The sequence below is a fragment of the Gymnogyps californianus genome, chromosome 1 (assembly GCF_018139145.2).
Source record: "Gymnogyps californianus isolate 813 chromosome 1, ASM1813914v2, whole genome shotgun sequence".
Classification (NCBI taxonomy): Eukaryota; Metazoa; Chordata; class Aves; order Accipitriformes; family Cathartidae; genus Gymnogyps; species Gymnogyps californianus.
Window position 1 is genome coordinate 28,398,610 of NC_059471.1, and position 288,358 is coordinate 28,686,967.

Sequence of the window (288,358 nt, forward strand, 5' to 3'; positions counted from 1 at the left end):
AGCGTCTTGGCACTGCACGCTGTGCTGCATAGGCAAAGAAAGTCCCCAGCTCTCTAGGGTTTGGGTGGGAGAATTTCCTACTCAAAATGTGTTCTCCTGAAGTAATTCCCGAAGACCAAACTTATGTAAATGAAGTATTGCATCAAGTTCTTCCAATTCCACTTGCCTCACTCAAACTTACATATGAAGTAAATTTCCAACTTCCAGAGCTCAATTTTTTTCCTACCCTTCATATTTCTAGATTTGTTGATGACCTTTTTTTTCCTGTATTTAGCCATGCAAAGCAAAAGTTAAGCACACAAAGGCAACAGGATCCCAACACCTTATTTCCACTGGTAGCCCCTTATGACCTCATTTCAGAGACTGGGAGCAGTCAGCATGCATTTATCAAGAACAAACTGTGCCTGACCTACCCGATGGCCTTTCATGGTAAAATGACTGGATTTGTGATTGAGGAAAGAGCAGTGCTTGTCGTTTGCATGGATTGTAGCAAGGTTTTTGACACAGGCTCCCAGTTTTTTTGTACCCAGGTTGGGACACTATGGTCTGGATGGGTAGGCAACCAAGCGGGTAAAAGCCTGGTTGGATGACGAGGCTCAGAGGGTCATGGCTCCTGGTCAGACCCTACCTGGATGCCTGTACTGAGTGGGGTATCGCAGGTCTATCCTGGAACCTGTCCTCTTTAATGGCTTTGTCAGTGACCTGGAAGAGCTGGAGGAGTGTGCTCTCATCAAGTTTGCAGATGACACCAAGTTGGGGGGACCAGTCAATATACTGAGGGATAGGGCTGCCATTCAGACAGACTGAGTCAGGCTGGAGGAACGGGACAAGAGGAACCTTATGAAATTCAACAAGGACAAATGCCAAGTCCTGCACCTGTGAAGCAAGAAGCCCCTGCAGTGATGTAGGCCAGGGGCTGCCTGGCCAGGGAGCAGCTCTGTGGAAAGGACCTTGGGGCCTGGGGGCTGGAGTGCTCATCCTGTGCAGGGAGGCCAAGGGTTGGGGCTTATTCAGCCTGATGAAAAGACGGCTTGTGGGGGGGAACGGTAACTCAACAGCAGCCACGCAGTACCTATGGGGAGGTGACAGAAGATGGAGATGAGCTCTTCTCAGTGATTCTTGGTGGGAGGATGAGAGACAGTGGTCATTAGTTGAAACAAGAGATCAGTTATAAGCAAAACTGTTTCCCCATGAGGACAGTCAGGCAGTGGCACAGGCTGCCCAGAGATGTTGTGCATTTCCATCCTTGGAGGTTTTCAAGACCAGATGAGATAAAACCCTGAGCAACCTGTTGTGGCCTCATGACTGACCCTGCCTTGGGCAGGGCGCTGGACTACAGACCTCCTGAAGTCCCTTCCCACCTGAATTATCCTGTGGTCCTAAGATAGCTTCTGATAATGAACAGTAGTCTGTGACCATACGATTTGTTTCTATATAGCTCCTGTATTAGTTAGGACTGACAGATGAAACTTACTGCTCCCAGAGTATTTGTTGGAAGCAGACTGTGACCCCTGACATCTGTGTTGACAGTGAGCTCCAGAACACAGAGTGGTCTGGAACTTAGGAAGTGTCTAATCATCCAAAGAGTGAGATTTTGGAATAAATTTCCCAATGTAGTTGTCAGGGGAAAACTGCTTAAATAATTTTAAAATACAGCTTGATAAATTTATGAACAGGATTATGTGATACGATTGCCAGCAATGGCAAGGACAGAATTCAGTGACCTAGAAGCCTGTGCAAGCTTACGTCTTTTGTTTTGACAAATGCAAGACCAAGCTCCTCATCTTCAAGAACAAATAAATGGAAAATTAAACATAGCAAATATTGTAAATATTTCATTGACATTTCATACTGTGAAATTGAAAGCAATCTTTTGCCCAATACGAAGTTATTAGAGTTTGTAGCTGTGAGGCTAGATAACCATGATAATAAATGGTATTTATATTGTAGTGCAAAATGGATATCAGAATCAAAATGCACAAATATGGACAAACCTAGTTAAGCTGTGATTGGTTTATTCATATCACAGCAGCTGAAGGCTATATGATAAACAGCTACAAAGCAGGTGCAGCATATATCATTGGCTTGATTATTAAAAATTGGCATGTTATTCAATCCCAAATTAAAAAGAGGAGATTGTACACAAATTCAAAGAAAGTCAGTCATGCTATAATTGTATTGCATTGTAACAAAAACCTAATTTTCTTCATGAAGTAATTGCGTAGTTCCAGTTTGCCATGATAATCAAGCCCGAACCTGAGCACAGGAAGATCTAAAAAAAGTCAAAATGTTCTCCGTGATGCATGGTCCAGGATATAAGCTAGAGAGGGTCAAAGCTGGTGAAGAGGGCTTTAAACTAAAGTTGCCGGGCGAGGGGAACCTCAATCCATCCCACTCCTACCAGTTTGATGCCAGTGCCAGCAATAGATGCCCAGAGCCTGGAGAGGGATCACAGGTCAGCGGGAGAGCACCTGAAGAGCAGCACAAAGGAATTCCAGCCACTCCAGCCAGTAAGCCAGCTTCATCAGGGGCCCAGCTTAAATGCCTCTATGCAAACACACGTAGCATGGGGAATAAACAAGAGGAGTTAGAGACGTACACACACCTGCAGGACTACCATTTTATTGGCATCACGGAGACGTGGTGGGATGGCTTCTATGACTGGAGTGTTGGAATGGAAGGATACAGGCTCTTCATGAAGGAGAGGCAGGGGAGACAAGGAGGGGGTGTCACCCTCTATGTCAATGACCAGCTGGAGCGCATGGAGCTCCACCTGGGGATGGATGAGGAGCCAACCAAGAGTTTATGGGTCAGGATTAAAGGGAGGGCAGGGACAGGTGACATTATAGTGGGGGTCTGCTACAGGCCACCCGACCAGGATGACCGAGTGGATGAGGCCCTCTATAGACAGATAGGAGCAGCCTCACGTTCACAAGCCTTGGTCCTCATGGGGGACTTTAACCACCCTGATATCTGTTGGAGGGACAACACAGCAGGGCACAAGCAATCCAGGAGGTTCCCAGAATGTGTTGATGAGAACTTCCTTCTCCAAGTGATGGAGGAGTCAATGAGGAGAGGTGCTATGCTGGACCTTGTTCTCACCAACAAGGAGGGGCTGGTGGGGAATGTGAAGCTCAAGGGCAGCCTTGGCTGCAGTGACCATGAAATGGTGGAGTTCAGGATCCTTAGGGCAGCAAGGAGGGCGTGCAGCAAGGAGGGCGTACAGCAAGCTCACTACCCTGGACTTCAGGAGAGCAGACTTTGGCCTCTTCAGGGATCTGCTTGATAGAGTACCATGTGATAAAGCCCTGGAGGGAAGAGCGGCCCAAGAAAGCTGGTTAATATTCAGGGATCACCTCCTCCAAGCTCAGGAGCAATGCATCCCAACAAAGAGGAAGTCAGGCAAAAACACCAGGAGGCCTGCATGGATGAACAAGGAGCTCCTGGACAAATTCAAACACAAAAAGGAAGCCTACAGAGGGTAGAAGCAAGGACAGGTACCCTGGGAGGAATACAGAGAAATCGTCCAAGCAGCCAGGGATCAGGTTAGGAAAGCCAAAGCCCTGACAGAACTAAATCTGACCAGGGACGTCAAGGGCAACAAGAAAAGCTTCTATAGGTATGTCGGTGATAAAAGGAAGAGTAGGGAAAATGTGGGCCCTCTCTGGTAGGAAACAGGAGACCTGGTTACCCAGGATGTGGAGAAGGCTGAGGTACTCAATGACTTTTTTGCCTCAGTCTTCACCAGCAAGTGCTCCACCCACACCGCCCAAGTCACAGCAGGCAAAGGCAGGCACTGGGAGAATGAAGAACCGTCCACTGTAGGAGAAGATCAGGTTCGAGACCATCTAAGGAACCTGAAGGTGCACAAGTCCATGGGACCTGATGGGATGCATCTGTGGGTCCTGAGGGAACTGGCAGATGAAGTGGCTAAGCCACTATCCATCATATTTGAGAAGTAGTGGCAGTCCAGGGAAGTTCGCACTGACTGGAAAAGGGGAAACATAACCCCCTTTTTTAAAAAGGGAAAAAAGGAAGACCTGGGGAACTACAGGCCAGTCAGTCTTACCTCTGTGCCCGGCAAGATCATGGAGCAGATCCTCCTGGAAACTATGCTAAGGCACATGGAAAATAAAGAGGTGATTGGTGACAGCCAACATGGCTTCACTAAGGGCAAATCGTGCCTGACAAATTTGGTGGCCTTCTATGACAGGGTTACAGCCTTGCTGGATAAGGGAAGAGCAACAGACATCATCTATCTGGACTTGTGCAAAGCATTTGACACTGTCCCACATGACATCATTGTCTCTAAACTGGAGAGACATAGATTTGACAGATGGACCACTCGGTGGATAAGGAATTGGCCGGATAGTTGCACTCAAAGAGTTGCGGTCAACAGCTCGATGTCCAAGTGGAGACCAGTGATGAGTGGTGTTCCTCAGGGGTCGGTATTGGGACCGGCACTGTTTAACATCTTTGTCGCTGATATGGACAGTGGGATTGAGTGCACCCTCAGCAAGTCTGTCGATGACACCAAGCTGTGTGGTGCGGTTGACACGCTGGGGGGAAGGCATACCACCCAGAGGGACCTTGACAGGCTTGAGAGGTCGGCCCGTGTGAACCTCATGAAGTTCAACAAGACCAAGTGCAAGGTCCTGCACATGACTTGGGGCAATCCCAAGCACAAATACAGGCTGGGCAGAGAATGGGTTGAGAGCAGCCCTGAGGAGGAGGACTTGGGGTGTTGGTTGACAAGAAGCTCAACATGACCTGGCAATGGGCATTGGCAGCCCAGAAAGCCAACTGTATCGTGGGCTGCATCAAAAGAAGCGTGACCAGCAGGTCAAGGGAGATGATTCTCCCCCTCTACTCCACTCTCGTGAGACCCCACCTGGAGTACTGCGTTAAGCTCTGGGACCCCCAACATAAGAAGGACATGGACCTGTTGGAGTGGGTCCAGAGGAGGGCCACAAAGATGATCAGAAGGCTGGAGAACCTCTCCTATGAAGAAAGGCTGAGATGGTTGGGGTTGTTCAGCCTGGAGAAGAGAAGGCTCCAGGGACACCTTCTAGCAGCCTTCCAGTAACTACAGGGGGCCTACAAGAAAGCTGGAGAGGGACTATTTACAAGGACATGTAGTGATAGGACAAGGGGTAATGGCTTTAAACTGAAAGAGGGTAGATTTAGATTAGATGTAAGGAAGAAGTTCTTCACTGTGAGGGTGGTGAGGCACTGGAACAGGTTGCCCAGAGAAGTTGTGGATGCCCCATCCCTGGAAGTGTTCAAGGCCAGGTTGGATGGGGCTTTGAGCAACCTGGTCTAATGGAAGGTGTCCCTGCTCATGGCAGGGGGGTTGGAACTAGATGATCTTTAAGGTCCCTTCCAACCCAAACCATTCTATGATTCCATGATTCTATGAAATTTAGAATAATAACACTTACATTTTTATAGCCACGTCACTGAAACTTTGTATAGCAAACTGCAGTTTCAGTGGAAGGAAAGGCATGTTTCCGCAGTAGCATACTGTACAAAGGCAGCATTTTTCTATTGAGATACCTGCCAAAGATCTTACTGGAGCCAGGGGAACCACAGTCAAAGTTGTGTTTATATCTCCTTCAGTTTTAATAAGGCAGCAATCCACCACCCTAACAGGCATATTCATTCTTACTGTGAGGGTATATGAAATGCCACCGACCTCTCGCAGCAGGTTTGGGTATGGTCCTGAGCGCTCACGAGAAGGGATGAGTCCTGAAACCTGGAAGCAGGAGGGAAGAGCTCCACGTCCTGCTGCTGCTGGTGCCACTGGAAGAGCATGCAGGGAGGCATGCCCACACAGCATGGTTGGTGTGCTTCTCAGCAGAAGTGCAGTTGGATGCAATAGGGCTATTATGGGCTAATCTGGGAGGGGTAAGGTACAATTTTGTTTTCACTGCACAGCACCATAAAGCAAATAAATAGTGCTTAGCCTATAATGAAACTCGATAAAATTCAGTTCAGCAATATCAGGATTGATCACTGTAAGCCGACATTGCTATTTCCACTTACCTCCAAAAAGCTGCCCAGCATAATGTACAAAGCAACTGCACAATTTCAGAGTTGCAACAGCTACAATTGTTATTAGCCAGCAGAACCGCAACTTAGATGGTAACTTAGAAATACACGACAGAAATATCATATTGGGAAAACAAGAGCAGAAAAACAAATTTGAAAGGGAATAACATCAGTTAATGTCATGATTGAAAACCCCTTACAAGTTCCCATGCTCTAAGTTCACATTGTTTTTCTTAAAGAAAATAAAAGATTGGTTTTGAGTTTTGTATGTACAGTGCCAGTGTCTTGCGCAGGGAATACCACCTGGTAGGTATTTGATCAGTGTCGATGCTACTAAGAAAGTAAGGGCTTGTTTCAATCACCTAAACAGGGATATGCAGTGGTGTGTGAAATGCTGAGTCCGCAGCAGCCAGGACAAAATGGGGAAGGTCTCACTGAAGTCCTGCAGGACACCTGACAGCATCAGGCAAAAATGCGGGATATGTCAGAATGCCTCCAGTGGCAATAGATGTCTATCCTCAGGCAATGTAACCAAACCCTAAATGTATGTGTTTTATAGGGAAACAGGATACAGCATGGTTTTAAGTAGTTCATGTTTATTTCCGTGGATTTTTCCAGTGGGGATCCAGGGAGGAACTTTTTCATCTATTGACACGACCACGCATTGCAAGTATTGATCAAGGAAAAATTTATTTACAGAGATTTTTCAAATACAAACATAAAATAGCACATATTATTATATATATTTTTTACAAAAATGAATATTGAAATAATAAACATGGTACAGCACAATACAACATCAATGAGCTAAACATAACAGCAATAGAAATCTATGTCTGAAAGAAGTTTTCTGTTAGTCGTACATAACCAACAGAGCTCTACAGTACCGTGAGTGGAATTTCCAATGGACAGAAAAACGTCCATTTACTGCACTTCATAAAAGTACTATAGGGAAAGGCTACATATGCCAAGTAATTATGTTGCATTTTTGTAATAATGCTGAAAACACAGAGGCTTAATAAAAGTTATATAGGGCTGAATAAGCAGTGGCTACATGTTTGGGGAAGAAAAATGTGTAGAGAATATACAAAATACTGATAAAGTGGCTTATTGGTCCTTTTATTAAGTTTAATGTATAGATTAAAAAGTTTTGCAACACTGAATTTTAAACCACCAGAGAGAAGTAAAAAAAAAAGAAAAAAAAGGAAAAGAAAGAAGAATCGCACCAAAAAAAGTTTCCTCCCTACTCATTTTGTGCCATGGTCAACATCTGTGCGTGCGTGTGTGCTTTTGGGAGCACCGCGCCGAGGGGCTGCCAGACGCTACCCCAGCCCCCGGCACTGCCGTCCCCTCACCAACCTCTCAATTAATTGGTGCACGCAGAATTTCACCATTTGCCAAAGCAGAGTTTTCCTTGCTTACATTTTTGCGGAGCAGACCACGAGCGGGCTCAGGTGAGAAAGCCCATCTGTGTCCAGCCCGGCCGGGTGGCTTTGCACCGCCGTTCACTTCCCTGCCCTCCCTGGGGCCACCCGCCATCCCACCCCATGCCTGCTCCAGAAAGAAAGCACTTAAAAATTTCTTGTTCGTCGTCGTTATCCAGAAGAAGTTGGCAAGCCCCTCGGGCGTCTGGCAGCGCCCGCGCCCCGAGGCCGGCTCAGTAGGGGTACTGCTTCTGCTTCTTGCCCGAGAAGCAGGCCAGCCAGGTGCACACCAGCATGGCCGCTGCCGCACCTCCGCCCGTGCAGTAGTAGGCCCAGCCGATGTGGCAGGTCCCTGCAAGGGAAACAGAGCAACATGGCACAGCGTTAGCCGGGGGAGGAAGCGCCACCACCCCCCTCCTTTCTGCCCACCCTGGAAAAAGCACTTTTCTAGGTTTCTGCCCACTCGTATGTCCACCTCAGACAGGGAACGTGGGGTGCAATTCAAGCAATTAGAGAAGCCAAGCTGTTTAAGTGGCTCTCCTTAATTTTCTATACCAGTTCAGCAGAACAGCCTCGGAGCTCACTGGCTTGGCCAGTTGTTTTCCATACAGGGGGAAACGCCACGTGAGAGCCAAAGCTGAGGCTGCTGGCACCACGAGCACGCCAGCCATGGGGCAGGTGTCCCTCTGCCCGCCCGGCCCAGGGAGTGCCCGTGGCACCACTCTCCACAGCGGCTGCAGTTGGAACAGGATTTTTCCCACTCTTCTCTTTCTTCTCCTCCTCCAGGCAGCATTTGAGCATATTTTGATTATTTTTGACTGAGATTTTGAGGGTTTGCAGGTAACTTGGGCCAGGGCCTGCTCCCTTCAAAAAGAGCTGAGTGGGTCCAGCTCTGTCATCGCAGTGACAGGGCTCGAAACTGGACCCAGCTGCAAGCTGCTGGGTGACAATAACCCAGGACATGGCTGTGAGGAACCCGTTCACATCCCCCTCGCACAGGCATCAATCCTGACCGTCCACAAAGAAGCATGGTGTCAGGGGACCACCTGCATGGAGGCTACTGTGGGAATGCGGTCCAGAAATACAAAAATAGAGAAATTTCCCTATCCCCACCCAAGGTCACAACTCATTGCTGAAAACTTCACTGATCTTTTGTCTAACGTGTTAACAGTGTCACAATATGGCCTTGAATACATTTAACGGCCTCAGTATTTTTATACAGCCAAACTCATCACCAGCGAACGGTGCTGGGGAATCCCATGGTGGACCATAAAGTGATTGCTCCCCTTCCAGGCACCACTGTGCCTGCAGCAGAGGAGGAGATTAGGAAAACAGCAGCTGCAGCAGGGAGGAAGCCTCCTCACAGAGATCTCCGAAAGCAAGGAGATGGCTACTGTTACTCCTCAGGATTTCAGCCCATCTCAAAAGTAATTTTCACTTGGGCTGCATCATCTTGGTTATTTTGATCTGGAGTGCTTGGGACTCATTACAACTGAGGTTCTCCCTGTGTCGCCATCTGGGGCCATATCACCCTGCTTTGAGCAGTGAGTGCTCTCAGTAAGGCACAAGCAGCAATACAACACTTCCTTCCCACCCTCTGGAAAAAGCAGCAGAAACCGTTCTTCCCTCCAGAGAACAGAAGGTAACAACAGAGTTTCCATCTAGAAAGACAGAGCAGAAACAGGTGGTATGTCCTTACTCTGTCCCAGTGGCATCCTTGAGGGCCAGGCTTTGGGTTCAGGCAATTATCAACTCGGCTAATCCTGCCTTAGGCACAAGACACACAAGATGTCTGTACATCTCCACATGTCCAAAGCATTAGCATGCCTCAAGGCAGACAGCATGTCCATCGACTGTCTGCAGGATATTGTCAGGCCAGCTTTGTAAGGAGACGTTAGTGGGAGGCAGCACTTATGCTCTTGGCCACTCTGAAGATCTCAGGTTGACACCACAGCAGGAAGCATAGCACTTTTTTCATTTTTTCTTCATAACCCTCAAAACTTTTTATTTAAAAAAATGTCCAGTGAAACAAAGATCCTGACGTGACCAGAGGACTTCAGGTGCTGTGGCCTTGGCTTGAACTCAGTAGCCTCTCTCCTTAATGTGCTGGAGCAGACAGAGAGATTTACTTGGCTTTGTAATCTGGTTATGCTCTGTAGATCAACACCATTCTTGGCTTCCTTACAGAAGACCTCACACAGAGTCTAACTTCCTAAAGAGAAGACCATCAGAAACCATGGAGAGCTGCCAAGTGCCTGGCAATGTCACTGATGCTGATCCTTGCCCAATCACACAGCAGTCCCTGGAGACACCTGTCTCTGGACCCTCTATTGCTTTGCCTGTGTACACACACTACCTACAGCTTCTGCTGGGAATTTCGAAACCAGACTTAGGCATACACCAATGTCTGAATCCATTGGATTGCTTTGAAAATGTTCACGTTTATACCAGGGTGGGGTGTGCTAAAGCATTTCTTGTGATAAGATGGACTCCATCTGAGAGGTCTTTTTAAATGGCTAAGTATTCCTAAAACTACTAGAGAACTGTAGTTGCAGCTTGAAAAAGTAAATCTTTCTCGTCATGATGCTCCCAGGCAGAGAAAATAAATGTCAAAATGCTACTTTAAAAAGAGTATAAAGATTCACCTGGTAGCACTGCCCAAAGCTGTGACCTAAGCGGGATAGAATGAAGTAAATTTGAACTTTCGCATGGTGTGATTTCAACTTTTGTGCCTTGGCAGTGGGAGAGGGGGAGAGTGTATGTGATACATATTAAGAAGAAAGAACTGTTAAATCAGTGTCAGAGATGGGCTCAACAGATACAACACGCACATTCAGTCTTGGCTGAAGAGAATAACATTTATTTCTCCGTACCATGCTCCATTTACCCTAAGGACCACTGCCCTACTTAATGCTCTGAGGCATGGCAGGCAGCCTCTTGATCTAACAAATGCAATGTAGTTCACAAGTGTGAGTTGGGTCAAGATGAACAAATGAAAGAATGGGAGAGTGCAGGAGAACGGATGAAAGAGCCGGGAGCCTGACCTTAGAGCAATAATAACACAGCAATAAACCTGGCCATTATTTCCAGCCTGTGTCAGGAGCAATGGGAGGCCTCGGATAAAATAGGTTGATCTGTACTTGGGTGATGCTGAGCAGAACAGCGTTTCAAGCTATTGTGCTGAAGAAGAGCCTGCAGCAGGGAAGGTGTCTGAGGGTATAGGACTTAGCTATACTTTTCATTGTAAATATAGGTAAGCCAAGTCCTAGGTCCATAGCTAAGTATAGCTATAAGGCCAGAGATAATCCATCTCAAAGGTACCTGTTGCAATGAATGATTGCCTACACTGCATAGCCATGTGTCAAAATGAAACAATGCTACCCCTTTTATAATCCTGTATCGCACAAGGAGAAAAAAAATTTTGGAGTTAATGTTTCTGCTCTGGTGTTCCATTTTACTACATGTATGACTTGTTTTAATCCACTGCACCCTAAAGAAAGATTGTTAGTTGTCAATAATTGGGTAATTTAGTTGCAGTTTAAATTGTAAAATGACTTCTGCTTCACTTTGATATTAAATACTCATTTTAAAAGGAACAGGAAGCTTTGTAAAAAGCAGGGTTGATGAGTAATTAAATGTAACATCAAATGAAATTAAATACACCTATAGAAAAGTTATATGTTAGAGAAGATGATAGACTTTGCTTTCTAGGTTTATATTTTTATATTATAATAATGGGTACCATAGAAGGACCCTTTGTCATGTTCAAATTTTGTTGCACTGACATCAGTGAGACTAGTCATGTAATCAGAGGTAAGTAAATGATTAAGAGCTTTGCAGAACTAGGGCTTAAATTCAACCATCAAGTAGAGCAGTTTGCCTTCATGGAGCCCATCATATTAAAGATTTGAAAAGCTGCATTGCAGTTTCCCATTTCTTTAATGTCAAAACTCTAAAATGAAGAGCAAGACCACCTAATTACTTGATAGAATTAAAACAACTATTGAAACCATGTCAATTTTCACACACACAAAGACACAAAAGCTGTTGTTTTCCTTAAGGATGCATAGGAATACATATATACAGGTAGAAGTGAGCCAGTCCATTGAAGGTGTGGAGATGTGTACAAGAATGTGTACATGTTCTTGCTCATAAGACGGGCTGGATCTGGTTTCATGCGGAAGTAAATTCCCCAGCAGCTAAAGTACTCTTCTAGCTGATAGAGATGACATGCATCACAGCAGCTTCCTTCTCTGCACAGAACTGGTATTGCTTTTAACAAATCAGTCTTTACCTGACAGGTCAGTATGGAGGGAGAAGCTGTGGCTTTAGCGTTTTGTTAGTTCTGGATCCTTTTTTTTTTTTGGTAAAAGACAGCATAAATAATTGGAGCTCTTGGTTGCTCATTGAAGCAGGACTGTCCATGTTGGCTCAGGTAAATTTGTAGCCAGCCATTTAGAACTTTGTTTTCACATTTGTTTTACTGGGATTGGCAGCAAGAGAGTGTCAGGATGAACACTGAAATAATAGAATAACAGACCTTGCAGCTATAGGGATGGATGGCCATTTTCCAAGCAAATAAAAGAAGGAAAGAGTGGAAACATTATACTCCTCTCTTTTGTAAAAGGATTGAAAGAAATTGCAGTCCCCAAGGATAAAGGACAAAAGCAAGGTGAGTGAGGACACTATCAAAAGAAGATTCAGCAGAAAAGAGTCCCATAGAACATAAGACAATATTTGCTAAATCGAAAGAAATCAAAGAATGTGGAAGGGTAGTTTTGCAGTGATGGATAGGCTTATTAAAAAACACTTCCATGCCTTTTCCTGATTTCTAACATGATCTTCAAAGCCATGATATGTGTCCCCTAGCTCCCCCGCTCCTCTTCAATATATAAGGCAAATAAAGATTAAGACAAATTTGGGAGTGAGTGAAATTTGGCAATAGAAAATCTGCAGATACTTGATCTGCCATGGAGCTGTGCCAAGATCCAGTTGCTGAAACAGAATTTTACCAGGATCTTTAGTCATGATGTCTTATAAATAATTATCACATATCGTTATCAAGGTCCTGGAAATAACATATGATTTTCATCTAAAATAACCAATAATTGACACTTAGGAAAAAATATCCAGAATATGAAAGTGTCTTGGATGCAAACCTGTTAATAGCAAGACTTAGTATCTTAAATATTTGTACCTTCTTTGCTGTTAATGTTAAGACTATCCTAGGCTTGCAGCCTGGAGTATTGGGCAAACTCTAATCATTTAACCTTAAGTACAGCCTGTTGTCCAAGATGAAGGAAAAAAGATTTCAGAATTAGCCAGGCTGAAGAATACAAATGATATACCTTCAAAAATAAAAACTGCAAAAGTTTTGCAGGAACTCTAATTAACAACTTCACATGAGAGTCCAGTACTACAGGGAACGTGAATTCATGTAATCAATCAGGTTGTTGGAAAAGTAATCAGAGAAAAAAATAAGGAGTGTGATGCTAAGGGATATCCAGGGATTTGGAGATATGAAAGCCACAAATGAATGCAAAAGATAATCAGCTAATTAATAAGAAGGCACAATTATTTTGAAACAAAGCCAAGATAAATTAAACTGCTGAAGATTTATTTTCTTGACACAGTTACAATGAAAAACCACCATGTGAAATCAGCTACAAAAGCAGGAAAAGAAGTTAAAACTTGGAATGCATCCAGAAAGGATTAAAGTAGTTATGTGAAACAAAGAAAGAACACTATATAAGGTAAAACTGCAGCCAAACAAATAGCTTGATACAAAATAATTAATTTAGTGAAGCTGGTTTCTTTGTCTGTTGCATGGATATGACTTTCTCAATGGATTTATCTTTTCTAAAAATATATGATTTCTTATGCATGCACAGACGAAGCTATTTTGGTTACTTATAATTGGTCAAAGAAATTGTATGGGTATTTTGGTCTGTAATTAAATGCATAAAATCTCATAAAGTTCAGAAGTGTAAAAAAGTGAAAAAAGAAGTGCCAACTTGAAATTCTTCAGTTCTGCTGTATGCAGACACTCACTCCTATGACCAAATCCTTCTTTCTTTGGAGGAACACATAATTTTGTTTAATCAAACCTCAGATTTGCTGTAGGTGTGCATTTATCATGGAACAATGAAGAAGAAACCAATACCTTGTGTCAATTACAATGCTCAAATTCCCAAGAGCTTATGTCCTGCTAATGATGAGCTCTCCCAGCCTCCTGGAAGAAGTCAGCAGAAAGCTCACCTATTGCAGGAAGTGAAATTAACTTCACCTCTCTTTGGACATCCACAGTGCAGAGATTCACACTGGACTAGTCCCCCAGACTCCCTCTGGAGACAACAAGGAGAAAAAGTCACTTATGAAAGTGTGTTGCATTTCATCTTAAGGTAGGCATCTAAAGTACAGCAGGTGAACCCTGCTCTAGTAGCACCTATTTTTCTCCCTTTAACTATGAAGGGATTCCAAACAACCAGTTTAGCTGCCCTTTTCGAGTAATAAAAAGCACCAGGTACTTGCTCCCAGGTGGTCTGAGTCCCTTTCTGGATGCTCCTGCTTATCTCTATTGACTGCAGAGGGGCCTTGCATGACCATGTGTCCTGGTTTCGGCTGGAATAAAGTTAAGTTTCTTCCTAGTAGCTGGTATAGTGCTGCGTTTTGAATTTAGGATGAGAATAATGTTGGTAACACACTGATGTTTTAGGTGTTGCTAAGCAGTGTTTATACTAAGTCAAGGACTTCTCAGCTTCTCATACTGCCCTGCCAGCCAAGGCTGGGAGTGCACAAGAAGCTGGGAGGGGACACAGCAAGAACAGCTGACCCAAATGAGCCAAAAGGGTATTCCATACCATATGACATGATGCCCAGTACATAAACTGGGGAAGCTGGCTGGGGGACACTGTGGCTTGGGAATTGCCTGGGCATTGGTCAGCAGGTGGTAAGCAATTGTATTGTACATCACCTGTTTTGTATATTCTATTGTTATTATCTTCCCTTCCTTTTCTGTCCTATTAAGCTGTCTTTATCTTAACCCATGAGTTTTTGGTTTGGGTTTTGTTTTTTTTTTTTTCTGATTCTCCCCATCCCACTGCAGGGGTGGGGAGCGAGCAAGTGGCTGTGTGGTGCTTAGTTGCTGGCTGGGGTTAAACCACAACACCATGTTCTAACTCTGACAACAAAGGTAAGTGCCTTATGTTAAACAGAATGTATGTGGACCTTGATATAGTCATCAAAGGCTTACAAAGATTTAAGAATGGAAGTTATCCAGGTAGCAATAAAGAGGAAATGTTTCTTGATGAAACACTTTCTTTACTAGCATGTAGGCTGACTCATTCACTTATCTAAGAACTCAGCAGCTGCAGCTCAGGTATGCTTGTAAAGATTGTGCTCAGCCCCAGTTAAAAAACTGAACTGGTAAAATCTGAGCTGTTTGCAGAGGATCTGTGAACAAGAAAACTGGCTTTGTCAGATAGATTGCTCATAGAAACATACAGCTTTGAAGCCTTTGCCTTTAATAGGATTCTAATAAATTGTCCTACCCTCTAAATCCTTTTCTTGATCGTTTTGGCACTGTATGTCAACACTCAGCCAGATGCTGAAATGATGCCACCTAAGGCAACTTAACTAGTTGACAAAGCTTTTTTTATATTCACTGCTTTTTGTGGGGTTTTTATGTTGTTGTTTTAGTAACTGCACTGTTTGCTTTTAAAGTGCTTTAAAGATAATTTACTCTAATATTTCTACAGAAAGGGTAATTATCAAGTCAATAGTTCTCTTTAAGATATTTCAAGCCCTCTAAAAGTGGCAAAGGGGAACCTTAATAATAATGATCTTTGGAAACAAATGTCCCTCAGCAGAGAAGTTTCTGAGAGCTTTTGAGGGCAATTCAGCTGCTTGTTTAGTTCAGGACGGGAGCCAGCCTTTTAAGTTGCTCTCCAGACAGCCACTTTGGCCAGGAGAGCCCATCCAGCAGCGCACAGATGGATGGACCGCCACAGGGGGCAAGCAAAGGTGTGCATTTGGAGCCGTCTGCTTTGGTTGCTGCTGCAGCTGGGCCCCCAGACCCAGGATGTCTCTGTGCGTGACAGGTAGCAATAGAGCCTGACAGCCAGAGAACATGAAACAACTGGAGAGGATCTAGAAGGACTTGCAGAAGAAACAAGGCAGGAGACTGTTCCCAGCCCCATAAGGATGGCATGAACTCAAACAAGCATAGAATGCATTTTGGGCAGGCTGCAGCAGCAGCTGCCAGGTGGGTAGGCAAGGCACGGCGTGCCAATGGCCACACCTGAGCCATGCAAGCCTTGCTGCCAGACCTATGATTTTCACTGCCTTTAATAGCAAAGAAAAGCATCATGAAACTCAAAGATGAGCTCTGAAGGTAGTTACATACAGCAAACACCAAGCCATGTTTATAGGATGCTTCTTAGCACAAACGATCACCCAGCAGAATAAAAAAGTAGGTCCTAGGTAGGAAATGTATGACATAAAAAGTCATCTCTCACAAAAAGGGGTAGGACATAAAAAAATTCTGGATCATTGATCATCCAGGCTGAGTCCTGATGGCCCAAACACACCATATTTCCTCAAAGGAAGATAAAAATTTTTTTCAAGTAGTTCAACTTAAAAATTGGAGTTTAACTTAAATTTAGTGTCTTCTTTCTTTCAGGTTAATAAGGTAAGTACATAATATCATTTCATACATCTGGTGGCAGGAAAGTGGCAGTTGGAGGCCAGACGATATTTCCTAGGGCACCTACAATGGCATGAGTCATCTACATTTAGATAAATGAATCTTGCTCTAGATAACTGTTTTGCTGTTTGGGCTTTTAGGTATTGGTCTTGTAGTGTTGTTTCACCAGATGCCAACTGAGGCTCGATTTTGTGAGTTAAACTGAGCATACCCTGTCCTCTCTGGGACCTTCTGTGGGATTTAGCTGCCTCGCACCCATCACAACAGAAGTCTGCATGCAACAACTGAGCAGTTTCCACATACACATCTAGGGAAATCAATGACCTAAAATGAAGTATTATATTGATTTTAGACATTCAAAACCAATACTAATATGTTCACATGTACACACTCACATTGCCCTTTAAAAAGGCATGCAAGTTCAGAAGATTTCTCCACACAGTTTAAGTTTTGTAAAATGTGGAAGTTTTTGCAAATGTCTGGTGCAGTCTTCACTTTAATGCATACTCTTACCTTAATGCAGAGTCTTTCACTTTAATGAATTTCCTGCTAAAACCCTCATTTTTCAGCTGTTACTCTTGTGTGGTACACTTAGATATGAAAACAAAATGGTATTAGTGCCTCTAGCTCAGCAAAACTGAATGTGTGCTATATGATATGCTATAAAGATGCTTGCTTTTGGGAAATTGCCTGTTAATTCCTCTTGCAGACCATGGGATTGTGTAGATCTCACTCACTTTCACACCCTTCAGTCAGCAGCTCTGTACTGCTGTGCCACGTCAGTGCTGTCCTGAATGGGCCCACAGGCAACTCCAGGGTGTAAATAATGCAGCATAACAATAACAGCTTGTGCAGTGACAAGAGATTAAGATGACTTTGATCCATCCTCAAACATTTGGTAAAAGTGAAAGGCAGTCCCAGTCTCCACCTCAGGCATTAGCCTGTGGCCAAATTAGACTAAGGACTTTGATTTGGTCACTGAGCAAACAACTGCGCTGGTTTAAAACATAACTATCTCTTTCTCTTGCCCCCATTTATTTATATTGCCCCACTTTTAGGAGTTACCACCCTAAAAACAGCGGCAGAAGACTGCTCTAGTTCATAGTCTGGTGTTTCAGTGGGAACTCTGGTCCATCTGTGATCTGAGATGGGATGCTGCAATACGGAGCAGGGCCCCAAGACCTCCATACAGGTCCTGCTGACTGCTAGGGAGCCAGGAACCACCAGCAGAGGAACACAACAAAGACCTATCATGGCCTTAACCCCCCAACAAGATTTGCCAGAGGTCACTTGTAAAAGCCCTAATCCATCACTGCGCTTTTTTTTTCTTGATGGCAAAACCAGATTGCTAGAGAAGAGCTGAGAGCAGGCCCCTCTACAGGTGCACCAGTCTCTCTGCCTGTTGATGGAGGTTACTTCCCATCCTCATTAGCAAAACAGTTCATCTATTGAGTGTAATTTAATCAACAAATGGGGTTGTTCTTGGCAAGGTATCTTCAGTTGAAGAATGACGCCTCTTTGTAGAGATTCATTTGATTGAAAAAAAATCAGCCCAATTAAATACATAAATGTTTAAGTAAACCCTTGGGACATAGTTCACTTAATAAAAAGCAAATAAATATCCAATTTTAAAGAGAGCAGCAAACTGTTGGGAATTTCACAATGTCAGCTCAGGTTTTCTGGAAAAGAATACCCAAATCCACTTACACGTAAATTAAAGGCATGGTTATTTTTCCTGCAGTCTTTTTAAAAATTGCTTTAGAATGTACACAGAAATGTGTGTGTTTGGTGGGGGTAGAGGGAGGGGGTCCCCTCTTCACAATATGGGCTATTTGGAGTGCCTATTAGTCTAATGCCTTTCTAGAGTGCCTGAAGACGTGGAGAAGCACTTCTTATCTAGCACACCCACTAAGGATTAGGCTTTTTTATGGGTTCTTAGCATTGCTATTTATTTACTCTATCTAGTTATGAGCATGTTACGGGGGGTGTGGGTTTGTCTTGTTTTGGTAAAGCAAAAGTTTTCATTTAATTGCTAATTCTGGAATATTTCTGATTAACATTACATTTCACAGTGCACAACTCAGCTGCTTCTCAAGTGAGTTCTTGCAGTCTCTCCTCTGCAGCTGTCTCTTGTCATTCTCATCCTCTTATAATGTAGAATGCAGCTCCTGGCTTATCTTTTCTACCTCCAACCTCAACCATTTTTTCCCCTCACTTTTTGTAACTCCAGAACGAATCTCAGTGCTGAATCTCCACCTTTGCGGGCTCTGTGGTCAAACCTGGTGTGCTTTGACCCTCCTTTCCTAACCGCACGCACATGATCCCTGTGGCCCAAGCTGCAGCAGTTGCTCTGCCATCCTCGAAGAGGAGGCTGAACGCTGTCTGCTGATCAGCATCCCTTTGAACACCCTCTCCTTTGAGAGTAACCACATGTGCTGAATTAGGCTCTCAGTGTCATCCTCGCTAGCACCCACAGGTGCAGGACCAGCACTCCCACCACTATTTCTCCCATCAGCAAACCAGTGCAGGGCTTGCGGCAGCTCAGCTTTTCTGAGGGTGGATTTTGAATGCAGTGTATATATACGTGGCTCTTGAGACAACTCATTTCAGACTCAGGAATAGAAAGCATATCATTGTGGCTTAATCAAATTAAATATTCAAATGAAAGCAATACTTAAATTTGTCTTGAGACTTAGTGAGATTAAGTCTTTGAAACATCATTTTTGGCCTGTAGGCTATAATGAGTAAGCCAGTCTCTAATGATTCAGAAAAGACTAGAGGGTTTGGGTTATCACCAACTAAGAGGTATTTATGAAAGACGATGAGCAGTGTGGTTATTAAACGGCCCTCGGACAGTACCTCTTCTTTACAGATGACTTTGCTAACACAGCATCAACCATGGACTGATATGAAGTAAAACAAATCCTAGCCAAGCATTTAAATTCACTGCCAGTGTATGTGGAAAAGAGACGTTTAGTTGCAGAGCTGCCTGGTGGAAATCACTACAGCAAATTTCAGCTCTCATTATCATCTGTTAATTAATGTGTTAACATATGATCGCAGCAGATCAGCGAGACCAATGCTCCCGTCAAGTCTAGGCGTGCATAACACATGCCCTGCATGCTCTGGATCCAGAAAATACAGCAAGAGTACATGCCTTCACAGTTAATGTAATACGTCTCATGGTCCTTATGTGTACTTGGAAGGAAAGCTGTCAGCTGAAATTTTTCACATGGGTTTCTCCACTGACTTTAATGGCAGAGTGATTCAATTTATGCAAATATCTGACTCATGAGTCAAGACTGAGATGGCGAAGGTGGTCTCGGAGACACTGCTCTGATTGTGGGCATGACTGTATTTAAGGTCAGAGTTTGTAACTGCCTAAGTGCTGTCTTCAAGGAGCTCAGACTGGCATGACACCCACCTTCTTGTGAGTTTGCAGAGGAGTAACCTGGAAAGGTAACACTTTTCTGCACTCTGCAGAGAGCAACGACTGAAGCCTCGGAACAAGCAGGCTGTCAGGAGACACAAGCAAGAACCGCAGGAGCAGAGCTGCTCACATGCTTGGCATGGAAGAGCAGGCATCAGCGTGCACCAGCGAGGGGCTAGCCAGCCTTTCAAATGGGGGTGCTGCTGAATGGGCTGGCTAGGAACTACTTCAGGCTTCTGCACAGGATTGACTGTGGGCAGCACTGAACCCGACTGTTCCCTGCAACAGTTACTGCAGTGTTTTGCCTAGTCTTTCTACTACATCCTTTGAGACATCTTTTCATGGAGCTGGGAATCTCAGTTCTGGGACTTTTTTTTCTGCTAGTTAACTATAGATTTCTGTTCTCATTGCTTTCTCTCCTTCGTGTTGATATCTTTCAATTATTAGGCGAATAAAAAAGTTGCAGGAAATTTTTATACTTCACTGAAAAGAAAATTTAATGTCAATAGCACAGAAGGATATTAGAGTTCAGAATAACAAGGTAAAGCTTCTAGAGCATTTTACACATCCCTTGGGCAACACCATTAGTGGCTGCTGATAACAACATTGGTGGCAGTGGTAGAGATGGGTGCTGATATTGGTAATGAGAATTTCTGGTCCCATGCCAGATCAAATGCATTCCAAAACACCACAGGAATGGCGTAAGGGAGGGTGACCTGAAGAATCTCTCCCAAAGGAATATTTTTTTATCTTTCAACCTCAATTCATTTGCATATCTTCACAAGAAACATCTCTGAGATGGAAACAAAACTCCTTACTCCCAAAGCCTGACAGAAATATCAGTGTAAAATTAAAAGATAATGCAGCAGAGTTGTGTTTAATCCTAGGAGACCATTTTTGTCCACTGTTCTTTGCACTGGGATTACTGCCAGGCTACCACAAGCCCTGCACACACAGCTATGGAAAGGGTTTCTAACACTAACTATAAGGTTTAGCTTGCAGGGGCTGGCAATGGGGAACTGTGAGTGTCCGTGCTTGGGAGTGGGAGCTCTCAAGCCTGCGGGGGGTCGGGGTGCTCAGTCAGGAGGACTGCAGATCCCCCTCTTCCTCAAGTGACACAGGATCATTGAGCACTTATAGAGTAGGGTATCAGCAGCTGCATCGATCCTTCTAGCTAAACAAGGACCTGGACGTGCATTCAAACATCAGATCCTGATCATCCACATTGCTTAATCCTTAGGTTGCTGCTAGGCCCTTGTTTTCTAGAGCCCTCTCTAGAGGTGCCTTGCCCCATACCACATGGGTGTGAGCCCAGCTTGGCTACATCCCTGGCTCTCATTCAGTGCTCAGTGCAGTCATCAACAATAAGACTGGTGGCTTGTTTGGGAGAAGACTGACATAGGAGGCAAGTGTTATTTATCAGCTTCCCAAGGATGTGAGTAACCAAAACCATACTCTTTAGGCTTGGCTTAGAAGGCCATAAACATGCCAGACTTCAAAGACAGCTAATTGCACTCGTTGTGAATTACCCTGACCTGCGCTGTGACGTCACGCCTCTGCCTAGCCTGTCAAGATCTCCAGGAGTGTTAGCTCCTGTATTGCAAGACTATTAAATCTGTTGTCTTACATACATACATACATACACACATACATTCCTTCATTTTCTTTTATAATGTTCTTCTGGAAAATATTTCCAGCAAATCTATCTGAAATCCGCTGCCTTAGCACCATACCAGAATGATGCAATATGAATACCCTACCACACACAACTGGCTTGCTTCTCCAAGCCTGTGCTCATGTCCTCGTTTGCTTTTATGGACAACACATAGAAGAGTCTAATGTGGCTGAGATGCTCTGATGATGACTCACCCAGTTCAAACTGGTTGGAAAGGTTACCACAGGTTTGTCTGACTTCTTCACTGTCCCAGCCAAGAGGATAGAGGGCACAACCAGAGCCGATCAACAAACCTATGGAGAGAAAAGAAAATAGAAGTTTATACAAGCAATTGCCATTAGCTTAAACACAGGCTGCCACTTGGGAATCAAAGTGTCAAACTGCCATTTGGGAACCTCAGAGAAAAAAAAAAATCTCTTCTCCTAAAACCAGTAGAAAATCACTTAGACTTCTACTGCTGCATTCTGCAACACTGTTTTACAGCTGGTCTGTGGGCTGGAGGCAGCCTTGGCGGTTCAGCGCCAGAAGCCATCCTCAGCTTCTGGAGCTTCTACCTGAGAGCTTTTAGACTGCCCTTCTACTCTGCAGAACTGCTACATATACTGTTCGGAAAACTCAACGCGGGGTTAAATAGAAGCTGTGTTAATCACAGCATTTACAAGCTGATTGCTTCGGATTAATTAAAACAACAATCAACCAGGGTCTGTCAAGGTTCTAGCAGGAAAAGTAAACTGACAGCTGTGCTAATCCGTTGTCATTTGCCTTTGTTTTTCACCCTTTCAAAAGCCAGGGAAGAATGGCTTCATGTCACCCAATCAATTCATACCACAGGTACACACTCCACAAAGTTTTCTCAAATCATTTCAGCTAAAACAACTGAGGTCTCGAGCCATTTACCTATCATCGTGCTTGGCTTAACATTCACAACATGCTTTGCTTTCTCCAGCCCTCACGCTGCCCCAAACAGATATGTTTTGGCTAAGTCTTTCCCTTCACAAGATCTTGCTAGGAATCACCCGATGGGCCATGATTATTTTGCAGAAGTGGCATTTTTATCATATCACATTCTCAGCTGTCACTGCAGCAGCTGCCAAAAAGCGGGTGTAGCTGGCAAAGCTTCTTACACGGACAGCCTAGAGAGAACATTCCAATGTATGCTACAGCATTTAAATTTTACCTCCTTTCTGTCAGATCTTATTTATAAGATTGGAAACGAATCACTATGTAGATAATGGGCTGGGCACGCCTGACACTTTGCAGGCTGTAAAGGCAAGCAAGTCCTCAAAAAGTTTGCAGTGTGGGTTTGCAGTGGTGCCTTTTACCTGTTAGGTAGAGCACAGGACTGGGACAAGGTTTCAAGGCCTACAGCTGTCACGGGCTGACTTTGGGCAAGTCCCTTGACCTCATACCACCTCGCTTTTCCTCTCTTGACAATGAGAATAAGGACAATGTGCTCCCTGGCAAAGCACTTCTGCTGCCGTGCTCCTAGTGCAGAAAAGCCCTGGGTGTGGTGACAGAGGCACTGTGGACATCACACCAGTGTAAAAGGAGTCCTGAGAGTGATTCTGACTCAGGGCCTGGAGCTAGATGTGCATTTCTACTGTCTCCATCCTCAAGATGCCTAAGCTGCTCATATTTCTGATGCTCCTGTAAGGTACAGAAATCGCCTTATGATGCTCTTGACTTGCTCAAAGACACACCTGAACAATGCACTGAAGTCCAGAAGTGGTATCTCATCTTTCTCCAAAAGATGTTTAATGCTCTTTTAGCATCTTAGCTGTTAGCAAAGTAGCTCAGCAACTCCTTTGCTGCTCCTCCAAGCACATCTGCCCCTGTTTAGGCCCAATATTAGCTCCTTAGATCTTCCTCCACTAAGTTCAAATTTCTTGCTGCTCAGGTCTACTTCTTCCTTTCCTTGTTGAGCAGTCATTGTCTGCTCCTCTCTCCATATCTACATCACATAATGGAAAAGAAATCCCTGAGACAGCCCCCTCTGAGATGGTGCGTTCACCCAACGGCTGTAAAGGGAGAAAAGCAATTAAGGACACATGAATGCTAGGTATTTTCAGAACTTTGCCTGACCTGGATATGGTTGCTTCTAATGTCCTCACTAATGGCTTTCACAGCATCATCTGGTTTTTTGCCCCAGGGCCGCAGAGCCAAAGGCAGCTGGTAGAATCCATGTAAATGAGAGTCACTGCTAATTAAATTCTCAGAAAAGATGTTTCTCAGACAAGAGAACTTAGGCCAAAACTGGGTCTACATTTGTTAAAGACAGCTTAAGACTCTGAAAAAAATCAACTGATTCTCACTTGAATTGTTAAAGCAAGAAGGGCATTGTGACGTGCTGACAGCACGGCTGATGTGCTAGGAACAGGCAGGACCCAATGGGGCAAGGAGGAACATCACCACTGATGATGAGAATGGCTGGGGAAGGGAGGAAGAGCACCTAGATGCCAGAGATAGCCTCACAGACCGGTGGGTCGTGGCAGACCTGGCCAGTTCTGCTGTGGTTCTGGCCCCTTCCCACACTGGGTGTGATGCCCATGACCTGCCTGGTGCCAGCCCAGGCAGACCACAGCTCAGAAGCTGTTCTGGCCAAAAGTGAACCACCCTGGCTGGGCTGGTTTCAATCAACTTGTGTCCTTGAACAGACTCTCTGGGAGACCTCTCAAATGCTCAAAGGGCTCCATTGCAAGGGGCAGGGAGACGTGTGCAGGGGGTAGGAGGGAATCTGCGTTGGACCACATGAAAAGGCAGCCAGCCCTTCCTCACAAATAGGTCCTGGGAAAGCCTCTTGCCCAGTTCTTCCAGGAGGGCACAACAGCAGCACTGCAGGGAAGTGAAAGGACTATTAGCATAACAATGCTGCCCCTCCAAACCCAGAACAAGCTCTTACTCAGCACTTGCCAATTACTCTCCTCAGGTGGCAAGAGTGTCTAGTGCCCATTGCATTCACAGAGGACTGTTTGTTTTCAGCTCTCTTTAGGTTTTGTTGCAGTAACAGGTTGCTGTTTGGGTTTTTTCCCACGAATATTGCTCACAGCACTTTCCACTGCCACCCTCCAAACACAGCTCATCCTCTTCCAAACGTGTGTACCTGTTCACTCTTTCTGCCTCCAATGCTACACTGGATACAGTGGCCGCAAGCCTTGGCAACTTATTTCCTTCCTTAGCCAGACCTCTTCATCCCCTGTCACACCCTCTTTCCTATTTCTGTACGTCCATCTCTGTAAGTCCAAAGCCCAGTTTCAGTGAAAATAAATTCTGGAGTTCAGTCAAAAAATCATTAGCAATGCAATATACTGTAACATTAAATCACTCCCAAGGAGCAACTGCCTCACTCATATGTGGATGCTTGCCCTTAAAGCCAGTCCACACTGCCTAATAACCAGCTCACAGCACCCACCACTGAGCCTCACCATTAGCTGTGCCTCCTAGAAATAAATAAACTGAATAAGGGAGAACTAGTGTGCTATGTCACAAAACCTCCCTACCCCAGCGACAGCTGGCTCTCCAGTTGGGTACGGGCTTTAGCAGTGCTGAGTTTCATTTATGGAATACCAGCCATCGAGCACTGCAGCTTCTTTTCTGCTCTCAGCCCACGCTGACTGTGACGATGAGATCAAATGGGAAACTGCCGCCTAACGCCGGTGCCGCCGCATGGCCCCAAAGCACGAGCGGCAGTATGTTTACATGTGAAGGACAAGGTATAAAGCCACGGGCAAGCTCACACGCTTCATTTAGCAAACACAAAACCTGCCAGAGACCAAAGGTGCTGCCAGCAGCATGGGGCTACATTCCCACCTAGCAAAAAGGCTTACGCCTATAAATACCGATTTTGTCACAGGTACCAACTGGCCACAAGTCTTAAAGCTGTTGGTTTGACATCTCCTTTGATATCACTGGTTTTCAGCTGGTTTTGATTCACCTTCAAATGCTTCCCTGTAGTGATGCGTATGAGCCTGTTGTGGATTTAGGTCTATTGACAAAGCAGTTGTGTTCCCCAGTACTTCTTGCAGGCAAGGTGCAGGCCAAACTCGGGGATTTACCTTCAGTGTAAGACTTCCACAAAGACTTAGAGCCTGCTAGTCAGTAAGAAAAAATTTCACAAATTTTGCTTTATGCCCTGAGGTATGTATATACATATGAGCGTGTGTAATGTCCCATTGCTTTCAGCAGGATTCTGCATGACTTCAACAAGGCTGATACTGCCTCGGTCTGCATGGGCAGTGAAGTTGGGAACTGGCATTTCAGCTCCCTTATTTTATGCACTAGAAGTGTGAAGATTGCCTCAAAGCCCATGGTGTTAACAGGACTTGGACAAAAGCCCCTCAGCCCCTTCTTTCCCTTCTAATCAATCCACCTCTGTTTGTAAGCAACTAAATGTGTGGATCAGACCCTGCAAAAGCAAAAAGACTGCATACTATTACCGCTGATAATTCATGCATGCTCACAGCCAGTTTGTTTAATCACACAGAATGTAGATTGTGCTAAAAAGCTGCAACCTCCATTTAGAGACTTAAGTTAAATCCAAGGGCTGCAAACCCAACAGAAATCCTTAAGCTAATTTTGAAGCTTCAGTAGAGAGCAGTTACTGGTTTAGCTCAAGAGTCACATCCTGGCCTGCCCTATAGTTATTCTATTTAGCCAGCTATGCTACCCAGGACACCACACCCATCTTTACAGCTGCTTAAAATGCTTAGGATGCCTATAACATTTCTTAAGAAAGTAAAAAAAAAAAACAAAAACAAAAAACCAAAACACCGTGCTGTAATTACGATCATCTGTCATCTTCCATTATCCACTACAGCCATTAAAAGAAATAGAAAGGGGAAGGAAACATGCAGGTCCATAAAGGACACCTTCACAAAAGGGGCTGCAGCTTTGAGGTGCAAGGGAGCCAGTCAGTGGGACGGCGCCAACCGGCAGCAGAGGTGCTGGTGGCACTTGGCTGTTGTTTTGGATGACATGCCATGTACCAGTGGAGGTGTTGGCACTGTCAAAGACCAGCTCTTCCGGAGCAGTTCTGCATTCAGGAATGAAACTCCTTGCCCTGGTCCGTGAAACACTGCTATTGCAAGTGCTGCGGCTGGCTCGATGTACTAGTGAGGCACGTGGGAGAAAGCCGCAGGGCTGACTTAGTGCAGCCAGCTTCGGCAATGCAAAGCTGGAATTAAGTGCTTGGCTTCAATATTTAACAGGGTCCCATTTAGCCACTAGGCTCTTTGCATAGTCCATGCAGAGAGCTGGATACCTTCAAAAAGTGAGCTAAAATCAGCCTATGTGCTAAGTGAGGGGCTGCCCAGACCTACAAGTTGCAAAACTACAAACCAGCGGGTCAGAGGGTGGATGCCTCAATAGTAAACTACCCAGAGTAATCCTTGTCCATCCCAGACTGCCTTCTCTGTCACTCTTGCTGTGGGTATAATGCGTGATCATATTTTAGTAACACTTAGCACTTGAAAGATGATCTTGTCTGTCTGGATTGGAGCTTGTGATTGAAAATAATTGCATATAACAGGTTCCGCATATGGTGGATGCGGCAGGGAAGGGACAGTAATTACATTAGTGGCTTGGCACAGATCTAGGTTTCATCTTTGAAGTGATAAAGAAATGATTTGTGGCATGCAGCAATCAGCTTACTCCAAGAGATAAAATATTAACCACTATTAATATCTCCAAGAATAGCTTGGATATAGGCAAGTATCAAACATTAAATCCAGAAGGATTAATAAACCAAGAGACATTAACCAGATTTTGCCATGGGCAAAATGACTGCATTCAGAAAGACCAAGACTGAGTGGCAAAAGTCAATACACAAAAAAGAAAGCTTGCAAATCCCTGTAGTGGGCAGTCCTCAGACTGCTGCTGTGGCTTTAACGGGAGCCTCCACCCAAAGATCTGATGTGCCTTGAATAACCCATGTAGACATCACACCGTAAATTAATTGTCCGTAACTGTCCTGACAGTTCATAGCTAGCAAGTCCTGTTTTACAGACTCAGCTCTTCCTCTCACTTGCTGAGGTCACAGCATGCCCCTGATTGCTATATGGCTCATTCTTGTTTTGTTGTCAGCCCATTTGATCATCGCATCCTCAAAAGCCTGTTAAATAAAGGCAAACCTTCCCCAGTGTCCTTCCTTCTCCCTTGCATAGGGTAAACCTAAGCACATGACTCAGATAAATCCCATGGGGAAAACCATCAGTTTGATCAATAAAGAGAGGTAGCGATGGCAGTAAACGAGGCACTTTTAGCTTTGGATTCAGCCTCAGAGTCTTGCTGCTAGAAAATGCATTTTCAAATGGGAACTAAACCAATGGTGGCTTTCCTTGATTATGGGCTTTTTAAGAGCCTTCTACATGGGCACTGGAAATTGTATTCCTTTTTTGTATATCCTCAGCTCCAGTCACAGTTATACTCTATCAATGCAGTGAAAGGGACTGCCCGGGCACCATAAAGGGCCTCCTTGGCCAGCAGTTAGAGGGGGTTTGCACCGCTGTAGTGGGGGGGCCTGGGGGCACAGCATCATTGTGAAAAAACAATTTGTATTTTCACCTAGAAAAATAAAACGAATGGGTCAGGCTTGATATGTGTACTGCAGAGAGAAAATAAAACCAGAATCGAATACTGCCTTTTGTACAGCCACTTTTTAGTGAGAAAAATCTTCTTCAAAATATCTTCCTCCTTTCTTTCCCCCCATCTTCTACTTTTTCCCCTCTCATTTTCAGACCTGACCAAAAAGAAACCTTGCCATTTTTTTTGCTAGGCATTTCTAATGAATGTTGCTCAACTGACAGATATTCAGGCCATCTGGAGAAGCTGACAGACAATAATTTGGAAGTCATCCCTTTCAAGACCATTTTAATGATGACTTTTCCTTTCACATTTTTTCTTTATTAGCCCATCTGAATCTTCAAGGATAATAGAAAGTTTTCACATTCCCATCTGTCACTTGAAGGTACAGTAATCTCTACAAGCAAAACAAAACCAATTTTTAGATGCAGCACGGACTTTGACTCTCCAGTTCTTGTGATTTAAAAACTCTCCTCGCTGTAATGGCTTTAAAGCATTTACCTGCTATAAAAGTGAGCCTGCAGTGTGAAAGTAAAATTGAGCTGGCACATGAAGTTGTCTGCTGCTTTCAGACATACCTTAGCCGACAAACAACGGGGTTAAAGAAGAATTGGTTAAAAACTGTGATGTGAAATACTTCAGCAGACACAGCTTCTGAAGTCCCTGTTCAAAAAAGTCTCCAGGAGCTGCAACCAAGCAGCAACTGCAGACTGGTAGAAGTGGGTCAGAGCAGGTTCAGACAAACTCCAGACCCTGGGCAAAGCAGCAGGACCCAATGGAGCAAAGAGGGGAGCGGGGGGAGCAGAGCTGTGCCGGCTGCAGGCAGCCTGGCTCCTGTGCCCACCAGAGTCCAGCCTCAATTCAGTTAGCAAGGGATGATGACTTTATACTGGCAGCTCCCAGCTCTTCACTCAAAAGCATCCCTTCTTTAAGGTCACACTCCTACTGCTTCTCTTGACATCATCGCTCTGTTCTTTGGTTTCTCTGTTGTTCTTCCGTTAGAGAAATGTTATCACACCGGTCCCTTCCATTGCTGTTAGTACCTGTCCCTCAGGAAACCCAGGCATGCACCTGACCTGGGCTTGTATTAGGCTTAAACATGAGATCAACACTTTGGGCAATAGTTCTCTGTCAAGTTAGTAGTCACTGAACATGGGGCATTTGACTGGTTCCTTACTGAGCCTGAACTGGAAGTGCATCGTCTGAGAGAGGGTACAATCGCCCGCAATGTGAATGAACGCAATAAGGGACTCCCTTGTCCGAGTGTCCAGGCAGGGGTCCCCAGAGGCATACAGACCAAAGTTACATTTATGCTTGCAAGGGACAGGCCCGAAGGGACTGTACTGTAAGCCCGGGAAACATCCCAAGAAAGGGCTAAGTCATGGGGAGGGGCCTAGCGGCACGTCTCTTGATTTGACTGACGCGTGTCTCGGCCACTCCTGGAGCTGGAGTGAAAGAAGGTTCCCAAAGTCCAGGGCCTGGGGCCAATAAATAGGGGAACGTCTGAGCTCCATGTGGGCTCTTCACACTGAGTGCTCCTGTTGGCAGGTCTGCTGCTGGATCCAGGATTGGTGAGCTCTTTGTCTCTTTCTCTTTTTTTAATCTCTTTCCCTTTTCTCTCTCTCCCTTCTCTTGAAGTTGTTAACATAAGGCTTACCTTGATTTTGTGCAAAGCTGCATAGCTTAGGTATACATATATTGCGTGCATGGGCCAATGCCTACAGAATACTTGTTTTATGGAAGTTTCTCAAGTTTTTCATTAAAGTTGATGTTTTTGTACAGACTTGGAGTGTTATTTCACCTTAATCCACACCGAGGGGATTTGTGAATCTGAGTCACTCCCCCCTCCTCCTAAATGGGACATGACAATGCTGCACCAAAGTTCCTCCCACTCCTCCTCACAAGGGTCACAGTGTGGGAGACAGCAAGTCACTTAAGGGCTTCACTCAAGGTCAAGGTGTTTCTGCCACGGACTTTGCTATAACAGGGTATTAGAGGGACTCTTGATGCAAAGCAAAATGAAACATAAGAACAACAACAAAAAACAGAATAAAATGCTACAACCTTCATCTTTGCAGATCCTGCCTCCAGTAACACTGCTTCATCTTGAGCGTGATGGAAATAGTACTCAGGGGTTTTCAGCCAAGGGCAAAACCCCACCACCCTTCTGGTTCTGATCTCCAGGTTTTAATTCAATGCATTTGGCATTGCTTGGCTTCCCTCCTTCTGACTGTCAAGCCCCATCCCTCAAATGAGACTTTTTCTGTTATTTTGGGTTGCTTCACACCATGAGCACTCACGGCCTGGCAACTGCTCGGCTCCGAACCTCAGCGAACAGCCACAGCGAAGAGCTGCCACCTGCCTGCTACAGCTTCCTAGAGCTCTCGGAAAGCAGGGCTGGTGGCAGAGGAAGCCAAAAAAAGGCATTACAAATGCCTGCCAGCATCCAGCATGGCAAAGTGCTGTGTCATGGGAGAGTCACAGCCCTCGCTTTCTCCCTGACTGCAGGCACGGGGCAGTGGAGGGTGCAGATGGAAGATTTCTGACAGATGAAACAGCACTTTGCTTTGATTTTCATTTGATCAAAGGTGGTGTACTCATTACTACAGAGGTGCTTCAGGCTCAGAGGGGGAAATCTCCCCACCCAGAGATGCTACATTGCTACCCAAAAGCTAATGGCTTTGTCTGCTCTATTTGGCCCTGGGCATTTTTAAAGCAGTACTGAAGGGTTCAGAAAATGGGGCTGGGGGCTGGGAGAAACCCAAAAGACACAGTGAAGTAGGAAGAGTGGAGAAATCAGAACTGCTACTAAATGGAAGTGAATTAATAAGAGCCATTTGGTAAAAGAACAAGTGACAGGGCCGTGGCAGCTGCTGCCATGGAAAGGAAAGATCCAGCACCAATTTCAAAGCCCTGCAAAATAGGTGCTAGTGCAGGGAGTTCCAGGAGGCTGCAGCTCCCAGTAGTTCCCCGAAAATCACCCTTGGAAGTACTTCTTGTAACTAGATTTTATAAAGCAGCAGTAAACAGGCTCCACAGTCGTGCAGGTTGGCACTAGATATTAAGAAATCTAAGAGTTTAATCCTCTTTTATGTATGGAGGAGGAGTAATATGATCTTTGAGAACTAGTTGAATTACCGTGTGTAGCTGGATATTTCATTGAAAACTCCTTTATTACCATTTATTATACAGCATCATTCACATGCAGGGGGATTTAGAGAGATCCAAGGAAACGGGTACCTGCCTGTGCAATTTATATCTTATTGGTTATGGTTAAGTGAGGCTGAGGCTGGCCACAGAGTCAAGGTGGAGGGTATCTGGAGGACGTACCAATTGATTAAAGAATGAATATTCACTGAAGCAGAGACTCCAGGCTGATTCCCTTACCACCAGATCACAGAGTCTCTCTTACATTTTAATTCTCTCAGCCAATGACAATACAAGTATTTGGTATCAAGTAGAACATCCTTCAGATACAAGCTTCACAGATCCCAGGGGATGAGAGACCAAGGTTCAAGTCAGGGGGAAAAAAAGGGGGGGGGGGGGGGGGGGGGGGGGGGGGGGGGGGGGGGGGGGGGGGGGGGAAGAAGGCTTTCACCATGGCTATTTCTCCCAACCATGAGTGTTGGGTGCGGACAATTGGATATGAGAGATTCCAGCATCACCAGGTTTTCTCCTTTGGGCTTCCTGCAGCATGTACTGGTTATGTGCCCATGGATGAGGTAAGTGGGGGAGTATCAAGATTATAAATCCTCCAGTGTTTAGACACAAGGCACAGCACTAAGCAGTCTGGATAAGCCCAGACTCAGCTGCTTTTGTTTGTCTAAGGGGATACTTGGAGGCATGAAGGTAATTATCGTAGTCATGATTCAGGGTTGGTCCTGCTTTAAGCAGAAGGTTGGACTATATGACCTCTCGACATCCCTTCCAACATGAAAGACTTTAGGAATCTGTTTTTCCATCATTCAGGCACCTCAGCTTAAGGCAGCTGGGGCTCAAGTCACGTGCATGCACATAGAACTACTTGCATTTCAGCTGGGTAGCCCACCTGGAGACCAGCTCCTGCTCCAGAACAGCATGGGTCTTCCCTTCTAGGTGCCTCAGATGGCACAGGGCATGTTAAACCTATGGTGATGCCTCTGCAGCAGCAATTGAATTGAGACCCTTGTCAGTACAATCAATGGAGTCTAGAAGATATTTTTCTCATCCTAAAGAATACATAAACATAGGTCTATGACTAGGACACATCTAAGTTCACCTAACTAAGACAGCAAAGACATTCACACGGGACTGGCAGACACGACACAGAGCCAATAGTGAAAGCCAGACGCTCCTGGACTAGCAGCTGGAGGTGGGATAGCCAAGGGTATCTCAAATGGCACTAGGCACTTGTAGGTCAATGACTGAATTGTGCTCCACCGGCAGTATCGACTCAGAGCGGGATTTAGCCACCCAAATATGTCACCTTCTGTCAGTTTAAGTGCTGTTCAGTATCTTGCTTGGCCTCCAGCTGCCTCTCCAGAGCAGTGCAAGTTTCCCCTATGTCCTCTGTCATACCTGCCAGCCCACGCAGAGGTCTTGCAGACCCTAGGGTATCTCTAACAGTGCAAATCATCTAGATTTAGGCTAATGAGTTTCACCCTAGATATCTATTGATCTTAATGTGAGCTTAGAAACCTACCTCAAGGGAAAATACCTGTATTGTAAACACCTTTAAAAAGTGTATGAATCCATAACTGAATCCAGCCCAAAGTTACCTACGCTTTATTTTATCACTTCTATCTTTCTGCCCTCATTCTGCCCTTAAGATGCAAATGTCTCAATTCCTGTCATGAATTCTGCCTGCCTTTTTGGGAAATGACCTGAATGTTAGGGAAGAAGAGAAGATTAAAGGAAAAATTATCTTGCTCCTGAGTGTAAACCTGTATGCTCTACCTTAAAAGGAAGTTATTTCTGTGGAAACAAGTTGCTGCTTCAAAATGGCCTTGATCTGCCTCAATTGCTACCACAGAGCTAGACCACTCAGGACTAGCTTTCATGAGTCTCTGTGTCATTCCTCCCAGAGTTTGTCGCACAACAAAATGATTGACACCATTTGTTCTGAAAAGGATGTGACATGGTCCAGTTAAAGGCAGAGTGAATCTGCAGAGTGGAACTGAAATGCTTGAAGAACTCCAGAATGCACTCTGGAGTTTGACTCTCAACTCATTTTTGTTTGGCAAGCCATGATCACTGCTTGTACATTCTAAGCTTTATGGGAGGGGGGAAAAAGAAAAAGCCTGAGCATTATCACATGTCATCAGACTTCTTTATGTGACAACCCATCTGTGTGCTCACCCCATCGTTTTGTGGCTCAGAATCAAATGCTTGATGGTTCAAAGAGTCTAGAGCAGCATATGGCATATGACATAGTGTATTTAAATAGAAATCACTCCATTAGAAACACAAGGGTGTCTACTGTAATTAATAAAAGGTAGTTTAATAACTAACTTCCCAAAATAAATAATTCTCCATGCAGTCATAGTAGATAAGGCATATTCCTTTTCATTAATATGAATTTCAATAGCAACTGGAGACCGGACAAAACTAGCCAGAGCCTTTGCAGAAGCTCTGTGCTCAGAGGATTTCCCAGTATGTAAACTGATCTCATGAAGGACCATGAGGAGGGAATGAAGGAAATATATCCTGTGTCAGTGAAGATGCCTAAGCACAAAAATGGATAAATAGACGAGCATTGCCATATCTTTTCAATACAAACTGGGCAGACTAAGGTTGTTACAAGCATTAAAGAAAAGTCTGTAGCAGCCCAACTCCTGAGCACCACTCCAGTGATTTCGACTCTAGATTTTCCCAGCCTTTGGAAATACTCAGACACGGATTAAATACCAAAGAATTGCTTTTCCATGTCTATTAGTTTGCTGATCTGTGAAAAACAATAGTTTGTAGATGCTGGATAAAGCAACAGAGATGTCCAGCCAATTCCTTCATTTTGGTGGCATATCCCCAAAGTGACAGGGGAACTGGGACTGATGCAAAGCATACATCCAGTGGGGGAATACTGCATACCAGGCTTTTGCGCCCCCCCCCCCCCCCCCCCCCCCCCCCCCTTTTTTTTTCAGTTTGTTTTATTTCAGTTGAGCTGTCTGAGGATTAATGGAAGATCAGCCACTGCACATCTCAGTAAAACTTCAGCTGTACTCAAGACTTCAAAGTAGCATTTTCAGTATGTGGTCTGCAGACCCTCTGGCAAACCAAGGAGTACTTCCAAACAAGTTCATACACGCTATTAGGCAATCTATACCTGGAAAAAAGATTGAATGGGTCCACATTTCTACTGGAGAGCCTATAAGAACCCTCAAAACAAACGAGTTTGGAAACCACTTTTCTAGATAGGAAATATAGTAAGATAAACTGCTATAATGCTGTAAAAGTCAGTGGCAGTCACCAAAGACAGCTGAGAATCAATTTTCCCTTTATACTCTTCTCACCAGTGCTTCACAGGTTTAAGCCTCCCTCTACTCTGCAAAAACGTACACACCAACTTAGTTGATACACAGGCCTGCAGCCATCAAACGCATCTCTCTCCGTACAGTGTAGAGCTCTCTGATGGATAAGTCATAGACAGCTAAGTGTTGTGAAATACATGGGAACTGGTGAAGGAGAGGTCAGTTTAATTTATTGTTTGCTGCTGTAGCTGCAGCACTTTTCAGCAGCTTTTTAAATACTGTCCACATCCACAAAGCTACTTGCAGAGCATGCAGCTAAGCACGTTAATCTATGCGTGAACAAAGGTACACTCGGTGCAGCTTGCCTTTGTGCTGAATTACAGTGTAAAATCAAAAGAAATAGAGTCAAATCTAAGCAATAATAGACTCCATGTGAAATGAATTGTTCGTATGGCTTCCTCAAACTAAAACCAACTATTAGCCCATTCTCAGCTACTTTGTTTTCAGTAAGAGAGATGATAAGGTTCAGCATAGCTCCAATGAGAACTGTGGGACACTCAAAATACTGTTTCCATACTGTCAGACTGTCTGTGTTTTGTTTTGCATGATTTTTACACGCTCTAAAGTTTGCTTCATATGACATACCCAAGAAAAGGATATTTTTTATTTTTAAAAACAAATGAAAAATATGGAATTTTCTGTGCTTTCTATCCGAAGGCATTCACTCAATAACTGACCCAATTTGCAGAGGAAAAAATACTCTATCAAGTCAATTTCCCTCAAATAGGTCCCATTTTTCAGTTTGCCACAAAATGTGATAAATCATAATTTTGGATAGGAGCTGCAGTTTGTTACAAATATATTGCACATCTGCAACTCAGAAAAATTTGGCGCTGCCGCTTATCCTCTCCAGAGAGAATCCATATGGACAACCTTACCAACATCTCAAACATACTTAACTCTTTCTGGTAACTAAGACCAGCGCGTGAGAGGGAAGAACTGAGTAGAAGGGTATGCTTCTCCCGTGATGAGCTCATGAGCCCATCTTTGATCTCATTTTGAAATCCTCTTCTCCCCACTCACCTGTGAGTTATCCCAAGGCAATGGAGTAATGCAATGCCTCAGCACTGTCCAGCTCTTTATGTTGAGAGTCTTTTGCTTCCCATCTTCCTCTGTATCATCTAGTAAATTCTTTTATGCAGACAGCATACTTAAAACACAAAAAAAGTCTTGGAAACTTGGGTTGGAAGGGACATCAAGAAGTCATCTAATCCATCCTTCAGCCTCAAAGTCAGGATAAGCTCTACTTGTACCTTCCAAGAGAAATATTTGTTTAATCTGTTCTTAAAAAGCCTCTCACAATGGAGATCTCACCACCTTCTAAGACAATCTGTTCTTGTGGCTCTGTGCCTGCAGCAGAAGCTTTTCATGTTGTCTAACCTATATCTTCCTTGTGGTAATTTAAGTTCACTCCTTAAACCATGCACTTTGCTAAACCCCTACTGGGGCTCTGAGAGAGCAGTTTATTTTCTTCCCCCTTTGCAGCACCTTTCTCTCCAATGGATTAAGCAGTCCCAATTTATTCAGTTTTTCCTGCTAGAATTGGCCATTCCATACAGCCTTCTCTATCCAGAGGATTTCTGTGGCTGCTGGCTTCAACAATCTGTTGGAATTTTTCCTTCAAAAAACAAAAAGCAATGCCAGAATACTATCAGAGCAGCTGAATAATGCATCAGACTCATTGCTTTCAACTGAGAGGAACCAAAAGGAGAGTTAAATCAAGTTAAATGAAGACCTTGAAGGTGATGGCAACACTAGCTAGCAAAACCCTAAAATGAACTGTGTGACTCTTGGACCTCATTATTGTTCTCTCTTCCTAAAAACTTTTCAGAAATGATGCTTTATGAGCAGCGGAAGACTCTTCAAGTATATCTTTGCTATAAAGGCTGTCCTTGATAAAAGCCTATCAGTGCCTTGATGCCATCCCCAGCACTTAATATTTCTGCTCCAATTTACAAGATCAATGGCTTAATGGATTAATACTTGGTGACTGGAGCATGCAATTGCCAGACACAAGAATGCATTCTTATTCGGACCTAGGAGCAGTGAGTGCTAAGGAGCAATAGTAGCATTGGCTGGACCTCCTTCAAGGACTGAGAATGTACGAAAAAAATGGAAACAAATAGAAAATGAACAAGCAATGAGATGAACATTAGATGGCTGCAGAAGCAACTAACGATGGCACTTAGACTATTTATAAAGTCTTCAAGGAGGAAGAGGAAAAGTCCCTTATTTTCAACTCTCCTTGTATACTAACCATTATTTGCATTCTTCGTTCAGAACCAGCTGACTCCTGTGACACATCCAGCTCCTCACTGGCCACTTGCGCCACTGATCCTTGCTTAAATCCCCTCAACTTACACTTCAGGTATGAACTGAGTGACCTATGTTTGCTGCAATGCACATAAAACCACCTGCAAGTGTTCCCAAGCCGAAGCTGTTTGACGGAGTTATGCATTCAGCAAATAGCCCAAGGCTGGAGCTGGGGTGAGGTTTCTGGTGTGCAGGCTGACCCTTACTTACAGCTAAGGCTGTAAGTAAGCTAAGGCTGTACTAAGGCGAGCTACTTACAGAGGCTGCAATCCCTCCGCTGCTCTTGGTCCCTGCAGTTGGCTCCTACTTTCTATAGTTTTCACACAACTCTGTCCATACAAAATGCTGTTTTACTAATGTGTTCCAAAACATGAGTTCACTTTATGGTTTGGACAGGGGCTGGTGCAACTATGGCACCATAAGGGCTATGGGATATATTTTTAGACTTGTGAAAGTATTACATTTAACGTACAAAAGCACATGTGACTTTGCAGGCCCAGTCTTATAACCTTACCCATTCAAGTAGCTCTAAAGGGGACAACTGGTCGGTGTGAAATCAGTCAGTTTTGCCACTGATTTCAGTAAAGCCAGAGCTTTAGCCACAGGCTTTAGCTCGCTATTTCTACAGTTAATTTCCACTGCTGGAAATTGTTCAAAATCAAGTATATTGTACCATGACAGAAACTCTGTCCTTCCTTGGCTTTCTATTTAAAACTAGAATAATACCCAGCAACTACTTTAAGGGAAGGGATATTCCCTCCCTCCTGGATCTGACAAGACTTTTCCTTGTCTAACTTAGGTACTCCAGGGGCACCTCCATTGTAGCACAAAATATATCCAGAAGCATCAGAAAAGCCCTGTAACTAAGTCAGAAACATGGAGATCTCTTTCGTCCTGGCTCTTCTGAAATGTAAATGTTCATTTTAAAATGATACCATCATAGCTTCCAGGGCCAGCTGTTCATCCTTTTTTTCTTTGTATTTTACTGCCACTGAATCCTTGTTCTGAATTATCAGAACAATAATTAGATTCGGAAAAGGGAGGGGCAGGCATTCATATCCCCCTGAGAAGAAGAGATAAAAGTTTCATTTCTGAAAGCTGATGTGGCAACGGTGGATAGTGGGGAACTGGGATTCCTTCTTAACTGCATGGGAGAGTTCAGTGAAGTTTATTAATAAAACAATTTAGATAAACTCCATTTATGCATTATTTGTACAAGTATCTTGGCAACTGCTTATTTCGCATCTTGAACACATCAGGAATTTTGAAGAGGAGGACTGAAACCTTGCCTCAAACTGTAAAAGCTTTGACAGAAGTGGGTCTGGGAAGTAATGAGGGGTTTTTTGTTTTTCTGCTTCTCCTTTTTCTTCCTCCAACTAAAAACAATTTCCTAATATCCTTGGCATAACTACTATAATGAAGCATAATTTATTTGATCCTTACACAGCCCCCTTAGGATTTCTTCTTGCAGATAGCCAATTATAAACTCTTACATACTTTATAGCCCTCATTATGTGTGACAGAGGCACACTAATAAATAATGCAAAACCCCTTTTATACCCAGTCTACCTTGTGAGAATACAGGGGTCTGGTATGGAAGGAAAAAGCACATTGTAATGCATTCTTATTTCCAAATGGACTGAAAAACTTTCTAGCTTCAGCTTGCTTCCTTGGGACACTTTCTTTTTTTCCCAGACTGGACTCCCGTGGCTTGATTCATTACTAGATAAAAATCAAGTTCAAATAGAAGTGGACCATGACACACAAACTGTCACTGCCCTGTCACTTCCTCATGACATCCTGTCAGCTGCAGACAAGAAAGGAGGTCTGGAAGCAGAACAGCCAGGTTGAATACAAATGAATTGATATTCAATTGGAGGCTTTTCACGGTAATGAAGCAGAAAGGGTCAAGGCCCAAAAAGCACATTTCACCCTGCCTGCTCTGCCTTTCTGGTGCAACTTCCAGACACCGCTAGTGCTCAGGTCAAGGCTCTGGAGGAAAGCAAAGCAGCTCTGACTGTCCCTCAGCCGGTAGGATTCAAAGAGCAGAGTGAGCAACTCAGGAAAGATGTGGGGTTGAATATAGACACATAAGGGCCTGGTGGACTGCTTTATTTTTGTCTTTAATTGACATGATGCTGCTTTTTGAAACAAAAAAGCTGCAACTATAATGACTGAGAAATGTTACCAAGATCACTACAGAGACCTGGGGAGTCACTAAGGCTACAGCCGACTTCTGTCCCCACCAGGGAATTCTGTGCAACCATTACGTTACTCATATTGTCCCTTGAAGCCTTCTTTTCCCTACATGAAGAAGAGGGGATAATAGTTCCAAAAGGCACAGGGATTTCTTGCCTCCGTGTGGTGGTTGGAGACCTTGAGGGACAGAGGGTAGGAGGAGGGAAGGTGTTCACACAAGGTTTGAACTATTGCAACCTGGAACAAAAGTAAAACAAACAACTGGGTGAATCATGTAATTTTATTGGCAGACTTAGGTTGGACTCAAACTCATTCAGCTTTCTTTCCTTCTATCCTTCTATTTAACAGGGAAGGGGAACACTTTAAAAAATCAAACCAACAAGCAAATAAACAAACCCAACTTTTCCAAGGGCAGAGCCCACCACAGCCCTTGCTCCCAGAGGAGTGGGCACAGCTACTGTCACAGCCTGAGATATGGTCTGCAGAAGCCTGAACATACAACTCTTGGCACCAAAAATAAGCATTATTCACTAAATGACACATCTCTCCAGCTAGTGTCTAGATGGCCACAGCTAATTACAGAGTCTGAGATTCCAGCAGACATCTGGGTCTACAGCATCTTCCAATATCCCCATGTGGCTTAACACAGATGTGGAGCGAGTGCATAGCAAGAAGGCAGAAGGAAGAGTGGCTGTATAACACAAATACCTTAGATACGGTTAAGTTAAAGCCCTGCCACTGAGTCCTGCTAGATTGTGCAATTAAATCAGCAGCCCTTCATAGCTGGCTGTGGGGATGGCAATGAACAAAAGAAACAGAGACATTTGCCTTTGTGTGCAGCTACAAAGAAATTATCTGCCATTTTAACTACAGGGTTTGACTAATGTACACTGAAGCACTCACCTTCAATTAGCCATTTAACCTAGCAGATCAAGCTGTGATCTGAAGAGGCTGAGAAACAGGTAAGTGTTCCTCTTGCAGAAGCCATAGGGACTGGCCAGAGGAGGCAATAAGCAGGTATAATCCAACACACTGACAAATCCTACATTTCCAGGAATGAACAAAATCCACAGTATCTTTTCCATTTTGTACACTCCTCCACTTATGATAATCTCAGTGGCTACCTACGTCAGTTGGGAACATTTCCCTGGGAAACAATGCAAAAGTGTCAGTTAAAGATATGATACTCTACCTCATGGTTTATGAATGCATCTTTTGTTTGCTTTTAAATAAGTGAAATAAACATAAATTAAATATGAGATACTTTTTGCAGTTTGCAGGCAGCAACAACAACAAAACTTGATAGTGTAAACATCTGCTATTTTTGGTTTAAATGTCCCTGGAAATCAACTTTTACATAAAAACTAATCAAGACAAGGTTTTGGTGTCTACGGTCTGGATCTGAATCTGCCCCCTGAAAACCGTGTTAGCAGTGTCAGGGTAACTTCAACAAGGTCAGCAACAGGAACCAGAATAAGGCCATCTTCCCACCTGGCTGTTACTGAGGGATGGTTAGAAAGGCTTCCTTCTCCCTGTCTGCACCCTTCTGCTCACAACTCTCCCATCATCACTTCTTCCTCAACAGCCCCAGCAGGATATTGCCACAAGCATTTACGTGGCTGCTTGGGAACTGATACAGTAGGAAATAAGCATTTTTTTCTTCCTGAAGACAAGGGGCAACATAAAGTTAGGAATGAGAGGTTGGCAAGTGATAAATACTTAAACTAGCTTAAGTTACCAAAAAACAAAAATAAAAAAATTGTGCCACTGTACCCTGCAGCAGATCACTGTGTTCCAGGCCTCTGAGTCTAACAGATCCAGCAGAGCTGCACAAATTGGAGATGGAAGAGGACAATTTGCATCCAGTTCCTCCCTCACGAGGGGTGGTTTGCTCCCTGAGGTAGTCTGTTGTGCTTCCCTGAAGCACATTGCTTTCATCTGTGCTGAACACCACGGTGTGTCCAGTCCAATTTCAAAGGTCTCCAAGCAATAAAGGTTTATGGCTTTCCTGCGGCAACTGTTCCACAGCCAAATGGATCGCCCTGGTCTGACTTCAGGAGAGCAGTTAAATGGAGCCTTATATCTATGTCTCACCAGGAAAACACATCTGCACTTAAGAGCTCTCCTAGAACAATTTTTTTTATATATATCTCTACATAAAGACAACGTCGCTTCCCAACACTACATGACAATCTTCTGTCCCATCACATTAACCTTTCATTCCCATTGAGGTGACAAAGACTCAGCTTGCCCCCATCCTCATGTTCACCAAACACCACACCATGAGGACCAGCAGCACAAAATGCCACCAACGGCATCCCCAGGCACAGCAGCCTCCTCTGGAGCACAACAGCTCGCCACTGCCTTCAGGAAATGTTCAGTGCCACTTGCCGTGGCCATGTGGAGAGCTGAGCAATGGGGCTTCTCTTTCCCTCGGGTTGATTTCCAGGTGCTCCAGCTCACCACACGCAGTGTGTGATCAGCTGCACTAACAGGCAGAGGTGGCAATACAAGGGGCATCCAACAGGACCACTCCTCCCCAAAGCAGCCTGCTCTTATACTGGTTAATGGGCCACAAAATATGACTTCTTTGGGGTGAATTTCATGTCACAGCTGAGCAGATCTAATGTTGTGCCATCTCTGAAAGGGATAGTCAGACACTCTATACATTCCCAGCTATGTCTTCTTGCCCCCTTCTTGCCCCTTCCCTCGTGCAATTTCAGGCTAACATGAACCAGTTCAGGGAGCTACACTGGCAAAAAATCACTGCTTTTTATAGGGTTATTATTCTGCTGGCATTAACTCTCCAAATTGGCATACTGATGGGTAATATAAGTGCCATGCCAAGGGCAAAGGGCCACCTCCTCCCAAGTAGCCAGTAAATCAGCTTGGGCAAATTATCAAACCCTAGTCCAGGTCAGTTTATTTTGAGCCTTCCATGCAACGACCCAAACAGGTCAGGAGTCCAGTCTAGATACATCAATGGAACAAGGGACATCCAAACAGTGGTCTGGCACCTGACCAAGTCCTGGAGAGGTGGGCAGAGCCGAGGCGACCTGCAGCGCTGCCCATGGCTGAGAGCAGCTGTGGAGCAAGGCAGTAAGTGGGGCTGAGGAAAAACCCTTGGAGACAACTACACAGAAATGAGACAAAGAGGGAACTGAGCACTGTAAATGTGACACTGAGGTATATTCAGAGACATACGAAATAGGAGCAGGATGAAAGCAGAAAGCTGAAGGAGCACAAACTTTCAAGAAGATGGGAATAGCTCCTATATTAAAGGCAGTTAAAAGGCCAAGGAGGAAAAGATTGTGATAGGAGCCATAAACTTAGATTACTTGCATCAATAAGGGAGAATAAACTGTTGTGCAATACGAAGAGGCCCTGCAGTCAAAAGGCAATTGGTGTTGGAAAGAGGTTTCTTAAGAGATAATCCCTTCTCAGTTCTCTGATATACAGCCTTGCTACTGTACTTCTCGCATTCTTTACAATCATCTGCCTAACTGCCTAATAAGCATCACTCTGTCTGTCATCGGAAAAGGAGTTCATGACTGCAATAAAAAGCTTGGATGCAATTCAGCAATCCAAAACGCCACGGCTCTAATTTATTCATTCATTTAGTTTTCAGTGGTGCGATGACACTGGCCACAATAGTATTACATGAGGCTGATTTAAGTATCCAGGAGAGCTCAGGGAGCGGAAAATTCAGTTCCCATTGCCATGGTGAGCGATGTATACCACCAAAGAGAGCTTAACTCCCAGGGTAAGAAGGGTGGTCTCCCTGCAATATTCCTTTTGAGCACAGGCACTGTACTCACAAAGAGCATTATCAAAACTCAGAACTCATTACTCCAACTGGGGGTGAAGATCACTCCAAATCTCATTTGGGTGGAAGCTCCTCCCAGTGAGCGGCAGTATTGAAACTATGCTGCTGACAATCATCAAATAGATTTACTGTATCATGCATTAAAAAAGTCCTCTGCAAAGCTGTGCAAGGGCAACGTTTTCTAATTCCTTATGAACTGTCACAAGACGGGCCTTCTGAGGACTCCCCTGTCATTACCCTGCCACTCAGCTGACACTAATTCAGCTGATTTTGGATATTTCCCAAAGGCAGAATGGCGTAGGAACACAAACAGCTTACTTTATTGACTCTTCACACTATAAAAAGGAGTTGGGTGGACAGTTTGCAATGTAAAGTCCCTGCGGTAGGTACAGCTTGTCTTTCTTCTGCAGAGCCATGGTAAAAGGTGTCTTTGACACCCACCTTCCAGTGCTCGCTGTGACGTGGTGCCTCAAAGCAGGGGTGCACGAAGCACCACACAACACTAGTACTCACTGCATGCCCAGAGCCTGTGGTGCGATGAATTAGGGGGGAGCTGCTTTGTACCCAGCTTTACATAGCTCCTGACAGGCCTGTGAGCACAAGTCAAGACAATGTTATTCATATAATTGTAAAAATAACAGTGGCTTGCAAATGTTTACATGTTCAATTATATATAAACTTTCCCCAGTGAGTACATCTGTCTGTTTTTGCTTTTCTCTCTCAGTCAAAACGCGTCTTGAATGCAGAAGGTGAATGCTGCAAATGAATGATGAAGATGAATGTCAGTAAAATTCTCCTGCCAGCAGGGTCCATGAAAAGTGAGGACAGAGAAATTGGGATTTGTATTCTCTTCTGAAGGGTTCTCCGGGCTGGAATTGCCTCGGTTTGCAGCTTGCCCTTTTTAAGAAGCCCTTTTGCTTTGGTGAATGCTATGCAATGATTTTTTTCCTCCAGCATTTGAAATCAGGGACACCCCTTGGTCTGTTATCACTACCTAGAGTAAATCCCCCAGCCAGACCTCTCTCCTCAGACAGATGACACTTTTACAGGCAGAGCCATAATACTGATGCTTTTTGATGGGAGTGGAAAGAGAGAAAGGTAGCATATTTTACTAAAATACCAGTTTGAATCAGAAGGTAGGAGTGAGCTGCCTGCAGGAACAATCATCTGCCTCATACCAACGGGAGAGACAACGAGAGAAGGTCAAGGTAAGTCAAAGTGTTTTGCATTTGTGGCAGGTGAAGTGCTCGACATTGGGCTACCGCAGCTCAGTTGATATGGGGGCAACTAAAGCCCTGCATATTTAACAGTCGATGTGGTTCCTGTGTTTCATGGGTATTTCCAGCGAGTCCATTCTGCAGCATCTAGGGTCATTAGAGAGGGGCTGACTACACACAGATCCTGTGGAAGACGAGCGATTTCTATGTCCCTTGTACCTGCTCAGTTTTCACTCATCCTCCCCAGGTATTGAAGGGGAGATGGGAAACTGGATAATCTATAGAACAGCATTTTCCAGATGAAATTTCAAGGTGGAGGTGTCCAGAAACAGGCTGACTCAGTCCTTGCATGGGGGGGTGGTATCGGGCACTGGTGGCTGCTACTCATCAGCAAGAAATGAAACACTTAAGACATTTGCTTAGCAGAGAGTCACGAAAAACTCCAATTTTGCCCACAGTAGAGGAAAAAGAAAATCATCACAAGGTTTCTTGCCTTAATCTGTCGTTTTTATTTTAATAAGACTAGTTTTTCCTGAGTTTCAGTGCAGGAAGATCTTAGCTGACATATTTCAGGTCAGCCAGTACAACTGATTTAATACAGATGGAAGAAGCTAGGGATGAAGAGTAGAAAAAATAAGATGTTAATATACAGTAAATCCTGTTTCAGATCCTGGGAAGAATATTGCTTTCTCCAGGGAGCAAATGAAATGCTTATGTCAGGAAAAAAAAAGATCCAAAGAGTTTATTTGTGGGTCTCGTTCCTCACCCTGCCAGCAAAAAAAGAGTTAATGCTGCTGCTTGGCATCAACTTTATAGTCAAGGAGATTATCATGATCCTCTTATGGATGTGGAGCACAGCAGCACCTTTCCTAAAAGGCAAGAGTCTGCAGGCAGTGCCGGGGATGGCACAGGCTTGGTGAGCAGCTCTGCTCTCTGTCTTGTGAAACTGTGGGTAGCCATTTGACAGACAGAGCTAAATTAGGTCAAGTCACTTCATCAAAGCCAGGCAAGAAAAAACAGTGCAGATGAGGAGCAACAGTTGTGTGACCAGTTTTAGGGGATGTTGTGGTCTGCGCAGGGGTTGGGTTAGACTTTTGCCTAATATCTTGGGAGAAATGCATTATTTGTTGGCATTATTTTGCCAATTATTTTAATGCAATATTTATTACTGCATTAAACAATAAGCCTAAGATCTTTGTAACAGAAGAGGAAGACATTTGCTTGGTCTCAAGCAGAACACCCAAGCACAGCCAGGTCCCGCTTGTCCTCCCCCAGAAGTTCATTAGTGAATGAATTGCTCCCAACAGCACGCTCTCTCTTTCTTCCCTGCCTTCCCCCTTTCCTGTCTTGAACTTCCAGCAGAGAATTGAGTCTTTGTTATTACTCAGGCCATTGGCAAACCCCTCCAGCAGCCTCCTGTGCCCCCATGGACCACGCTCCAGTCCAGCAGTGGGTGAAAACAGCCCCCCTCCATCCCGCCAGCAGGATCAGGACCCAGGGTTGGCCCGTGCCTGTGTCTGGATATGTTTCAGGGCTCTTCAGCACAGAAACAGGCTGGGGACTTGCAGCCATTGAGATGGTATCATCAGAGGATTTAAAGCATTACTAGGAGGAAGAACGGGTTTAATGGATGTTCCTTCGTTTCTAGGCTCTCTCTATCATATACAGCCCAGTCTAGGTGGTACACTGGCAACGAAAATCTGGGAAGAAGCAGAAGAAGCCTTGGTGACACTGAAGTGTCTCAATGGAGGTTTTTTTTTCCCTCTGATCTTCTTAAAGACATTAAAAAATTGCATTGGATCCTAGTTTCATTTTCTAGATGTGAAAAATGCTGTGAGGGGTACGGGCTGTGCAACCCAATTACACTACTAATGCATCTGTGAAGTCTAATTTACAGGCACATTTTCAGATACAAGTCAGAAGAATCAAAATGCAGTTTATTAAAGCTGTAAGGGGAACATACTGTGTGGCCAGTTTTTACGCTGCGGTAGCTTCAAGGGTTCAGTAGCAATGAGCTAGACTATAAGGATGGAGAAGCTTTTGTCAAGTTTCAGTGTGCTTTGGATCATGCCTGCATTAAGAAAGAGATCACAATGGTTCTCATCAATGGTAGCAGAAACCAGATGCCACTGTTTGGTTATTGAGGTTTTATTTCCAGGAAGCATGTAAATCCTCTATTTTATCAATGCATCTCCTTTTATAATATGAGTGACAGATGGAGTAAGTGGAAATTGCATAATAAAATGAGCAGAAGCTGATATCAGTTTGAATTTGTTCAGACACTGATGATTATCTCGTGCTTTGAATAACAGACATCTGCATGCCTCTCATTAAAGCAGGAGTCTTTGAGCTATCATGTCACAGCTGCGAGTTTTCCTAAGTTTTCCAAATAAAATAACTGGTTTAACCACCAAAACCTCAGTGTTGTGGTATCTCAATAAAATTAAACAGCCTTAACTTTTCAGGACACACTGGCTCCTTTGCATTAATGTCAAAGTCCCACAAAGGCAAAACCCACTGTGGGATTTATAGCATGTAAACAGTCAAATTAATCCAGAGCTCGGTGAGAGATTAATACAAAAGATCAGAAAGGTGCAAAGCACAGTTTAATTAGATAATTATATTCCACAATGACCAGCACATGGATTATGAAGATTCAGCTTTATTAAAGTCCTGCACTATGCTTATTTTGGTAGAGAGCTGATATTCCCACGTAATATCAAGTTCACTGAGTAATAATAATAATTATTATTACATGGCCCAGATCCAGTGCGATCACCTTATGCAGGGAAGCACCCATGTTTTACATTTCCAGCACTCAAAAGCACTGAGTAAAAATAACTTAGTTAAAGTAAGAGCTAGTGTTTTGAGACAGTAGAGAGAGAGAAACACACCTGAACATCACCAGAGTGATCCAGTCCTAAATCAGATTTGCTTACACTGGATCTGAGCCTAAGTTATCATTATCCATGAAGTCCAGCTGGGGCTGTGATCAGTGGCTGATAGGCAATGAGCTTAATCTTACTTTCTCCATCTCTTGAGGGTTGCAGGCTGCTGGGGCTGGTCAGTCAGGCCAGCCCACAAGCTAGGTGGGCTTGCTGGGCAATTTTCAGAAGAAAGCTGTTCTTCAGAATAGCCTTAACAAAATGTATCAAAAGTCACAAAAAACAGATACAGTTTGAGAAGGAGTGATGGGGACAAAAGCCAAAGGGATGGCTGAAATAGGAATGTTTGTAAACTAGGAAATGCAGCTTTTGTGAGCTGAGTAGCAATGAGATGTGAGATAACTGGCATGAGCTAGCAAGGACATGGAGTGATGGAGAGGAGAGTTCGTACGGGAACTCGCAGGGGTACATGGGAACAAGGGATGAGCACAAAGTGTCTATTCAGTAGATTACTGAAGAGTCAAGAAAGTAAAAAGATAGTTTTTTGCTCAGAGGGATAAGTAAAATGCAGTTGTCCCATAGGAGTATTCACAGGCTTAATCGTGCTGTTTAATAAACCCGAGGTCAGGATGCAGGGGCACTGCACGGTGGGTGTCCGCACCGTCCACCACTCTGAAGCTTTACACCTTTCCACCTGGGCCATGTTGCTCCCCTTAGCACCAACTCTGCACAGTTCTGGGGGGAACCATCTATCCAGAAGCCTGCCCAAGAACTTCTTACAACTCTGTTGGTTCAGGAGTACTTTTAACTGATCATAGAGGCCCTTTATGCCTAACTCGCTGCTCCTTAACTCCATCAAAATGGAGGAAAATATTTCTAATCCACGTAAAATTCAGGCCCTGAGCTTCTTCAAAGACCCCAACAGCTTAGTTGCTATGAATCACCCTGTTATGAGTCATTATGAAATCTGTAAGGCTGCTTTTTGTTTATCTAAGAACAATCAAAACCTTCATCACAGGACTCTCTTTGTGCAAGATCACTTGGTGTATTGAGCAGTTGCATACTGTGACATGAAAAAAATTTTCTGAGAATGCTTTTTTCTTGTAATAGAGTATTAACTGCATTTGTACAATACAGAAGTACATTATTTTCTGCATGGTTTTGTTTCCAGCCACATTACCAGGCAAAAAAAATACTTATCATTCACAAATGTCAGTTCTGAAAAATAATTCTTAGGCACAATAAATCATACAACAAAAATGCTCTAAGAAAGCCCCTTACTGCTTCATTCATGCCCTGGAGCTTGCTGATCATTACATATAAAACACATGCTTATTCTAATAACACGCATTAAGATTTTATGGCACAGTGTCTTGAAATCACTCAGAAACAACCTAGAAATGTCATTAGTGGGTGACTGTGCCATGTGAATTATAGCTTTTGCCCAGTATATTATTTCATACTCTGAGAAATTTGATCTACTCAAATCATAATTATTTTCGTTTTCATCTGAACATTAACCCTGCTCCATCTATGGGTGAGTGACTAACCTGGCTCCAAGTTCATTCCCCTCGGAGAGCAGAGCGCACGCCAGCACATTAGGAAAACAATGAGCCAGTCTCTGTTTCATGTTAAGCTGAAAACATCTGGTAAAATAGTTCTTGTTATATTTGGTGCACCCTGAATGGCTACTTCGAGATAGCAGGGCAAGCACCAGTATTTCAGAGGAAAAAGGGTAATAATGTGTTATTTTCTCACTTGGCAAAGAAGATGCTAAATAAATCATGCGAATTATTCAGTGCTGAGGGACACGTTATATTTTCTATTTCTGCTGTCTGCTCAGCCTGACATGACTTTAGTACATGCAGAGGTGAGAAAAAAAGGCCTTTCTTAATCTCTGAAGTATGGCTTCCTCAATATTTATTGTAAATTGGTTTTTTCTAGGTGAACGGTCAGAATCTGGGGCAGCTGGAGTGACTGCGAGGAATGACAACACAAGGTTAAATCAACATCTCCATCATCCTAAAGCTTCCTCTACAGCTGGGCAGGTCTTCCCCATTTTCCTCCTTTTCCTTCCTGCGTCTTTCCAAATGCTGTGCTGAGATGAACGCTTGTGTTGGCAAATCTCTCTGCATCCTTATGTCAGCCCAGAAGTCCCAGGGGGGAGGATGCTCACGCATACATGCAGCCAAATCCCGCTGAAGAGAGCGTGTGCAGCATGAGCAGCCTTCCCCTGGATATTTATGCCTCCCTGCTCTGACAAAAGTTATGATATCTGAAAGTACTCTATCAGAATAGCAATAAACATTCACTAATGCAACAGAGCGCCCGACTTTCATGAAGCCTTTCTTCACAGGCACTTTAAACAGAGGATTACAGTCCCCTTGACATAGCATAAATCCTGGTGACACGTTGGATGCCATGAATCAAATCTATACTCCAAGAGCTGCCACCAGACAGCGGCTGGCTCCTGAAGGCAAGGGGAGAGGAGCGCAGGAGGAATGCTCCTTCCCTGCCTCGCCATGCTCGTTCACCGCGAGAGCTATGAGGCCATCAAGCTAATCAGCATCGTAAAAACCATGATTTCAATGTATCAAACATGTGACGGCAATCTTTGCTACACTGCCCTGCTAATTTGTCTCAGCTGTCTTCTTCGGTCTTTCACACTGTGAGAGATACTAGATTGGTGCTCAGCATCTCCGGTAAATCAAACCTGCCGGGACGCCTGCCTTTTGTCCTGGGACACATGTCCCTCACCAGCCAAACCAACCCAGCAACTCCATTCATGTCTGTCCGCAGATCCACACTTTGCCCGCGGGACTGCGAGGACCTTTGAGCTTTCCCCTCCTCTCCGTGTGACTTTTGCTGTGTCCTGACTATATCCTGGGATGAGGATGGGTATGAGCATCCCCTGGCTTAACCCAGGGACACAAGCAGGGAGGATTAGCTGTGGGACCAGGACCCCACAGTGCATTGGAAAGACTGCTGGTCTGCTCGTCAGAGAGGCTAATCCCAAAGAACTAGGGGGCACGGGGGGGGAAAGGGGAGATTTTTATTGTTTCACTGGCCTTCATTGTTTTCTCAAATTTTCCCAACCACATTCACAAACGCATACAGGCTTGCGTTTGGGGAAGAGGAAGGACTTAGTCCCCTTCTCACAGGTAAGCATTTTGTCTTACATACAGTATGCACTTCGAAATGGATGTTGTTCTGAATCACAAAGTTAGACCAGATGTAAACTTGGACCAGGGATTGCAACTTCAGCTGAGAAACACATGTTTTTCAGGTGTTCTCACCACACCTGATTTGGCTAGCTGGAAACTGCTTCTTTGGCAGTAATTGCAAAGCAGAGTTTTTGTAATAGATGAATGGGAATAATTCCATATTACACAAACACAAATCAGATCAAATACAAACAGATGTAATAATTAGAATAGATTGCATTTTGAGGAAGACTGTTTGTCTTTCTAAGAGGTTGCTTACAGTATCAGCCAGATTAATATTTCTTCCTTGAAATCTGATTGTCAAAGAATTGAACAATGGCTCAAAATATAGCTAAAAGTTATACTCATATTGTTTCTCCTTAAATGACGTGCTTGAAATTTTAAGACATCACATAAGTGCCATATAGCATATACTTCTGGTGTGAAACCAGAAAACTTGTTTAGTCAATGTGGATATTTGTAATGCAATAATTGTCACATTTCAAAGGTATATAGCCCTCCTTCTACATGATGTTACAAAGAAGTCATATAAAAAACCAAGTCTCTTGTAAACTAAAAAGAAAGGAAAGATTCTAAGGAAAAATGTAAATGGAGGAAATGATTCAAAGACATGGAAGGAAATAAGTAATCTAAACAGCTGTAGTGTCACAAATGCAAAAAATAATTTCAGACATAAGAGAAACATGGTCCCCAGTGATAGCTATACAGCTGTGTAGATATAAAGATGTAGAGATACAGAATTCATATTATAATGTCCTTTCCACTTGGAAAGATGCAGTCAACTTATGTCATATTTCTTTCTTTAGAATAATGAAAGTGAAAACCCCAAAAATACATCTCTAAGGGAAAGTAGTACTTAAATATTATCATCTTAGGTGAAAAGTAAATGAGGAAAAGGTTGAAGAAGTGATGGGGAAGGACAGCAAAGATGCTAGAAGAGCAGACTGAGTTTAGTTCAACAATATCAGAAGATTCATATTGATCTGGAACTAAGAAATCCGTCATCCAGTCCTTCTGTGGTGATGGTACTCTTGCTGCTACAATAACCTTGGAGCAACCAAGAAGTGGAATTCAATTATAGATGGTGGAATACAATAGATTGAATGAAATGGTTTTATACTGGAATCTGTCATTTGACAAAGAAGAAACTTTTTTCCCCTTTCATTCTAAAATGTTTCTTAGACTGAAGATGGAACCACTGCCCTAAAATGAGGGTGAAAGGCCTTCCTCTGCAAAGTCATGCCCTATGGTAAATTTATAGGACATGTAAACTCCAGGATCTCATAACAAAAGTTTAAATTTTCTTTCCTAGGGATGAGTGTCCCATCAGTCAGATTAGGGACTCTTACCAGACTGATTCCTCTCTTTTTAGCACCATTTGATCTTTCTGATCTACAACGTAAAAGTCTCACGCCACCACCCAATGCTCACAGCTCACCCACCTTTCATTTAACCCATGATCTTTTTGTTTTTACAAAACCTTGAAACAATCTTATCATTCAAAGTATGAGAATTATTTTGAAATCTCAGAAATGGAAATGAGGAAACTATGTTGCAAAACAGGAAGCTTTTTTCCCTAAACTCCTCCACACAGCAACACGTAAGAGTAAGTCCCAACAGATTGAAGACAGTTCAAACACCTTTTACATTTTTTATCAGACATTTCTTTCTGGGCTGTCTAAAGAAGATATTACTTAATGTACCTAGTTTTTCCTTGGAGGCTGACACAGCGGCTAATGTGCTAAAATTCTTGTGGATTCCTCGCTATTAGGTAGGAAAGGCTCATTTTTCTCTTTATTGAATTAGCTACACAAAAGGCAGAAGAAGACCTTTTACACTTAACAATCTACAGTCAAATGCAGTGAGATAGTTGCAGTTTTATACAGCATCCTTCACTAAATGAAATCCTAACAAATGAAAGTTCAGCACTTAGAAATACGCTTCTGTTCAAACTGTCATGTAAAATCTTTTGCCTTTAACTTCTGTTATATCAAAGTTTCCACTTATATCTAGAGCTACAAAGTCAGATTGATTGTCAGTGTTAGAAATGGAAGACTCCTTTAAAAGCTTCTCCTTTAAAATCATTTTATGCAGTCCTCAAAGCAATAACATCAGAGATATTAACAGCCCCAGAGGCTTTATTTTAAAGACCACATAGAAAAAAGGAAATACTTTAATATTAAATAGTCTTTTATATACACCCCCCCCAATCAGGGAACAGGGGGAGAACCTCTGCTAAACCTTTTCAAAATATGTGAGCCAGTTTTTGCTGCAGATCCTGGAGTGTCTCAGGCTGGGTGTCAAATTGTATTAGCTACCCTTACATTGCTCCATTCACCAGAAGGGAAGCTGAGAGTGTTACTGCTGATGGCATATGGACTGTGACAGCATCAGTATAGGAAGGTGTATCTTGGAAAGTGCAGCAGTCAATATGCAAAATATAAATCGATTACATTTCTTTGTAGCTTTAATAGCTGTTGCCTGCCAGACTGAGGCTGTTCAGACTTGGTTACACATTCCTGATAGCGTTTGGATGATGTAGTAGGACTTGCTTTCAATAGACATTACCTATCTTCTGTCAAATCTTTCTTAACTTGTCTGTGAAGCTATTCACACAGCTTCACTTCCAGTAGCCATGAGCCTTTGTGAGGAAGCACACTACCTTGTTGCAGGCTAACTTCTTCCAACAAGAAATATTTCTCCATGACTAAACAGTTATGTAGTACCCAGTACCATGTCAACAACTGAGAATAATGAAAGATTCCCAGAATGTTCCTTAGACCTCTCTCACGTCTGATGACTCACTGTTGGGTGAGGTTTGCATTTTTTTGAAGTTTGTGCATCGCAAATGTTCAAGGGCCTCAGATTCTGAATCTAAACTAAGCTTTAACTCAGCCACATTTTCCTTGTGGAGTGGGAGCTGCGATGTGTTGGGAGTTGCTTCAACATTCAAGTATTTTCAGGAAAAAGATAGTGAACGAGTAAGAATCAAAGCAAACAGTAATTTCCACCATTACAATTGGCCTGAGAAAATTAAAAGGAAGGTTACACTAATTTCCCAACCAAATCCTACTGATTCTTACTTTTTAGTACATATACATTTCTAAGATACCCTCAGCAAACTTTCTGGCTAATACCAATAGATGTTATTATGTACAAGCAAGAATGCAGTATGAGATACAAGGGTATTGCCCTTAACACTTTTTCCTCAAAAAGCCAAGGTAGAGTTCATCATGTTGTTAAGAAAACATCTCTCTGAAGTAGTAGATCTCAACTCACGCTCACTGATCTCAGTCTGTGTCCTTACCTGACACAGGTATTGATCTGCAGTAAAACTGAGGACAGAGCCATGCAGAGATTCCTTCAGCATCCACATCGAAGGGCCTCCTCACATGCCAAGTGATTATATGCAAACTAGCTCACCGCTGGTTTGTAGCCCCCTAATCTCATACTAGGTCTCTCCAAGACATAGTAATTGAACAGGACGGCACCGGTCCACTTTACTGCAATGCTCCAGTACTTCCATCCTGCTTTTCCTGACTGAAGCCACCCATGCACAGATTTATTTCTCCTGTCCTTATTTATTGTTCGTTCACCTTGCTTGAAAAATGGCCGCTTCCCTTCTTTGAAAGGTGCCTAGTGTCTTCTAATATCATCTAATGGAAGTTCTTATCAACTGCTGTAATATACCTGGCATCTTCATAAAGCAGCACACCTTGCTGGACCACAAGAGGAAACTACAAACCTGTAAATATCCCTGTCTTCATGTCGCTCTGCTCTCCAAGGATGCATCTGAGAGGGACAGCGAAGGCAAGAAGCCTGCCAAGGTCTGGACCTGTGCTGGGAGGTGGGGCAAGGAGCAGGGAAAACCCACTGTGCTACCTCAGGGGTCTTCTTGTCAGAGCTGTCGTACAAGCAATCTCCTATTTCAAGAGCACGCTCAAGAGACTAATGTGAATGCTTAGTTGTGTTCCTTAAGCAAGCCATGTGTTACGTGGGTTTGCTTTGAACTGGAAGAGAAAAATAGGGTGCTAGACATCTGGGACTTTCCCACTGATGTAGCAAGGCATCGCCTGGATCTTTCCCTGATTATTTTTATTTCAATTCTTCTGCAAAATCTGAAAGAAAAGTTCCAGCATATTTCTGACAATCCAGCTGCATCAAAAGAGCTCCCAGTTCTACCATCTGACCGTCAGGTACTTCAAAACTAAGCTTCTTTCCTTTTCCCTCCCCTTTCCAAGGCTTTATTCATGCCGGAGAATGTCACAAAACACCCGCAAATCAGACATGGCAAATAAGTTTGTAGAAATGCTCAGATAAAAGTTCTTCCCTAGCAGGTTAACAGGTTACTGCTGAAGAAAGAAGGAAAGCATGTCCTCTCCCCCACCCCACCCGGTATTTAATAGATGTATAGTCCATGTGCTGGAAGCAGATGTCACAAAAATGGTAGGAGCTGTGGCCAGGGTGAGTAAAATGCTTTGTCATGGACATTCCCAAAAGAGAGGGAAAATATGGTTCACAATTATCTGACAGGCAACCTACAGGCCTTCCCAGCCTCTTAAACTTTGTTCCAGATGCAAATAGTACTCTAAAAAATCATACTCTAAAAAGAAGGACTTGAAATATAATAAGCTTCTATGAACAGCTTTAAACTTAGAATCTACATTTATGACACTTTAAATACAACAGATGGATCCACATAATTAGCATCTTATCTGCATATATTTGTAGATAAGAAAAGAATACTCTTAATGAGCAAGCGGGGAGCCTGTATTTTCCTAATACTCCAAAGTCTTTGGGCCACAGCTCTATCTTTGCACCAAACATGAAATTTCTACTGGCATCTCAAGGAGCAGCGCAGGTGGAAGATACCTTAATGCTTTAAAAGCGGAGAAGGCTTTTAGATGCCCTGCCTCCCCACCCCCACAATTTCTAAAATTCAAAATGTGAAAGGAAGAGCAAGAACAACTTTACAAAAGAACTAACCTTACTTCAAACACTGTTAGACCATCTAGACTTAACTTTTTAAAACCTCCACTAATTACATAGAGCCTGACGGAGCTCCTGCTATGAACCTGACAGACTCAGGCTTCTATCGTAGCCAGTAGTTGTTTTCAGAAAAGACAAACCATTTTTGCTTGTATGTTCCAGCCAAAACCAGGACAGTCATGATGGATGCTCCAGGCACAAGAAATACTAATGACAGATCCTCATCTTTCTTCTTTCAGAGATCAAAATTAATCTTATCAAAAAAGGAAGAGAAGTCAAGAGATTATATGGGCTTATAAAAAATGTATAAAGGAGAACTTACCCTTGATTTTTGAACATTCAACTTTTTGTGCTTTTAACTGACCAGAGTTTGGGCTCCAATATTAACAGCATTCATACACTGACTAAAATGAGCCTATAGTTCATTGACTTTCATTTATCCTGGCTTGAACTATTTAAGCAACTGTACCAAAAGTCATACATCAATAAAAAACAAGCCAGTGGAGAGGTAAGAAAATAGTTATAACGTTGTCTTACCCTTACTCAGATGGGAAGAATATCCACCTGAATGTTGTTTTAGGTCACTATTGCTGAACTACCTCCCCATGAGCACTGTGAAGGAAGTAAGTATTGAGGAGACACTGGAGGAGACAAGAGCTGTGGGCTGGTGAGCAACTTCCATGGGTGAAAGACGTGAAGGAAAGAGTCCCGATGATAGTTGGGAAAAGATGTGGGAAGAAACAAGTGGAACCAATTGAAAAATGAGACCTATCACTCTTGTAAATCCTTCTAAGGTTTTTTTTTTCTGTATTTGCCCTGTATACAGCAAAAAAAAGTCTGAACACTTTTCGTATTTTAACTTGGAAACTGGACCAGTCTCTTTAATTGACATTTTAGTAAAAACAAATTTATACTTGAAATTGTGAATTTGATAGTTTCTGACAAAGTTTAGAAGGAAAGTCAGATGTAAAGTTCAGATTTGAATAATGCAAGTACTGAGCAGCAGGGACAAGCAGTTACAGACATAATGTGTTGAAGACGATTAAAGTCAGAAAGATGTGTCTGCAGCTTCAGCATGGCAATTCTTCTACCATTTTTTTAATTTGAAGGAAATTAAAGTAGGCACCATATGCCAGCAAGAGGAACTGCAATAGATCTATGGCTAAAACACATTAAATTTTTTTTTTCCTTCTTACTTTCTTGTTTGTTTGTTTGTTTGTTTGTTGCTTCCTTCCTTTCTTTCTCTTTCTTTCTTTCTCTTTCTTTCTTTCCCTCTTCCTTTCTTCTTCTCCCTTTCCCTCTTCCTTCCTTCCTTTCTTTCTTTCTTTCTCTTTTTTCTTTTTCTTTCTCTCTTTTCTCTCTTTCTCTTTCTCTTTCTTTCTTTCTCTTTCTCTCTTTCTCTTTCTTTCTTTCCTTCTCTTTCTTTCTTTCTTTCTTTCTTTCTTTCTCTCTTTCCCTCTTTCTCTCCTTCTCTCCCTCTTTCCCTCTTTCTTTCTCTCTTTTCCTTCATTCTTTTTTCTTTTTCTCATGCCTCCCTCCCTCCTCCTCTCTTGTTCTCTCTCTCTGTCTCTCTCTCCCCCATCTTTCTCAAAAATCTCTTTTGCTAAGAAATTGTACAAAAGGAGCAACTGAACAAAAGAAACTACCATGCCAAAAGTATATCAATAACAAGTTCGACAGGTTTTGTTATTGATTCAGCAGAATTTGAATCCGTTCAAAATCTGTGAGTTTCAATGTATTCAAATCTTATAGGATTAAAAAATCTGAAATTTTGGATTGTTTTATGTCGTTATTTTTCATCCCTGATTTTGTTTCAAGACACAAATGATAATGATTATCTTTTGCATACTAAATGATTTAATTTTACAGGAGCACTAAACATATTGACAACGACATACACTTCCCAAGGAACCGAAGAAACTACAGCTAATCCTCCACAAGAAACCACTACTGAGCTTACCAGGGGCATTAGCTAACACATGATAGTGCAGAGAGCGCTGCTTCTGCTGAAATAAAATTAAGGCACCTATTTTGAATGAGAACTTTTTGACAAAGCCATGCATGTGGAGTGCAGACATTTCAGGCCTGTGTTGTGCTGCACATCTCCCTTGGTGCAGGACAGACTCAGCCGGGTGATGGTAACGGAGGAGCCCGCAGGCAGCTCCCACTCGGTACCAACAATTACACCACCTGCGTGGCCTTGCCTTTAACAGTGCAGCAACAAGTTCTCATGCAGACGTCCTCTCTGTTTGGCAGTAGAAATGATGAATGGAGTTGTTTTCTTGCAAGAAAACCCTATAAGAGCTCAAATGACCAAAATGGGGTAACCACTGCAGAGACGGGATCTGCGTGGAGTGCTGCGCCCGGACTGGAGCTCCACACCGCACCACACAACACAGCGTCCCCAGCATCTCACAGCAGACAGGAGTATTTATGTTATTGCTTTTCTCTTTATAGTGTTGGATCCAACAAATGGCACCTGAAGTGATACTTTGCAGAGCCTAAGTGCCTCTCTTACCAGGGTCATAATGAACCAGCACCTCCCGGTACAACACAGGTGCCTATGTCTATGCCACTGAACCAAGGCCGTTCTCCCAAGAAGGCCTTCTGTCTTTAAAAAAATGGGTTTGAATGAAGCTATAGTGGGTCAGCGCCAAAGAGCGGAAAGGACCAAACCGTACAGTGGTCTTCTATACACACGGACGCTGTTAATGTTACAAACCATATTTCAAAAAGTGACTTGCAGCTAGTGAAGATTTTTTTAGCTAGATCACATTTACCATTTCACCCCCTGCTCTAAATTCCTTTTCTTATCTTTTCACAAACAAACAAAAAAAACCCCACATGATGAAAACTAATGTAAAGAAAATGAAGAGAAAGTGTCCCTTTTCAGAAAAAATAGCAGAGATCAAGCTGCTGGAAAAAAACATCTGCTGCTAGGTTTCATGTTGACATTTCTGCCCACAGGAAAAGTTAAACTCTTTCTGCCAGGACTCGGTGAGACACAAATAATGGTTAGAGGAAAGCGGAGAGTCACTGTGTTATTTCATTTGGCAGTAACAGTTGTGTTACTCTCCCCAGTGACAGTAAGACACCTGGAGGGAGGTTTGCAGCAGACGAACGACCTGGGCTGAGCTGCTCTGCAGCCACGTGCACGAGTTTTTAGGGTTCCAGAGGGGGTGGATTTGGTGGTAATTCCTCAGGAATGGGTTACAGCCTCTGCAGCTTCACTCACCTCAGGGGATCTCAAAGCAACAAATGTCCATGGCATAAGTGGAGAGTTGACCCTCCTGGCCAATTTCACTTGCCAGGGTAGGTAAATAAACGTTACAAAACCTTATAGGGTGGCTCATTCTGCTGGCGGATGTTCAAGTAGGACTCCAGAGCAGACACCTCAAGTCCACAGCACGTGTTACTGCCCTGCAGCTGCCACCTCTAAGCCTTGGACCTCGTTTTTTCCCCCAGATATCCCCATTCTCTTAGGCATGAACAGGATATAACACAGAAGGTAAAATAACATCTTGTGAACTTCCCAGCTGATGGCTGCCTGCTTAAAATAGGTCTCCTTGTGACTCTGTGTAGCTCTCGGCTTCCTGGTCTGCTGCCATGCAAAAGTGAGCTGATTATTTGGGGGTGGTTTCAGGAGAGTCCGGTCCCAGCAATGCCGAATGCTGCTGAGGATATTCTGATCCTCACGAGGGCTACTGACACCTTCAGACACTGCCGAGTCTATTCAAGAAGTGATGTAATTAACTAGGCTCAAAATCACCTATAATTAGAGTTCATCTAAAACCTTCCCTTTACTTTGCCGACAACTCTCTGCCCTAACAGTGACTGAGTGACACTACAGCATTCACACAAAATCTCCATCATTCATGAAAAATCTAATTGCGAAAAGTTTGCCATTAAAACAGGAAAGAGGTTAGAATCACCTGATATCTCATCTATGACACAGATGAACTGCATCTATGAAGGAGAGCTCAAATGAGACACAGTAAGCAGTTTCCAGAGTTTCCATTTTTCATTCCATTTTCCAGCTGGTCCAAGTCAAGTTCAAAAGGCACAAATGACTTGTCAAAAGGGATCAGACATGAAGAAAATCGGTAACCCAGGCAAGGCTGAGAACCATCTCCTGGAGAATCAGAGTATTTTACTCTGGACAGTAAAGAACAACTGGCTAGTGAAATATTGATGTGGGATTCATGAAAAAGAGGAGTTGCTACATGAAATATGCATAATAAAGATTTTCCAGGCTATAAAGAGTATTGTCCAGAACATTTAGCATGTATAAACCCCCAAAAGCCAGAGATGCTGACAATGATGTTTGAATGAGTACAGAGAGAGTTTTAGCACTCCCTTGCTGACTGATGTATTTTCCTTTCAGCATTCAGTTTCAACACAGGCTGGAGAGTCATTAAATGTCAGGAGAGATCCTGTTTTAGAAATGAAGATGTCTGTGTGGGCGTAAGATTAAATGTTCCCCCATCTTTCAAATGACTCAATGTCTGAAAGACCTAAATGCAATATTTTGGTTGAAACACTGCTTAATCCAAGCCTAGCCATAACTTTAAACACTCATAAAGATCTGCAAAAGGGCAAACTATGCTATCTGTCATTATACTGAATTAGGAGATTTTACATCCCTTCTGTTCAGTCCTTGGTTCTCTTGGCTGTGTTGTCAAGATTAAGCAAAACAGCACAGACAGAAGGATTTTATAATATCCTTGACACGGCTGCTACCACCTCTAGTTATTATTGGAAAGCTATTTGTCTGAAGCTACAATCTGTTTAGCAAATGACAAAAACATGAAGTTGGGAGAGAGGAGAGCAGGAGGGAATTTTCAACAAAGAGCATGAATTGTGGTTATGGGGTGCAACTTGTATATTCAGAACTTGAAGTATTCTGTGGGATTAAATGTGGGCATGGGTCCACAAGACTCTATACCCAGTTTTAGGGTGCCTTGTATCAGAGCAAAAATTGCAACAGCCACAAGATATAAAGTACTAAACAGGTAAAAATTCACTACAGTTGTTCAAATTCAGTAAAAATTTTGAAAGCATTACTTTTTCCTTGATGACTTTGTTTCAAAGGACCTAAAGCGCTCTAACTTCAGGCTGGACCACATGTCATCTGTCACCCAACAGCCAGCACAAAACTCAGCGTGCAGCTTGGCAAATTCAATACGAATATGACCATGGCTTAGTGCCTGTCCTGAATCCCTCCGGTACAGCCAGGTGATTTTGCAGTGCAAAGATCCAGAATTAATGAACACGGAATGACGGCCTGATTTCTGTCCTGATAACTAATTGGTGATGAGCAGAGCTGTTCCCCCAGAGCGCGTCGGGAAACGCACACCGCAGCGGGCATCACTAATGAAATGAGGGGGCCTTAACACGCTTCAGCTGAGTCTATCCCTGACTCTGAGTCTATCCCAGAGCTCAGCCTCTGAAATGCAGCCTTCTGTAAGAAGATCCCCACCAGCAGTGAGGCAACATAATCACTGGTTACTTTTGAAATTATTGGCCATGGGTTATGCCCTCTGGATTTCAGAAAAAACCACCTGTGACTGTGATTTTTGGTGAGCTTCCTTCACCAAAACCATTGCAAGCCATGAAGATTAAAACAGCATGCCTCAGAAACTCAGCAATTCACCCTCGAGGCATTTGATGGATAGAGTGTATTCTTGTGACTACAGCATGGTGTTGAGCCACATCCACCAAACTCCAGCAGCTACCAATACTCAGAGTAGCAGAGAAGGGACTATGGAGGTGGGGCGAGACTTTCCCCAGACTGGAGGAAAGCCATGAAGACGACATCCCAAACCCCTGACATTCACAGCTCTGCATGAACCGCTGCAGGGATTTGAGGCAATGTTGCTGCCCTGAAGAGAGACCCAGGGAGCTGCCGCCACCCACCTGTAAACTCACAGCCTGTCCCAGTGGGTGCAGCCACTCAGCAGCTCTGGGTCTGAGCTAGGCTCCTCTTTCCCCGCTGGAAACACGGGGTTGATGCTCCAGACCTCCCTCGGGGCTGAACTCAGCCTGCTGTGGGAAGGCAGCAGAGAGAAGGAGCTCAGTCCCACAGACTGTGAAGCTCAAAAATCATCAGGCAGATGCATTAAGGAAACAATTACAGTTTCCTTTCTCTGGGGAACAAGGCTCTCAAATATTGTATTACCTTTCTTCTAGCAAACCCCATGGTATTTATTTTCTCTTACACAGTGTGTACATTATCTGCATGAATCATTAGTGCTAAACAGCAGTACAAAATGAGAAAGCAGATGATATAGCATTGTTTAACAGCATTAACCTATAAAATGAAGGCTGCTTGTCAAGTGAGTAAAACACCAGAGTTGAAACTGAAACAGTTCAGCAAGGAAAATGCAGAGAGAAACAACTATTGAGTAATCCTCTATATTATTTCTAGCAGGGTTATGTCATAATTGGCCCCTGAATTAAAAATGAAAACAGTATCGGCTTGTAAAAAAAAAAAAGTCAGATAAAGCAAAAAATATGTTTCATTTTTTTTAGTATTTGTCAATGAAACAAAAATCCCAAACAGATTCATTTCTGTGTCAGCACTTTGAACAACAGCAAAGGCCATGAAAAACTCATTTTTGGCACATTCACACCAGGGCAGTGCCAATAGCCCATCAGTTCACGCATCCACCCAGGGCAGCTCAGCAGCAGATTTTGTTCCCTCCTGGCCTCCCCTGCCCTACGTTGGGGTCAGCCCAGCCAAGTCCCAGGGCTTGGACTTGCCCCCCCTTTGCATGGAAGAAATGACTATTCAGTGAGACAAAGAGTGAAAGAGCCTGTAGTCTGCTTGGGAAGGGGAACTCCTATTTTTCCATCCTAGTGCAATGACTCTTTAAGTACTTTATACTCAATAAAACAGCTTCCACAAGTAGGACTGAAACCAGCCCCCCGGGGAGCAGTTTAGCTCCCCCAGGGGTCAGGGGCTTGCACCCCCTCTGGCAGTGAGAGCAGCACCTGGCTTGAGCTCTCAAGTCCTTTCAGAGACCTTCTGCTCCTCACCATCCCCCTCGGTGTCCCTCCTCCTGAAAACATCTTCTGCAATCTCAGGGAAAGCTCCCAAATACTTTCAGGATGACTAAAAGCCATGCTTTTCAACACAGCAACTACTCGGCAAAGGGGAAGGGGTAGGAGGAACGCTGCTCGGTGCAGAGGCTTGCACGAACCGGAGTGAGTGCTTTACGAGCCTGGTTTTGTCGTCGTCTGGTTCACTGGCTGCCGGGATTTCATTAATCAACAGGAAACACCGTCCTCGGCTAATTTGGAAAAGTCAATCTGTTATGAGCTTTCACTTGCTAGAAATGATCCTGGATGAAGAGATCAGCGTGGCTAGAGTGAGTCTGAAAAATAGGCTTTCAGCCGTAACCTGCGTTGTCAGGTGTCAGACAGCAGAGGAGTCCCCTGCTAATGCATTTTACAAGTAAATCCTCTCCCCACACTGCCCTCACTGTAATATCTATCTATATCACTATTATTGTTTTCCTGACAATTCCTCTAGCTATCCAAAAAGAGAATTTAAATGTCCTGCTGTTCCTCTGAGAGTTTGTCCTTTGAAGCCCATTAAATCTTACTCAGCTATGTATACCTTAGAGAAAATAAACTGCTATGCCATGATTAATCATCTCAGATCCAGATATATTTGTGAGGTGGAGATGCCCTGAGAATGATTGAAGATGTTGAAGGCTATTAGAGCAAATTGAAAAAGAAAGAGAAAATGAAAGCCCCCGTGCACTAACTGGGGGGAGGGCGGGAAGAAACAACCAAAAACCAAGATTAAGAAAAAAACAGAACTACAACATCTCACTGAACAGCCCACTGCTCTTAGGGAGAGGGTGAAAATGAAAACACATGACAATGATTAGTCACATGGAGGAAGACACTTGGATACTACAGTGATGAATACTGTGTCACAAGGGAAGGGAAGGGAAGGGAAGGGAAGGGAAGGGAAGATGGTCTATAAGGGAAAGCAGAGCTTCTATGTAAAAAAGGAAAGGAGAAAATGATATGATAAAATTCTGGTACTTAAAATGAAGAGGGAATAATAGCTATAAAGATTAGATTCCTCTCCTTTTGAAAAAAAGATCTCAGTTTAATTGTGCCTTGCTTTCAAATATCCTGGGTCCAAACCACTATCATCCTAATTGACTTTGAAATTGCATTTTCCAAGCAAAAACCACTGTTGTAACAGCTGCTTCTGGAAAATTTATGTGCCTGGAATGGCATATACCTGCTATGCAGTTCCAGTGGCAGCGATCTAGCAGGAAAGCCACTGTGGAGTGAGACCAGATGGTAAGACAGAAATAGGAAGTTTCTGCAGTTTTTTAAAATAAAGAACAACTGGGGGAAAAGCAGAGAAAGCTAGGAAAAGGCAAAGTGCAGAGCAAAAAAGAAAAGAAAATGAGAGCAAAGCCTGGTAGAGAATGAAAGGGTATGCAACTTGAAATCAAGGTAAGACAACCGCTCCTGATCTGCACACAATTAAAACATTCCCAACAGATAACATGGACATCAAAGGCATACTCTGCTTTTTGCAGTTTACATGTGCTTGTTAACGCAGGTTTCTTCATTCAGTGACTTTTCCTCAGTTTGACTCTTCAGATGACAGCCTATGGCTTTAGTACCAGATATCTGAAATGAGAAAACACTATATCCTACTTTTTACTTGTAAGGTTCCTCTCACCCTGCTTTCCTTGTTAGGCAGTTTTCACACACAAATTTCACTCCCACAAGAGGTGCTGCTGCAAATGATTTAAAGGGTTTCCTATACGACCAAGGCCTGAATATATTTTCCCACACACAGTAGTGGTGCTATGGTGTTGCCCCAGGAGGAGATGCAGTCCATGACAGACCAAAAAGCCAAGAAGGAGTTCAAAAGTCCAACACAAACCTCTTCCGAGGTGCCGTGACCTTGTCTTCTGAAATCTTGTTGGTTTACCTCTTCTTTAGGGAGAGACCACCACAGCCTCTTGTTTTTATAGTTACTTTTTAAACAGTGTCCAGCAGCCCCGAGGAATCCCGACTCCAACCAAAACCACGCTGCCACTGCTCCCAGTGCAGATTGCAGCAGCAAGGATCACTGACGGCCGCTGACCACGCGGTGTCTGGCACAGCACCAGCACCATTTGTCTTGTTTTGTTAACTTCACAAAGGGCCTGGGTGCCTCTCGGCCACAGAGTCACATCACAAAATAAGATCAGATTAAAAGGCTCAGGACTGGTGCCAAAGTGATATTCGAACTATTCTGAATACCTGCAATCAGCTTAAATATTATAAAACAGCAAGCTGCATCCTGATCTCCATCCCCTCTCCCACTTCATCTATTTTACATTAAGCAATAAATTCCTTAAGTTACTACTGAAATCCTTTCTCTGAGCACTATAACTAATTAATCCCTCTGCAAATGGATAGTGTTGTTCCAGAGAAACTGCAAATATGGTGCTTGTCAGTTCATTTGATAGCGCTCGATACATGTGGCAAAGCCTCAACTTCATGATCAAAGTTGCATCAAGACTTATCCAAATTAAAGCCCTCTTGGAGGTACAGGGGAAATAAGTCCAAGGCTATAAGCAAGCATATGAAAATTACTCTGATTTTATTGATTCTCCGAGCTGGCACTCAGTCCCATGTCTTTCACAGATACGCCGCCTTTGCACATTACAAAGATGTCTCTTCTTTGGTTTCACCTTCCCCTCAACAACAGTCTTCTTGGCAGTAAACAGAGGATGTAAAACATGAACCCTATCACACAGTGAATGCACATCAGGAAAAAGGCATTGTCCCCACCAGCCGTCATGTCACAACTTTCAAGAAGTCCCAGGAACAACAGCATTTTGAGGCCAAGAATTGCTAAATGATTAAAACTCAACCAGCTGCACTGTGCAGCAGCAGCTGCCTCTGTGGAAAATTCACGAAGGTTATCCTTTGAAAATGCTAATCAAAAGAAAAATTATTCGCTTTGGTACCAGCCACTCTTTAAAATAACAAAGAGTGTGCTCATTTGGATTGCAAGACTATTTGTGTAAAGACAGGAAGAACATGGGTTTAGCATAATGATGAGGTCATGTTGTCAGAATCCAGCCCAGGCGAACGTGTCCCCAGGGGCCACCGGTTTAAGGCAACAGAAAGAATCACCGTGCTGGACTGCAGGGATTATTTTTTACTCTGCAAACAGCACGCTTCACTCTGCATTAGTGAAAACTAAGGTATGGAGTGCTTTTTCACCATTCAGCAGCACGTGGGCTTTGTCATTGCAGAGTCCATGTCCTTCTCTAAAGCCCAATGAATAATAGGTATTGATAGGCATTATGAGAAGTACATGTACGCTGTTTCAACCAAATGTGGTTGGTTTTGAGATCCAGGACTCTAGAGGAGAACACATTCCAAAACAGAGAAGACATCATCTTGGCTTTCTAGTAGTTCATCAAGAAATTCCCAGCTTTCTCCATGCTTGTCATTCTTAATGCTGCTACCAATGATTGGAAGAGAAAGAAAACCCTGCTCACACATCAGAGCTTGACCAATATTTGGAAATGACTTTTAATACAGAGCTGTGGTAGAGAGCATGTATTGGTAATTTCTTAGGATGTGCACAGGCATGAGACAGCCAAAGCCTGACTTCACTGATTGTCCAAGGAGACAAAGTAGGTTTAAGTGCAAAACTATTAAAATATGTTACTGTACAAAGAAGTATTGCTAGGAGGGAGAGTGCAGTCCTCAGAAATACATCTCTACAGAGATGAAGCAGTGTCAACTCAAGCTGTGGGCTGCCCACAGAGGTTGTGGGATCTCCATTCTTGGAGGTGTTCAAAACTCACCTGGACCTAGCCTGAACAACTTGCGGGATCTGCTTTGAGCAGGGGCTTGGACTAGAGACCTCCAGAGGTCCCCTCCCATCCCCATGAGCCTGTGACTTTCTTAAGCCAGCCTGGAGCACAGGCAGAACTGGCTGCAAGCACTTGTACTTGTGCAGATACTTCTGTTTAACTGAGGAAAAGAAATAGAAAAGAAGGTGCCGTTTCAAACAGGAAAGCACTCACCACTTAACCTTTCCAATTCCACACGAGCAAGGTAGATATTAGCTGCACTTTACAACTCAGGGAGCTGAGTCGCAGAGGGCTGGACTAATGTACCCAAAGCCACACAGTAAATCAATGCACAGTCCTGGGTCTCAGGGCATTTCAGTCGGTGACCTTGCCCTTAATCCTTTATTCCATGCTATTTCTCAGAAGAATCAGGATTATCAGAATATGCCAGTTAAACAGAAAACGGTTCATATTTTGACCTCATTCACAAGAGTTCTTTGAAGTGATTAATTTGTTTGTGCATTGTAATTTCATTTACACACAGTTCAAAGGTGGAGCATTCTCCTTTTTTATGGAAGCAATTAGAGCCTGTGCTTTTTTCCAATTAAGTGACCCCCCGTCTTCTTCTAAGGGGTTGTAAACCAGAATTAAGATGATTCTAAGGTGAAAAAAAATCTATAATAGTAATTCATACTAGTTGGCCCCAGATGAGGTACTGAATTCAGATGATGAAGTGAATTCTTCTATCAAAGGGTCTTATTCAATTGAGGTGTGGGAATACCCTCCTGTGATAAAAGCACATATTAGTCAAGAAATAGCTTTCAAGGATGGCTGCTGCCAACCAGCATAAATCAAGGACTGCAATTGATTAACTAATTTAAACACTAAAGACAGCTTTGGTTGCTATGGCAATAAAAGAAAGGTCGAAACCCTGATGACCTTGGAGGCTCATGATCCTCTGGAGATTTCAGAAACTAAAGTCTGGAAATATATTAAAAGATATAATGCTAGCCAGATTGCCTTGTAATGGCTTGGCTGTTTTGTCAGCTGGAAGACAGACTTCACAGCGTGTTTCGCACTAGTCTCCAGTGTGCAGCTAGCTCTGACTATCTGATATCTTTTCAGCATCAAAAATCAGCTGGGACATCTGAGAGCCTCAAACATTTCCTTTGAGCTCCATTGTTGGCCTGTTACTCTCAAATATCAGTTCTCTTTCTCATCGAGCACTTTATTAGCAAGTTCTTATTGCTAAGCTTCCTGGGTAGCTGCTCCTAAATTCATTGTACTTTCCATCCTGCATACTCCTTAGAAGTTTGATTCAGAGCCTTTTGATGCAAAAAAAGCCACTTTAGAAAGTGGCAGAAAAGCAGCACCTGAACGTCCCAGGAGAAACCAACACAGTCCACAGAGCTCAGTGGAGCCCCGCCAATTTGCAGCACCTGAGGATGTGGCCAGTGATACGTATGAAAAACCTGGCCAAATGTTACACCCGACTGCTGTTTGATCTCGACTGTCTTCAGCAGAACTTCATTAGGATCCTCCTGCTTTTGCCCACCTGACCCTGAGAGCAGGAGAGAACTTAGAAACTCTGCCTGTATCAGGTCCGAATTCAGCTGTCACGTTTTATTAACAGGCATCTGTGAGAGGCAAGCAAAAATAACATGACTGTGTGACCACAACAGCCTTGTTGTGTAAAGCATTTGCCAAAAATGCCTCGAATTTCAATAATTACATAGGCCAGCCTATTAGCCTTTTCTGGAAAACATGCTCTTCATTTCGAGACATACAAAATAGTCATATGTCTTGTGTTTGAGCACAAACACTAATTTCTTTTGTCAACATGGTAGGCAGTTTTTCTGAAAACAGGACTACTGTGCAGAAGGGCTTCGCTGTTTCAAAATAAATGCTGTTTCCAAGCAAAAAGCCTCAGAACATCAAGATTATCTGTTATTCCCCATTGCATTCGTAAAGATTCAGATTACATTCCAATCTTACTTTCTAGAAAATATCTGAGCGTGCTTTCCTCAGTTTTTAATTAAGATGTTTATCTATAATTGGCATTACATTAGTATTGTATTGTATGTTAACCAGGGTAGCATCCACACTTGTTCTGTCTAAAACCACAGCCACCAAAATTACCATTGCAGCTGCAAACTGGTAAAAACCCTGAAATAAATGCATTCTTGAGCACTTCATTTGTCTTTAGATTAGCCACTTAAGCTTATTTGTCTGTTTACCGGTTTTAAAATATTTTAAAACCTGATCAATAAATTGGAGGTGTGTGCTTCTTACCCACTAGAAGATTTTACAGACTTCATGAAGAGCATAGAAAAAGTCATTTTTGCCTGGGTATCACAGAGAAAAGCAGGACGAGAAGGAATCAGTCAGTTCATTGGCTTAAGGAAGGTGATAAGTTTCATGGTCTGAGGACAACGCTTGAAGTTTTGTGTTACAATCACACTCTAGACAGTGCCTGATTCACCTTCAGCATGGCAGGCATAGGGCACCAGAGAGTATCAGTTCGGCTACAGCGGTCCCTTATTCTGTTGAAGGGAAAGCATCCAGTTGGCTGGCTTTACTTTTCCTAACAAGAAAACACTCTGGGCCAGCTCCATAGGACATCAGGCTCATTTGAATATTAAGTATTTTAATTGCCACATATCTTTATCCTCTCTTTTTTCTGCCCTGAATCCATGAAAGCTTTTGTGACAGCTGCATGCTGTTTATTTATGTGAGAGCAGATTATGGCCCGCTTGGGAATGTCAGTCTTGATGCACAGAGGTCCCTCTGCATTGCTCCAGCAGGAGCAGAGGGACTCATCCTTCCACTATAAAACTGGAGGGTGCTGGGGAGAGTTTCACCTGTAAACTTTATAGCTGTCAGCTTATCTACAACCTTCGACCTTACTGCATAGTACTCATATGCTATAAACCTCCACCTCCACCCACAGGAGAACTGCTGCCACTGAAGAAAACTGAAGTTTTCTCTGATATCCACCCAGATATCCACCTCTTTTCACTCCTGGAGAAGAGGATTTCTGAGGAGGAATGGTAGACATTGCCCCTGGTCCATCTCTGCACAGCACGTCCACCCAAACTCAGCCTCACTTCACTGTGAAGCTGTGGCCGTAACCAGACTTTTCACCATGAAAGCTGAAATTTTCACAAGGAGAAGTGCCAAACAGGAAAGTCCTGGGGAGCTGGGTCCCTAAATTCCCCATCCTCTTCCAAGTTCCCAGCCCCAGTTCCTTCTCCCTATAACACTTCACAATCTCCAGCTAAAAAAAAAAAACAAACCCACAAAATAGCCTCTGAGTCTTTTTTACAACATTTTGAAATCTTGGCTTTTGTTTCCCATTGAAAAGAAGACGGAGTAGAGACAGGGGAACTGGTTTCAGGGGGAGGGAGCCACTGCTGTCCCCGTGCATGTGCCTCCCCAAGTGCCCCGTGGTGCCAGCCCCACGTGGAGCTGTTTCAAATGCCTTTGGCCTGTCTAGCTGAAGTCTTCCTCAGGCTGCAGCATCAGCACATGGTGCAGTGTATCATCCTCATGTGTGACTGTATCCATAATGGGGGGAATGCAGTAACAGAAAACATATATAAGCCAGCAGTGAACTGTGTTTCCCTAGCATTCCCTCTTCCCTGCTTTTCCCCTCCATCCAATTTCCTACTCTTGCCTTTGCTCTCCTCCCCTACCAGCAGCAGATGATGTCCCCGCCACCACGTGCTGCCGTCCCGTCACAGAAATAATGCTTGGGTTTCCCCCTTCCCTCTTCCCACTCACCCCCCGCTACATGGCACTTGCCCAAGTTTTACAATGGAGGAATGTTAATAGGAAAACCCAATTGAACCAGGCAGACATTTAGCAGATTTTCTGCTCTGTGCTGCTGGCAGGGCTGAACGTGGAGCCGTCAGAGCGTGGGCTGTCGATCGGGGCTCATCAATTGCTGGGCAGCCTAAACGCAGCGTATTTTACCTTCTTGTGCAGGCACACCGTGGCAGGAAGCAATCGCTGCCGCCTGGCCGCGGCTCGCAGGTGCTGTATGTGCACCCCAGGACTTTTCTACCAGCCCACTATTGTGCACTCTGCATCTCATGGCCATGAAAGTGCTATAACAAGTTTAAACAGCGTGGTTTTACACAGTAAAGAGTGAGTTTACACACCTTTTTATAGCCTGAGTGATTTTCTTCAGACTTTTTCTTAAAATACGTTTGGTCACTGTAACTGTTAACCTGCAGATCACTGAGATTGATAAAGAGCCTTCGGTTGTCATTTAATTAATTTTACTTAATTTCAGATTCAGGCCTTCCCTCAGCCAAAGTTTGCACCCGGTTCAATGAGCGCATCACCGGAGGGCGGAAGCCCACCTGCAATCCCAGCTGGCCCAGTGTCTCTTCTGTGGTGGCCTCAGTGAGGATGGGCATTCAAAGCCACCGCACCTGGGCAAGTACTTAAAGAACCGGGGAAGAAAGTCCAGCTCACATCTTGTGCACCTTTCTCTGACTCATCCCTATGAAGCCAGGATGGGTTGAGAGCCATCCCACCGTCACCCTACCCCTCTCCTAAGCTTGGGCCAAACGATGCTTTCCACAGGGCCCAAGAGGAAATGCTGAGGAACAACTGGGAGCCACTTTTTACAGTGAACTGGGAGACAAGGAAAATGTTATGATGGGGGGGGATGAGGCCTGGTTGTATCTTTGGCCTGGGCACCAACTTTAAGGGGACAACTGATTTTTTTCTAAACATTTTATTTTTTGCAGTTTTCTTCCCCTCTGGTTCTTTTGTATTCTGTATGGAAAAGTTAAAAATACTATTTATTACCATGGATCACCAGATCACTTTTTTTTGACAAATGTTGCCTTCTCAAGAAGTCAGTCCCAGGAGGGAGTAATACTCAGTTGTTCCCAAGTGTTTAAAAGAGCCTCTGGTTTGATGAGGGAAATACCTGTGCAACAATCTTGCTTTTGTCTTAGCACATTGCCTCAATCCCACTAGCAAAACTGGCTCATGCATATTATCCTTCACTCCATAATTCCTTGACATGATTCAGTAACCCTAAGCAAGGACAACATGTTATAATCCATTACTAGCCCTTTTCCCATCAATGCCAAATTGTTATAATTTATCACTCACCCCGGGCAGTCCAAGTTTATTCCATTTGATATGCAAACTGACATTCACAGTCCTGGGATATTTGATGTTTTTTGCCTGAGTTTCCAATTTTCGGAATATGTTTGGGCTATATATTCAGCTGGCAAATACAGTAATAATATTAAGACAAAAGTCATTTTATGCAGTTTGGGCACAGGCCGGTTTATACAGCAGAATCTGATGTGCCTAAGCCTTGATTGATGCTCACCACATAAATTCCCCTAGTAATTAACCTGGACTAATAACTCCCAGCCATGCTTAGGAGACCACCCTCTTGCCCTCCCCAGCTACAGACTCATCATTTAAAGTCAAATGCCTTAGTGGCTGTTCCTGGCAGGCTGGGGAGGAATGAAAGCATAAACATTTCTGAGAGTGAGAGAGAAGGTGGTGAGGAGGGAAATCACTCATCAGTGGGTTCCAAGTTAATATTTTATTTTTGGAAGGATGCTTTGTCTTGTTCATTTTGCTGATGTGAATCAAGGAAGTGGATGTGGGATGCAGAGGGCGAGCTGATGACGATGAGGATGGAGGAATTCCAAGGGACAGAGACAAAGCAGCTCTGGAAATCTCTGGACTGATGTTCAATTTGCCTGCAGCAGTCTAGCAGGCTTGATTCTCCATTATGCTAGAAATCTCATCCTACTCTGACAAACTAAAGTGAGCTTACCTCACCAGCAAGACGCTGCATTTTCATAAATAGGAAAATCCAAGAAGAAAGAAAAATCCCAAAGGTATTTAAAACCAGGAGAAATGACCCTCCTGCTACCTATGCAGGTCTCCCCTCCCTTCCTCCCTCTCTCCCTTTTGCTGTGCCTCCTCAAGGAGCAGACAGAATAAAGGCTGTCACGCTTATGGTCCTCAGGATAAGGAGTGTATCAAGGGCATAATTGGAGTGTGCTGCTCTCCTGTTACTTGTTTCCCAAAGCCTGTAGAAAGATAAGCATAAATTAGAGCAGCTCTGAAGTAGCTATCTTCATATCAGGAGCTGGCAGGCCTTGCAATACACCCTGGAAAACACTGGACCCAAGAATTCCCCATGGTAGCTTATGCTATCTTTACCTTCCCATGTCTTTCCCTAGCCCAGAAACAGACAATTAAGCCCAGTGCACTCAGCTCATCAGTGTACGGCTGTGTTTTTATGATTGGAGAAAAACAGAGAATAAAGAAAAAACATGCTTTAAAAAGCACTCCAAACATATTTCAAAAGTATAAGCACAGGATTTGGTTCCTTTCTGCACACCAGTCTCCCAGGCCATAGCAACAGTAGCGTGCACCCATATGGTTAAACCAGCAAGCGGCAATGTGCGTGTGGAAGAACAAGAAAATCTTTCAAAAGGTTTCAAGCTGACCCTCCTACAGATGGGTCTCTGAAACAGATGTAGAGGGACAGAAACTCTTCCTGAATTTTAAGATCACAATTACGGATTTACTGGGTCAGATCAAAGATAGTTCTAGTTCCCTATTTGGCCATCTGAAGAAGAACAGAGCAAGCATGTACAGATACTTCTCCAGATCATTCCTCCAGGCTTGCAGACTTTGCAGCTCAAGGACTTCCCCAGCCAGAGGCAATGTCCTTATACTCAACAGCCCTTGGGGAATTTTTCTGCCATGAATTACTCTTAGAGGCGGTTCAGCATTTTCAGCAATTGCTATGGACATTGGTCACTACCTATGTGAAGAAACACCTCCTTTTGTTTGTTTTGAACTCACTGCCTGCTAATATTCTTTGATGCCCTTTAGTTTTTATAATGAATAGGAGAGTCTGCTATTCACTTTTCCTTATAACTCACTATTTTATAAGTCTTTCACATAACCTTTTCAGTAATCTCTTTTCCAGGCTGAATAGTCCTACCTACTTAGCCCTTATGTAAAAGCTATTCTGTAATTTTTAGTAAATGTTACAATTTTTATTAAACTCTATTTTTTTTCTCCATTACATCTTTTTAGGGAAGGAGGCGAAAGAGAACCAGTATTAAACACAACATCCACAACGTGTGGAAACCACAGTGTAAGTGAGGGTCTAGTACGCCCTGGAGTCTTGCTCCTAGACAAAATCTGGACAGGGCCACCCCAGCCCCTGCACTGTAACTATGCTCCCAGGACCTCAACAGTCAACGGTTCTTAATGAAAAAGAATATACCTAGCTCTTGCAGAGGTTTAATCCATCTCCCTCTTGGCTCCAAACAACTTTCTGGTACCCTTTCCCCACAGGCCTTTGGTTCTTCCACTGGTTGTGGTCTTCTCAGCAAAGCCCTGAATGGATCCCCAGGAAGCCTTAATACTTCTCCAGGCTCCATGTCACAGTTCAGCATCTGCTGGGCTACCTCTATAGTGCAGTCGAGCTGTCTTTCCTCCAGACACCAACCACCCAGCCCATGTCCCCTCCATACGTGTCTACCATCCAGGCACATTTGCAGTGCTTAAGGGGTGAGCAGCATGAAACAGAAAGAAGGAGCCATGTCTTTTGACTTGCAGGTCAATTTATCAGTAAGCATGAAGAGGAACCCAGAGTTCCTGATAAACATAGAATTAAAAGTAAAAAGGGAAGATCACCCCCAAAGAGCGTTTCCTGTCTCTCTGCACCAGAACGTAACACTGGAGCTGTCATGAGCACACCACTTCTCATAAACGTCACCCGGGGAAGGTGCTGGAGCGTGCCCAGCGCAGAAGCAGCCCAGACCCTCTGAACAGAGGCAGACAAACACACCTAGCACTGCAGCGTCTATGAGCCGATCCACAGGACCTGTCCCCTCTCATTTTGCAAACACTTAAAAAATAATATATTATATTATATTATATTATATTATATTATATTATATATTATACCAATATTACATTCGAGGATGTTTCATAACCAAGCAACAACATGATAGCTTCCATGAAATCTTTCCTCTCCCTGCCCAAAAAATCTACTCAGCTGTAAAGAGATTCCCAATGCTGCCCACATGTTGTCCCCCTCTTGTCTTCAATCCATACAGGTGGAATCGCTGAGGCAATCTTCCTTATGAATGTGTGAATGTCTGCTGAAGCTGTTCCACAGCATTACGGAGAATCGGGGATTAATGAAAACACAAAGTGCAATAAAACAGTATAGACACCATATGAAAAGGGAATATTGATTATGCAGCTGAGGTTAAAATATTTTAAAACTATGTTCTTTCTATGCTTGGAATTGCCCATCAGCTAATTTTGAACAAAGCTTTTGCTGAATATCTTAGTTTAACTTTCTTTTTACTGTTTGTGATCAGCTGTTTATGCTTGTGTTTGCCTTAGTGCTTGCTTTCAACAACAGGGATAACAGCCAGTCAGAGCATTAAGTATTATTAGTTATTGCTGTGGCTATATAAAGAGATTTGAGGGCCCTGGGTTTGTTAGGGTTTTTACATTTAATTGTGTTCACCTTGAGAAGGAGAGTTACACAACCACTCCACTTCCATGCAGATGGGATTTCTCACTTGTGAGCAGGAACTAGCGATTTTGAGGGCTGCATTTGCATAAAGGCTAATTAATGAAAGCAAAATCACTTGATCAGAAAACTGACATTCTAATGAAAGCAAATTTGGGTGTTGTAAGCAATGTGGATTCCACCTTGATAAATCACCCACCTCCTTTCTCGTTGATTTAGCACTGTAATAAAAGACAATGGGCTGATTTTTTTTTTTCTCCCACTGGGTTGTAATGATTTACAACTGCTTTTTTACTTCCTTTCACACAGTGCCCTGGAGCTGCCTCCAACCTTTTCCTCATAAGCACTAAGAATTCGGATCCTTTGTTTCAGGGGAATAAATGTAATATTCATCGTCCGGCAGTGTGCTAACTGGCGGGAGGCCATTCGGACGCGAGGCAGCCGCTGCCTTCCCTCCTCACTTTGAAGAGGGGTTTCCTCGCCTTGGTCACCAGCAGTTTGTGCTGGCCTCTGTGAGACTGGGAATAAAATCATCCCTGCCTCAAAAGGACTGCTCTCTCCTCTTTCACAGAGAAACCAGGAGGTGCTGGGAAGTGCCCTGGGAGCACTGATAAGTTGCTGCCCTGTTATTAATTCATTTGCAGGAGCGGGGAACTCATAGTGGATGGGCACAGGCATCTAGCAGCTAGAAGCCTTCTTTGCAGCAGCTGAGGGAAAGGCGGCATGCTCCCTGGGGGCCTCTTTGGAGATCTGAGCCTAAAAATGACCTCCTGCTGCTGTGGATTCACAGCGGCACGGCTGGTAAGGGAACACGGATCAAACCCACCGATGTCTTTGGAGCCTGACTTCTGGAGGAGCTCCAGCTGGAAGTTAGGTGGCAAGTTCTGACCCAAATGCCTAAAGATAGTAGCGAAGCTCTTCTCCCTCCTTTTCACATGCACCTGCCCATGCCTCACTTTTAAGAAGTCTCAATGGAATCTCTTTAAGCACTAAACAAAGCAAGGCCTCCATCATGGCATCATACCAGACAGGGCAGAATAAATGAACACTTTCATTTGCATCAGTCCTTCATCCCATCTCTCCATCCTGTCATCGAAGTCAACAAACCTATCACCGTTAGAAGCCAAAGGGTTAACAACATCGTGCATTTAAATCCATATTTGACACTCAAATGAAGAGACTTGACTTTTCAAGACTGGCAAGAATCAGAGGGGGTTAAGCAGACTCCACAGCTCTAAATATCAAATGGCTTTGATTTTGGGTTTGAGGCAATGTCAGATTTTGGACTAAAGGTCCAAACTCTGCAGATGAAATATTCTCACTGGCAAACAAAATGGATCCAATGGAAGAGAGCAAAGAGAGCATGCGTCTACTTGCATAGTGAAAAGACCTTGCCTTCCCCTATATTTAAAGCCTGATACACGATTCCAGTAGTATATAATAACTGTAAAATCTCAAAAGCATACTGCTCAAGATAGGAAAACACTGCACTTCTACAGGAGGGAAAACCATATTCAACTCTGAAATGACTGAGTATGGAATTGTTCCGTAACACTGAATTTGCAGTGTTGAAAACAAGTTAATCTCACAAACAAAAGACAAGGCTACAGGAAAGCAACTCATCCCTGTGCTGTTACTAATGATAAATGTGTGTGCTCTCAGCCTTGGCAATACAATGCACTCTCCCCAGATGAGTAATATGCTCAAACAACCAGCCTCGGAGACAGAAAATGGGACAATTTATTCCATCTTTATTCAATGGTCAGCGAACAACACATTATAATTAAGGCAGGTCCCATCTTCCATGGCCTGCCCAAGGATTTTAATCACATGGGCCTTCCATGGATACACTGTAAAGCAAGAGGGAAATTTCTGAGAAAGTTCATTAGTAAAAGTGACCTTTACAAATGAATTAAAATGTGTGTGCATGCGCTGAGACTACAGCTTGGACCACACACTCTTGCAAGGGAATAAGAAACTCCTCCACTCCTTATTTCCCTCCTGTGGCTTATGTAGGCACAAAATAAAAGATATCCCCTCCCTTTACAGGGCTGGTAGACAGCCAAGAATGGGAACAGGTGAAGCCTTCAAGCCTACTGGCCAGTAACATGAGATGCTTTACTGCCAGTTCAGGGCAGCAGCAAATTGCTTCCCAGGTGCACAAGTAGAATAATTGCTCTTTCTGGAGGATGCTGCTGGAAGCCACGGACGCATGCTTACACCACCACAGATCATGTCCCTACCAAGGGTAGCAAAGAGAAGAGAGGTGTAAGGCCATGAGTCCTCCTCAGCACTGACTTTTGGAGTCTATGCCTCCCTTGGAAGTTGTTCCTTTATTTCATTGCATAGCCACTAAAAAAGTAACTTAATTCAAGGATAATTTAAGATATCTATCTTCCCTTTTTTCCAGCCACTAGAACAAAAAATAGGGGTGGGTTACCAGTTACCCCTGGCTGCACTGGTTTCACATTTGTTTTTTGGATTCTGCTCCCATCACTCACTAGGAGACAGATGCAATGAGCCCTCCTGTGCACTGCTCCAAACTAGGCGATAAAGGCTGGGAGAGGAGGTCCACATGTGTGGTCTTGGCATGTATACACTGACAAGAGATCTTCACACACTTAGTTAACTGAAGTTAGCTGTAACTGTCTAAAGTTGAACTTTTAGAGCAGAGACAAGATATCTGCACGTGCCTGGCAGCTATGACACAGGATTTACCCTCCAGAGTGTCAGCGAGAGGTCAAGAATACTCTAAAGCACATGATGGGTAGTAGGCACCTATGTTTTGGCACCTGAATGGCTTCCTTCATCTGAGTTAGTTGCTTAGACTGTATGTATGGTCAACAGATAGAGACAGGCGCCTCTGAAATGTGATTCATCCCATGCGGTGAGATACGTATCTTAAACATCAGTTTACAGTTTTGGCACTGGCAGCACACAATATTCCCATCCCCTCTCTTTTCTCCCCAGACTTCACTGCTCCTCAGAGATGTTAGCCCAGCTTTTTGAGAGGACCTTCTGTGAATCAGATGACAGAACTAGTCCAGCTGAAAAACAATCGGAAAAAAAAAAAGAAATATAAGATTGTTCTGTGTGGTTGTTTCCCCCCACCCTCGAATTAGGTTAATGCATTTCAATGCATAGCCACATGAAGAGCAGTATCAACCCATCAAAAGGAGAAACATGGGAGCAGGAATGAGCAGTCCGAGCAGGAACTGCTCTAAAGCAGCACTGCTGCCAAGAGAAATATTCAAGGAACCACAGGTTTAGTGTAGATGTTTGACCTTCAGGCAGCTGAAGTCACCTGAGACAAAGCCTGTCCTTCTTGTCAGGGACCCTTGCTCCTCCGGACACTTTGGACCATATAACCATTGCTTTGCCACTCAGTGAGGGCTTTCCTGTTAAAGAAAAGGACATGTACAAAGCACAGCTTTTCCTGTGGCAGCAATGGGAGCTGAGGCTTTCCAAGCCATTTGGATGGTTGTTCTGGACAGGTGGGTTTCTAGTGTCATTTGTCACCTGTCACTGAACTGCAGCACTTGGGCTATATTGCTATTTATCAATGAAAACATGAGCTTCCCTTCAGCGATTCCTCAGAAATCCCAATTCCTTCAGCTCCAAAGAGGCTGATGCAGTCTGACCATGTCACCTTGGAGTCTACCTACTTTGCTTCTTAACAGTATGCATTTCTCTTCCCGCTCCATAAGAGGTCACTGAAAATGTGCATAAGCAGGGTGTCCACAGTGCTTATGGCTTGTTTCCCTACGCAGGCTAATGATGGGAGAAGAAAATTAGATTTCTCACAATAACATTTTTCATAGAAAGTTTACACACAGCAAAACTATAGGCACAATATTACCATCACAGGTGTAGATGAAACCTTGATTCCATTTATATAAATGGGAGCACTGCCAGTGACTTCAGCAGAAAAAAAGATGATAGGAAAATTCCACTAAACTTTTCTGCAAAATTTGCTGATTCATCATTTTTAAAATGTTTCATATAGGCAAAGCTTCAGAAAGGTCCAAGGAACTCAGCACAGGAGTCTGAGATTGGGGGTTTTTTTGGTCACCAGCTCCTCTGCCATGGGAAAAGTCAGGAGATAAGGACCCTCTGGGCTTCCAGCATCAACAGTAAAAATACACGGAGAGTAGTTAAACATATTCTTTTGTTTGTTATGGGTGGATGAAGGCAGAAAGCCTTGCCTGAAAATAACCAGGTTTTGTGAAAGCACAAAAGACCAGTATTAAAAAAACCACAACAGTTATTTGATGTTATTTTTTTCTGCCAATGGAAACCAGATACTTTTTGAGGTTGATTGTTTTTGATATTGCTATGTATTAAGACAAACTGCAACATTTCCAGCGCTGGTGCAGAACAACTGGTCCTTCAAAATCCCACAGAAACTAAAAAAGTACCTTGAGTTTATCTCCTCTGATTTCCTGTTTATTACAAGTTTTCAGTTTTACTCAGATACCAATGCAGCATAACAATGAAGACTGACTGCACAAAATAGATATAGTGATATGTACAGCAGAAAAGAATCCAGTAGCAAAGTTCAAATCTCCTCTAGAGAGTAAGCATAGGACTTTAGCGCTGGGCCACAACCAATTACAGAGAAAGTAGACCTCATCACACTAATGACGGTTTTCATTTAGTTCTTTTACACAACACTCAACAGAAAAAAAAATGTGTTTGATATCACAAACACATTTCTCAGTCCAGTGGAGTACAGGCCTACATTTCTGATGTCTCCATCTCTCCAAGCCAGTCAGATACAATCTGGAAGCTATGTAGTCCTATTAGTCTGGCACAGTGCTCGAACTAATTACGTACAGAGACGTGGCAGTTTTGCAATTTCCAAGTACAGATGGAGAATCTTCGGTTAGCTGAAGGCTGCGCCTACTGACCCTTCTGCACATTGGTAAGATACTTAGAAAAAGTGGAAAGTGTTGCAACATATACAAATAGCAGAGAGGAATATGAGTTTCAGTGGCTCCACATTGTGCAGAAACTTAAAAGCAAATATCTCACCTGGCAAGGGGTTTGCATTTTTTAGTGAAATGCTCATAGGAACAACAGACTGGACCTATTTTCCAGGAGTCTAAAGAACAGGCCAGCAGTTTTATATTTGTCTTGGTGCTTTTAAACCAGTAAAGTCTCCTCCTTTATGTTCTTACTCCAGCCACACACTGATTTTCTCATTTCCTGAAAGCCAGCTGAATTCAAGTTTTTATTAAGTTTGCTGGGTTGCAGCAGTCTGATTTCTATGGAAGAGGCTGACTTTTCCCACACACAGAGAAAGGTAGACTACACGCACATACGCGTGCTGTGGTTGGTATACACTAAGAGAGGACTCGTCTTACCTCCATGTGGATGTCCTCATCTGATCTGCTCACCTAGTCTTCCTTTATAGTCAGCTGAGAGAAAGAGAAGTTTCTGCACCAAAGCAAGACGATTAAAATCGGCCAGATGAATCACAGCCCAGAAGCGCCCACTTCTTACCCTTGAGTATAAAGGGTGTCTAGACAACTATTTCAGACACAATCATTATGCTGTAAGCATTCAAAGCTGGCATGATGAGTCCCAACCCTAATATTTTAGCCCTATATTTTTGTAACTTACTTTACACTGTTTCTAGGGACATTGGTTATCAGTTTGACTCCACCTCATAAATACTTGATATGTTCCACCTCTCTCTGATATTAGATATACTGAGTGTAAGAAAGGAAACTTGTGAGTAGGTTTATGACATTAGACAGCAACGCATGGGTCAAATTCTAATACGCCTCTGGTTTGGCAAGAAGGCAAGAAAAATTGTGATTGAGGCCTCTACAGATAGAGAAGGGAAGCATACCTCTTCTTGGATCCCGCCTTTACTGTGACTCACCACATTTGCAGCCTCTCTAAGGAGGTTATGCTTTTTGGAAATACCCTGAAGATCAGCAAGTCATGAAGGTGGTGTGGAGAAGCTAGACTTTAGGTCCTGTTCTCTCCTAGACACTGATCTAGGGATACAGTTCATCCCTAAAGACGTAATGAAAGGTAGGTTACGTAGAAGGTAGGTTAGGTACCTTCTGGCCTTCCTCCTTCAAGAAGTATGTACAACATCTGGGCATCTGAGGATGTAGAGGAATTTATGGGGCTTTTTGGTGCCATCTGAAAATAGACATTCATGCAACTGAGAAAGAGCTTCCAAAGCAATCCTTTCAAAGCTGTCAAAGCTTGGAAACTTTTCCTTTTGAAAGACTTTTTGAAACAATCTTTAGAAAGTGTCATCCACAGACTTTAATTTCTCAATCACATGATATGTCTGTTTGCAACAGCATCTACCACAGTGCTTTCTTAAGTGCTATCAATAAATAATGGATGACTCACCCATTGCCTTAATTCTTTTTAAATAAGTGAAGAGGCTCTGAGCATACCAAATGACCATATTATTTGTGATGTCCTAATGGAGTCCCCACTTAAATCAGGTAGAGACAGGAAATCAGGAAAGTGCAGTGATCAGCTGAGGTTTCCAAGCATAACATTAACATCAAAAAAACCAGGCCCGGGAGTGAAATGATTTTACCATATTATGAAAGGCTTTCCCTGAGCCCTCTAAGGCTACAGTAGCCAACCCTTCACAGCTGCTGCATTCTGGGCCTCAAATAGCACTGATAGGTAGCAGCTTACAGTAACACTCATCTTGCCAAACTTTAGTCATCTGAAAGTTAGCCATTTAATCTAAGCTACTCATCAAGTCTCCCTCTACAATCAGTGAAGTGAAATAGGTGCCTGGAGTGAACAAAATTGCTCCAAACTATATAAAGGTTGCTCAACAAGATGCTGACTGCAGCAGCAAAAATGGTTTATAAAATTTCCATTCACTACCACCCTCAGTCAAGTTTTCACACTCCCGCGGTCCAGTTTGCCACTTCTCAATTGTGCCGTTACAGCTGTTTATGTGACCAGGCTTTAAAGCCTACCACTGATCTGACAAACATAAAAGAGGCTTTGTGGGAGACAGTCTCTAATCATGGAATCACAGTACTGTTGAGGTTGGAAGGGACCTCCTGAGATCATTTAGTTCAAATGCTCTGTTCAGTCAGTGTCAGCTAGACCAAGTTGCCCAGGACCGTGTCCAGTCAGGTTTTGAATATCTGGACAGTCTTGAGCAACCTGCTTTAAAGCATGACATAACCTTACCTCTCGCCCAGTGACTATGTAGTGTCTGGTTTCATGAGTCATTTTGCATCCATGGAAATACACACTACTACCAAGTGGTCTGGCCCAGCCTCCTCCACGCTCTCTTCCCTCACCACCAGTGCTACCATTCTGGTCGGTGCAACAACAGCAAAATCAAGGACATAATGTAGCTAAAAAAATTATTATGCTTGATAGTGCTCATTTTCTGTTCGATGATTTCCCCGACAGGAGCATCGTGCTGACACAGAGAGAGGATGGAAACACATGGCTGGGCATGTAAGGGAGGACCAGACCATCCTGACAGAGAAGAGGAGGGAAGATGACCCAGACCTTCACCTTTCAATGTTAATTAGCCATTAAATCAGCTCAGCTGCCTGTGAAACCATATCCTTAATTTCCATAAGAGTCTCTTGTGAGGTTAAAAATAAGCCAAATCTATTCAGTTTCCCTCTTCTAGCATGGTCCCAGCAACAGCTGTACCAGCACATCCAAATGGAGGGGAACTGCAAATTCAGGAGTGGAAGCTACTTAAGCCAGATTTACCATTGAAGTCGGCATCTCAGCAAATGAAACCTTTAAACACACCTTTTTAGGATGAAATGAATTGCCTTTTGGAAGTACTTCTTTCCCTCTACAGTGACTAAAGACATAGCTTAGATAACTAACTTGGATTAGACAGCTGGCGTGTAGACAGCTAAAGGCAGCTGAGATGAATCCCCTTCCTGTGGTCGTATCTTGCTGATAAGAAAGCTTGGCCTTCAAATACTCTTGCATTTCACACATTTCACATGGAGAGATGAAATACCCTGTCCCTTAGCAACCACCAGAGGCCATTTATTTAAACTTGTAAAAGCTTTTGACCAAGTCCCTCACTTGAGACTGTTATGAAAAATGACTAGTCATGGGATGAGAGGTAACATTTCGTCATGCATTGGAAAGTGGCTAAGAGACTGAGATCAAAGATAGTCAGCTTGCTTTTACTGTGGCAAAAGATTAACAGCAGGATGCCCACAAATTCCATGCTAGAGCTGTTGGTTATTGAATTTATTAATGATACAGAGGCAAGAGCAACAGTTAGCATTGACAAAATTATTTATGCTTAACCTTGCAGCAGCAACCGAGGTATGGGAAGGAAAAGCATAAGGGATTTTGTATCACATACATGTTCCCAACTGATACAGTTTTGAAAGTGATCTTCCCATTAGCACCAATATGGAACATCCAGAACTGTTTTCAGATGCACTGACTATTACTGGTGAGAGGATATTAGATTAAATTCACTTACAGCATCAGAACAGACAGTTGTTTGCTCCTACGTAATGTTGAAGTGGGCCACTAGACAAAGACATAAGACTTTGGCATGGGGAAGATACCAAGAAACACCCCATAGGCTCTCATTCTAGTATTTATTGTTTAATGGAGTACTGTTAAATTAAGTAACATTGTGGAGTCTCCTGTGAAAGCCAAACTGCATTGCCTGCTGCTGGTTTGCCATCTAATCGAGGTGATTGTCATCCAAGTCTTCCACTACAGCCAGCACCTTCTTTTCCTTTCAGCGTCTCATAAGGTTTATCTGCTCTGGGGGAAATAAATAATTAAGTGTGGCATGTGGCAGTGTTCATAGGCTGGGCTAGTCTCTAAAGCTCATAATATGCCTGGGACCCCAGGAATGCGAATTTTACAGATGAAATAGCCTATCGCAAGGAAAAACTCACATGCAATTCCTGAAGCTGCAGAACCATCACAACATAGCAATGGCCAGTCTACTGCTGAAAAATGGCAAAGTAATAATGTAGACAAAGTTTTCTCCCCTTAATGTGGTTGGACACCTCTAAAGCATTCCTTTCAGAGGCAAAGACAAAAGCTGCAGAGTTGTCTATAGGGTATAATTAATCCTACATCATATTAAACCACAGGTGTAACAAAGTTGTCCCAGCACCCAGAACAAAAAATTGCCAGACTTTTTAAAATACAGTCTGCAGGTGGCTACATGAAACCTTTACGCTAAAATGATAGGGCTTTGCCATCTGAAATGCATAAGCCTATACAAAATCTAACTACCTGCTGTAAATTGAAGCACTATAAAAATAAAATTGAACAATTACCTTTTGTGGGCAGTGTAGATTGAGCTATATATCAGCTTTAACATGACTCCAGAGCAGTAAAGTCCCACCAAATGCAGCTGAAAGGGCTCCAGTCAATGCCCTATTTAAATTTTGGGCTGGGGGTACAGATGGGGTTCAGGAGACAGAATTATCAGAGGGATCATGGCAGTGGCAGGGGGCAGGGAAAGCCATTGTGTCACCACATCTATTCAAAAGCTTGAAATGACTGGAGGAGTTCAAAATGAAAAAAAAAAAAAAAAGACAGAGAAGCCACAAATTATGAGACCCAATTCTACCGCCAGACACATGCCCAAGACTCCTACAGCTTTCAGTGTTCTGGATGAAGGGAAACGAAGGTGTTCATGCTTATAATAGCTCTTCTTTCTTTCACTCCTTCCTTTGATATCTCTCCTTAAGAAAAACTGGGACTGGACAAAATCATTCTTCTCGGGAACAATGGCAGGACTTCAGAGATAGTTCTCTATTGTTAGCCAGCTCTCCACTAATTCAGAAGGTGCCTCAGTTTGTTCTTTATCCTGGTTTGTAAATCATACTGATGATCCTGCTTAGGTAGAGACAGTTGTGGCGGGGAATGGTGGAGTTTAGGGGGGACAGGATTTCTGCTTTTGGGCTCTGGGAGATTCTCTGTGGGATCTCACCTGGCTGGGTAAGAGTATTTTGTCACTGCAGGGGCACGCATCTTCCAAGGCAATGATGTTAGCTGCAATCTTGTCCAATCTTGCAACAGAGAGAGATGTTTAGTGCATATCTAACAGACAGGCAGGCATACCCTTGAGCTCCACTACTTGTGTTATGAGCTGAGCAGACTACTATCTGCTCTGATCTGGAGGCCCTTACAGCCACATTACTGAAGTAATGTGCTTAAGCTCAATCTTCTTGCAGGCCTTTGAGTTAATATGCTATGAAAGAAGGCATAAACTCAAACACAACCTGGCACTAGAGCAGCTTTACAGATCCTGAAGCCATGCTGCTATTCTGCATCTGGCCAAACCAAAGTGAAGGCACAAGACCTCTCCTCAGCCTGCTCTCACTTACCTGAAAATGTTCTTCCTATCCACTGAAATCCAATGAGACAATTAGTCCAAGGAAGGCTTACTCGTAGGAGTAAAGCTTGGCAGAAACAGGCCTTGTGAAGCTGAGATGGCAGCGTCTCTATCGCATGCCGGTGTGGAATAATTCCCACCTTGGCCCTGACAGTCTACCTCCAGCTGGGAAAGCCCCTGATCCCCAAAGGACTTTGTCTAAGACAACCACCACAAAATAAACACAAGGTACCACCCATAGTCAGCTGCAGGCAACTTCAGCTCCTGCCCACATTTATAGAAATACTTCCATGCCAAAGTATGCAGTAGACTTTTTTGTTATATCTCTTGGCCAAAGATAATCAAAGAGGGGGGAAATAAAATCAGTGTGTGCGTGTTACCACTTATCATCACTTACATCCCTCACGGCACCTAAAATTCCTATCCCTCCCCAGGCTTTTGGCTGTTCAGGATTAGGCTGATCTGGAAACGTGTGTTCCCATCCTCAAAAATTCCTGGGATTTCAAAAATGCTTCCTGTTCTCCTTTAGAATTATCTCAATATTGTTTCCTGAAAAACCATGAAATGCCAACACCAAGCCCCTAAACACTCTTTCCCTAGAGTAGGCAGCAGGCAGGTTGGTTAGAGCTTCTGTCTTGGTTAGAAGGTTACAACTGATGTCCCAAAATCAACTGATTCAGATCAAACACCTGAGCCAGAGATTCTCACATCTGATACTGATGAAACGAATGTGTGTTTCCTCAGAAAGCCCCCAGCCACCTCTTCTTGCTATGCCTCTCATGTCATGATGGAGGCAGGCAAGTGTTTTTACATCTGTTTTATGAATGAATCAGCCAAGATGCAAGATTCAAGGTTTAACTTCTCTAGGGTCATCTTGGAAGATAATGGTAAGGAGTCTTCTTAGCTAGAAAGATGCTAAACATGACTTTGTGACCCTTTTAGAGACAATTGCTGCTGGTGAGCATTGTATGACAGTGACCTCCAGCTGACCTGGCATCAAACACAGTTTGACTAGGTCTCCATGACTGCAGAAGCTTTGTTGAAGGCCATTTTAGCGAGCCCAGATCTGGGAATTTATGTTCTAACACAGCCAATGAAAATTGTGCCATCATTGAAGGGCTTCACCCTGAGGCTGGGGTTAGACAACCTGTAGCAATGTTGTTTAAGCCAATGGGCAGCTCCTCTCCACCACCTCCAGTGACTTGTGCCTGCCACACAGAGAGCAAACGCAGGGAATCCAACGACCTTTATTTTTTCCCTCCTCCCTTGTTATTTTTTTCAGCCAGGCCAGTTCCCTGGCTCAGTTCACTATGCAGTTTCACAAACACCAGCACCAGCACAAGGCTGGGGCCACCAAGAGCTGTGGATGGGGACTGCTCAATGCCAGGGAAAGAGACTTATTTGAAACAGTTTGGGCTGGAGAGCGTTTATCGCAAGAAGGGGATGTTCAAGCTTGATAGGAAAAACTTTCTACAGCCTATATTTTCAAATGTGTTTGAGGCACTTAGAGATACAAGATTGATTATTTCTGAATAGCAGGGTAGGCTCTACAATACAGTAGACTCTGGCATCTTGTTTGTCTTTGGGAGTTAGCTTGGAGTTTTTTGCTAGTACAATCCCTCAAAAGCCATTAAATCAAGTAAATGGTGGTATAGTCTATGACCTGCCCCTCAAAGAACGGGGTACTTAATAAAGGTTGTCTGAGGTGCTATCTTGCTTGTTATGGGTTTAGGTAGCAATTCAGAGACCTATAATAAATACATTCCAGTGATTGCACCCTATCACAGTTTCCTTTGAAGATACTTTTACAAGAATTAGTAGGTTTCAATATTATCACGACTATTTAAGATTGTGTTTAAATGCCTCAAGGTCAGGTCTGAACTTTTTCTCCCATGTAGGAATGTAAGACCTCAATCACACCCCAGTGAGAGAATGCACTTTTTTTTCCCTACTTGAAAATCCATAACGCCATTAAAAATGAATACATTGTTGTTAAATAAATGTATGAAGCTCAGATTAAAACTGTTTGTATTTCCTGCCCTCTGTCAATTATTAATATTGCCCATAATAGAGAGATTAATACCTACACAGTGGGGGATAAACATCCAGAAAACAATATAAGCTTTCTCTTTGGAAAGAGAATTATTTGCTCAGGTTTCACACCCAACAGGAAGCAATTCTGAAGCAAGGAGCCTGCTTTTGCACCAGTCAGCACATGACTGAGCAGAAGAAGCTGCTGCTCAAAGTCTGGTCACAGAGAACTGGCAAGGGCACGGCCCATCGGTGGATAAAACCCATGTGTTTGCATCCACAGAGTCAATATGGGAGGAGAAATGTATTTCTGAGGACAAGAACTGGAGTCAGAAGCTAAGCAATTAACATTGCTTTCATGACCCTCTGTAATTAACGCAGATCAAAGAGGACCTGAAACCATCGATTTCACCAGAAACAGGAGACAGCAGAGTAAGCACCAGCACTAGCAACTCCACAGCAGCAACAAAAGCACCTATTGCAGCCACAGGCACAGGGCTGTAACACTAACACAAAGCACCCAGAAAAAACCTTTGAAATGAAAGAACAGAATTTTAACACTCTGAGGTCTGTCAACATATGGACAGCGTATTAGAAAAGCTGTTGTTTTACAAACAAAGCTAGCAAGTAGGGTTTATGCTAATACAACTTGTATTTATTATTCAAGGATGTGACGAGGGAGAAAATAGGAGATGCTCATTCTATGGGCAAAGACATTAAATACAAAACATATATATTCATACAGAGAAGGAGAGAGAAAAGGAAAATGCATCATAGTTCTTTTGATTGCATATTTACAAGCTGATTTTCTTTATTTGCATGCCTCAGCTGCATTGGTAGCAGTATTTTGTTTCTGCAAAGAGCGTTACATTTAAATTCAGGAGTGCTGAGTTTTGTGCTTGGCACCACCAGGTGAATGTGTTTTGACTTTCCACTTGTTTGCCCATGAGAAACCAACAAATACAGGGTACTTTGCAATTAAGGAGCATAAAACTCAGAAACGACCTGGAAAACAAAGCAGAAGACATTGTGCAGAACACAACTAAGAAGCGAGAAAGACTAACTCAAAACCGTGAAAGCGACACGCAACGGCCGTACTTCTTTAAAGATGGGAATAAGAAGAAGCAAATACTTGTCCACTGCATCATTATTCCATTTCCACAATTGTGTTTGTTTGAAAAGTGATGCCTGTGTGAGCTACACTCAAGGGTGATGTTAAGGGTAATAAAAGTGCCACAACTACAAATCAGCAAATCAGTATAGTATATGTGAAGCACAGAACAGGAGGGAATTATAGAGCAGCAAAAATTCCCACCAGGAGATAAAGGACAATGAAACAGTAACTGCTTTTGCCTATATCTCCTGTTGTTCTGTTGATACCATTTCCTGGTGTCACTTTGTCTTTCACTTTGTCTTTCTGCCCTTTTTGATCTGCAAGGTGAAATTCTCATCTGCTCCATGATATTTTTCCACTGACTCCACAGAATCATAAAACATTGAGTTGGAAGGGACCAAAGATACGATACAGCCCTTGTTTCGAGGCAGGATCAAGCATATTTTCTAATTTGTGCTAATTCCAGGAAACTTTGGATTGGCAAGTAACTTCTGGGCTGAACTTTGATTCCATCCTTTTACTATGGCAGGTCCAGTGTGTGCTTTTTTGATTAAATACAAATAATCATAATGGATGTCAGTCCTTATTGGGATCATTCCATTTCAAGGATCATTATTAGGGTCTACTATTATGGAGCTGCATTAGCTGCTGTATACTTCATGTTGAATCAAGCAGTGGGCTTTGTTGGCTTATACTGTTTCCTGAAGATCAGCCCATTGGCTGTGCACACCAGGAGACTAATAATGGGGTTTATATTCAGTAAATAATATGTTGTTTGGCACATCCATGGACTTCCACGTACAATAAATAAACATCATAGCAGTAAATGATAAACCAGTGTCCTGTTTTCAGCTGGGATAGAGTTAATTTTCTTCCTAGTAGCTGGTACAGTGTTATGTTTTGGATTTAGTATAACAATAATGTTGATAACACACTGATGGTTTTAGTTGTGGCTAAGTAGTGTTTATACTAAGTCAAGGATTTTTCAGCTTCTCATGCCCAGCCAGCAAGAAGGCTGGAGGGGCCCAAGAAGCTGGGAGGGGACACAGCCAGGACAGCTGACCCAAACTGGCCAAAGGGATATTCCATACCATATGACATCATGCCCAGTATATAAACCGGGGGGAGTTGGCCGGGAGGGGCAGATCGCTGGTCGGGAACTAACCAGTCATCGGTTGAGCAATTGCATTGTGCATCACTTGTTTTGTATATTCTAATTCTTTTAGTATTATTATTGTCATTTTACTATTATCATTATCATTATCATTATTTTTCTTTCCTTCTGTCCTATTAAACTGTCTTTATGTCAACCCACAAGTTTCTGGGTTTTTTTTTTCCAATTCTCTCCCCCACCCCACTGGGTGGGGGGAGTGACCGAGCGGCTGCGTGGTGCTTAGTTGCTGGCTGGGGTTAAACCATGACAACCAGTCAGATTAATCCTGTGCTTTGCTTGAGCATCTTGCCACAGATCATACTAATAAACAAGATAAGAAATAAAAAGATGTTTAAAGCCTTTAAAATAATTCTCATTCATTGGGCTTTACAAAGGACTGTGATCAGTTACAAACTGAATCTTTTATATTTAGATGCCAATAGTGGTTTCCTTTTGATCAGTCTGCCTACAAATGAATTCAGACCCACTGAGAGGCTTTAGTAGTAAAGCTCCTGAAATTTCCATTGAATGCTGCTACTGAATGTTTGCATGTATCTGATCAAAAATTACCATGAAATATTTCTGGTAAGTGTTTATTAAAAGCTGAAGCATGGTAAATTGCTAAGTGTACTAGCTTAAAGCAGTTTAAGCAGAATATGGCTTCTTGTCACAGTGATATATTCAAGCAGCTATTCGAGATGAAGAGACCTATATAATCAGAGAGCTTCAGAATCAGAGAAGAACCAGTTGTGTCACATAACCTCTGCGCTCCCGTCTGCTGCCTGGGCTAAAGACAAATGCACAGCATTCGGTGTGTGCCTGCCCATGCCAATGGCTGGCACTTTAACTATCAAGTGCTCAGCCACTATTTTTCCCATTAAACTGTGTTCCTCTTTTACTCAGAACAATGCCGCCTACTTTTATGAAAAGCTTGAAAGAGGCTTCATCAGATAAAGGATAGTGAAAGTGCAGCTGGTTCATTCTTGTCTCTTGTGAAGGCTAGCCAAAGAGGCAATTTTAAGGCTGCAGTAAAGAGTCACTTTAACCTGGCTTAAATCCAGACTGCTCAGAAGAGGTCTTCTGGCACTCCCCTGGCTCTTCTTTCCAGCTGCGTCAAGGTTCTAGGTCTAAGTGTTCATATAGCTGCATGGTGGGGCTCATCACATGAAGTCAGATAATACTCTTCTTTTTTTTTTTCTTTTTTTTTCTGGCCAAGTTAGCTTCCAGCTGCACCACTCACCTAGTATGTCTAGCACTGTAAGTCTATGAAAGCTTATGCTGCTCAAGGGAGGTGGCAAGAATGAGCCACCTGAGGCAGAGAAGAAGGTGGGCCCGCCACTCTTGGAGGCAGCATTGGTGTCTCTGGGATGAGAGAGCCTGTATAACCACAGCTTAATGTTCAAAAGGCAAAATCCCGTAATGAATGTAGCATTCTCAGTGACGTACTTTCCTAATTTAAGGAGGCAATCAGCTATCATCTCAAAAGAAAGCATCTACCTTTCAGGTAAGGTTTTGTATGATGTGATCATCTGTGGTAAGAGAAGACTAAACTCAGTGACCCAGGAGTTTCATTTCAGTTTTATAATCTTATTATTGCCTATTAATAATATACCATTACTGACTTCAGGATCTGTGTTTAATTCTAGTAATGACTGTATAGTCTCCCAAAGACCAAATATAATTGCAACCCACTAAATAAAGGAGGGGTAGGGACTGAGCTGAAGCTCTGGGCCACTGGTTGTCCCCACTGCTAAAGTTAACGCACCTCCCAGCTCTGTTTTTCCTAGCTCCAACCAGCTTTATCCAAAATAAACCTACTCTAGAAGTCCTAAGTATCACAGATGCAACTACTCAACACCATTTAGCCTGTGGGCCAGGGATTTAGCAGACACAGAGCCAGAAAATCCCTGCCTGAAGAAACTACAGTCTGGGGTCCCCATTACCTGAGAGCCGTGCCAGTGGGTACACAGAGTCTCTCTGAAGTCCTGGGAGCACTATGGGGGTACCATGAAGTGTGGGCTTTGGACCAAAACTGGAAACTAGGAACTCAGGGCAGGCCAGGAAATGAATGGCCTATAAATCTTGGGGGATCGACAGGCTTGTTCACAAGGAAGATTTAAAGGAAAAGGGAATTAAGAAGTATGGGAGACAACAGAAGGGGAAAAAGTGCAAAGAAGCAAAAAAAGAAGAGGCAGGAAGAAAGAGTGTAAGATAGAGGAATGAAAAAAGAAAAGGCTTAGGGAGAATAAAAAGAAGGATTTGGGCCAAAACATTTGTCAAGCACTCGAAGGAGAAGCAAGACTTGACAGTAGTTTGTAAGAGCATAATGCAGCAATGTGACAGGGTGGATCTGAGAGCAGCAATAAGATCCCAAAGAGGGTGAGCATCTGTCAGAGTCAGTCTCTGTCCAATTTCACGCTCCAGAGAGAGTGGGGAAGCGCAGGCCACCTCATTTTCCACCCAACCAAGTCAGGCTGACACCCTGCGGCATGAAACTTTCCCTGTTGTAGGCATTTATTCCTTGAGCTTGTCACCCCATAATGAACAAGGACCACAGCTAGTCATCTGCTTATTCGAGGGAGCGCCGGGATCCTGACAGCCTGTTAAGCAAGCGGTAAAGCTAGGGAGGAGCAGAAAAGGTGTGGAAAGAAATGTGAGAGATCTCACAGATAATGTGGAACGGAGGCAGCGATGTAATTATAACCCTAGTTTTATTTTCACTTGACGGCACGAAAAAGGAAGGTGAGGAGAAGCTTTTAAACGAAACATGACATTCCCTTATTAAAGTCTGATTTAGACTTCAGCAGTCTTGCTGCTTTGTATACGTTCCAGTGCTCCCACACTGTGGGTAGCCAAACAGTAGAGGTTTAATAAAATAAAATAAATTTAAATGGTAATTTCCTGAACAATGAGGGCTTGTTTTCTGAGCAAACAGCCGTTTTGGTGTTGTTATCAAAGATGACAGAGCTAGCCATGTTGTAAATATGAGGAGGAGAGATAAGGTCTCATTTATAGACTTAAAAGTCCTGTTATGCGTCTTTGTTTCCTGAGCAAACAAATCTCTTGTGGGGACTGCATGGAAAAATCTCATTATCCAGTTATGTGTGGGTTGCCCTCGTTGGAAATTACTGCATTGCCGCCTGTTTGTCAAAAGCATCATTGTCCAGCATGGTCCGCTGTGGCCCCACCGAGGTCCCAGTATCCATCGTTGCGCTCTGATCTAAGCAGCTTCCACTCATCTCAAAGTGGAGCACAGTCAGCAGTCCCTGCCACATCTTGGGGTGACCTTAGGTGGCGAATCTGCTGCATTTCTGGCCGGTGAACCTGGGAGTCGCAGGGTTGGTTTGGGTCCACAGACAGGATTAAGTAATCCCTTTCAATCATTCACAATAATCTCTCTTACGCACCATGAAGGACATCCCAAGCAGAGCATTTATATTAAACAGGACATATGGCAGGTGGCCTTACGTTTTAGAAAAACTAGAAAATAACTGAACAACCCTCAGGAATATTACTAATAGTGCTTTCAGATGAGGAAGTGTGGGTTTCTCTATCTCATCAGCCTGCCACTGCAGCCACGGTTTGCCATAATAGGATTCAAAGCTCCTCCCAAGATTGTATCTGCCCTCAAGGGTAAATAAAGTCAGAGCTGGAACTTTCTGACACAACTTTGTCACTGGCTTATTAATATTGGCAGGCAGTGACTGGAGAATGGGCGACACCGGCAGCATAGCAATTTTAAGGAAACATTTCCTATAATGAAAGTAGCAGCAGCGGCGGCCAACAATTGCACAAATGCTGTTGGGAGGCTTTTCCTCACTCACTTTTCTATGGAGCCCACTTTTCTTGATAATGCACAGTGGGAGACTGCTTTGTTGTTGCCGAGCTCAATGGAAAATGCACAGTTGCCACATAATTTGATATTATATGCATTTAGGGCCTGATCCACAGCCAACTGACATCAATGGCACGACTGTTATTGTAACTAGTAAGGATTGTGGTTTGGGCTCTCCCAGAGAGGTGTTCCCAAGCATAATGCCTTACAGAAGATTATCAACTAATTAACAACAGCACTGGAGGGATGCTGTTTGGAAGGCAACATTAAGCTTTCAAAATTACTCACTTTAAAATCTGGGGTTCGGTTCAGGTTTGCAAGTCGGCCTCTACCTAAGGAGTGCTATGAGCATTCTTTAATCCTTATAATCCCTTCCAACTCACACACATTTCTAAGGATGCTATTCTGGTTTCTCCTCAGGGAGATTTTTGGGCCATCTCCCAAAACTACAACGTAGTAAGCGCAATGCTTTGAAAAAACTCTCAGAGGTCATGAGTTTATGCTTAGGTATTTTTAAATGCTTTGTTATCCAGTGCTGCAGTAAAAAAGGCCTGATGGTTACCAAACTGAGAACATAGCTCAGGGTTTATAATGGCTACCTGGGGTGTGGATTAAAGAACATGCTACTGTAGGTCCCAAGCCACCTCTCCTGCTGTAGCTGGCTCTGCATATGCTCTTCTCTCCATGGCAATGCCCTGAGGTGCATCAGAGTATCTTGGTCCTCAGGGAACAAAACAAGGTACCTCAATGTCACAGTCAGGTACAGAAGTAAACACAAGTCTGCCAGCACAAGTCTGGGACTGGGACCAGCTTTTCTTTCTGGCTGACTAGCCATGGAGACAAGAAGGCAGGAGGGTACTGTTGCAAAAGTGACTCTGCCAGTGCCCTCGGCTCCTGTTCAGAAGAGCTTGATCTTTCAAAGCTAGCGGCCCTTTCAGATACGCAATTCTCTTCACAACTGCATGACAAGATGTATGCTGTGAGACGCAAAAGCTAATTCATCCCAGCATCATCCAAAAGCTTATCAAAGCTGTTCCACTAGTAGGTCCCCTTTGCTTCTTAGTTAAGGAAGAAGCAAGTCCCTTCATCCAATGGCATTAGGCCACAATGTCTTCCACCAACTCCACTGGAACAAAGAAGCCCTTTTCAGAGCAAATGCTTTGCAAATCAGGAAAGTAAAGAATTTAGTATGCTGAGATATGGCAGCTTTTGTACTAGCACCCTGATAAGAAAATGATTTAATATAGATATGCAGTTGCATTGTTTGAATTCCCATACACTCTTCAGGCAACTCATGTGCCGCAGAAGGCCAGCTTGAAGCCTAAATGCACTAAAGACCTTGAATGGTTCTTACCTGATGTCTATCTGGGTCTTGGCCATGTGTTTGGAATTAAATGCTAGGTGCATGTGTGGGACTTTGGGGATACACAGGTTTTGTGCTGGCTTGAATGCTGAATTACTCCCAGTGAGGAACCCTTTTTCAATGTCTAAATATCAACATTTAGCATGGTTGCTTTTGAAGGAAACCAGAGATCTCCTGGAAGATTTCTTTACTAAAGAAGACATCATCGGTGTATAATGGGGTCATGAAAAGGGTTTCATTTTGTGACCTTTGTCACAAAACCCTCTGTGCAAAGCAGTTCGTAAAGGGTTGTGCAGGGACTCCAAAGGAGATTGAACCAGTCATGTAGCACTGGTCTTCTTTGAAAAGTGCAACTCAGACTCCATCAAGCTTCTCTACAAGCTCCAGCATTTCATTCTGCCACCGTACCCACAAGATTTGGGGGCCACAAAGACAGAGGCCTTTCCCAGAAAACTTTGCAGCGAAATTTGCAAAGATACTGATGGCCGATCTGCACAGACACGAGATCTGCCGCAATCTCTCCCACAGATTCAGGTGCCCAGCAGCCCTGCAAGCTGCACTCTCCTAATTGCTGCGTCCTTTTTTGAAGAGACCAGGAGGTTTCTGCTTCCCCAGAGATACAGAGGAAGGAGCTATATGCTCTGCACTGAATGATCTAATGTAATTTGGGGACAAGGCAGCTATTTATTAATCACTTTTATTGATAAACAGTAGCTTCATTAATAGAAAAACTGCCAACAGTGTCAATTATTCATACATATATGTATGCATATTCTAGACAAAGAATGGAAAACAGACTTCCACCTTCTATCAGAACTGTAATTGGTAGAATAACTTCTGAAACGTGAGCTTAGGTTTTAATAGTTTTAAAATATTGTTTTATATCACTCTCGTTCCCTAATTTATCTCTGCCAGATAGCAAGGCAGGCTCAGAGCCATCTGAATGCCGTGATTAACTAGCTTGCTGATTATCTGTGTATTAACATCAGATCTGTGATAGTTTCCCAGTGCCATGCTACATACAGAAGCGGAGAAAAAAATGAGTTGATCATAGGTTATTAAGGGCAAATTCAGTAATAGATGGATTGCATATCTGATGGCAAGAGCAAGCTCTTTCCCCACTTCTCCCTTGCACATAAATTGCAGCAGCTGGTGTGATTCAGCAGTTTAAACCTTTTTCCTCCTCCAGCTGTGAGAAGTTACCACGCTCCAGGGCTCTGCCCCAGACTCCTTCACTACCTGGCAGGGTAAGTGGGTTGGAGGGGGTGGCAGGGATGCATCTGGGTCCCAGCGAGCAGCTGTCCTGCCCCCAGCAAGCCCTCTGCGCTCCGGGTCCTTTCCCCTTCTGTGCCATGTGGAGGAACCAATACTGCCAATGAATGCTACAGGGATGTTAAGAGAACAGGTTCCGTTAGTGCCAATGTTGTCACACCAAACGGCTGCTTGTGATATCGGAGGGCTGGATTTGATGATCCAGGTCCCCTTTTGCCCTCATATACGAGATGAACGGCATTTAGGTATGGAAGACATTCAAGAGCAAAGCCATCTTCTCCATGAATGTTGAATGCTGTCACTGACTGAGAAGCCCATCTCGCCTGGTTAAACCCTTGATTTCAAAATACATAAATAAATCTAAGAAGTTCCACAATGCAGAGGTTCCTGAGGAACTAATTACAAGCTCTTCTTTGTCCACCGTAGGTATTTTTCCATTAAAGTCGCACCAAGTTTTCCTGTGTTAACTTACATGCCCCAAAATCCCAAATTCTGTGGAGACTTAATTACACTTTCACGCTGCCAAATCCCTTTGGTGTATCTTCTTGTAAGTCGCACTTAACATATGTTATCAGCAAACTTAAGGCCCTGCAGCAACAACAACAACAACTACAACAACAAGGACCCTGAACAACAACAACAACAACAACAACAACAAGGACCCTGAACAGCTATTCCACACATCTAGGAGCCTCCAGGAAAGGAATACAAAACATTTCCAGCCAGCTTTCATACCATCCAAATGATGTAATTTATTTACAAGCCACCTTGCATTCCTTTGCTCCTGCCGCAGATACCAGGCTGCAGACAAGGAGGTATCAGCCCAGCAACATGCTTCATGCAAGGACTCCACCTCGCCAGCACAAGGTTACGCATCCCTTGGCTATACATCTGCCATGTTACGAGCCATGTGACTCGTAAATGTTTCTCACCTTTGGATAAAAAAGAAGCACAAAGCTACAGCATGTTGAGACAGAGTTTTTCTATGGGTGACCCTGCCTTCTCAGCACAGAGAGGGCAGCTCAGGTGCTCTTTCACAGACTGAAGCATCCATAACACCCCTACACCCATGGGGACCAGAGATCTCATCAAAGCTGACACATTAGGTCCCTGTGTGCTCTTGGCAAAGTCATCTGACCTCCTTAAAACTTAGTAAACCAAGCCACAAAATGAGCTGAAAGAAGGTCCTTTACAAAAAATAGACATGATTTCTAAATTAATCCAAACAAGCTTTCTTGCGTACCTGGGTGGAAAAACACCTAGACTAAACAGAGGACACCTTTTTGAGCTGTCCACCCCTTCAGTAGAGACCTGAAAGATCAATACGGTGCTAGACCACCCTTCATTTTTGTTATCAAGTTGAAGAGGAGAAAAATTTGATGGTTACACTGATAATCAATTGAAAAGTTCCTTTGTAGCAGCTGAAGGTGGATCCTGACCAGCTGGAGCACTAGTCTTATCCCATATGACCATACTGACATCCTAATACAATTTTTGACTAATGTTGTTAACACGAATACCTGTCTTAAGTTTTGTACAGCATCCATCATGGGGATATCAAAGCAGTATAGCTCAAGGGAAGTGAGTAATTCTGAAGTCTCAATGTGCAGTAAGAAATAAGTTTCCTTCCTAGAAAGTTAATTTCAGAAATCCTACAGTGAGGTTAACGGGATCAGTTTTCCAGTTGCCACTGACTTTGCAAGAATAATACCAGATGAAGACTGGAGGGAGAGAAAGAGGGGGGAAAGGGAACTGTGACTCTTCAAAATGCTGGTTAATTGCAAAGAATCTGCTACTGCTTAAGATGTGACTTGCTGACAGGGAGAAAAATATATCAAAGCACAGAGGAGATACATCAAAATATCAAAATTCAGCTGAATAAATCTCAAGGGATGACAGAGGATCCGTTGCTTAGAACTCATATAGAAGGATTTCTTGTCCTGCTTGCAGTAAGCAGTCTTTTTTCTTCTCTCTTTTTTTTTTTTGGCACAGTTGAGTCCTATTCCAACAAAGTGTGAACAGGTATTTTCAAGACCTGTCAGAAATTATTCCGTACAGACCAGGAGCTGGGACTTGAAGCTAACAGTTGGTGCAGATAAAATATCCATGAAAATAAGGTCAGGGAGTTGCATATCCATTGGGGATGGAAGGTGGCTGATTGCCTACCCTTGGAGGTGCGCTACATTATCCATGGTAAATACTACTCTGAAGGCAGACGAACTCCAACAGACCAGAAGTAGTTGCTTTAAAAATACAAATATGTCACGTTATTTCATTTTCTGATGTGAGGGCTGATCCCCTCCCTTGAATTCCCCGCCCTAGGCTAGGGTGAGGCACCAGTCTCACGAAAGCCTGCTTCAGAGACCACGGGAAAGAGAGGGTGAGAAGTTTTCCCTAGGGAACTGCCTTTGCCAAAGAAGCACACAGTTAAACACTAGCTAGGAAATTTCTACTGGCCCGAGTGACACTTCCAATAGCCTGAATCAGCTCAATTTCTCCACGCAAAGTTACAGTTCAACCTACTCATCAGCAATCAGCAGAAATCAATACTCTGCATTGGCAGCTGACATCCTCTATCTAAAGGACAAACTGTCATCACCATGGCGGCTCAGTGGCATCTGAGGTGACAGCAACAAAGAAGCTGAAGGCATAAAGAAAAACTTGTGCATCTACAGTTGCTGCCAAAAAGCCTCTTCTTAAATAAAGGCAGGGAAGTGCTGGGCTTGGCCTTGCTGCAGAAGGGCATTTGCTATCTTCCCCCCACCCCACTCACCTCCATGTCCAGGTAAGAATCTGCGCAAAAGCCATATTGCCCTCAGGAGGAAGCAATATGGAAAAAGCCGGCAGGGAAGAGCAATTTCTGGCACAGTGGTTTATCAGAGGGGCTAGTTTACACCCCAACAACCTCACTCAGTTCCTGGGGGGCAGCAAACCCCATGTCCCCTGGAGCCCCTATCTGTACATCACTCTGGGGGCTTCTGCATATTCTGTATCCATGTGGTCCTTCTTCTCCTTCTAAATCTCTCTACCGGAGAACACCTGGGGAGGATTGTTTGTCACCGTCACCTTAGGCTTCCAGTAATCAGAGTCCAGGTGACAATTCAGAGACACAGCAGAGCATTCAGATATACACTCAAAGACCTAGAGTGAGCCACCTGGTGCAATTAATAAAAAATGATGGAACAAGCATAGGCCATTTGGTTCATCAAAGTTCACTTAGCTTTTCTATTTAACGCTCTATTTCCTCCAAGAAGGTAGCTTATGATTTACCGAATAACACCAGTGTGTTTCTACCTCGATGGCTTTAGCTTGGAAACCCAACTGAAAATATGTTTTACCCTGTTTGCACGTGCATAGGTACCTAGTTTTGTGGTGAAGACACCCAGTACGCCCCACCTCTCCTTCCATTCTCTACCTGTCCCTGTCCCTGTTGGGGGCTACCACCGATTTAGGTAATACAGATTCTTACTTTTACCACCCTTGCCACCCTCTGGCCCAACACTACATCCCACCTCAGAAATCCTTTGGCACCAGACTAAAGGAGAGGAATGTGCAGGTGCGTTCCCTGCTCAGCCTCCTCATTACTGCTGAAACTTGTCATGCAGTGTCCCACCCACTTGGAAGAAGTGTCCTGAGGTTACTCCTGAACTTAAATGCCGCGATCTGGTAATAAGAAGGAGAAAAAAAGTTTTCACAATTTTCCATTTAAAATTAATTTCCCCAGTTTTCCATTCCTACTTTCCTCTGTCAAATCCCAAAGAGCTTCTTGACCTGCAACTGCCTATTCATATTAGGGTGTGCATGCAGCATCCCCAAGCCTCCCACAGCGTACCATGGAAATCCGCCTGCTTAAGATCTGCCCTGTTTCCTCCTCCCGGTCCCCTGGAGCAGTCAACAGCTTTTAACAAGGAGCTCTTTGTTCGATCAAGCACTACGCTTGATATTACCAGAACTTTAAAAACGGATGTTTTAAAATTCCCCACGGACTTTGTAACGAGGTTTCCTCCAAGGCCTCCCAGGGTCCTTTCCCCTTGCCCTAATGGTCACAAGCTTCTGCAGCTCTCCCCAGAAGAAGGACTAAATTCAGTTGTCCTCACACCTTCAGAAGACTGGCTGCAACAGCTGAAAATGAGGAAATCCGAGGAAATCAGAGCAGGCACCACATCCTGCTTCTCCGCTCCCTGACCATAGCCCATACGATGAAAACAATGCTCCCACACCAAAGATCCCACTGCTGTGGTCAGGTATCATCTCAGCAGTTTCTCAGGTTTTGATTTATTTCCTGGAAACTGATTTCTCAAATGTTCAGTCCTTTTAGTAAACCAGGCAACTGCTATTCCAAAGGCTGTCTTTGTGAGCTGTTCTCATTAGCTTCATTTATTTCATGTTTTTACCTACCATTTTCTTTATATTTTCCCATTAAACTCCATTTGCTGTGCAGTGACCCAGTTTCACAGTACATCTGACACTCCTTTGATTTCTTTTTGCTGCCTGCTCTGCACTTACAGGTAAGAGCAAACATAAGAAGTCTGCAGCTGGTTTCTTTGTGCGGGTCATTTAGACAGATTAGAAACACTGAAGGAAGCACTAACTCCTCTTCTGGCTTCAATCAATACTTCCTCCGAGTTTGACACAAGTCCTCTCTATTTTTAAGCAATCCTTTGCTATGTGATACGCTGACTGCCTGATCCCTTCAGGTTGAATAGCAACCTGGCAAGTGGCACTTCAGTAGGTTGCTGCAGAACCCAAATAGCATGTCATGCCAAGTCCCATCATTACCCAGTCTTCTTTTTTATGTATGTGTATATGTGCTTGTTATGACAGAGGCACTAGAAGGGAGAATAAGGCTAACAGAAGGGAGAGAATGTGTCAACCTTAATCGTGCTTTCCCTGACTGTAACAATTGAACAGCTTCCAGCAAAAATATTTAGTTACGTTCATTGTGTGCAGGCTTCAGTGCCTTACCGTCTCCACACGTTTGCTAAAGTCACCCCAGTAAGCAGATGCATCTGCATATTTATTCATTTCAGCTGAAATGTTCAGGAGTCTCAAGCATTACTGATGACCCTGACGATGCAAAAGCCACCTCCTTCATTTCCTTTCCACTGCCTGGGGAGAGGTAGGAGCCTTGGAGGCAGTAGCAGCAGCATACGACCCAGTGATCCCCCTCGAATTAGCCCTGTAGCAGGGGAAGATCAGAGGCTCAGCCATCTTAGGGCACAGCTGCAGCTGGTCCAAAGTGGTCGACACTGGAAACAGAAGGAGACACGTGTAGGCGCCTTGATTGCGATGGGTCTGGTAACCTCCCCGGTCTGCTTCCCTTGACGTGTGAGTCCTGGCTTGGAGGTCTCTGCACTTGCCCACCATGTGGGCTGCCCTGGCCAGACGGGCTGCCCACCACGGCTGCCATGCTGCCAGCCCGAGCCCCCTCCGCTTTCAGCTCTGCACGCTGGCACAGGCAGCATGTGCATAGACGACCCAGGGGACCGGTTGCCTTGGGTGTCCTCCTCTTCCCCCCCTTGCTTTCTGTCGGAGCGAAGCCATGTTCATAAGAGTGCTTTACATTCTCCTCCACCTCCATATGTTTCCAAAATCCCCCGCGAGTCGTCCCTCTCTTCGGGTCCCTTTTGATCCGCCACATTCCTGGAGCGACTCCTCCTGCGCTTTGCGGATCAGCATTTGCCCGGACGGGGATCCTACAGCCAGGATAACACCACACCGCAGCAAAAGACAGCTCTGCCTTTCCGAGCATTTCATCCAGGGCTTTCCTCTCCCTGCTTTCAAGATCTCTCATCTCCTAAAAACCCCAGGGCTTTTTTCACTCGTAGCTGTATACTCTCCCCACTTCTAATGTAAGTGTGAGTCAAATTCTGTTCTTTGCCACTCCCATCTCTAGACCCGGAGCCACAGAAGACATCAACAAAGTTACGCTGGATTTACACCGGGATAATAAGAGCAAAAAATTGGCCCTTTGTCTTTATATTTTAACTTCTTTCCATCACATTTTTTATTTGTGGCAGTGTTATTCTTAGATTTACTTTGATGTGCCTGTTTGAAATTCATTAATCTACAGCACGCTCTAGGAAAGCTCTTTATATTTGTTCTCTACTTGGAATATAAAATTACTTCGCTTTACAAAGTATGTTATAATATTCTAAATTTATGACATTACTATTATCTGAGGAATCTTCAGCTATTCATGCATATTCCCTCTTTGTTTCAGGCCCTTCAAAGTTAGTACAGCTAATTCTACATTTTCTTCTCTTGGCATCAATTGCACATTATACTAAATGCTATTAAATTACAGATTCTCACTGCTTTTCCTGGAAACTTGCTGGTTGGTTGGCAGAGTAAGATTAGATCTGGATATTATATGCAAGGTTTTTTTAACAGCTTAGGTTTAAGATTCAGATAGTATACGAACCTTCAGTGTGATGGTGTCCTTAAACGCATTAAAAAAATTACATTAAGCTAAATGATGTCACTTCTAATCAGAATTTTTATCCCTTTCTTTCCTAATTAGTGCAGCCTGTGCAGATTTACTAAATATCTCTGCTAGCTCCGACATCTTCACCTCCTGGCATCTTGAGTCAGCATTTCTGGCAGCAAGCACGACCGTCAAGTGAAATTCATAATGTAAATTAGCACTCAGCACTGGGACCAAGGAGGTCATTAGCAAATGTTTCCAAATGACCTGTGGCAATCCCACCTCCTCACCAGGCCTGCTTTAGGAAAAATCTTAATTATTCCTGGAGGGAAGGGGGAAGAGCTTCTTGGTGTTCAGCTGGACAGCTGGGCAGGAGCAACAGCAGCAGCCATGCTGTGCTGTGCAGGGTGGTGTCCATGCCGGCATGTCCTGCTGAAGGCTACGCGTCCATCTCTCCATGCCCAGTGGTCCCTGGTCCAGCAAACCAGGCAGTCCTGGCAGCAGGGAGCCGCTCGCAATGGAGCAGCAACCTCTCACCCCTGCATCCTTCAGAGAAGCAGGGGCTGACGCCTCCCACCCATTCCCCATCAGGAAAAATCTGGACGATCTCGTGTCCATTGTTCTTTTCCTAATTCAGTAATACAATATGCTTAATATAAATTATAACATATATTGTAGTAATTCAGCTATACAAGTGTGACCTAGCACATTTGTTAATTATTGGACTTCTGAGAATTTTCTCACTAATTTTACGCGTGCATGCTTGCATTTGCCCATGTCAAAGCTCTTATTTGTAACCTAACTGATAAAAGCAATAAAAACCCGTCTACAAATTTGCAGCCTACAAATTCATTCTCTCAGTTTCCTATGCAAAGTGCATGCAGTTGCTTTCACGGTTTTGTTTCCTTCGGAAGAAAATATAATTTTTTATGTATAATTATACACAAATATAATTATATAATTTTAAAAAAATACCTTTTGAAATATTTAATGTCAGCAGTGAGCTCATTAGCTATTATTTGCTTTGCCAGGAAATGTCAGGTGAAGAGCAGATTGTTATTCCTCGCCAAGCCAGGACAGAAAGTCATCTAGCCCAGGACTCCGTCAGATGGGCCAAAGGAGGATGCTGACAGACTAGTATGACTTCAGAGGAAACATATAGAGATATTTGGGCAGAAAACATCTCCTTATCCTGTAACAAGAGTTTGCAGCTCAGGGATTTCCTGGGTCAGACAGAGTGTCGACATGAAGGTTTGTGATTACTTTTTGCAGCATCGCCTTTCCCCCACCCCTCGCCCAGGCAGCTGTGGCCTCCGGGCACCCCCACGCTGTCGGCAGCTGCCTGGAGAAGCAGGTGCCAGGTAAGATCAGACCCTGTGTGGCGGAGCAGGCAAGAGCAAAGATAAATGGGATTTCTCCTGGGACAAACTAAGGCAGGTCAGGGCTCCCTTGTGCCACGTCTGTGCCCCACCGAACTGCTGACAGCTTGGCCCCGTGCAGTGGTGTCCGGTGCCAGGGGAGATTCTCCCGGGGTGATCTAGAATAAAAATACTCTCTGTCTGCTGGCGGCTGTTTCTCTGTGGTGCATCTACAAAGGAGCCGGCCTAAGAGCAGCAAGTTCCCAAAGGCAGCAGCAGCGGCGACAAGGAGAGATGGGCTGCCGGCTCGTGCACCCCATCGCTGCCATCAGCACAGGAGCTGCTCTCACCAGGGCTTCTCGTTCACAAGGGTGGGGATGAATGTAGATTTAATTTCAGAGGCTTCACCCATGGCCGTTGTTTGAAGCCTGTGCCAGCCGCGGGGGTGGAAACCATGCAGGAGACAGGCAGTAATTAAGGCTGGATTTTGAAGCAGAGGGATTCCTCCTCTCACCCTCCCCTCCAGCCTAAGCCCCAGGACCGTGTTCCCAGAGCAGAGATAAAAGGGCACGTTCCCTTCCCTGAGTTTATTAAACAAAGCGCAAAGGCGGTAGGACAGGACTGGTGGCATTGCTGAGCTGCCAGGTCGCACATGCTGGCTTCAGGACTCCCGCACATGCTGTCCATCTGTGCTCCTCCATGAGCAGGACCACGTCTCCCACGTGTGCGTAGCGTGGACCCAGAGCCTCTCTCCCACCCAAGAGACATCAGAAGGACGCAGCTACCCATGGGGCAGGCGAGAGGCTGCATACCCTCTCGCATTACCTGCTACCCTACAGTCAGGACACAGGACCCAAAAGATTGTCAGAGGCCTAATTAAATGCATAAATTGTATGGAACAATGCAAAATGTGTCTGTGGCTTTGAAGGACTATGACAATTTCAGGCAGATGGCAAGATAGGAATTAGCACTTCTTGCAGCACCCAGCCAGAACAGATGCAATACATAATGAGGGTCAGACAGCAACGCACAGCGTAATTCCCTTTGCTCTCCCAGCAAACACAGAAACGCTAAGTCACTGTGTCACTACAGATTTTGTTGCTGGAAATACGATGAGTGTCAATTGTCAAGGTAAATCAGTAAAGCTGGAGGTAGAAAGGGAGCTGTGAAAGAGGCAGCTCTAGCGACACAATGCTTCTTAAAGCAGTTTCTCTGAACTCTTTCTTCTCCCGTATGCGTATCGTTGTTTGTGAGGGGTCCACAAAGTCAGTAACTCCCTCTGAAACAGTTGTTTGTTTTGAATGGCTGATAGGAAATGTATTAAGTTAATTAAAAATTGTTACAAGGGCAGTGGTTCATGAGGCATCCGACTACAGAAGAATAATGCACCTACCTGGCTACCTGTCTCATTGGTCCACTTCTTTGTGAATTACAGTATTTTAACTCATGAAATTGTAAAATATCAGAGCAAAGCAATGGAAAGTTACTCTGTGCTTAACTGTCCAAGAATTATATTCGGGAAGAAAAAAAGTGTAGGCATAATTTGTCAGCAGGTATAAAAATAGATCTTCTTGAGGCATTATCTGAACTTGGGAAAAATGTTTAATTGGCTGCCTGGGGCCCTCCAGTATTTTCATTTTTCTAAATGAATTATAGTATATTCATTATACAATAGGTGGCTACAAGTATGGAAGTGTTTCTGTGCATTCATTCAGTGGTTCCTTCACAATCTGAAAAACAAAGCCGACCGGGTGTAATGAGGAATCCCTGTTTAGGTGGTTGAGTTTCTTCTTTGTTCTGCTTTTTCACCGGCAGTATTCAAAACCCAAATTTGCATGAGTGAAAATCTTCCTCGGGAAAGCTAACTTGCACTTTGGGGTTCTGCTGCCATGCCAAATAATTCAAGCTGCTTAAATGGATTTGCAAGGTGGATGCTCAAATGCAGATTAAAATGTGAATCCACTTCCCAGAAAATCATCTAATTTATAAATGAGGAATCTTCAGACCTTGAGATAGCCAAAGTGACTTGGCTTTTAAAGGAGATTACTTACAAAAGGCTCTGGCTACCAATCTGCTGGAGACTGGCTGCGTGACTCTTAAAACCCCAGAACAAAAGATCAAAGACTGCCTCAGTCAAGCAAAATATTCCACTGCTGGGTAAATAACTTCTGCTCTGCAAATAGCATTTTCCCAAATGCCATATCACGATTCAGATCTTCTGACAGGTGCAAACACAGGCTGGAAAAGTGTGAGAAAAGGTGTCCCATGACCTACCGACTTGTGAGAATGAATTGGTAACCTGAGCGCACTCAGCACCTTTGAAAACTGGGGTACAGGGGCCATAATGCTCGTGAGAGTACAGGCATAACCTTAACACAAGGCAGTGCTAGTTAATGGCAGCACTTTTAAGGTAGGAGCCTTCAAGATGGAGCTTTCAGCCATCCAACCACCATCCAGCCCTAAAAGGGCAGCTCAGCAGACCTGCCCCCCAACTGTGCCCCTAAAAACTCCATCTCCATCTTCTCACCAAGTCCCACACTGCTACATAGGAGGTCATGTCCTTGGACGGAGGGGGCAGGCAAGGAGGGGCAAGGCAAGGAAATACTTACCCAAGAGACCTCTCCGGTGGGCACAGCAGCTGGCAGGGACAACCTTGTCCCCTGAGAGAGGGAACGAGTACCCAAAGGTCTCACTATCTGCAAAAGCTGTCACAGGGGCTTTGTACTTTCCTGCATCACCCCATGAACGTACAGACCTCAGGGGCCAGATTCCCACCATGCTGTCTGTGGTGCGGTCAATTTTTGCTGTGTAAAATGAGTGCCGGGGGTGCTTAAAATGCTAATGAGGTTGTAAATAGCCCAGCAAGGTGTGAGGGAGACTACAACATCTGGCCACTCATCTTCTTCCATCTCTATCAAGTGCCAGATATAATTATGAGGACAGGTAATAAATAGACAGGAGTAATAAGAGAGGAAAGCAAAACTCAAAACCTGAATATGAAATCACAGCACCTTCATCCTTCAGAGGCCCAGGTGGTCCAGGAAAAAAGAGCCACATCCAAGCGGCTTTGAATCTGTCTCTTGTGACACATGCTATCAGCTTAGCATGGAGCAGCAGGGCTCGACATGGAAAATAATTATTTTCCCAGCAATCACCACCAAATCATTGTGGAAGAGAACTGGAGAATTTTGACCACAGAACATTAACTGGAGAGCTAAATCATAAACCCTGCAGTGTTGACACAGTCTTCTTGCAACCCCCGAAAGGCATATTTTGCATTCCAGCTGACTCAAAGCATGTCCTGGGTAGTGGATAAGAGCACTCAGCATGCCACAGAGAAGCCTGACTTTGAAACAGCAAGCTCCAGTACTCACTGGAGAACTAACACATGTCTCCAGAAGAACGAGCACAATGGGACCTTTCTGCACTGCCCTGCTTTTTGCCTCCTGTCCACTAGTGCTCACAGCAGTGGTGGAGGAAAAAAACAAAGACGAAGAAGAAATTAGTGAAATAAATGGCAGTCAGCCCTGCAGCGTCAAGATTCTGTATAATCCTCACATCTTACCACAAAACCATGAGATGTGGCTCAAAGAAAAGCCATTTGGCCCACTGCACCTGCTGGCTTTTGGCTTGGTCTGGATCCTTAAAGAGAAAAGAGAGCAAGAATACTTCAAAGCAGCATGACTTATAGTCAGGTGTACAGGAATGGGTTAAATCATAGTGTAAGATAGTGCAGTGGTCGCACATCTTATAATGATTTTTCATGTTTTTCTGCTGTCATTCACAAGGCGTTCCCTAGGGAAATCATTTCATCACCTCTGTGATGGTGAGATGAATGAAGACTGACCTCTGCCTAGGAAGCCAGATTTATTCATGTTAGGTAACTGCATCCATAAAATAAAGCCATCTTTTGCCAGGATTCCTGCATGTCACACTTTTATTCCCTCTTATTACTTATATATTTTTCTCTGTCACTATCCTAGTAAATTAATGTGTATTTTACCATTTATTTTATTGGAGGTTTTTATATAAATCTAACTCTCTAATTTTCAGGCTGCATCTTCTATATCTCTGTGGATGCCAAAATTTTATCTTTATAATAGGTAACCTTTGGCCATTATAGGCCAAAAATCTCTTTTCTGTTACTCCTATGCAAATCCAAAGTAATCCACCAATAAGCAAAATGTAGCGCCTAGACTGGGCGTGTCTGAAAATGCTTTGGTGTGAAATATAGTTTTCTTAGAAGCAGTATAGAAGTAACTACCTTGTCCAGAAGGTGAAATTCATTCCTTCGACACCTAGCCAGCAAAAAGTTTTGCCTAAAAAGCCATTTGTAGACCCCCCTATGTAGGGAGGAAGGTGTGTAGCATCACAGGGCAATTACCTCCTCTCTCCTATCATAGAGGTACCCATTTCTCCTCGTTGGCTGTCAAGGGAGCCTATACCAGTCAGCTTAAGCAAGATATCTACTTTTATATGTGCAATACCAGTAAAGAGACCCTGTGGAGAGTTAGTACAGAGTAGTGAGAGCACTGTAAATTTGTGCCTGAGTCTTATCTTACCTGGGCAGACAAAAGCTTTTACTATAACCTCCGTTCTACCAGTAAGTCTTGCCTATAAATATTAGTCACACAGCACAGAAGAATCAATTTTTATGATGATGACAAACTAAAGCACAAAATTGAGCATTTATATGCAGGTTGCCTTTGGGCCATTTGATGATTCACAAATTAGTCCTGACCCTCCTGGATCTAACTTTAAATATTTCACTTCAAATGTTTCTACTGTTTCAAGTACCCCTTGACATAGCTGGAATTTGATCTGCCTAGCACTAGGAAATTATTTAACATAGCCTCTGAGTTCAGAAAAATAGATGTTTTCAAGAACAGATTCTTTTAGTTCCTGTATTCAGGGGAGAAAGATTGGTTTTATTTAGTTTCATGTTGTAGGGCCAGATTTCTTCACTTCTATTCAGACTGAGTAGTCCTTTATTTTCCAAGTAGCTCAGTTAAAATCAAACAAATGTTGTTTGTCTTTACTCTGGCTTAAACAGAAGCACATGGCATAATCTGAATTATTTCAGTTTCACATACAGCTGTTCCTTCTAATGGCATAATCTGATTCTTCCCATTGTACTAAACCACTTCACTTAGGGCCGTTTATGTTATACTGGAGTTCAAGATATATCATCTTAAGTGTTATGCTCTTTGCTGGAAACAAGATATGTCACCCTGACTTACTTTTAGGATGTTGTGAGTGGATCTTTGGCAGGTACAAAGCCTCTTTGAAAACAGTAGCAGCTTCTCTGAGTTTCATGGTTTGGCAAGAAATAGACACATATAGGGTATTTGTCTTTCTTTTAGTGCGATGTGATCTCACTTCTTTCTCTTTCCTCCACAAAGCTGGGCAAGTGCAAAGATATTTTTAATGCACCTTTGAGAAGAAAAGATTATCAAGGAATATTTTGTTTGGATTTTTCGCTAAAAGCTTTGTTTTCAAGGATACGGGCATTTAGGATAGGCCTGAAAGCTTCTTCCTTCTGATTCTGGTTAGGTATGATAATTTTCAACCTTTAGTTCATGAGTTCATTCCCTAATCAGGGCTACAGCATATGTCAAGCTGTTCACTTTGAATGAAAAGCTTTTCCAGACTGAAAACTCAATTTACCCCTGCTAGTGACATTAAGATAAGCAGTCCCTCAAGGGGTCCAATCCTTATCTGATACACTGTGTTCTTCGCAGGCTCTGGCAGAAATTAAGTGGCGTTTCATGTACACACATTTGGGACATGTGTACCCTATGGAACAGGACCTTTCATTTGCACATCAAATGAAGCTTTCCAGTAGCTCAGTTGAGCCCCATTCACTTGCTGAATATCACCCCTATTACAAGAGCCTATGATAATGGCATGCCTATACATCATAAAGACAAAAGATTACTGCACCGTAGGAGGTGGCTATCAATCCATTGCCTATCATCCTGTGTAATGAGTTCCCTATAACAAAGTGATACTTTTTGTATCTTTTTTGACAAATGAGTTATCCCCTAGGAAAGCTTCATTAAATGTCCTTCATAGCCTCCATCACAATGCTGAGATCAATTATTTATATCAGTAGCACCTAGGAATTTGAGGTAGGGTGCCATGCAAACCCAGAACATGCGCGCATGCACATTATGCACATGCTGCTGCATACTTTACTGGTGTATGCCTCCTACTATTTTCTTTCTCTCCAGCTATTTAACCTGATGCAGTCCTTCTTTTACCTTCACGCTATGCAGACGCATGCCGCTAAGTCTGAACAAGGTTTTGTGCAGACTTTTTCTGGAATTAAATGTAGGCAAGTCCATATGAGGGCAAGATTCCTACTCACAGGAAGCCACTAAGAACATTAATACAAGTATCTGAAACTGATTATTGAAATTGAAGTCGTTAAACTAAATTAAACATATATGTAGGAGCTGCCCTTTAGACTGAAAATGGCCTTCTTTCCACTTAAAGGAGAATTAGCTGTGAAGGCTATCTACCACCAACACACAAAGGGAACCAAGAGTCCAGAGAACATTACACTTAGAAAGGTTTTAAAGGACTAAACAGGGGATTTCCACTCAGAAAAAAAATCCACTGGGGAGATGGACTAATGAAACCTATGCAGTGTTGTTCCAACTCACCTCCTAAACATATTACCAGAAACATCTAGAAAATGTAATAGAAAACAACAACATTTTCCTGGGGAGTTTTGAATAATCTCCCTGCACTGAACTGAGATTGATGTCAGTCTCATGGCATGACGTAAAATGGTTCAAACTACCTTTGAAAAGGGTATTTCCATTCCTTAAAAAAGACTCCCAATTTTAGAATAATTTTTGTAGAACCCTGCTAAACAGCCTGGGAGAGTGTTAACTTCATCCCAATGGAAAGTTATATACGTCTCCATAAGGAGGCAAGGTCAAATGCTGTGTGGAAACTGAGCTTGGCTCTATATTAATATAGTGAGTATTCCTGACAGTGGTGGGGGTCAATGTCCTTTTTGATAGAAGAACTGATTGCTCTGGGACTAGATAATTTGCATTCACTTGGCCATGGGAAATCTTAGGCTCACTCTCTAGGTGATTTGTCACCTGGAGCTCAGGATGTGCACTATGGATCATGACAGCTCTCAGTGGAAGAATTTCTGAGTAATAGAAGGCACACAATAAGTTTCCTAGGTAATCAGGAGAAGACAGAAGTAGTAAAGGATTGAAGCACAGTAGAAGCAACAGAGAAAATGAAATTCTTATTCAAGATGAGCAAGGACTTCGCTAGATCAATGTCAGATTATTATATATGCTAGATCAAGCTTTATGACAACTGCGACGGGGATCGGTAACAATCATATCTCAGAGAATTTCAGTGTTTCTCTTCTGGTTTTACTCACAGTCAGATGCTGTGATTTGTTTCTCAGAATAACAGAATGCAGTATTTTCTTGCTTGAGGAGAAGATCATGCATCCACAACACCATCCTGAAGCTGGGAAAGTATATACAGGATCGACTTCTTCCATGAAATATCCCAGTATAGTTAACACACTGCCTCTTCAGGGTATGGGAGATGACAAGTACTCCCCAAAATCAAATGATCACACAGTCTTTTCCACAACCTGCCAAAGCTCCTGAGAAGGGATGCCAGTGTCATGACCCCCAGCTATGGAAAAGGAAGCTGAGGTAGAGAGCTGTGAAAATATTTGATCAGGAACATCCAGGAGCTGATTAGAAAAGCCAGAAATCCTGATTTCCAGGCAATCCTTTCTCCAACTCTTGGGCTTGCATCCCAAGCAGGTGGCAATATAGAGGATAGGGAAAGGCAAGGCAAGGCAAGGCAAGGCAAGGCAAAGCAAGGCAAGGAAGTCTACAGTAGGTTTTTGAAGATCTCACTTGAGCCTGTGTTCTTGTCCTCCTCTGAGCTCACATCTAATTCAGTGAGAGCGTCCAAGAGATGCCCAAAGTGCTATTATTAGCTAAATGGGTTAGCCTATGGTGACAGAAATAAGTTGCTTTTCCTCTGTGCAAGAACTAAAGGCTATATTCAGACTGTCTATAACAAACTTCAGATTTCCCTCACCTCAGTTTACCCACCCAGAACCTGGGAGTTCAGTTAATTAGAGCTTGAGTCAGTTGCCTAAACATAAGCATTTGGTGCCATCTGAGATTCCCTAGGGTATCTCAGATGTCTGCACAGCCCTGGCATGTGTGACATAAGATCTACGGGAAACCCATGGAATTCGTGGCAGCTGGAGGCCAGGTAAGATTCCTTTGGGCATCTCAAATGATGCTATACGCCTATGTTAAGCCAACTGAATGGAGCTTTTTAGGCTGGAGCTAGGCAGCGTTACCTACAGATATTGATTCAGCACATTTTAGATGAGAATTTCTCATTGCAGGTGGCCTATTTCTCATCACTGACTACAGAGGACACCTATGGCAATCACATGCAAAAGTTCAGTTTTATAGGTGCCTAAAGCTGGGACGGATGGGGCTGGCCATAGCCCCCAGTTCTCTGTTGCTTGATCCCTTCTGCACTTCTCAGCTCCTCTGCCAATTGCATGGAAAATCCTGCCATCGGGATTTGGAAGAACTTTATATCCACTTTAAGTACAAATAATTATGCAAGGCAGGGGGAATATCAGGCCTGTTTTCTCCCCACCTCAGAGACATATGAGAAAGACACCGTGAAGAGTAAAATAGTTGAGTCGGATTAAATTTACCATGTCTGCAAAATTTTCTATTAAAAGGTTACCTTTGATATAATGCTTCAGCCTGCAGACTTTTGCTTCCCAGCCATTAAATTCTGTTGTAATAAACTTTTACAATATGCATCATTATAGGAAAATTAAATAGGCTTAGCTCTTGAGTGAGACTCACAGAGACAGCAGAATAGAGAGAAGAAATGCAAGGTGTCTGGCTTCTTGAATATTTAAGAAAAGGTTCTTCTTTATTAAATAATGCATATGAGGAGAGGGATTTGGAATTCTAAATTTTCAAGGTCAGGGTGGAAGGAGGTCTGTCTGGAGAGCCACGAATTCCTGATCTCAGCTCCTGCCTCTGCCTCTGCCTTTGCCATATGGTCTTGTGCAAATCAGAGGACTACCCAACCACTTAGCCCCCTAGTTTCAGCTGCGGTTGAGCCCCTGGGGCAAATGGGTTGTTAATACTCACTCCTCTCAAAGAAGAGTCATGGCAATTGCTCTTTTTATTCTTCACAGTGTTGTTCTCATATCTGTGAGGAAAGGCTTAGAAAATATAAATGGCTCAGCCTTATAGCAAAACGGTTGGTGGTGGTTTAAAAGTAAAATTCACAGTCGCTTTTCTGCTTATAATGAGCACTGGAATGCAGAATGGGCAGCTGCAGAGAGCCCAAATGGGAGACAGGGAGGATCAGTCTCCTTGTTATTACGATGGTTTATGGAGACATTTGGCCTCAGGTATATTCCCCTTCCTATTCTGCTGGTAATTCATTTGTTTAAGGTGTAATATAATTGTCCACAGAGATCGTGCTACACTCCTTTCTAAAGCTCTAAGCATGTTGGTTATTTAATAGACCTTCTGTCACACATGGGTGAAATGAAAATTCCTTTCCTACGGAAGAGTTACAGTACCTTGTACATTTGTTTATGAAGAAGAGGGGATTTATATCCTATTTTGTTCTTCGTGTACTCTTGGAACATCAGCTATCAGCCTTAGGATACATCAGCTAATGTTGCATTTCATGGCCTGGTGTAAACACAGGGAAAGATAGCTGATACTCACCATGTATAATGTGGAGTTAGACAGGGGCTGAAATTTGTCCATGCTCTTAAAATAACAAATCCTTCATCCTGTCTATACAAGGAATGGAGCAGAGGCACTGCACCACCTCCAAAGTCTTCTGAGAGACAGAAGGAGGGGAATGTTAAGACAGAAAAAACGCCCTGATATACTCCTTTTCCAACTATTATTCTGCTTCCGGCCCGCCAGCCTACAGAGGGTTGCCTTAAAAAGCAATGTCCTACACTCATCGAGTATTAGATTCCTCAGGATTTTCTCTCTTCCTGTTGCTCAACAGGAGATTTCAGCTATTCAGGAGTCTGTGGGTTCACATCTGGCTTGGCTGTTTGGGCCCCTATGCATCTCTGGGAGACCTGATTCCTTCTCTTGATTAAGTGAGCACAGAAAGATCCCTGGAGTGGGGAGAGGCAAACAGAATAGCCTGAAACATCGGCTCATAATTTGCATTGCAGTGTCATTTGCAATCAACAAGAGACTCCAGTGCCCTCCATTTAAGATGCTGGCTTTCTTCCCACTAGACTTAATAATACACTTAATTCTTACAACACCTTGACACTTTATTTTATTTCTGGCAGTGCTTATTCTAAAGGTCAAAGGCCTCACTGGCTTTCTCAATTGACAATACTATTTTATTTAATTATTTTTAATTGCAGAAGGCACACCTCTCATCTGTCCTGAGGCATTTTTGCAGACACAAAGGAACTACAGTCCACAGGGCAACCTCTGTTAATGAGTGCCAACAGGGATTCCCCAACCTAGTCCTTCAGAAAAAGCAATAGTAAATGAACAGACCTGCTGGTCGAGAAACTCAAACTCTGACTCAGATGCAGGCGTGACTATCAGAGCAAAGGGTCCCACAAGTTCCCACCCAGGAGGCAAAAACATGTAAATTTTTAGTGTGAGTGATATTTATTGGGTTTGGCCCTGATTAAGGGAAACAAAAACAAGAAGAAATGTTCATTAAGGACTTCACTCTGGCTTTGCAACTTCACTTTAAATTCAAAACACTGCCTGTCAACAGACAGGGAAGGAGACTCATTGAAAGGTGGACTATGCTCTGTCCTTAGATGCATGTGAAGTGCTGCCACTGAAGTCAACAGAGGCCAGAATCTGGCCTTATAAATCTTGGCAGGTCCTAAACTGACATAGAATTTATTGTGAAAGGAAAGCTCCATTTTCCCCTTAGCTTTGGAAAAGGAATAAGGGCTGGTGGCCACTGCAGAACCTCTTGCCCCTAATGGTGAGATCCAGCAGACTTTGTTCTATGCTCACCATGGCCTATACTTATTGCAAACCTCAATTTTGACATCTTCTGACATTGATTCACCTGAGAAGGGTAATAACCATTCAAAGAGTATGTACATTATAATAAAAGGTAAGCCAGTGAAAACCCTAATTTACTCAGGCAAATAAAAAAGCTTTGGTTCAGTATAATGTGTCACTTCTTGCAGCATTCCCCCCGTTGTAGCTAACAAAACGTTACCAAGAGCGATGCTCTAAAAACTGAGGCTGGGGATGAAATACCCTCAATACAATGTAAAATACAGGGCTCCCTGTATGGGCAGGTAAGGATCCTCCCATGTCACTTTATGCCCCCATGTCCTTATTGCTTGGCAACTTTTTCCAGGACTTTCGCTTCAAAATGGAGTATTTTGGAGATTTACCCATTTGGAGGTGCTGTCCCAGGCAAAGGAAAGGGAAGCTCTTTTTTTAAACACACGGGGGAAAACAGTTCCTTGTCCTCAGCCAGGTTTGCAAACCAGTTCAGTGTTTGCCTTTGCCAAGGGAGGAAGGGAAGAGTGTTTGCAAGCCTCTGTTTTAGCGCATTTGTCTTCCTCGCTGTTGGGAGGTGCAGACTTTGTTCTGACTGTGGGCTGGGCAGTACGGTACAGGTTTGAAGAATGCCTTTCTTCTTGGCCGAATTCGTTGTTTGGAAGCTGGCGGCTGCTGCTGCTGCTGCTGTAATTGCTGAGTTTATTGCTGCCCGAAGCAAATGAATGAGTAGGAGGAAAAGTAGGAGGAACAGAAAGTGCCATTAATCTACTCTTTGCTGAGTTTGTGGGGAAAAAAAAAAGACAAGCATAATTCCTGTAGGCACTCAGTATGGTGATGAGCGCAGCAAAAGCAGTCGGATATTACATACTAGCATATTAGTAGGATGAAGAAGGCAAAGGAGGTCTCATGTCTTCACAGCCCAGGAAGCCTCTCACCAGGCTGTTCTGTATCGGGGGTCTCACTCAGGGTTGCACTGACTCCCTGTCACTTTGCAGATCTTGTGGCAGCACCCGGTCCCACACTTACTCTATCATCAAGTCAGGATGTGGCCCTGCCTCCCTGCAAAGTTAGAGCTCCCTTCTGCAAAGCACAGAGGGTCAGGTCTAAAATATGTATATTAAATAAAAGCAAGAAGTATGTAGGTATTGCCTTATCTATCTGTAATCATCTTTGCTCCTAGACACGTTTACTCAGAAAGTATGAGGTATATTATGATCTCAAATTATTTTCTTAGAAAAGACTATCTATCAGTATTCTGTACAAGAAGGAAAATGCAAAATGTAGAAATCTGTCTTTTACTGTAAAGGTCACAGAAAATTATTTTTCAAATGAAGCAAAGTTCATAAAAATAGGAACTCATTTTAAGATCAAAATAGTTTATGGAAGTGTTTTTTAATAAGCCATTGATAGCCTTCCTGCTGCACTGGCCATTTCTCAACATAGTTCTGCTACAGTAGAGACCATCGAAGGATATCAGAAAGGCAAAGTATGCAGGAAGAAACAAAATTTTTTATTAAACCAACTGGTATAGTTAGGGATACAGGCAGGATTTTGAGTATCCCAGCTTTTCTTCAAGTCACTTCCAGAGAGAAGCGAAGTGGTTAGCCCAGCAGTGGAAACACTACATGATAAAAAGTTGATTGATTCGCGAGTGAAAACCTGCACTGATTGATGTGGAAGGAAGCCCACAAGTCCACTGTAAAGTCATCCAGGGATGGGAATGACAAAAGACAAGACGGGGGAGCAGGGGGGATGCCAGGGGTAATTTTTTTCTTCAAGGGAAGCAAATGATAGGTAGAACTCCCTAATCCAGCAGGTTTCAGACTCCTATCTCTGTGTAACTTGTAATTACATGATTTCTTAAGGAGTTTTTTCTTGTTTAAGTTGACAGAAGGAGATAAGCCAGGTCATTGAAACTCCCCAGCCACTTCATGCTCTGGGAGCATATCGGGAGTTGTGGCACAGGAGTCCAGGCAGAGAGGAAGGAGAGCTATTTGTTTATGTTGTTGCTGATTGAATCCGCTGCTGGGATCACCATTTAAAATTTGAAGTGTATTTAAAGTGGAATTGACTCAACCAAAACATTCAGCAAATCCCCAGAGATACAGATGCAGAACAGTGGCAAACTTCCAGCCTGCCATAGCAAGCGTTCAAAATCCTCCGGAAATAAATGACTTCAAGGCTTTAAAAGGATAAGAAAGGACAGGCAAGCCAGACAGATCTCAGGGTCTGTTCCTGAAGGCCCCAGACATGCATAACTTCAGCTGATTTCCAATCGTGTCATCTTTCCAAGACAGGCATTAAGAGACCGCTGCCTTTGTGCAGGGGACAAACATGATTGCTGCCTTCTACCCCACCACTGTGGTTTACATTAGGATGTATAAGTGGATATTTTGGTTCAAACAAAGGGTCTACCTAGCCCAGTTCCAGCCTCCAGCAGTGGCCATAAGCCTATGTCCAGTGAAAAATAAGAAATGGGTGAACATTTACAATCTTTCCCCCGCATGCCATCTCAGCCTCTGACTATTTTCAGCTGAGCAGATTTTCTAAGCCTCATGTGCTTCGCCTGTTTAATAATCCTTTGCAAATCTCTCTTCCAAGTACTTGCCCAGCCTCTCCTTGAACTTTTGCATTCATAACTTCCTTTGGCAGGGAGTCCCACGGGTTCATTGCCTGTTACACAGAGAACCGCCTTCTTCTGTTACTTTTGAACCTGTCTCCCAAGTAGCTCCATCTGATGGACGTTCATCCTTGCCCAGATGAAACAGCGAATGTTTAGCCCTTATCCACCCTCTCCACATACAGGATGTTGTAGTTCTTTAGCATATCCCACCTATGTTGACTTTTCCAGGCTGAAGGGTCCTAGTCTAACAGCTTCTCTCCTATTCCTTGGCCCCACAGCCAGGCAGAGCCAGTTATTTTGCCCTGGCATCTGCCAGATAGGTACAGGCGGTACAGGTGAGCTTGAAGATAGAAAGAGGCCTCAACATTGGGCTACTGCAAGGGTCAAGTGATCAAACCCAGCCCCACGCTCAGAGAAGCCCTGCTAGCTGGCACGCACACCAGCCACGACCCAGCTCTTGGTGTTCCCTGGTCACAGGATGCAGAACCATGCATCTCCTGCCTCATGATGGAGGAGGCAAAGGCTGTATTGCTGCAGTATGACCCAGTGTGGCCCTTCTCCATGTGGCTGAAGACCTTTCAGCGACTGGGTGCAAGGCAGCAGCAACCTCTAACAGAGCTGGGAACACTCTGAGATGCTGTTGAGATGCGGAATGCTGAGATGGTCCCTTGTCCCAAAGACTGCACAGTCTAAAGTGACAAACAATGATGGGTTGTAGCTTAGAACTGAGTGAACAATGTTGGCTATATTTCACCTTACATGATTTATATGAGATATGAGATATGTATGACATGAGTCATATAGATATGTCTCATATATTTCACGGATAAATTTTGCATTCCAGACCTATTGTAAATACCTTTGCCTTAGCATAATAATCTGTGTTTGTCTCATCCCATGTTTTCTTTTCATAATTCCCAAGAAAATTAAATAGAAAACTATTCTCATTGAACAAATCAGCTTTTCACATTTAAAAAGAAGGCAAGTATTTTCTATAATACAAGTTTCTAGAATCGTTCTGTCGTTTGTGAAATGACTGTACTTTCATTAGACAAGACAAATTATCTAGAGCCCCAGGAAAAATTAATTTCATGGGGATGCGAAAGATTGAAGACCTATTGGTAGAGTACAATATATGCTTGGCAGATGTCCCCTGCCTAAGGCATGAAATGGCCTGACTATTATCTTGTCTATGGTTCAAAAGTAATTGTACATATTGCACACAGAGCAACACACGCTCACAGAGCAAACACCTAGTGATGATGGATATCATTATTGATACAATTCGCATCTAAAAACTATAAGGGCTGGGAAAAGTATTGTAAATTTTAAAAGGTAGTATGAATTCATTAACTGTAAAGAACACACACAGTTGCATTCAAGGAGTAGAGCTGTGACAGTAATTGCTGAATTGAATATTTTTAAAAAGCCCTTTTGTTCTTATTGGCATCAAAGCTATTGTTGAACTGTGCTGTACTGTCAGCAACGTGAATATTAGGGGTTTAGATCCATGCATGCGAAAGATCAAAAGCAGTGATGAAGGATTCTGTAATTATTAGTAATTGCTTCCCAAGTGACCATTTTTTTATAAAGATTCTTTATAACAAAGTGTTCACCAAAGACTACGGGTTGAACTCATATTTTCATAGCAAGAACATGAGCCCATGGAAATTATTTCACACATTATCATCATAGCTGGAAACTACCACTAATAACAAATACAAATGCTACATAAAATCTGGATATCATTATTATGATTATTACTTGTAATTTTAATGCAGATTGTAATGTTACTTTTTCAATTAGAAGAATTTAAAGACTCAAAAAAAAAAGTCAGTTAAACTAGTTTCACGTTGAGCAAAGCCTTCATTTCTCTAATTCTGTGTTCAGAATTGCTTCATTCAAGTAAAATATAAATGGTGCATCAGCTGTGAACAACCCTTGACTTGTAAAAGGTACTTTCTAGGCTCAAGTCTCCACTTAAAAGGGTGTAAATCCTTACACAGACATATAACTACAAGCACAGACACCAGGAGAATTATAACAAAGCCAAAAAAGGGTGCAAAAGCCGAGTCATGCCCTCTTCTCACATACCAGCACCCATCCCACTGCCAAATGAGATCAAATGTGTATCTTTAGAGCCTTACTTCATATTTGATCCTAAGGTTTGCCTTGGAGCTGCTCTTGCTTATTCCAGGACTGAATTTGTCCTGAATAAATAAAAATCAAAACCATGGCACTATTAAAAATAATTCATACATGACAGTAATAGTCCACTATGTCTCATTGGAAAACATTCAAAATATTTATGAAATTGTGGTGTTCTGCTGTCCAGATGTAGCACGAGGTGGCTTTTTCCTGTCCTTTGCTGAGGATGGAGATCACCTGTGAGTACGACCTACACAACAGCTGCATCTCAGTCAAGACAAGCACCAGGAGGGAACAGCTCCACCGTGAGCTTCTAACTCCCGTGTATTTCCTAAGGGGGCGTTTTGAAGTGCACCAACTGCAGCTGTACAGCTCCAGGACTTCTTCCTTCCTACACTTCAAAGCCCAAATGCAAAAGGTCAACAGACCATAGAGTACACAAGACGCTGAGAGGGGAAGGAAGGAGTTTGGGCTTTGCAGGGGAGATGCCACAGCTTTGCAGGAGTGGTCCCTACCTCTCCTCTAGATCTGATTCTAGAAACAACATGTATTTAATTTTAAGTGCCTGAAATGTCCTGTTAAAATCACTGCTAGGATTAATTACACTCTTATGCTCCTCAGGGAAAAAACCTTACTGTGTCTGTCTGCAAAGTGCCTGTTTGGATGCTGTACAAATTAATAAAGAATAATAACAGTGGTGCCTGCATGAAAAGCCAGCCCTTACGAATTGATCTCGTTCTACTGAAACCAATGGGACAACTCAGACCCTTCCATTACGTGCAAAAAGCAATATTCAGTATGTGGTTTGTTTATGACCTCTGGAGAAAAACACATAGAAAACCCCTTCAAGATATCCTTTAACGTGGCCAGGTTTGTTTGTTTCAGTTAAGTAGCTTTGTTCAATATGCTAAAGCACCCTACTGAAGTCCTTTACCATGCCAAATGGCTTAATTCCCTTGCGGTTTCCTTTCTGTCATGGTTCAATCTCCCATCTCACTCATAAGACACATTGATACCATAATATATATATCTGCTCCAGGATAAATACTAATTTATCATACAGGAGAAGTGTGAGTTCTGCCCTGACATACACAAGGCTGTAACGGGAGACTTTAAACAGTCAGTCCAATAGCTTCATTATTCTCCAACAACTCTCTCAATATCACCTCTCAAAATAAAGCCGATTTTTCTTCACTTTCATCAGGAGTGTGAATCAGGAGTAACACCACTGAACTCAATGCTTCCCCTCCGGTAAGGAAGAGTCAGGGCTGGTGTCTCCTATTCATGAGGTAAGTGGGGAAACAAATCATGTCACTTTTATTTATGTTTCATCTAATTATTCAAGGCACAGCTCACATTCATCCTCCTTAGTGACTGCCTGTATTCTGCACTTCCCCACCGTAGCTTGCCCATTCTTCAGTATGGATTTTGATATCTGTTTAATGTACCGTGACTTGTGCCACATTTTCCCTGTAAGTTGCATACTCTGTGCCAGGGGGTGAGGGCAGGGGGAAACCCCAAAGGAGAAGCACCAAGAAAGCCCACCAGGATGACATCTTAGTTGACAAGAAACGTGGAGGCCCATTCTCCTTTCAATGCAAGGGAGATTTACACACACAGTTCCCATTACCATTAATGGTAGTTATGCGTATAATTTGTCCCATACACTGAGAGGAAAATAAACTTGAGAGAAGAGAAATAGAGGGTATTCAAGGGGAAAATATTTAATATTTAAAGCTTGTGGCTGCCAGTTGGTAATGAATGTGGCAAGCATAATAATGGTAATAACAGGAAAAGACACCTACATATCTGAGTTAGGGTTATTGTAATATGGCACACATACAGAGAACGAAACCATCAAGGAAACCACTAAATATCATTTTGAGGAGACAGCAAGAAAATATACTCAAGACTAAAGAGAAAATAAAAAGGAGAGCAAAAGCAGGACTGGGAACAAGCCAGCAAAGACAGCAGAGAAATCAGGGGTGTTCTCACCCAAGGAAACAGCAGCTATCTGCGAGAGTACCAGGAGGACTGGGGAAGGGGCAGAAATAGCAGGGATGCCAGCAGCGTGCAGCAGAAGGCATAAAGGTATTTCCGTCCACCAGAAGACAAAAGCAAACATGTTCAGAAGAGACTGGAATAAATGAGTTAACAGGATGATAAGTGACTCAGACTGTTCAATACAGGAGTGTTTAGGTAATGAGATTATGGACCAGAAATAATCACAGAGGCTGAAGCTTACAAATCAGTATTAAAGGGGGACTCTCAAGTGGTGGATCCTAGTGATTCAGATACTCTGCTGGCTCAGACAGTATGAAACACAGCCAGAGGTGCTGGGATAGCAGCGATGCTGCAGACAGACAGACATCATGTGTGAAATCGTAGGTCATGGTGTACCACCTTCCACTTCTTCCTGGTGCCAAACTCACTGGCATTTACTGCTCGTTGTTCCTTTATATAGGAATAGCAATACAGATAAGCAATACAGATAATAGCAATACAGATAAGATGCAACTGCAGCTGTGGTAGGAGTTACCACAACACGAATATCATTGACTGACTTACACAAATAATGCATTTGAAAATGGCTGTAAGACTTGAGAAGGAGTTGTCAGTGGGGAATCACCACCAAAGTAGGGTGGCTTTCAGGCAAGTCCCCGATGTTCACGCAGGAGCACCATGAAGCAGGAGCACCAAATACTGGAGCACAGACAAATGATCAAGCCTCCGTCACCTAGGACAACCATTTTAGGGTAGAATTAATAACCTGCGATCGATGAACTGCTCTCTCCTTTGACTGTAGAGAGAGACCAGGTGAGTAGCTTAAGGCAGCTATCTTGTCTGCAGGTGGATAAATCCCACTCTGAGTGACTTGCTCAGGATCACAAAGGAAATCTCTGGTCTGAGTCGTGGTCTCAGGCATCTCCACAGCTGCCTTGTTCTGCCTCCGAACTGTTACAAGCCTCTTTCACATGAATGGGCCTACATGAATTTTAAGTAGGAACTTGGCCCATTGTATGCAAAACAGACAGAACATAAATCAGGAATAATTATTCTAGCACAAAATGGAGACCCCCTTTAAAATACTGATGAATCTTGGTTCTGTAGAAGAAATATTACTGAGTCTAAAGACTCTAGCTGAGGAAAAGCAAAGTAAATCCAGGTTTTGGGAAGTATAAATTATGAGGAAACACTGATCAGATGTTGCTTCTATAAATAATAACAGCTCATTAATTCTCACTTTGCTAATCCACACATTTAAAGAACTCACCAACCCCTTTACCCCCAAGGGGACTCATCCCACTTCTCAGCAGAGCTTTAATTTATGTTAGTAGCAAGATCTCATATTTCTAGGAATTCATTACTTTTAAAAAACCTATTACAGTATGTTTATTGGCAGGCTAGAAGATATTATCATAAATAATTGAAACTCAACTACAGTTGTTCAAGGCATTAACAAACTACATTGGCAAGGCATCACACTTGAGTCTTTTTTTCAAGTACATCCTTTCATTCATGGCACAATTTCATGCCTATGGAGTGAGTCCCAAAAAAGGTCTACTTAATCCAGGATATGGGGCTTACAGGCTGCACAGTGTCCTGAGTGTTCTGCTGTGCAGACACAAGTTTCACATTTAATTGCCAAGCTTAATTAGTGAACAAAGGATGCTGTCACTATCGGTGCAAGAAAATGCACAGTCTCCCATCATCTAAATATAGACATAGGGTCGTCCAGTGAAGATCTTGAAACCAAAGTAAGAAAATTAGTAATGTGAGCCATGATGTTAAGTAAGGCACAACCTGTAGTGCCAGTGTTAGCATTCATCAGGCAGAGCTCTCTTAGGCAGGGACGATCTGAAGTGTGAAATGCAGCCAGATAATCAATCAGGGAAACAGGCCTTCCACATGGACGGCAGGCAACCACTTCCTTCCAGAGTTGTCCTATGGGATGTACTAAATGCAGTGGAGCATAACAGATGGTAAAGGATTATGCTGTGGTGTCATTGAACTGATTCTAAAAAAGATTGTGAGGTGTTTCCACACCCTACAAAGACAGCTTGAAGGAGGAGAACCACATCAATACGTGGCATGGGCATACTCATGGATCATCTCCTAGTCTTACAAGAGACTGACTGCTACCAAATAAGGTTGTTCAGAGCGGGCAGGGTTCATCTCACCAAACTTTAGCCATCTAATAGTGAAGCATCTTACATGAGCTAATTGTCCAGGCTCTCTCCATACTGACCAGAAGCACCTCCAGCGGACTATTTATTCTCTCTTAATACAGGTGGGATCTAACACAGGTGGGATCAGGCTCCTACCAGAGGTGGCCATCTCCCTTCACTGAACATAGAGAACCTCGACAGCCGGCTGAAACCACTCACCTGAAGAGCTGAGGGCTGCCAAAATTAAACACAGGAGCAACAAACTTGTGCAAGTTTGTGACAAGGACTAACAAGGTGAGACACATGACTGCAAACTCTATCTTATAAGGGGACGTAAAACAATTCAAGATTTAAAAAAAAAAATACAATGAAAGTTAAGTCTGAGTTGAGATTGCTATATATCTATATAAATACATCAGAGTAACTTACAGCAGAGAGGGAAAACAGCTATTTAAGCTAAGTGTCAACACTGGCCCAAGAGCAAATAAGTATGTACTAACAATACATAACTTCATCCTGGAGATTAGAAGAAGACTTCTAACCATCAAAGGACTGAGGGTCTGGAATAGCCTTTCAGAGTAGTGAGATCTCCTATTTTTGGAATGTTATTGCTTGTAGAGAAGCTGCTCTGCTATGTTTATGGCATGCTTTAAGACATTATCATGAAGCATTTAAAACTGTTTGTATAACCCTTGTTGAAGTACAGGATACATAAATATCAGATAACTACGCTGAACCAAGAAATTACCCGCTCCAATGTGAGAGACCGTGCACGTGTCAAAAACAACTCCACATTTAATTCTAAGTGTTAGGATAATTTAGCATGGAGGTTTAAAACTGGGCTCCTTTTGTTTAGCTGCCAAGTTTCAACCCCAGCTTTTCTGCATGTCAGGATCCGACTCTGCATTGTTATCACTGTCACCGAGATCACGAGTTTCCCCTCGTGCCCCACTGGCTCCATAGAAAAAGCAAGTGATCGTGGGCACCGGTTTCACAATGGGCAGCCATGCGGTAGAAGCTAACTTCAGCCGCCCATTGCAAATTAGAGAAGGGAGGAGAAGGCTAAAATAGAGCACGCTGAACTTCAGCTATAATTTTGGTATTGTGGTTTTGATATTTATGTTTTTTCTGAAAATTACATAGTGACCTGGCACTGTCAGACATTAGACTGGACTTTAAGCAAGCAAATATACAGCAGACCAAAGGGAGAGAAGTGTAAAGAAATAACGTTACAACACGCTTTAAGGAAGAGATTTGAAATCCATTGGGTCTCTGGAAGGGGTTCTCATGTTTGCAGACACTCGGAGAGCAGTGGTCCTAATTGGTGGTGCTTAGTAACATACACTGTGTGGATTCAGTTCACTCTGGGATACAAGCAATTCTTTGTAGCTTGGTAAGATTTCTGGAGCCTCTGACACCTTCTGCTCCATTATTTGGAAATAGAAAGCTTCCAGAGGATCAAAGTCCCTGGGAACACAGACACCTCTGCCATTCTCCCTTCCGTAAATAAAAAAACTTCAATATTGCAATCCTCAGTAAACTTGTTCTTTGTGGGTTTTACAGCCACAAAGAGAAGATGGTTACATTTGGAGGACCATGTCTTAAGTTTAAAATGCAAGACAGTGAATGCAAGGCAGATTAAGTAGTGAAGCTACTAAGATGACATGATGGATCAGTTTGATGTAGTATGTAAGGAGGATGCTAAGAGCATCATAAAGCAACCAAGCATAATAACAAAAACACTTCAGCTGACACAGCTCTGAAAAACGCCTTTTTTATGAGTGTACGCTTTGCAGAGAAAAAGCCTAAAATTTTCACAACCTGGTTGCAGGCATTAAGTAACAATCAGCTCTCAGAGAAAAGTGCTGTGATGTATTACGGCATTAGGTCTTGCTGAGGAAGACAGAGTGTATCATGATTACATGCAAAATTAAACCTGAAAAACTGCATTAGAAATACTCATGACTTTGAATTTCAGATCTATTTTTTTCCCTCCAGAAAGTACTGTTTAAATGTTAGGTACAGGAATCCCACTGACAAGCACTCCTGAGTACAAGCGTCATACCATCCTGGAAAGAAACAATACAATTGCTTCACTTGTGCTCATTAAATATACAGTGCATAAACTCTGGCTTTGGAAATCTCATCAGCAGGAGGCTTCTTTCTTTCTTCTTTTTTTTTCCCCCCACTCCTTGAGGATTACTGAAATCTCTGCATTATCCACTGAATAATGACAATGTTCTGCAGCCTCGAGCTGTGACTAAGGATTTGGTCATAGATGCTACAAGGTAGGGAACCTAGAGGCTGCTATTGCAAAAATGCATTATAATAGAAGTTATTTCCTTTCTAAACAATTAAGCACCCAACCTTGTTTATCGCATGTACTTCTCACTTGCAGCGTGTACTCAGAAAAATCTGGCTACAAGAGACAGCCTGCTGTTTTTGTGATGATACTGTTATGCTCATTGAAAAAAAGCCCTCACAGGTTCAGCAAGGCTCTGTCAAAACTTCTTGCTCTGTAACTCCAGCCACTGCTTCTCAGACTGTTCTGGCTGCCTCACTTATGAAAATGTTCACTTTCCACATTCATCATCACCTGCACTTATATGTACTGTTACTCTTAAATATTAGTCCTTTTAGGACTCCACAGATATTCCCATTGAGTTCAGTGGCAGGGTCAGGCCTTAAAGGCTACGAGTGCATGGGCCCTTTTTTGGTGATGCATACAGTTCCTGGCTTCCTCCTCCTCATATCTGTGACTGCTCATTCCCACTCCCACAGCATCCTTTCAATTGTGCCAGCACAAACATTTGTGCAGCCATGCTGGGAATCAGATAGGGGAATTGATCCAGCTAAAAATAACTTTTTTTTTTTTCCCCAAGTCAATTTTCAGGGAGAGCAGTTCCTGATGTGGCAGGGTGGTGGAAAGCTGGTGGGCAGCAGGATCAGAAGGTGGGGCTGGGAGAGCAGGATGCCTTCCTGGCACCCCAGCATCTGGTTATGCTGGCTTAAGCTGATTGGGACACAAGGTACAAGTTTTCAAGACTGTCACTGTTGTGAGTATACTAGCATGGTTCTCAAGCCTGATCTCCAGGGGCTCTTTTGTGCCCTGCTCCAGCCAAATGCAGTTATTAACCACACTCACAGAACACAGGCAAACATCAAAACTGGCAGAAGTCCTGAGGCCTGATGCAGGCATCTCAAATGCCTTCACAGGACAAAGCTACATCCAGCACTGAGCCTTATCAAGGGAGCAGAGGGGCTCAGCAGCAAGTTGCCATGCGAGATGAGACCCTCCTGTAGACTTCCTGGAGCGTGGTCCTGGCTACGTAGTGCAATGCCCCATCATGATGTGGCAATACCTATGTTTTTTCTCCCTTGCCAGGAACACAGGCATCCTCACACAACCTCTCCTTGCTGGACTAAATTCTTATGCTTGCTATTTATTGCACTGGTCCTTCAAGCAATAAATGGCTTGAATAAAAAAACAGAACATGAGGAGAACTACTAGATGCTCATAACCATTTTCTGAAGCATTACAAAGTGTACTAGGAAACACAGGCACGGCCTGAGGTGCTTACCTCTTGAAGAAGACAGAAAATAATGAAGCATAAGCTATAATCTGGAGCACACAGGTACAAAAAAGCAGGTGACATTGCTGATCAGCACAAGGAAACATATAGAAATGATGTCAAAGAGAAGCTGCCTTTAACCAGTTGGAGAAACAGCAGAAGTAGAGCAGCCAGTGGATGAGGGACAGAGGAAGTAGAACAAAGGTAAAAAACAAGCAAGGCAACAGTGAACGGCATTGTAGGTATTGGAAAATGTTCCAGCAATGGTGGGAGGCAAGGGTTTGGCGAGCAAATGTGGTGCCAACACTTCCAGACTAAATGTCTCCCACAAGGGTGGTGGAACTGGGCTCAAGTATCAACTGGTTTCTTGCCCTGTCCTATGATCCCAAGTGCAAATAGTGCAGAAATAGGAACCTGAAGAGACAGGTGAGTATTAAAGGAAGTACCTCAGAGTCAGTCTTGGGCAGTAAAGAAAAAGCTGAGCTCCTCAGATACCAACGGGTCTGCAGCATGCCAGGGATACTACAGACACTTTGGTAACAGAGCACACTTTCTCCATTATGAGTCTTGGGGCTCATTCTTACTGCCAGTTGCTAAGTAATGTTCAAAGATGGCCAAAAATCTGTCAACATGTTCTGAATTTTCTGTCTTTAGTAGGAGGATGTTACAGTGCTGTGAGGTGGTCCACTGGCTCAAGAAGAGGAGGGTAGGTGTCTGGCTAAAAAAGTTGTCTGCGGTGTGGAAATGTGAAACAAACTTGATAGCAGAAGTACTCCAAACCAAAGGAGCAAGACAAAAACATCAGCATAAGTGCTTCAACAGGATAGATATCATTCACAGAACAATGCTTTGCCTCACACAGAAAGGAGTATCAAAATGTCATTTCGGGAACCCTTTCACTACTTGTACACTTCCTCGGTTTCATCTAATTGTTCAGACTACTCCTGGAATTATTACTCCTCAAGACCAAAATTAAGCTTTTCACTCGGGGAGATGGGTAATTAAGCCCCTGAGCAAGTCTGGAATATAAAATTACCCAGAGTGAAAACAAGTTCCTTCCTCTTCTCTCAAAACATGGACTGACGCGATCGGCATCAGACACCTGGTTGTCTCTTCCTTGCAGACCCAAAGAGCCGGCTGGCCAACACGGCCGCTCTGTGATCGGTCATCAGGGTAGCCAGGCTTCATTTACTTTCCAACAGTTCCCTTCATCTCCCTTCCTATCATCAGCCTGCTTCTCTGAAGACATGAGAAGCACAAAGCCATGCTTCTGCATGCATTCCTCATAGCCGTGGATTTGTCATTTCAGCGTATTTTAGCGGGGCTTGAAACTGATTCGCGTTACAGCCTGGCCAGTCCACCCTCCACCTGCGGGAGGATCATAAGGGGACAGGGCTGACGGTTTGGCTGTCAGGAGCTCAAACCTCATGTCCTGCAGGTGGGTCTGTAACTCACACATGACCCTGCTGCAGCCAGCCACTGTGCCAGCCGGTCATGCTGCAGCACCCATCTGCTGTTCCTTTGCTAACCCAGTGGTCTCCTCGCCCCGACTCCTCGGTCAAAGAGGCAGGTTTCTCAGTAAACTTCGCAACAGGGTAACTACAAGAGTCATAGAGGAGCCAGACGAAGCCATGCGGGCCCAGGAAAATGTAAGAGCTAGCACAGAACTCTCTCAAAAGCAACGCACAAGAGCAGCAAAAAACCTGGCAACCTGCAAAAAAACTGCCAAAGGAGTGCAGCCCTTCACCAAGCAGCTTGCACAAGCTCCTTGGGCAGTGGGCAGTGTGTACGCTGCCTGTGAATCTGGGCTGAAATACTGTTATTACTGGGATGAGTGAGGCAGCATTGGTCTGTTAATCAAAACACCAGAAGAATGTGACCAAGAAGAAAGGAGTTTTAACGTTCAAAAAAATTTTATAATTTCTTATAAATTATAAAAAAAGCAAGTTTTGAAAGCAATTTTTGCTGTCTTTCCCTCTGGGAGCTGCCTTTTTTATTTCCTAGTGGGTAACTGAGTGGTATGATGAGGATTAAAGCAGAGCAGATTCAAGTCATATTAGAAACCACTGAGAAATAAGGCTGGTTTATCACTGTTTTAAGGTAAGTTCAAGGAGTTTTTCCAATGTTTTGATCAAAATGAACAGATTTTAGCCTACTGTTAAATTAATGAAAATGTTTGCTTCTTTAAATGACAAACTAAACACACTTTTGGAAATGGTTAGTGGCCTAAAGTCATAACACTGATTTGAAGTACATTGCTCACAGAAAAAAGGTATAATAATAAAAAGAAAAGGAAAGGCAAACTGTTACCTGCACAGTACAGATATTTTCAGTGATAAAACTGTCAATAAACTCTTAATGTAATATTTTATTTCCATTGAGCTTAGTAACTCTGTAGGTCCAAGCCATGTCCATTAAGAGTTAGGATACACACAAGTCTGAGGAAAAAGAACCCACATGGGTCAAATTCCTTTCCTTGTAAAGGGAATTGGGGTTGTGCCTGTGCACCCCAGAAAGCAGGCAGGTGCATACCTGGATTTCAGTTACATGAGGAGCAACCTTGGAGAAATCCCACAGGAATCAATGGCATTGTCCCAGCAGTAAACAGGTGTATAAATATAATTTTAGCCAACAGGTGTACACAGACTCCAGTCACTCCACCACTGTTTACGGCATCAAAAAGGATGTATTAAATACAGTAGCATGATAAGGAATACCTTTATTCTGTAGAAAACCCTGCCTTAGAGAGGAAGTTGAAAGCACTCTTGAATTTTAAGCAGCAATAACTTCAGTAGGAGGTTCTCTCTGGCAACAGTTGAAAAGGCTGAAGAAGACATTCATACAAAAATGCATCAAATCCCAGAAACTTGACAAGACTGGGTTATAAAGCTGAACAAGACTGTTTAAAGCAGCTGGCAACTCTATAATTTATTTCACCTGTCCTTTTCATACTGCCAGGGAGAGTCTGCCACGCATGTGAGAACCAAGCCACATCACTGGATGCCTGATATCACGCCAACCCTCGTGAATAGTGACAAAAAAGTCTATTCCATTTAATTGCCAGGTGTCAAGCAAACTGATTACAGTGCATGGAAGGCACTCTGTGCAACCGATCAACCTGAAGAGGCTTATCTTTGTGGCTGCTGTCTATACAGTCATAATTAAATAAAAGCAGATGGAGGAGACACTGAATAATTATGATTGCAAGATAAATAAAAGGCTGGGTAAGTAACTTCAGAGGTATAATTTAAGCATCTTACATAAATAAAAAGTATCAGCATCTTCTGTGATATGTTTTCACACTGAGGTAATTCAGAAAATTAAAATAATCAAGAAAACAATAAAGTGAAGTATTAAACTAAAAATATCAAATATCCATGACATGCATAATAGGCAACAGGTACAAAGTCATTCTGACTCACTCTTCCCACATGCAAATGCAAATTCTCTCTGTGTCCTCTGCTAACTGCATGTGCCAATTAATCTTGCAATCACATTATCACAAAACTCTGTTGTTTGGCACTTTTTCTTGTTTCACAGCACATAAAGGAGCTGCCCCAGTTCTTCACGGGCACAACTCCATAGAGACTGCATCACTGGGACATGCCAGAGGGTCACTTTAGCTGTGCTAGATCTTGCCTGACAGGCTCAGCTATACAGGATTTCTTGCAATTTTTGCAGTGAGGAGTATCAACGCCTTGGTTCTTCTTCAGGTATCAGATGTAGACCCCAAGTCACCATGCCGCACAGTGTATCGAGGTCCCACTCCTACAAACGGTAAAATTTCCATCGACTTCCAAGCACTGCTGTTCCCCACCAGGTGCCCCAGGTGCAGACACCAAGCCATGGCAGTCGATCATGCCGCCATGCTCCTCACACCAGAAACCCTTGGGTGGTGCAGGGTCTGTCAGCCTGGCTGTGGGCACCTGCGCTTTCCTGCTGCCCCACAAAATGCTGTGAGGGAGAAAGTTTGTTTCTCTTTGCACTGGCAGGGAGATATGGGGGCATAGTTCAATGAGATTGTTCACCCTCGGCTGAGGTACCCAGCTGAGCATCCCTTCTGAAATCAGAAGATATGGAAGAAAGAAAAACCTCTCAGATTCCTGCAGCTTGAAGGTTAAAATGCAGGAAGACAGTGTGTGGGGGGGTAGCTTTTGTGCAATGTTTTGTACGTATGTTCCCCTAACACAGGTATATCTCAAGAGTAGTTAAGAACACGTAAGGTTTGAAGTAGGTGCAGTGCCAACCTAAAAACCATGTTCAGTCCACCACTGGTCTTCAATGTTTCCTTCCTTGTGAATATGATGTTGTGTAGCCTGCTGCAAAGTACTGTTTGTTCAGTGCCATGTAATCTGCAGAGCTATTAATTGCTCATGTGAAAGATCCAGTTAGAAAGTGTGGCAAAACACCCTAATAACGCTTTTGAAAGAATATATAATCCACATTTCATTAATCTTCTAAATACATATTTGCACAACAGATTAAAAGTGCAGGAATTATGTATTTTACATATACAAAAGATGACCACATAATGGCTTCATGAAATCTTTGATCTAAAATCTCCTTTCTGATCCGTGTGGCAGATCTATTCCTTGCTTGTTTGTTTGTTTGTTTGTTTTTCTGGCCAGAAGCATACAGGATTATTGCTCTTTGTATGCAGGGAGAACAGAACGTCCTTAACAAAACTCATCAAACACCGCAAAGCAGCTCTAACCTACAAATCTATCAATGGAAAATTTTACATTTTTTATAATGGTCTTTCAGTGGGTTTCAGCCTGTGACCCGAGACCGTAGGAGGTGTCATGGACCTTTGTGAGGGGTCCACAAAAGGTAACTAAGCACAGCAAGTTTAGCCATGCCTTTCAGCAGTCTAGGGAGTCAACCAGTCAGGAAAGGTTGAAAACCAGTCATCTAAACAAGCATATATAATCTTTGTACATAAAAGAAGCTATGACCTCTTTTGAACCATGGGATACCATTTATTATTACAAGAAGAGCTTCACAAAGAAAAGAAAATTAGCTGTGTCTTTCAGTTAGGACATGCCTTCTGCACAACTAGACTAAAAAAAGCCATTTAATTATAGCAGCAAGGAGCTCAACAGGGTAAATTGCCCTGAGAAACAGTGTGTGTTAGCTTGTGACCAACACTGTTTGCACAGTCACCCATCAGCTCAGGCTGCACACAGTATAAATTTCTGTCTGCCTCAAAAATGCCAGGCAGATAATCCTGTAGTCATAACTTAGTGTAAGGAAGAGGCACATTATTATACCTGTATATTTTACTAGTGTTTCTATATGACAGCTGGTTCAGTGGCTGCTCATGAACCTAAGACTTGGAAGGCCTCTACTCAACACTTCTTTAAATATAAGTTTTATACACAACCTTTAATAAGTTTCTACCCTCCTATCTGTAAAATTGAAATAATATTCCTTGTATCTGTGCTAAGAGACACTGCGAAGATAAAGATTTTATGGAAAGGTAGTTTTATAACTTAGAATATTGAATTCTGTCAATCAGCTTTGCCAGAGATTACATCAAATTGTGTACTCAAATAGTGAAGGGGAAAAAAAAATAAAATTATGCAGTTTTAAGCTCCCTCAAATCTTCCTTTTTTGCCATCCTGTTTTGCCCTCATTATTCATCTCAAAGACTGATTAGCTTTGTTAAAGATGCACCTGCCTTCTCGGTTTTACTTGTGAGTATTTGGAGACAGGCTGCAATGAAAAATCTGATTGTAACTTGTGGATTCACATTTAAACCTGTTGAGACCGTAGGCATGTGTCAACATTTGCTTTCCATTCTCGTTTACGTACTGTTCAAGATCACTGAAAACCACACCACCTCTCCCTTTGGTTTACAGCAGTCCCACTCTATTTTCAAAGTGAACTTGTATTCCCGATCTGGAAGCAGCACCTCTCACCATCTGTTTGCAAGAGAGAAGATTCTCCATTGTCCTTGTATCTTTAGAGGTTAAGAAAAATCTCTGATATTGTGAAGAGAATCTGAGCAGTCTGGATTTAAATGGGAACAACCACTACCATGATGACTAAGGAATGCTTGCTGGATATGGCATAAAGTACTTCAAAGACTGTCAAGGGATGAAAGGGGAAAAATGTGAAAAGGAATCAAAGAGATTTCATGAGAGAGACATGAATGGTTTCCAGACATAAGATCAAATCCAGGTTGCTGTGTCAATGGATCAGTACATAGGTCACCATGTACCGAATTCGGAGCTAAATGGAAGTAGTGGGGGCTGTTATACTCTTGCCGAAGTCTAAATTAGGACAACTTTCACAATGAGTAAGCAGAAAAATATAAAAAGTTAGGGGAAAGAAACTAATATAGTCCCACCCCTCTTCCACTCCAAACTTCTTCCCCTCCTAGGTCTTCTCTAGCTACCTTGGCTTTAGTGTTCGGAGCGGCAGCTGATTCTATGCAGATCCTCTTTATTTATTTTTGCCCTATTCACTAGGTGGTTTCTTCCAGACTGAAAATACGGCAAAAGATTTGCAGTTTCAAAACTGATTTAACAATTAGCTTATGCTCCCTCTCCACCTAAAAATGCTGGCCAGCTCCACCACACCCAGAAGGGCTACACTGCCCTTCCGTTGGGAAACACGGAGACTCAGCTACAGACACACAGTCCATCATATCTTTCTACAGATGCTAGGTGTTATTAAAACAAAACTACTGCTTATCCTTCATTTAGGGTTTTATTTTACAGAACAAATAAAAAGCACGATTTCTTAAAAGGCATAGTATTTGATCTGATGCTTTTCAAACTGGATCCTAACAGCTTTCATTGAGGCTGAATTAACAGTCTTTTGACATGTGTAAGGACTATCGCTGACCTATTTAAAACAAAGATAAAAAACAACAACAAAAAACCCCTCTCCATGACACGTTCATTCCACTTTCTTATTTTTACTACAAAGACAGACAGCCATACAGCCTAAAATCACAACCAAGTATAAATTTTGACTATTCTTATGAGGGCCATTGAAATGAAAGCATTTGCTTGCTGAGCTTCATTGACGGAAAAACATCTTGACTGGGTACATTTAAAAATGCTGCTTATCTGAACTGTTTCAAGAGATTAGTTTGCATATTTAGTATGTTAATGTTTCACAAGTAAGAAGATTTACAAATGACTTATTACAGGACATATAACTCGGCAGAGCCCTGAGTCATTTAAGCTAGCACCTTAGTCAGTAGATGCCAGCTACAACATTGCACACCACCTCAGAGTCTGTCCATGGCAAAAAGCCAGTTTTGCAGATCCTCTTCCAAAATCCAGGTTAGATTCTGTCTTTTAGCAGGCTATTTCTCAGTGGTTTATATTTTCACTGTCACTAGCATGTCAGTAAGACTGCATATCTTTTGAGCTCTGATTAATTTTGCCTTGACACTATTGAAATGCCAAGTATAAACTTTAACTCAGGTTCAGAAATGTTAATCAGTTTTGAAATATCCATAGATTGCATATATGTCAAGGCCCATAAATACTCAGAGACGCCTGTCAGGATCCACATGGCATTAGCAGTCTTCTTTCTTTCTAGCTGAAGGCCCACCAAGCCAGGTGTTCATCAGCACTGATAATGAAATAAATCATCTTGAAACAAAAGGACATAGTCTTGTATTAAAGTCTTCTAAGATACAAAATATGAAGATATAACTCTTTCAGGATTTACATTTACTTGCATTCTCAAATAATCTTTTGATTATTTACTCTTTCAGAGCTGCCACTGGCCACATTGGTAAAACATTTCTGTAAATACTGATGTCTAAAGCAATCCTGTGTATCGGGTACCTGCGTAATTAGATTATAATCATAATATGATTTTTGTGGTTTAAACCTCTACCATTATGCTAGGTATCAAATTTATAGGAATCTCCAGACTTCAGGATATAAACTAATCATTAATTATGTGAAAGAGGAAGAAACTTCCCCCAGAGCAATTTTATTGCTGAACAGTCTGCTATATTAGGTCTGCTACTCACACTGGAGCATTTTGTGCTGGAAACACCAAGTAAAGATCCTGAACTTCATGCCCTCCTACTAAGACAAAGAATAATCTGTATTCTTACATTCAGCTTAGTAGGAAAATAAGCTCACAGAAACTATTAGTTATGCCTTCATCCATAAACCAATGTACTCGGCCAACCTGGAAAAAACAAGCAAGATTTCAGTCTGTAGCCAGCGGTCCATGCACTGAAACTGCTCTGGAAAGATGTTTTCCATCCCCAGAAGAAAGGGTGAGGCCACCTTTTCCAGCCAGATCCGAGCCAGGGCTGATTTCAGCAGCACCATGCCAATTTCCACTGGCTGCATACCCGGCCCGCTGTTCGGAAGTGGCACCTGGAGCACATGGCACTCGCAGCAGCCACTGCCCTCCGGAGACACAGGGGATGTTTGGAGACACTGCTAGCAAGACACCCTTGCTTTCTTGGCACAACTAAGCCTCCTCCTTCCCAGTAAACTCAAGCCACTGCCTGAGATGTAAACTATAGTCAGCCTATCCACCAAAAAGATATTACATATATGTATGCATAGGGCTGACCAGTCGCATCCCATGGGAAACCTCCAAGGAAGAGGCACTCCTTGAGGAAAATCCTCAGCGAGTCTTCTCCCACCAGGAGCTACAGAGCACAAAGGTCCCTACTGCGAAGGCAGTGGGGAGCTGTCTATAACTCCCAGCTTTCCTGAGGTGTTTAAGGAAAACCTGAGGTGTTTAAGGAGGCTCAAGACTGTGTGCATTTGGAAATATTTTGTCTACGAAGGGACTATGGAGACCTAAGGGTAAAGGAAAGCAAGTTGCTCCATTAGTTAAACTGAAAGGACTTGAACTAATACCTTCTAAAGGGCATAAGGAAAAGTTTCATCAATCAGAAGTCTCATTCTGAAAATGATTTATGGTCTCCCAAGCTTGGCTGCCTTTGGCTTGCAGTGAGGCACAGGTCTGTCAGTCTCTGAGTTACCTCTGAATGCGGAGCTCACTTTTAAGAACTTTTAAGCTTCACTTTGAATTAATTTTTAATTAGGTACTTTTTAAAATTTTACTGAGAAACCATAACACATTATTTTTGGATGTTCAGTTTGGCAGACTGAAAAAGGACCGGCATTTCAGAAGGGGTGGCACTCTGCAAATAAAGGCCTTTTAAAGTGCACCTCAAAACCACTTATACTTATACAAAACCACTTACACTTGCACAAAGCTGCCCAGAATCTGCCTTAGACACAGACTTGAGCAAATGCTGCTCTGCACTGGGGAGGAGGTCGCAGTGATGTGAACAAGGGATGCCAGGTCCGTGCTGGGGTGCTCACGTTCCCTCACCCCACCTACCAGGGACCCAGTATCAGATACTAAAAGGAAAACCACCACGTTTGCTGTCTGAATTCCTGCACTCACACACACTTTCCTAACAAACCAGCCTCCTCATCTGTTTTTGAAAAGAAAACTCACATAGACTTGCTAAGCAGCCTGGGTTGCAGAAAGCTTGTCTCACAACCTTAGGTTGTCAATTCAGCAGCAGTCCACCAGCTCTGCTTTTAAAATAAAGCTGGGATTAGCCTGACGGAAATAAAATTTGCCTCTTACAGCAAGCTGTTTAACTGCACTTTTGACAGTCTTCGATACCACCAGAGAAGGAAGGGAAGCAGCTCCTTTTTGTTACCATCACACGTGAAAAACACTTGCAAGCTAACCTGGCTTCCCATATATTAGTTTTCTACACAGACTTGCAATGGTGTCTGAATCGTCTTCCCCCACCTGCTCTGCCAAATTATTACAGTACAAGTGCTTCGCAAAAAAAGCACAATTGCTTGAAATTACACTACAGTCAAATGTTGATAAAAAGGTGTCACAGAGGGAATGAAAACTAACTGCTGTGAAATTTAATGAAACCCACTGTGTGCCAAGGGCACAGGCAGGCAAATTGAATTTAAAAAGGTGCCAAGCAGGGAAGCTTGTAATCAGACTAGCCACTATGTTAGATGAGATAAGCAGAATGACTTTTCTCTATCATGAGATCAAAAGAGACTGTAATTCTTATGCATGAGATGAAAAGTTACAGTATTTATCCTCCCAGCTTCCTGTGTTCTTAGCACCGGATCTCCGGCTTAGTGGCCTAAAATGGAATTTGCCATCTCCAGCATAAGGCTTGTCCCAGCCCTCGCAGGTCACCGAGCTCTTTCCTGACACAGTTTTTATTGCAAATTGTTATGGAAAAGAGGAACAAGCTAAACAGAGTTATGAATGGCTCAGCATAACCTATCTTCAGCCACGGTGTCCCCTTCCATAGCCTGGGGAATGAATTGAAGTCAACGGAGAATAGGAAATAGAAGATAATGCTAATGTAGGAGAAGGAGGAAGCAACGGACTCTGTTCAACAGATAGCTCAGTGCTCACAAGGGGGACGGTTTCCAAAGCATCACTTCACTGTAGCCTGTTAAGGAATCATTTTACTCCTTCATTATTATAACAGCTTTATTTTGAAACAGTGTTAAGAAAATCCTGATCTCGTAAACAGAACTGTGCTTGCATTCATTTATGGGAGTAATCCTTCAAACTCTGGTAGAGGACAAGGGACAAAAAAGCTGTGCAGCCCATCTTTGATGGAAATATAGCTTCATCTACATTCATTATTTCAGTGGATTGGGGAGTTATCAGTAGTTTGGGGGACAGATGGGAAGGGCACATCGGTATTTGCCTTGGCCCCAGGCCACACAGAGAGGCTTGGGGTCTGCATCTTTGCCTCACTGATGGGTTTCATCATTGCAACCTGCTCGAACTTGCAGCCTGGCCCTAACGGCCAGATTCTGCTCTCACTGGTCTGCTGGTGACCCTGGAATACCTTCCAGAAAGTTAGTTTCTAGTTAGAGAGGAGATTTCCAGTACTGAACAAAGCTCTCCGAAGCCAGCCATTGGGTTTCTTTTAAAAGGACTTGTTGTAAAAATGTCCTGACTTTTATAACAACCTCTTGATTTTGCAGAATGTGCCTGTAATGGTTTGGGGGTTTGTCTTGGCTGTAAAGAGCTTTATCCCAGCATTTAGTGCCATTCGTCATGTTTTTACTGCTGTGCCAGAAAAAGGACTTGAAAACTAACAGAATTCCTTGAAATCCAAAACACGCTGCAGCACAGAAGTCTTAAGTTTTGTATTTTCCTGCGTGTAACCCATACAACATCTGAAAGACCCTCTGCGAGTCAGCAGTAGCAGAGGATATGTATGTCTGCAGGTACAGCAAATGGAGCTTTACAAGGGGGTGAAGCTCCTCTCCCCTCAGAGCACCCTCCTGTTCCCCTCCGCCTGCTTCCTTCCCCGCGCAGCACCCTGTTTTCCTTGGCCAGTTTTGCCTCCTGTAACCCTGGCCTCTGATTGCCCCCACCTCTGCTCATACCTTTCTGAGGATGCAGTTGAAGTAAAAGAGCTTTTAGAGGGATGTAGGTTATCTGAAGAGGAAACTCTACCCATGAAAGTACTACATTTGTCATTTGTTACTAAGCCAACATTTAAAGGTCTCCTTTTACTTACTCCTCTACAAAGTGCACAAGAAATTAGTCAGCATCAGTTCTTATCATATTGAAAATGCAGTAAACTCAAAGCACACTCAATTTCCCAGTCTGACTTTGTTTCAGTTAGGACTTCTTTGGAGCAGCAACTGTCTCTGTCTCTTCCCCCAGCACAATGGATTTCTAGAATTTCCTACATTATAACAACAACCGTAACAGAAGCAACACTGTGCAACTGAGGATGCTTGTACAAATTTGCCAGGCAGATGTACTAATCTCCACACGATGTTTAAAGCTCGTAGTCATGCAGCAGCACCTGGGCTGAGTCAGAGCAAAGTCTGAAACGAAGTACAAAGAAATTTCCTCTCACACATACACTCACAAATGTCCCTCAACTTCACGCTACCCCAGTTTCTATAGATTCCCAAAACTACGCACTTTTTAGTATGTCCTGGTAACCCTTCCCAGTAACTGGCATTCAGCTATATTGTGCCTGACCTGAATTGCTTGTGATGCTCTGAATATCAAGTTCATTCTGATTTAAAAAAAAAAAAAATTAAAAAACGTATTCATAAATAGGCTTTCAGTTAGCTGCAGACTCAGTCAAAAGCCTGAATCTGTGAAGAAGTCAGGCAAGCGCACTCCTCAGAAGCTGTAAGGCTATTTCTTACACTCCACTATGTTAGCGGGTTTCATATCCTTTCACAGGGTGCTGTATCTCAGAAGCAGCTTTTGTTATTCCAGATTGATCATTCATGGCTTTATCTCAAATCCTTTCTCCTCAATGCAAGGGACGAACTCCATATCCCTTCGCATTTATTAGAAAACCATTCTTCTCAAATCAACAATACCACTTTATATTACAAAGGCATCTTTATTGGGAGACAATGCAACACTACTGAACTGTCAGATTGCAAAGGAAAGGGTCAAATCTTTACATTACTACAGAAATGATACAATGTTTATCAGAACTCTGCATTTTCTGCTTCATTCTCTCTGGAGCCTTTTGGATCATGTTACAAGATAAAAATAACAATGATTTCTAATAGATAATTGTTTAGGCTTGCTTTCATTAACATGTTCTTTGTATTCCTACAAACTACTGCCAAGCTTACTTAAACATCTCTTAGCCCAGTAAAGAATTGTACCTGCTAATCAATTCAAAATGGTCAGTCTTCATGGAAAAACTGGGCTTTATCAGGCTTATGCAGGAAAACGTAGACTCAGCTTATGGTACAGCAACCCTCTCAAGAAAGAGTTTTGTTCTAAGGCGTTAGTCCTGCTGCAATTAATATTCCGCACCTGGGGAATTAGGTAGGATCTGGCATCCCGTGAAGGTCTCTGCACTGCTACACAGCAGCAACCTCCTCCAAATCCCACTAGCCACCATGAGTAGCAACGGCACTGAGCTCCAGATCCTGCCCTCCCCTGGGTCCCATGGAGGAATATTGCTGCTGATTTCAGCAGGTCAGGCTCTAAGGAAAAGCCAGTCTGGAGGGAAAAAAAGTCTGCCTCTGTTCTCAGATGTACCTGTGACATCAGGGAACTGACAGTGGAACGAGAAATGTAAATGAGATCTAATCAAGCCTAGTGAATCAGCCTCATCACCAGCATTGTCAGGGTGCATTGACCGTGCCCAATTTTTCATGCCTGAGAAGATACAGGACAGCTACTAGAAGGGATCTGTCAAATGCAATATTGCCCCTCTGACCTGTGATGTCTTGTGGTGGCAGAGTCATCCCAAGACCAAGGAGAGGATGTCCTTCTTGGTCCTCTGTGACTTAAGGCCATCTCCACGTGGTCTGAATGCCACTTAGGACCTTGCACTTGGGCAACACAAAAAGCTTAACATCACTGAAGTCAACAAAGGTATTCCACGGAGCCAAAGGAAATCCTTGACCAGGGAGCCAGCCAACACGATGGCCACCGCAAGGCATACAGCTGTGGGTGGAGTTTTGGTTGTACAAATACATCCCGTGTTTCTTAATTACATCATGCTCCTTCCTAACTGTTCACTGCATGGAAACCATACATTGGTTGCCCTCAAGTTCTACTCCTGGCTTCACTGAAATGATGAAGGAGATATTGAAAACCGTCTTACTGCACTTTATAAAGCCAAAGTTAAAAAGCTTAGAAGGTAAAAATGTGTATTGGAGAAGTAAAAGGATGTAAGCAAGGAAAGGAAAATGCAGGTTGAATATTGTGAAAAAATTCCAAAAGTGGAATGCCTGGTAAGCTGAGTTTCCTGAGAGAAATGAGAAAAAAACTACATTACATAGACATTTAACACCAGACTGGACAAAATCCTGGAAAATACACCATTGGGAAGAATCCTGTCCTGTCTGTAGGGCATATGACCTCATCTGCACTGGAAAATACTGAAACATTTTGATGCCTAAATGAAGTTCCCAGCGATATTCAAATATCTCGTGGAGCTCAGGAAGCAAAACAAGCCAGATCTTTCAATGCAGAAACAAAATTGCTAACTCCAACCCAGATTCTGCTCTAATCAACACAAATGCAGAGGATCTGAAGTGAAGTAACTCTGAATTTACTTTGACTCTACACCGGCAAAATAGATTATTTGCTCCCCTGCCTCACATTATCTGAAGTTTCATTAGGTTATGCAAGCAAAGCCTTTTGAAATGAAAAGCACCACAGAAGTGCTGAGCTTCATTGTTCCTTTCTAATAAAAGAGGGGGGAAAAAAGCAAGAAGTCTGAACTTCATTCTACAGATAAATAAAACAGCACTCCGGGACTTCTTTAGATCAAAAATTCTGTTCTTAATGCAAAATTCTGCTTAAACCCAGCACAGCTGCAGCAATATTCAAAACATCACTTTTATATTCAACATCAATAGGAAAACAAAGAGAAGTAAAGAGATTCTTCCCAATATTTTAGCAGCATCTTTTATTTTTTCTAATACATCAGCATTTCCATTTTAAACGTGCTTCCAAAGCACCTAAAATCTAACTTGTGGAATTTGCTCCAGGCTGAAACTCTGCATGTTTTTTTTTCCCCTGTATTTAGCCAAAATTTATATTAGGAGTAAATATAATTGAAAAAAAACCAAAAATGAATGTGTGTTTCGAAGCACAGTTCAGTATAAACAAGCTAATTCACTGGGGTAGCTCTTCAAGAAGAAACTCAGCCTCGGAACCACACCCATTTTAGGCTAATGTCACAATCAAATAATCTTACTTCTAGGATAGAAATACTGATGTCATTTGTACTAAGTGTCACTGACTTCAAAGGAGACACAAAAATTTGCAGCCCATAAGGGCCCTGCTGCTTTTTTAGTAAGATTTTGAAACACCAAAAGAGTCAAGATATCTGAAGTGGTTGGGGACAGAAAGAAAAAAACAAAGATAGCAAAGTATGAAGGCTACTTCATTTGTCTCTTCATCATTTGTCTTCTTCAAGTTGCATCTCCACTATTCCAAGAGCATTACAACTGCCTGCTTCCTCTGCACCGCTCGTGACCTTGCTGGCAGGGATGGCCTCCTCAGAGCTACTGATTCTGCAGTTTATGACCAGTAATGTTTATTACTGATTCTTCCTTGCTAGCCTGCTTCGTTAAAATGGTTGATGTTAGCTTAAAGAGCAAATCTTTGCTAACTCAGGTCTCCTTCAGCAGGACTCCTTAGGGAACAATCGCACAAAAAGCCGTGCTGTTAGATCTGTCGGGGCAGCAGCCTTTAGCAAGGCTGCAGTGGGAACTTCTGTGAGCAAGGGGAAGGCAACCATGGGAAACAGGATCCTCTCTTAAGAATACACAGAATCTAAGCCTGCACCTTTTCTTTACCTATTTCAGGTAAGTACCTGCTAACTTTGATTCCCCTCCCATCAGATTTGGTGGCCCATGCATAGAGGAAAGATTCAAGCAATACAGGCTACATCTGATTAAGAGAGTAGAAATATAAGTAATGTCATTTATAAACTGAGAGCGACAGAGGACATACATTGCATCGGTTCAGCTTCAGTCCTGAATTTGTCTTATATTTTAACTCCTGTCTGAATACAGCAGAGAGAGAGCTGGCTAATCTTCGGTAAAACATATGCTACAAAATCTGTTAAGATAACATCACTGTTTAAATTCCCTTGTTCTGAACATCTTCCCAAACAATAACACTTCCCTGCCTTACTCATCTGGACTCCAAACTTAAATCCAAGAATTTGACTCTGTGCTGTACCACAGTATGTGAAGGTACCTTGCAGTGCTGGGAAGCAGATACTGAACATAGGCACTAGCAGTCACAGGATGCAGTTTAGCAAGTCAAAGTCAAGCCGAAAAGGAATGAAGCTGCAAAACTATACACTGCACTTAATCTTTTGGTGGATGCCTACAGAAAACTGGAGAGAGAACTAGTGTGAAACATAGCAGCTATGAAGCAGTTTCTGTACAGGTTGTTCTGGTAAAGAAACCACAACACAGCACAGCTTAAATGGATTAAAAGCAACCTAACTGTTGGATCTTAAAAAAAAAATATATATAACGATCCTCAAGAAAACATAATTTTGCACCGATATATTCTTGGTGCTACATTTTCAATATTTGCATTAATGATCTGGAAGAAAAGCAGTCAGGATAATTTACCACTGGAACAACTTATGAAGATCCTGCTTTTCTTGAAGTTAATTAAATTCAGACTAGAAGTTTTTTTCTTAGAGATACACTCTTGCTCAAACCGAAATTATATGAAGGCTGTCCTATGACCCGTGCTACAGCACACCTCAGACTAAACGGTTACAGTGTTCTCTGCTGACCTTATTATTGCTGAATCTATGAGCCTATGACATGACATGCAATCACTCACTAGCAACATTTAACAGTGCCGTGTTCCTTGTTTGCTCTTCTTCTGTGACCTCCTGGTGAGGCATCTGTTCCTTTCACATGCCCCTCTTGCAGTGTCTTTGTATATGCATGTATACACTGGATTACTACCTAGCCTGCAGCTTGTCTGTCTAGGATGAGGATTGCCCTGTCACATGTCTACATGAGCACAGCAAAGTCACTGAAGCTTTGCATCTGACAAGAGGAAAGAGACAGGAAGATGTGGCAAAACAGCCCTGAGCAGCTAACTTGCAGGTGAAGAAGAGGGCTTGGTGTTGGACAGAAGCAGATGCCCCTCCCTAGCCTCTCCCCAAAAGTCAGCCTTTCGAAAAATATTTTTGGGCTAAAGATGAAAGAACTAAAAGGCCATTTTTGCGTGCTTTTATACCTGGGGTTTTTCAGGTACAAATTTCAGGAGGAGCTGGGAAGAATATGTATAGATGGGGGAAATGGATGAGATAGATAGCCTTGGGAGAACTGCAAAAGAGTCTGGGTTAACCGTTTCCCTCCTGGAAGTCTCTTGACCATCTCAGATCTTCCCTGTCCCTAGCAAGGCTCTTCTCAGTTACATTTTCTCCCTACAGGCAGAAAATGATCCTGACCTTGGTCTTCCAGGCAGAAAGCAGAGTCTCACTTCAGCTGTCACACAAAATAATGGTTACTGGTCACTGCCTGCAGTTCTTTTCCTCCAGCTCCACACAAACCTTTCCCAGGAGTTTCTAGTCCCTGTAGTCAACTGGAACTACCCTCACCAAAGCCCCTAATGACTTTTTCTTCGCCAGGCTCAGAACCGAGACTGCCTTCATTCTCCTTGACCCACGGGTTGCCTTTGACTGCCAGCCACGTTTCTTGAAACATGACTTAGGTTCAGTGACTCCATCTCTCCCGAGAGCCTCCTCTTACTTCTTTAACCGTTTCCCCAAGCATTTCCTTCAGAGGAGAGCTTCTCTACATGGTCCCACAGTGCTATGACCTAGTGCTCTTCCCTTCTCTGCCCCCTACATTTTAGACCTCGATAGTCTCACCTGCAAAGTCAGATTCATCCATTAATATGCTAACAACTTGCAGATTGCCTTTGGATCTGTCTCTTTAAAATGTCCAGCCCAAAATCTCAAAGGCCTTCTCTAAGATTTCATCACAGACAACATAGAGCCATCACCCCACACTCAACTTTCTCCTCATCTTGATGGAGCACTCCTTATTCTTCTTCCCTCTGCACCCAGCAAACACTTGTCCTGAGCACCCTATGGGTGATGGAAACTATTATGGCCACTATTGGCATAGGATACTTGGAGAAGGATTCTGCAGCAATTTCATGTGGTGCTAGGAGCTTTTTCCAGAAGGCCACCTTTTTTTTCTAAGATGAAATCAGAAGTTGTTAGGATCTGTGTCCCCCTTTTCTCAAATAACCAAATGCTCCTTTCATAACCCCCTACTTCTAGGGCTCTCCAGATTTTCTAACCAGCAATTCAAGGACCATTGTTTCAGGAGTTTCAGCACTCCCATGAGACACAAGGGAAACAAGATAGAGAAATGAGGAGAGGAAGAGAAGGCGTTGCTGAAAACTTTGCTCATTTACTGAAGGGAGTAGCAAAACTTGTGCTTTACTTGAGTACAATCAATGAGCGATCAGTACTAAAGATGACAATACAAACCACACGGCTACCCCATAATCATGGAGAGGGATCACTTCTCACATGCCACTCAGAATCAGGGCCAAAGTGTCAGGTTCAGAGAGGTGTCTAAGTCAGCAGGTTGTTTCATGCTCTGTTCCCTTGGATTCATACCCCTCTGAGCTTGGCTTAGCTGTCCTACACAGCCAAAGGGAGTTCTGAGCTAGTGCAGATTTCATCTATAATTCCTGTGCGCTGACCGTTTTAATGAAAAGCTTCACCTTGCCAGCATAACACTCTTTAAATTGACCATCCTTGCAATACTTGTGTCTTTTGATCCACTGCCTCTCATAAAACTGGCTAACCTTTAAGTTCATTATGTTCTTAAAATTATTGCTATGTTCTTAAAATCATTGCTCTGCATTCAGAGAGTGAAACTATTCACCAAATTAGTATGTCATATCTGAGCTACCTACCTGCAAATTTCTAGTCTCCCCATTTAAGTGGAATTGACTTGCCACGGCACAATGAAAAGAGGATCAATAATTACAGACTCCAATTTGCCATAGATTTGTTAAACTTCACTTCCTGCTGTCATGGCCTCAATAGTTATGGTCAAAGATACATCCTTGCAATCTGTTCTAGCTACGTTATGCATGCCTCAGTCTTCCAAACACTCAAAGGAAACCAGCTGGAAACACTGCACTTACTGTTATCAGCAAAGACTATATCCATCTACATAACTGTGCCCTCAAGAGGTTACAGACAGCATAACTTCTACCTCAGTTGTCAGTTCTTCGAAGCAATCCAACAGAAATGTCCGTAAAGCATGTTCTGAGACACTGCAGCAGCAGTTTGCCGGCCATGGACTGCAGACCACTGACAGCCACTGCAGAAATGGCTGGCCTTGGGGTGTTGGCTACTTCTTGTCGCCCACCACCAAATTGCCTTAGAAAAAGCTAAAAATAGCATTGTTTTTCATGTAAGCAATTGCTGTAATGGCTACAGAGCTGCCACGTGATCATGCATGGGAAAGGAAGTGGTTCCCATAATTGCAAATGAGAGGAAAAGTCTATGATGCAATCTTCCTACTTGGAACAGAAATTCGGTGTGTATCATCCCATATGGGATCCTATATCATCTTAAAATACATGTATGCTCTGTAGCCAGGATCATCTGAAATAGCAAATATAGACTAAGTATGTAAGATCAACCAATATCTAAAGAGCCTTTCTGACTCTGCGTGGATCTGCCGTTTCTTGCAGGTTCTGCCATTCAATTTTTATGAGAAGAGCAGATTTATGGTATAAGCACTCATGAATAATTCACTCCCATGAGTTGCCACATACAACTTGGGGAAATCCCAGCTGTAAAACCTTGGCACCGTTTAGCTAGTGCAAGCTGCACTACTTTTATACAGGTGTTATTCCACTGACCTACTTGGAGTTACTCCTCCTTCGCACTGCTAGAATAAGAGGATCAGGGTGTTTGCTTACCACCTCTGGTAAGCAAACCTCTCTGCCACATCTTCACAGCAGTAAAAATGCTTCCAGTGTTGGGGTAAGTTGGTTTTAGCAACCTTAGTGCTTTGGCTCACCACAGCTTCAGGAGCTTGTACATCTCACCTACTCTTGGGCCTCCCATAATACTCCATTGTCAATTGGCTTAGTTCCTCATCAAGTCTGTGTTTTTAAATCATGTTGAGAAAATTACTTGGATCCTACACTAATGGAACACCACTAAAGCCATAAACTAGCTGCACTGAGAGTGTCTTTATGCTGGTTTCTAACTTCAAGAGAAATACGGTGTATTCCAACGCTCATCCTCCGCCACTGGAGCCAGAGCCACAGCAGGGTGTTGGTGCAGGTGACTCAGACAAAAAGAAACAGAAAGTGAAACCGCCTAGCCATCTCCTTGCCCTAACACGGAGGATGAATTAATAGCATCGCTCAGTGAGCTGCTTATTTCCCCAGGCTTTTTCTTCATATAAAGATAGGAGGAGGTTCTTTTCCCCAATCAGAAAAAAAAAAAATTATGAGGATTTTATTTGGTTAGATCTCCAAGTGGAGGCCAATTAAAATGACAATCACTGTACTGCCACTGAGCCATATTCAAAGCACACATCGTGGTATATAACTAAACCTACAATTGTAGTACAGGGAACAAAGAGCTGGCATTCCTGGTGAGTAAATAAAGTGAGCAGCTCGTGGCTATCCTGACATAAAACAACCTAATAATTATAGTGCCTAAGTTAGACATCTGAATAAATGTAGTCATGTCATTTAAACAATGAAGCTATACTGATTTATAGCAGCTAAGGATCTGATTAAGGATGTAAGGATCTGATCTTTACCCTAATGTCTCCCTTCAGTTCATCCAAATTATTGGCTTTCACCACCTGGCCTCTCCCTCGTGTCCCCACAGTTGGGTTTTAAGCAAGTTAAGAAATGATGGGTTCTCACTTTGTTCATTTCTTACACACTTCCAGCAGTGCTGAGTGAAATGAGACAACCATAAAAGCCAGTAGAGGGGAAAATTAGACATGCTGTGTAACTAATTTCTGAACTGTAAGCAAAGTTGTTGGCAATTTTCGTTTCATATCACAAGTTCACATTTCTTTGAATTGTCACCTACTGAGGACAAGCACTAACTGCTCACGCCCTTCCAGGCGGGATGGGGTGCTGCCTGGTCAGCTGGGACAAGCTCCAGGGGTGGCCATGATCTCTCACCTCCTTGCACAGGAGCCACCATCCCGCCTCAGAGAAGGGTGCACACCTTCAGCCGATACCAGTGTCATGGGAGACCGGGGTTCCTCCCGCGTCCCCCGGCCGGCCGCCCACCACTGGAGCTGCCGCATTTGCTGGGGTGGCTGTGAGCAGACACAGGCAAGGCCGGCCCTGCTCCACAGGCACACGGGGGAGCACGGCCGTGAGAAAGGGGCCAAATGCAAATTAAAACCAGACGAGCCGAGCCAGCAGTTGGAAAGAGGGGGTGGTTAAAGCACAAGCCTGTGATGGCTTTAAGTGAAAATAGCCAGACCGAGCAGGCTTGCAGAGTGTCACTGAATCGAAAATCCCCTCCACCTCCTGGCTGCCTGGCTGGAATTGTATAATGGAGCAGGCTTCAAGAAGCCTCAGCTCCCAGCAGAGTTAACTCTCCAGCAGCTGCTGCACTTTCAAATTGTCAGCCAGATTAAACACAGGAATGCCTGTGGGTCGCAAAGCTGAGGGAAGGGTGAAGCGACAGGATTGGCTTGCTCTAAAGTACAGACACTACTCAAAATGTTGGAGGCAGGGCTCCCCATGGCCGGGAGGGAGCTACGCAGGCATCGCCTGGCTGGAGGCTTGGCACAGGACCCTTCCCTTGCCTCAGTTGTCCGCCCCGAGCTAGACGGTAGCAGAGTTTTTGCCTTGTGCTTCCTTAGGGCTGCAGACTCGGGATGTACCCGGACTGCCCTTGCAGGGCAAGTTTCTGTTTGGAGGGGAGAGAGGTGGGGGTCCCGCTGCAGCCTGCTCCTCCGGGGTGCGAGCCGGGGCTCCTGGCTGGGACCGGACACTGCAGGGCACCCGAAACGCTGGTGCCTGCGCTGCCTCGGCACCGAAAGCTCGGGGAAACACGTCCTCTTACGGGGGCGAGCACATGTGGGCGGGGGAGCGCTTGCACCAGGCGAAAGTGAGTGCCACTGAGCCGCATGTCACCCATGACAAGAGAGTGATGATTTACTGGGAAAACTGCCCTATAAAAAACACTCTTGAGGATCCTGTTTATTGTCTCATACCCTTCAAATACTCCACAGTTACAAATACTCCATACAATTACAAGCTAAAAAAAGGAGGGGAGGTAATTCTCCCACACGCTGTCTAGCCCATGGACTCAACAAACCTGCCGCACCATCAGCGGGCAGCGTGGGTCAGACAGCCTGGCAGAGCTCCTCCTGGGAGACGGTGAGCCACCTCCACAAGGGCTAAACAATCCCCACTTCAAATCCGGGCCACAGACTTGTTGCCAGATCCACACAGCTGCAGAGAACAGAGGTGGAGGGAGCTGTGCCAGTGATGGGGGTAGGAAGGCGAAAGAAGAGAAGTTGCTCCCACATAACACAGCCTCTCCTCTGCAAAACTGCGATGCTCCATGGGGCTCTGCAGCCCCCATGCTTCTCCAGGTACCTCCATCCCGGCTGAGCTCTGCTGGAAACTACAGCCCACAAAACCGCTGCGAAGATGCTGGCCCACAGCAGTTGAGTTGCCATGCAACTCTCAAAGGTTGCACAACGACCGGGCAGGGACTTAAGCACAAGAGAGCGACCACAGGCGGCTGCATCTTTGGGCCACATTCAGGCATCCAGACAACCAAGCTCAACCGCCAAGGGAGCCAAGTGGTCTCCCTCGTTAGCAGAAAGTTTGACTTACCCCCTCCTCATCCCACAGCACCAGGGGAGTCTCCACACATGTAAACCGACAGCCTGGACGCCCCCATCCCCACCCCACATGAGCACTTACCTCCCAGGAACTGGATGCCTCCTGCCACCCTGCCCACGGTCCTGGAGATGAGCTCGGACACGCAGCAGCCCATGAGCGCCGTCAGGGCCACCAAGAGGAGCAGCCCGCAGCCCAGGCCCGTCACCACTGTGCAGATCCTCCACTCAGCGCTCGGGATGGCCTGGAAGGAGGCGTAGCGGCCACACTGCTCCACCATCACGGTCGTCTGGCGGCTCTCATCCCGCACCGGGTAGGAACACCTCCGGAAAGTGCCGAAGGAAACCGACTTCTCCAGCTGAGACCCCAAGAGCCAGTAGGGCATGAAGAAGCCCACGCAGGAGGCGGCGGCACAGAGGAAGGAGAGGAAGGCCCAGACGACACCAGCACAGGTGAGGCTGGAGGCCATCTTTGTATCTGCTCCAAGACCCCTCGCGATGGGGAGAGAGAAAAGCAGCTGTGTATTTTAGAGGAGGTTTATGGATAATCCGGAGTCTCTCAGCCTTGACAAATCCCCGCGCTGGGAGAAGCTCGGATCCTAACAGCCGGGGGGATGTTTCCTCCCATCATGAAGTCAAAGGTCCCTAATTAAATAACAACACAAAAAAAAAAAGGAGAAAAATACAAGTTCAGTAATACTGATGTTAGAAAAAAAATGTTTATCTGCCAGAGTGTTTTTCCTTCCTACAGGACCTTTCATTAAGACATCTCACTTTTCTGTCCCATTCTTGCAAGCAGCCGCTAGAATCGCTGTCAGTGATATGGGCTGCCAGGGACAGTGGGACGGTGGTGGGAGGCAGCCCAGCCGGCACAGGCTGCTCTGCGCATCCAGGAATGCTCTGCAGCCACCTTCAGGGGCTCCCCGTGTACTTGCCTGCTCACTTTTCTCCACCGTATGTCTTGATCTTTCCCGTACCAATAGAGAAAAAAGGCAAGGTCTTGTTTATCCTTAGCTAGGCGGGCCTTCCTCCTGCAATGCCTGGGGAATGTACTTCACATTATACATGGCCCCGCAGCTTCAGTGCAAAACCGCTCGCAGTGCCTAAGGTTTTTCAAGATCAGACCCTTGTGGCAGAGGTAAACCTCATTAGCACACCCGAGAGAGAGGTGACATTTTTTTCAGCACTCCCTTAAGTTGTTGACATCCCTGTGCAAAAGGAGCCTTTTAGCACTTGGTGTCCAGAAGTGCCAGGAACCTCAACTCCGGGTGGGCTCCTGGTAGGTGAAGACATTGCCACATCTTTTGGATTCACCCCCATGCAACCTCAAGCAGCACATGATTAAAACACAAGGGTCTCTCTTAATATTCCTGCTTCCACTCAGCCCAGCTCATTCTCTTCTTTGCCTCTTCCCAGCTCAAACCCAGGAGCCTTAATCCCTCTGCATCCTTCTTGGACAACTCCCAGCCTCTAAGCTCAGTACCAGTGTGACCAAGTGCGTTTGACTGTCATAGAAACCTACATGCTGCTTCCCAGAGGTTGGGGGTGTATTTCTTGTTAAATCCACACTGGATCATTACTCCAACTGCATTTGTAAATTTATGATCATTTCTCACAGTTGCTGCCAAATTAATTCTGATAGCTATTTACAGGGGCTTTTTTTTCTAAGCATGATTAGACGCCAATCAGTGAATTCAATTCATGTACAGGCAATAAAATTAATACTACTTCAGCACAAGGAGGGAATGTAGAGAAAGAGTCTGTAAGTGAAATTAAGCATGTGCACCACACAAAAGTTTTGTTTACTTTTAAAACACTAAGAGAAAGAAGTCTCTTCTATGATGTTAAAAAAGGCCTATGCTGCTACGCAAAAATTACACACCTATCTACTCATAGCCTATCCACAGAAATGCCTTTCAACCTGCAAAACACCAAACCCCTGGGGATAAAAACTTGGGAGAGGGGCATAGGGTGCCTCCATCCCTCCAGAGGCATCTTCTGGAGAAGAATCTGCCTGTGTCTTGGCGTGGCACCAAACGTCTAAGGCAAAGTGGGTCACGGCGCTTGGGGAAGATCATTCCCTGAATCGGGAGAGGAGGTACGGCTGGAAATAGGGGACAACATGGAGGCTTCCAGGGCTAGGACCCTGCAAACCCGCCGGCTCCGGCGGGGCAGCAGCTTTGCCCCCCCGGAGGCTGCCAGCCCACAGCCGGAGCGCTCTCCGGGAAAGCGGACTAGACCCTCCGGCCCCGAAACCCCGCTCCCCCCTCTCCGGGGGTAGCAGGGGGCGGCGGAGAGATCTGGCTCCCCCCGAGGGAAGGCGGAGGCCGGGAACCAAAACTCGCTGGGGTGATGCGAGGAGAAGGCTGCGGGGCGGGAGGGCGCCGCGCCCGCGGGGCCGGGACGGTGCGAGGGGGACCGGGGAGGGGCGGGCTGGGGTGCACGGGGTCCGGGAGGGGCAGGGGATGCCGGCGGGGAAGGGGCTGGGAGGACAGGGGGTCCGGGAGGAGCAGGCTGGGAGGGGAAGAGGGTCCGGGAGAGAAAGGGGGATGCGGGAGGGAAGGGCTGGAAAGGCAGAGGTGGCGGGAGGGCAGGGCATGCGGGGGGCCAGGAGGACGGAGAGCCGGGAAGACAGGGGGGCCGGGAAGGGAGAGCGGTCCGGGGTGGCAGGGAGATCCGGGAAGAACGGGGGCCTGGGAGGGGTAAGATGCGGCAAGGCAAAGGGATGGGAGGGCTCGGGACCCAGGAGGGGAAAGGAGTCTGGAGGGTCCGGTGCAACGGGCAAGGGATGCGGCCAGGCAGGATGCCGGAGCGGGGAAGGAGATCTGGGAGGGAAGAGGGTCCGGGGGTGCAGGGGATGTGGCCGTGCAGGGTGGGTAGGGGTCGGGGAGGGGAAGGAGGTTCTGAGGGCTCAGGGATCCGGAGTCGTGCAGGGGATGCAGCGTACAGGGAGTGCGGGAGGGCAGGGGTCCGGGAGAGGAGGAGGGCAGGGGATGCAGCCGCGCAGGGAGTGCGGGAGGGCCGGGGTCTGGGAGAAGCAGGAGGGGCGAGGGGTCCGGGGGTGCCGGGATGGGGCCGGGCAAGGCGCCGGGGAGGCGAAGGGCTACTTACTGACACGCCGGGCGCGGGGGCTGCCCGCCGCGGCTGCCGGGAGCACATGGGCGGGGGGCCGGCGGGTGGCGGCCGCCCAAAGCGACTCTCCCCGCGGTCCCGGCGCGGAGGCGACGCGGGCGCTCCGAGGCGGGCGGGACCGGGACTGGGACCCTCCCCAGCCCGGCCCGTCCTTCCCTCCCTTCCTCCGCACGTTCCTCTCTCCCCTCGTTTGATTCCTCGGGAGGCAATACACTCCGCCGCCTCTCCTCCCCCTTCCCCCGCCGCCGCCTCCCCGGGCGGGACCCGCCGCGGACGGCGCAGTTGCGGGGCCGCGGACGGGGCCGGGGGCGAGGGGCCGGGCGGCGGCGGCGGCGGCGGCGGGGGGGGGGGAGCGGCGGACGGGGGAAGGGGAGCGCCTCCCTGAGCCCTCCCGGGGCGGGGCAGGGGGTCCCGACTCCCCGAGCCCGCCCGAGGCTGGGGCGGTGGGTCCCGACTCCCCGAGCCCGCCCGAGGCTGGGGCGGTGGGTCTCGGTTCCCGGGGACCGGAGCGGTGGGTCACGGCTCCCTGAGCCCGCCCGGAGCCGGGACGGTCCGGGGGCGGCGGGGAGCGTTGCGGCGCCGCCGGGCTCCGCTCCGCCCGCCGCGGCTCCGCGGCTGCCTGCGGGGTGCGTGGGGCGGTGGGGCCGGGGACGGAGGGGAGGAAAGGGCAGGAGAGGAGGGGAGGAAAAAGCCGGCGGGGAAGGAGTGTTAGAAGGAAAGGGAGAAGGCTGCAGCCCTTACATGGGAAAATACGGGCTAATCTCCTGATGGTGTGCGTGTGATAAGAAGTGTGTGTGCGTGTGTGTGTGTGTGTGCGTGTGTGCGCGCGCGCGCGTGTCTGCATGCGAGCTGCTGATCCAGCATTTTGATCGCAACAGTTCGGGAGCTGGTCTACAGCGAGAGTAAATGTGAGCAGAGTACCAAGCAGCTCATCCCGGCTGGGTTAGGTCAAGCGGAGAGACAGGAGCTCCAGTCCTTTCCCAGAGTGTCTTAAAGTGGGAAAGTTTTGGGGAGGGGTTGCCTTCTGGGGGCGAGGAAGGATGGCGCACACAGAGCCTCTGCGAGAAAGAGATTTCCTGTTCTGCTTTTTCCTCTCCGCCCTGCAGCTTGAATAAATTCCCTCAGACAGAAGACAATTTTATGCCAGGTTTAAATTGTGTCAGCACCAGACATGCAAAATCTCTTTGGTAATGTTTCTTTTACAGTCCTGGAACATGGCATGTGATTTAAGTACTGTTCATTAATATTATTAATGCTAAATGGAAGTGAGGTTTATTGCACTCAGGCTGTGTTTACACCATTTAATAGTAACAACAGTCATGTTCAGAATTAAATTACAAAGCCACTTTATTGGATTTTTTAAATAAGACTTTCCATTTTTTCCCCATAATGCAAAGTCTTAGAACACTACTGAAAATGCGTGTTTTCTCAAGGGATAAAAAATGGATTGGAAAGTATCTAGCAAGATCAAGTGTTCCATCCTAACATTTCAAGCATATTCTTTAAGGAAAAGTGTTTCAAATCAAAGAATGAGGTTAAATATAGGCTGAGTGCTAGGATGTATGCAACAATGTGCTTCACAAGGAAGACAATGAAGGCATACCCCCAAAACAGCCATTGCCCCCCCGGACTACCTCTAGGCTACATCCACCTAGTATACATCTGTATTAGCAAGTAATGTGGATCAATCTGGTCCAATCAGTTGGTGCTGAGGACCTGAATGATGTTCACACTTTCCATAGATTTTTCTTCAGATGCACTCCTGCCTGGGTCTATGGACTGAGGGCCCAATGAGCACTCAGAACGCATCAGATGCACTCGGGGCGCCTGTCTTCTGCTTTAGTGCCATCGGCATCCACTTTGGGTACTCACCGCTGCTGGGTAAACCAAAACGTGGTAAGTGAGGACGATCTGGAGATTCACTCCAAAAGCGTGCCCTTGATCCACACCAAAACATGAATGTGGATGTGCCCACGGGGTGGCTGACAGAAAGGGAGCTGGTGTGACTTTCCCAAGGCTGAGAGCTGGAGCCTGCTCCGCAGCATACCATTCTAGCACCCTCCCCTCGAATCAGCTTTCTGCTTGGTGCCAAGCCTCCGCCCCCGAGAGTGCACCAGCTCTCAGGTCTCCACTTCTGCAAGGAGCTATGCACCTCTTGATGAGTGTGGACACTCCATTTACCGCTCTCATGTCTTCACTTGGCTCAGTCAGGTGTTTTACCTCTTGCTATTCATTTTACCAACACCTGAAATGACAGGGATACTAAGCCAACGTTGAGACATTTGAACTGCACTCTTGGTATAAAGAAAGAGAAGAATCAAGTACTGTTATTAAATCCTCAATTGTTTAAAGACCCGGTCTGACATTCTTTCCTTAGCCAAGGGCCTCAGTTATAATGAAACTGTGATAAATGTGTCTAAATTAGGCATGCGTTGGGATTAGACATGGGTAGAAATTGCTTGGCATTAAAATGACTGTGGAAAACTTGTGTTTCACACATGTAAACAGTTTCTCAGTTAAAACTGGCTTTGTAAACATAGGGAGAAGCAAACAAGTATGCATTTATTCATGCAATTTCTCTCTTCCATGGTATATGCCAAGGTCCCCAAGTCAGTGTTTGCTTTGCTAATGGCATCTCTACAGCAGTTCATTTACTTCCCTTATATGGCCTTTACATTCACTCCCTGAGCTGCTGCCATTCTACATTCCCTCATGGAAACTGTACGCTGAATTCTGCATCTCTCCTGAAGCATCTTATCTTGCCAACTGTCTCTGAATGCCCCTGCAAGCTGGCTGCATGACTTAGTCGCTTGTAGGGAAATAAGCTTTATTTCACAATCCATTTTCTGTCAGAGAAGGAGTTTTGTTTTGATTAGAAACAAATTAAACACATTGTGTGTATAAGTTAACATCCAAATTCTTATTCCATTTTTTCCTGAATGTTTACAACTCAACATGCTTCAACTGTATCAACATTTGCTGCCCCTTTCAGGGAACATTGTGCTTAGAATTATTTTTACTGGGAAAGTTAGCAAAAATATTTCAATCCACATCTAACCTGTTTGAAAGAAAAAGAAAGTTATTGCATGGTGCTTCAGGATCTTCAATCTCTCTTGTAAGCACAAAAGCAGAGAGACCTCCTCAGAGCAGAGCGACAACAAAAGTCCTGGTCCCCAGGGTCTTGTCTATACTGAAATAGCAGCTCGTTTTAAAATTGGTTCTGGTGTTTTGAAATTTAAGAGAAGCCACTCTTGAGAAAGCTTCAGAGTTGGTCGAGGGAACCTGAGCTGCGGATTCCCCACTGCTGGAACCACTGGAAGTCAGACTGGATCAAACACCCATGAATACGCTGTCAGAAAACTACCCTAGCAGGGAGATGGGAAAATATGCTTATAGATTTTACCATTTCTCTTCTCCATGATCCATTGACTAAGCTGCTGTTACAGCTGGGGCCCTACAGACTCGATGGAGGTAATCAGCGCAGCAGAATAAAGAGAGAAAATCCTGTCACTGTACCTAAATCAATCCCAGCTAATATACACGCCACAGGCTTGGCCACAGACTTTTTCATTACAGCATATCCTGTAAGACAATCCACTGTCATATAAAATGCTGTAGGGGAGTACATATGTTCCCAAACCCCGAGGAAAATGAAGCAGCTAGTGAACCTCAATCTCATTCTTCAGTCTTTGACAAGAAAAAGAAACAAGATGTTTTTATCTTGCAGGCCACCATCTGGTTTTCTCTTGTGTGGTCCACAGGAGAGTGATTGCGCCGACATGGTTCCGAGCATCTTACAAAACTGGATCTTCAGGTCGTGTCTGTACTCAATTTTAAATGAAAAAGAAAGGTGTAGGCGCAACAATAGACTTGAGGCTATGTACTGGGAGCAACAGAAAGTCAACCCAGTTACTCAAATACAGTCACTAAAAACCAGACAGACAAGTAAGGTTAGGGAAATCATGTGATAATTAATATATTTGCCTGAAATCATGTCCAATCCGCAGCAGCTGGAAAAAAAACATCAACTAAACAGGCAGAAAAAGAGAACCCCAAGTCTAACACCTGAAAATTTCTCAGAGGAAGGTAAGAAAACAAATTCAAGTCACTACATCCTAATACATCCATATGGTGTCTCTTCCAACTCAAACACATTGCATGTTTTCTACTGTGGGTGGAACAAGACTGCTGAGATTTTGGGCTGTCACATCTAAACCTGAATCCTGGCCTAAAAACTTAGCTCTAAACAAAAGATCCTCTCTCCACTTCCATTCCAATACTATATTATGATTAGTACTTATTTTTATGGTTCTCATGGTGGTAAATTTTATAAATCCTATTACTGACAGTTCATGAACAGAACTTAACACATTTCTGAAGGACAGTTGTCTTGCTGGATATAATGCTGTTGCCAACATCAATCTTTTAATCTCTGGGCGCACATACAAATAACATGTCAATGTAAAACAAAAAAGGGAAGCATCCTTTATTATTTGCCATAAACTCTCCTCATGTTGTTTCATCTTTATAAAGTTATTACTTATCATCTATTATATAAAAGCCACCAGGTGGTCTGCGTTTTGCAGGCTCTAAATAGTAGCTACAGCAAATCAGGCTACTGATTATCTCTGTTGTGTCCTGTTGCTGACAAGCCTGGTGGCTGTGGGAGAGGCCAGAGAGGTTTATTCTGCACCAGCCCCGCAGCTGAAGGGAGGAATGCCTGCTCTGCCCTCGCAAACACTGCCAAGGTGATGAAGCTCCAGGATGACAGGTCCCAGACCCATCCTCCTTCGACAGGGAATTGGCTTAGTCCGGCACAAACTCAGGAAAAACATGTGGATGATTTCAATCCTAAATTTCCACTGTTCCCAAGTGGACTTTGAAAAATAAGGAACGTCTGGATGAGGAACGAGCGATTTCCCAGTAAGAAATGCTCACCTGCTGGCAGACTGTTTTCAGTGCATATAGACCCAACACAATTTAATCGTGGCATCTTATTTACCAGGGGAACATCTGTCTATCTTCCCTAGACGCTGCTGAAGAAAGATGCAGGGAACATACAAAGAGCAGGTCTTGCCACAGCGTTTTCTTATACTCCGTGGCGTGCCTGTTCGGAGAAATGAGACTGTTTAAGGACACGTGCAACCATAACAAGATTTTTGTTTTCAGTTTAAAGCCCCAGTTAAGGACCGGCTTTCAGCTGAGAGTCACATTTTAAAATCGGGGCCAGAAGCGTGCTAGCCCCCAGGTTACCACAGCGGCGGCGGGCCCGCGGTGTGCTCGGCACGGCAGAGGCGGGAGCGGAGCTCTGCGCTGCTCGACAGTGACACTCACTGGGCGGCCGGGGAGCGGGGGCACGGAGCAGCCGCGGGAAGGGAGGAGAGGCCAGCCTGCAAGCACAGGGAGGCTTCACACCTCCCGGGGCCCTGTGGAAATGGCACGGGTTTAGTCCTTGATCCCCCCCCCGCCCCCCCCGAAGCGTTTGATGCGGGCTGCAGATGGGGAAAGGCGTGTGATGCGGGCTGCAGATGGAGGAGGGCGTGTGCGTGAAAAGTAGGGGCAGAGAGCAGAGCTTGTTTCTGTTCTCCACAAAATTTGTGTGATTCGTAACCACCCTGTGCCACTATCTTGAGTTTCATGAAGTGCATTTGCAGAACATGCAACTGTGACTTTAGTGGCACTGTTTGCATAAACTGTGTGTATCTGTGAACGGGATGCAAGGCACCGCCGTGTTCCTCCCCCCAGCCTTTTGCCGCAGAACTGGAGCTGAGCTGCCTCTCCCCCTGAGCTCTAGCAATCATTTGCATCTAGGTCACCATATTTGATCACATTCCCAAGGATGAGGCTAATGATTTCTGGGGTTTTTAGAAAAGAAAGCTGAAAATCCTCTTGTTAGGGACAAAGGCCAATTCATTTTACAAGTGGAAGCTCATTTCCTCCCCATCACACCCTGAGGTTCATACAGATCTCAGGCACTCCATGAAGCTGTAACCTCTGAAATCTCTCACGGATTCATTCACAGAAAAATTGTAACACCAACTCTTGTCAGCTGAAATCCAAACAGTACCCACTTTCTGGTGTATCAAAGTCCGAAACATGTTCTCAGTGGGGGAAGAACCAAGCTCATTTTTTTAAAGCTCTCTAAAAAGCTTATCAATAGGAAATCCGGTACATACATAGCATTCATATACCTACATGGGTATGCATTTATGTATTATACATATATACCTATACCTCCACATATTAAAAATACTGCACAGGGAGCACCTGAGACCCAGACTGGACTGTAGAGCCCGGGCTACCTGCCCTGCACTGTGCGTGGGGAGTGATAGGCACCTCCTCAGCCACAGTGGGTTGAATGATGTTCTGGCCATGCCTTGTGCTCACAGGGAAGCTGCAGCAAGCTGAAGAGAGGTGCATCTTGGTCTCTGTGTCTGTGTTAATCTTTTGCTTTGGCCCATGTTATCCTTCCAAATTACAAGCTGTTCTTCCTACGTCATTCAAATGCATTGTTTCCTGTTTCTGCCAAAGGTGCATGATCTGGGAAGAGCTCTTAACAGATGTAAAAGGATTCTCTCTATGTTGTGTCGTAGCAAAATAACCTAGTCATAGATTGTGCTTCTGCAATATAACTACATATTTCAGTATTCCTTTTCCCGATGAAAAAGCTAATTAGCCAGGTCGTTACAGTTGCCACTTATAAGGGGGAAGATAGTAATTCCATTAATGTGCTCGCAGGAACTTCATTTATATTACCTCTTAACCTTTACAAGGATATTATCATTTCAATAATTAATTGCTTTTCGCCATTTAATTTGCAGTTTACCATTTTCAAGGGAAATTACCCATTAAACCAAGGACTCTTTTTTTTTTTTTTAAACCCTTGTCGTGGTTTAACCCCAGTCAGCAACTCAGCACCACGCAGCTGCTTCCCCCTTCCCCCTCCCAGTGGGGTGAGGAATAGGAAAGAGGGAAAAAAAAGTAAAACTCGTGGGTTGAGATAAGAACAGTTTAATAACAAAAGTAAAATATAATACTAACAATAGTAATAATGAAATATAATAATAATAATAGCAATGAAAAGGAATGTAACAAAAAAAGAGGGGGGGAAGGGAAAAAAAAACCAGTGATGCACAATGCCATTGCTCACCACCCGCTGACCGATGCCCAGTTAGTTCCCGAGCCGCGATCCGCGCCTCCCAGCCAACTCCCCCCTGTTTATATACTGGGCATGACGTTCCATGGTATGGAATACCCCTTTGGCTAGTTCAGGTCAGCTGCCCCGGCTGTGCTCCCTCCCAGCTTCTTGCACACCTGCTTGCTGGCAGAGCATGGGAAACTGAAAAGTTCTTGGCTTAAGATAAGCGCTACTTAGCAACAACTAAAACCTCAGAGTGTTATCATCAACATCATTCTCACACTAAATCCAAAACACAGCACTGTACCAGCTACTAAAAAGAAAGTTAACTCTGTCCCAGCCGAAACCAGGACAACCCTTCACTCAAATATACACCATAAACTGTCCTTAGAGAAGCTAGATATTTGCTAAGCCACTTTCATGTTTCAGAAGAGAGGACTCTGGTAGCTCTGCATATTAAAGAACTGCCCATCGCTTCGGCCTTTAAGCATCCAGGGGAAAATGAGGCAGAATGGGACTGAGGCAGTGATGAGGAGGGAATTAATTCTTATTCTCTTCTTCCAAATTCAGGACGGCAATGCATCTTTCCTCTCTGATTGACGCAGTGAGAGTTGTCTTTCCTCTTTCTTCACAACCATCTTGTTTCTTCAGCTGAAGTTAATTTACACTGCAATACCCATCCGTGAGTGCTTCTGTTAACTTCAGTGACTGAAAAAAGAAAGGAACTTTGGCTCAACCTTGTAAAACACAGAAACTCTGGCCATGAATCACCAAGCACTTAAGCACATCTTCAAGCCAGTGCCTGACACTTTGGAGAACAAAGCTCAACACACGTATTCCTGCTCACGCTCAAGTCTCTTGTAAAACAACTATTCATTTCAATGAATCAGACACAAGCTGATATCCCTGTGGTGGTGTGCTGGCATAATATCTCCGCTACTGATAATAGAAATTGTGTCCAAATCCCATCATGCTAAAAGAAAATTGGATTAATATTGATATCTGAGAAGGTGAGTAATGCATCCCAAGTAGGCATATCTCTGAAACACATACCTCTGAGAGATGGATTTGCATGGGAAGATGAAGTGACAAAATGAATAAAGGAAGGAGACACAGGAGAAGAGGAAACAGAAGAAGCAGGTATGAACTAGACTGCAACATTGATTTATGAATGAAAATCTAAAAGTTCTTCTGATTCAGGTGCAAAAATTAAACTAGCCCTTGGGCAGTTCTACCTTGGCAACTGGCAAGTCCATGATAGGTCACCCAAAACGATATGCATCTGGATGATATGTCACATGCCTACAGGCACCAAGTGGATCATTTTACTGTGAAAATAAGACATTTTATTTATTTAATTGTAAAATCAAACATCCTGGGTTTTTTACCTCCTTCCCTATGAGTACAAGGAGAGTCAGGTTACGCCAGCATTCAAACACAATATTTCCTTTCCGCAGCACTGAAGCTGGGGCATACTCTTCGTATTATTTGCAGAGAAGTCAAAAGCCACAGTCAGACCAATAGGGGTAAAAAAAATTAAGTGTCTAGTCAATGGTCCATCATACAAGTTTTCTATGCAGCCAGTGGAGAGGACTAGGTAGGAATCTTCAGATGAATTGCCTTCTGAAGGTGCCTTTCTTTCACTCCTCTGATAGGATGGTTAGCTATGGACTTCACCTCTGCCTTTTAGATGGTAGAGGACTGGTGAGCTGTATCCCACCAATAAGTACTTGATTTTGTCTTCAAGTCTTCAGGTATCCAAGTTGAAGAGAGCGAGAAGAGATTCAGGCCACTTAATATTCAGAGCTTCCTATATCAGCAGTGGATCAGCAATCACACCACTACTAAAGTAGCAAAATAATCTGCTTTTTGACCAGTGAAAGGAAAGCCTAGCTCCGTGCCAGCATGGGCATTTCTTGCCATAAGCTTTCCACAGTGAGGCACAAATATTGCTTGAAGACAATCTGCTAATTTCTGCCAGTAAGCACTGCAATCTGCAATCTGGTTAAGGCACCTGATGCTTCTCTTTAAGGTGTTACTGTGCCTATATTATTAGGACTCTAGACTTTATCACATAAAAGGCCATGTATGAGACAGAAGTAGAAAGAAGCCACTAATCACCAAAATTAACATTAAAATATCCTTTCAAAACCTCCAGATTGGCAGTTCACTCAACATGACATTTTGCTTTTTGAAAGACATGTGCTCTGCATGCACAACAATGTTTTAAGGTGTCATTGTTTAAGGGAAGTTGACAGTGACGGGTGATGTATAAACAGGCTGATGATATTCTGGAGAGACCTCTACCTGCATGGACAAGAAAGTCCTTGCTAGTTTGCATGCAAAAGAAAGCTTGGGGCCTATTCTGGGGAACTTGATAGTCTCTTGTAATTAATACTGTAATTGGAGGTTGCTGGAAATGCTCCTTGAGCTCCTGCCAGGGAATGTGAGTGCTTCACAAAGCTGTTGACGCCGTGCTGTACACCAGCCGAACCAACCTACTCGGCTGCAGTAGATGCTGACACAGAACTCCTGCGTTGGCAAAACTCTCATCTGAGCAGCAAAATGCACAACGCTCTTTCCTTCCAATGTAATCACAGAGCAACATCAGTACTATCCAGGCATCTGACAGCCGCATCACACAGGGTGGCAAGGCTGAGCTGTCCTTCCTCTGCATTTCAAAGCAGGCAGCCCATCACCATGCTCCCATCTGCTGTCCTGCACCCGTCCAGCGGGGCCTGGGACAGGCTAGGTCACGACCACTCTGCCTGTTCTTGGCAGAGTGTGGTGGGTTGACCCTGGCTGGATGCCAGGTGCCCACCAAAGCCGCTCTATCACTCCCCCTCCTCAACTGGACAGGGGAGAGAAAATATAACAAAAAGCTTGTGGGTCGAGATAAGGACAGGGAGAGACCACTCAGCAATTACTGTCATGGGCAAAACAGATTTGACTTGGGGGAAAAAAAAAAATTTAATTTATTACCAGTCAAATCAGAGTAGGATAATGAGAAACAAAACCAAATCTTAAAAACACCTTCCCCCCACCCCTCCCTTCTTCCCAGGCTTAACTTTACTCGTGAGTTCTCTGCCTCCTCCCCCCAGGTGGCACAGGGGGACGGGGAATGAAGGTTGCGGTCAGTTCATCACACGGTGTTTCTGCTGCTCCTTTTTCCTCAGGGGGAGGACTCCTCACACTCTTCCCCTGCTCCAGCGTGGGTCCCTCCCACGGGAGACAGTCCTCCACAAACTTCTCCAACGTGAGTCCTTCCCACAGGCTGCAGTTCTTCACGAACTGCTCCAGAGTGGGTCCCCAACAGGGTCACAAGCCCTGCCAGCAAACTTGCTCCAGCGTGGGCTCCTCTCTCTCCACGGGTCCACAGGCCCTGCCAGGAGCCTGCTCCAGCGCGGGCTTCCCATGGGGTCACAGCCTCCCTTGGGCATGCCTCTGGTGTGGGGCCCTCCACGGGCTGCAGGCAGATATCTGCTCCACCGTTAACCTCCACGGGCTGCAGGGGGACAGCCTGCCTCACCATGGTCTTCACCACGGGCTGCAGGGGAATCCCTGCTCTGGCGCCTAGAGCACCTCCTCCCTCCTTCTTCACTGACCTTGGTGTCTGCAGAGTTGTTCCTCTCACATATTCTCACTCTTCTCTTTGGCTGCAGTTTGTCACACAGGTTTTCGACCCCCTTCTTAACTATGTTATCCCAGAGGCGCTACCACCGTCGCTGATGGGCTCGGCCTTGCCCAGCGGCAGGTCCGTCTTGGAGCCGGCTGGCATTGGCTCTATCAGACATAGGGGAAGCTTCTAGCAGCTTCTCACAGAAGCCACCCCTGTAGCCCCCCTGCTACCAAAACCTCGCCACGCAAATGCAGTGCACAGAGCTGCCCAGACTCATTCCAGCCTCACTATTTCAGATTGCAAATGGATAAATATGCTCGAGAGATGCTGAAGTTTAGAAACAAAGTTGCTTCCTATGACCTCTGCCTTCCCTTGGGGACATAATTACTGGCTTCCAGTGCATCAGTCATGGGGACGCCAGTCCTGTAATAATGCCATGAAGGCAGAAATGACCACCAGAAAGGGATGGCGGATAATTTTAGCAAGAAACTGCAGGTTTAAACATATTTCTTCTGGAGGCGAGCAGATCTTTGCAGAGAAATTGTTTGCAACTCATCTGCAGTGACTGCGACCAGTGTCAGCCATTAAGTAATAAGTTATTTTTATCCACTGCAGCTCTCCAGCATCTCTGAGGGTGATGGCATCTCGCCAAGGCTTTGGAAGGGCTGCATGAGCTGACACACAAAGATGAATGGTTGAGGCAAGCCCGGAGGACACTTCTGAGTCAACTTTACAGAGGGAATCAAATCCAAATATACCAGGTAGCTCCACATTGGAGTCGCTGAGAAGTTGTTTTGCTTCCCTCCTGACAGATGTCAGAGAGTGTGACTTCTGGCATTTTGGAAACTTTTATTTTTCCTGCTGTAGCAATAAAGTTCCATTAAATTCACCCAAACAGAATTGTTATGAGCACTAGGGAAACCTGTTTATGACACCCATACCTGTAAAATTAGGTTGATGTTGTAATGCTGCTATGAAAATTGCCATAATTGTTAATATTTTTATGTGCCATTTTACATGCACTAAGGTGCAGTTTCACAAGACAATGGCTTTTGTGATGAAGCTGCCCCACTTTTGCCCCCATGCCACACCATTGCTTGTCCCCTCAAGACTTCCTTGTGCCCTCATGGTTCCAGATTCACTTTTGCCTGACAGAATTGTTAGCTGCCGTTTAAAAGGGAAGTCCTATGCCCCTGGTGTCCCTGGCCACATACTCTTGTCCCTCCTGTGCCAATGCGAACATTTGTGCAGGATTTGCTGGGTTAGCAAGGTGAGAAATCTATCATCTTATGCAACTACATCCCAAAGAATAGCTACCAGATCCAGTACAGCAGTTATTAATGCTAAGGACCGTACTTTGGATAGTGACTATGGTAAAGAAATTGGCTGGAGCTGAGAGAAGCCAGTCATACTACCCTGCCTGCGTGGCAGAATTGTGGGGGGGGGGTAGATGCAAAAAGGGCAGAAGGGCAAAAGTTATACAACAGGAGTTTAAAAGGAGCTTTGGAAAAGACAAATAGGCTTCAAAACAGAGACCAGCCAGTCAATGCAACAGAGAAAATGAAATGGAAAAGACTGCAAAAATGCACTTCGTTATACATTTTATTACTATGTCTATACTTACGCATCTCTTGTCCTACCAAGTGGAGTAATAATATCTTGGAATCCTGCATGAATCCTGAGTGGCAGCAATATATGCTACACTTATCACATGTCTTCAGTGACTTGAACTGTAAAGACAAAGCGACCATAGTGGTTGGGTTCTGGGCATAACAAGAATTGCCTAAGCTTTGCAGGCATTCCAGTGAAGAATAGTCATGGTTCATCACTAGCTCTGGGGGCTTGAGGTAGTGGTCTGGATTTCCATTAAGGGATCGCAACAAACCGTCTGTTCACAGGAAACATGCCAGAAAAGTGAAGGGAAGAAAAAACTAAGAGATTCGACTGAGATCTGTAAGACATGGACATTTGACCCACAGGTCTGGATTAAAATACAGCAGTTGGAGGAGCTGCTGAAAAAGGGAACTCTGCCAAGTTTGCAGCAGTTATGGTCTGTGTTAAAACTTGTGCTGCTGATGTACTTACTCAAAAGGCATTTTTTCTAATGCCATCATTCCCATGATTTATTAGATCTACCTTTGGCTTCTCATGATCCGTGTCATGGCCATGTCACGATCCCATAGATGGCCTTGTGTTGATCGGCTGATGTGAAGGCACTGCCCAGTAATTTAGGTATCATTCTCTAGATTGTCTTTGCTAGAGACTGACCTCAGCTGAGATCAGGACATAGTGAAGGGTACTGTTTCTTTGCCTGATGGTGAATAGTTGTAATTTTTGTTGAGTTGTTTGAGTTACTTTTATTTCATCTGTAAAACAGAACACATTCCAGAGACTTTTTGCCTGCAGGACATAGGCAGTCATTGCTTGAAGAGAAAGGATAGCAGGTCTGGCACACACCATTAGTATTATATCATGTGTTACTCGTGTCCTGCTTCTACTTTTTTTTGGCAAAAATATTCCTCTTCGTTGCTATATTGTTATTATAAAGATAACAATAATCTCCTATATTACAGATCTCATTGACATACTAATGAGCATATGCAAAGGAAGATAAGCTTTATATCTCAGCCACAGAGACATAGTGTCACTAAGGTGATGCAGTTAGTCAGCCACAAGCAGATATTAGTTCTCCTGGCTCCACCATCTAAGCCATTTGTTTCTTTTTTCCTAGGTGAAATTCGGGCCCTCACTGAAGTGAGTGGCAGTGCCATGACCAATGCTACTGACCTTGCTGGGGATGTGGCCACGTAGTTTAGACAACCACTTCCTTAGAGAAGTCCTGTATTCTGTAGAGTTCTAGAGCCAAATATATTTAGAGCAAACCCTATTAGTTTTACTGACACAGTACTTCCCTTGAAATCAATGGTTGGGGTTTTTTTTAGCAGGAGACGAACAGGAAGATTTCATGGGTTTGGTATGCATTAAAGTGCATACTGTACTGCTAGTGTTATCTTTTCAGTGAGTTATAACAAACAGGAGTTTTACAGCTCCTCAACCAGGTGGCTGATTCAGCATCACATATATTATAGCCACTACTGCTGACTGTGAGGCATGACAATAAATCCTCAAGTGAGATAGCATGAGCTAACCAAAAACTTCAGAACTGTGCCTTCTTCTGGAGCTTTAAGGGACACAGACAGGTTTAACTACATGACTACACGTTGCTGTCAGGGTGACCTTTGATCAAATCACTTATGGAGTCATACCTTAATTTGCAGAATGGGGTCAACACTGTCTGAGCTTTTGAAAAATTGTTAGCTCAACGAATGGGCTGATTTGGCCTGGTGAAAATTATCTAAAATATTAACCTCTCGGAAAATAAACCATCAAAAAATCCAACTCTAATTGACTTAAAGACACAGAACATTTTCCTGTGCTCCTGCCTATCAGCTGGATTTTCTAGCCCAACCACAGCACAAAATGACATCAAAATGCTGGAGAAAGCTGATGAATAATTTGATGGCAGAGAACTAGTGAAGAACATAAGGCAGTGATGGATTTCTTTTGGGGTATGTTGTGTGCAGTGGAGAGCCTGGCAGAGCTGAGTTCCACTCACCTGATCTTCTACAGGGGCTGTAGCATAAAGGGCTATTATCACTTTCACAGGGGTGGCATAGCTGAGCAGCAAGTTACTACAGCCAGCTTCCTGCAGATGCTCTTCTTCACTGCATCTGAAAGCATCAGGACCAGCAAACCGTATGTAATAGTAGCATTGTCAAATTCTTTTTATCTGTTACACTGTAAGAAAATACAACTAATTATGGGCATTTGTTATATGACCTTTCACCTCCCTGACTTCACTTCATAATCTTTCCTGTTCCTATGTCCTCTGTGCATCATACTGAGGCAAGCTCTGCATTATCTATCCTTCCTTTCTTTCCTTCCCTTCCCTCCTTCCTTCCTTCCTTCCCTCCTTCCTTCCTTCCTTCCTTCCTTCCTCTTCCTCCCTTCCTTCCTTCCTTCCTTCGTCTTCCTCCCTCAATCTCTTCTATTATTCTTCTTTTAATGTATTCTTACATTTTCTTCTTCCTTCATCACAAAAATCCTCCTTTCTCGCCCTCCTTTGCCTATGACAACACCCACAGCAAGGACTATTCCTCCTTCTCTGTATTTAAAAAACCATTTCTTTTATGTCCTGCTTTATCACTCCTCTTTTGCCACAGGGTAGGGAAATACCAGCTCCAGTCACATCTTTGACCCCAGTCAACGTATTCATCCACTGGAGTTTTATTCTTACTTAGCCTTTTGAGGAACAGATTCAGGTGACTACTACAAACCTTTTTGACCTTGCCTTCAAAAAGTACATGTATCTCCAAGCATTTGAAACTACAACAGCATTATTAGCTTGGCTACAGAGACAGCAGGTGGCATTCCGCAGACCACACACTCCTTGTTCTGCAGGCTAAACTGTGGTCCTGTCTGAAGTGCACCAAATGAGTGTTTTGTGAACACTTTCACCAGCGGCATAGTGATAACAGTTATTTTGCTGTCTATTCCTGGGGGAAAAAAACAAAAACGAAAAACAAAAAACAAAATCATAAGGAACCGAGATAAGAAAATCAACAGAAAACACCATATACCAGACGTTTCTTTGCTGACACCTGTAGTTTTGCTGCCACTATCTAGCTTTGGTAAGGGAACTTATGCTTGAGTAAATTACACACACTACACAAACTGTCTTCCATTGATACACAGAAACTGGTATCTGAAATCAAAGTCCCTTCTGGCAGTTACACATCACAAACGCCCAATCGTTTTATCCCACAATGTACATCCAGTTGACTTAACAGGACAACGCTTGCTGGTGGACAAGCAAACTGGTAAGAATGTCATGTCAAACCCACCCTTGTGACACATACAAGCCATGGAACAGCAGCTGAGTTTTAGATGGTGACCTCATTGCACAATCACATTTGCATTTTTGTTTAAAAAAATCTGTTCTGAGGAAAAAATCTAGCCTGCAAATATTATCGATACCAGAAAAAGGGAGCATTTTTTTTGTAGCTACATCTAATATTCCTAAAAGAAGAACAAAAGATAAGCCCTGGTGCCCTCATACAAATACTTCTTTCAGCTGTGGGAGATTAAAAAGTGCTCACTTGATTATCTCTTCCCATTTTGCCAGGAGAACACATGCACAGATAAACACATGCTGTTTCAAAATCCTATCGGTTCCTGCCAGCCCAATGTGTTATGTTAGCTAGAAGCGTTCTGGGTCATGAAACACGTTCTTGAAAAAATGCACACCCATCAAGGAGCATCTGAAAGCAGAACTGGATGCTTCAAAAGAAAATGCATGTACCAACTGATAGAGGAAAATCTTTGTGGCTCCTTGTATGTTTGTGGTATAACTTGCTGGATGAGACTTGGCAATGGTCTTGGCTTACCTGACAGTTGTGGTTCAGATGTTCAAGTCTTTCTGACTTCAGGGTGTGCCTTCACTCTGTCAACTCATCCAACAGGTTAACAGCATTTGAAACGTTCAAACTGCTAACAACATACAATTTATAGTTGGGAGGGGTTCTTTCTAATAATAGGATTTTCTTGATGTGCTTAAATATTAATTGCTCACACCTCAGATGACTGCATGCTGGTTTATCTCTTCATTTTAAGTCTAAAGAAGATTCCTGACATGGAGGAGGGAGATCCTGGCTCCTGGAAGCTCAGTCAGGAGTAAAGGACATCTAGGAGGAGATAACATGAGCAAAATAGGGGGGAGAAACAGAAACTAAGAAGGCAAACAAGGTGTCTGAAAATACTTGAAAACCTGCTTGCTGACTAGCCAAGTCAGTAGAAACAAGGCACTACACAGGCTGTTCAGAAAAGCTGGCTTTTATGTAGAGGATCCATGTGAGGAAGCAAACAAAAAATAAAAGAAAAAATATCCTATCACTGTCCCCATCATGCTAAGATTTGAGGAGGAGGGCTCTGGTCATATAATGTTTTCTTGAGATAAATGACTCAAACTAAAAGAAAAAAAATTAGTGGATTAAAACATTCAGAAGTTCAGTGCTCCAGCTTGGGCATAAAGGCAAATGCTACTCTATTTGCTTGCAGGTCTTTTCAGGAAGAGCCTACAGAAGAGCAATGTGAAGTCTCCAAACTCCTGAAGAGTTAAGCTACTGCTTGAGTCTTTGCTTTTTGATCCACACACCATCAGACAAATGGAAACAGACTTTCAATTGCATGTGCAAGGCGCTGTTGTTTCCAGAGCTAATACCATGGTGGGACCCTTGTCTTCTTAAATAACAGCTGTGTGCTGTACATAGTCATCTTCTTTCCACGGCGTCTTACCTTCATCCGTGTACCTGCTTTTTGTCCTCTGGAGAAGCTCACAGAAATCCCTTCATCGCACCTCAGCACTCGACACGGGACGTGTCATGGCTGCAGCACGGGAGAGGGGCACACAGCCGGGCTCCCGCGGCTGTCTGACCCAATACCACCACCAAAGCGGCACCGCCGCAGGACCCAGGCCAGGCCGGCCGGGCTGTCCAGGGGAGCGAAGCCTGCTGCAGCCATGGCGGGGGACACGGATCCCACCAGCGCCCCGGCTCGCAAAGCCACGTCTCCTCTGCTCCGTGGCAGAGAGGCACCTCTGCTGCCCTGGAGCTGCGAGGAGAAGACCTCGGGGGTAAAACCTCTGTGTCAGTAATGCACAGTCGAAACAAGACACCCTCCTCATTTTGACACACTTTTACTGTCACTGCTATTAGCTCATACAATAAAGAGTCCGTTTATTTTTCCTTTTTAGTTATGCTCACAACTAAAGCATTTATTTCATGAAATAAATACGGCTATCCGACCTCAGGAAGTGAGCCCTCTTTCTTATCATCAACCCAAAATCTTTTATTTATTCCCCTGAGTGCCACCTGTACCAGGGACCAAACGTCCAGGTCTCACAACCGGGCGCCGCGGGCCTGCGCCCTGGGCCGGGCCGGAACCAAAGCCTCGGGAGCGCGTTTCCGCCGGAGCCGGTCCGCCGCCGCGGCGCTGGGTGCGGGGAGCCGGGGAGGGCCGCAGCCATGGCCGACACCGCCGCGCCGCCGCCGCCTGTCGCCCCTGCTCCGGGGCTCCCGGCTGCCCCCGGCAGCAACCCGCTGTCCCGCAAGCTCAACAAGATCCTGGAGACTCGCCTGGACAACGACAAGGTGGGGCGGGCGGCGGTTGAGGGGACGAGGCGGGGGCCGGGGCCTGCCCGGCGGGGAGCGCCCTGCGGGGAATCGGCCGGATGAGCCGTCAGGGGCTGCGAGCCCCGATAGGCTCCGAAATTGGGAAGCGAGCCCTGTCATACCCTCAGTTCCGCTGCGGAGTCGCAAGCTGACGTTTGCAGCGTTAATTAAAAATAAAATTCATTTTTTGCTTCTCCGGTGACATGCCACGCAGCTGTTCGATCCCTTCAAATCGTGGGCAGGTTTGTATTGTTTAGCTCAGAGGGCACTTCTTAAGTGTTTTCTGATTTAAATGTTTTCTAGCTACGGATAGGTCATGCTTTAACTGGATGCAATCCTACTGATTAAAGCTATTCTAAAATAGTAAACGAAGTTGCGTGTGACAACATATGAGAAGAAGAAGGACTCGGCAGTTATTTTAGTTATTTACCAACTGATCTGGAGTGTGTTTAGGTAGTTTTTTCTCTAAAATCATGTAGCAGGTTTTTTTTTTTTCCCCCTAAGACTGTGAACTTGGGATGATTACAGGCTATGTAACCCACTTCTTTGTAACTGTGTGGAAAATTAAGGGTTTTTTTATTTTCTAGGAAATGCTGGAAGCACTCAAGGCTCTTTCGACCTTTTTTGTCGAAAACAGTTTGCGCACCCGAAGAAACTTGCGTGGAGACATTGAACGACGAAGCTTAGCCATAAATGAAGAATTTGTCCACATATTCAAGCAAGTTAAAGAGGTAGCATTTTTACAGTGTGACTAGTTATTTTGCAAGAGTACTGCTATGTAATGTAAAGTTTAAAAAAAGAAAAAAGGATTACGAGAGATTTTGACTTTCCGGGACAAGTATACTTTTACAGTAAAATTGTTTCATCATTTGTTTCATTTGATGAAAATCCTGCGCAGAGAGAGGTGAGGTTTCAAACAAATAAAAATGCCAAGTGAACGTTGATCTTTAGAGGTGCATTCTTTTCATTGATTAACAGGGAGCCTAGAGCAAATATGTTCCCTGTAACTTGGGCATCTCATTTTGGTGGGATGAAGCTGGGCCTAGGCATGGCATTTCTGATTTAAAACACGGTTACTGTTATTTGAACTTATTTAGGAGCTTGAGAGTATAAACGAAGATGTGCAAGCGATGAGCAGCTGCTGTGAAGATATGTCCAGTCGTTTGAAGGTACTATATAAATAGATGTGCTTTGTATATTTTTCCTTTTGAGGTGCTACTACTTTCTTTTAAAAGGATAAATAATTATTTTGGAGGATTAACGGCAACACTGAGATGTTTCCATAGTATGCGTATTATGTTACTTTAGGATATTAATATGTTTCTTTTTACTTATTTAGAGAGTGTATTGAGGAAGTAATTTTAATTTCTTCCAAATTGCAATTCAGAATGCAGCAATATACTTGTTTTGAGAATAGCAATGTGATATCCATTTGTATGCGAGTGGAGAGAAAATATTTAATTAGTTTGGATGTGTGTGAGATTAAAGAGTTAATTACATTTGTGTATTTCCGTTTAAAATTTATGTGCCTTTCGCATTGACTACATCTGTTGACTTATGTGTTCATATAAATACCTCAAGTATATTCATAAGAAAGTCTCTTGTAATCCAAAGAGAGAGACAAATCTAGTGTGCCATCTTCATTCTATGGATTTTGTTTCATAACATTGTCTCAAAATGCTGATATGCAACAAAACCAGTTCTGTCTTGTATTAATCCTGAATCCATAATATTCTAGGGGAAAAAAAATGTTGTGTTTTATAATGCGTTACTAAATCTGGCTTGGATTTAGTTTACAAATTCAATATTCAATACAGTGATTAGTTTAAAAGGCTTATGGATGCGAAGTGTAGATGTTTTGCCAAACCAAATCTGTTCTGAACATAGCACATAAGAGAGAATCCTTCACTAAAAAATCCTGTGAAAACAATGCTTTTTCCCCTCCCAATGTCTGTGTGTGGACTTTAGATGTCCCCCTACTTAGATGAATAGGTTTCATAGTCATTGTATATAATTCCCAGAAGAATGCTTGTAGTTTGATGAACTTGTTCCAAAAAGTGTGAGAGTACAGTGTAGCCCACTGCAGTACTTAATTGTCAGTTTTGGAAGGCAATGGGTAATGCACCTCGGAGGTCTCAGATCTCTTTGAACGCTGCTAATGTGGATGTATTCCCTAGTGCGTTTCAGGAACTCTCTGATTAAACTCTCAGATGTGGAAATGAGTCAAGTGTCCATGCAGATTTTTGCCCTTTTCTGTCTTTAGATCATGAAGTCTAACTATCATCTGTGATTTTTTTTTTTTTCCCCCCAGAGTAAAGCCACCCTGCAGTGATTTCTTTTTCTATTAAAGTCAGGAGGTAGTTTTGTTCTATGCCCCACATGAGGTTTCCTCTAGAGCCCTGTAGAACTCTTAGCGTGTCTCAATTCAACCCATGTTTTCTTTGTCTGTATGAATGTAAAGTAAGTTAATAAGCCCATGAACTAGCCCTCAGTTGTCAAATACTCTGGTATTTTATCTGTAATAGGACGTGAAGGCTTGCAAGCATGTGCTCAAGCTGAATAAGAAGACAAAAATGAACTAAAAGTAGAGCAAATAGAAGGTATAAAGAGGAATATCTATAGCATATAAGGCAGAAAAGCATGCTAAGAGAGCAGAACAAATACAAGATATGAAAGGGGCTATATATTGATAAGCCAAAAAGCTTTTTACCTTTTCTGTTTTGTAAGTTTATAATACCATACAATCCAAATAACCAGATACTGTCAGATCTGATTTCAGGACAGTTCCTTGATAAATGCAATGGCTGAAAGAGAGATAAGGAGGCAAGTGCTGGAATGGAATAAAGCGGGGTTGAAGGATAATGAAAGTTTTAATTAATGTACTGAGGTGGGGAGGAAGAGAAAAATATTTCTATTTTGAATCTGCAAGAAACATCAAATGTCACCTTTCTGATTTTTCTGGCATGTCTGACTTTTCTGCCAGTTACCTTTTTTTCATTAGATGTAAGCTCTTGCATTACATGCATACAATAACAACAGTATCTGGCGTGTATTTGAATGCATGTAAGTAAAAATTGGCTTCCTGATATATCTAGCTAGATCCAGAAAAACTGCTTTTCCTTCCTTTCTGCTGTCCTACTGTTAGCTTTCTTCTTGGCAATTAGTACTTCTGTCCCGAAAGTACTGGAAAGGAAGCAAATTTCTTCGTCTGTCTTTTTCGTTTATTAAAATCTGCAACTCTGAAGGAACGGGGGAAAAAAAAAGTCTGGAATTAGTAGATTTCCATACTGAATAGTTCAGGTCTAGTCTTTTGTTGTAATAGTCTTTTTCTGTTAGGCTGAAGCATTGAAAATCAGTATTATTAAAAAAAAGTTTAAAATACAAATACATAAAAAATTTTAAATATTATTATTTATATAAGATATAAAAAGCTTAAAGATATCTTAAATTATTTTTGAACTACTAAATGTTCAGTAAATTCTGTCGAGTTTTTATTAAATTTGCATGCTAGTCCATAATAGTTTCCTTTAGAAAATTCAGCAACTGGCATCTCAGCGGTGCCTGCTGTCTATATTCATGGAATAGCTCAGACTCCCTCTGATGACTGAAGTTGTACTTGAGTGGTTGCAGTCCTACTTTCACCTTTCAAAGCGTTCCTGTACCTTGACTGCTTTTCCATTGTAACTAATATAGTGTGACAGATAGAAAGGCTGAAATGAGTCACTGTGCATATATACTTACATTAGACCTCTCACAAGTTTCAAGACTGGCATCTTCATTTTGGTAAATGCCATAATTTAGACCTATTACAGTCCTGAAATTATTCATGCAGAATATCTTTATAGCTGTTTCCACCTCTTCACTTGCAATATTATTCCATACTGAATGCATTTTGATTTCAGGATTTTTTTTGTTGTTAAATCTTCTTATTTTTCTGCCTAAATGATCACTGGTGGTATCCAGTGGGAGACCAACAATTCCAGATGTCTTTTATCTTCTTGCTGAGTGATAAGTTTCAGAACTCTTTAACTTCAGTTGCAGCAATCCCTTTAGTCATGCAGCTGCTGTCTGTAGCAGAATTGTTTCTGGATGGATTCCCTTGTATTGTCATCACTGAACATTTAGGGCTGTGATGAACTTCTGAAGTGCATTGCTCTTAGAATCATAGAATCATTTAGATTGGAAAAGACCTTTAAGATCATCCAGTCCAACCCTAAACCTAACACTGCCAAGTCCGCTGCTAAACCATGTCCCGAAGTGCCACATCTACACATCTTTTAAATACCTCCAGGGATGGTGACTCAACCGCTTCCCTGGGCAGCCTGTTCCAATGCTTGATAACCTTTTCAGTTGTGGTGGGTTGACTCTGGCCGAATACCAGGTGCCCACCAAAGCCGCTCTATCACTCCCCCTCCTCAACTGGACAGGGGGAGAGAAAATAAAACGAAAGGCTTGTGGGTCGAGATAAGGACAGGGAGATCACTCAGCAATTACCGTCACGGGCAAAACAGACTCGACTTGGGAAAAATTAGTTTAATTTATTACTAGTCAAATCAGAGTAGGATAATGAGAAATAAAAGCAAATCTTAAAACACCTTCCCCCCACCCCTCCCTTCTTCCCAGGCTTAACTTTACCCCCGAAACTTTCTGCCTCCTCCCCCCACCCCGAGTGGCGCAGGGGGATGGGGAATGGGGGTTTCGGTCGGTTCATCACATGTTATATCTGCCGCTCCTTCCTCCTCAGGGGGAGGACTCCTCTCACACTTCCCCTGCTCCAGCGTGGGGTCCCTCCCACAGGAGACAGTCCTTCATGAACTTCTCCAACGTGAGTCCTTCCCACAGGCTACAGTTCTTCACGAACTGCTCCAGCATGGGTCCCTTCCACGGGGTGCAGTCCTTCAGGAACAGACTGCTCCAGCATGGGTCCCCCGCGGGGTCACAAGCCCTGCCAGCAAACCTGCTCCAGCGTGGGCTCCTCTCTCCACAGGGCCACAGGTCCTGCCAGGAGCCTGCTCCAGCACAGGTTTCCCACAGGGTCACAGCCTCCTTCAGGTGCATCCACCTGCTCTGGCGTGGGCTCCTCCATGGGCTGCAGGTGGATATCTGCTCTACCATGGACCTCCATGGGCTGCAGGGGGACAGCCTGCCTCACCATGGTCTTCACCATGGGCTGCAGGGGAATCTCTGCTCCGGCGCCTGGAGCACCTCCTCCCCCTCCTTCTTCCCTGACCTTGGTGTCTGCAGAGTTGTTCCTCTCACATCTTCTCACTCCTCTCTCTCTGGCTGCAACTGCTACTCCCCTGTAACTTCTTTTCCCTTTCTTAACTATGTTATCCCAGAGGTGCTACCACCGTTGCTGATGGGCTCGGCCTTGGCCAGCAGCAGGTCTGTCTTGGAACCCGCTGGCATTGACTTTATCGGACATAGGGGAAGCTTCTAGCAGCTCCTCACAGAAGCTGCCCCTGTAGCCCCCCCGCTACCAAAACCCTGCCACGCAAACCCAATACATCAGTGAAGAAATTTTTCCTAATAATTTTTCTTGGTCCTTACAGCCCTGTAAGCTGCTTGGACTGTAGAGCTAAACTTGCTTAGACCAGCAGAGCTGTATTCATGTTGTCTAAAATGTCTGGATGGACACTGGTACTGGGCAGTTTAGCATCCGAAGGAACTCGTTTCATTTTTCATTTTGTAACAGCAAACAATTTACAGTCAATGGACAAACAAAATAATCTGAACTATTTCAAATATTTATAAAAATGTTTTTTGTATTAAATATAAATTAAAAATCAACTGTATGCAAATATAAATGTATATAAAGAAGAAAATATATATGGATAAGGATATTAACTTATTTTTTCATGCCTGAAAATAGGGAGAGTTAATGAATACTTATTTCAAGAAGGCCTTTTTTTTCAAAGAGTACACTCTTTAAACTGCTTATAGTCAGAAAGCTTCAAAAGTATTACATATTTTAAAAGTTGCGTAATACATTTGATATGTTTGTGTTGATATGTATGTCATACATGTTGATATGCTTAACAATTCTAATTGTATTCTAGGCAGCAAAGGAACAAACCCAGGACTTGATAGTAAAAACCACAAAACTTCAGGCAGAAAAGTATGTATACCACCTTATTTATTTCTTGAAGACATTTTCTTCTAGATGTGATTCTGCCACTCTTATTTTTGAGTAATGACTTTGGGGGTTTTTGTATTTGTGCTTTGTTTTTAACACTATCTGTGTTTGTAGCTCAATTGGAATAAAAATACTGAACTTTTAGCTTATTACTAGAGGATACAAAAAGGTGAGAACATGTGTTAGTGCTTGTTGCTATAACAATTGGCCTTTTAGGGAAGAGAATCAGTTACAGTGGTACAGCATGCTGAATGTGGATGTGCTTTACCTAATGTCAGTTGATAATGTAAGTTATATTGTTTCGTAACAGATAAGGACCTACTCAGTGTCTCATCAGTTTCACAGGCTTCTTGTTAATGCTTCATATCCAGTGGAAATCACTCTGTTGTTCAGGGACTGTGTGTAGGAACAGAAAGTTGGATTATAACCTACTCTGCCATATTTAAAACTAACTGTGAAATACATAAGTGCTGTTTAATGAGCCTAACACAGACCACTTTTTCCCTTGGTTCTTCAGCCTCTTGAGGAAGAAAAGATTTGTATTTTGCTCTATTCAGTATTTTTATTCATGGGAAAGGGATAATAGCCTATGACAGATTCAAGTAATCTTTATTGGTTTTATGGTTAGGGTATCTGGTTTTACAGCTTTAGTCTTTGTCAGTGTAGAAGAATGAATCTCCTTGCTTTATGGGCTTTCTTCTGAAAATGATATACGATTCACTGGAGATTAGAAATAATTATTTCCAGTGATAAGTTTCTAGTAGAAATTACAGCTTTGGATAGCTCTGGGTGCACTATCAAAATCGGTAGGTTCACGTTGTGGACTTGAGTAGGAAGTGGATTATGTCCTGTGAGAGTCTGAATGTGAAGTTAGAGTGTAATGTGTACATATTTGAAAAGTTGAATGCAGAGTAACTGCATAAAATACAATGCTGGTTGATATAAAATGAAGGACTTGGCAAAGTCACAGTTTAAGTAAGTGAGCAGAAGTCAAGTCTTAGAAAATTTGTTATTTTAAATACGAGTATCTGAAGTAGTAGGACAGAGAAGTGGTCATATTTTTTGTAGTCTCAGGAAAAGGAAAGCTGCTTTGATTCCTTGTTCTGAAGCAGAATGGAAGATACCAAGACCATCCCAAGTGGTTTATGTCTAATTGGCCTTAAATTCCATTAAAGGAGATTATGCAGACTGTACATCAGTACTTCTACAGTATAGTCCTTGCTCACACAATAGTTAACTTAAAAGACTTTCTGCTAATTCCTTTAAGAGACAGAACATCCCCCTAGTGTGAGGAAGAAAAAAGGCTTAGGAAGTAGCCTGTCCTTCTAAGGGTCTGTGTGACCTCAGTGCACACGTAGGAAAAAGTTCTCTTTTGAAAGGCTATTTTTTAAGTATACCATGAAGTACCCACTAGCAGGAGCCAAATAATACTTGTGATCTTACAATATGATGGTTACGGAAGACTCATAGTGCCACTTATTAACAAAGTTAACTTTTTTCCTGGCTAAACTTATGAAAAATTTAAGGAAAAGCTACAACGGGAAGGCTGTTTTGGTCCGTTTGGGACATTTTAGTCATCTTTTCTTTTGATTCATTAAATGACTGTTTGTTCTGATGCATCGCTTTGGTTTACATCAGGCACATGAAGAAACATCTGCTACCAAATGTTAGGGGTTTCCTGAAAAGCTGAAATCTTGCCTACAGTCAGACCAAATATGGGTCTTAAGTTGAAGGAATCTGCAATTTAACAGGTGACATTTCTTAGGCAGCAAAGAAGTAAATGGTGAAACTGGGATGGCATGGCCTCTTTGTCTTCTGAGGCAGTTGAAACAGTGACTCTGAAGCAAGAACAGTCAGTCTGGAACAAGGCAGTAATTGCTGAGCGTAATCAATTTTTTAGAGTTCTTCCTATAAAAAGATGTCTCTTTTCTTATTATGAAACACAGAAGTCATCTTCAGATTTCATCAGTCCCAAATTTCTGTTTCTACTCTCTGTGGTCCTACCAGCTGTTTATTTTATGATAGGCTTTTCACAAGAAACATGAGTTAGGTAGAAGTTTCTTGAAGTTTAGGATAATGGGAATTTGTATTTGAATAGCACCAATATAGTAGAATTTTCTGTGTAATTTTTTAACTTAACATCAAAATATTTTTTTAAAAAAACAAATTAAAAAAACAAATGTGGTTTTATGTACCGCAGTGTTTGTGAGTTAAGTTCATAAATCAGTGCTGAGTAATGGTGTGTTTTACCATTTATTTACCAAAATAAAATTAGTTATGTTCTTCCTTATCACATCAGTTATGTTCTTCTTTTTCACAATGATAGTTACTGAACATTTTGAAGTAGCAGAGGTAATACATTCTGTCATTTTGCTGAAGCAGTTGTTCCTTAAGGAAAGTTACTTTGACTCTGCCCTTCTCACTAAGTACTACGTTAAGTCCTCATCTGTTTTCACAGTTTTTAGCCATTTAAAAAAAAAAAAAACCTTCAGAAATTCTGATTTGCAGTAAATGATTTGCTGTGCTATCTCTTGGTCAAAAAAAAAAGGTCTTCTATTATGCTTAGCATTTATCTGATTTACTTTAGCTGACCATGTTTTCGTAGGAGGAAAATTTTATTATTTGATTCAGTGTTCTGAAACTGAAGGGAGACAGTAAACTTTCAAATGCATTTCATGCATTTACAGTAATTAGGGATTTGGATTTTTAAAAATATTTAATTTTTGTATTTGAAATTTTAGGGAAAATGGGCTGCTGCCTTCACTTAGTATGATGAAGACAGAAAGTTAAATTTAGGCAAATAATTGAGTTTGTATTTCAGAGTTTTTTATTTACTTCCCTTCATTTTCTAAGAATACATGTTAGCTCTGGCTTTGATCAAAGATGTCTAGTTGTCTTTTTCTAATAATCTTAAGGCTGTTTTCAGTAAACGTCAGGTGGAACCTTTGGCTTGGGTAAACCCTCTTCATGCCTCATCAGTTCTCATGGAAAGTAAATTTTGTCAAAAGGTGTTATAATTACTATCAAGTTTAAAGCAAACTGCAATTAAAAGAACAAAATGTTCACTTCAGAACCAGAGAAAGAAAAGTCAATAGCCAAAGTCTTTTTGATTGGAGTTGTAACTTTATTCCCATAGCTATACAAAGCAAATAAAGGAAAGACTGAAATAGTAAGTGAGCTATTTTCTTAGATTGCAACATTTTTTCACCTTGCAAATGTAAATATCTCTTCAGAAATTTTTCCCTGTGTGTCATTTGAACTTGTGTTTTTTTTTTAATCAAGAACTGCACGATAGCAGTGAAGAATAGTTTCCCAAAGATGCAGAGTGGCCACGGGAACTTAAGTATGAGGATGAACATTTTAAATAGAAATGCTTGTTCATGCTTTCATCCTTGCATGTATTCTTTCTCATCTGCAGTACTTGAAAAGGAATGGTTGTCTCAGTGGTTCAGTGCAGGTACTAGGTTTCTTACACTAAGTATTTTTTGCATTGTATTATCACCTGTATAATTAGATGTATCAAATCAAGATGATTTTCAATTTCCTAAGCTTCTTACCTGAACTCTTTGTTGGTCATCCTAGTCTCTCAGATTTGTGGTTTGAAGGTATAGTGGTTGACCTGCAGTATCCTGTAGGTAATCCTGATAAGCTATTTGGGACTTCCTATGTTGGTAAAATGTGTGATTTAAGACACTTGGTTAAATAGTTGGGGTAGAAAATAAGATGTTCGTCTCAGATTTAAGTTAAAACTTCTGCATTCTCAGGTTGTTGCTTTACAGCATTGTTTTTCTTGTAACTTAGTTTGTGAGCTTTAGACCTGAATTGGCATAAATGCTAAATAGAGTATGTTACTTAGATAACAAATTTAAAAAGTAATCTTCCATTAATACAATTGCATTTTTTTATTTGTGATATTTGTGAATATGTCAGAGTTGGTGCATTTCTTTGGTCAATTGGGTTGCTTGTTCTGAATTTATTTTCTCTGTAAAGACTAGTTAAAATTACTGTACATCAGAAGCAGAACAGTTTTTCTTCACATTATTTAAATTATGGAATCTGCTTAACATAGCAGGTGTTATGGGTGGTTTTTTCCCTCTTCTCTCCTTAAAATTGAGACTTATCACAACTTAATAGAACCATGTAGTGTGAAATAAAGTAGTCCAAACCATTCAACCCATCTCTCTGTAACATAAGGTTAACTTATTGCTGTTCAGTAATGTAGATTATTGAATAGAATGTTTGTTTTAATGTATTTCATAACAAACTTTGGTAATAAAGAAAAACTGAGGTAGTTAATTTAGACAATTTCTGTGAATTGTTAAAAATCCACTTCCACTTCAGTATCTTCACTAGATTTCTGTGCATTTACTTGAGCACAGTAATACTGCTTTCAGATTGCATTAGGCTTTTTACGTATAATAATGAGGAGATTAGTTTGTTTTCAAACAACATCTGCTGCTTTTAAAAGATGTGTGTTTGTTTATTGCCATTGCTAACAGGCTGACAGAAAAAGGATCTTGCTCCTTGAAGTGAGATTTTAATAAAAGCTTCCTGTGACTTGTCGATTCTCTTGCTGTACCTGAGTTTAGTTCTTTTTTTTCTTTGTGTGAAGCTAAAAACCTAATTGCAATACTAAACTACTTCACCTTGCATTGGGAGCAAGTGTCCTGGAGTTCAGTAATTCCCAAACCGGAGAAATAACAGTTCAGTTCCAAAATACTGTATGCAGAACGCCAGAAGCCTGGCTTCATAGTAGTTCTACCAGCCACTTAATGGTAAGGTATTTTGCAAGATTGTTTTTGAGGTTAGCCACAAATGACAGTCATGGATCTAACAACTGAAGAAAGAGACCGGAAGGTAATAGTTACAATATTAATTCTTACAAAATTAAATAAGAGCGATTATGTGAGTGTACGTATATGCTCAGGGAGATCACAGAAAATAAGCCTGCAGAAATAGAAAATTGGTGAGAGTCAGAAGTAGTTTTCTGGAAGTAAAGACCACCATACTCGGAAAACTGTATGAAAGAATGGGAATGGAAATGGCTTGGACAGATTTTTTTTGAGTCAGGCTAAAGTTTCAGAGCTTTCATTGAGATTATGCGCTTGAACACCTTTACACATTATCTTGTTTTGCTAGCTTCTATTAATTGTGTTCTTAAACACAGAAAAATGTGTGTTTTGATGTCAGAGTCTTTATTAGTTATGTTGGTTCTGGAAAATCAGTTTCTGTAGCACTAGGATTGTTTCACTTTTTAAAAATACAGTTAAATATAATTCCCAAATATATTTTGGAATGCAGCAGTGTGTATTTCAATTTATTTTAATTGAATTACATTCAGACTTGCTCTTTATTTAAATTCAACACACACAGTTCTTGGAGTTCAGTGAATGATTTGACTGTCACCTCTGTGCTCAATACAAGGTCAAAAGTTTTAGGAAAAATGCTTCTTAGTGAACACCTTCTGCTTCAGTAGGGCCACACTACAGATCTCATGCTTGTCTCTTGGTGGTGCTTTTTTCCTTTTTTAAGAAATATCTTTTTCATCATAGTCAATTTGGAAATGATGCAGGAAGTTCAGCAGTATTTGTAGCAGGTTAGAGAGGTTTGCTTTCATCAGCGTATGCTGAGAAAAGTGGTGATCTGGTGGTTTGCACTGATGAGATGTATTTCGTGTCTTGACCTTTTGAAACTTGTAATTACATTTATTCCTGTGAATATGCTTCATGAGAAAAAAGTGATTGCCTAAACTGAATTATAATTCGATGCGGGGGAGGGTCAAGTCTTGAAATTCTGAGGCTGATTTTCTTTCCTGATTTGTACCAAAGTAAAGCATAGGTAACAGGGCATAACACAGGAATCAAACCAGCTAAAATGGATCTGAAGAAAAAAACCCCTAATTTGTCACATTCTAGCCATGACCAGCAGAGAAAGTGCAAAGCCTTATTTCCTGCCAGCTCTTCTACCTGGCAACCATGTACTCTGTTGAGGCATGAAGTACTCTTGATCAATATGAAATGAAGCATGGTCTTACAGGTTTCGAGAAATGTTCATCAGAAGTGCAGAATCAGTTACATGATAGCATTCCTGAGTGATGTTTGTCTAATCTACTCTTAGAAGAAAAGCCCAGGGACAGAGAGCCCATCGTCTTCCCTGGAAATTTTGGTTCTTTATTGTTTTCCTATTATCTGATTTAGTTCTTCTTTTGCTGCTGGTCAGGCTCATTTGTTCTGATCTTATTCCAGGTGGATGTAGAGAACAGTGTGTTATTTTCACGCCTTTGGCAACATTTTTGAATTTGGTGGCAAATTTCAAGTTAGGCTAAGCAGACCCCTTTCAAATGTCTTTATATCAGATTGTATAAAAGATATGCTGAAGATAGCAGTCTGTTTGGTACGACAGTATCAACTAGCTCACCTCTACAAGATGGAAAAGAATCTATTCACTGGAAATACACTCCTTTTTAACTTAATCTCTGTTCACAAGTTAGAAACCATATCTTGTATCTTAACCATTGCTTAACACTGATTTACCTAGTAAGTATATATATCATATGATTGCTGTGAAGTTTTGCATGTGGAAATTGCTTATCCAGGCTATTCTGTAGGTACATACCAATGATGTTTATAGGAAGCCTGATCGATGTAAGTAGAAAATTATTGAATTCTATGAATTTATTTACAGCATATAAGCTTTTTTATTCTAGTGTTTAGTAATCTGTTTGGCAAGATTTGAATCATTTCAGTGCAGTTAGTATCCTCTGGTGCTTAACTTTTGATTTAGCCTTTTTGATTTTTACCTATTTATTTTTAGAGCAGAATATATTATATGGCAGGGCTGCAGCATTGCAGGCTAGCTGTCTGTAGGTAGGGATTACAGATGGGAGAAACCTTCTAAGTTCAAGTCCACTCTCCTGCTACCAGCTATCATTTGCATGATGACTTTCATAAACTCATCAACTGTTCAACGTGTAACTAGTGAATTATTTTTGCATTTTGTACGCATTGCTGTTCTTGTAACACTTACCTCAAAAGCTTGTTCTTTCCAGTAAAAGCCTTTCCCTAATTTCCAACCTAATTCTTGGATATAAATTGGCTGTTTTCTCATCTTGTCCTTTATCTTAAGAGCTTCCTTCATCTCCTCTCATAAATTAGGTTCTTCATTCCCATGGTCATCCTGCTAGCTCTGGTCTAATGGGAGTCCATTGTTCTTGAACACAGATGATCAGGATTGTGATCTGTTTTCCAGATGAGGTCTCACTAAAGCCTTCTGTAATATTACTGCTATTTTCCTGTATCCTGGGAACGTTAGACAATTCACTATGACTTTCTGTGCCTTCCTATTTTTTAATTAAGGAGAACATTTCATAATTATATTCTATGGTGGAATTGGTCACTGAATACCTTCTCACAGTATTTCAGTTCTTTAATAAAAGATGTTTGACAGACAAAACGTAGAATAAAAACATTTGTTCTCAGCATTTACAAATGCATTTTTGCACCTGGTACTTAAGAATGGTTTCCTAACACTTACTTGTGTGCAGATGTTTTGTTATATAGTCTTGTATATTTGCCTTCCACAAAAACCATCACAGAAAAGTAATTTTTCCAGCTGCTGCTGAAGAGCATTTATACATGTCTGTTAAAGATGGTTGTTATTTCTTTATGAGTTAGAAATACTCCATCTTTCTGAGGCTTTAAAAATGTGTTCAATCCTCAGTGCCACAAACTGAAAGTAATTTCAGGACGTGCTGCTATGACTCGTCCTAGGTGAAGGAAGCAAGCAGATTTTTATGCTGTATTTGGTGGCAAGATAAAATTAAACTTTGGAAAAGCTTGTTTCTCCTCCACCTCATTTCTTGAGCTGTCTAGGTGATAATCCTAACAAACAGTGTGCATTTGTATTTGGTTCAAGGGAAAAGTGCATGAAGTGCATAGTTTTCCCAGCCTTTTGAGTTCTCTTGCAAAAGAATTCTGTCTCCCTGGTAACGATTAAAACTGGGGAAATTGCTCTTTGTTGGAGTCCTGTCCCCTGCCCAAGCTCCAAAGTCTACCAGCGTTTGGCACTTCCCCCTTTGCATCAGTGCAGTGTTCCCATGATCTGTTAGTTTTGTTTTGTTCCTTTATGCAGGGATAACGTTGGTAAAAGAAAAAAAAAACAACTTTGGGATGACGGCACAGCGTGGCCTTTCCTCTGCTGTATTGCACTTGCTTAGAACACAATTTAGAAATTACTATGTTTACAGAAAGGCCAGTGGGTCTTGAAATGTCCAAGTGTCTGCACAAGTACTGACTGCTGTGGGTTATATATATGTAAGATGGCCTTACTGTAGCTTTTGTTGTTACCTGCGTTGTGTTTTGCATAGCACTTATCACAGTGAAGTAACTATAGCAAACTTGAGTGATATTTTAATCCATTTCCTTGCTTTAATAAGATTGATTAAATTCTAGTTAAATACCTGTTAGCTTATGTCTGAGGAAATACATATATATATAAAATTAAATACCTATGCAAATGTGTTGGTCTCCTTAATACTGTGTACTGCCAGGTAGAAGTCAAGGGTACGTAGCACTTAAATGTTTTGTGCCTGATCCATCATCTAGGATATAGGATCTCTTTCTCATGCAGATTGATAACCAAGGCAACTTTCATAGCCAGCATAAGCAGAGGTGGCTAACCTGGGTTTTGAAACTGAGTAGCTTGTTGAAATCCCATGTCCTTTGTAAAGAGCCCAAAAGAAACAGCCTTATCAAAATTCAGATGTGTGCTTTTAGATTTAGGATAGATGTTGCTCGCCACTTCCGAATCACTGACTTGAGAAAGATCGATGAAACGTTGCTGCCACCTTGAGGTTGTTATCTTGTGTTTACGTTGTGAAGCTTAACTTGCCAGTATGCTGGAGTTTAATATATTGACTCTGTTTTATAAAAGTTAATTATTGGGAGTGTGCAGAGTGGATCAGTGAGCAGTTATGGCAGGTGTTAGCCAAAGACGCAGCCAGGGATGGGAATGGCTTTAAAGCACGATGTTTGATTGAACCTTGTTCTCTGTAGCAGCAAAAAAGCAACAGAGGGAGGACTGTGCAGAGTGAGGACCTGCAGGTGGAGAGAGATTGACTAGTGACGTCTTCTGCCATTGTTTGTTTTTATAACCCCAGGAGTGAAGGGGGCACAGAATTCCAGCGCGGACTAATGAGCGTGCTGTTTGTACAGTTCCTGACTCTGGTCCTTGTGTTTTGAAAGTCTACAACCCTAATTCCAACAAATCTGCAAAGCAAACTGAAAAAACTGTTATGCCCGGTATATTGCACTTCTTAAAATCAGACTTCCCCCTGCCCCCGGTTTGGTGAAAGTATACGTTAAAAAAATCTGAAGAACAGGAGATGATAGTAAATGGAGATCTTCTGTAAGAGCACTTAAAAGTTTATGCACTCAGGAGATACACAGGCTCAAAGAACAGAGAAGTTTCTCAACATCCCATCTGCTTCTGTGTTTATGGGAGATCTTGTTTCAGTTGAAACCAGAGAAGGTCTTGCTTTTGCTTTGTCTAGTCTCTTTCCTACCTTCCTTCTTTTCCCTAAAAGGAGGAATAATCCAGTGTAAGTCTTTTCAGCTTTGTGGTTTTATATTAAAATGAGATTTCCATCACAAGAGGAGACACTTGGAGCAATTATTAAATAAAGTTAATTCACTAAATTACATCGTCTGTTGTTTCAACCAAATCCAGTGACGGCGATGTTGATGGATTAGACTTCCTCAGCACAATGGCATGGAACAGGAATGCGCTGTTGAAAGCACCATCATTGGATGAATTTTAAGTGTCCTTGCCTGATTTTCAATTTGACTAGCTATGTCATATGCCTCTAGGTTTTTTGGGGGGTTGAGAGGGGAGGGTCCTAATATTTATTATTATTATTATTTGTTGTTGTAACTGACTAATGAAATGACCTCTTTTTATACCCCGGAAGAGTTCTGAAGTGTAGTTTTCATGAGCAGTTTCATAGCAGCAGTGAACTAAGTACTCATTACCCCCTTGCCTCTGGTACCTCGCTGTGCTGGCAGGCCCCTTAGTACAGAGGGTGTGCCTGTACAGAACTTCATACCCCACAGTCCCTCAGTACAGGCCTATGGTAAACTGAATGAGAGAATACGTATAACCTCCACCCCCTAAAAATAAATAAAATAAAAACTTTTGTTTTTTTCCTGCCAGATTTGTTCCCTGATCTGATTCACTACATGATAGTATAAACAACGGTTCTGGCACAGTGGAAAGGGCAGTACAGGGGAGGGATGAGCAGGGATGGCTGAGGCAGCCTAAGCAGCATGGCTCAGGCATTGTTGCAGTGATGGAATATATTACTACAGAGCAGACCTGATCCATCTTTCATCTGTGTTGTGAGAATGATGTAGTTATCATTAGAAAATCTCTCACAACCCTAATATTTAATTAAAAATACTCTTCTGTTAGTGTGCTCCTGTCTGTTAATTCTTGTGAATGTGTTTTGTAGACAGCTTCTCTTGGTATTTTTTCCTCTGTCTCCAGCAGAAGTTACACCATGGCTTCCTTTCTTCACACTTTATCTCCTAATCTTCCGGCTGAAAATTTACTGAATGTGTTCAAAATGGTATTCTTCCATTCTCCTTCCACTGTGTTGAGGTCTACCACACTTTCTGTGTCAGGAAAGCATATCAGTGGGGCTGGAAGTTGAGGTTTGAAGATAGTCTTACGTGTCCTCACCCCGATATGCGAAATTTAGATAAAGTTATTCAAAGAGAAGATGGGGCAACTTCAGTCCCTTCAGACCCATCACCTCACACATCTCCCCTCTCTGCCCCCAGAGTCTTCTGGTACTTTCCATTCTCTCCTAAATCTCTCTCTCCCCATGCCCCATTCCTTGTGTTAGAAAACTGACTCCACCTCCTTGCCAAACCATCATGATGCTTCTCAATGTCTTTCCTCTCTTCCGAATACCTTCCCTTTCTTCCTGTACCTGCATTTTCTTGTTTCCAAGCTGTGTATGCGCTCTTGAGTCCTCCCTTTTTAGACTTCCCTGTTCTTCCTCACTTGCAGTGAGCTACCACCAGATTGCTTGGAAAGTGCTATAATGTTTCATGGATGCATCTGCTGTCATTGTCTGTTTAGTTGGCCAAAATCATCCTGCATCACTCTCGTTCCTTCCCTGAGAAACATTCACCTTCATGGAGACCCTGAATTTGCAACTGTAGAGTTTACTTAGAGAAAATTAAATAGACAGATTGATTTTAAGCATTGCAGAACTGTCAATGTAAAGGCAAAATAGCCACATCTGCATAGGACCCTGGGGAAACCTGACTTATCAATTAAAGATGTGGTATTAAAGCATATGAGGTTTTGGTTTTCCTTTTTGTTTAGGTGTCTTCTGTGTAACTTACAAGTACTGGGTTGCTTTCCCCTTTGATTTTCATAAATTTTACTGTTAAAACACTGTTGGATTTTATATTCCCCTCCTTCTTGCTGTTCAGTATGCTAGAGCACTGACTGACATTTGCAAAACATTTAATCTGATCTCTAAAAGAGTTTGTGGAACTGCAGGGTGGGAAGGTCATCCATGTCTACAGAAAGGAAGCCAGTTTTCTGTGTCATGGTTTAACCCCAGCCGACGGCTAAGCACCACGCAGCCACTCGCTCACTTCTCCCCCTGCCCCCAGTGGGATGGGGAGGAGAATCAGAAAAAAAGGAAAACTCGTGGGTTGAGATAAGAACAGTATAATAATTGAAATAAAATATAATAATAATAGTAATGAAAAGGGAGATAACAAAAAGAGAAATAAAACCCAAGAAAAACAAGTGATGCACAATGCAGTTGCTCACCACCTGCTGACAGATGCCCAGCCAGTCCCTGAGCAGTGATCAGCCCCTCCTGGCCAACTCCCCCCAGTTTATATACTGAGCATGACGTTCTATGGTATGGAATATCCATTTGGCTAGTTCGGGTCAGCTGTCCTAGCTGTGCTTCCTCCCAGCTTCTTGCACACTTGCTTGCTGGCAGAGCATGGGAAACTGGAAAGTCCTTGACTTAGGATAAGCACTACTTAGCAACAACTACAACATCAGTGTGTTATCAACATTATTTGCATACTAAATCCAAAACACAGCACTGTACCAAGTACTAGGAAGAAAATTAACTCTATCTCAGCCAAAACCAGGACACTGTGCTTCTTCAGCTGAATGAAGTCCAGACACTAGTTGGAGAGTAGAGAAGGGGTAAATAAATAAAAGCTCACATTTCAAGCTTTGATGTTGCAAGGAAATTTAATTATTGCAGTCAGTATTAGAAGTGTACTTGCTTGTCTTACCACCCTATAATAACAGTGTATTTATCTTGCAATAATTACATTGGAAGCTGAAATAGTCTTAAAGTAATTGAGCCTTATTCTTCTACAAAGAACTAATTAGTGTCTTCTCAACGTCCTGAAAAAGTAGTCTTTATTTTCTGGAATGCTGTGTGCTCAAACCACAGTTTGAGCAAATTTTCTGTTGCTACAGTAATTCCGGTCCCTTCCTGTGGAATAAAACTATATTCATTTGGGTCCTTCTGTGGTTGTAAGGTGTGTGACAAAACGTGTGCAAAGAGATGCTGCCCACGAGATGGCGTGTGTGTATTACATCCCTGCTGTGTTTATTTTAGGGAGCTTAATCAACAAGAGAGTTAGCCGTTACATTTTGATAGCTTGTGAGGTTAGTAATTTATATCCCAACTGTATGTTGTTGAAAAGAAATGGATCTGTTCTACAGAAAAGTAGGTTAATCTAATGATCATTTTCTCATTTTGGGCACTACAGCTTTTTGTGTCTCTGAAAACGTGAGTTGAAACCCCATTCTTTCCTTGATGAATTTGAAAGGAAATAACTGCAAGCATTACAACTGTACAAGCACAAAATATCTGGATTAGATAACTTGCGATACAAATGCTAAAGGAATATTTTTTTAAAGAACTTACTAGTTTTCAAATGTGCTAACTTACCTTTATATTGTCTTTACTCAATAATCTATGTAAGCGTAATAGAAAATTGTATGTGTAGATGCAACTCAAGTGTTTGATGGCAAGAAAGTACTATTAGAATTTAATAACACCAATTTCTAATGCTAATTATATTTCCAAAATTATGAATATGCAAAATAAATCTGAGATAAGCATAAAAAGGTAATGTCCTCTTCGCTTTGTTTTATTACAGTCAGAGACTAGAAATGAAAGCACAAGTTGCAGACGCATTCATAGCAAAATTCCAACTGACACCGGATGAGATGAACCTCCTTCGAGGCACGAAAGATGAGCCAATTACTGAGGTAGCTCAATGAACGTTAAAAGCTTTGCCCTGAGCTAAAATGTAGAAGCGTCCTAGCTGAATTGTACATGAGATCTTATTATCTTGTATTTTGTTTGTAATTTAATTCTTTACAGAGGAATGTACCTTTTAACAGAATGGTGAATTTCTGATGAGTTTGAAATGTGTGATGAAAGATTCAAGTAACAAGAAAGAAAATCAACATTAAATTCTAGTTTGTGTAATGAGTTTAAGGGGCAAATGAACTATCGTGTGGTTCTACACTTCAAAAAGACCTTTATGAAGTCTGAATTTTCAGTGAAGATCTTTTAAAACTTCATCACACTCAAATAAAGCAAATGAGAAATTTGCAGCACTTCAGTAATACGTATTACTAACCCTTGTGCATGTGTGTGTGTGCATTTTGCATATGCATGCATATACATATTCAGTGACTTGAAACAATATAAGCTGAGGCTTTCCCTCATTATTATTTGGTTGATGAAGATATTAGGTGCTGATTCACTTTTAGCCACCTTCCAAAACAAGTTTTTGAATATGTTTATGGTTTGAGTAAGAAGGCACATTGTTCTGTGGTAAAAGCAAACTGAATAATGAGAGAATTGAGTACACTTAATAGATTTTTATTATTGTAGTTGCATAGAAACCTTCACTTAAATGTGGACTACCTGCTGAGACATACTATCTCATTTCCACAGGCATCCTGTTTGCAGTTAAAGCATTATTAAAGACATGGAACAGATAACCATAAACAGTGCTAATGAAAGCATAAATGGAATGTGTTAAATGATTGTGCACTTGAGTAATTGCTGTATGCTTTTGTACCAACTATTACTGTGAAAGAACATTTAGGTTTCTAAAAAGCACATGTTGCGGGGAACAATGACAGCAATGCTGTGCCATTTATTCAGTGCTTGGTTTGCAGCAGCACGAGGATTAGTCCTTTTGATACTTTGATCTGTCTAAAAAATGGGCAGAAGTAACTGAGATGTAATCATAGTTGTGCTACTGAAATGGCAGACTTCAGTAAAATCATGTGTGTGCTTTTCCCCTATGATAGAATCAACCAGTGTGCTTAAAACGTTTTTAGTCAGGCTTCTGTTTTGGCAATTCTTCAATGTTTTTTTTCTTCATGAAGGAAGAGTGATTTGGGTTTTGATGAACATGATCTTCAACACAGTTGATGCAAGGCAGTAGGTTAAATCAGTGTCCTACTTCACTTAGAATATGTATTTTTTATGTGACTGGAGCCAGAATGAAACTCTACTTTCCTGAGGCAAACTAGTCTATTGCAAATGTTTGATTTTTCTTAGAAATTGTTACCCCATTATATGAAAACAAAAAATATCAACCTGTAATCATTGTACTTGATAATGTTTCAGTTTGCTCTTTAGTTGCTAATGTTAATGGGGAGAAGATGATGGAATGCATAATAACGTCCTCAAAATCTCCCCAAAGTGTTAACTAATAAATGTGAAACACACACATGCTACATAAAGGACAGGTTAAAAACACATCTTTGCTGCTATTAATATTTTTTTTTTTTTGTGGAAGAAAGGCGTGATGCAATGGGAAAGAAAAAAATCCTAAGGCTCTTCAGGTGGAATGAAAGGTGAGAGGTGGCGGAGGGGGGCTTGTATTTTAAAAGCAGCACTTGGAACACAGACCTGCAAGGAATGTAAATATGGAATTGAAATGGGGAGTATAGAGTGCTAGCGATTTGAGTGAGAAGTTACTGCTTTTAAACACTGCTTTTATTCTTTGGTTTTTTTAATTGATTTAGGATTTTTTCAAGGCTTTGGGAAGAGTAAAGCAGATTCACGATGATGTCAAGATTCTCCTCCGGACAAATCAGCAAAGGGCAGGGTGAGTGCTACTTAAATAAATGCAAGACAACCATTTACTAGATAAAAGCAGAAGTTACAGCAAGGTCTCATTCTTTACTTCATATGACTATGCGGAATATTTCACAAAAAAACCAATAGTAACACATTTTTAAATTTTCATAATTTTAATAATGGCGTGTTTTATTTGATTTGTACATGTCTTTGCTAGTACTACCTAAAATAGTATTTGCAAATAAAATCTTTTTGTCTTGTAGCTTGGAAATTATGGAACAGATGGCTTTACTGCAAGAGACATCTTACGAACGACTTTACAGATGGACTCAAAGTAGGACTAAGAATGTTTTTATGTTTATGAATATTATTATGATGATTCCTTTAATTCCTTGATGTGGATTGAACTCAGCAAAAACCCTTTCCAAGACTCATTAACAAGGCTTTGGGTTTCCTTCTTAGTGAAAGATCTGTTGTGAACCAAATAGTTAATTGGAGATTCTCTCCTTTTTTGGGCCAGTCTCATCTCTGTTTGTAAAAGTTTGTTATTTATTAGTATTTTTAGATGGTTTTCCACAGAGAACGACAACTACAGTTTGGTAGTCTAAGCAAATTGTTAAGTGTATTGCATTTCATTTTATTGCAGGTTACAGGGAAGTAGTTGTTTTTGACAATTTGGTAGTAAAATCTAGTTTAGTGGGAGGAGTGGCTTATTACCTTTAAAAAAGAAAAAAAACCCAACCTTATTTTATCAGGATGCTCTTTTGAATGATAGTAGACGATTATTTTTTTGCGTATGTGCTCTGTATCCAAGCGTCAGTGTTTGATGTAACATCTTGATAGTGTAAAATGTAAATGCTTTTATATTATTTCTCTCTTCCTCTAAGACATTGACAGGAAGATTTGTGAAAAAAAGCTGGTGCAATGCAATATTATATTCGTTAGCTGTTCTTCAGTGGATGCTGAAACCTCAAATAATGGTTGTGGTTTCACCCTAATGAAAATTCATAATTTTTATGCCGATGTTTGATTTAGCTTATATGGTTTCCATATTCTTGCATGGAATATACAAGATTATATAGTTAATGTGATTAAAGTAAAAAAAAAACCAACCAAACAACAAAAGAAACCCACAGCTTGCTTAAATACTTGCTCCCTTTTTTCTTAATAGTTTACCTGGAATGTGGTAAACAGTTATAAAAGAGCCTGACAGAATTCTGATGGTTGAATGATTTAACATTTGTACATAGGCACAAACAGATACTAAGCTTCCTTTAATTTTTAGTATTGTTGAAATTTGTGATGGACATCCATTTTACAGTGAAGTACTGCTTATGGGGGAATTTAATTACATTAACACAAACTAGGCCAGGTAGCATATTCTGAAGGCTTCAATTCCAAATCAAAAACCTTTGAGTTTTTAACTCATTTTCTTGTTTGACAGCTTGTTATAAAAGGTATTGCAGTGTAAAGAATGCACTTTTATCTGTGTTGGTATTTTATAGATGAATGCAGGACTTTGACGCAAGAATCATGTGACATTTCTCCAGTTCTTGCTCAAGCCATGGAAGCCTTACAGGATAGACCTGTCCTGTATAAGTAAGTAAATGTTTGTGATTATCTCTAACAGAAATGAGTATTTCCAGCCTATAAAATTTAAAGATGGGCATGAATTACAGTGCCAAGGATGGTGGCACTTTAGTCCTGTGTCAGATTTAAAAAAATTAAAAATATAACAAATCATATTTCAACTTCTTTAAGTTTCAGAAGTCTTTTTGACATAATTATGGTACAGTAAATGTCATTGGACTTTTTTCAACTTACTGGTTTCTAATTAAAGTAAAATGTCAGACTGTTTTTATTTTAATCTAAATGAATTGTGAATTTCTGCTGCTCTCATTGTAGGGTTTATTCTGAAGAAAAAAATGCTGTCCGAAGCATGTGATTGTCTCATTTAAATTCCCAAATTAAAAAATCGATAAAGGCTAATTAGCTTTTACTGAAGTACTTCTGGTAGTAAGAATGTCTTCCATTATGAGTTGTACAGTAATCTATTAAAAACAATCTACTACATATGGGCCTCTAAAGCGTAGGGGTACTTTTATATATATATATATATAAAAAATATACTACTGTTTACTTCTTGTTCAGAATTTGCTGAAGGGACTTCTTGACGTAAATGAAATGGTAGTTAGTAGAGACAACTTAACCACGAGGTGGCACTGTAAGAGCTGTTTTTATTGGGGTGACCATACCTGAAGAGGTACTTCTTATACTTCTTTGCTTTTTAGGGTTTTTTGGAAAGATCCATTCATCACATTTTGCAACTATTGCAAGTTACTTTTAGCCACAGGCGTCCAGGACAGCAGAGTACTAGGCAGTCTGTCAAAGGCTAGCCTTGTCTTTTAAGAGTGTCAAATGTGCGAAGGTGTAGGTACACAGGTAGACACTGTACATCTCCATGGAGCTTTTCATGGGCAAAATGCATAGTGCAAGCGGACCTTAAAAATTCTGTCAGTATGAGAGACAGCACACATCTCAACAGGCTCAGTCAGTTAGTTAATGTGAGGGAGAGGTGGTGTCACTCGACCTCCCCAGGTATTCCATGTGGTGCGTTGCAGTACATTGGGCCATAGCTGGGGATTGCAGAGTCCTTTCTTGTATTGTCTCCTCCAGGCCCTCTTTCACAGCTGCAAAGAATCAGTCACAACTGTGTTCACAACATTTTATAGGATTCTTTATAGATACAGTTTATATTTTCTGTAATAAATATTTCGTTAAATTATGTTACTTTCAAACTTCATAAAACCATTGTTTTGCTTTCTTAACATTTATGAAAAAAAAACCCATCTTCTGTATAAATCCACAGCTGGCCAGTTTAAAATGAATCTGCAAAAAAACCTTTATTTTTCTTCTGACACCTCACTCACAAACAGCAGTACTAGTACTACCAAAGGTGGAACTTGGTAGGTAGGACTTTTCTTCTGCCAAAAAGGCAAAAGTAAACATTACCATGGAAGATGCAGCCCTATGTCTCTCATCATAGATTATCATGCTTAAGTACTTGCTACAGCAGTATTGTCAAAATTGCAGTACTGATGCTTTACATTTTAAATCTCAAGATTTAGTTTATTCCCTTCCAAAAATTTTTGTATACCTTTAGTATATAACAAACTGCTGAGTTTAAAATGTAAAAATTATGTCACAGAAGAACGTAATTTTAAATTGTTGTTGGTTTTATGCATATAAGCACTGCTCTGTGAACTAAACACTTTTCCTCCAAATCACTGCCCTTGCATCTGATAAAGATTGTGATTTGATAGCGTGAAAGTGAGTAAGATAGAGAAGGGCAGGAGTTTAGAAACAAAACTACAAATTCTTGTTTTCTTATATTGACTTATGTCTTGTTAATTTAAGGTGGCAGAAAGATTGCACCATGGATGGACTTTTGGGAACTGCAGTCAGTAGGGATCTGAAATAAACATTTCAGTTTGGTTTTCACTTCCTCGTTCTAACAGAAAAATGGAAAACTGTTTTGTACAAAATACATGGAGTCATAGCTCAAAGCACTGTTCCTCTTCCATTGTCCACTCTGGTTTTCAAAGCTTTTTCTCCACCTCTTTCCTCTCCTCCCAGTGATCATTACTTTACTGGGTTTTTAAAAAATTGAAGCTGGGTTGAAAAGAACCCAAATGTTGTTTTCTTCCCCTAACATGAGTATGTGTAATAACATAGTAGTAAATACTGTGTTTCTAGTGTAAATAATAGCTATTACTGAATTTTTTAAGATGTGGGATTTTGTAATAGTTACACCCTGTTCTACTGAGAGCAAAAGGAAAATTAGTATTTTCTTTGTCTTTTTAAAACAAAATTAACATTATTAAATGCTCTTTTCAAAACTAATAACAAGATCACAAGATCTGTTTTGCTGCTCTATTTTTAAGGATCTCTTATATAGCTGTTTATTGGAGGGGAAGGAAAAAAGCTTAGCTGGTTTCTACAAACACTTGAGATTTTTCACTGCAACGCTGCTACTCCTGGGCTGTGGGTAGTCAGCAGATGCCAGATCTCTCCCACTTTTAATTGCATAGTTTTTGTAAATAATAATTTATTAAAGACTTTTTTCATTAGACTTTTTTTTTTTTAAATTGCAGTTATTTACTCTCTGAGTTAACAAATACAGTGTAGGAAGAAAAAGATTTAAACAGAAATTTCTGGATTCTTTAGTGTGCTTTTTTCCCCCTCTCTCAAATAGTAATGTAGATTGAAAAGAGCAAAACTGAAGGTTCCCTTGGACTTTTTATAGCATAATAGAAACCTAATTGGACTTAACTTGGAACATATTTGAAACAGTATATTATTTTCTTTTGTATTTTGTTCTCCACATCTGTTAATTGTGAATGCAGTACTCATTTAACTTCAGTCAATGAGTAACATGCTTTTTGTTATTATTATTTTTATATCTGTTCAGCTGCTGGGTGTCATTGGTAAGTGACACCATGCTTACTCTTCAGCATTTCTTCAGTTATATTGGAAAAATAAACTGTCACGTGTATTTTCTTTTTCTCCTTTGTAATGTATGTGTTTTGTTCAAAATGCTTACATTTGTGTTCCATGGCTTCCAAAAATTCTGTTTCTAAGCAGATGTAACAGGGATGTTAGCAGTGTTCATTTCCCATCCTTCACTTGCTATCGTGCTTCAGCCCCAACAGCAAGATGGCCTGCTCCAAAAGTGAGCCGTGTGTATGTTCTTGGTACCTCCTCTACTCCCAGACAGCCATTTGAGATTATGCATTCTGGGCTGTAATAGTCCATCCATTAAATATCTAACTAAGACTCATTTGATTAAAACCAGTGAAGAACTATCAAATGAAAATAACTTTTTTGCTACTAGTCATGTGGTAGCCTAGAAGAAGGAGGAAGCATCGTGTTGCAGTGCAATAAGTTGCTTCTTCTGTCAGTCAGCTGGACCACATGTGAACAGGAGTCCTAGACCTGTCAATACATGCTTATATGTACAAAAATGGAAAAGCTGATTTTTCATTTATTTATTTATTTGTGTGGGGTAAGGGAATGGGAGGGTCAAGGAAAAGTTATCTTTAGTATCTGTTTAGAGGAGTCAAGAAAATCAGATGGTTTTGAATGCTTCATAGTAGAAGCATTGAAGCAAGATTTTTAGGACTATAAAAATGATTACTTGTACTAACTGTAAAGTTGAGCTAATAAACTGTGATGAGGTGAACTGTTTTGTTTTACCCATTTTCATGTTTCAATAACAGGTACACGTTGGATGAGTTTGGAACAGCTAGGAGGAGTGCTGTAGTCCGTGGCTTTATAGATGCTCTTACTAGAGGAGGTCTGGGAGGTACTCCCCGCCCTATTGAAATGCACTCCCACGATCCTCTGAGGTACAGTATTAGCATATGTAGTAATCCTTCTTTTGCCTGTTGGCACTTTGAATCCCTGACACCATAAACCACTGATTTACACAGAAATTTCTGTCTTTATTTAGGTATGTAGGAGACATGCTGGCCTGGTTGCATCAAGCTACAGCTTCTGAAAAAGAACACCTAGAAGCTATGTTAAAGCTTGTAACTATTCAAGGTAGTACTAGATTTTAAAACATAAATTGGGAAGTGATAGAAAGTCTGTGATAAGTCAGAAAGTGTGATTAATTTCTTAGGCTGGGCTTCAGTTATGAGAGTCTGAGCTTAGATTTTCTTCGAAATAATTTCAGAATAGCTGGTGGTTGCATTTTGCCAGAAGAAAGCCCTTAACGAAGAAGAGCATTTCAAAATGCGCTCTTTTCATTTTACTGTGCTTATAATAGATTTACACTAAATTTACAAAGGGACGTTTTAGACTAGTTGAGAGTTCAAAAATTGTGTGCAATGTATGTGAATACATACCTCTCTGAAAACATTGTCATAGGGTTGCTTATTGATATGTTGAGGATTCCTGTTACGCCTTGCTCATTTGTTTAGTGAATTTTTAAAATATAATTCCTTCTTCCTATAATTCTCTTCCTTCAGTGCTACAAGTAAAATGGAATTTTCTTCTCTCATGTAACATATCATTATAGGTTTATGGAGGTCGAAGTAGGCCGCTCATAGATATGTGAAGCTTTTTAATATCAAAGCTCTCCTTCATTAGCAGAACTATAGATTCTCATGCTTACTCTTCAGCTCCTTTGCTCTGTTTTAAGTACATTGGACCTATACTTTAAAGACCTTTATGCTGTAGAAGCTGTAGTATGATTTGCCTCCATAGCTTCAGCCAAAGACTTGTTTAATAAATTAAGTATGTGTACTCAGTTGTAACAAAATCATTGTAAGAACTTACATTTGATCTGTATTTGGTGAGCTCTTCAGACTGTACATCTTAATTGGGTCCTGCTCTGGGATTTAAAGTGAATATGCATTCTCATTTTCCTTACTGCTGGAAGTATTAATTGGCTTTCCTAATTAACGGTATATGAGCAAGGAGGCTGTTTAGGAACTGTTGTAAATCAAACTGAAGGAATGTTGTTTTTTAACTATAGTTACAGCGTACTATAGAAGTGAATTTAATATTATTTACTGACAGTATCTCAGGGAGACAGGAAACAGGAAAGCAGGCCTTTATATAAATATAGATCCTGAGTTGGTAGTGGCTAATCAGTGAGTACAGTGTCTATGGTACTGAGAGATTCCAGTTGATTTCCTTGTGCTAATGTACAGTCTTCAGGCGTCTGGTTACGCAGGCTACAGTAGAGATTGAGATAATTTCACTTAGCCATTTAAAAAGTGGACATCTTGTTTATTTGCGGTTATAGATAATGACAGAGATTTGCATCTCCAGAGGGCAAATCTTCCCAACAAAAGTTAGATCTAATGTTGGCGTTTCTGGAGACTTCCATCACAACTGTTTGGGTTTTTTTCCATTCCCTATAGAGGGAGCCCAAGCAACTACTATAGATAAGACACCTAACTGGGGGTCTAAAGTTAGGTCAGTCAAATGTTTTAACTTTAATTTCAACTTGAGTAGCATTTTGCAGGTGGAACTGGTTTTATTATTTTAATTCAGGTGTCTCTGTTCTGAGTTCAGATTTCTGTTTAAATTCTCCTATAAGCTCTGTGTAATTTCAGGACTATGGAGAAAGTGGTAAATTGCAGCTACACAAAAACTTCCCTTCTCTTAAAAAAAAAAAAAGCCACATGTATAGCTGTGGGTGAGATAGAGGTGGATTTGGTCCCAGTGGAAGAAAAATTGTGTGAATGCCACATTTTTGGAGAAATGTTCCCATCCCAGTTTTTACTTTAAAGAGAACAAACTATGTAGCCCCTAATCAAGTATTCAAGAATAGCTTTTAAAAAGTTTTAAAATTTTAAGCTTGCCAATGTTAACTGTTTAAAATTAATCTGACCAAAAATGCTATTAAAATTTTAAGCGCTGAAAACTTATTCAGAAAAGTTTAACTATTTTGTGTTGTACTGGACGAGCGTAAAGCATCTGGTTCTCTTCTTTGGAGCTTAGGTATTCTGCTAACAGGAGCCTTCCAGTCTTACAGAGATCTTGCACTTGAAAGGAGGGGAGAATTGCAGGCATTCTGTTTAAGAGATGCAGTAGAAACTCATTTTTCATGGAGTTAGAGGAACCCACTGGAGAGCAGAAGCCAAATGAAGTCCAAGAAAGGTCTCTCCCTTATAGAAGGATACACAGAGAAAAATAGTATGTGGTGTAGCAGGCAGCCAGAAGTGTATCTTCAGTAATGAACTGTTTTCTAAAAGTGATTTTGGCTCTCTAAGAATTGTTTTCTCCATAATTCTTATATGTCAGTGTGGTGTACTAATACTTGCAACTGTTACATAACCCATTGTGCAGGAAGATTTCTTTTTACTGTTTGCTGAATCTAAAATATTCTAATTGGACATGAAAATACATGTGAAGGCACAAGCATGTGATATATTAAGATTGTAATTTCATGTCCTTTGGTATTTGAACTTGTATATTTTTTCAGCTAAAACTTTCATACCCAGCAACTTGTTGTTAAGTCAATCTGGTCTAGATATACTATTGCAAATATGTGCTAGGTGCTTGTTATATTGATGAACAGTAGAAGTGTGACTGTTCCTACTAAAAAAATGTGTAAATTGTTAGGGTGTATCTGGGAGCTAGCTGTTACATAACAGACCATACATCTTGTGGTTGGTAATCTTGCTTTCTTCCTTGATATCAATACTCAAATATATAAATGTATTTTTATTACTTTACCAATTTAGTATGCTGACATTCTTACAGCCACCACACTGAATTCAGTTGTTTCTGCCTATGTGGCTTTTCACATATCTTGGTGTAAAGAGACATTGGCACAGATCTCTGATCTTTTATAATTTTTAGTCTCAGAGGTAATCTCTTTTAGTCTGAAGTAAGATCTGCAAAATATAGCTTCAGGTCACCTGATTTCTATCACATGTCACAGTCAGTTTGTTTACTGTTCATTGCATGGGTCCCATCTGAAGATGAACTTCTGTTGACAAGTTTTAAATTAGAATTAAAGTATTGCTTTCTCCATAAATCTATTCTGAGTTGTTACTGAAGTGAGAGCTTGAAGATCTGTTGCTTTCAGTTTGATTGATTTATGACAGTACTGGTTGCCATGCAACAATTCATTTGTGTTCCATGGTAAGATAGGGCAATATTCTCTTTTGTATAATATAGTTCTGTGAAAGATGAGTTTCAGTTGCTGCTGGGGAGGAAGTGTTTGCTAATGCTGCAGCACACAGCAGTGTGGAGGTACATAGGTGATTTCATTTGTAACAATGCGATGAGTACATCAGTACCGAACCCTGACAGACACGTGTATTTACGGTTCAGACCTTTCAAAATGGTATGTACTGTTGCTCCTTGAGCATCTCACTGGCCTTTTTTTTTCCTGTTTAATTTCATGAAGTGGTAATATTGAGCCTTACTGTGACAGTTTCTTGCTAGATCATTTATCCTTCTCCTTGCTCCTTCTCCCTCAAATCCCCAGGCACTATGTTGTGCTAGGAAGCAATTGCATAGCATAAGGTAATGACTCTCCAGGACTGTTTTGTCATGCAGCTATTTCTTAATGGCTAGAGTTGAAGTTCAGGGGAGGTGTAAACTAGTCTTGTGGAGAAAAGAACATGCAGTTCATAATGCTTTTTATGGAGGAGTAGCTCCTACATTTGTTTATTTGTTTTATAGTCTTGAAGAAAAGAGAATTATATTTGCATAATCTTAGCATGTGTTTGCGTTAACTGTAGGTGTGGAAGAAAATATTCAAGAAGTAGTTGGGCACATCACAGAAGGTGTCTGCAGGCCTCTGAAGGTGAAGTATTTTGTTTTCCTTAGCATTCTGAATATAAAATTTGTTCTGTCATGTTTTGCAGAACCTGTGTCCCCATTTTTACAATGTATTTTCATCACCCTTGGTTAAGAGTTAGATTCTCAACTTTGAGAATCATAAAACCCTTCAAAATTAAAGATTCCATAGTTCATAGATACCTGGTTTAAATAGTCATATAGTGAGAGATACTACGGTACTAAATCTATATCTTGATTTTGTTTTACTTTTCCTAAGTTCAGGAGTGCTTATGTACAAAAATTTAGCTTTAGGATAAGCACAGAGGAATGGCAGTAGGGTTTCAAATGAAAAACCAATTTAATTTACTACCCTGTTTTTCATAGTGACCATTAGCATATGCTTACAGAAGAGTGTATAGGTTATGCAGTTCTGTTATGATACTTCTGTTAAATAGTTTCCTTGCCTGTTTGTGGACGTACTAAGGACTTACTGAGCCATAGCTACTGTCTTTGTATTCAATAGACCTCAATAGATTTTTCTTGCATGAATATGTCAAATTGATATAAAATGTTGGTATTCACAACATGTCCTGCAGGAGGGAACTGCACAGTTTAACTGTATGCTGTGTGAAAAGCCAGCTCTTTTTGTTTTGTTTAATAACTCCAGCTCTTGTATTGAAAGAGACCATGAAAAATTGTTTCCTACTTACCATCTTTATGCTACCCTGATTTACTCTATTTCTGTCACATCCCTCCACAGTTGTCTTTGTTCAAGCTACAGCTTTAGTCAGTTTAGGGGACCCATTTGATAGAAATAATTAGTAATGATCCATCAAATGATTGGCCATCTTATTTATTGGATGTGCTTCACATAAGCACAAAATAAAATAATCAAGGTGATGAAGCTGATACCAATAATTGCCTGACCATGCAGTGTATAAATCAAAGTGTTTTTGAAGTAAAATCTACTGTACTAAATACTGTTACAATAAATTTCTCTTAGGAAGCTGTAGCTATAACAACTGTGTCCAGTTGCCAAATACTTAGTCTCAAATGTTAACAGGTAGAGTCTGAACACTATACGTAAGTTCCTGATAAGAAAGAGATAAGGTCTGAAGAGAGGTAAAAATCAAGAAAATGCCATTTAGAATGTCACAGAATCACAGAAGGGTTGAGGTTGGCAGGGACCTCTGGAGGTCATCTGGTCCAAACTCCCTGCTCAAGCTGGGCCACCTAGAGCCGGTTGCCCAGGACTGTGTCCAGACAGCTTTTGAATATCTCCAGGGACAGAGACTCCACAGCCTCTCTGGGCAACTTCTGCCCGTGCTCGGTCACCCTCACAGTAAAAAAGTGTTTCCTGATGTTCAGACAAAACCTCCTGTGTTTCAGTTTGTGCCTGTTGCCATATAATTATGATCATCCTTCACAGCCTTTAGTTTTTGACCTGTTGAAAAACACCTGTCATATTAGACAAACTGTTATCACAGCTTTTTTCTTTTGAAGATACTTTCCAAGCTTTCTGTGTTCTTCTTGCATGCTTTGGTTCTGTTAATACTGAATGCTGATGTTTGAGTCCAGTATTTCTGTGCATTCCAACAAAGTAATTAGGGATAGAATCAAACCTTTGTGTAAGTCAGAGGGAGTTTTGGTTTTACTCTTGCTTTGAGTACTTGTGATTTGTACAGTTTGGTACAGAATACCTTCCATTTTGATTGCTAAACTCTTTACACTTGTGTGCTTCTGCCACCTGTAGAAATATCCCCTGAAATATTGTCGGTAGTTAGTTACTGTGCTAATAAAAATTAAAAAAACTAAAAGAACAATTAAAGACTTCCCATTGTATTCTGTATTTTAATGGAATGCAACTTACGTTAATTCACTGCCAGTCTAGACTTCCCAATGTAAAATATGCAGTACTTACTGTTTCCCCTGGGGAAATCTTCCATAGCAAAAAAAAGCAGAAAAAAACCCCCCAAACCCCCAAGCAGAAAAGCCTTCATACAATGCAGTTAGGTAATTGCAAGCCATCGTGTTGAGAGGAACAACAAAAATAGACTCAGTTTGGAGGAGTGTTTTCTACAATACATTGTTCTTTCTGAAGATAGTCCACAATAAGAAAAATAACTGCATTAATTTCAGGGAAAACACTCTTTATTGTAGTTATGTGGCACCACAGTATACTGCTTTTCTAGTGGATTTCTGCTGATGTTTGCAAACCTGTCGCTTCGATTTGAGTTGATGCTGAAGTATAAAATAGCCTGATAAAAGCCTAGTCCTAGAATTTCCACAAGCACTTTTAAATACTTACTGTATTATATAAAGTTTTCTTACTGGTCTGTGCCTTTCCATGTGAATGTACAATATGATACAGTTTCCGTACTTTTGAGGAAGGATTATGCTTACATGCCGTACAAGTTGTCCACGTTTCATACTGACAGTTGGTTTGAGTTTTAGGCATTCAAGTGAATCTTGAGTACTCACTAGTGGTAGATCTTACCACAGGTCTCTCATTTCAGATGGAAGTAGGAGAACCCTAAAAAACATTTAAATTAACGTCCTCATCTTTTCCATAGCACTTAAGATGAGTTCAAAACTAACAAGCCTTATGTAACTAGCCTTATGTAGACTTCAGATAGTCTTTTATGGTCAACTGACTATAGGACACATCATAGGATTAAGAAACAGTAAGAGCTGTAAGTCCAGGACTTTCCTGAGCAGGTTGGGATTAGTCACTTGTAAATTTTGGTTCTGTGCAGTGAAGACTTCTGTATGGGAAGCAGCAATGTTTCTTTTCCTGCTTTGTTTTTTTTAATTCTCATTTTTGTTTCCTAACCCTAAAATCTTTTGGGTTTTTTCCCTCTCCTTCTGATTATTCTGTCTTTTTCTATTTCTTAATTCTTTTCTTTATTTTTAGTTATTGTGCTTTTTTTTTTATCAATATTTTGATTTTCCTCTTTTCCCCCTGCCTTTCTTATTCTCTTTTGCTGTACACCTAGACTGTACTCAGTATCCGTGCCCAAACGACTTTTTATGCAACATTGGGGACAAGTATTTGTATATATACCTTTGTATATACATATGCATTGAAGAGCAAAGTTCACCTGAGTGTTGAAATTAACTTTATGCATTGAGCACTGCGAATAAGAGTCAAAAATTATCCTTTGTTTTTGGTCTCTGACTTAGATGCAAAGGGAGAGAGAGGATTGAGGAAGCATAATCTTAGTTCATTCTCCCTGCAGCTGGCTCTGACGAGAAGGCATTGCTGCACATCATGCTTCATTGAACAGCAGACAAATAGCTTGGGAGAGCAGGTGGCCACTGGTGATTTGTGTGTAGCCCTTTCACACATAGGCACGTGGGAGAACAGTGCAGTGATAAGTCACTGTCTATCACTGCTTCATGAGCGCCCAAAGATTGACCCTGCGGCAGCCTTTTATGCGTGGATTGAGACTGTGTGTACCATGGAGACAAGACATCAACTGTCCAACTATAAAGACAGACAGCACTGTTTTGGTCTTTGTAGCCAGTATCTCCTGGTTGAGATAAACAGTCAACGTAGCTGGTCATTAGTTATAAATATATCTAATTAAATACCAGTAGGAGGTATATAATCTCTCCTTTAAGTGAAGGAGAGATTAATCCAGGTGAAATTTTGTCTTTTGGGTAAAATACCTAATACTTTGGATGTTCTGAATTGCTCCATGATGCTAATGATCAACTTGTAGTTTAGGGATTTTGCAGCTTTGCAGCTGTTCTTGCTATTCAGTGCTGGGGAGAATTCCAGTATGTACTGGTACTAATCCATCAAATGATTCCATTATTTTGAAGTTTTCAATAATAAGTTGCAACAAAAATCTGTGGGGAAATGGTTTGGTTTTTTTTTTTTTAAGAATACATACACCTGCTTGTTTTCTACCCACAGGCTTGGCAACCAAGAAGCACTTTGGTTCAAGCAGAATATTATAGTTAACTGGACATTCTCTTTTTAAATTTATTTCTGGTTAAATTTATTTTTCAAAAATCAGACATATATTGCATATAAAATTATAGAGGTTGGCTTTTGAAATGTATGACCTGAAGGATGCTTATATTTCTTTATTCTGCAGGTTAGAATTGAGCAGGTGATTGTTGCCGAGCCAGGAGCAGTTTTACTGTACAAGATTTCTAATCTTCTCAAGTTCTACCACCATACAATCAGGTATGCAAAATTACAAAGTATGTTGAAGATGTCTTTTTTTTACTGTATATATAAAGATTAATATAGTAAAAAGAGTATTTTCATGGCTTAGTTTTTACTCTGTACTATGGAGTCAAGCAGAAATGTGCATGTTACCAAGCAGATGCCATTTATCTGTTGTCATTCCTCAGTTCGTATTGAATCTGCTTTGGAATATAGCATCACTTTGCCACAGAAACTGTTTTTTGTGCTGTGTAGATACAATAGTATACAAAAAAACTACACAAGACATTTAAGATGACAAAGTCAAGTCCCCTTTGAGAAAACGCTAGAATTGAATTATTTTTAGAAATTCAGTTTTCCTTTTCTTCCTTAAACAACTGAGGTTTGATACCATTTTTTCTAATTATGCACTTGCATTTTTCTGTTGGAAAGATGCTTGCCTCATTCCATATCTTGCTGTTGAAAGTGCACCAATCATCTTCCAACCTTCCAGATGCCACCAGGAATACAGAAACTGGAGAAAAGCCAGAACCACTGGTTTTATACATTGTGGCATTTGTAGTAGTTCATATTGGTTAGAAACAACAATAGCAGAAAAATCTTCTTCCACAGCCCTGACCTGAACTGCTGAGAATTTGAGTCACTGATATTACTACTTGAGCTTCTTTTCTGTCTGAAAAGACATTTAGATGTTGGGCAGACTGGGATAAGTGGTTCTTGGGCACCTCCCACTGTATTTAAAGTCCTCAGTTCTGATGGCAGTACAGGTCTATGGTAGAACACATATAAGACCTATTCCTAATTTTATCGTCAAAAAAAGCTGAAATATTTTTGCTGTCATTTTTCTGTCGCCAAAGTTTGTGTTTCCCAGTGGTTATAAAGCTTAGTGCGATTAAAAATGTGATGTTAAAATGGAAGGTCTTAGGCAATCTTATCTGTTGCTTTCTGTCTTGCTAATGATACATTGTTTAAAGACCATTAAAGTACCTTCTGTCAGCTGAATAATTTCCTCTGTATAGGGAAAGTGCACCTGACTAATGAAGGCAAAATGCAATTTGAGAAATGATCTATTAAATGCAACAAGATTATAACCTGAAAATCAAGCTACAAGTTTAAATTAGTCCTATTATGATGCAATGAATTTTTACTGCCATTTTTGTACTTCAAAAGCGCTTTTACTTCAGACAGAAGGTATATCTGTGAGAGGAGCATAGTCATGTAGTGCCATTTAAGGTTTATGCGGTATTCATGCTACGTATAATAGCTTGACACTTGGAATAGCAAGGCATGAGTCCTTGTATGTTTGGAGATGCCTAACATCGCAATGAAGAAAGAAGAGAGATGATACTATGCCTAAAGGACAGTACGACAGAATAGTTATCAACCCTTTTTGTTTATGTAATCTGTTTTCTATAACAGAAGTAGATTTACAGAATAACAAAACAAAAATCCAGTAAATTTTAGAATTCTACTAAAAAGTTTGTGCAAAGCTTTAGATAGCCTGTACTGAGTATCTACTTAATGACATAATTGATAATGCTTGTTCTCACAGTCATCTTATGACTGAATTTCTCAGCTAATATGGAGAACTATTCCCTGATACAGAGTTGTAAATTTTCAACTCTGAAAAAAATTGTATTTTAAATGCTGTCTAAAGTATCTGACCCTGTCATGTTCCCTCCCCTTCAGATTATTTAATTAATCTTAATTTTGTTTTCAGTGGTATTGTAGGAAACAGTGCAGCCACATTGTTGACAACAATTGAAGAAATGCATTTGTTGAGCAAGAAGATATTCTTTAATAGCCTGAGTCTTCATGCAAGTAAACTAATGGACAAGGTTTGTTTCAAAATCATACAGCTTTCATGTTTCAAAACACACTTTAGTTTCCCTTTTGTCTAGTAAGATTATTAGATGAATAGCTGTTTTATATGGCAACTTTTCCTAAACCTGAAGTTTTGTAGTTTCTGTATTTTAGCTATGGAACTACATTAAAAACTTCCTGTCTGTGTTTTAATTCTCTTAATAGTTTTATTTTTGTGAAAATATGGCTAAAATAGTGTTGTTAGCAGTATTTGTTTACAGAGCAGTTTACTTATTTTTAAAATCTGTGAAAAGCAAAAAAATTAGAAAATTTCCCTAAGTGCAAAGTCAGCTGAATGAGCTAGATAATTTGTATTAATGCATCATCAGATCAATAGTTAATTACTCATATGCGTAATTCCTTTCTTGAAGTTATGAAGTATATCCCAAGATGGTAAGCTAAGTAAAAACAAAACTTGGTCTTTTCTGTCTTTTATAAAAATAGTTTTACCACATGAACATTGCTGCCATTAAAAGCAGAATATACATTCGTTATACCAAACAACTGTACCTAAGCCAGCATCACTTTCCTGATATCTTTTCCTCTCCTGTTGATCGCTTTGAATTGTGTTTCAGTGAACTTCCATTGTCCAGTAACTAATACAGGTTTTTTTAATTTCTCCCTGCTGTATTCATATCATGTTGCTGTTGGTGGATCCGCCCATTAAATCTCACCTTTGTAAGATCTAAGCAAAGTCAAAGAAAATTGTTAGGCTACACATCGCTTTCCATTTCCTAGGGATCTGATCTTCATCCAGCATCCCTGTCTGAGATGTGATGAGTTGACTAAGCCCTAAAACCAAGAAGAAATGCCTTTCTTTATTCCTAGGTATTACATAAGCCCAGAGTTCAACAAAGCCCTCACATTACTGTTTTTTCCAGTTTAAAAAAAAAGAAAAGTTTGAAAGTGGAAAACAAACAGTGAAGTTTTGTAAGTGTATTTCTAAATTATTTGTACTTAACCTACAAGAAAAATGCAAAAAATACATGGATTTACAGAAACTATTCTTTGTGCAAAGCCTTGTAGTTCACTAACCATTCAGTGGGATTTTCTGAGTTTGGTGAGTGTTGTTCTGTGGTCTCAAAGTAGATTTCACATTCTGCACGGCTTGCGTCTGATCCCAATTTCCTGTCTTTCTGCAAGGGCTGAGGAATGACTTTCTCAAAGGAACAGTTGTTCCTCCTCATCTTCCCTTCCGTATATCCCAGTGGCTCCTTTCAGTGGTTTCATTCGTTCATAGATGACTCCTTAGTTGCTACCACCCACAGTCCATACTACCAAAGTCCACTTAGTACATTGTTTGTTGTCATGGGGTATTTCCATTTGAATGCAGTGTCATCAGAATAGTAGTTCCTCTGCTACTAATGCTTCTTCAAGGGTCAGTTAAAGCTTGAGTTCATAAAATGTACAGTGGACAGGGACAGTATGAATTTACCAAAAAAAAAAAAAAAAAAAAAGCTTATGGCTTGCTGTGGGCATACGCTAGCTGTATATGAATTCCTCAGAACGTTTTATTTCCTAATACGTAAGCTAAAAGAAAATATCTGTGTACTTTTTCCTTTTATGAAGAGAAATCAGTGATGGACCTTAGCAAAAATATATGACTGCTCTTTACTTACAAAGAATGTGCAAACAAAGTAGTGCTTAAGGAATGAAATTTTCTTGGCTTGAAACTGTAAGACAGCTCTGTATTCATCTCTGTTGTATTTAGTTCTGTTGTACTTATCCTGCTGGGTCTTACATCTGTACTCAAACAGGATCCAGAATAATTTTTCTACTCACATAACTCAAAATCTTTGTACTTGTGTTTTGGGTGATATGCTGTTTTCAGTTTGGAGACGAGTAGAATTCAGAAGGAGAAGAAGGAGTGATAAAGGAATTGTGATCCCCCAGTTCGTAGTGTGTGTTCTTTGTATTGTCACTATGGGAAGGTTGTGTAATTGTCTTTGCCCTCTTAGTTCCCCTTCCCTCAGCCCCTAGCCTGGATGTAACTGGCTCTAGATGCTGCCATTGTTTTATAAAGGAGTCGAATTTGGTTTTGCTGATCTTAAATGAAGGCGGTGATTGCACTGCCACCTTCAGTGGCACCTTATTACGAATAATGAATGGCATACCAAGTATACCGTGTAATGTAAAAAGATTATAGTACTGCTCTTTCTCATAAGCACATTTTATAAGGTAAATCTGAAACATTGGAAATTTTACATTGCATATGTGCCCTATGAAGATCTTTCCTCAGGATATAATTGAGGTCAAAAGCTTAAAGAGACTCAGAAGAGGATTAGATATATGAGTAACAAAGGCATCCACCATTATTTATTAATCTCTGCTTCAAGAGTTAACAACGAGGTAACTCTATGGGTGAGGAGTCTTACTGTACTGATGTGTAGTTTTTGTGACTAAGAGTTTAGACAGTCCTTTGAAGCACCTTATGTTATTTCCCTTTATGAGTGGACTACTGAATTGATAGAATGATGTCTTATCTTCTCATGACTGAAATTAGTTTTACTTCACAAAAAATACAAAATTAATAGGCTGAATTACACTCAGAGAAACATTAGTTTCCATGAGATAAAGACCCTATTTTATCATAAATCTAATTCTCCTGTTACTTAGTTTATTGTGTGTTAATATACAGATAACCAGCTTTTATGCCTTTTCATATGTCTTCATTAATTTAGTAATGAATGTCACAATGCTTTTACATTTTGAGGAATCTCAAAGTTGCTTTTTATCATCCATTTTATTAATGTGTGTTCAGACCAAAATTGTATATATGTATTAGTAGGATTCTCTCATATCCCAACCTTTTTTACCACCTTTTTGCTAACTATGTATGCACTGCAACTGCTTCCAGAAATTTTTTTATTTTCAGAGAAGATTACAGCACTGGAAAACAGACCCATTGTGCTTACATAAGTGATTGCAAAGGCTTCGTTGCTGCTCCTGTTATGCACAAAGAGAATACTCACTTGTAAAATTAGTAAATTACTTTTCACTTGGACAATCTGGAAATCATGGTTCCCTATTTCCGCTTATATTTTGCATCTTAAGGCATTGATAAGCCTGTTTCAAAGAATATCAGCTGTCCACTACTTTGATTAAGATATGATTCTTAAGGGAATTTAAATAGCTTTGGAAGTAGATTAAAATACAAATAGGATGTTCTTAAATAGAAAATATTTTTATTTCTATAAACTTAAGTGCCTCTTTTGTTTAGATCATTAGAAAGTGGTGAATATAGCCTATGTGAGTTACACCATTTTAATGATAGTATTCACTCAGTATCGTCAGTTCTTGCTGATTATCTGAAAATCGTAAGCAAGAAATTCTGAATGGAAATCAGTTCTACAATTTTTATTTAATTTAAAGAGAATTTAAGTGTTTTCTTAATTGCTGTTTGTAGCTACAAAATTCCAGAAGACTTAGTCATAATTACCAGTGAATTTGTAACTTGACAGGAGTTTCTTTAGCCCTGTGCAAATTCTCTTGTTCTGTAGTGTGGGCAGAACTGTCTGGAAACACTGGTGTGTTACTGTGTCTTGCTATGGTATGCTTTTTTAATATGTACAGTCAGTCTAGTAGTTCATAGACCAGAATCGTATTTAAGCAAATCTCTCTCTTAAGTATAGGTACTTGGGAACTTTTTTTTAGACAAAGCAGGTTTCATTAAGTATGCTAACTCCTCAAGATCCCTTCCTTTGAATGTGGAGGAATGACAGCATGGTAATTTGACTCTGATGTCCTCGTCACCACGGACAATTTAATTCCCTAGGTTATTGATTATGCTGAGTTGAGCATTGCCTTCAAACTGCCTGGGATTTGATTTCTGAAGTGCGGTGGGAAGCTGAAACTTCAGGCTCTTCTTTCTAGGACAAGAAAATAGCTTCCTCTTCACATCTATTTTTGAGAACAGTCCCATATTACATAAGGATTGTCAGAAGCACAGAGCTGTATGGAAACTTAAAGGCAGTCTTAGATCAGGATTCTCCCTCTTGGTTGTCAAGCCATCAGTGTAAAGGATACAGGGAAGTCCCTGGTTACTTCAGAGTACTTACTGGCTTGCTCAGAAGCACTTTCCTATGAACATCTTTTTTCATTACATCAGAAAATCTCAAGCATCCTGGTTGTAATCTGAAAATAAGGTAGTCACCAGTTCTCACAACTTTAGACTCTTCAGTCTGAGAAACCCTTTTTCTGGTGTTCTCATTCACACTTCTCGGGTAGCTCTTTACCTTCTGAAATCTGTGTAACAGAAATATTCAGCATACAGCCTGAAAGTAAGTCCATTGTTACCAAAGAAAGGCAATGTACAAGGGAATCTCTTTGGCTCCAATACTCCTTGAAACTTGATGTGAAGCTTGGTAACAGAGTCATTGCAAAGCCAGTTTGTTTTCAGGGTTTAAAATGCCATTCACACTCTGAGATTCTCAGGTCATCATAGCGCTCAATGCTGACATCATATAGAAGCTGTGCATCGCCACCCTTCTGTGTCACTGAAGGTTCAGTGCATCAGCTTTTACTGCAAATGCTGTCTCTCCTTTGCATTGTTGTATGAGCTCTTACACTTCAGAGGCAGTGCTGGGCAGTTTTGCCAGTGCTTTCTAGCTCTGGTAACAATTGGTTTGTTCTGGTTCTCGGTTCAACCAGAATGTTTTTTGGCCAGTGCTAGTGTCCCTGTGCTGAAAAATTGTGTTTGTATTTGTTTCTTTTTAGCTTTCTTGGACACAGCCGTGGGTCTAGCAGCCATGCTAGTAAAGCAGTTGAGAACTATAGGTTCAGTCCTTATGTATCCTTTTATGTTTCCTTTGACCCTGTGCAAATAAATCAAATGTTTAGGGATTTGGGATTCTGCTTGTGTTACTTTCTGGATCTAAGAACAGCCTGGTACAGATTACCGTTTTACAGATGATGATAAATCCAGGAAAAAATAGTAAATGAAAATAATTATCAGAACAACAGAAACTGTTCCAATGAAACTGGAAGCAAAGTTCAAAGCACCTAATGCACTGGAGTGGATGGACTGCTCTTTCAGTTCTCTCATATTGAGAGAATTGTCATTTAAAATCATGAGTCCACTGGTGAGGCATTTTAACAAGCCTGTTAGACTCACCTATGCCAGTGTGTTTTATTGAACCAGCTAATAAATTTAGAGAGTGGGAATTTTCAAGCACAACTGTCCTTACTCTGGCTTCAGTAGTACTCCAGAACAATTATTAAAGGAAAGAATAATTACAAACATTGAATTAAATGGAATGAGAGTTACCGTAAGGGTGCTAAAGAGAGATTATGCCAAACTAACCTGTCGTCTGCTGTCTAAGCTGTTAGAAGACTATTAGCACAGTACCCCAAATCAAGCTTTGGGATTGTTATTCCTGGATGCTGTTCTTTTTAGAGTAGATATATGCAAGTTAAATGTTATGATCGCATTATCTGTTAAGTTTTTCAGTGGGAGAAGTATTAAAACATTGCATGGGAATAACTCTAAACTTCTCCCTTGTAATTTGGTTCATGTCAGAACGAAACCTCTTAGGTTTCTGGGAAACCAGATACAGGACAGATGAAATGAGACTGATTGATGGTGTCATCTGAATGCTGTTGTGGTCTGAATAGATCCATGTGAACAAAACAAAGTTAGCAAGAATTTTTCTGTTGTCTTTTCTTTCAAGACCAACTTGATAGCTGAAAAGCATGCCATTAGGCATTCTACTGTGGAACCTGTGGTGATCTCTGTAGGATCCTAATAGGGCTCAAAAGAGCTTAGGACAACTTCTCTGAAGCCTCTCTGGTAGACATGCACTCAAGTTTCTTAGACTGCTGCTGTTCAACTATGGTGAAAATTCTTTCAATTTGTAGATTGAACTTCTGTAGTTGACACTAACCAGTTGTAACTGACAGGATGAAATATCCAGATACCTTTTTACAAGGTTCCACGTCTGTAGTGCTTTGTCTCCACCCTCTGCCAGTGAGGTTTCCAAAAGGACTCTATTAAAAGCTGATTAGGCCATTCAGAAAGCCACCAACCTTTTGTTTGTCACTCTGAGCAGTGCTTTCTCTGAGGAGTTCTGTGTTTTAAATTACCATCTTGTTTTATTTAATACTAGTATCACAGAATTGCAGAATGGATGAGGTCAGCCGGAACCTCTGGAGATCGTCTAGTCCAACCATCTTGCTCAAACAGTGTCAGCTACAGCAGGCTGCCCAGGACTGGTTCCAGTTGCGTTTTGAATGTCTCCAAGGATGGAGACTCCACAACCTCACTGTACAACTGTCTCCAATGTTTGACCAACCTCACAGTAAAAAATTGTTTTCCTGTGTTTCAATCTGTGCCCATTGCCTCTTGACCTGTCACTGGACACCACTGAGAAGAGTCTGTCTCCCTCTTCTGTATCCCTCCCATAAGGTATTTAACACATTGATAACGGCATCCCTGAGCCTTCTCTTCTCCAGGCTGAACACAGCCTCTCCTTGTGTAGGAGATACTCCAGTCCCTTCATGAACTTTGTGGCCTTTTGCTGAACTCGCTCCAGTATGTCCATGTCTTTCTGTACTGTTAACTTTCTAATGTTCAAGTGGGATAGTATATAAATAGTTTTGATTGCTTGCCCAGGCCGTATTTTCAGTATTTGCAGGTGCACATATGAGCTTCTAACAAAGCTGCTCTCCTTAATATCTGCTCCAGTCCTTAATAGAATTAACTGTATTTAATAGAAACAAAAATTGCATATATTTTTTTCCATTTAACCTTCTTTGTAAATGAGAAAGGGAAACAATTAACATACATGCACTCTCTTCTTGATTGTTGATACTCCCTTTTCTTTTTCCTGTATTTTCCTTTGCTGTTTGTTAAATCCTTCAAGACATCCTTTGTGCTACTTGCTCTCATAGACAGAGAAGCCAGCTCTGGATTGTAGGTTTGGAGGAAGATTACTGGCTTAGTAATTATTCCCCACTGGTTGATATGCAGAACTTTAAATGAAGATACGACCTTTTATACTAAACCTTATGGACAACTTTTAGCGTCCATTGTAATTTTAGGAGAATTCGTTTCAGTTTTGTATATTGGATTTTAAAAATTGGGAATTTCTTCTTGTTTTCTTTGAAAGGCTGAACAGCTGGTTGGCCTCATTTCTGCATGACTGAACTGCTGGTTATAACTGATTAGACACTTAATACTGTGTTAGAGTATGTTTTAATGCTGTTGAACTGGCTGCTACAGAACTCTGATAATTTTTTAGTTAGCTCCTGTCTGACTTGCATCTGAAGCAGGTACTTTAAAAGTAGAATTCAGCATGCATTTCAAATCTATTTTTCTGGAAATAGGATCGATTATAATAATCTTTTAGTGCACATAAAACATTCAGGCATCAATTTTTTTTTATTAGAATAGCTATTTAGCTCTCACAAATTAAAGTCGGTAGGTTCCTCTATAAATTATATATGTCTGTTTTTAAATTTTCCTTTTTAATTCTGAAAAAAACCCTAATCTACATTCATGTGCAAAAAGTTAGAACTTTCAAAATGAATATAGCACTGCTTTAATTTTCCTTCCACTTACTGATAATTCTGCCTCTGTTGCAGTAGTCAGGAATTTCAGGCCAACCCCAATAGAATCTAACAACCTAAACCTTTTTTCCTTGCCGTGTTTTCTTCTTCCATAATGTTGTTCCTTACTCCCATCTAGAAGACAGTGGACTTTAAAAGAACAGATTAAATGAAAGATGAAGCTAATTTAGAAGCTTCTGACCATCAGCTACTTCAGGAGACAAAAATTCTGTGCAAAGAAGCCTGAAATTATCATTGCCATGATCTATGTGTGTGTTTGAAGTGAAAACCCCATCAAACTCTAGTCTCAAATTAATGCCAAAATATCCCTGAACACGGTCCAGTTCAGGTCTGAGAACAGTGTGTTCAGGGCACAATCAATACCCCTAATAATAACAAGAATAAACAAGAAGAAAGTCACTCAGTGCTGTAAATTTCAGTGAACTTTACTACTGATCAGCACTGAATAAGTGCCTCTTTCTGAATTACTGTTACTTCATTGCTAGAATATTTGTTCTGTGCTTTCAAGACTGCTTAGGCTGAACAAAACTGTTCTCTGAACCTATTAGATTTAGTTTTCCATTAGTTCCTTGAATTCAGTATGCTATCTCTTGGAAAGTGAGAATAGAGGAACACTTTGTATTCAGAAGGATGCAAAAAAGTTTTTGTTTGATCTGTCTTGGTAACAGTGTGGGGACATGTGCGGGATCTCAAATGTTTCGAAACACACACAGTGTGAAAGCTAGGCCTGGCTCCAAAGAGAGGGTTGTTTCTTCTTTCTCTGGTGGCATGTTCATTAGGTACAGATTCATTTCCAGAAGGCTCTGAAATGCTCCATTCTGAAAATGCCTGTTACGCTCTCCTTGGTTTATTTGGCCATCAGCCTCTGCCCCTTTGATATTTTTTTTTCTTCCTTGGAGACTCAGACATGTACGTTATTATACTATTGATCAGTAGTTCTCATTTGGGAAGGTATGGAGCATGTTGCTTGTGGCTTGGGGGTCCATCTGAAGCTGCCTTCTTTTCTTGTCAAGCTGGAGTCTTAAGAGTGTTGCCGAAGTGCACAGTGCCTTGCTCTGCTGCACCCAGACACCTTGAGTGAGACGCACAGGCCAGTTCTAGGCCAGGCCAAATTTAATTCTCCCTGCATCCTTCTGGAAAGAGATTATGCCTTGAAGTGTTCACTTATTCTGTATTGCTGGGGGTCTCCTTGCTCCCACGTGATCCAGCCAGATCTGTGTTTGCCCTTGGATAGGCAGGAGACAGGAAGGTGGGAAGAGGACTGTTGGCAGGAGGAGATGAGGCCGGCAGCCTGGGTTGTAGTAAGGGTCTGGAGGCAGCAGGAAGCCAGTTTGAGGCAGCATTGAAGACAAGAAGATGCAGCTACGTTTGGAGTGGACTCTGAGGTATATGGGTTGGGAAAAAGAGACATGCTAGGTTTTATATTATATAAACATTTTATGAAGCATTTAATGGGTATTTGCCTGTTACAAAGACAGGCTAAAGTATGTGAGCCTGTGTTAAAAATAGCGTAGAATTTCAGTCCATTTCAGGTACTCCAACTTTTCATAATTTGACTCAGAAAGTGTGGTTTTTCTCTAAGATTTACAAACTTCTCTTCTTTCTGTTTTTTAAACACCTACGATTCCTACTTCTCATCTTTGAGGTAGGCCTGCATTCCAGTTCTTGCAGTATCATTGCAGTTTATGTAGGTGTACTTGAGTTAGCTTGTGCACAGTTCATTTGTGTACTGGTAATTTAAGGTACAAACTTGCTAGGGATTAAGACTGTTGCATCTGTGACTGCAGCTCTCATACTCGGCATGATAGGGGCTCTGCAGCCTTATCAAGAAGATGACTTTATTCAGCTGTTGCAGTATGGCCCTAATATCCCAGAGCTCTGCCTGCACTAGATTCTGGAGTGTTTACAAGAGGTCCTGCTCAAAGTGAACTCAGTGGTGCCAACAATGTGGCTGTTCTTTGGCACCTAATCTAGCAAATGTATTTTTTTTTACTACCAAAACCGGTAGTGTTGGGTTTCTCTGGATTATAAAATAGGCATAGTCTGAGTGAAAGGAGAAATTCAGTTTTGCTTGTTTGTCACTGAATGGGATGTTTATGCTGAAAGTTGCAGGCAGTTACTGTCTGAAACATGCTAGATTTGTCCAGTGTCAAATTAAAGTTCTCTGCATGGCTACATGTAATTTTATTATTAGCCGGTTGCATTTGTGCTAACAGATTGGATGGTGTTTGCTGTAAATGAAATTTAAAGACACCCTACAAACAGATAATCTTGTTCTTCAGGTTGAACTCCCACCTCCTGATCTTGGCCCAAGCTCTGCACTAAATCAGACGCTTAACTTGCTACGGGAAGTTCTGGCATCTCACGACTCATCTGTTGTTCCACTGGATGCCCGTCAAGCTGACTTTGTGCAGGTATAAGAATGTTTGACTGCTCTGAAGAGGAGGGGAAAAAAAAAGTATGTGTAAGTTAGTCTCGGTACACAAAAGATGGGTGAAACATTAATCTTTTTGTCTGGTCCCCTTTTGGAGCTTTTTACCAAACCCTAGTTTGTAATGTGAATAGAGGGTGACTAACAAAGTGGATAATTACAGTACAGTATGGAGTGCTGCTCTTAACGCAGTATCTAAATTCTGTTATCCAATTACTACTCCATTAAGTAAATACACCCTCAAGATTGCGCAATTACCAATTATCTAATCTGGGTTACTCTTCCTCCTGCTAGGTTGGAATCTGTTCGTCTCAGGTTTTTGTACTTTTCCCATCACTATGGTAGCTGATCACCTGCTGACAAATCCAGTAGAAAACTGCTTTCACAGTTGGAAACTCTCATTTCTCTTTATATTGCTTTGGGGAATAAATATGTGATAGAGACAGAATGAGCTTAGAAGCCTTGTGTGACATGTTTTCCTCCCTCCCCTCCCTCTTTTCTGTGTGTTTGCTATTTTAGGTTCTGTCTTGTGTGCTAGATCCGTTGTTACAGATGTGTACTATGTCTGCTAGTAATTTGGGCACAGCTGATATGGCAACCTTCATGGTAAATTCACTTTATATGATGAAGACTACTTTGGCTCTCTTTGAATTCACTGACAAACGTCTAGAAATGTTACAGTTTCAGGTAAGCTTTAACAGCCTCAAAAGAAGATGAACTTACTACTGATTTTTGCAGACTATAGGTTGTGATGTGAATGTATTTATGTTTGATGATGTTGGCTTTGGGTCAATTCTAAATCAGGGAAATGGGATAAGAGGGCTTCTTATCAGAGACCATAAGCAAATAGCAGGTATCAAAGCTTATGGTACACAGCATCTTTCATTTTAAACAGACAAGAAAAATGATTAGAAGGTTTGGTTCGGTTTGGTTTCGTTGCAGATAAACCCATGTCAGTGAACGTTTTCATTATCCTAATCATTCTAATACTTATCTGCAAACTGTGTGAGAAGAAGCAAATGGAAGTTGAAAGCTCAGTCAAATGGCTGACTATATTCCATCATATAGTTAATACTAGATCATCATCTAGTTTATACCAGAGTATAGTATAGCTGAAGTTACTGCTTCAGTCCCTCTTTCTACCTTTCTTTTCTCGTTTGTTTGGTTTCACCTAACGTGCCAGGATAGTAGTTCATATGTGGTACCATTTTGAAACAGAAATGTAGTTTATAAACCATTGACTTGGGAAAACTTAGGCGCTGCCCATTTATAGTTTTGCTATATGAACATGTCTGCACTATATCTCAGGAGAGCTTTTGGAGCTGGGGGGCTTGGAAAAAAGTCACAACTTCTTATTTGAAGGCATCAGTAAAGATTGGCTGTGAGCCATTTTCCGCTTTCTACTCCTAATTAGAATTTCTAGCACCTTTTAGCTCTGAAACAAACAAACAGACAACCCCACCAAACTGTCTGGGACATTTCTAATTTCCATTATCAGAGTTTCTTTTTCACAGTAAATGTTGCAATTGATTTATTCTTCAAATAAGCAGTAGAACTGAAGGTTATGCATTTAATACCATTTACTTTCTTCAAACGTTTTACAAATACAGGAACAGACTGAAAAAATATCTTTAAGATTATACATAAGTAGGTTATTAAAGTGGAGTTAGAATGGCATATTTAATAAGAGAAACATTTTTCATAGAAAAAAGAACTCTCTAAGACAGTTAAAATCTACAAATTGAAATATTAAGATTTCTCTCCTGATTTAAAATGAAAAGTGAGTTTTTCTAAACAATTTCAGGAAGTAAAAAGGTGAACTCTTAAAATATCAGACATGGAAGTCTTACATTTTACTAGAGTTTAATATATTATAAATTTTTGCTTTTCTTTAGGATTGGAAGAAAAATAAATGAAATGTGGGGTAGTTATCTGTAAAAATGGAAGTAACAATGTATATATACCCAAATATCTTTCCAAGACTACTCAAACTAAAAAATGGTTGCTGCTGCCGTGACTGGATTTATTGATTAGGTTTCTCTGCAAAGTGAAGATTATACTAAGAATGTAAAATACCTTTATGACTTTTTCATGTGAAGATAATTAAAGCAAAATTGATAGCTGTAATTTCATTGTCTATTGTTCTTTCAGTTAATTTCTTTCAAATACATGTTTATCAGTATTGAATTTAAAATCATTACTGGTAATGATTTAGTTTCAGTTTTATTTTCCTTGCGAAAGACTGTCTCTTTCTCTTGCTGATTATAAAACTGCCATGCTATTGTCAATATTTTCAATAAGAGTTGGATGATTTTTATCACATATTTTCAAAGAACTATAGCAAAATAAAATCATATAGCAATTTTTAAGATTAGAGCTTTGGTATTCTTAATTTTTGTTGCTGTTGAATTTACAAATACAAAAAAAATTAGGTTCTTCTGTTAGTCAGACGTGAGAGAATTATCTGTATTTTTATTATTGGCTCCTTGTAATATAAATGGATAAAATAATTATGCTGTATGTATTTGTGGTTTTTCCTTGTTTGCTGATCACTCTCCTTATTTGTTTTTTTTTTTTCTTATTTGTGTTTCTAGACCTTTTAACCCCAGAGCTTGTTCTATTTAATATTCTCATACACATTTTATAAATAACTTACGCTTAAAATTTCAGATTGAAGCTCATTTAGATACACTCATAAATGAACAAGCTTCCTACGTGTTAACAAGAGCTGGTCTAAGTTACATATATAACTCTGTGCAGCAACACAAACCGGAACAGGTAAGCTTTATATAATGTACATGTTGAGGAGGTACTGCATACTTGCCAAGTAGAAGAATTTTGGCACTAATATTTTTGCAAATTAAGCTTTCTCTGAAAGCAAAAGCTCAGTAGTATCTATTGATTTTTCACACGGGACCAGGACTATTAGACAAAGGCACCTTGTAACTACAGATTTCCCCTACACTGTATATTCAGCAAGCTTAGCAGGTTTGGTATGCAACAGTCCTTCTGTGCAGCTTATCTGTGTACCATCAATAGGCTCCGTACACCACAGACATCCTGTATGTTCTCAGAATAACTGTATAGGTAGTTTAACATGCCTCAGAAAGTGTCAGAGTCAAGCTGGCTTTAAAACGCAAATACTGAGTACGTATACCACTTCCATGACACCTAGAACATATTGGACCTACTGTGCATGTAGCATTCAGGTTTCTTCCATTGTATGCTATAGCACTGTACATGGAGTGGATAGATACCCTGCATGCATTAGATAATGACTCCTTTTTTTCTTCTGTGAAAAACTGGCAGATTAGTAGTAATTTGAAATAATTTCTTCTTTTGCCCTTATTCATTACTCTAGCTATTCTAGCATCAAGACAGTGAGATTCTAAAAGTGAAAACTTGAGATTTCTTAGAGTGAGCTGAAAACTGGAATTCAGAGCTCACACTCTTCCTTTCTTGTGAACCACAGTTGTTATGTGATAGGTGTTAATACAGCCCCTCTTCCCTTCAGCTGTGCCTGTGTCCTTTTGTGACCTTTTGTGAAGGTGAAGAACAGTGTTTTTTGGAGAAAGTAGAGCTCTGTTGGAGAGCTTTATGTTGTTTCTTCAGCCAATAATTTTGCATAAAGTGCCCAAACTCAACAGATTTTTATATATAAAGATGAATAAATAAATGTATGAATAATCTGGTTAATAACTCAGCTTGGTTTCCTATTCATGAGCCTATCTCCTGTTCTAAAACCAATTTCAAATCGACCAGGGCAGATTGTTAATGGAATGTAGCAATTTTCATTTATATCTGTCCAGCTGCCTGGCTGCAGAGGTGACGTTGTCACAGGATTTGCTAGGGGGTTAGGCTGCATGTATGCAGCACAGAAGATTTACTGGGAAGCAGGCTTGAATTCTGCATGGTCCCAAAACAGATGAATAGAGGGCAGTTGTCCTTTGTAATTCTGGAACACCAAGGGGATGTGGCCTGTTTGCAGGTCAGTTTTTATCCTAGACCTTGTTGAAGGCTTTTTTTTGGGGTTTATCATTTAAAGGTGAAGAAGGAAGAAAAGGACTTGAAAGGACATATTAAGAACTCAGTATTCTGAGTTTTTAATTTAAGAGAGCGGGAGAATACAAATGAACTGTTACAGCATTTCGGTATTGATATGGTGATTCAGTTTCCAAACATTTAAGATCCCGTAGCAGGACTAAATAACAATTTAGTACTGAACTGATTGTAGAATTTATTATTTCTTATCTTTTTCCATATGCTAGTATGACCTTTTTTTTCCTTCCTCTTTGACTACTGATTCTTAGGGTCCTCTTTCAAATTTGCCAAGTATGGATTCCGTGTCCCTGAAGGTTGCAATGGTAAGCATTTTACAATTTCATATTATGGTGGTGATGCTATGACATGGAAAAGAATACTGTTAATTGTGTGATGTAGTAGATATTCATCTAACCAGTCATACTCTTTAAGAATAGCTAAATTACATGTCTGGGAATACTTTCTTCATTTGTAGTAATTTGACCACTTGTAATAAATACATAAATTATTTATGAATGGATAATAATAGAATATTAGTTTCAAAGCCTTGAGAAACAGAACTTTACTTACAAGAATGCTATCCCATGAGTCATCTTAAATTGCTAAAAGCAACTACTTAGCTCTAATTAGTTTTAATCACCAAAGTTTCTTTTTTGCCTGTATGCTTTGAAATATAGGTTCTGCTATCATTTAGAATTTTAGTCCTAAGGCTTTGATTTTATGCAAATAGTTCAGCTAAACTCAGAAGTTAGGTGCTGGGCATATGTCACAGTTATGTTTTTTAAGTTGAAAGCTACAATATATTTTAAAACAAATTATCAGCTGGTATTTTTTCTTAGAGTGTGTGAAGGCTATTTTGCATAGAGATAGCAATATCACAGTTCAGTAGGCAATAATGTATGATCTGTCACTCTTCTTGCTTAGCCAAGTTTAGCTTTATTCTGAAAGTTTAACTGTAAATAAGGCCCGCTCATCCAGCAGTACATGTACACTCCCACCAAAAAAAAGGTCTTTTTAAAAGAAAAATTTTTTAAAAAAAGGTCTTTTAAAAAACTGTATGTTGAATCCCTCCTAATTGTGTCAATGTAGCCTGTTTTTCTCTGTTCAAATTTTAAACCAGTGATTCCCAAGCTGGTTGGATGGGCAGAGCTCTGGCACAGGGCACGCACTGGTTTACTCAGATCAGCACGCATTCTTATCAATATTTATAAATTTTGCATTTAAAATATCTTCTATTTATTATAGTCTTGTAGACCAACAAGGAATTTAAAGGCTGCAGCTTGGGAACCATCTCTTTAAATTATATATACGTAACTCTGTTATCTATAGCAGTACGTAATAATTTAACTTGAATAGTTAGAGAAGAATCCAGCTGTTTTATTTTCTTCATTACTTTGTTTAATGTCTGCTTGTGTGAACACACAGAATGGAACCCAGTATGCTGAAATCAAACCCACGTAAATCCCATCTATCAGCCTAATCGGTTGGCTTCCCAGGATTTAAACCATGTGGAGGGAGATTCGCTGCCTCCCAGCTTAACCTGAAAGTTTTCCAGGTCCCAGCCTTTTAAGTTGTTAGTATGTGCTTACAAATGCTGTTCTGGTAAAGTCCATACCTCTCTCTCAGCTAAAGCTCCCTTGCTTTCCAAACAAGGGCAGATAACTCCAAAAAGTTGATTCGTGAGAACTGAGTGACTTCATTAGTCATTTGTGCCCGCTTTTTGCACATTTAAATGATGAATGGATGTGGATTTTAGGGTTTACCAGCTTGAGAAGATTCATCCATTGTTCAGGAAGATTGCCATCATTAGATAAAGTTGCCTAGGGCCTTGCCTGAGTGAGTAATTCCAAGGATGGAGATTATACAGCTTTTCTGGGTAACCTGTTCAGTGTTTGATAACACTCCTGGTGAGAATTTTTCCTCTTACTATCTAATCAGAATTTTTCTTAGTGTAATATGTGTCCAGTATTCCTCATGTTTTCACCTGTGAGAAGACCTGGCTCCATCTTCTCTATAGTCACCCATTTGATCATAGAATCACAGAATGGTTTGGGTTGGAAGGGACCTTTAAAGATCATCTAGTCCAGCCTGCCTGCCATCTTTCACTAGACCAGGTTGCTCAAAGCCCTGTCCAACCTGACCTTGAACACTTCCAGGGATGAGGTGTCCACAACTTCTCTGATAGATAGATGAAGACAGCAGTAATGTTCTTTCTTAGTGTTTTCCTCTCCAAACTACTAGAATCAAAGCACCGCAATTTTTTTCACTATAAAAAATAAATTTTATATTAAAATAATTTATAATTTATATAAAAATAATTTATAATTTATATAAATTTTCACTATATTATATAGGGGAGGAGAATTAGGCCTAGAAGCAGTTTGAGGAGCCTGAACTAGGTCCCTTACTCTTGTTTTTCGCAGCATAAGTGCTCTTTAGATTATTAATCAGTGACTCCCTGCCAAAAAGTAAAAAGAAACATGTAAAAAGAAACGTGCAACGTGTCTAACTTGGACAGACTAGATTTCTGTCTGGAGGCTACTGTATTCCCTCTGCACTGAATAGACTAGGTCTCATCTTCAGAGGTGCATGCATGCATGCATGCATGCATACATGCACCAGCTGCATAGGAAACTTAGATGGATAATTATGGAAGCTGGATTCTCATTATTTGCCCCTCCACCTGTACTCCTCAGAGTCAGAAACTTAAAATTTGGTGACAGAGGTGCTGAAGTTAGACATTTGGTTTGGACTATTAAGTTCTACCTTAAACATTTGTTCAGTGTGTTAGGCTCTATCTTAAATATATAAAAAGAGGAATTTTTATCAAATAAGAAGGTGCCATTTTAATGTAATCACTTTTCAGAGATCTGTGTTTTTACCTATTTTCATCTAACAGCAAGTTTTTAATACGTTGATCTCATATTCTTTTTTTCCCCCCCTACCCCTAGGCTCAGTTTGATCGCTATCTGTCTGCTCCGGATAGTCTGTTAATGTCCCAGCTGAATTTCCTTCTGAGTGCCACTGTGAAGTAAGTACCTTACCTTTGAATTTCTATTATGCCTGCATAATGATCAGAAAGATTGATTTGATTAGGTTTTAGTGGATCATGATGAGAATTCAAGTTATCAGCTGTGATCATATTTACATTGTCCTTCAGGTCACAATTCAGTTTTGTTCTGACTCTCCTCTTTTTGAACAAGCAGTGAAGAATATGTAATTCTGTAACTTTCTGAAGTAGTTACTCTTGATTTAACGGACACCATCAAAATGAATTACGTTCATCTATTTTGAACATGTTCTGCTGTGTCGGCAGTTTTTTGTCAGCTTAGTTGTAAATTGTTTTAGAACTATTTTGTAAGCATTCCAAAGACAGATGAAAGGTGTAATTCTCCACTCAAGATTTCTTTTATCCCCACTGCTCCATCAGATCTAGAATTTTCAACTTTGTTGTCTTCTGCTGTAGAGTATTGGCATTCTGTCTCATTGAATATTGTGCTGAGATTACTTTACTTTTCACCTAATATCTTTTTTTTTTTAGTGATTTCTTCTTTGAAGTATGGAAGCAAGAACTTTATTATTTATCTCTTCTCTTGTTTATTGAATATAACTGAACCCTAAGGCTAGAGAAAGTGCCATGAATTTCTTTCCAATTAAATGTGAACCATATGAAGACATTTTGTAATACTTAAACTCAGAGAATTATATGCTGCACTGATCAAAAACTTTTCTTGACGTTATTTTTCACACTTTTGTGAAGAATGCAGGTTACAGAATATACCAGAAATTGAGACTAGTACATCATGTTTTATGTAATGCAACAATATTTGGAGTCTCATTACCAGTACCTGTCCTCAGTGGGATTGTATTACAGCATCTTGCAATTAAACAATGACATATAACAGGGGAAAAATATTTATTGTTGGGAATTTATTAGAATAGAATAGTTCAGTTGGAAGGGTCCTACAACTATCAGCTAGTCCAGCTGCCAGGTTCTCCTGCTGTATTGCTCAGGTTCTCCTCATCCAAAGACTTCCAGTTTCATGCTATATACCAGGTGCATGGCTTGGCACGGGGAATGTTGGTGCTTTTCAGTAGGTCGCTGGGTCTCTCTGCTAGGATTACGGTTCCTGCAGCTCAGCTGGCAGAGCTGACCCTATTGTGTGAGAGCTGTTCTGCTCCAGTACAGATCAAATGGGGTAGCTTGAGCAGTAATGTTGGTAGCTTGAGCAGTAATGTCAGCGAAGCATTGCAACTTCTGCTTCTAGGTATCAAGCTATTAAACCTGTATTTTAGCTCTTGGTATTTTTTTTTAATGGAGGTCTCTTTAAAAATCGTAATAACAGTAAATGTATTTTGAAAGCCTCAATTTTTCACTGCTAACACAGAAGCAATTTTTCAGAGGTAGACTTTATGCTACCATAAAGACTCAGGCACAGTGAAATTACTTTGACTTAATTTCTTCTGTCAGATGAACCAAGATAAACTGGTCATGTATGCAGTCTTAGCCTTATCCCATTGATAAGCTTTTTAAACCTCTCTTAGCGAAATTTAAGCCAAATTCATGTTATCTTGCAACAGTGGGCAGCTGAGAGGTGAGAGGTGAGCATGTGTGAAGATGATTGCTGTAGCTGCTACAACTCAGCTAACATACAGTTTATTAACCTGCTGTAACTCAACACTATAGGTCAGGTTCTGCTCTGAATTAAAAAAAACCAAAGTCTGTTAGCCCCTGTAGCTTTAAATACAAGCAATCCTTCTGAAGTTAAGATACCTATTTACAGAGATGCATGCTTGTAGAATCATGGTCTTAATATTTTCTGTAGGAAACAAACCTTCAAAATTCAAGTTTCTCAAAATTCAAGGAAAACATTTAACCAGTACTATAATTTTAATCTCTGGCTATAGTAGTTGAAATTTTAAAGTTAGTTTTGCAGACATTTGATGTCAATTTTGAAGACATCTTCCTTGAAATCACATAATTGTGATCCACTGTTCCAGCGGTTGAGCTGGAACCCAGGAGTTCTTTGGTTCTCAAAATCAGACCACATGCTTTTGATAAGGGACCAGTGTATTATATACTCACTGACAATATCATTTAAGCTTTACAACTATGAAGAACATTCCTTCCAACATTTGCCAGTGCATACTCTTGTCTTTCAAATTCTGCTGCTCATTTTAAAAGTTTTAAGCTATTTATTTATGTGTTGTGGGTCTTGAAAAGTTCTTTTCATTTGTGTTGGATCACAGAAACTGAATGCTGGCATTACTATTTTTAGAAAGTGCTGCCATTTGTGTTAGTGATAAAATGTATCATGTTGTTATGGCAACTGAAATCCTAATGTACTGATTAATGACACTGACATGTGATGGAAAGACTCATTTGATGCTGTTCAATCCTCTGGAATATTTTAATGAACTTTTTCTTTTAATGTAATATTATTTGGTGCAATACAGTTAATTTTATACAAGTTTTGTGTGCAATACTTTCTTAAAAGATTGTCGTGTTACAGTAGCTTAGTGATCCCAGACTGTGTTCAGAGACAGTTGTTTTACCTGAACACCTTGAATATATTTCCCTTACAATAGTGTTTATAAATTTGCTATTACAAGGCCGGTCTGTTTTTTCAGTATGATGCTGTATGTCGAAAAACTGGATACTTTGCATCAGAATAAAATGCAGGTTTTGTCTCTTAATCTTCTTTCTCATAGCTTCCATTTCTTAGTATTTCCTGAAAAGATGAAGTTCTACGCACTTTAGAGATTTCTTTAAATTGTCAGTTCCCAACAGCTGGTAAATTCAGCCCTGATTTTAGTGGGTGCAGTTTTGGTGTCTTTATTCCTTTGCTGTGTATTACAGCAGGGCTGTATCTGGATTCCTGGTTACCTTGGTTTCCTTAGCTTCTCCTGGTGTTCCACTTGCATGGGTTTGGCTGTAAAATAGTTGTAACTACTATTTCTGATAGATAAAAATGCATGTGCAACTGTAAACACATCACCATGGTGATTAAAGTAAACTGATTCAATGGGCAATGTAAAATAAAAATATTAGTTTGTCTTAAAAAAATATTAAACTCTCCAGTTAAATTTAGCATCCAGTCTTTATGCATTGTTACTCATTTAGATCCAGAAAAATAACAGGATACAGACTTCATAGCATTGTTGGTAAAAGGCTGTAGCAAGTTTTAAATCTCTGACCACTATCACTTTCAGCTCTTCCTTTTTGACTGATTATGGAATCAGGTGCTGTCAAGATAAAGCAAATAGAATATATTTGCTGGTAGATGAAAAAAAAAAAAGTGTGTATTTACAAAAGACAGCAAGAAGCCACAAGAGGTAGAAGGTAGATCACTAAGATTATCAGTCTTTTAAAAGATGCAGAGGAGTGCAGGCGAAACACTAATGTATGCAAATTAAATCCTTCTATTTTTTTCATGATTGCAGAAATAAAGAAGCTAATTTCTTGGTTATCAGGATCATATATGTGAGTTTATGTACGATACAAAGAGATGAAGAAGCCTTCTTTTGTTTTAAAACTTTAACCTGTTTTCACAGTTGAAGTAAAAGGGCTTTTTAATGTAACTGGCCCTGATTTTTAATGTGTATTTTTAACGTATATCTTTAATTCCTTGTATGTGGTACAGTTATATTCCCTGTGATTTGCAAATTATGTTTTTGTTCTGTTTTTTAGAGAGCAGATAATAAAACAGTCAACAGAACTGGTCTGCAGAGCTTACAGTGAGTTATATGCAGCTGTGATGGATCCTTCAAATGAATATAAGGATCCAGAAACCATACTACACAGATCTCCTCATCAAGTTCAGGCACTCCTTTCATAATCTTGCTTCCCCCAGGTTTATCAGAATCCATAATTCTGTATTTGTTGAGTATTTGCATCAAGTTATTTTTCTGTTTTGAATTTTGATGTGTAACTGTATAGTTAAAATATGTAGGAATGTGGTTTTGTTTAATCTGCTTGACAGAAGTCTAGGCTTTCCTGTGTCTTTGAATACCTTCTATAGCCAGAAAATAGAATATAGATTAAAAATTATTTTAATGTATTCCTCTAATGGAAATGGACCTTGACAATATGCAGTCTCTTTGAAAAAGGGAGTAAAGGAGAAAGAAGCTTTTTCCTTGCTGTACATAATCCTTTCAACTAGAGATTGAACCAGTGTCTCTTACGACCTCACCAATATTTTTATTTGCTCTTTTCCCTGTTCTTTCACTCTTTTTCTCAGTGTATCATCAGTAAATGCCGATAACTGTAATTTTAATACAACTGATATACTTTGAATGTCTCAAGTCCATCACTTTTACAGCTCATAAACCATTTCAGAATATTTGATGCTGATTTTCAAATCCTGTTGATTAAATCTTTGGGGCAAAATTTGTGTGCTTTTTTGGAATCCATTATCGTTGTTGCTAGTTCTGGTATTTTCTGTTAGAAAAAGAACTACTTGAACTACATGCATGTACATAACCTGGAACTTTATGCTTTAAATTATTTGTATAATTTCGTTTTACTGGAAGGATTTTGTTTTAGTGCAGGAATCCTTACATCAGTTGAAACTTGCAGATCTCTTAAGGCTGGGACCAATAACAATGTAGGTTAGGAAAATGGTTTGCACAGCAGTATGGGCATTCCTCCTTCACATGTCTGTGGTTTTTGTTTTGCTTTTTTTTAAGCACAGAAAAAGTCCATCTGCTCTAGTACAAGCACTTATTTAGTTAATAATCCACCAAGAGATTTTCGTGGTTTATATGTCTGCAGTGGTGCTCCTAAAAATTACTGTTAAGTTCAGCTGGGGCAGCTGCAGGTTGTTCTGGGAGTTACGTGGGAGAGCCGGGGTGTGTAGTTGTTCTAGGCTGATGTGTAGAAAGCCACAAGTGAAGGTTTCATTTCTTTCCTCCTTTGGTGCAAAGCTGAACCTGGTCTGTGTAGAAACCTTAATTTTATAGAGAGTTATGATTTAGGGGACCTTTGCTTCCAGTAAAAGAGGAAAATAGATAAGTAGGACACTTGTTCTCTGTTGGGCCTTATGATAATTTTCTGCAAATTCCTTAAACATATTCTTCTTTTAGGAAAGCCTTGTTATATAGAAACCTTCAGGAAATAAGAAGTTAGTAAAAGGAATTTGGGGTGTTTTGGGGCTAGTTTTTGGGGGGTTTTTTTAAAGGATAGTTTAAGCTAACTGTTTCGTTGGAAGCATTTCACTTCTTTTCCCCTCTTTGTTGTTGTATGGGTGCCACAGAGTTATTACAGTTGCTTGAGTTTACACTCATATTAGATGTGGCTTATTTATATACATCAAGGGGGAGATGAGCAGTCATTCATATTGAATAACTTTTACATATTTTATTTTTATCAGTAATAATATTCCCCATATAAAATATATACTTAGTGGCAGCCAAGTCTGCAGTTTTGTGTATGCTTGCAAACGAGCAAGAAGTAGAGAAGAGCAACAGCAATACGTTTTAGTCTCTTGGAAAACTCATTGTACAAGATATATCCAGTGCACTCAGAAATCCGCTTCCTCAGTAATACCACAATAAAGCAATAGCTCCTTTTCCAAATGGGCATAATTTGTTGGTATAATAGAAGAAGATTTGAAAGTGTGAGTGTCTGTGGAGTTCTTGGATCACGCATAAATTCTTCTGTAAATGTGAATGTTAGATTTATTCTGTTTAAAAACTCCAGACCTGTAAGACAAAAAATTCTAGAACCTTAGAAAAGCTCTAATGGAAAATTATGCTCTTTTACTAGGTAAGGCACTTTAAATTACTCAGATTTTGCATTACCATAGTATATATTCAGAAGGCTGTTCATTGTTGTTTAATAATGTTAATTTTGCTTAAGATGCCTATAATTATTATCTAATATGTGAAAATTACATCAGTTGTGAAAGGATTATAAATTAGCTTGTTATTAGATTAACGTACTCATAAGAGTGAACTTTTTCCTGAAATTACACTCAACCTCAGTCTCCAATAATCAGTCAGTAGTTTGCATGAGGATTAGTAAGAAGTTGCTTCCTATCTTTGAGTCCATGTAGAGACTTATCCATGATTTTATCTTCTCTTAATAAAAATGCAAAAGCTATAAAAGTTGTAACTTACAAAAATGAAAGTCAATCACTAATTCTGGTCTGTGCAATTAAAGTAAATGACAAAGGGTCACAAATGAGAGAGAGCATCAATAAAAGCATTTGATTTACTGACTTCTGTCTTTCATGTTGTTATTTCCTCTTGCTTGCCTTCCTAAGAGGAGGAAGGAAAGGGTGAATAGATTTTGAACTGCCTTTTCTAGTTTGACATTTCTGACCTTTTTATTTTACAAATTCCCAGGATTTCCACACCCAGAACCGTGAAGCTGCAGTCCTCTAATTGCTCAGTTAGATGGATGACCCGTAAGCATTGCAGTAAATGGAATCATTCTGGGTGTCGCTACCGGGTCCGTATTCAGACCAGTTACTGCAGGTCTGACTTGAGCATCGCAGTGCATGAAGAGATGCTCACCTGGCTGGGCTGAGTTAGTCAGCACTTCTGCTCTTGCTCTGTAAACTTTATCTGGAGGGGCATGCCTTCAGAGAGTGAGTCCGTTATTCTGTGCTGGGCAGCGATGTGCTTGGGGAAACTGGGTAAAGAGAGGTGTTTGAATACTGCCTATAGTAGGCAGCGCGCTCGGCATTTGACACTCTGACAACCCAATTCTGAGAACAGATGCGTAAAAGGCCTCTTTTTGCATCGTTGTCTGATGCAGAGAGCACTTTCGTGAGAAGTGGGAGAGCTGGGTTCTGGGCCAAAGGAGTTTGGAATCGACATCTCCCGCCTTCCTGGAGAGCACCCAAACCCTTGGCTGTTGTGTAGCATGAGATGGGGCAGCTCTGTTTCTTCTCTCTTGAATTTAGCAGCTGTGCATGAATCAATGCAAAATACGGGAGGCATGAGACAGAATAAGCAAGGAGGAGTTTGGCCCTGTGGCATGTACGTGAGGGCTGTCCTGAGGACTCCAAGGTCTAGATCTTCCTCCAGTTGTTACGTAGGGACATTATCTTTGACCTCCAATACACAAGTCCCTGAAACAGAATCAAGATCCCAGGACTTTATCACCCACAGAATATCCAGCAAACAGCAAGCCAACAGAGTTGAGTTTGGGTTGGACCCAAGGTGGTTCATCCGCAGTGGTGGCAATGCTTCTGTGTTCAATCCTATGTGTACAGTTTTCTCCTCCTCTCTTTATAAATATGCACACCACTATGGAAATGAAATATAAAAGTTGTTCTAATTATAGCAAGCACACAGCGGCCCAGCCACAGTGATTTTTTGTTTTCTAGTATAGTAAAAGACAAGCTTAAGGAGGTTTGGAAAGGCAATAATACATTTGTTTTCCAGCATTTCAGAGTGCTCCTCCCTATTCTCTGAGATTTATGACTCTAGCCCTGCATTTTGTCTGTTAATAGACTCAGGTATAATTATTTTTATTAAAGTTTTTAAAATACATGTTGGAGGAAAATACTTTCAGAACTGCTGAACTTTTCCATTCCTTTAAAAAACTCTACCTCTTCTTTGATCCCTTCGCTTGCCTTGCTGAGTCACTTTGCAGGCAACCCAGGGGGTGGGAAGCTTATAAAATTTTGAAAATTAAACGAAGGGGTTAGACATATTTCCATGAGTAAAACACACCCTCCAGAAGCAACACAGACATGGGTGTGGGTTTGTTTGAAATCCACTGCCACCTGCTGCTGAGGGAAAATGCAGAAAAAGAGCCATTTGCTTATGCTGAGGGCACCCATCCAAACCGGCCGTGGTAGGGTTAGATGCTGCAAATTGATGTTATGTTTGAATAGTTCGGAGAATTTTCAAAATGCAGATTAGAAGAAACTGGCAGTGGAAGTAAAAGGTGTGTCATATAACTGAACTCCCTCACATATTGGATTTACTTGTTAAAGGTTTCCAGAACCTCTGCGTCTTTACCCCACCGCTCTTAAGCACTTTGCAAACTAAACTTCAAGACAGTCCTGCAACAAGTCTAACCCTTGGGTAATTCGGAGTAAAATGAGATGCTTTGGGTCACCCAGTGACATACAAAGCAGTAGTTGAACTCGGAGCCAATTTGTTTCTTGAAAGAATTTCGAAACATGGGAAATGAACATATCTTGAACTTGGATATTTGCACTGAAGAGTAGGAAAGGCAATGCCGTTCATATGGCAGGGCAGGTCTCTTCAGCCGTCCACTGCATGGTAGGAAGCCAACTTCAGTTTTTCAGAATCAAACTACTTCTTCAAAAGTTTTTTAAAGGTGTTTTACAGGTGAGCATGTGCTCCTGCGCTGTACTAAACCAGGCGTTCGCTGCCTAGCTAGGTTCGTGGGCTGGTGCTCCAGGGGGGATGTTCACACTAGCCCAGTAAATGTGGTTACCAAATGCTTGAAAGGTGGGTGAACTTCTTGTCACACAAAGGTCATTTTCCGATACCCCAGCTATCTATATCCTTGAGTAAAGAGCCACTTTATGTAGAGCTGGTGTAGGGCTGAAGTAAACCCAAGACTTTGCTTCTGTCTTGGTCCTTGACCAACTGTTCATCCCCTCAAAGATGACGCGGGTAAATCTTCAGTAATCTGCAGAATCCTCTGGTGCAAAGCTATGGAAAGACAAAGTGCAAAGGAGCCCTTTACACCTGAAAATGTACACTTATATACATTAATGTACATATCTTACGTACATTAAGGCCTAAATGAGGGTATGACCCCCTCACACTACAATTGTCACACAGACTTTGCATACAATGGAAAGGTGAACTACAAACGCTTTTCTCTTAACAAAAAAAGTTTATTTTGACTATCTTGCTTTAGCAGTAAGGAAATGTTGATCGAGCAAGATATGGCTGAAAGGTGTTTGATAGATTACTGCAGAGCAGCTGACAAAAAAGAAAAAGACTGTTGCATGTTTCATATTCAGACAATGAAGCTTTCATTTGCTGCCTAGTTCACAGATGTGGTATTGTCAAATTGCAGGAAAATGCCTGGCAGACTGTATCATTGACTATATTTAGGGAGAAAAAATATTCAGAAGGCACTATTTATAGAAGCCACACAAATAAGCACAGAGTTCTTATCAGCCAAAGATAACGTTAGTCGTGATTTATCAAAGTAATCTTTATTTTATGGAAAATGGATAATAGGGTGTAATTTAATCCTTTGTGAAAGTAATGTATATTTCAAAGCGTTCTTTTTTGTCAATAAAACCATTTGTTGTACTTGTTAAACTAATTAGTCTTGTTGCTGTTGCTTATGACAGGATAAAAGATGCCCGTTTATGAAAACGGGGAGGAGAAGACGAGTTTGAAAGTTTGTGAAATATTTTGTACGCCTTGCAAGCCAGTTTTCTGATCAAAACAGGTTTCGCCTCTTTCGCTGCGAGACTGTGTTAACCGAGTTTGTGCAGATGATACATTTTCCTTTTTTAATTCCAAAATGGATTACCCCCAAAATTGAGCTCATCCCTGGGCAGTTCACCTGCTACAGGCATCAGGGGCTCCTCCGACTTCCCTGGCTACCAATGCTGGCGTGAGCCACCGTACCTGCCGGCCCCGCAGCCGAGTGCCAGCGGGGAGGGTGACAGGGAGGGTGACGTTCCTGGCCGCTTCTCCCTGTTCTTTGCATTTTTTCCACCATTTGCAGACACATTCCAGGAGTCACGGAGAAAGCAAAAAGGGAAGAAAACAGAGCTGCCTGGGTGCGTCCTGCGCCGGTCCCTGGCCGGCCACGCACCTTTCGCTGGGCGAGGGCAGGTTTTGCAGGGGCAGAGCGTGGGGCTGAAGCTGTGCCGAGTCTTGGCTCTGCAAGAGGCCCCGGCAGTGGTGCCAGGCTGCAGAGGCAGGACATGAGCTCATTCTCTGGATCTGCAGTTGACCTTGAAAGATCAGAGTCAGAAGTGGGTAAGAGTCAGAAGAGGACACAGATTTTATTATAATCTTTTTTTTTTTTTCCTTAGTGTTTCTGGTGTCTTTTTTTGTAGCCTAGCACCCTCATGAACTTTTAATAGGAATTTATGCATGATTTTCAGAAGATGACTCTTAAAAGACTGGCTAAGCTCTTGAAGGTCCTTCTCCCTGAGAAATGGCTCAGAAAATGCCCCTCAGAAGGACCAAGTTATGGGGAAATCCTTAAAGAAAGGTCTTGTCCCTACTGTCTGTATCAGTTCTGCATGGTCATCCCAGTTCCTTGATTCTCCTTGTACCCTCCATTGTAGAAACTGTCCAAATACAACATTGCTAATCCCGAATTACTGCATCCAGCAGTTTCACAGGTCCTCAAATCTCCTGGACACAGACGTGAGAAGAAGCCTTGGTCATGCTTCCAGCTCCCATGGCCCCACTGGAGAGATCGTGGAGCAGATCTGCATTCTCCAGCCCTTCCCCACCTTGCTTTGAGGACACCTGCCTACTTCAGCAGGAGAGACTTGTCGCTCTTCACAAAGGACAGTGCTTCTGCTGCCTCTGTTACCACTGTCCTGAGCGCAGCTCACAGCTTGGGGTAGGGGTGTCCGGCTTTCTTGGCTGAAAAGAAAGAACAGGCAAATTACCAGACAAGCTACTTGGTTTGTGTAGATAAAACATAGCCTTCGCTTCAGCAAACACTAAGTCAGAAATTTGAATGGCATGGCCAACCATTCTGCCTTTGGGTCAGGTGGCCCTGCTGCTCCATACCTAAATACTATGGGAACGACAAACATTTATCCCTATGAGGATCCATGCCCACCTGTGGCTCAGAGAGGAACCTGTGCCTCGGGTCTGGTGCTCCAGTACACAACAGCAGAATGGACCGTGTGCCTTCTTACAGCAACCCTGCTGACACTATGAGGAGGATCCGATGTGCCCTGGGGAGTTCCAGGACAGCGACCCAAGCAAATGCCAGGAGAAGATCAGCTTGCCAGCACTTTGATTTGGAAAGGACTGTGAATCTGAGGATGTTGTAGCAATGTTGTCCTCTCTTCGGTTTCAGTAATAATTTATACTTGAACATGCTCTTGCACTGTTCAGTTTGTTTATAAAACACACCAATTCCTTCAGATCCCCTTCCCCAGGCTCTCTTGGCAGCACACAGGAACATCACAGCAGTGATAAAAAAGTGTCAGCTTTCTAGTTAAATGGGATCAGTTTAGAGAGTCCTTTGATTTTTATTTTTTATATCCAGAACGACAAAAGGACTGAAAACTGCCAATCGTATCCTGGGCTGCATCAAAAGAAGCATGACCAGCAGGTTGAGGGAGATGATTCTCCCCCTCTGCTCTGCTCTCGTGAGACCCCACCTGGAGTACTGCTTTCAGCTCTGGGGCCCCCAACATAAGGACATGGACCTGTTGGAGCGAGTCCAGAGGAGGGCCACAAAGATGATCAGAGGGCTGGAGCACCTCTCCTATGAAGAAAGGCTGAGAGAGTTGGGGTTGTTCAGCCTGAAGAAGACAAGGCCCCGGGGAGACCTTATAGCAGCCTTCCAGTACCTAAAGGGGGCCTACAAGAAAGCTGGAGAGGGACTATTTACAAGGGCATGTAGTGATAGGACAAGGGGTAATGGCTTTAAACTGAAAGAGGGTAGATCTAGATTAGATGTAAGGAAGACATTGTCCACTGTGAGGGTGGTGAGGCACTGGAACAGGTTGCCCAGAGAAGTTGTGGATGCCCCATCCCTGGAAGTGTTCAAGGCCAGATTGGATGGGGCTTTAAGCAACCTGGTCTAGTGGAAGGTGTCCCTGCCCATGGCAGGGGGGTTGGAACTAGATGATCTTTAAGGTCCCTTCCAACCCAAACCATTCTATGATTCTATGATTCTATGAACTGTTTCACAAAGAGTGTACGAATTAGACGGCCGCATGAGGAGTGCTACCAGTTAGTCCTTTTTCTTCTAATGAGAAGAGATGTCAGGCTATTTTCAAACCACCTGCTTAGGGTATGCAGCCCAGGTATGGTCACGCCTGAACATAAAGTTGTGGCTCAAAGTAAGGCAGAGCACTTACAGAGTGGATCCTGGCATCTTATCGAGTCAACAGAGAGAGCTGGGTGGCTCCTGGAGGCCTCTGAAGGGTGACATTGTGGGTCCTTGAGATGGCAAATCTGCTTTTCGGGTGCCAATATTGTCAGAGCCACTGTGGTTGCACGATGAGAAACACTGTACAAGGTACAAGCTCCTGCTGCCAGTCCAAATTTTGTTCAAGACAAATCAGAGGGTTTTGGAGGGGTTATTTTGCCGTAGCAGATTTTGTACTGGATCAGGTTGTTCTCATGCCTCCAGAGGTTTTCAGCCATTTATTGTATGTCTTTTCCTCACCTAGACACAAAGCTCCTTGGAAAAGGACCTGTGCTGTGCATTTTCCATATCTTTATAAAGCATTGTACTCCCAAGGTTTTCTGGTGTAGCCCAGAAAGTCCCATTGAGTACTAAACTGAGACCACAGAGCAGCAGCGACAAAGCTGAGCTGCCTGGAGGCGAGACCACGGTGGGTACAGCGAGAGCAGCGACTGCACCAGGCACGGGTCGGTCGCTGCCCAGACGCCCCCACCGCTGCTGCATGGTCAGGGAGGTGAAGGTGATTGCAGCAGGACACGGGCTTGGGATGCAGGTTCATTGCTGCCATGGTGTTTTGCTTTTCCCTCTGATTCCCCTTTTCCTTACAAAGATCACACACTGCTGAAGCGAGTGGCTACAAACAAGATGGCGGTCGTCACTTCCCGCCTGCGGGTGTCCAGCCACCTCCCCGATTGCTAAGGCAGAGCACGGAGAGGGAGGCGATCTCCGCACATGTACGTGCAGAATCTGCTCCAATAATCCCTACTGGGTGGAGGAAAATAGCGACCTTACTTTTTAGCTTTCATTTTTATTTAAACACTGAATGATGTGGCTTTTAGTTCAGGGAATTGATACGGACTGAGAAAATTGCAGAAAGGTGAGATGCAGTATTTTTTGCCAGTATTTTTTCTGTCCTGCAGAACCCGCGTTGTCTTTCGTAAACAGGTGAGGAGGTGTCTGTGGTTGTGAACATGTTCTTCCTTTTTCTTCTTGGAAATCCACTCTCAATTAGTCCGGAACATTGGATAAACTGGTGCTAATGAAATAAAAGGGTTTATTAGGTTACACAACGGTATGCAGTGGCTTAGGGGACAAAGTCAAATATTTACCCAGGCTAACTTTAGGAGAGAAAACAGCCAGGGAGATCACAAGTGAAACAGCTGAAAATCAAAATTTCATCTATCATCAGGCAGATTTGTAAGTTAAATAGGGGGATAAATAATATAAGGGTTTTATGTGGACAGCAACTCATTTTTTTCCTGACTCTCCATTGCAGGTCTTTGCAGTTACCACTTTCCCTCCAACCACCCGCTACATGATTGAACTCTGGCATCAACTCTGCAAAGCTCTTCAGCGTATGATTAAGACCGAGTGACTTCATGAGAACGTAAACATGTACTTAACTTTAATTCCAACAGGTGCCTGAGACCCCAAGACAGCTCTTGTTGAGGGCATAGCTCCCAGCAATGTCAGCGGCACAGGACTGGGTGCTCAGGGCAATGCTTTTCTGACCAGGTAAGGAAAACTGCTTCAGAAGAGATTAACTGTGCTGTAAAAGTGCTTATCTCTCCCCCTAGACAATACAGTGGGGACCAGTTCAGAGACAGCCATCTGCACTGGGGTCTGTCTGAGCCCCAGATCCCACTTTGTTCTCCCAGTTAAGTAAGGAAAAGGCAAAATCAGAGAAAAGCAAATTGAGCAAGCTTGGCTCCACGCAGAACCAACTGGAAACTGAGTTTGCTTGGGTTGGCACAGCTTTAAGTAACTAAAGATCCCAGCATGGCCTAGAATACCCTTAAATGCCACAATCGCAACAGAAATAAAATAATTCAGTGGGCACTTAACTAGACAGACAGATACATACACACACTCCTGTCTGCATTTTCCTGGACAGAAAGTCTAGGTTGTGACCTCTCCAAGATCTTTTTGAGCACCATCTTTCTTGGCACGTCTGGGATGTCATGGGACCTGAGCTCTGCAAGTCCCGGCCATGGAGCCCTGCTCGCAAGCAGCCTGCTGCTCCACACTCCTCATTCAAAAGGTGCCCCATGAGAAGCTCAAGTGCTTACACTGACTACAGCTGCAGCAACGTGAGTACGTACAGCAAAAAATAAGGCTGCGACCCTCTTAATTACCGCTATCACCTCCACCTGAAAAGCTTGACAGCTGGTGCAAATCCCGAAGCCCTGAGTAGAGATTGCTTAACATGGATTTAGTAGGTATCATTTCTCCCATCCCCTGAAGTCACATTTTCTCACCAGGTAAGTACATGTTGCTGGGAAATGAGAACAGACAAGCACCAGCATTCCTGAGATTGATTTTACTGATTTTCTGGATGCAGAAATGCAGTGGGTTTAAAATGTGTTGTTTGTGTCCTAAGATGGAGAAACAGAAGGTTTTTAGCTTCCCAAGTATACTTACCCTGGATGCATTTTCTGGAGTCATGATGTTCTTGGTCCAGAAAAGTTGCTAAAAGTGTTGCCTAAGTGGAAACCAAAGTCAGCTCAGAGCTCTGTTACAGGTGACTCTGACTTGCATGGGATGGCAGAGGGCGAACGGTGGGAGTGCCTGATTTTTTAATAGTTTATTTCTTCAGTAAGTTCCCGATGCTGTAGAAACTTATGCACATATTTCAGCACATGAGTAATCCTATTGCATGTATATATTTCAAATTAAGCAGGTGATTTCAAAGGAAGGGGGTATCTTCATACGTACGTTCTCATGAACTCCACTACACAGGGATGCGTAAGGCTGCAGCTCATTTAGAGTTCAGTCTCAGCAGAGGTACAGTCTTGGAATAACCTCTAAGAGTGTCCCATTGCATCTGAGTTATTTCTGGCTGCAACTGAAGATGGAGAAATAACATTCTTCTGGTCAAGGACTGAATCTAACAAATGTGCTTAGAAGAAAACTCCCAATCCAGCTCTCTCCATGGAGAAGACCACTGACAGATCAAGTTTTTAACAAATCAACAGAAAAAAACATTCTTTCTGCATTTAGGTGTGTTAAAAATATGAGCAAGATGTTATACATGTTGTCATGGTTTAACCCCAGCCAGCAACTAAGCACCACGCAGCCGCTTGCTCACTCCTCCCTCCTCCCAGTGGGATGGGGAAGAGAATTGGAAAAAAGAAGTAAAACTCATGGGTTGAGATAAGAACAGTTTAATAACTAAAGTAAAATAAAATATAATACTAGCAATAATAATAATGTAATGAAAAGGAATATAACAAAAAAAAAAAACCACCCAAGAAAAGACAAGCAATGCACAATGCAATTGCTCACCACCCGCTGACTGATGCCCGAGCCGCGATCCACCCCTCCTGGCCAACTCCCCCCTGTTTATATACTGAGCATGACATTCCATGGTATGGAATATCCCTTTGGCTAGTTCGGGTCAGCTGCCCCGGCTGTGCTCCCTCCCAGCTTCTTGCACACCTGCTTGCTGGCAGAGCATGGGAAACTGAAAAGTCCTTAACTTAGGATAAGCGCTACTTCGCAACAGCTAAAACATCGGAGTGTTATCAACATTATTCTCACACTAAATCCAAAACACAGCACTATACCAGCTACTAGGAAGAAAATTAACTCTATCCCAGCCAAAACCAGGACACATGTATATTGGCCAGTATTTACACTTTTAAAGAATCTCTCATTAACCTCAGCTAAAACTAATCTATTCATTGCATTATATTTTTTTTTATCCCCTCCTAAAAGGAAAAAGAGGCAAATTTCATAATAAATTGTGTTAACTTGGATATTCATGCTGCTTGGTGTTAAAAAAAGGAGTACAGAACATGGAAATCCTCAGTTATGGTTCTTTTCCATGTATCTACTTTCCAAAACATACTTTTTAATGGTCCATATATTTAAAGCATAATCTTCACTAAATGTCCTGATTTCTCCTAAGCAAATGGAAATACATAGAGTGCTATGAATTTAGATCCATATTTTTCACATGATGCCCATTCTTTTTAATTTCAAGACATAATATATAGAACATTTGCAACTTCTTTTAGACTCTCCTGTATACATGTTGTTATTTAATAGTCAAGCTGTTAAATACATTGCCTGTAACTGATTCCTTGTGAAAAGTCTTAACTGCAGCAATAAGTAAAAGCAGGTTTTGGTCCAAAAACATGAAGAGGGAAAAGAGCAGGAGAAACCAACATGTGCAATGTACACTTTGAGTGTAACAGAGCAAGAGTTAGCTTAAATACTTTAATCAGAAGGTCAAAAGCAAATTGTTTTGGCAGTTTGTATTATATTGCCTGGAGATGCTGGCTCCTGAGAACAGGAAACCCTAAAATCACAAGTCAGTAAAGAAGAGATTCAGTAGGATCGGAGGAAGTGTGAGGGACAGGAGCAAAGAAAGATATATGGTCTGCAGAAAGACGTGACGTGGAAAATGCTCACCAGAGGCAGAGATTACTTCAGGCAGAAGTCAAGATACAAGTGGCACAGAAAGTATTACAGGAAGCTGCTCTAGACCTTGACGGCAGAGTGAAAAGACAGAGGAAGGGCTGGTAAGCGCAGATAAAGGAGGCAGTTGCAGCCTGGGCAATGGGGACAGGGACTGTGCTGAGGCTGTCGGGGTGCAGGGCGGGAGGGAAGGGTGTTTCTGCAGATAGCAGGAGACTGTTTCTTCCACGGTTTCGGGGGGCAGCGGCAAGATCAGAGGCTGCTCGCTAAGCAATGAAACAGAGAGGAGAAATTAACGGGGAGCTAGTGATCATTCCTGAGCGAAGGATCATGCCATGCATTAAAAATAGACCCTGGCATGCAAGAATAAAGCCTTTTCAGGTTTCAGGCAATGACATTTCAGACAGGCCCATCTATATCAGAAGTCAGAAACATCAATACACTGTATTACAGGTGTGTACATGCCAGGCACAAACAAATAAAAAAACTCCTTCATTTAGAAAACACTGGAGTTATGTTCACCTTTACATAAGCCTCAAAATCACGCAGCTTGCATGATCCTCAGCCCTGCTGCAGTGCGACAGGTCCTATGAGGCAGCCTGTAGGTGGTGGAGACAGATGGGGTCTGTGCCTGTCCCCTGCCCCTGTGCAGAAGGTGGGGAGACTCCAGAGAGCCTTGGGGGATGCTTGGGAGAGGCAGTAGGGATGCACAGTGCCAGCGGAACCCTTTCTGCTTTAGGCACTAGTACTTGAAGTTAGTGAGGTCTGTGGGAAGAGAAAGAGAGGTGAGAGGAGCAAATGGACTAAATGCCATGCCTGAGCCCCAACATCCCCAGTGTCGTTGTTTGCTAATGATGTGGAGCAGTTTGCTTGGAGCAGGGGGTTAAGCAAAAGAGAGATTTGCAGGCCCTGTGGTGGAAGGGTTTGTGGTTAAAGCCCAAAACGGCAAAGCAGGAAATCTGGGTTTCTTTCCTGGTTGTCACCACTGGTGGGGAAGTCACTTAATCTCTGTGCTTCAGTTCCCCCGCTCTGGGTGTCGTGAATAGCTCGACTGGAGTCAAGAATAGCCACCCACCCTGGCGGGGTGAGAGGAGGCTGAACACACGCGTGTGTGAGGAAAGGGCCTCTTCGCTGTGTTTTCCCATCCAAAACCGCAGCACTGAATAAGCAGATATTTTACTACCCCGATGTTGTCGGTCTAATCTGAATCTTTCCGCTCTGTTTGTGCCCTTATCTGGCCACAGCCTGCAAGGACGGCAAGGAGGAGGCTCTGCTTAGCCCTCCTCATGCATCCCCTAGTATCCGCTTGCAGCAGAAGATTAAATCTGCTTATCTGCCCTTCTTACTCTGCCTCTCCAGCAGTGTCGTAGATGGATGCCAGATCACTGCCCTCATCTCAAATGCCATTTAGCAATGACTATGAGGTAGTAAGGCAGTAAGGAGAGTTGTATACCTAAATGCCAGGTCAGGTCCTAAAGCCAGAAAAAACAGCCTAGCATCAAATTATACAGAAGATAGCTCAGGTCTAAAACCCAAATATGTGTCTTTTGTGGACAACTCCAGTGGTAAAAACACCCATACGGGCATAGCTTTGGCCCTACCTAAACATCCACCTGAGGCAATTGCAACTTTAAGGCTTTGCTTATTTTTTTGCTGCTGTTCATGTTTATTGAAAGAGATTCTTTCTTCATTTTCCACCTAGCTAGATGAAAGCTTTCATTGAGAGCTATGTCTAACGTCTAAAGAATTGTTTCTTGTACATGAGAGGAATAGTTGGCTTTCTCCAGCCCCACATACTGCAGGTCCACGCTACAAAGCCATTGTTAAGCTGGTCATGGGGAGTACAGATGGGGCATATTACACAGATATTTAACCTCACCTTTGTTGTCCTCATAAATCCTTAAGGTCTTTTACCTAATGACTGAAGATTTGTTCTACATTAAAACACCCTTTTCCTCTTTTCTTATCTTCTTCTGGCCTCATCTTTTCTATATCACAACTACCCGACTCTCTTTATCTTGTCACTTTGGCTCCCTTCTTTTGTCACTGATGCAGTTTCCCTCTTAAACCTCATTTCCCGTGTAAACCTTCCTTGCCTTTGTGCTCTTTTCCAGGAGCCCTGTCTCCTATCGCAAACTGGAGATCGTATCTTTTAGCCTTCTCCCATAGTGGTTGATTTTAATCCTTAGTCCTAGTCACTTGTGACTAATTAGATTGCTCTCATAAAATCATATACATTTGCACTGGGATTTTACCCTGTGGTAATCTGAATTTAAGTAGCTCTGCTATTTGTTGTTACTACTTTCAATCAGTTACTTTTCACTGAAAAATCAGGGTCAGGGTGGATTTTCCTCTGAGTTCTTGACTTTGTAGACAATTAAGTTGTATTCTCTATAGAAGGGGATATTTTTTTTTTAACCTTCTGCTTTGTTTTGGTTTGTTTTAACAGCCATGAATCCTAGGAGAGAAGATTTTGCATTATTTTCCCTTGCTTTCTGCACCCAGCATTTGCTCAAACCCTTTCTTCTGTTTTCCATCTCTTGGCTGCTTGCCCACAGGAGCTGCCTGTGATTTCTTTACCACACTGCACTGCAGCAAGTAGTACAGCTTTTCCTTCTCTAAGGCCTCAATATCAAATCTCTAATTACTCTAAGCATCATGTTCTTCCTGTGCTCACTAGGTTGTAACTTCAATTTTCAGTGTCTCTCCTATTTCTTGTTCACCATTGCTTTTACCTACAGACATTTTAGAATATTGATGCCCTTCTCAGCCTGTCTGTATTGGTTGCGTCCTCCATTTTGTTTTGGTGTGTGGTGGTTTTTTTTTTATATATATATACACTACGTGTCATACTGGTGGAAATAGCCATGCTGTAAAACCTTGGTGCACCCATGGATCTTTGGGTATTGTGTGCAGCTCTGGTCTCTGCATCTGAAGAAGGATATAGTAGAATCAAAAAAGCTATAGAGAATGGCAATTAAAATGATGAGGAGAATGGAGCAAACTGCTTATGAAGAGAGACTGAAAAGGCTGGATTGCTTCAATTTGGAGAAGAGAAGTCTGAGAAACGGTATGACAGAGGCTTACAAAACATTAAGGCAATAGTACAGGGAATGCAAAGCTATTGTTCACCTGATCCCTCAGTAGCAGAAGTGTGGGCACTCAATGAAATATGAATGAATTTATAACAGATAGTAGCAAGAAAAATTTTACATGGCAAATAGAGACATTTGGGAACCTGTTGCCACCGGAGGTTGTGGAGACAGACAGTGCCATCAGTTGCACTTTTCTCCAGGACTGGAGAAAAACCTCATGAACAACAGGTCCATAAAGAGATTAGGATCCTAAAGAAAAGAAGCCAGGACATACCCTCTAACATCCCTAATCATACAACCGCTGTGTGGGGCACTACGAGGACAACGGACCTTGGGTAATGCCAAGATTTGTGTGCTCTCCCCAGAGAGCCAGGACAGATGGACACTGATCTGACCTGGGAAGGCATTTCCTGCACTTTTCTGTCTTTCCCGTTTAGTGCTAGTGATCGTTAAACAACAGGACTCGCGCTGTTCTGAGAGGATAAATAAGAGCAGTAGCATGACCCTTTGGGGTGCATGAATGCTCAAAGGTCAGCAGAGTTAATGGAAGTCAGCAAAATTTCGGAGGACTCAGGTGAGGCTGAGGCATCGGGATGCTAAGCAGCAGAAGGCAGAGGGAAAATCTGATGGTCAGAGACTGGAGCCTCACTCCAGTGGGTGCTGAGAGCAAATGCAACTCCTTCCACACCGAGCTATCTTGTTAGATAAAAGTTTCAAGAGAGGAACAACTGATTTATAGTTTTGCCCCATTACAACTCACTGTGGGTTGCAATGATGATGAAAATAATCCAGAAAGGAAATAGATATGGTATTCCTAAAAACCGTTAACAGAGTTGCTGCGTGTTAAGGGGAAAATTTGTTGCACACAAAAGGATAATTTGTGATTGAAGCTGGTTCCTGGTTTTGCCCAGCCTTCCTGTATGGTCTGAGGAGGGCTGCTCACCTCTTTTGATGTCAAACCTCTGCCCATTGAGTGCACACAATACAAAACTGTGAGGAGTGGCTGATATACACCAGAGGGTTGTGCTATTGTCCAGAGAACTGGAGAAATGGGCTGGCAGGAACCTCATCAAGTTCAAAAAGGAAATGCAAAGTCCTGTACCTGGGGAAAGAAATGCAAAGTCCTGCACCAATACAAGCCTGGGGCTGACCATCTGGAAAGCAGCTTGGCAGAAAAGGACCTGGGGGTCCTGGTGGACACCAAGCTGGACATGAGCCAGCAAGTGCCCTTGCTGCAAAGAAGGCAAATGGTATCCTGGGCTGCATTAGGAAGAGCATTGCCAGCAGGACGAGGGAGGTGATCCTTCCCTCTGCTCAGTACTGATGGGGCCACACCTGGAGTGCTGGGTCCAGGTGTGGGCTCTCCAATGCTAGACAGACATGGACATACTGGATTGAGTCCAGGGAAGGGCCACAGGGATGATAAAGGGACTGGAGCAGCTGACGTGCATGGAGAGGCTGAATCTGTGATTCTGTTAAATAATATCTGTTTCCCCTGGTCTTTAGCCTTGTCTGCTCAAACTGTGAGCAGTTACAGCCAGGGACCATCTCTTTGTATCTAGTACCTGAGAAACATGATCTTAATTGAGCATATAATACTATTATAAAAGCACTTATTCCTTTGAATGAATGTGCTGTAGTGTAAGAGTATGGGAATCCAGTAAATACATCCATTGATGTTAAAAGGTGGGAAAATCATAACTGAGGAAAAGAAGTGTTTTTTCATGTTGTGTGTAATTAAGCTGTGGAAATCAGAAACACAGAGGTGGCCCGACCCAGTATCTCGGCAAGTTTTAAAGCACCATTGGGCATGTATAAGGTGAACAAGAATATCAGAAGTTTGTCATGGTGAATAAATGTTGTGCAAGACTTATTATACTTCATGTTTAGAAAATCTCCATCCTATAATGGGGCTGGGGACCTTGTGTGAAGGTGGACTCCCTACTGCTCCCCTTTGTGAAATCCTGGCGCCTTCTGCTTGGCCCTTCTCCCAGACCACTGCAAGCAGGAGGGGAATCAGCTCAGCTTTAGGTCTGGTCCAGGATGGCAGATTTGCAACTTCTGCTTATTAGCAACACAGAGAATGTTAAAACATGCAAGCATATAATCGGTAACCAAAGAAGAGTCTTTTTAAAAATAAAGATTTTTTGTGAAAACCTCTATTGTCAGCATTTCTGCATGATTCGTGTTTACCTTTTGCTAGGGAATAATTTCACAATCAGTTTCAGCTAGTTTGTTTTCCAGAAACCCAGACAGAAACTTAAAAATAAAATTAACTTCTAAAAAGAACTCCAAAATATGCACAAAATAGGAAAAAAGGAGGGGAAAGTTTGCCTTGAACCCTGATAAAAAGGTAAAGTGTAATACTGCCCTGCTCCCTATTTACCCGGTTCAGCAGGCAGCTGCGTTTGGTCCTGCCAAGTAAAAACAGCAGCAAAATGTTCCTGTTTATATTGGTGCTTCTTTAAATCTGTTTTGGTGGCTGTTTGCTTAGCTCTAATTTATCAAGAAAGAGACACCGGGAGAGAGCGGTTCCAGTTGAAAACCTTGAGGCAGGGATCTTTGCTGGCATCAGCGGTGCCGAACGAAGTTGCCCAAAAAGCTGGCCAAGGCTCAGCCAGAACCGAGCATTGCTGAATGCTGCACGTTGAATCGGGAGGGAATGGGGAGGTTAAAGTCTGGACACAAGCCAGAGGTTGTAAAAACAGGACACTTGACTCCTGCTTTACTGCAGACGCTTGTGTTTGTTAGCATCTTTCTCTCCTACAGAAACCTTCCATCTGCCTGTGTTGCTTAAGACCCACTGAGAGCCAAAGTGGTCCCAGCAACTAGTCCCTTCACCACTGACCCCTACTGTTCTATGGCCTAAAGCTGGTGGTGTCTTTTTAAATGCAGTTCCAGCCCTCATGCAGGCAGGAAAGAAAACCCAACAAACAAACAAAAAAACAGCTCAAATTCTTGTTGCTTATTATTTGAGCTGTCAGAACATCAGCACTGGAGAAACTGGATACCTTTCACTTCAGCGATGGGGGGGCACTTTTATCACCTCCTCACATCATGACTAAGGATAAAAAAAAAAAAAGGAAAAGGAAAAGAAATGCTTCAAGTTGAATGAATCCTCTGGAGGTGCTGCAATTTGTCAGATTAGATCAAGGTTTTCTGAAACTTTTGAAGTATCTTCAGATTAAAGGCTTTCTTGGAAACCGATGTCACTCTCTGCTGCTGGTCCACACAGGACTGTAAAATATACCCTGAAATTCATTGTGGTTGGACAACAGAGAAAGAAATCTCCACCCCAGGATGTCATTGCCCTTTAACCTGCAGTTTATAGGAGCCAGGACTGCATATATTTGTTGGGGTAAAGTTGCCAGCTAACCTTTGCACTTTCAGCCAGTGTGTTTTGTTTCTGGGCTGTTGATTCTTGCTTGGCATAGTCAATTATAGTTGTGCATAGTACTGTGATTGCTACCTGCATAGCCTCTCTGATTTCAGATTATCTGAAGAACACCGTGCTATTGAGATACTGCTCAAAAATGCAAATATGCGCTGTGGGAATGCCCAGAAAAGACAGTTTCCCATCTGACTTTTATTTTTGCAAAGGAAGATAAACATTAAACAGTGGAAAGAACAAAAACATGATGGGGGTTGTGAGCAGGAGGCAACAGGAGAAGATAGAAAAGTTCTCCAGATGAAGGTTTTTGCAAAACAACAAATATGCTTGCCTTGAAAGTCACAGACATTGTTTTCACATGAAAATAGCTCTCACAGAGGGTCCTCAGGCTTAATGTAATCTTACAAGGTATTTTTAGACCAGGGTGGCTATTGCTGCTATCAGAGTGTCTAACCTCAAATATCCATTAGTGTGCCAATTGCTTGCTTACATTTTAAGTCTCTTGCCCTGGCCTTCAATAACAGCTAGGATTTCTGAGTCTGTATGTATGAGCAGGAGAGTTCCCCTGACAAGAAGAGTGGAGGAATAGTGCAGTCTGTAGAGGAAAAGAAAGTCTGTGAGTTCAAAGCAAGGTTTAGGCAACACCAATACATACAAACCCACAGATGAAAGACAGAAAACTTGAAGACCATTTAGAAGGCATAACTATGAAAAGGTGAACAATTCCCTTCTTCTCTTCTCTTTTTGTATGATTCAGGCAATGTGGACTTTCACAAGGAGATGTTTTAGCTATCCTTCCTGTATTTAAGTCCATCGCTGTCTTCAAATGGTTGAGAGCTGTGGGCATGAAGGGTTGTGGTAATTCACCTAAAAGCTACTTTGTAAAGCACTTTGATGGAACAAACCATTGGGGTATGAAAAAGAAAAAGAGCAAAGACCTGAAACAACTTCAGTGTGACAATTCTGCACTTGAAAATCATTTCCAGCCAATGCAAAGATGTTCATTTACAGGGATGGGACTAGGGTCCAGAAGAGATCTGGCCGGCAAAACAACGTGCTCAGTGGAGGTAAGCCCTTACCGAAAGTGAAGAGAGGGGAGGAGGCAGTGTGGCAACATGAGCTCTAAGCAGGCCCTTGGCAAGCCAGGCTGGAGAGCAGCCTTGAACATAAGTCCTGAAGCCATTTCAGCTATAAAAGATGTCACCAAACTGACAGATGATTGATAGCTGGTAACACCTTTTCTCTGACACTGTCTTCCTAGTTACAATTAGTACCCCAGGAGCAACGTGTAATTTAGGGGTGTAATTGCCCTCAGATGTACCCTACAGTCAAGGAAGAGAAGGAAGAAACTCCAAAATCCATCCCAATCTCCTTCTGGAGGTATGTCTCCCTTTCATGGACTGTGCACCTACAGTTGTGAATGAGCTACCTTGTTTGCTGTCTAAACTTAAGTAGGACAAATTGGTTTGGAGGCTGTTCTGCAGGAGGGCAGAAGGCAGCAGTGATGGAGCAGGACATATAGCTCCACAGAGGGATGAGTCAAAGCAAGAAAGGATACTAAGGCATGGAAATGAGAAGATGTGTCTGCAGCAAGGGCATGCCTTCTGCTGATACCATGTTTCCCAGTAGATCTCCTCTCCAGTGTTCTTTTCAAGGTTTATACAGTCCTCCCCAGCAATGTATCCAAGTGTCTTCCAGAGGATACTGGTGATAGGAATGCCATCTGCCACAACAGGCTTGTTCAGTTTCATTCATAACCCCAAAGACAGTTTATTTCAGCTGCCCAGCATATACATTGCAATAGTCTATAAGCTGGTGCCTTGCCTCCTTAGAGGGGATGGAGCCAGTGTCTAGGTCTAGCGTTAAGGACCTGAGAGAGCCTTCAGAGGGTAATGAGTCTCCCCAGACATTGTACGGGGTGCTGGGGACATCTAGCTAATGGAAACACAGGGTGTGCATCAGTCCTGCTGTGGAGTGCACCGTCCTTCCTTTTTGTTCACCTCCTGATGTCAGGAATATCAATGCACTTTCTGCATGACAGCCCAGCTCTTTCAGACCAGAAAAGAAGACTGGTCTTCCCTCCGAGGCTCTGGAGAACTGCTGCCAAGAAAAAGTAGAGGAGAGATGCATCTGGTGCTGGAGTGATCTTTGAAGACAAGGATAGCTTAGCTTTTCTTTCCGAGAAAATTGGGGCATCACATTCCCTCTTTAATCTCAGAGCTTTGTGATACCCTTCTTGATTCCTGTAATGGTTCAAAATGTTTGAGGGCTGTTGGGGACGGCTTAAACTGGATACGTTTTTATACTCTTCCCTAAGCATCACTATATCAGAAGCAGGATCTCTGGGCTGCATAGACTTGTGAATTCTTGTCTTCTTAACATGCTCATATTTATTTCTATGCCAATATTTTCCCCTAGATGAAAGAGCTTTTTGGTATTTTACTCTAACATATTCACAGGCAACAAACATATCTCCTTTATGTTTTTGACTTGTAAGAGTAAGGAAGCTGACAGCTTTCCCTGTCCACTCATAGAAAAGGTCTCCTTTCCCTTGAGCACCCCACACTGTGAGAACTCTGCTTGGAGAAGCAGAGGGATTCCTATGAGCGCAGTGATGCACATAGACAATTACCAGGCATGAAACATTTCTGAAAAGTTGTCTGTTTTAAGGCATCCTATAATCAGCATTTTCTGTTTTTCCTTCTTAACACATTGAGGCTACCTAATAAAATGGATAGATGCCCTAATAATACTATTGCAAATTTTAAAATGAAATTTCAAGAAATAGGAAATCTATGAAATATTTGTAACATTTTAAAAATCTAAACATTTTCAGTAAAAGCATTTCCATAAAATACACAAGCTTATGTTGTAAGTCAAAACAGCATTGGTAGTTTCGAGGATGCTTTAAATTAAACTGATTTATACATGTGTTGTTTAATATCTCTAAGCAATATTTACCTCACTTCATATAGATTTCAGGTTGCTTTTGGCAGTTTATATATAGTAGCTAACTCCTTAAGATATTTGTGTATCTGATTAATTTATTTCTAGTTGTTTATGGCGAGTTAATATGTTTCTATAACTAGCAATGGTGGTAAAGCTCTCCCAAAGCATGCCAGCTACAGATGCAAGCATTATAAAGACTAAATAGTGTGTATCATCTTATAAATCTGTCCTTTGAGATAATGCAAAATGAGGCACAGTCAGTTAAGATATTAATCGTGTATGTTTAAAGTCCCTGACAAAGAAACTATTTTATGAAATAGCTTTTAAGGCAGTTATAAGAGTGGTTCTGTCTCCATTAACACCCACACACATGTTTCATAAGCCTCCATTTCACTTTTTGATAATTTTAGAACTGGATAGCTTTGTTATGAAGCCGAGAAAGCAACAAACTCCGTGTTCCTCCCGTGCTGCCTGCAAAATGGGGGAGATGATCTCCAAAAGCAGGTGTCCCTTATACAAAAGAGAGCCACGAACAGCAGGGCTTGCACCCAGGTGATGCCTCTGTGTCTCCTGAGGAGCTATCATCATTTTACAAGGGGCAATCGCTGCTGGGACCCCGTGTGCGCATTTTGCAAACACCTGATGGCACAAAAGTGATCTGCTGATGACAGAGGTGTGACTGGGTGCAAAACTGCATGTCAAAAGCTGCATCACAGCTGTCCATTCAAATTCGTCCTGAGGGGTGTATGTAAGTATATACATATAGCTATATATATACAGTCACATGTGCCTTAGGCATGGAGCTTTGGTGAGACACCAAACTGATGATCTGAAGAGGTCTGGAAAGGCTGTGGCGAAAGGCAGAGCTCCTTTAGAGGGCATGCTGTGGCTATAGTAGACACTGCAAATGCTTTCCCTCCTTTCTCAGCGTTGCTTACTCTTGCAAAGCTGCTCTGCTGCCACCACTGTTCCCCCCGTTTATGGCTCTGGAGCTGGGATGCTGTAGGTACCGCTTAGGTGAGCGCCCACATCCCAATGGAGCTCGAGCAGGAACTGGATCTTCAAACTTCTCTCCCTCTCTCTCTCCCCCCCTCCCTCTCCCTCTCCCTCTCCTTTCCCCCTTCTCCTTTGCCCTTACAGCTCATTAGCTCAGGCAGCATGCTGTATTTCAATACACTGATTTCAAGCTCAGTCCCAGCAGGTTCTCATGGAGGCTGATGAGCAGTTGCTGATCTGCACAGACACATTTTTCTGTTATTATCTGGAAGAGATTGCTGCTGATTAATTGACAGGAGGGTAAACTAAGAGCCAGAGAATCCTCCCCTACCTTCTCTTCCCCCCACCACCCGCTTTTGGGCAGTAAGAGCGAAATAGCTTGTGCCACTCAACGAGGATAAGGCATCAACATGGGTAATCAGAATATGCACAATTATACAAGATATGATAAGAAGCTTAGGCATACCAGCGCTCAGGCTTCACGGGGCAGCCCAGCTCGTAGCTCATGGGCATTCAGAAGAGACATCCTCAGTGAGCTGCAGAGTTGTCTGCTGTCTGGTTTCATTCATTTGCAGCTGAAGCAAGTGCCGTTGCGGCAGGAGACGAGCTGGTGGTGCTGGAGCAGCGTGGCTGTGGAGAGGTGACCAAAGGGGGTCCGTGCCCCACGCACCACTGTCAGACCCCCAGGCATCCCTCTGCTCCCTTCCTGGCCATTGTGAGGAGGGCCATCTTGAGAAACTACCGTGCATCTTTTTCGTTTTGACAAAAGTGTTTCTTCTCTATGCCTGCATCGATCTCAGGGTTTCCAGTGGGAAAAAACCAGCACGATAACCTCTGGAGAGTAACGCCACCCAGCAGTGCCAGAGCTGCTGGGCAAACACAGCAGCTTTGGGGTTTTTTCAGTTCGTGGTTCAGGTGCTCTTGAAGCCCCATGTTGACCCCAGCCTGATATTTTTCTCCACAGCAGGATGAGATCCCAGTGCCATGAGACACTCCAGCATAACCACAGCACTGAGGAGCAGTCATGTCTCTAGAGCACAAAACCTGTCCCCAGGCAAAGCAGAAGTGTTACTGGTTACTGCCGTTTCTGCTGGTTTTCGTGCTGGTGTCAGCCAAATCTCTTGAGGATGGCACAAGAGGGATGGGTGAGGAGGGGAGCAGCTTTGCCCCACCGGAGGTTGGAAGGGGAGCACAGAACAGCAGGGTGGGAATCAGGTGTGGAAACTCAGCAGAGCAAATAAATTAACATCCTCTCCCCGGTGTGAAAAGTCTCCCCATGCCGCTTTCACAGCCTATGGAGAAAACAGGTATTTCTGGGCCACCACCCGGCCGAGGGAGGGATGGAGGGTGGCCAGCTCTGAAGGAAACACCGCAGTGCCGGCGGCTGCCTCTGAGCAGAGGAAGCCTGTATCACGGTGGCCCATGCTCTGCCCTCTTGTACATAATTATTTATTCATTTCCTAATGTTTGCTTTAGAGTAACAGAGAGATGCGCCACATGATATTTACTTGCATTTTGCCTTGGTGCCAAGTTCTATTATCGTGTATTCTCTGTGTTGAAATATAATAGGGGACAGCACCTGCTTGCTAAAGCTTTCTCTCTCAGCGTGCAAGACAGACAAAAGACAGAGTGTTTTCTGCACTTTTACACACGGGAGGATGAGCGAAATGTAGGGTTGCACTTCAGCCACTCTTAAGCACGTCCGCTTTACAGCAGCATGTGCTTAAGTGATTTGCTAAATCAGGACCTTCAGATGGGGCCAAAGCCTTTCAGGAAAAAGGTCTCAGTGCCAGCTATTAGATGGGGACTGGCCAAGTCCAAATTTTCTGTCTTAATTATAGGAAGGTATTTTATTTATTAATGCATCCTTTCAAGTCATATATATAACTCTTCCACAAGTAATCCAGGAGATCAAGAAAACATTTTTCAAAGCTCCCAAGATGCAAGCAGACAATAACAGGAAACAATTATTTTTTCCATTAAACAGCAAAAACAAAAAGAAGGGTGCCACTCCTCTGGAAAGTCACATTGGTTCTCCTCCTTCTCTGAGGCTCTTCTAGGAAATAGGATCGGGATCCTTTGGTTCCCTTTGAAGAGGACAATGTCACTGAATTTCAAGCCATGCATTTGCAGAGACCAAAGCCAAATATTTTCCTGAACTTTGACTACCTGAATCAGGGAAAAAAAATGTTTATAAACAGACATTGATGTTATTGATGACATACTTGGCTGAAATCACAAAGGCTTATCAGTATTCAGGGGCTTCTGATGTAGGGTTTGTAAATGTCTAATATGTGTGTAAGTGAGCAATTTCCTGTAAATCAATGTACCTTACTTTAGACTTCAGCTTAATAGCAAACCTACCCTCCAAAACAAATGACACAATCATTGCTTTATCTCTACATGAACGCTGCCCCATACCATTTTGCTATTTTCTCTTTTTCTTTTAGCAGAAAATTTGTACTCATCATAAGCTTCAATTATGGTAAATGAGCGCTATAAATCTGGAATACCTGAATGTATAATCAGCAAACAAAGGCTGATTTCTTGGATTTTTTTATTAAGAGGATGTACCTTAATAAATAGATAGCAACAAATGCTAGAGATGACAACAGCATGGCAAAGTGGGGACTTGCTTTTTGTGGTTTTAAGAGTGCCTATTCTGATCATTTAAGAGACCAGAAAAGTAAAATGGAGCAAACACACTGATTCAGAGAGCAAGCAAAGAAAACAACCCCTTTCCTTCTTGACCTTCAGACCACAGAAGGCAGATGGGTAGAGTTTCTGTATTCTGGATGTCTGGTATTAGCAATATTTTCATGGCTGGTCCCCCTCAGCTGATGTAAACAGTCAATATCCTGAAGTCGCTGGAACCCAGCCAACTTATCAGACCCCAGGGCACCCTTGTCTATTTTTCAGAGCTGCCATTTGGAAAGTACGCTGTTCAGCCAAGCAGCAGAAGTTAAGCAACAGATTGAAGTAGCTCTCACACCGCTGATGAGCCTGGTCCAAAGCTCCATCTTGCACTTTATTTCCAAGCCAGTACCAGGGTCTAGCGCACATATCTTGTCCTACAGAGCTGCTGGAGTAGACCTATTTTGTCATTTCCCAGCCACAAAGTCGATGAAAGGCAGGCAGGCTGTCTCTTGCAGGCCTCAGAGGGTGCCCAACTGAATTGCCATGAAGTGGGAGCCTCCAAAGCCATGGCTCAGGATGAGCTTTCCCTTTTATACAGAATCTGCAGAAAGCAAACAGCCCGGCCTGGCTCACCCGTGGGCATCGGCGTGCCACGGGGTCTCTTGGGAGGCTGACCCTTGGGCCCTGCTCGCTGTCACATGCGCTGGGTGATGTAGGTAAATATGTGATGCTGTGCTCTTTGGACAAGTGCTGTTTGCCAACCTTTGGAAGAGATCGAGGCTCTTGTTTCACAACCTAAGGAAAGGAAAACTAAGGCATTTGGGAGTTGGCTCTGTCTGAGTACACACATTTCTGTTGCTGAATGGGACGTCTAAATTGCTAAGTCTTCAGGTATCCATTTCTATCAGTAGTATAGGGTTACACAGAAACCTCTTACACAGAGCAAAAGACAAAAAACCCCCCAACAAACAGTTAGGGCTTAAGATCGCTTTGAGACCTATGAATTTTAAATTATGTTCTCAAATTCAGAAGGGTTGCTCAGAGAGAGGGAGGAAATAGCCTGGGCCATCTCATGCATCTAACGCACTAACCAGGGACAGCAGAAGCTAAAACACACCTCCCTGAGCAGTGACGTGTATGAAACCTATTTGCCAGCGCCAGTTGCCTGTATGGATTCTCTGATGTCCAGACAATAATGAGTTTATCAGCCATTGCCTCCCTTCATGATAATTCTCACTCAAAAGTGAAGAATTAAACCACTGGGTTCACACATTATGGAGATAGGATAGACACACGTATGCCCGCAAACTTCCTAAGATTATGTATTAACGTTAGGAAACAAGCCTAATTTATCTGCTAGAGCAGGAGATGGTACAGCAGCTATTCCTAGCTCTGCAAATGTATAAAATCAGAAGTGCATACTGAAAAATCTAGCAGCGTGTATGCCATTAGCTGAGAGGAATCCCTGTTATGTATCTTCACCCATACAAAAGACAAAGGATTCGCCTGCTCATCTCTCTGATGAACGCAGACACATAGCACAGCTACCCACTTCGTGATGTCATTGAGATCAAAGGCGAAATCTCCCTGCACTTCAGTGGAGCAGTCAAGTGCATATTGAGCTTCTGCCCAGCCACACAATGTAAGAGCATGAGGGCATCAGTGTGGTGAACAAATGTAGGAAAAATCCACACATGCTCCCCTCGTCTAAACCCGTTTTCCTCTGCACTTTGTGCAGGCTGGATGCAGGATAACCGCCTCCTGGAGAACAGCCATGTGTTTGTGCATGGTGTGGTCACTATCACTGTGAGGTGTTGCATTGCCCTGCTGTGTTAACGCTGCACTGGGAGAGCTGGACACACAGCACCGTGCTTCAGATTCCAGTCTTTCCACCAGATGCCTGGTTTTGTGCCATTAACCCAATGAAAAGTTGTCTCAGTGAAAACCAGGGGCCTTTCCCCAGCAACCCCGGCTGGGACAAGAAGTCCACTGTGCCATAAGGTGCCCATAGTCTCTGAAAGCTGCTTTCATCGCCATTGCTCAGCAACCTTAGCCATGATTTTGCACAGGTGTACTGAACTTCGCTGTCCCCAGGGAATGGCTGCAGCATGCTGTGCAGGCACAGGGATGCAGGTGGACCAGAGCATCCCGGGGCACTGCTCCTCCTGCCTGCACACCGCCAACTGGGCACTACTGGTTGAGCAGTCCTGGGGCCTGGGAAAGTCCAACGCCCTGGCAGGAAAGCGTGCTTGAAGCCAAGAAGCACTGCTCATGGCCTGCAGCTCTCCTTTGTGAAGGCTCAGTGAATGGCTGAGGTCGGGCATGAGGTATGCTGAAAGACTTAGGAATTCATTCCCTCGCTGCAAATTCGGTGAGGAGGATTGTCTCTGTAATATCCGAATCCTGCTTTATAATAAGGAACTAATTACCTTAAATGAAGACTCAGTGCAACTAGTGAACTAGATATAATGTGTAATCATCCCTCATATCGACAGGATAGCAAGTAATTGGCTACTTTCCTGCAATCTTCACCTCAGCTCACCTTGGTATATAATCACTTCACTGCTCTGCCTCAAACTTCCCTTCTGTGCCAAGTAAATAAGGGTGCAATCTTTTCCTTTAATTTTAAGAGGTTTTGGAGCAAGCCCTGCACATGTGGGTACTACAGCTGCAGTGTGGTTGTGCTGCCTGCCGTCTCCTCTGAAGCTCTCATTCATAGATCTCATCACACGCCAGTCCATATGCCAGGGGCCAGAAATGCACTTATTAACTCCTTGTAAATATACCTGTGATGTGATTACAGCAGGACAACGGATTTTTGTGAACTGGTATTCACTGAAAAAGCCGACGCTTTTCACAGATGCAGGCCACTGAGTCCAACCCGGTAAAGCAAACTAAGATCAGGTCAAACCATTCAACTCAATCAGTTCATGAGAGTGTTTCAGCAACGCTGTGTTTGGGACCATTTGGAGAAATGAAGCAATTAGTGCATTTCTGACAGTTACAAGAAGCTGGTGTTTCCTTTTCTGCTCATACTCCAGGATGTCTTGGGGTTTTCCAGGTTACTACCTCAGTCTGCCTGGAAAAACTTGAACCTGCCTTAGCTGTTTCCTTGAGCAGTGTGCCAGCCACCAGCTGGGGACTACATTCCGTGGCTGATCGCAGTGTCTGTTCCTGGAGTAATTTACTCCGTATATAATATTTCAGTAATCACTGGAGCAGAGCCTGGTCCCCAGCTGCCAGTTTACTGTTCCTATGGCTTTTCTTTCCTTGTCTCTCAGTTAATGTTTAAATATTGACTAATTATTCTTTATTGAGAAATATTTAAGCAGGAGAGGTATGCTTCTGAGGGCTTTTGCAAGAGAGATGGTGGAGGTGAATTTAAAAGAGAGGGGAATTTGATTTGAATCCAAACATAAATCAGAGTGAGGATTTGACCTGCATCTCTCATCCCTCGGATGAATGGCCCAGCCACAGGACTACAGAAATGAAGAACAATGCTATTGCACTATAGGCAGCCAACCCCTTGGAGGGTATTTGTTTGTTCATTTCTTAGGTGACATCTCTGGGATCCCCCAAAGACAGTATTATTAGGACTACTCTCAGTCAAATCCAAACCCCTAGAAGTACAGAGACCCCCTCTGTAAATGAGAGCATCCTGTCGTGCCTTACTGTGGCTGCCATGGACATCAGGTACATAGAGATGTTTCCTGACAACACTGGTGGCTTTTCTGTACTGTTCCTAGGCATAAAATTAAGAGGAACTCCTTTTCCTCTTTCCTCCAGATGATTGTGCAGCTTTCTCGGTCTCTCCTTGCAACTGTAAGCCTCCACATTAGCTTCTTCACCACGCTAGGATTTGTGTTTACTTGGGTCTCTCATTCAAGACACAGTAGTCCGTACTTACAAGCATCTTACTGCATCTTTATTTGTAAACGTGCTGAAAGGTGCACAGGATCACAGCTCTGGAGCCAGCTGAGTATCTCATGGCCCTGTGCAACAAAACAAGAAGAGGAAAGAGCAACACCTCTCATATATGGGCTAGCAATTCGCATGGGAGGAGAGAAAATAAAAGGTTTCTCATGAGGAGAGCTGGTCAGGGGCGCAGTTAACTCTGCAGTTAAGTTGTGTCCCTGAGGGACATTTTGTGTAGTACTTGAGCACTCACCAAGATGAAGACTGAAATCCAGGTGTACCCTTTCCTTGAGGTGTGCCTCAGCCACGTGTCCTCCGACCCCCTAAGTGTCTGCAAAGTGGGACAGCTTCAACTGAGAAGAGCCCAACACTGACCAAAAGGTAGTCAAGGTGGTTGGAGTACTGCAGGAGGACATATGCTTTCAGCTCATATCAGGCAGGGAATAGAAAAAGTCTTCCCATCCCTTGGTCTGTGAGAAGATCAGGCTGAGGTCACTTGCCAGCTCCTCACCACCAAGATGGGGGAGGAGAGGAGCTTGTAGATCCCAGCTTGGTTTTGTTTGACTCATTGCTTAACACTGTCAAAATGTGGCCAGCTCTAGAGTTACCCAGAGACAGAGAGTAGGCTGCTAAGTGGGAATTTGCATCTTAACTTTGTTCATGGGAGTGGATTAGCTGGTCATATTTTTTTGAAGTGCTGGTCCATAGTATCTCTGTGTCCCAACTGTAAAAAATAGGATAGCTCCCAGCTTTTGGGACTGTTCGGAAAAGAATGACATTTCTTGTGAGGAGCTCGCAGCCAGCCCCACAAAGTATGCACTGATGTACATGCACGTGTCTCAGTGACTGCCTGGGATACAGGTGTTAATAGATGCCATGGATACAATAGAGCAGAAGACTTGTTCCCTGGTGCAGTGATATTTCTTTCTGTTTATTCATATTACACTTATTATAACACTATCAGCATGAAGAGGGTTATAATAATGAGGGCAGCAGAGATAAGATCATGTGCCTGTGCAGGCTGCTGGTACCTTGCACACAGCTTGATCCTATTCAAAGGCTTAGATGTACTTAAACCCTATCCTAATACTTTATCACTTTAAGCCTCTTATGGCTTTAATGCTTCAAAAATACACCCTGGACCAATCAGCCTGACAAACTGGAAAGAGAGGAACAGCTGGGACTTTTGATGGCACTTGGGGCTTGTGCCTTGCACACCCAGCTGAGGGGAGATGGGGTCCTCAGAAAATCCCTGGCGGCCAAGTAGGGTTCCCCCCGGGCTGAGGGGGCAGGAGAGGGCTCCCTGACCTGCGTCTCTGGGGAGCGGGATGGTGCTGGGGGGCATGAGCACAGGAACACGTCCCTTGCTGGGAGAGATGGGATGGAGCTGGGTTCATGGTGCCGTAAACGAAAGCCTCTGCTTGGCAGTGGGCTGTTTGAAAGAGTGAGTTCCCCCCTGGTGCTGGCACCCTTTCCCGTTGAACAGGCACAGTGCCAGACATCCACGTCACCGGCATTTTAGGGTAGAAATTTGGGGGTAGGGATTATTTTCTAGTCTGTGGGCTCACACTACTTGGCATGGTGTGGGAGATCCCGCTCTGGCTGGAGCCTGTAGCATCGACTGGAATATGAAGAAAGAAAAATGACAGCAACAAAGTCACTCTTTGGGAATGGGGTTTGTTCTGCAAGGAGATCTTTTTTGCCTCTAAAGTTTGAGCATTGTGGGTTGAGGGAAAGGCATTATTATCTACCATAGTTCCTTTTCCTGAGACAAAAAAGACTTTAGTACGCTTGGCATTAAAGGATGCTTTTAAAGTGTTCTTTTGCAGTATATTTTGTTGCATAGATCCACCAAGTGTGGGAATAAAATGTCATACTTATGGGCTTACTCATCATGCGGCTTCTCTTGTTTCAATGAAAATAATTGATCCCAGGCATGTACATGCAATAGTGCTTTGCAAGGAGCCACATACTGTACTAAATGCTACATACTGTACTCACAGACTAGAACTTTGTGTCAACCCATGTGGATTATTTGCAAGGCAAAATACAGAGAAATTCTCTCCAGGGTAACACTGAGGTTACAGCAGTTCGTTTAGCAAAGGGGAATCAGCTTCTGGGCTGGAAAAAAGTGTTATATGATCTGCTTGTGGGGTGGTTCTGGTTCAAATATGAGTGTGCCAGGAGCAAATACTAAAAGGAAGAGTAAAACACACATTACAGAAGATCAGCAGCAATGATCGTATTCCAGCACATGCTGCAGACAGCCCACCAGGGACAAGCTCCTGCCACGGCTGTGTGGGGGTGCAGCATACAGTAACGCTGGACTTCGACTGCACCGCAGTGCTTGTGACGCAGGCTGGGCTTCCTCCCTTCTCTCCTCCTCACCTCCCCATCCCAGCCTGCTTGCAAACGTGGCTCAATGTACTTGAGGGTGGCAGAGCTGCTGGGATGACAGGGCGATGGCACCCACGCACCCTTCCTACAGGTGATGATAGACACACGCAAGGAGGGAGCGTGTTTTTGGGTTAGACGCTACCTCCCCACCCCTGCCCGCTCTCGTGACAGCATAGACTCTTCAACCTTTAAGTTCAGATGCCCTGATTCACCACTAAACTTGTATCATCCTGTAAAACCCTCTTATGTTGTCAAGTCAGACCTCACTGAAATTGCTCTCTGTGGGCTAATGCTCATAGCTGCCATACACATCAGTGAGAGCACGCATGTGTCAACCCAAACTATGCACCTGCCAGATGTATCTGGACCCAAACTACTATCAGCTAATTTGATTTTTTTTCCGCACTAAGACCTCTCTGGCCACATGTCAACCCTGTACAGCAGAGCCTGGCCTGGGAAACCTCTCTAGTGCACTGAAATGCCAACTTGGTACAGCTCAGATCCCAAAAGCTATATAGGGTGTATATGGGGAACCTTGCAGCCCTGCCCCTTAGCCTTGTACCACACTCCTCCTCATGGTAAAGATGCAGTGCTGTTAATGTTAAGTCTTACTCCCACTCTGCCATCCATCCTGTTGGGAATTTGTCTCTTCTCAGGGAAGCCCATGGACTTGTCCAACTCCCTGATCGCCCATGCCCGATGGGAGGACAGAAAATGCGAGAAGAGCTGCAGAGCCATCCAGGGCCAGAGTGTGCCTCTGTACCTATCGAGGGTCAGAGTTACCAGGCATCCAACAGCAACAAACCATGGGAGCTATAGGGTGTTCAGCACTGCGCAGCAGGCAGGCTTGATGTGTTTCAGCAATGGCCAAAATGAATACACCCAATAATTAGTAGCAAATTTGGGGAAATCTAGATTTCCCTGAATTATTTAACAGTTACATAGTCTTTCTGATGTCAACCCCAAATTTGCATTAAATAGAAAAGGGTTTTGTTTGTTTGCTTAAGCTTTTGTTTGGTTTTGGTTTTGGTTTTTTTGTTACCTTCATGTCCTTGCTTTGTCTTTGTTTCCGTCCCTGCTTTCTCAGCCACCAGTCCAGCACTGGGACACAGCCTACCTTTGCAATATTTCTGATGTGACTCAAGCCAGAAGGAGCTGGCTTTACACGATGGAGACTTCCAGCCTTCACAGGTGTTTCAGAACATGAACTACAGTTTTCACATTACCTTCCCTTGCCAATCAACTGCCCAAGAAATCCCAACATTTGAAGATGAACAAATGTTTTCTATACAGGTTGTCCTAGAGAAAGGGAGTAGTCCAGGTAGGGGTACCAAGTAGCACTGTGCATGAAGTCTGCTGAGGAGATCAGCATCGTAGAGCCAGAGATGGGCCTGTCATTTCAGCTGGTCCATCCCAAAGAGAATTGTATGCATTTGGTACACTATGTATAGCTAATTTTGCTCCGGTTTTTTTTAAGCAAGTGTAAGGATGCCTCACTTCAAAATAGCTCCATACAGCAAGACAGTGTGTTTGTGTGTGTTTCTTATTAGATACTTGGATTTCTACTGAGTTAGGAAAAGTGATGACCTACAGAGAATTGGTACGATCCTCTATCACCTGCATCAAGCATGTTGACACCTAATAATCTGATCCTTTTGTACTCTGTGACAGTTTGGGGAATCTGCCTGTGTCCATCTTTTGAGCTTGGTTCTGGGGACCAAGTCTGTCTGTGTGTATCTTTGTTAGACTTTAAAACTGGTGCTTATTTTGCCTCTGTGTGTGTGTGTGCATGTCCTTTCTTTTTTTTTCTTTTATTCTCTATGACCTTATGTATGAACTCCTGCAGCCATAGGAAATGGAGGGAAAATTCTTGCATCAGGTATAGAGGTGAAAATCACCTTCATGAATCTCGTTCTTTGAAAAAAACAAACAAAAAAAACAGCCAAGCAAAATGATGGCATCCTGTGACAAACCAGATTTTCCCATTTGAGCCAAGTGCTGAGGGAGGGTCTGGGCGGGAGGGGTGGATTTGTCACTCCCCATCTCTGGCCTAAACCCCTGCTGTGAAGCGGGAAAGAAATCGGGGAAGGGAAAAGCATCCAGGTGTTTTATTATGTTTAGACCTCCTGTGTCTTTCTCAGGCTGGCTAAAGCATCTGCACGGCAGAGCCACTGCCGCTTGAGCAATCTGGGGCTGGGATGGCCCCAGGGGTGTCCATGCCCTGCGCATGCCGGGGCTGTGTGACGAGGGTTTGCACAACCTGGGCCAGACAGTTTCCCCCCGTGCAGAGCGGGGTGAAGCAGATGTTGTGAGAGTCAGCTGGACGGCAGTAAGCTGAAGGCAAGTGAGACCCTCATTTCCCATGCCCTGCTGCCCTCGGACACAACCTGACTCCCAGCCTGGCACTGCAGCTCCTCTCGTATCGGGGTTCATCCCTGAAGAGGAACTGTTGCACCAAACTGGGGATGGAACGGGATGAGCGTGGCAAAACCAGAGCACCTCAGCCTCCCCTGCAGCCCCTTCTCCCCCTTTTCCTTTGCCCAGCAAGTGCCTGGCTGGGTTTTTTGCAAACGTCTGTTTTCTAAAAATGACTTGACCATTCATTCTTTCCATTTCTAGACATCGCTGAGAAATGGAGGTCTGGGAGGGAAGCTGTGGCCACTCGGTGCGACTGCCAGCAGCTGTGGTAAGCCACTTGGACCTGAAGCAAGCACAAGGACATCTGCTCCAGCTTCCTCATACCAGAAGCCACGAAAGTCCCTGCAAGATGCTAAAAGAAGCTTGAAGACTTCAGTAACAAAGACTCAGATGCTTAGAGACTTCACTTGTACCTCAGCCAGAAAGCAGGAAGGGTCATCTACATCTTAGGCCCTTACAGTGCAAGTAGATCATGGCCAAAGTTGCTGAGAAATAACAACAATCCTTTCCATGCTCCAACAGCCAAAGACAATATGATGGCAATAGAGATGTATCTCAAAGATTTAGAAACAAGGACTTTCTCCTAAATTGTACTGGCAATTTTCCTGCAAGAAGTAAACTTGACTTGTCCTGTACATTGGCAGTCACAGCTTAGAGAGCTTCCCTTGTATCTTGGTTTCCAGTAGCTACTCAGCATGCTTCCAGATCTTGGTAGAAAGGTGCATTTTAAAGTGGGATTAAGAAAGGCAACACATCTGAGGTCAAGAAGGTTAGGAGTGAAATTTTGCTTAGCTAGACAGATCATTAACTACACTGTACTGCAAGATTTCCAGTTTAGCTGGCCTGGCCCAGCTGTTGAGGTAACAGGGCAGTTTTGCACCTTTCAACAATGCTGTGGGTTTATTTCCCAGCAGAAATACTTGAACTCTGTCCAAGTGAGTGATTGAATACTGCCTCTTGCTTTTCCCCCTCAGCACAGGAGGACAAGCAAGCCCGCTTGGAAGAGAGCTTGCATTTCTTTCCGCCTTGCTCTCTGAAGGCATGTCAGCTCAGCTGCGTCTTATCACTCCAATCTCTGTGGGTCTGAGACTCTGGTGTTAAGAGAGTTCAGGACCACACAGAATCAGATGTTACATTAGATGTACATGAGACAAGGACCAAAGCTGAGGCTAACCCTGAGAATTGTGCAGTGGGAAAGCAGATATACTGCATTAGCTGAGTGTCATGGCTGATGCTTTCCATACATACTTCTTCAATACCATGATGCTATTTTTTGTAGTTTATAAAAACAATTTGAAAACTTTTTGGTGAGATATTTTGCAAAATTCTGCTAATCAGTTTTGGTATCACTGTGTGTTTCTTCTTCTTTTTTTATCAGAATGTTACCCTGTCACTTATTTCACCATAAGGATCCTAAAAAAAGGGCCAAAAAGGTTAAATCCACTACTCCAGTGTCAAGGAGCTAGGCTATGAAAACATAATTTTACGAGCTGCTGCCAGACAGTGAGTTATGAAAGATTCACCGTGACCAGTGAGGAGACCGGATATGGCCTTCTCTAAAAGTCTTTGGAGTATAAATATTTTGTATCATCAGCTGTGTAAAATACCAATGCAATGAGCATGTGTAAGAATGCTGACCAGGCTGCCGCACGTCTGACTGACCACAAAGGCAGCCTGGGACCGAGAAGGCTGTGATGGATGTGGGCTGGGAGTCTTCTGCCTTGGGACAGGCAGTGACAAAGGGTTTCTAGGATTATTCTAAAAAATAGCATCACTGACTCCTGAATGCAGAAGGACTCTCATAGTACTCATGCCCCCTAAAGCCTGAGTTCAAAATCTGTGTTGTTCTGTTTACTTAAGCACCGCCCTAGTCCTAAATAAGCACCAGCAGATGCCAGGCAGCACTAAGGCTAAAAAATGGAGTACTGGTAGCTCAGAGAGATTCTCCCAGTGCTGGTCACCTCGATTGTGGGTCCAGTACTGCTCCAGTTGTCACCAGGGAAAAGCTGCATCTGCTGCTTTTTTATTATACATCCCCTCCCCCCTCACCTGTAATGTATGTTATGGAAAAAGTAAGAATAGGCAATACCCTATGTTCACTGAAACCCAGCAGTGAAGTCTGGGTAATTCGGGAGATTTTTCAAAATTTCAAGATCTAGTTTAGCATTTCATTTTGGCATTTGTCTGCCTCGATTTATCAGGGAAAAAGGCAATCCAGTGCTAGCTAGCTTGGAAAGATTTTGTTCCCTATGGATTTGACAAGATCCTTGCTTGAAAGCTGTCTTTCTACACAATTCTCTTCTCTTCCCCTTCCCATTCCTTTCCTAACTGCTTTTGCTCGAACTTGAAAAAAACACACCAAACAGCAACATTTTTTTCTCTCAAAAATATGGATTCCTAACAAAGTCATCTCTGAAAGTACAAGTGGATGAGAACAGCTCAATAGGAGCTGTGTCTCTGCTCATAGATGCAAAGGGGACCAGCCAGCTGTGATACTCCAGAAGAATTTTACTCAGTCATGATGATGGTAAGTAAGTGTGCTAAACCAATAGCAGAAGGGTTCAGTGATGTTTTCGTTCAGTAAATCATCTGGTATTTCTAAGATGTAAGGCAGGTTTGAACCATAAGAGCACCCCTACATGCCCCAACCAAAGCTCCCTGTAGCTCAGCACCCTTTCTCTGCTCATGCGATCCACAGGTCCTCAGTGAAAGAGGAAAAATATGAAGGCACTTTCTCAGATGCACCCTCCCAAATTCCAGCTGTCCTTATTCATGTCCTTCATGAACTCCTCTTCCACGAAGTGGTGAAAATTGGTTTCCTGGTGCCCCACTCCTTTTTCTCTCATCTGAAGCCAAACTACAAAATGGAAAGTTCAAGACAGAGAATGAGGAGCTGAGGGTCATGGCCTCAAATGGCGGCAGCAGTGCTGGGAGAAGAGTGAAAAAGAAAGGAACCAAAACAAGTTTGCTGTGCGACACCACGCTATTTTATGTCTTAGCAATGTCAGAATCAGCTCCTGCTTGCGAATTTGAAGAGTTTCAAAGATTATGTTTTTAAATAATGTTATTTCAGAGAAATATTATTTCCATCAAACATGTATCTATGTATTTTCTAGTTGAGTGCCGGGTCTCTAAAGAAGGGATAGGACAAATACTGCATGACTTGAGTGACTGATTACACTTCATTAAGAACAACTGTTGTATATCTAAAAAGTCCAGGGCAGGAGCAGCCTACAGGAAAACACATTCCCGTAATCCTCAAAAATAATCAACCAATTCCCAGAAATTAGGGAATGATGGAAGGCTATACTGATTGAATGAGTTAGCCAGAACAGATGATTCGGTTACTCTAATTAACAAAAATATGTGGAGAGAAGCTTGAAAACCACTTAGCTGCTGAATTGCTTAGCCCAGCAGTAGTTTGCGCTTGTTTTTATTGGCCATTAATTAACCGATACATTTTAAAAGGCTAAATATAAAAAGGCCCCTTCTTACAAAAAACAACAGCAGCAAACTGAGTGCTTTGTTTCACCATGACAGCTGGAGTAAAGGTCTCTGAGTAGTTATCGCCATCACCCTAACTCGCTCATCTGGAGCCTTCGCTGCAGTTTTACCTCTGCCTGCTCCGGGCACAAGTGGTCTTTGTCTCAGTGCTGCGCGTCCTGCTGAGCGACGGTGAGCGCTGGGAGCAGCACGGGGCCGTGGCTGGGATATAACCTACCTGTACACTGCATGCGACTTTTCCCCGCACCAACCGTAGAGATAATTTAATTTGGCCACGGAGCTTTGGTCACACTTGTCTGCACTTCTGAGCGCCGGCAGCCCGTGCTGCCTGGCACCCCAGCAGAGCCAGCGGCAGATGTGTGGTCGAGGTGGGCTGCAGGCATTTCTATACGTATTTATAACTGCACAGTGCTCCAAGACCGGAGGCAGCTGACAGCAGCAGCCAATGGGAATGTGCCCAGGACCCTCGTGCTTGCTCTCCTACCAGCCACTGTCAATCAGGATGATGAGATTTAAAATTCATGAGTTAATCTAGTTCTGCAGTGAAAAGTGTCTCAGATGGAAAATGCTCATTCCATGAAGGCAAATTTTGTTGCAGAAAATTTCGTTTTCTTCGATGGAAGTTTTTTTCTAGCAACTGGTCAAAAGCCATCAGTCAAAAGCATTCCTCTTCAGCCTCTTTGAGACAAAATTTGATTTTCCATTTCAAAGCAAATTTTCTATTTTGTATTAAGAACTTTTCAGATGTTCTAATTCCCAGAAAAACATAGTATTTTCATTTTTGGCCCCCCCAAATTATCTGACTAGAAGCATTATTTTTCTCTTTTCAGTTTTGTCTCCTAAGCAATTTTTTTTTTAATCTTTTTTTGTTCCATTCCTAAAAGGAAAATTTTTTGAATCACCAACTGCCCTTTGAAAGGCAAAAAATTGGTTCCCACACAACCCTTTTTAATAGACGGAATGTGTTTCAGCAAATGTCCCTACCATAAGGAGCTTCCAGACAAAACTGATTTAAAAGTCATTTAATTTCGCTTTCCTTTTCTGCACAAGCTTCTGCTAGTGCTCACTATTGTTTCTAGATCTCTGTTCTTCATTCACAGCAGACTCATACCGACCTCAAACCCCACTTCTTACTAAGCCTGGGAACTGAGATTCATAACTCCACTGGATATTGAATACTACGGATTTGGTGGAGATACTGGTTTTATAACCTTTCATAATCCTCCTCTCTCCACTAAAGTCTCCCTGTCCTATAGGCTATAAATGAGGAGACACATTGCCTCTCTTTCCCTACTGAAATTACGTCTACTCCACAGGTCCCAAGGACCTCCTCTCCAATGCTCTGAGAAATATCAGATTACGTTCAGGGCAATTGTTCACAATCTGTTTTTAGCTTTGAAATTTGCTGCTTCTATTTCAACCCTGAAAAACAGCTTGCCTACCTGAAAGCTTGTCTACTTTTTCAAACTACACTTGTTTGTCCAATAAGAGATAGTATCTCTACCTACAGACTTTGCCCTGACTTTTATTACAGCTATATTTTACAACAAATACTACTCACAGGGGCAGACGTGGTGAAGAAGAGCATGAGACAGCAGGAGAAGAGCAAAACACCATCATTATGCCAATAGCCCCTGTGTCGTAGGCACCAGGATAAGATTCAGCGGACCAAATACAGACATCTCTGTTGTTTGCATCCACTGTCTGCTGAGATGGTCCTGATACCTCCTGCTCTTGGTGTCAGGATAAGGCCAGGCTACTTCACACAAAGCTTTGCCCTTCCATAAGATCCCACTAGAAACTGAGAGAACTGTCCCCTCATGCCTTCTCCAGCTTGAAGTGAGATATTAAAATAGGGCAAGAGGGTCTTCTAATTTGGAGAAACCAGTGCAACTAGAGCAGAAAGCCCTTCTTCGAATATCCAGTGAAGAATGAAGCCAAAACCCAATGGTCTTTCCAACATTTTAACAAACAATCCTGTTTCCAATTGTTCATCAGATAAGAATGTTTTGTGCACATTGGGCCAATTTATTCTGGAGCAGGGAAGTCTGTAGCCGCGCACAGCCCACCCCACTGTTTCCTGTGGGAGTCACTGAAAAATCTTCTGTCCTTCCATTCCCCTGACCAAAATATTTCTAAACATTCTGGGAGGATCTTGCAGGCAACCATGTGACTACATTTAGGAAGCAAACAGCCAACTGCAGGCAGTCACCAGGGGATGCACATTCATTCCTTGTGTATCTTGCTGAGGTTTTTATGAAAGAGAGCTTAACCTTTCTTTGGCTTGCAAAGCTCTAACCAATTAATTGCTATTTATACAAGCTAATTCTTTATAATTATAATACGAAAAAATTCCCCCCCATCCAAATCCCTAGAGGGCATAAGGAATATAAGAACAAAAAAGAGCATCTAGCCCTGAATATTTGACCTCTTCTACTAAATTTTAGAATCAGAGTGGAGTAATTCTTCCAGGATAAAATCACTTCTATTTCAGGAGAGAATGTGTACCTAGGGAACTATCATGGAATCATGCAATCTGTTGGTCATTTCCCCCATGTAGATAAGACCTAAATCTTATTTTCCTACAGTTCCTCAACTACTGTCTTGCTTCAGGAATAGTTTAAAGAAATGTGAATTCATCCCATGTGCGTGAACTCTTCTGCCAAATTAAATTCAATAGGGTATTCAGTTTGTAAATCTTAAAAACTATTAAGTGGAGTAGATTATTCAGCAAATCTCAGAAATAATGAATTAGCTTGAGAGCTATATAGAAGAGCATCATGCAAATAAGATAAATTACCAAGCAAAAATTTTGTAACAAAGGAGACCAAGCTGAAATTAAGCCTGTGGGGAGATCTTTTTTCATAGTTTGAAGTTTTTGCCTCTTCCTAAGCCTGTTTCATCATTATAATGTGGTTAACAGTAAATGGCTCAAGTAAAGGACTTAGGGTCCATGAGTTTCATTTTGGTCTGCACCAAGAAAGGAGCTGGGTTCCAAGAGAGCAATGCCTGGATTGCCTCCGGCTCTGCAGAAAGCTCCTGCGGGCACCCAGCGCTGCTGCCTCTGGAGTGCACATCTATCCTTCACAGATATTTTAGAAGTGCTAACTGTACCGCTGTCTGCAAAGCCTGGAGCAAGTCTTTAGTGGAGTGTCTGAAGAAAGTTGCAACAATGGGAGGGAGTCACACTCACATCAACTTTGCATGAAGAGGTGGAGGTGTAGGGGGCAACCCTTGCTGTTCTGTTCCATAGCCCACTTCCTCACACCAGTAACTCCTGGTGGGTCCTGCAAGAGAGGTTTCTCCAACACCCAGATTGTTCTGAGATACAGGACTATGGTGGCTGCAAGCTGTGCATTATCTGAACCATCCCAAAATTTCTGTATGGAAGTGATAAAGCACTGCAAGGCAAGTGCTGTAAAACAAAACATGGCTTTCAGTCTGGATCGAGTGCCTTGCCAAGCCCAAGAGAGGGCTGCAGTGAAGGGCATGCCCAGATTGGCACAGGTCCCATGAAGCAACATTTCTGCAGTGTTTACAGGAGGGAGGATCTGTCCTCTCCTCTGCACACAAAGATTTAAGCTTGCATGTTTGGGTTCAATCATGGATGACAGCCTAGGAATGGAAGGACACATCCAAACTTCATCAAGAGCTTCAGAGGAGCAGCAACTCCCTGAGACCCAGCTCTTGGGCAATGAGCCAGGCAGGGGCAGGTGAGACTCCCCCTTCTCCTGGCTAAGACGTAGAAGGATTTCCAAATCTCATGGCTGCAAAAACCATGAATCCTGCAGTGTTCCTCTCCCATGGCAAGGGCAGAGTCAGCATCCTCTTCCCTTCACACTGCAAGCAGTTACAGGAGCACTAATGGAAAATGGTGTTACCCCAGAGCTGTCCTCCACCTCATCGGAGCCTTTCCCAGCTCCTCCCTTACCCAGGTGCCTGCCACGCTTCAGAGAGACCAGCCACCTCCTCTACCTACTTTTACTATACAAGATCCATAAACTAAAGACACTCTACATCTCTAGTATGGTTTCATTTCCAATTCATCAAGCAGGAATTTCCCATCTCTTAGTGCGTTGTCCTTTCCTGGACAAGGACACTCAACAGACATTGAAAAACAACTTCACTTTTTCTATTTTTTTTTTAAAGAGGAATTTCATGCTTTTGCTACTTCTAATCTACAGGATTCCTCTTCCTGTCGCCTATACAGACTGTTTTGTTACTAAATACAAAACATGACACATACAGCTAGAATAGCCACCAAGCTGGTTTTACACAAGCAAACCTGTTTCAGCCTGAAGGACCTGGTTTGGGCCTTCTCCGTCTATACCATGCAGGGTTGTGATTCAGGCTGAGACAGCCAAATGACCCTGTTTTGGAGTTATGTCCTTGGCCAGAAGGGACAAGTTAGTGTATTTTTTGGCCCAGTACAAGGAGCGAGGAAGCCTGCTGCAAGTCCAAAGACAGCACTTTTCCCTTGAATACCTCTGGGGCTCACGCAGGAGTTTGCAGTACCTCTAGAACCAGAAATGGAGCTTGTCTGTGCATCCGTCGAGTCTCAGCCTGTTGCAAGAGCTTCTCTGGCCAATGTTTAGAGGAGACAGGAGAAAGTCCAAGCATGCTGCTGCCTCCCCTGCCTCCAGCAGCCCTGCCTTCCCCTCAGGCTACAAACTGCCTGGAGCTGCAAAAGCAAAGTGTTTTCAGCACTGCACCAGCTCTCCTGCTTTGTGCATCAAGAAGGAGATTGGGCCCAAACACGTCCCGCCCCATTGCTTCTCACTCCCCTCCCTCGTTCACTATCTCCTGAGATGAACACTTCCGCCACCCCCGGCCCTCTGCTTTCTTTTTGCTTTGGACTGAGGTAATGAGCATTGCCGTGCCATGGGAGCGTGCTGGCTGGGAGCGAGAGCTGTGCGATATCATGGTTTGTGAAGCCTTTGAACTTGCACTAACTGTGGTTGGCATCGTGAGAGTAAGCACAGTTCCTAGGTCCCTGACACACAGGTGAGAAGAGGCATGAGATCTGCCCTCACACAGAGAGCTGGCACGTGTCCTTGGCCTCACAGAGACTTCGGTAAAAGGAAACAACTAATCTGCTCACAGTCAAAGCTTTACGCAAAGTTGTCTGAGTATCTGTCTACATTCAAGCCAGCACATCATTAACAAACAGCTTTATATTTCATGGGGAGGTGGGGATAGAGGGGAATTCTTCCTTAGTCTATCAGTCCTGATGCAGTGGAGCTTCCTGGATGGCAAAAGTGGGAAGTACCCAACCCTAGGAGATAAAGGGAGAGGGCTTACTTGGCACTGTATTCACTCCAAATGCTAAGAGGGATCTCGTAAGGCTGAAGATAATTACATACATTAGGATGTGCCCAAAGGATTAATGCTTCCTGTCTCCTTTGTCTCTGTTAGTATATTTTATCCACAACTGGTTATTTCTTCATTATTGCCATGGCAGCAAATGCTAAACAGTTTCCAGCACTGAAACTATATCACCCTTCCTCTGAAATAATAGCTAGGTCCATCCTTTCATGCCTGACAGGTGGTATCCACCCAAGCAATATAAAAACCCATCAGATTAGGATTAAATTTCTCTCTTTGTGACCTTTCAAAGCAGCATTTAGTTTATTACAGTTGGGAAGAAAAGTTAGCCTGAGATCCAGGCCACCTTTCAAGAAAACCCGCTGTTCATAGGTGGGACTATCTCCTGGTAGGAAGAGTTCTCTAGAACCCACTGAGTGTGCTGATCAGAAGGCCACCATGCAAAGGCAGGTTGAGGCATCAGAGGTAGTCTCCAGAAAATGGATGCACTCAAGAGCTGGTATTATGTCCCTCTAGTCTCTGTGGAAAAGGCAGACACTCAGCCAGGCAGACCAGATCACTCTCTAGCTCAGCCCTAGGGCAGAGCCAGTCTCCATTGCGAGTCTCCAGAGGTACCTGCTTCTCTCCACCGACTTTTCAGATGGTTATAATAGATAAGTGCATTGGCCCCTTTCCATCCCAGCCCAGACTTGCTGGACAATAGCCTAAAACACTGGCAATAGTGTCAAAGTTTGGTACCCTTGGCAGGCAGACTAAATTTCCCCTTGGATTTTTCCATAGGAGACCCTCAACCCAACCATAACAGATTATTTTCTTCTCTTTAGCATGTGGGAACATTCAGCTTATTTGCCTCAGGACTGGTTGTGCAGCTCTCAGTTACCCTGGTCAACCTCAACCTTCCCTATACTCTCACCACAGTCGTTGTCTGCTCCTGCTGGGCCCGTTTTCGACCTTCCCACCCCTTACCCTTTCTGCCTCTAAAGCAATGTGCCTGCAGCCAGACCAAGAAAGCTGCCATGGCAATTTAGTACTGCTGCAGTGACAGTTCTGAACACTGCATAAGTTGAGCAAACTTACAGAAAAGTTACAGCAAGCTTGGAGCCAAGTTGTAGGAGCTGGTATACAATTAAATGATGTGCTGTAAATTCTTCTAGGCAGGACAATTGGGAGACCAGTTTCTGAATGCTCTGAACTGCAGCCAAATAAATTCTGCAGAACTGCAGTATATAAAAAATATCAGAGTCATCATCCTACTTTCACAGATACGTGATAGCAACCACTGCATCTCTTATTTCATTGTCATCATAACAACTCCATCCTCAGACAAGCACTACTTTATTCACAAGTTTAATGCACAGAATCAGATGTAAGAATGGATATGTAACAAAATAATTAATATTTCAGAGAAATACTATGTAGTACAAATATCCAGGGTACCCCAGAGTACCCTAAAAAAGTGGAAGGAGGTCTCCTGTGAATGTCAGAATTTTGCTGTTGGCTTCAAGATCAGCATGTAACCTTAAAAGGTGCAGCATATTCAAGAAGAAAATCAGAGGTCACCTAGTTTTTGTCACGGTTTTAAGGTGCTTCTGCTACAAAATAAAAACCTCTTTGCTGCCATTAAAACACCATCCAAAACACGATAGCCTTGATATTGTTGAGTCTGCAACAGAATATAAACACACTCTATTGGCAATGTTGCATGAAATAACCGCCTTCAAGTGACCTTCAGAGTGGTAACACAACAGATCATATTCTTCATTATTATTATTTCCAGGCTGTTCACCATAATATCTCAAGTATGAGCCAGATACGCAAAATTACATTCCACTGAGCTGATTTTTAATGTCTTGATTTGTCGAGTAATAGGGTGGCTGTTGGCATACATGATTCTCATTCACATACATTGGTGCTAATTGCAGGAGAGTATCCTGAGCAGCTATTTTTCAAGCACTTAATATTCACGATTATTGTGAAGAATTTCCCAGCCTGTCCTGGATATAATTAACAGCTTGAGCAAAACATTGTATTTACTGCTATTGCTAAACTCTTCTGAATACAGTTTCAAGGTGGTGAATTGACTAGTGCATGTAATCTTTAAATGATCAGATTGATAGTGCGTGCTAAGAAGACAAAAGCCTCTCTTTGACAAGTAACAAGAAGAAGTCTAGTTTGCGGACTTCAAAGAAGAAGTGCTTCAGGTCATTAAGAGGAATAAATGCCACAGTGTGGCAGGCTGTATTTTAACTCTGTGCATGGACTTGATCAGCAGCACTGGAAAACTCTTTTAAACAGTAATTCACACAGTTTGGGAGGGGGAAAAAAGCTTCTGTTCATTGTTTGCACATTAGAGTAAATAACATTTGATGACAGGAAAAGGAACATTTGGCTCTCTCCACCCCAGGACTCTGAATTTGTCTTTTAAATTACTCACTTATGGTTATGCAGTGGATTCTTTAATGCCTTTTTTGTAGCATCCTGTTTTTGGAGGCTGCTGTATTTTCTTTTAATTAGCGCATCCCTGGCCCGCCTCGGGATGCTCAGCAGGGACTGGGAAATGTACAGTGGCTGAATTGATGCTCGCCTCTGCCCCACTGGAGCTGTCGGCTTTTAAAATAACCATGCTTGATTACAGGATGGCCATGGAGTTATTGACTGCAAGGGCCCGGCTCGTTAAAATTGGACTTGAATAATATAGCTTGACCCACTTACACAACCCAAATGATCACTCGCTATTTTTACAGAGAAAACCTGGAAAATGCTTAAGGAGGCTAAGTGAGGTCTCCAGCCAGTGGAGGGTTATTCTCCTCACCGGTTTCTCCTCTGTCTCTCACTGACATTTTTTTCACTGGAAGTGTCAGGTTTAGAGTACTGGTATTTTCTGATGAAAAAAACATTTTGCTCCTCCAAACTCTGGCCAGACCTCACCCGTGGGTCTCCTCAGCAGGTAATACTGCTTGCTGGGGACTTGCACCGGGGTCACGTATGGGTAGTGCCACCTGCACAGCAGACTCATGGCCATAGGACTACAGCTGGGGTAAAAACATTTGATTGTTAGTAACGAGCACTCAAATCTTATGCTTAAATTTCACTGTAAAAGCTCCCCCCCCTTCTCCCTTGTTTCTCCCAGAGGATAAGATGGCTGCCAGCCAAGCTGCTTTTTTAAGCCACTTTTTTTAGACAGGTGCCTATAGACCTTTTTTTTTTTTGAGAGGGAGAGGGAGGTAACGCCGGAGGAAGCCATAACTGCTGAACCTGTGCTGGGTCACGTAGACTTTGCAGCGGTCTGCATCCCGGGAGGAGCTCAGTCCCGTGGCGGGGGAACCTCCACACCAACACAGAGCTGCAGTGTGATTCATGGTCACCCCACCAGGAGTGTTTGCATTCTTGTTTTCCTTAACCATTTTCGTTAAAGTTAAAAAACAAACCAGCCATAAATCTTTCTATTGGTTTTGGTGCCTTTTTTTTTTTCCCCCCAAACCCCAAATATAAAGCTGAATCGAACTTGACTGTTTTCTTTATGTTCATCATAATTTTCTACAAATTCACCACATGCTATGCTGGAAATCTGCCTGACAAGTGTTTTTAATTTGAAGGGAAAATACCAGAAGAAGTTATATCACTTGCAAATTGATGAATGTGTTTTTTTTTTTTTCTTTCTGCAAAATGATTTGCTCTCATTTCCAACACCCTCTTCTTGCAGATGTTATCAGTATGAGAAAATCAAGGTAATGCTGGAGTAGGCTGTTCACAGTTCAGCTAAGTACACCTCCGTCCCTTTGCACGTGGGGTTTTTTTGTGTAAGTGCATGAATGGTTTACAAATTCAGCAGTATCCCAGCACATAACTTTAGACAAGATTCTGCCACTTTGTCTCCCATTATATACTGTGGTACTGCACATTGCAGCTCCACATACCATACCCTGGCTAGCCAAGACTGTTAAAATCATTTAGGTACCTCACTCTTGTTGGTGATCTGGACCCTTGTTCTTCCCGAACTCCAGAATGCTCTAAACAAGCATCCTTTGTTACACCTGTTTTCTCCAAACCTGTGGATTTCCACACCTGAGACCCATTCTACAGGGACCTAGGAAGTCAAGTGGAGACACAAAACTTTTGAATTGTCCTAGCAGAATAATTTCAATAACTTGTATTCACACCACAAAAGAAAAAAGAAAAACCAAAACAGGAAGGGGGTGGAGGAAAAAGGACTCTGAACACATTGAGTAGCAAAATAAAAATCCACTAACGAAGCCGGAATGAACACTTCAGTGAAGACCATTTCAGAAAATAACTGGGAAACATAAACATATGCTCATCTCATCTCCTTTAGGGGCCTGTTGGAGAGGAAATGCAACTACAGAGGAACTTTCAAAGCAAAGCACAGGATTTCTGGTCCTCCTCCTGTTTTTCTCTCTTGGCCACAGACCAGAGCAGCACAGTGGTATTCACAATAAATATTCCTTGTTGGTCAGTGCCAGCAAGAGGTACAATACAGGTCCAAGCCAAATAGCATGACTGACTTCCTGGCCTGCCCCTGGCACCCAGCACCCTCTGCAATGGGGAGAGGTGGCAACTGAGTACCAGCTACCTGTACGCTCCTACAACACCATGCAAAGCAAAGGCATGACAGAGCACTTCTTATATGGGTATATTTCCCATATCTGTGTTGTGTTTGGGCAGAAACGATCCTCTTGATCAGATTTTTGAAACGGAGCTTCTGCCACGGGTCAGACTGTATCTGTAGAGCACAACAGAGGCTAGGGAGGCAGGGAACATACTGCATGCAAATACAACATCCACCTCAAATCTGGCAAGGGGTTGGTGAGTTATGCATTTACTAATACATACAGTATTTTTTAAAGAAAACCCGTCATATTTCGACTCAAGCACTCTAATTGTATACAATAATATAAAATGCTGACAGTGAAATTCAGTTCAGTAGCTGCTGAAGAAGCTGTTTTCACCCAGGAAAGGAAAGAGTCTCTTACCAAAGCTTGCTATTACTGCACTGTAATGAGTTAATACAGACTGCAGCTTGTTAAAAGGGCTGAGATGAACCAGCAGATATATGTGGGGTGGTTTATGCTAGCACCTACTCCTACAGGGTATGAGTCAGGCCAGTGCTGTTGCTCTTTCACTTTTATAAGCATTAAACTTCTTTGCAAGCTTTTGAGCTACTCTGAAATTTCAGGTACAGATTTTTTAACTGACTAACCAGCTAAAATGTCTGCAGGCTGATAAAAATGCAAAACAATCTTTAAAAAAACCTAACATGGTAAGAGAGCAGAAGAAATAATGATTAAAAAAAAGAAAAAGGTGGGTCCATGTGGGAGTCACAGTGCAAGAGTAAAATCGAAGATCTAAACCTTGAATGCTTGAGGCATTATACAGATGTATAATGTTTTAAACACGATTTGCTAACTTGTCTCATTCAGGGATTTACTTATTAGCTGTAATCCAGTCCAGCCTCTTTCTTAAATTGACATCTGACCTGTGAGTTTTAGATTATATAAATTCAGTGGGTACCTCTCTCCTTTAAAGCAAACAATCAAAAAAAACCCCTTAAAACATTGATCGAAGCATAGAAACATGCAGAGGAGATGGGACACATCACCTCACCCCACTGCTCTGAAGAGAGAAGTGACTGCTTGAAGGAGGCAGGAAGGTGACAGCAAAGGCTTGTGTTTGAGTCACCTTCTCACCATGGCTAAGGTAACTATTCTGACTCCTTTGACTTGTGAGGAAGCTGAGGAGAAGCAGGAAAGTCAGTCTCTGTTTTCAGGTTTGTGTATCTTGTTTCCCAACCCATTGCAATACAGTCTATGCTTTCAGAACTTACTTCTTTTCCATCAGGTTTCTTTTCTTTCAGACAATTAAGTATTATGAGTAATTTTTATTTAGCTGCTTTTCCTTACTATATACAGTTAGAAGTAATTTTTAATTCCTCTTCAAACCCTTCTAGAATGTGCACATACATGGAAAAGGCCAGTTTAACTTCAGAGCTATATCTAAAGTTAAAAGGATGATAATGGTACCCACCACCTTATGCATAACACATGTGTAAAAATTGGTGATGTTTGGGATAAATTTAAGGTTTAGAAACTGCCCCCGACCCATCAGCAAGAGATCAGAGAGCACATAAGCATAGGTCTGCTACAGATCCTCATCACAACATGACCCAAACCTCCTGTGAGAGGACCAGCACCCCAGGCCTCTTCAAATATCCTGATGGAGGTACTGAGCCTGGTGGTTATGGCACTCCTGAAAAAAGGGGGAAATGTATGCCTTCATATAGTCTTTAAGCCTGGTTCCCAGGAGCTATGTACCTGGCTGGGAGGTATTTGAATAAGACAATCTCATCCCTGCTGCCAAAACTGTACTCCTGCACAGCCAGGAAGGTGAACGCTAAGCAATCTGTAGCAGCTGGCAGAGAAAGCACAGGAAAACGAGGACCCTATCCTGGTGAGCCACGGTTGAGAGATATCCCCCGGGAAGCTCCCGCCAAGAGAAATAAGGCCAGAGCTGGCATTCCTGGAAGTTTTAAAGGGGGTACAAGCGTGCAGAAAAAACACAAGAGACCTTTGACATAAGAAGAGCCAGGACTTTCTGAAGAATTTTTTTTCCAACACACCGTTTGTTTCTCTGTACTCAGCCATTTCCAGTTTCAAAGCCTTTGTGCCTTTCTTCCTTCGCACATAAAACTTCAAGTAATAATACTTTTAAAAGTCTACATGTCAGACGAAATTCAACACCTCTCCGGGTAAATACATCCCACTGTGTCCCGCAGCTTTCATTGTGAATCAGAAGAGATGACTAATGCCATAACTGCTTATTAAAAAGAAAATTAATCATTTCTTTGTGAGCTAAAGTCTTAGAGTTTTTTTAACACTTTAAAACCAAGGAATATTAGCTTTGATGAGATACAGCAGAGGCATTTGGTTTTTTGTAGATGTAAAAGAGCGTTTTGTTCTCAACAGCTATTGCTGATTTTTCTTTTTGCTTGACAGATGAGCTTATCAAGTGTCACTGACATTTTTGCAGTACTGTGCTAAAATATACTTCATTTGCTACTCATTTGAGAACTTCAGATATGTGTCGTTCAGAAGGCACTAAAGGATTGATCCAACAAATCATGTGGGCTGGAAATGCCTCAGTTTCCTAGAGACCTCTTGGTTTCACTCTCAGTGCCTACACCAAGAGTAGCAGGTAACCTGGTGAATAGAGCTCTTTCCCAGGCAGTGGGAAGTGATGATTTCAATCTCCTCAAGCTGGTCCAGGATGTCTTTCACCACTGGTGATGGAAAGTAGTTATGCACTTTGCTCACTCTGTAAGGAAGCTCAAGGACGTGCTTAGGCATTTGGTGCTTTTCTGGGCAAGAATAAACTTCAACAATGAAGAAGGGCTGCATCCATTGCTTATCCTCTGCACCCTCAAAAACCACCAGCACTTCACCCTCAAAAACCACCAGCCATTCTAAACAATACTGTAACTGGGGCCTCAAACAATGATACCTGACTGAAAAACTAAGTAGAAATTAATAGAAAAAAATTAGGATTATAGAGACCACTGCAATCACCTCATCCAGCCCTGTTCTCAAAGGAGAGCCAACTTCAAAGCTAGATTAGAGACTGGAGGGTCTTGTCCAGTCAATATCTGATTATATCCAAGGATGCAGATTTCCCCAGCCTCTTTGGACAACCTGTTCCAGCGAATGACCAACCACCCAAACTGGACACAGTTCTATAGGAGTGATTTCACAAATGCCAAATGGAGAGGAAAATCACTTCCCTGAAGCAGCTGGCATTTGCTGACGCAGCTTAGGATCCTGTTGACCTTCTTCACCCAAACTTGTTGTCCACCTGGACCCCCAGTTTGTTATCTGCAGAGCTGCTTTCCAGGCAGTTTGTCCACAGCCTGTAGCGGTGCTTGGAGTTATTCCACGTTTGCACTCACCTTCATTGAGCTTCATGAGGTTTCTGTCAGCTTGTTTCATCAGCTTGCTGAGATGTCACTGAATAGTAGCCCTACTTTCTATTTCCTCCCCCAGTTTGGTGTCATTGGCGTACTTGCTGTGAGTTCATTCTGTCTCATCACCCATGCCATTAATAGATATTAAACAGTATCAGCCCCTTTATCAAACCCTGAGGAACTGGTCACCAATTCAAGCCATTGGCATTTATTCTTTCAGTGGGGCAGCCCAACCAGATTTTTTCACCAACCTTGTAGTCCATCCACCTAGTCCAGACCTCCCCAGTTTGACCACAACAGTGCTATGGGAGACTGTGTCTAAAGCCTTGCTAAAGCCTTGCTAACGGTCTTCTCTTGTTTTCTGAGCCAGTCCTCTCATCAAAGAACACAATCAGGCTGGTCAGGCATGATTTGCCCTTGGTAAGTCCATGCTGGCTGTTCCCAGCCATCTTTCTCTCCTTCATGTGCCCAGTACACAGCTTCCAGGAGAATTTGCTCCATAATCTTCCCAGGGACTAGGGTTGGGATGATCCTAACCAATAATCAATTGATTGGTTTGTTTACTCATTTCATAGCAAAGCTTCATGCTCTCAAGCCACTCTTCTGTTCAGAGTTGAAGCCTCCCCCTACTCACCTCCTCTCTCTGACCTTCTTAAAGACAGTCCATGGCACCAGCAGTCAGTCAAGCTCTCCCATTGCATCTCTGTGATCCCAGTGGCACCTTAACTCTGTGACTGAGCACGTACTTCTAATTCCCCCTTCAGTCTCCCATGCTTTGTATTTTGCCATTTAGGAACACAAAATGAAATTTAAAAAAAAAAAAAAAAAAAAATCAGGCTCTGAAATGACTTACTTACAGAAATGCAGAATTGCTAAAAAATGTCGAACTACAGAAGGATTTTTTTTTCATTAAAATGCCCATAAGATTGTTCATATTTTTCCTCAGTCTATTCTAAAAATCTCTTTTGCTTTTGCAAAGAATCTAGCTTTTCAGGACAACTATTTCTGCTATGGCTAAGAGATAATAGCTTCATTAAGGTATACTGTAAACCATTTAAATACACACAAGTAAGAAACACTAAAATATTGTGGTGGGGATACCATTTGCTACCAAGTGTTTCTATTTCCTTCTCTCTTAGCAGCAGACGCGGGCTCGAGAAGAAAACATTCAAAGGGTGATATTTAGTTCCAGAGGTTATATTTGTAGTTTCTATTACGAGATTAAAGCACATGAGCTCCTTTGCCCTCCAGTGCTGGTTTTCATGGGCTTTGCAGAATTTGAGGACTCTTAACTGCTGGAAAACAGTCTTAATATATCACATCTCTGCCAGTAAATGTATCCTTTCATTGAAAAGATTTGGTTGTTAAGTTTCTTTACTTTACAGAGATTGATGAGATTTACTTTACACTTAGGGCTATGCAAATAATTGATTTTGCAGTTCAGTGGCAGAACAGAACTAAAGCCAAAACCAATATTTTGGAGGTTTTCTTGCCAAAATGAAAAACTGAAATATTTCATTTTCTTGTTGAAAAGAACCTTGAGCTCAACCAGAAACCAAATATTTCACTTTGTTTTAATAAAAACAAAAGAAAACTAAGGGATAGAGTCACAAAACCAGCATGGAGGAAATTTTCCGTTTTTACCTGGTTTCCCAGTGTTTGGCAGACTTTTCCAGATCACAGAATCACAAAATCTTTGAATTTGAAAGGGACCTCTGGAGATCATCTAGGCTAACCCCTCTGCTCAAAGCAAGGCAGACAAGAGCAGCTTCATCTGCAAAGCAGGTTCCACACGGATCCACACTTTCCACAGGATCTGGATGGGGACAATCCCTCCATCTTTCTTCCCATGTGTTTGCAGTGTCACTTTACTTGCACCAACCTGAGTGACCTCACGAAGGTTGAGCAGGAGGTGAAACTTCACATAGGTACTAGGAAGTAGGTTGTTACACTAGTTAATGAGGTGACATTCCTTCTCTAAAAAATGTTTTCTGTTATAGAACAATGGAAGAAGTCTTAGCTATTCTGCTACTTTATACTCTTCTGCTGCAAAGAGAAGATACACAGTAGAGAACAGGGAAGAGAGGCAGTTCCCGCACTGCTGGCGAAGGTTACATAAAGCAGGCTATTCATGTCTCTTACAAAGCATAAGTCTTTGATTTTTTTGCTGTTTGGTACTGATTTCCCACAGTGAGATTCTATTTAAAATGAAGAACCCACTCCTGAGCGGTGGGGTCTGTTCCTGCAGCACTCACTCCCCTCTTGCTCCTGGTCAGCAGAAGGGGAACTTTGTGTTGGAAGAGGCTACACGGGCAAGGAGGCTCGTGCTCCCACAAATGCCAGGTCACACGCTGCTGTACATTCATAGTCAGCCCTGGATTCAAGGCTTGCTCTAAATGGGATCCTCAGAGTTCAGGGCACCTCGAAGCTATGGTGCTTTGCATCTCTCATTATCATAAGTTTGGCCAGAGCTGAACTGTGGGAGAAAGATTTGACCTTGGCCACTTTGAGGACATGCTGCTAATACAGTGCAGGAGCAGGGTTCTTAAACAAGCACAGCCTCATCTTTCACCCTGCTGAGCAACAGGTTTGACTGCTCATTTGGTTCACCCTTCCTTCAGCTCATCCCTGGAGATGGAGACCAAGCATGCCCCAGGGGTGTGACGCACTACTCAATAAGTATCAGATCTAGACAGTCCCTTGCATGTGCCACGCCTTTACCTGGCTCCCCTTTTTCCAATAAGGAGGTCACATGAGGCAGCCTGTTTCCACACCTGAACTGTTGCACATTTGGCTGGAAGGTTTGGGGGAATGGCTTAGGCTAACATTTGCTGGGAAAGACAGGAACATCTGTTCTGACATGGTGTTGGTGGTAATGGTGGGGAGCAGGCTGGATGGCCCAGATGACTTCTCCAACCTCTGTTTCCTACGGTGCTTCTCTTCAGCTTTACCTTGGAACTGCTAGCCCTTGTTTCTCCTCCTCCGCAGTATATTCAGCTCTGATGCTGGCAAAAGGCACTGTGGAGAATCTGCAGCTTTTCCAAAGGTCTAATATGTAGGCAGAAGAAGCAGAGCAGAAGGGCAGCTCCTCTGCAAGTCTACATCCAGTTTTCACCCATGCCATAGTCACAGCAATCCGTTCACAGTATCCAAAATTTCTGTGGCATGTGGTGAATGAGAGAACTGCTTTTCTATTTAGTTTTGAGTTATAGCTGAAGAATGTAAGACTAGTAGGTCCACGATGTAAAATAGCTCTGCAGTGCCCTCAGAAAGAACAGGAATTTTACCCACAGCCCCAAATTTGAGGCTTTATTTATTCAAGGCATTATGCACACACCTTGTAATGGATCTTCAGATCGCTGATGTTGGGGGCCTGGGGGTACAAAAAATGAAATGACTCCTCAGACACCACTTTTTCGTGAGTCATTAGCAGATATGGATATAGAAGTCAAGGACCCATGGTGCTGAGGCCTGCCCATTAAACCACTTGCTGCCACTAGGTTGTAAATTTTTTTTGGCCTCTATTTTAGACATGATTATAATACAGTTTATAAACAAAGTTGCAGACAGGAACAGTATGACTTTTTAAAGCAGTTTTACCAAAACAGAGAAAAAGTGTTAAAGCTGGTTGCAAGTTCTTCTGATAAATGATTCAGAAACTGTTGGACTCTACAAAATTAGTCATTTATTAAAAGATGTAAGAATCATTTCTTAACCTATTAATGAATGCACTCTACTGTAAAGTGTGACTAACTTCCCATAAAAAGAGATCAAAATTGTGGGTGCACATAGTCACTTTGTTATCTTTCTGCCATAACTCAGTCTGTTTCTGCCCTGTGCATGGGCACATCCAGGAACCGAGTCTGCAGGTGCTCGAAGGCACTGGGTGAGGGCTGACGGACTCACTCCTTGAAGGGAAACCTTTTCTCGGAAAGTCTCGCTCTATCCTTATTTGGAAGATGGGGAAAGCAACAGCAGCCTCTCATCTGCTTCACCAAGCCTAGGCCTGTTCCCAGTCATGCTATTAATCTCAGCCTCTTTTTAACTCTTGTGGCTTTTTTGACCCAGCCTTTATTTTATATTTAGGCCATTTTCTTGTAATGACTCACAGCTGTGACTGTCATTTTACTACAGTGAAATGTGTCGACAGGACCAAGAATAGCAGCTGTCTGTCAGACCTGCACCTAACGTGTTAATGGAGATACCAAACATCGGAAAAAAAACGAAAGGCAGAGAAATGGAGAATGCAACTCTACAGTGAAAGTCATCTTTAAAACAGTATGCTTATTTTTTTCTTCCCTAAAAAAGACAGTAGAGATTTTAAAAAATGAAGCTCACTGGGTCTTATCCTGCCCAGATCAATCTAAGGTAATGGAATTTACTGGGATAAACCCTCTGCTGGGAGGAGTGGAAGATCCGGGGTTTTCTGTACCTCTTCAGCATCACCCCAGCGAGCTATTCTGATTGATACAAGCTAAGAACTTGTCCCTTCCAGCTTCATAAAAAACATATATATGGCCTGGGAGTGTAGCGTGAGACTTGAGAGGAGGTTGGCCCAGCTCTGCACCTTCTGCACCCCTTGAGGTGCCACAGCTGCCTCAGTTCTAGGCAATAAAACTTTCCAGACACAAAAACTTTCACTTCTGCAGGAGCTGCTCAGTTTTGTGATGCTGTGGTCAGTGGTGCAAAGGCCAGCTCTCACTCATTAACTACTGGGGTCCCTAAAGGATCAGTACTGGGACCAGTACTGTTTCTTCATGTCTTCATTAACAATATCTGGATGATGGGACAGAGTGTGCTCTCAGCAAGTTTGTGGATAACACCAAATTGGAGGAAGCAGTCAATACAGTCAAGGGCAGGGCCACCATTCAGAGGAACCTGGACAGGCGGGAGAAACGAGCCAACAGGAACCTCATAAAATTCAATAAGAGGAAATCTTGTGTCTGGGGTGGAAGCAGGACAGTCTGGGAGCTGCTTGTCTGTGAAACAGCTTTGCATAAAAGGATCTGGTGGGCAACAAGGGCACCATGCCCTTGCTGCAAAGAAGGTCAACCACCTCTTGGGCTGCCTTAGCAAGATTGTAGCCAGATAGGTCCAGGAAAGTGACTGTTCCCCTCTGTTTGGCACTTGTAAGACCACATCTGGAGCACTTTGTGTCTAAGCTCAGGCAAGGGGCAGAAAACAGGAATTGTCTTGGCTAGGCTCCTTGAGGACCTCATCTAATGAGTGCTCTCAGAGCACAGCTATTTCATGTTAGCAGGTTCAGTGCAATAGGATTGCCAATGGCAGAGACCTCTGGGTCTTCAGCTGGTGTCATGCTGGTGTTGCTTATCCCACTACCGACAGTAGGTTTTCACTGTTTTTTTTCTGGGAGGGCAAAAGGCCAACAAGTGGCTTTCAGGCCACAGACTGAAGGAGGTCTTGAGGGGTTTAAGGGCAGCTTTTATTGCTGAGGTGATGTTACCTGATCAACAGCTGGGCTGAGGCAATGCAGAGGCTGACATGAAATCCGGATCTTTAGCTACAGGTGGAAGTGGCCCAGCAAAGGAGAATTTGGTTTCATTCCTACAAGGGAGCCTGGGACTGCTGGGCATCACTGTTATCACTGACCTGCAAGTAGTTTTGGAGCTTGCGTGTCCCTCAGCTGCTATGGTATGTGCCTGGTACCCCTCAGTCCCATGCAATTTGCACACGCAGCTTGGCGCTGAGGAAGCTGTTGGTCAGTGCATGTCTGCAGGCAGCCAAGGAGCAGAGCCTGGCATCGTCCTGCGCTGACGTAGCTCATCCTGCCTCTCCTGAGCAGAGGATCACCCACGTCCACTCATGGAGCTGCACTCCCCTCCACTCCCCCAGGAGCGATGTAAAATGTGAAACAAATACCAAAATGAAAAGAGAAAACACAGGAAGGGGCAGTGGGTCTGGCACTCACTTTGGAGAAAAGAGCACTGGGTCCAAGATCATTCCCCTGTTCTGGTCAATGAAAAGTAATTCAGAGAGGAATCCTTGCCACTGATGTTTCATTATCGTCTATCCCTGGGCTAGTGTTTATCAACTTTAATCAGCCCTCTGCTTAGTGTTTGGCTATTTCGGATCCCTTTCCAGGTTTGATCAACTCTCCCAAGCACTACATAGGGTCTATGCATCTCACATCTTGAAGTTGGGGCCTTGTGGCACCCTCATTGCTCAGATGCGCAAATCTCTTATTTGATCTGCTAATCAGTTTCTGTGCACAGAAAACTTTTACTAAAGTCACCAAGTTTTCCATGGTTTTAAGGACTCGTGTGTAGTAGTAATAGCCTACAGATGATAATGACAAATGATTAAGTGAGCCCCCAGTGTCTGTCAGGAAAATTTCAAATGTCTTGACAAATCCTGCTTCCTGAACCCAAAATAACCCATAGTAAGTCAGTAGGTTGGGAGGAATTAGGCACAAGCAAATAAGAGAGTCTGCATTAGCCTGGCTGAGTCACTACTGCTGGGACAAGTTTGAAAGGCTACAGGTCCCCTGAGGAACAGACCCAGCAGAGGTAGCTGAAAGCACTTCCTTCAGCATCTGGACGGATGCTTAAGTGGTTCACACTAAAAGACTTTAGATCAGGGTTCCTGATGTTTTCTTCTGGGAGGGCTGCTTAATGAGCTGAACATCAGGCTGGGGCCAGATAACAAACTTCATGTGGAATGTAATTCCCTTCTGTTTAAGAGTGTAATGTAACATGCTTTATGAATTGAAGCTGAAGTACAGCAAATACAGCAGTGTTTTTCCATGTTCGAGGGAGACGTATGTAGGTGATTTCATTGCCAATAATTTGAGACAACCTATATTCAAAACCTGCCTCAGCGTGAAGGACTGAGCAAAGGTAGTCCCCAGCGCAGCTCTGCACATGCCACCCTTAAAGGAGATTCATCCTGATCCCAGCAGCATGGTGTGTCTGCAGTAGACCTTGAAGCAGTTTTTTAACACAGCACGGGGTAACAGGAGGGCTCAGAGGAGTGCTTAGGGCCAGAAAAGTAGCAGAAATTAAATTCATTATTGCCCTTTCCGGGAGCCAGTCTGAGGTCATCAGTTTCATACAACATTGCAGTGTTTTGTGGTAGGAAATGGAAAAAAAAAAAAAAAAGAGTGGTACAGTAATTCATGCTGTGCCTTTTAAAGAAAGAAAAATACCATCAATAATTACTGTTATGTTGCTCTTGATCATACAGAGAAAGAGTGTGCCAGCTTCAAGGACACATTCCCTCTAGTACTGATGGAAGTAGAGTTTGTTCAGTCCTAGACAGTACTGTATGAGCATGATGGACCTAGCTGATGATAGATTCTGAGAGTCTAAAACCAGGGAAAACCTGAGACGTTTTGTAAAATAGCCCATAGTGATGCACCTTGTCACCTGTACTCGGGTTCAATACTTGGGTCTGGCTGAAAGCTTATTTTTCAGAATGATACCCAGAGATGGCAAAGCCATCACTTCTTCCCATAGCTTGTTCCACTGATTAACCATATTTCTCTTCTGAAAACTTGGCCTTTCTGAGCTGAAGGCTTCTGATTTCTGCATCTGTACATTGGCCTGAGTTCTCAACCAGACTGAAAGCCCTTTTCATATGATGTTTTGCCTTCCCAAGAGACAACAGTACCTATTATGGTAATTCTCCAATAACCAGGTCACAGCTAAGCCTTGGTTTGGATAAGCAGACCTAGCTCTTCAAGGCTTTCCCTGTAAGGCATTTTCTCCAGACCTCAAAACATTTTTACGACTCATGTTGTGACCTTGAACACAAATACTGTGCTTCAGGGAACCTCTGGAGAGTGAGGGCTGAACCCATGACAGCACGGCTCTGCCTCAGATACTCCTGTAAGAGATAAAAGAGCTGGGATGAAAAAGTTATCTGTTCCCCAGGAACGGCAAGCGGTTCCTTGAGGGGTGAGTTTCAAAGCAATGCCTGGTACACAAGATGTCTGCTTCTAATCTGAAATATCTGAAATACCAAAAGTATCTGAAATACTGATATTTCAGCAGAGCAAAAAAAATCAGATCCAATTCACTATGCAAAGAGTTAAATCAGGCAACACAGACAGATAATAACTAAAAAGTGAACTTGTATTTATGAGCTTGTGTTCACAACCACCACTGTCAACTGATTGTACCACGTGTCAGTAAATAACAGGCAATGTTGAGATCACACTCTCCTATTATTAGAAACGTAATAGTCATATCTTGTTTAAAAACCTGTTTTTAAATCTGTTGCCACCTGGAAAACTAGACTAAACAGATCAAGAGTTAAGGTTATCTACAAATATTCTGGGCAGAAACATAATTAGGGCTGTAATTAGGATTATCATTTAGTAGGCAATGTAGACAAGCCTGAGAAGATAAGCCACTATCAGTTGCTGTTGAGGGCTAAAGTGATTAAGCTCGTAAGTTTGGGCCATGTGTTTTCCTGGCAATGTGGAAATAATGTTGAACAGCTTCCAAAAACCCAAGGCAGGACTGCAGGTGGTTTCTCCTAAAAAGCTTTCCCAGTGCGGCACCATCAGCAGACAGGTAAGGTGCTCGCGTGTGCCAGAGCCTGCTTGCATCTCTCCAGCGCCAGGCCAGTGGAGCACGGAGGACGAGGCTGTAAAGTGGGGCGTAAAGCTGCTTGCTGAGCAGCCCCCCGCTAGTCCCTCCTGGCATGCCCCCGCCAGGGCCCATGCTTTCCACCTCCACTGATTCACTCGCATTACCAGGACACAAAGCACCTAGCACTGCTGCACAGCACCTGCAAGGGCAGGCTGAAGACTTTTCTCTGCAATAAGAAGGAACTCCAAGCTAAGATGGAAGACCGAAATAGTTTTTATATCAAACCACGGCAAACAGGTTGAGCCCTTAAAGGAACATATTGCAGGATATATAACAGTCAGGCTGAGTGCTCTACATGCCCCTGCAATGCATGGCTAGAGGACACATGGGAACCCCACTTGGAGCATCTCCCAGCCTGCTGTGAGGTGACAGTAGAGTGCAGCCAGCTCTGCAGCACCAGGTGTCCTTCCCCTCTGCTCCCTCTCACCTCTGCCAGTGAGACGGGCAACTCCCCATCACCCTCACCCTTCCTTTTTTCCAACTTTCCCAGCCCTTTACCACACGTGCCACCAGGGATCCATTGCTGTAACCTCTTGCCACATGGAAACCCGCATGGGA

The 288,358-nt window shown here is 42.5% G+C and overlaps 2 protein-coding genes across 2 annotated transcripts; one reads left to right on the forward strand and one right to left on the reverse strand.

Moving 5' to 3' along the window:
- Positions 1 to 6,722: 6,722 nt before the first annotated feature.
- Positions 6,723 to 152,501, reverse strand: LHFPL6 (LHFPL tetraspan subfamily member 6). The gene is made up of 4 exons (XM_050901577.1): positions 152,402 to 152,501; positions 149,376 to 149,935; positions 21,479 to 21,577; positions 6,723 to 7,827 (listed from the first exon to the last, which is right to left on the reverse strand). Exons 2-4 carry the CDS (start codon positions 149,758 to 149,760, stop codon positions 7,709 to 7,711), a joined length of 603 nt encoding a protein of 200 aa, XP_050757534.1. The 5' UTR covers positions 149,761 to 149,935; positions 152,402 to 152,501; the 3' UTR covers positions 6,723 to 7,708.
- A 17,760-nt stretch (positions 152,502 to 170,261) lies between these two features.
- Positions 170,262 to 230,318, forward strand: COG6 (component of oligomeric golgi complex 6). The gene is made up of 19 exons (XM_050902270.1): positions 170,262 to 170,387; positions 170,996 to 171,139; positions 171,506 to 171,577; positions 176,468 to 176,526; positions 189,759 to 189,870; positions 191,653 to 191,735; positions 191,971 to 192,041; positions 193,213 to 193,306; positions 196,987 to 197,115; positions 197,220 to 197,311; positions 200,977 to 201,041; positions 205,123 to 205,214; positions 206,917 to 207,034; positions 216,908 to 217,039; positions 217,576 to 217,743; positions 219,727 to 219,834; positions 221,367 to 221,420; positions 224,049 to 224,128; positions 227,789 to 230,318. Exons 1-19 carry the CDS (start codon positions 170,262 to 170,264, stop codon positions 227,934 to 227,936), a joined length of 1,947 nt encoding a protein of 648 aa, XP_050758227.1. The 3' UTR covers positions 227,937 to 230,318.
- Positions 230,319 to 288,358: the final 58,040 nt, after the last annotated feature.

Bases quoted from the DNA above. Each gene is read 5' to 3' on its own strand.
- LHFPL6 (XM_050901577.1), bottom strand. From the start codon at position 149,760: ATGGCCTCCAGCCTCACCTGTGCTGGTGTCGTCTGGGCCTTCCTCTCC. The intron at 21,578-149,375 runs GTAAGTGCTCAT...TTCTCTCCATAG, and splicing joins AGGCATCCAGTTCCTGGGAG to GTTTGTTGATCGGCTCTGGT. The intron at 7,828-21,478 runs GTGAGTCATCAT...TTTCCCTTGCAG, and splicing joins TTCCAACCAGTTTGAACTGG to GGACCTGCCACATCGGCTGG.
- COG6 (XM_050902270.1), top strand. From the start codon at position 170,262: ATGGCCGACACCGCCGCGCCGCCGCCGCCTGTCGCCCCTGCTCCGGGG. The intron at 171,140-171,505 runs GTAGCATTTTTA...GAACTTATTTAG, and splicing joins TATTCAAGCAAGTTAAAGAG to GAGCTTGAGAGTATAAACGA. The intron at 191,736-191,970 runs GTGAGTGCTACT...TTTGTCTTGTAG, and splicing joins ACAAATCAGCAAAGGGCAGG to CTTGGAAATTATGGAACAGA.